This window comes from Marmota monax, unplaced genomic scaffold, assembly GCF_021218885.2.
Source record: "Marmota monax isolate L192 unplaced genomic scaffold, Marmota_monax_Labrador192_F-V1.1 WCK01_AAM20220418_F8-fsc00276, whole genome shotgun sequence".
Classification (NCBI taxonomy): domain Eukaryota; kingdom Metazoa; phylum Chordata; class Mammalia; order Rodentia; family Sciuridae; genus Marmota; species Marmota monax.
The window spans coordinates 612271-900628 of NW_026695204.1; the positions used below are offsets into that span (position 1 = coordinate 612271).

A 288358-nucleotide genomic window follows, 5' to 3' on the forward strand; every position below is an offset into this window, starting at 1 on the left:
AAGCTCAGTCCCATAGCACAGAGGGAGGTCCCATAGCACAGAGGGAGATGGGGAATTGAGCACCCAGCAGTTGCCAGGCTGGGGGTGGGGTACGCAGCTGGAAGAGCATCTCCAGGCTGAACCTCAGGCACAGGGCCCAGGACCAACTGCCAGGCTCACATCTGCACTCAAGATACTCATTGGGGAATTCTTATGTGTTTGTAAGATTCAGTTAGTGTTTAAGGCACTTTCTGAGCAACTGTTTTTCTGTTCTTGACCTGGATCCACAGGATCTTGAACCTGAGTGACATGTGTTCACGTGTGATACACATCCCCCTCTCCTGAGGAGCCTAAAGCTGGTGTGCCCTTAACTCCAACTAAGGGCAGGGTTCTGTAGGCTCCCTGGTCTTTTTCTGAATCAGGCATTCCAGATGTACTTGGCCATTTCAGCAATGGGTGTGGATGCTTTAATTTGAGACAAGAGCAATCCTAACACTTATAATAAAGAGGCGACAGCATTTTTAACCAGGCTAAAAGTTCCAGAAAGTTTTATATTAGAGCAAAAAATACAGTGTTATGGTTCCAATCAATTTAGGAAATAAAAAGTCAACGATTTATTTGGATCTCTAAGACTCAGAACTCCTGGCCAAAAATATGCCCTTTGATCTTCATCCCTTTAATCTGAAGCATTCTCTAAATGCATTTCCATTTTAACAAGAATGCCTTATACTGGCACAATACTCTTTATTGAAGAAACTCAGAATGCCTTTTAGGATTCTAACTCTTGGATTAAATGCAGTGAAATATCTGAGTGCCTAAAGTGTGGCAAGTTCCTAACCTCCGTGAGTTCAGAGGCAAGGAGAGGATCTCAAGGACACATACTAATGTCCATAATGGGGTAGTGTCGTGAACGCCATCAAATGAGGAGGCAGCTATCATGGGATGTTTAAATTGGGTCTTGAAAGATGGATGAGCTTAAGAAAAGGAGAGAGCTGGGCTCAGTGGCACATGCCTATAATCCCAGTGGCTCGGGAGGCTGAGACTGGAGGATCAAGAGTTCAAAGCCAGCCTCAACAATGGCAAGGCACTAAACTCAGTGAGACCCTGTCTCTAAATAAAATACAAAATAGGGCTGGGGATGTGGCTCAGTGGCTGAGTGCCACTGGGTTCAATCCCTGGTTACTCCCCCCAGGCCTCCCCCACCCCCAAAAAAGGAGAGAGAGCAAAGGAACACCAGAAAGACTGGAATAGGACAGAGCATGTGTGAGCAGTTGTGGGTCATTTGTGGAGCCAGGGTATAGGGAAGGGGTAATGATGGAGGTGACAGGACCATGAGGCTGTCCAGACAGTGGAGTCAGACTATAGTGGAATGAAACTTCCTTGAATTAGTTTAAGTGAAAGGATGGTGTACTGAAATGGTCCAGGAATCTCAAAGAAAAGGCAGCATGATTGACCTGCTGCAGATGTGAGAATGGGGAGAGCAGCTGATTCCAGTCTCTTTCTGATGGTCCGTGGTCTCAAGCCACTGTTGATCTCTACAGATTGTATCCTCTGCTCCCCCATGGGGCCAGCTCTGGCCTTGACTCAATGTAACCTGGAGGCAAGCTTCAATTCCACAATCTCTTTATTCTTGGTTCCTGCTCAAGGGAGAGCCAGTGGCCAATGCAGCTCTTCCCCTGGTTAGGCCTATAGCCTGGGATATCAGCTCTTCTGGTCACAGAGCAGGGAGGTGTTGCATGTAAAATATGCTGGATTCACCCTATATACAGGACATAGAGTTTGGAGGAATGTAAAGAAAGGTGCATGAGCCAGGCAGATCTTCCATGCACAGGTCTCCTTCCAGTAGTGGGGGTCAGTGGGAGACATTTCTTTTCTTTTCTTTTTTTGAGGAAGAGAATGACATAATCAAAGAATAATTGTGGAAGATTTTCTCCCCTACTGGAAGGATAAGACTAAAGAGGAAGGGAAAGTTATCAATATATATACAACTTCTATTGTGTATCAAGCACCATGCTAGGTACCATATGTATAAACATATTTTTCTGTTTTAGATTTTCACAAGAGCCCATTTTCCTTATGAGGATACTGACTGAGGCTTAGAGGCTTGGAGAGGTGAAGTAAGTTGCCCAAATTCACTCAGCTAGTAAGTGACAGAAATGTGATTTGAACCTAAAATCCATCTAGAATTGAATCCTTCCCTTCTCACCACATCCAGCAGGAAATCAGTGGGGACCCCCTTCTGCAGATGTCTGCAGGTGCCTCATGTGCCAGGAACCCACTGGCCTCTACTTTTTTCCTCTTTTTGGGTCTTTAAAAAAAAAATCTTTATTAATGGTATCAGCATCTACCCGGTCACCTAATCACAAATCTCTCTAAATCTCCATTTTCTTGTCTGCAAAATCGGCATAATAATAGTGGGTCCCTGAGGTGGTTGTGACAATGAGCTGAGAAGATTCTCCTGAAGCCCTTGCCACTGAGCTTGGTGCTTGAACTAGGGTGTCTGCAGAATCTGTAGACAGAACAATCGATCAGATGTGGGGGACCACAGGACTATGAGTTGGAGTTTGATTTGTCTAAAGGAGGAGTTGGCAAACTTTTTCTCCAAAGGTCCAGGAAGTTAGTATTTTCAGCGTTGAGGGGCATACAGTCTACTGCAGTGGTTCAAGTTGGTCTGTGTTGGGCAAAGCCAGCTACGGACAAGACAGAACCTAAGAGGGACGGCTGTGTTCACAGAAAACTTGATACACTAAAACAAGCTGGTGCCAACTGGGCCCTACGGGTGTATTTGGCTGACTCCTGGTCTTTGTCCTGTCTCTTCCCATGAGGGTGGGGCTGTGTCTGTTTTGTTCATAGATATTTCTCCAGGTTCCGCATAATGCCTATTACACAGTAGATATTCCATAAATATTTGTTGAAAGAATGATTAAATGAGAGGAAGCACTAAAAAGAGACTGAAAAGGGACAAAGCTTTGGAGATAACCTAGGTATCAGTTGCAGGGGTCAGTGTAGGAAATAGAAATCACTCTAGGGTTTTTTTTTTTAATATTTATTTTTTAGTTGTAGTTGGACACAGTACCTTTATTTTATTTATTTGTTTTTATGTGGTGCTAAGGATCGAACTCAGGGTCTCGAACGTGCTAGGCGAGTACTCTACCCCTGGGCCACAATCCCAGCCCCACGCTAGGGTTTTTAAGCAAAAAGGGATTTGTTGTGAATTATGAACTTCTTGGAAGGGCTAGAAGATAGGACTCAATGGAATGGCTCAATAGGCCTCTTGGGATGACCCAAGAAGTGGTAGACCAATCTGTCAGGAAGCTACCACCTCTGCCACATGAGGTAGGTAGAACCCAGGAAGCTGCCTTTGGAGTTGTTGACCTTAAAGCAAAATAAGTGACTACTTCTCCTCCTGCCACTAAGTTTTGGGGTGGTTTGTTATGTGGTAAGAGATCACAAGAATGTGCAGGTTGGGCAGAATGGGAAACAGGGAGGGGGACCGATTTGACCTTTGTAACTGCAAAAGGAGGCCAGAGAGGTCAGAGGGCCAGCAACAGTGTGTGTGTTGCTGCTACTCTCCTCACATTTGCCACCCTGTTGGAATGTGAAGCTCAGTTACTGTCACCTCGGCAACTGCAACTGCCTCCTGACCCCAGTGAAGTAGGAGACAGGATATCACTGGCTCTTGACCTTGCTTCCCAGCAGGAAATAGCCACGAGAGGCAAGAAATTGTCTCACTTCTGCCTTTCACACTTGGTGCAAGTAAGTCTAATTGATGTAGCCTAATTCACAATCATGATCCTAATAGTAAAGGCATCTGGGAAATGTAGTTTTTAGCTGAAGTACAGGGAGGCATCTTAGAAAGATATGGGGATGGACTCATATATATTCTGGTGATTGGTGGCTGCAAAACAAGCTATCCCAAATCTTAGTGGCTTAAAACCACAATCATTCATTTTGTTGAAAAATTTGAAATTTGGGCAGGGCTTGGTGGGAGCAGCTTGTCTCTGCTTTTTGAGTCAGCTGAGGAGTCTGTCGTGGGCTCATCTGTGGGAACAAGCCCCCGCAGCCATGTGGGAACCCATGTGGATCCCAAGTCCTCACCAACAGCCCCAGCTGAGCCCTGCTCAACAGCCAGCACTGGCTCAGCAGCTAGAGGCCCCAGTCATTGAGACAGCAAATCCCCAGCCACATCTGAGCTGCTTTAGCTGAGGCTGCACAGAGTAGAGACGAGCTGTCCCCGATGCGCCCTGCCCACATTATGGAGATGGGAGCAAAATAAATGATTACTTCTCCTCCTGCCACTAAGTTTTGGGGTGGTTTGTTATGTGGTAAGAGATCACAAGAATGTGCAGGTTGTACTGAATGGGAAACAGGGAGGGGGATAAGTGGGGCAACCAACAAGAAAGGAAGCAGCCGGAGAGGGTTAATGGTTGACCTAAATACAGGCCAAGACCTCCCCCACTGCATCCAGACTTAACAGCTTTCTAACTTTGATGCTTCCTGAAAAATCAACCCAGAGTGGTCTTTTGGGCTGTTTGCCTAGAGAGCAAGTCAAACTTGGGCTAGATGCTGGAAAAGTCTTTTATTCTTATAGGTACTGCTGCCTGGGGACTCCATCTTTTCTAGCAACTGCCCCTCAGCAATTTCTAATTATGACTGAAAGATTTTAATTTTTATATTGTAAACTGTTATAAAAAGGCAAGACTGACTTGTTGTGGCTGTGATTTTTATGCAGGGCTCCAGAATGGTCCAAGTGATTTCAAACTACAGGGTTGTCACATATAGGTGTACCAGTTGTGCACTGCACAATTCTAGGGGAGCATTATTCACATTCTAGTCATTATCCCTTTGCATATTTATTATAGCAGTTTTCTGGCAGATGGCAGAAAAGTGTCTTGGGGTAGGGTTGCTTTCTCTATTTGCATAAAGGTGATTTATAGCAAGTGGCAGGAGGTAGAGGCACAAAACTATTATCTGATCAATCTTAGACCAATGGCAGGGGTTGGGGGAGACATGGAAGGAATGGGGGGAGGAGCATTAGGATCAGAGAAGTTTTTTTTTTTTTTTAACCCAAGCAGAAGGGGCACTCAGGAGATAAGAATTGTTGAGATTTATGGGGTTCAAAGTTCAGACTTATCAGGCCAGCAAGGTTACAGAGGAGACAGAATTAAAGTAACGAAGGATGACTACTCAGAGAGGCAGATGATCCGCTACAATTTTGCACTGAAAGGTAGAAATCTAAGGACTGGCTTTAATAAATAAATAATGACCCTTTGAGGAGAGATGAGAATGAAGAAAACAAAGGAATATCTAAGTAAAAATTTTATGATTCTAATGGAAATGGGTACAGGGGTGTGGGGGATGGGAAAAGGAGGCGAGGGAGGGACACAGACACTGACCAATGGAGGTGTGCCCCGTGGAAGGGAAGGATATCTGCTAGACCAGCGAATTCCCCTCCTCCTCTGACCAGTCTGGTTCAGGAAAATCTACATTCGTCATGAGCAAATGTCGTAATTCATAGCCATACATGATGCCTTTTTATTTCAGATGATTGTAGACTGCAAAACCCTTTACAGTTGGACCGAGTTCTCCATTTTGCATTTGATTTTTTGAAACAGAATCCCAGCCACGCACAGCTTTTTGTTTTATCTGTGGATCTTCCAAGGTCTCCCTTGGCTGTGTGCAGGCTGCTTTTGTTCTCCGCTCGATGTTTTAAGTGTAGCTTTGCTGCATTTCCATTTTCCCCCTATTATTCAAAAACAAGTACTTATTTGAATCAGAGCAGAAAAAAAATACTGAATAGAGTGAAGCATTGCTTTCCTCCTCTCAAACACGGTGAAGTCATGGTTTAGTGATAGCAATGGCAATGATTAATGTTTTGCACTTTCACTTAGAGACCTTCAGGAATGTCTAAACAAATATTTTCTGAAATGCACAGGTAAGAGGAGGGAGGTAAAGTGGCTCACGAAGGATTGCTGATTACAGTCTGATTTCTCTTCCCCTTCCTAATTATCTCAAAAATTATGCTTTGCTGAACAGTCCTGGAGCTGCAAACTTAAATCAAACTACAGTCCACTGAAGTAGGAAAATTATGCATTTTACATAAATGATGTGGGCAAATTATTATTCAATTTTTAACAGGGTTTTTTCCCCCCCATTCCTTTCCTGTGCACAATGTAATATGGTTAATTTACCAGAAAGCATTGTTATTCATTCCCTAATTCTCTAGGCAACTGCTGTCATTTGCTTACCATTTCCTTGTTCTTTGGGAATTGACAGACCTTCAGCTCCATTTAGGGAGGTTTGGTTGCCCCAGCCATCTCTAGAGGCTTGGCTACCCTCCTGGTATCTTTCAGTGCTCACCCCTTGGGAGGAGTCTAAAAAAATGAAAGGATTCACATACTAGGATTTTAGTTTATGAGTGGCTTAAATGAATCCTTTGGTAAACACACATAAAAAAAAAAAAGATAAAATCTCTTGTGATATTTCCCCACAGTATTACGTGTATGCTTTTCATTAAAAACACTATCTGAGTAATACCCATTTCATTCTCTCTTGCTTCCAATTAGCTAACCATTGATTATTACATAGCAAGCACTTGATCATTAACCAAAGGAAAAAAATATCCTGAGCAAAACAGCCAGAATACCTTACAACTGCTAGCTTGCACCTTCCTTCATGGGTTTACATATTGCAAGATGATTCAAGCAAAATAACAATCGACTTATAAATAGGAGAATGACTCTACTAATTGTTATTTTATTTTTTGACTTTTTTGGTACCAAGGATTGAACCCCAGGGTGCTTAATCACTGAACCACATACCCAGTCCTTTTTTTTTTTAAATATATATATTTTATTTAGAGACAGAGTCTCACTAAATTGCTTAGGGCCTCACTAAGTTGCTGAGGCTTGTTTTGAACTCTGGATCCTCCTGCCTCAACCTCCTAAGCCTCTGAGATTACAGGCGTGCGCCACTGCGCCGGGCCCTACTAATTGTTATTAAGAGAGGTAGTGAGGGGTTATTCTGAGCATTTTATTCCCATACTCTATAAATATATTTCTTCCAGATGGGACATTAGAGCTAACAACTTGTCTAAAACTTTTCTATTACTGAATGTTGTTATCTACAATATTTTCCATTTTTTAGCCCATAAATCAGAATAAATGATGATGGTCTTGTGTACTCTTTAACTGGAGAGGAGAGGAGAGGAGGAAGGGGGAGAAAGATTTTTTTTTTTAAGGTATGGTTCTATTTTTCTGCATTTAAGCCCATTTGCTGATTACCTTCAGTATTTAAAGCATCAGGTAGCCCCCACTGTGGGCTGGGGATCAGAAGGTAACATGTTCAAAGACAAGCATCGTTGGACCCCTATTTTTAAGCACTTGTCTTGAAGACTGAATTCAGGTGCCACTTCTCCCAGGAAGCCGCCCCTGCACTCCCTGTGTTGAGCTAAAGGTTACTCTCATGCTAATTCCTGTGCTTCCATCTATAGAAAGCTCACTGAGCTAATTTTATGGGTCTCCATCCTCACTGAACTGCCAATGCTCATCACCCGTCTTTGAATTTCTAAGAACTTTCTTTGAATTTCTTCACTAAGCACAGTCTAGCCCACAGGAAGCAGACAATGAAAGTTTGGTGAAGGAATGCATGAGTAGTCCATACCTGTGCCTGTGGTCATTGCCACCTTCATTCCACTGCCTTGAACAGCCCTGGCAAGGGCTCCTCTTTCTGGCTGTGGTTTCTTCCTCCCTATCCAATGTCTCTGTCTCTCCTCCTCCTCCTCCTCCTCCTCCTCGCTGTATCTTGATTGAGGAGGCTGACTGGACTGGACCTTTACTTTCAGATGGCTCTGAGTGATTTTCTTCTTTCTTCCCATCAGCAAATCCTCTATCTTCTGCCCCATTCTCAATCATGGAGTTGTTCTTTGGTGGGTGAAAAACCGAAATTAGGTAAGAGAATTCCCTATTAATGGGGGCCAATATTCCCTTTCCCAGGTACAGTGTCAGTGTACCCACAGGAAGTTTTCACGCACTGTGTGGCTCACCTGAGCTGCAGGAGCTCCTGTGGACATGCAGAGGTGCGCCAGGGATCCTACAGGTCACAGGCTGGGTACGTTGTACAACAAGATGATCTGGAAAATAAAATAAATACACATCTTTTGTATAAAGATGAAGATGATTTATTCAGAAATGGAATGACAGGTTCTTTATAAAATTCCTAAGTTAAAATGAGACCTTGGAAGTACTTTGAGACTATGTACCCCTTGGTGCCATTAACTTTATGCTGCCTCTCGTTTCAAGAGGTATAAATTTATTCCCCTTGGTGTTGAGACATGTTTTGGGGAAAGGCTTGGGTAGCACCAAGGGTATAGATTGGACGTTCATATCATATCTCAAAGACTGGTGAGCACACATTGATAATTGGCAGGTTAGTGCTGAGGGCAGCATGCTATATTCCCCGTGTTCTTAGCAGGTTCTTAGGTAAATGGGTCATTTGAAGGTAAACCATTCACCCACTTGATGGCGGGCATCGTGCCTCTAACCATCCTTCCATCCATCCAACATCTGCCATAAACTCAACACTGTTCTACAGCTAGAATAACGATGGAATGGAGTTGGCAGTTTCTGTTCTTGAGGATTGCACAATCTGGCAGAGAAAACACATTAAAAAAAGAACAGTGTTATTAAACACACTGGTGGTATTAAACGTGAGAATAAGTTTTATAAAGTATTTGAGAGAGGAGCATAGTGTTCTGACTGTTGTCACTGATTAGTTCCTGCAATATTGGAAAACTACTAGTTTTTATTTACTGCCTCAGAATTTTTTCTTTTCTTTTCCTTTTTTTTTTTTTTGTGGTGCTGGGGATCAAACTTAGGTCCTCACACATGCTACGCAAGTTTATAACACTAACCTATATTCCCAGACCTTAATTTAAAAAATAAAGGTATACTTGTCTCCTGTCCCAGCTCTGTGAGATTCTGAATATTTTGTAGGAAAGAATGAGGTATGATTTAGGAGTTTATTATGAAAACTTCCAAGGAATGGTATATATAAATTATAAAGGTCCATTTGGTATTTCAAAGATATTGAAGGTACTATCTTTTTATTATATTCTTCTATGGAATTATAAAGTCTTTTTGAGAATTAAATAAAATAAACACACATAATTGGTAGTGCTTTAAAAACCTATATCCCACAATATTGCTTTGGAATTTGTTTAAGCTTCCTTTATTTTCCCCTCCAAAATCAAAGCCAGTCTTCCACCTTCTTCTCTAACACTCTATCTTCCTTCCAGCAAATATTTGATTGAATTCCAACCTAATCGAATTCCAACAGTATAATGTATATGGTAGGAAAGTCAACAAAAGTCATATAAAGCTATTAAAAATACATTTCAGAAACAAATTCACCAGACTCCATTTTACTCAAATACAACTTGTTAGGTAAATGCCTGCCTGGTCCGGTGAGGTTCTCTTGTCCTGAATCATGACAAGTACACAGATGACAGTCCTTTTGCAGTGGGCTTCAGTATAATTCTCTGCATTCTGCAGAAAAACCTTACCTTCTTTCAAGATTCAGGAAGGAACCATTTCAATTAATATAGTAGAAATTGGCAAAGCCCTCTGGGAAATTGCAGATAAAATTTTATAGTAGAAATGTCACTAGAAAAATTCTCTGCTGCCAAGATTTTAGCCACAGGAGGATTCCTGCCTTCCTTAAAGTGGTTAAACATCCTCTGGTGCTTGCAGGAAATCTTTAGTAGTGCAGCTGTGTTTGAGGGGTCCTGTATATCCTTAACTTTCCTCATGAAAATGCCTGGGTCCCCACACATGGCAGAGCCAAAGGTGTCGTTTGCCCAATCTATGCTCTGATGCCCTAGCATGTGGGACCCTGTGTCTACGAGGGGGCTCTCAAATTCTGACTGCCCATCAGTGCACCAAGAACACAGCAGCCTCAGAGGAGTAAGCTACAAGGAGAACGGGGAGAACAGGAATTCTTTTGTCCCAGTTTACAATGGTCTTCTCCAGCAGGTCTTTTATTTGATTTAAAAATAAAGTAAAAAGAAATGGTTTATTAGGAAGCTGCCCTGTCCTGCAGAGCAAAGCCAGATGGCAGATCTCTTAAGGGACAGAGCAAGAAGTAAGCATTCATTACCAGGTTACTCAAGGCAAAACACGTTTTACCACTGCTTGAAACCAGGGTGATAACTTTTCTTTCTGGAGATTCAGTTTCCTCACTCCAAATTCTGCAACTTCTTGTGAGGGAAAGAGGCTCCCTGGGTGGTGTTGGGACTCCCTGGAGGTGACCTCCGGAATCTCTTGAAAGCACAGTATCCCCTTGCAAGCAAAACCCTGAAACATCTCTGATTTCTTCACACTTACAGCTACTTTTATTTTGCTTCCCTGATGTCGGCATTTCATAAGAGTGACCTCGAGTGCACCCAAGTCCTTAGTTTGACTCCATATTAGAGAATCCACAATGAACTCAACTGATGAATTAAAGGGTATAGTTTGGCTTGAACAGACTGCTTTTTCTTAAAGAATCTGTTATTTTTCTTTCTTAAAGAATCAGGTTTTTTTTTTCTTAAATTTTTTTTTTTGGAATGAGTCAGCACATTAACAAAAATCCTCCAGAGAATATTTGCCAACTCTCCATCCAGGTGGGATGTGAAGATTAAAATGAAGTTATCTTTAAAAATATATAGAATGTATTCATGAACTTCCTGATGTGATTAAAATTGTGTGTAATAAGATCTTGGAAATTTGACCAATTTAGCAATTGTATTGGTAACAAAAACAATGCTATTAAGTTTGGTTGTCCAAAATAATTTCGTTTTCTTCTTCTTTTTTTAACCCAGTGTTGGAAACCCTTTCTAAATGTAAACGTTATTTCAACAATGACAACAACCAACTGCTTACACGATGACACCATTGACCTTAGAATCACAGGCTGTGGGAGCTGTGGGGTCTGAGAGTGAATCTCATCCTGCCCCTTGCTTGCAAGACAGTCTGTAGTGGGGATGCCAGTAGCCATTCAAGGTCTTGCAGCTGAAGGATGACAGAGCCAAGCCAGGACAGTTAGCCTGGGTCCACTCGATGCCCCTCCTATCATACCAGGCTGTTTCCTTGATTAGCAATTTCATTATGGAAGTGGATGGACAATTGGAAATATGTTTACTGACTCCAGGACAAGAAAAACTCTTCTTGTAATTGTCTCTTTCTCCTTATAGTGGGACATGGCAAATTTCAGCTAGAGGAAATATCTAATAAATTAAAATGTTAAGGTATGCCTAGTCTTGTTTTAACATCCTCTGAATTAGGTAGCCTCTGGTGGGGGAAGGGATCTCCAGATGTTCTGAATGTTTCTGTCATTTGGAAATCATTGCACAGTGGCTAAATTCACCAGGTGACTACTTACCATCTGGTGTGGGACAGATATGTCACAGAACTACTAGAGTACCTTCCGTGATTTAAACAAATGCACAAAAATTTTTTTTTTCAAATGTAAAATGCTCTCTTTTTAATTACTAAATTAAGAAAGTTAAACAATTTAAAAATGTAAACTCACAAATAAATCATAACAAAAAAGGAATTAAGACTTCAGAGTTGCTACTCAGTATTAAAAACTCAATAGAAATAGGATTTTTGATTTGTTGTTAAACATATGTCATTCAAGGTTGGTACAAACAGCAACTAAAAATGTCATACTTTTTTCTTTTTTTCTTTTTTTTTTTGTGCATCCCCATGAAATGTAAAGTAGTGCATAGTTATTTCACTGGAGAACTCTCGGACATATAGTCATTCATTAGCAGTACAGGACATTTAAAACACTTATTTTACAACGGGACATGTACAACCCCCCACCCTCACCTTCCCCATAAATTTTAGTTGCATGAGAAAGTTTAGTAGGTTGCCGTGACTACAATGCTATGGGTTTTAGATCATTTAAATGTGGTTACAAGATTTATTAAATTAAAAACATTTGAAACATTTCGGCATTCATATTTTTATACAAGAAGGTTGTATGGTATCCATCTTCCAGTTCTCTTGGTTGAATTGGCTGTTGGCTTGCTTAAATATGCTCACTTCTAAGTTTCAAGAACAAATCGCTGTAAGTTGGAGCAAATACTGGTAATAAGAACTTTCGAACTCAGCTTGGGGGGTGGTCCTGAAAAGAGTCAAAGTAACAACCATCTACAGGTACAGTCATGAACCCAAAAAATGCAATCCAAATGAAGAAAGAAAGAAAAAAGAATCATGCTTTGCAAAAGCCAAAAATGAGGCCACTGGTTTTCAGAATAACACCAGTGATTTGATGCAGATTTTGTAGTAAAATCCTCACTCTGGGTCCCACAGCTTTGTGGCCCAGGCTGGCCACGGTCTCCACATTAGCACCCACATGGTATATGTACAGGGACATATATTATATATTCATATTTATAAAAAAGAAAAAAAAACAAACACCTGTCCTGATTGGTTTTTGTTAAAACATGAAAAAAAATTTTATTGTTTTAGACAAAGAGGCCACTTTTGGAAAATAATACTTTTTTTTTTTTTTAGTTGAATCAGGTGAAGACAGAGTTAAAATCACATAGGATTTGCATTTTAAAAAAAGGAAAGCACTAGGATTGTTGGCACTGGAGTAACTATTTACACTGAACAGAGGTTTGGCCTTTTACATAACATCGATACAATGCATTTTCCAAAGTCTGAGAAATAACAAGGTTCTGTCTCGTATGCTTCACAGAGGAGGTTCGGATTTGGGGACAAGTGTCATTAATGAGGGCCATGGAAGTTCATCAGCTTCAAAGTCACATGCAATCTGATCCTGGACGGTTCTCGCTGCTTGGGCAGCTGGCTACGGAATTGAAAGCTAATGGGGAGGGGTGGGGAAGCCTCTGGGACAAGGCCTCTCTCTGTAGAGCCGGCTCTCACAGGTTTTCACCAGGTTGATACTGGGGCTCTGTGGCCGTAAAGTAGTCTTCCAGGAAGCCCTGCAAGTATTCAAAAGTGGGACGTTCTTCGGGGTCCTTTTTCCAGCAGTGGATCATGAGCTCATGCAGAGAGATGGGGCAGTCCTGCGGACAGGGCATCCTGTAGCCGCGCTCCACCTGCTCCAGCACCTCCCGGTTGTTCATGCCTGCAAAGACAAGGGCAGTGAGAGCGGGCGCCTCCTGCGCTCAGGCCCTGACCCCGCAGCCGGAGCTCCCCTTTTTTCTGCTTTGAGCCTGCACGTGGTTAAAACATGGGGAGGGCACCCACCCCCCACCCCCCACCCCAACCAGGAGTCAAATCCTGCCTTCAATGAGATATCATACCACGCAGAAACAACAAAGGAACACAGAACTCACATAGGCAAAAACCCAGACGATGAATCTCAAAAGCATCCTAAGTGAAAGAAGCCAGACACAAAGGGCAGCATACTGTATGCTTTCATTTATATCAAATTCTAGAAAAGGCAGAACCCTACATGGATAGAAAGCAGATCAGTGGTTGTGGGAGTTGGGGGATGGGGGATGCCTGCAAAGGGTCAGAGGGAACTCTGGGGTGAGCGAGATGCTCTGTATCAGCGGCCCTTACACTTTTCCTGTAAAGGGCCAATGGCAAATGATTTTAGCTCTGCAAGCCGCATATGATTTCTGTCATCTTCGATTTTGCAACCCTTGAAAAAAGCACAAAGCCAAACCAGTCTGGGAGCCAGATTTGGCCCACAGGATGTAGTCTACTAACTCCTATTCTACAATGTGTATTTATTTGATGATGGGGCTGTTTGTCGAAACTCATTGAAGTACATTTTTAAAATTGAATTTTTTTTGGTACTTCAGTTGAATAGACCAAAAAAAAAAAAAAAAAAAAAACCCATGGAATTAAAGCATACTGCCCTTGTTTTTATAGCATCTGTAAGCCTCATTTATGAATTTCATAAGTTAGTTTATCTATGTCTGGGCAAACTTTTGAGTGCTCCACTGTCTGAGATCTGCCATCATGCCAGTATTGCTGGGCACCATCTGGTCTGGTGGCCCCACAGTGCCCTCTATCATTTGAGACCTTTTTTGACCCTCTAAGGGAGCTGCCTAATGTTGAAAAATCAGGATACACAGCATTAAAATAAGACACTGAGGGAGATCGCTCATCCTGTAGATAATGCAGCCTCCCCCATGTTGGCCTTCTTGACAATACAGGAAATGCCACTCTTAGAGTGAGATAAACACCATGACCCCTTTCCCAACTACTGCCAGATATCATTCTTCAGTTCTCCCCCCTGATGTTTTTTTTTTTTGCTATATCACATTCTCCACTCCCTCTGCCAAGACTTTGTATATTTTGGCCATGAGCCTGTGATCTGGAATCTTCTCTAACTTCTGACCCAGTTCATTTTCAAAAGCAAGAATCTGATTTCAAGCCACACAGTAGACTTCTCCCCATACCTCTTAGGGCTATCACCAGCAGGAGAACACAACAGAGGCATACAGCTCCCTTTAGTTCTGGGGGAGAAGGGAACCCATGAGCCAGAAACATCGGCTTGGCCAGAGGTGCTGGGTCCAGAGCACAACCCTGTCCCGCTGGGTAGAGGACACTCAGATTTTTGGATTTGTAGTCAGTTCCCTTTGTTGTATTGCTACTTTTGGAGCTGGGTGTATCGTGGTTCCTCCTGGCTGTCAATCATGGCTCTGTCAGTCACCTGTTTGCCCAAACCCTTTTAGGATGTCTCTTATACTCAGTTGTTAAACATTTCTTGGGGTGTTAAAATCCAGATACTATTTCTGCTGTGTTGAAGTGGGCCTTTAATATAAGTGTTGTAAAATGGCCCCGCCCTCCTGTCAGGGCAGCCCTTTGCTTTAGGGAGAGAGCTATAGTGCAGGATTGTGGGACCTGCCTGGTACCACAACTCCCTTCATACTTCACAGGGCTGTTGAGGGAGAGAGGGCAGCCCTGCAGCTAATTAGCTTAAGTCCTCCTCCCACTGCTGAAAACCCAGGATCTGGGGCAAGGAGCTGGAGGAAAGGGGAGGTGCCTGGAGCTGCTGGGCTCTTTCCAGCCAGATGGGGTCAGGGACACAGGCCAGCATTTCCTGATCCATGACTCCAAATCCAACTAGCTCTGAAAACCAGAAAGTTTTTGTAACTTACTTGGCAGCAAAACTCATCTGAACTGGCCACAAAACCTGCCCTGATGTGAGGCACTTGACTGTTTTCATTTCCTCATATGTACTGCTGCCCCAGACTCTGTGAGGGTGTTATATAATGCACAGTCTCTGCACTGCACTGATTTCTAAAAAATGTCTGATTCCAAAGCAAGTCTGCTCCCAAGGGTTTAGTTGGGAAGCCTTGGCAAGAGTGACGGCAGCTTCCACATCCCGGGCAGCTAGGAGGATAGGTGTTCTCCAAAGCATTTGCTTTGCTGCATATTTTAGCAGAATCCTTAGTGTCATAATGTTTCAGAAGCCACAGAGCCTCGGCCTGCAGGAATTCCCTCTGTCTGCACCCCTGCCAGGAGTCTGCAGGAATGGGAGGAAAGACAGGCAGAAGGCCCGAAGCTCAGATAGGTTGACAGGTGATCCTAGAGGTGGCTACAACCCCCCCAAATGCCTCCTGAGGCTTTAATCTGGCACTGAGATTCTCCATCCAAAATGCACCACAGAGTTTAATTAATCACCCTCCATTGCTCTGTGGAGGTGATGTCAGTAAATGTTTCATTTCACTAAAAAACAAACTACTCAAATGGAAATATTCCCTCCCCCCATTTTTTTTTAAACTCTTAATTCAATCTCTGCCAATGGAAAGTTTAATTGGCCACTTGGGTCAAGCCTATTTTTCCAGTGCTCCATCCAAGACTAGGACATAGCAGATGTGGCAACTTGAATCTCGGCGTGTAGCATCTCCTGAGGGAGCTTGCTTTCTGGGCAACTTCAGCCAGGACTGGGGCTGTAGGTACCTGGTCTGTGCAGGAGGCTGGTGGGGTCACGCCATCAGCTCACGTGCACACTCCTCGCTCTCCTCCTCTCCTGGCTGCATCCCTCTCCTCCTCCCACTCCTCCTTTCTCTTCTCAAGCCTTCTTCTCCCCAGGCCCCTCAAAGCATGGGGAGCATATGTAAGCAATTCCATGTACCGGGCCAAGTCAAAGCATAGCAGTGACAGCATTGCCAGAAAAGTGAGATATTTGACACTGCACTTGGCTGACAATGACAACTGGAGTGGGACTCACTCTTTCTAACCACTTAGAGGCCAAAAGCCACATGGGCTGACCTGCAACAATCAAGATATGCCTACTCAGCAAAGCCTGGGCTACTTTTTATTTTATCAATGGTATCTCAATTAAATGGATCGTTAATATTTTTGTTTTTTAAATAGTATTCTCTGCTATAAGAACTTTGAAAGTCTTGTTTATCTTGATAATTTTAGCAAAATAGGTTTTGTCTTCGTACTACTATAAAGATGGGTCTATTTCATTTTTCAAAAGATGGTTTCATATTTTTGTTAGAAACTGTTATTTCCTGTCTTTTATCTAATACCTAGGAAGCGAAGGGCAATGGATGGGAAGGGGACAAAAAGTGAACCTGGGCTGTGGGATAGTCAGGAGAGAGGTAGGGAAGAGGGTGCTGGGGAATGTCTTTCCTCTTTTTCAATTTTTAGTGGAAAGAAGGCCAGGGGAGAAACAGAAGAGACAAACCCTGAAACCCAGTCACTTTAGGGACACTGTCATCAATAGCTTGGGCCTCTAGGTATCCTATGGGGGGCTGAAATAGAGACTATTTTTCAACAGGAGGGGCAGTCCCCACCAGCCAGGGATGCCTGACTGTGGGAAACACCATATTTACAGAGTGGACGGTGCCATTCTGCTTTCCAGCCTCCTGGTCAGAGAACAGGCTCAGGGCTGGGCAGCCAGCAAGCACAGAGACCACTGCTGGCCTCTGTCCTAGTTCCCTCCTCTGTCCTCCAGCCCCAAGGGAGCAGCCTGCCCCACCTCACTGGAGAGTGGGCCATTTCTGAGGGACACTCATAGGATGTAACTCAACAGGTACTCAGTTCACAGAGAACCTCCACAGTCTGCTGTTCAGGGGTCTCCAAATCCTCCTCCACAGGAGCCTCCTTGGATTTTAGACCTTCAAACACGGTTGTGCTCTCAGTTGGTCCACCCCACAGCCCTGCGGCCAAGTGGTCGGCATGCACCTGCTGCCCTTATGATGATGTCATCCTTTCTGAACATTTTACTGGCTTCCTCCAGCAAACTCGAGAGGACAAGTTTCCAACTCACATTTTCAAATCCTTATTCTGCACGACTGCCAAAACCATGGTCTCTCACATGTGTGCATGTGTTCTTTCCCCTTATCTCCTTTTCTGTCATTCTTTTTCTTATAAACATCCCGATTCCTCTTCTTTGAGCTGTTGAACCTTGCCTTTTCCCCCCAGTTTCTTTAGAAAAGGAATAAAAATTGCTTTTATTGACAGAGCGCTGAACGAGCTGTCACTTGTTGACTTCAGACTGCATCTCTGTAGGTTACCTGACTTCCCCTGGTCTCCGTTTCTTCATTTGTCAACCAAACAGCTCAACATTCACAGTGTTTCAGCTGTCGGAGAAAAATGTCTTCTATGAAAGAAGAGCTTTTGGGGCTGGGGTTATGGCTCAGCGGTAAAGTGCTCCCCTAGCACATGCGAGGCCCTGGGTTCTATCCTCAGCACCCCATATAAATAAATAAAATAAAGCTATTGTGTCCACTTACAACTAAAAAATAAATATTAAAAAAAAAGAAAGAAGAGCTTTTGTGTTTTATAGCTTTCCATATTATATAGCTTCCTAATATGGACCTTGGAGGGGCTACATCTGCATAATCAAGGGTTTCAACTGTTTTCTATTCATGTTTACATCTGGATTGGACTATAAGCTGCATGAACCTGGGCTTTTGTGTCATGTGAGTAATTAATCCTTTAACAATGGGAATGATATTCAGGTTATTAGACATCGAATTTCTTTTGCAAACTGAGCTTTCTGTTCCAAGGAAATGACACTATATTGAATTTGAGGGGCATCTTGATTCTCTGCATAAATCCGGTAAAAAGCTCCTTCTGTTTACTGGGCTGTTGAGCGATGCTGCTGCGCTGGTGCAGAGAGGAGGGAGGGCTCAGTGGGTGGTGCTTGCTTAGCATGAGCCTGCTTCGCATGTGCTCCTATTACCAGATGATCACATGCTCTGGTTATCTCAGGGCAACAGCCAGGAGGCTTTGGGTTCGGTTTTGGTATAGGATCAAAGTAAACATTTTGGGCAGAGAGATGCTGATCAAAGATTGCAGATGAAAATAAAGGGCTGGTCTTTAGAAGGCACATAATTACTAATTTTGTTTCTCTTTGCCCATCTAATTGTGCTCATCTACACAGAAGGGACTGCTGCAGATACCATAATACACAAAAGTCATTGAAAGTTGATAATACAGTGTCATAGAGAAGTCCTCTGTCATGGAAAAAGAGAAGTGGACAGAGGGTGAGGGTGCCCCTGAGCAAGCCTGGGAACCAGCACATCTGAGAATGAAGAGCAGTGGAATCCGGGGCTCAGAGCAAAAGTCCCTCCCTGGCTGCCCTCTTCACATGCAGTCTCCTGTCCTCTCTCCTCTCACTAGACAGAGAAACCCTGGGAAAGTGACAGCATGACCTCTGGGCACCCAGACTCAAGTCCCTCTCTGAGGGGCACTATGAGCTGGAGGGCAAAGCCCTGGGGATTGTGGACAGGCAGGGAGGGCTGGGCACTGTACCATTGGCTAGCGTTAGAGATTCAGTCTGCTACCCCATTTGCCTCCCACCCAGGGAGTCAGAACCTCAACCCACTTTGTCAGAAATCAGCCCCTGACAACAAGTTGAACACAGGATCCAGTCCAGGGTTCAGGGCTCTCAGGCAGAGGGATGAACAGAGTGGGATTTGTACTTCTTCAAGGAAGGTGCTACTAGTTTCACTAATTTCCCTTACCTCTTCAAATCACTATCAAGTGACTAGATGCATTCAAGAAAGTCAAGCAGTTGTCACTCGCTGAAAGATTTGAAAGTGCTCCAAACACATGAATAAATGCGATTTGCTTAAGAGAACATTCCTGCTCTGAGAGATCCTGCCAAATATGCAAAGCAGGTGTTCAGTGAAGGGCCAGGGCACAGAATGGCCAGGACATTCTGCCTAGAAGGGTGCAGGGTCAATTTCCCAGAACAACTCTGAGGACAGAGGCTACTTCGTGGCTGGGAAAATATCATGTGTGAAGACGATGGAGCAATTAAAAAGGCCTTGTGGGTTATGGGCCAGGTTTGAAAAGCTTGCTTCAGAAACTTCATAGCTTTCCCCACTGTCTCTCTCATTCGTTCATTTGCTTCTAGAGTGGGCTCTGGGGCAGAGACTGTGCTGTGCGTTGGCAATGCATAAAAGGAGTTCCTTTCCCCTCCAGGAAGGCAGAGCTACTGGGAAATGCAGACACGTAACAGGTGTTCAGCAGAAACATGCCGGGTGTCACGGAGCAAGCAGAGGGCGACCAGCTTGGTCTGGACAGGGGGACGGCTTCACAAAGGCAGTGGTGTTTGGAGAGGCTTTGAAAGATTATGGGCAGAAGGGAGACCTGCATGTTCAAAAGAGATCTCTTGGAGTGTCCTGGGGAGCCTGTGAGGGCAGGCGAATGACAAGGGTGAGGTCATCAGTTAGATCTTGTCACTCTGCTGCTCAGGAGCCCTCACTGCCCCCTGCCCATCCGTAAAAACAGAAATCCTAACAATGACCCCAGGGGACTCCCTCTGTCTGTGCTTAGCCACCTTGGCCTTCTGAAGTTGGTTCTGCCATCTTTACATTCTTCAGGAGCCAGTCTCCCTTCCCTTTGATAGTACCTGGCTTGAGGGAACCAGCACAGCTGAGAATGAAGAGCAGTGGAATCCGGGGCTCAGAGCAAAAGTCCCTCCCTGGCTGCCCTCTTCACATGCAGTCTCTATGAGCTGGACATTGTCTCTACCCTTTCCCATTTTATTTTCTCTCTACCCATCACTACTGGCCAACATTCCATATATTTTGCTTGTTTTTCTTTATTTATTGTTGCTCTTCTTCAAGAAGCAAGTTCATGAGGGCATGGGTTTTCATGTTGGTTGTTGCAATATTCCTGGTGCCTAGAACTGCACCTGGCATATAGTAGCTGTTCAATAAATATTTGTGGAATCAATGAAGGAGAAGACTTCTGAGATACTATGAAAAATGAAGACTTTGAAGTTTATCTGGAGGGCAAAGGGAAGCCCTGGGGGTTTTAACCAGGAGTATGAGGTAAATGGGTCTGTATTTTCCAGGATAACAATTCTGCTGGTGACAATGACAGAATGGTGGTGGTGGAGGGGAGGCAGGGAGGAGAGACTGGAGGCAATAAGTCCCATTAGGAGGTCATAACTCGACATGGGCAGTGGTAGTGAAGGCAGAGAGGAAAAGATTGGAGTGAGGTTTTGAAGGTGGATTCCAGGCTAAAATGCATAACTCTGATGGTATGTATCAACCCCAGAAAACTGCTTTTAATTAAATGTTTTCATTTCTCAGGTACAACAGTCCATCTGCATAAAATCAGGTCTAATCTCGATGCAAAGAATGGTTCAAATCCCTGGACTGCAGAGGATCAAGCTGGACTACAACTGAGAATGCACCTAGGTCAGGCTGCTGGCAGAGACTGGGTCCAATGGAGCTGTCCTTCAGAACAGGGTCCATCTCTGTCACACTGCCCCCTAGGGTGAGGTGCTGTGCCTTGGCTCACCTCCTCCTCGTCAATCCCAGCATCACATTTCCACATTCCTTCTTTGTTTTCAAGGTTCTCAGTTCATTTTGAAACTGTCCTTCTTTCCTTCCTTCTTATCCATTCCTTCTTAAAAACAGGCTGCCTAACCAACCAATCCAATGCTTTCCTGGCTGCTGGTCCGTTTGCCCTTCATTTGGCCACACCTCACACACTCCATTCTAAGTTCCTTGTCTGATGCTCATTTCGCGAATCACTTGTGTGTTGGCCAAAAAGTCTGAGAAGCTTTTACAAATCTCACTCATATGTCCACCTCCTCCCCCACCACCTTCATTTTAAACACCAAAGTACCTTTCCTGTGTGGTGGGGTGACAGAGACCATCCACGGGTATGGAAGAACTCAGAAAAATGTACCACTACTTATCATTCTTTAATATATTCTATCCCACTGAGAAATTACTACATCCAAATACAGAATGGAAGTCCCCAATGGACAGGGACTGGGAGTCTGTCCTGGGGCACCACCAACAGGCACCAAGACTCAACTCAGGAGAGTTGAGGAGAGGGGACCCCTCAGCACACACCACTGAATTGGCCACACCAACAACCAGCAAGAACGTGGAGGAAGGTCTTTCCTTTAATGGTGACAGCTAGATGATGCTTAATGAAACTGTTTCTTGGAACTGTTATCCTTCGTTAAGGGAATAATCTCATAATTGCAATCCCTCTGTAGAAGATTCTCCCTCATGAAGAGTTTCCTGTCACACTCAGAAGTCCAATTAAATATGATTACAGTTAAGTTTAACAAAAAAAAACTAGGAAGACCCACAGCCAGCTAGGAGTATCTTTCCTGGGGACACTTTTCAGAGGCACTTTGTGACGAAGAGCAGTTCACACACTGTTCCCCACCCTCGACGCAGCTCCCTGACCACTGCTGCCAAGAGCCAGGACCTTATGTCTCCCTGTGGTACTATACTAGCCCTCTTCTCAGACTCTTCCTGTGGCTCCTGACCTGGCCCTCTCTCCCAGGTCCTGCTGCTCCCAATGTGCCAGACTTGGGGACTTTCGGCTCCCTGGATGTGAAGAAGCCCGGCATGCCTTCCAAGATCTGGTTCACTGTTCACTTGCCTTTTACACAAAGCCCTCCCCACCTCTTCCCCACCCCTACATACACACAGAGATGAGGGTCAGTTATCACAGTCCAGAGTGGACCAGCAGCTGCTCACAGATGTAGCTGTGCACAACATGCTGGGTACAGTTCTCACTTCAGACTTCCTCGCCAGCTTTGGGGGTTCTCAGTGAAAGGCCCTTCTCAGCATCTCTTGTATGGAAGTTCTTGAAGCAGCTACCCCTGGCTCCATATGAGAATTAAGGCTTAGAGCACACAGTGGGTGAGCTCAAGGAGTCCACGCCTTGAGGAGGATTTCCTCTAATAATAAATAAGTCACCACAAGTAAGGCTGATTTCTTCTGGGATCTCTCTCTGGATGCTGAGCGTAAGAGGGGTTCCCCGTATTTGCTCACTCTTCTCCCTCTAGCACCTAGATCATTGTCTGAGGCAGGTACTGATCAATGTCAGCTGAGAAGGAATGTCTTCTTTCCATTATTTCCCCGGTAGAACAAATGCCTGGCACAGTTCACGCTGACTGAAGTGATACTGACTGAATGGATCTAGTCTAAGTTGTAAAAATGAGGCTATTTTCTTTATGCTAAAAAGCCAACCTGACAAAAGGCTCCCTTAGAAACACACCTGCCTTCCTTCTCTGAGGGCCCCACCTCCACCCCTTTGTCTTGGCTTCTGTGTGCTACCCCCAGAAACAAAAAGCAGCTTTGTATCACTGAAAAGGAAAGGCTTCACAGAAACGCAAAACAACATTAACCTTTTCCCCTGATTGCATTTAACACACAGGGTGACTATAAACCTGGGGGGATCAGGAAGAAATTAGTTCAAAATGCAGACAATAATAAAAAAAGAGGTGCCTTCACATCTTCAAAATCCTGAGACCAGCACATTTTCCCCCTTGAGAAGCAATTCAAAAGCTCCCATGCTGTGCTCCAGCCCCCTCCAGGGCAGCCCTTTCTTCTGAGCTGGTTGGCTATTCCCGGAGTGTCTGCCCACTTGTGCATGCCGGGAGCAGCAGCCACTGCAGCATCAATAAAACTGACTTACTCCCGCATTTCCCAATGCCTGGTGCTGGCACTTCAGAGACGGGATTTTGTCAATTTCACATCAGTGCCAACCTGGCTCTTCCTAAGGGGTCTCGAGGCGATACCAACCCAGAAAGAGATCCTCTTTATGTGCATTTCTCTGTGTTCTCTGAAGATGACCAGAAACAATCATACGAAATGAACAAAGGGATTACAAATTAATCGCCTCTCTCCAGCTCCTCTGACTGCAAAGATATGATTACAAACCCAGGATTTGCAAGAGACCTACATTCCTCATTAATCTCCACTATCGTTTCTATCAGAGAGAGAGAGTATGTGTGTGTATGGTGTGTGTGTGCATTGTGTTTTCCTTTTTTCTTAAGCTCCATTTTTAGGCAGGGAATGAGGGAGAGTTATGTTCTTTCTTCGCTCAGCAGTAACTGAAAAATATGTCCTTAACATTTCAAAAAGCAGATCGTCCCTGTGATATAGCCACTAAAGCGTGGAGGTGAAATGGCACAAATGTCCTTTATGTCTCCATCTGTCTAAATTAATGAATTTAAGCATGGATAACCTCAGCCCATGGTTTCTTTGGAGAGCACGAATCTGATAATCCAAAAAAATTTCCAGGGTCTAAGAATCTCTAGTTCCTTTACATTACTGTTACTTTTGTAAAGGATATTTTGATTGTGCAGCAGCAGGCAGTAAATGGCCTCTAAATTGTCTTCTGTGTGCCTCTGCTCTCTGGACATCTGCAGCTCAGGCTTGCTGAGGGGAGAGAGCTCAGGCCTGGCACCTTCCAGCCAGGTTTGCTCCATGGGCCAGTGCTATAGAGTGATCCAAAAGCTATAGGGGCTTTTCTCCTTCTCTTTCCCAGACATGTCTGCAATTGGGTGGAGGTTTTGCCAGTGACATTTCTGCTCAGGGAGACACAGACACATGCTCCTCCAGACAGAGGAGAGGGTCCACAAACCACGGAGACTGAAGCCTTCATTCCAGCTGCTAATTACATTAATTCTGGCACAAGGTCATGGTGGCTGCCTGTCTGTATGCCACGGTGGCTTCCAGCTCTGCTTTCCTCTGGCTAACTACCTGTTCATATTCTTTAAACTCCTGCTTGCCAGAAAGCTGAGCATGGAGCTTAGAAAGGCTACTGGGTGCTGTCTTCCCAATGATATCAAAAGCTCATTTCTGAGGGTTCTGGGCTTACCTGGGTATGGCACTCTTCCTTTGGTGACCAGCTCTGTGAGTAAGATTCCAAAAGACCATACATCAGACTTGATCGTGAACCTCCCGTACAAGGCTGCTTCGGGGGCTGTCCACTTAATGGGGAACTTTGCACCTGCAGAGAAAAGATCTGATTATTGATAAGGTGGAGAGCCCACACTTAGTGTAGGGAAGGAAGAAAAAGGGTGTAGAACCTCTATTCAGGGGAGCAGGTTGTGAGGATAGGAAGGAGGTGAAGCAGGAATGATTTGGGACTGAGAAGAGATTCCTGTCAACCAGGCAAGATCTCCATGTGTGGTCTGTGTCTGGATCTGTGACCTTAAGTGAGTCTAATTTTAATTTTTCCCATCAAAGTGTTGGACTTCAAAGTCCCTTAGTACCTCAATAAAGCAGATGTGTGGGTACTGGCTTCTTGAACTTGAACCTATGACTACACTGAATGTAGGTTTGGTCTTGAGTAGGTTTCCTGATTGTGATTTAGGAAACTGATTTATATATTGTTTCTTTTGTTTTGAACTAATGCAGGATTTTAATAAACACACACTTACATGCTACACTCATGAATCCTCTGGTATATAAGATCACAGTCTGGTTTTACAAAATGCACAAACCTCATCAAACCACTATGCTTTTCCCAGGGTGGAGACCATTGGACACAGCCCATATGTTGTGTTGAAATAGGCTATATTTCCTCAAGGCTTCCCACACCCACAGTTGAGAAATGATTTGGCTTCTGGTGACCTCCTTCTTTATAAGTTCTTTTTTCCCTCCATCTTTTCTCCCCCCTAGCAGTCATCTTTACACCTGGATAGCATTTTCTTCTGCATTGTACAATCCCTTTCTTTCCTCCCTACCTTTCTCCTGTCAGTCGGAGAAAGTACAACTGAATGCTTGTTTTTTTGTAAGAGAGGTCTTGCCACCTTGACTTAGGAAACACTGACTTCTTCAGACTAAGGAGCAAATTCATGCAGAAATCATAGACTCATGTCTTTCAAATTTCTCTGATCATTAAAAGAATCCTCTCTCCAAACCAAAAAGGAAGGTGGGCTCCACCCTGCTCTTTATAGTACTAGATGTGTGCTCTGGGAATTCAAATGGGCTCAGCAGCCTGTGTTCTTACACACTGGGCTCAGCAATGAGAAAGCAGCTCCAGATATTTCATTGAACAGACTAAGTGAGAAAACAAAAGGAATTTTTTTTTAATCAATGATGTAAACACAATTATATGTTTAATGCATGTTAATCATGTGTAGGAGCCCCTAAAATTATAAAAGACTGATGGAATCAGAAATTTTCATAGTATCTTCCAGGAAAAGTCACTAAGCACAAAGTGGCAAATGATTAAAATTTTAAAATTAGCAAGGTTTTAATACCCAGACCTATGATAAATTACGGCAATTAGATTTTTGCTTTAAATACAGTACATGATAACAACTTTAGCAAATCTACCCTGGCATTTTGTGGCAATATAATTTTCCTCTCCATCTTTTCTATGCCAGTGTGAAATGAAATTTTAAAAAAAATTCTACTATTTCATTATGTGGCATCTCACATTAACAGTGCAACAGAAAATTTATTCTATAGTTTTCTTCTGCTTTTGTGCACCGAGTTATTTTTAATTAGCTATATTTCTCAGGCATAATTATTTATATCTTTCCTTAACTGGTGACGGTTCCACATAAGACCTGGTATTCTCTGAACAGCCATTTTAAAGTTTCTTTCCAAAACATTCTTCTCACACTACCTATTTTTGAGTATTCTGTTCTTGCAGCTTTGGACTCTGAACCACTAGAATTAATGTGATAGATTTTCTTCAGTGTCGACAGCAGACTTTTCCCTGGACCAAACCTCAGCTGGAGTCCCTTACTTCAGAGAATTAAGGGTATATTAAATTCACTCCTATTTAAACCATCTCTCAAGCCAAATGGCTTGGAAACTGCTGTCTCTGAAATACATGGAACATTCTTCTCCAATGTTCAGACAAATCTTGCAAATAAAATGACAAGCAAAAAAGAGCCTTTCTCTTCCTTGACTCCTGTGACATTGGTAAGGATGTGTGGGGTGTGGAAAGAAAGCAAACTATTTTCAATTGGATAATGTAATTTTGTATTTTCTGAGAGAAGATTTCATAATTTCAGGTTTTGAAAAAAGCCAATACATCAGCCAGTTGCACTGGTCTGCTTTATTGTTTTTCATTGTATAATCTACAATAAGGATAATAATATGTAAACTTTAGAAAAAAAAGTGAAAACAAAGGTGGTATAATATAATGGATCTTTAATAGGACATCATTTGTAGATATCTTCTTTGAATTATGAGTATGAGCTGAAATAAATTTGTTTGCATTAGTTTTCTTTCCAATGCAAATGATACTTTTAGGCCAGGCAAAGTACTTGCAGTGTATCTGGAGGGACAAGAAAACAAAGAACGTCTTTGCCCCAACATTTCCCCTCTTAAAACAGTAGCCTCTTTTGACCAAAACTTTTCTCTAAAGATAACGCATATTTTCTTTTTCAAGGAAAACTAAAGGTTAAATTCAAGCAAAGTGAAAAGCTATTAATGATTAACTGAGGTTTTGCCTGAAAAGAAATCATGGATACCCACTCTTCCACTCATCTTCTGACCTCTGATTCCCCTTGTCTTGGTTTCCTACCTTGTGAGGGTACAAAACTACTGGCCCTAAATGGGGTCATGTTAACCAGTGGTTTTTGCAAAAGGCCATTCAAGTAGCACAATGTAAAACCCTAGTCTGTGAGAACTGTGCTGCTCAGTTTGTCCAGTACTGGGCCAATACAATGCCCCAGGAGGCCCTGCTGGGGGCTGCAATGTGCTCTTTCCTTAGGTGAAGTTAGAAGAGCTCAGACCCTTGAAGGGAAGGCACTCTTGGATGTAAACATTGTCTTTACTTGAAACTAAAGTTCTGCCCTGAGAGTTTTCCACAAATTCTGTGGAAGGCACAAAGTCAGGATCAAAGTTGTCTTCTAAGAAGTATGGAGAAAATGTCAGGACACATTTTGAAAAATGAAAAGTTACACTACTATTAACCAGGTGTTATGTAACAAGCTGATTTACTCTTCTTTCTGTTTGGGAGCAGGATTCAGATGCTAACACAAAATTTCTCCCCTTTATATTTTATTGGATGAAAACCAGCAAACTATTCAGGAAATGATCATCCATGTCACTGGTATCTGGAGCTTGGGGGACACTGTAACATTCAGTGTATTTGTTGAATGCTGACATGAATTCTTACTGAATTAATTTAATGGTTTCAGATCCATTTAAATCAATACATAAAGGATATAACATCTATGTATGGACTTGGAAGTATCTTTTCCACCCAATTATTTTCCAGGTAGCACTTGTAAATTCTACCAATCTCCCAGGGTAAACTCATTGCTCAAACCCTACACTTGTCACTGGTGGCCAAGTCCAAGAACCAAAAAGAATGTCTTTGTACTTTAGCCCTTGAACTCCTTGAACAGTATACAGGACTAGTTAGCCTTTGGTTGAATCATTTCCTGTGGTGAGTAAATTTGTTAGTGTTTCAAACAGTTTCTTATACACATCTCAATTCTGTGTCTCTAAATTCTATTGAGATGTGAAATGAGCAGTCAGAAGCTGCGCGAAGCCGCGCGTAACAACGTGGATCTTATTCACTCCTGTGGCTTCAGTGACCACTGGACTCCATGATGCTGGTGTTTGTATCATGGGATGGAACCTCTCTCCTGAGCTCCTGACTCAGATAAGCACTCTCCTCCCCAACATCTCCACTGGGATGTCTCCCAAAGCCCCTCGAATATAATATCCAACACTTATCCTCCCCACATTTGGCTTTTTTCTTTTTGTTTCTTCAGTCTTTGTTGCCTTTGAAAACTGCCCAGGTGATGAGACCAGAATCCTGAGGATCATCCTGGAATCTGTTCATGTTTCCATCACTGCACGTGCGTGTGTAGAAGGAGCTCAGTAAATCTTTACTGCAAGGTCTCTGGCCCCTCCTATACTGTCACTCTCCATGCTGACTACATTGTTAAACCCTGTCCGGTTGCTACTCTTGAATGTGTCCTTTTCATCATCATTGCCGTGGCTGAGGTCCTCACCACCTGCCTGGCCTCTGTCACAGCTGTCCAACTGGACCTACCTACTTCTCCAGCCTCTTCTTATCCTAGAGTTTCTTCCTCCTGACCCTCTTTTTATCTCCTCACCCCCACTGGACTTCCTTGACTACTTTTCAAATGCCACAGGATGGTCCGTAGTCCCCACCCCACTGCCACCCTGTCGCTAACTCCTGCCCTCCTTTTCTCCTGATCTAAGTGTTACGTGCACAGGGGACCTTTACTTGATCATGAAGACTGGAGCAGGTTTCCTAGCTCTATGATGCCAAAGCAACTTGTTATTTCTTTCTTTTTCTTTTTTTGCAACTTGTTCTTTGTAACTGTTATTTATTTCTGGTACTAGGAATTGAATACATGGTGCTCAGCCACTAACCTTCATTCCTAGCCCTTCAATTTTATTTGGAGGCAGAGTCTTCCTCAATTGCCCAGGCTAGTCTCAAATTTTCAATCCTCCTGAGTAGTTGGGATTACAGGAGGGCACCACGGTGCCTGGCTATAACCATGACTATTAAAGTGCAATGAGAACGTGAATCGTGTAAAGCCTGTTTCTCTTGAGATCCTGTTCTTGAAGAATGGAATTGTTTTTCTCAATGACCGCTGTGTCTTCAGTACTGAGTCTGGTGCCACCACACAGAAGATACTTGATGATCACACATTGAATGAACAAGGAGCAGGAAGCTGAACAGCCCGCCCCCGCCCCCCGCCCCAGCCTTCCCTTCCATGCTTCCTTATGGGGCTTATTATCAGTTCCTTGCTCTCTGGTGAGTCCTCTCCTTGTCTTTGGTGACAGTATAAGTGTCACTGTCTGTCACCCTCCGGGTCTAATGGCTGCTGACTACAATGAAAAGCACCTGCTAAACACTGAAGAAATTTAAAACACCTGAAAACCCTATATTTTTACTGCCAAATGCAGTGTGTTAGATCCCCTTTGCATCTGAGTTGGTCTGAAGGATGTAGAGGGAGGCCCAGACCTTGCTTTGAGAGAAGCTCATGGGCCTGTAGCAGAAAGACAAGGTGGCAAGAGGCCTTGGGGTGCTCACAGCAACAGAAAACGTTTTTTCTTTTTCTTTCTTTTTTTTGGGAGGCAGGGAGTACTGGTAATTGAACTCAGGGACACTCGACCACTGAGCCACATCCCCAGCCCTATTTTGTATTTTATTTTTTGTATAAAAAAACAGGGTCTTACCGAGTTGCTTATTGACTCGATTTTGCTGAGGCTGACTTTGAACTGAAGATCCTCTTGCCTTAGCCTCCTGAGCCATGGGATTACAGGCGTGCACCACCACATCTGGCTAGGACAAACCTTTTCTAAACACTGGAGTGAAAGTGATTGGACACCAATCATTTCTACCTCTGGGGTCCCATTTGAAATAGGGTTAATAATCTCCATATAAGGGGGAATTGTACGTTTATCCAATTATCAGTTTGTCAACAAGAATAACAGCAATAAAACCCCACTATGATAAGCTGGTTGGCTCTCTTTCTTCCTTCCTTAAGTACCTCTAGAATTTTCCCTATGTGCTTGGTACTGTGCTTGGTTCACAATGGCAAACGCAACCTGTCTCTCGGAACTCATAGCTCAGTTTGGGAACAAAATAAAATAAAGATGAGGCTGGGGGTATAACTCAGTGCTTGCCTGGCATCTATGAGACCCTGGGTTCCACCTCCAGAACCACAAAGAGAAAAATAAAAAAACAAAGAAAGAACAGGAATGGCTATTACATGCTGTAAACTATAATGAACAACACTCATCCACCCTAAGTGTGATGGGGACCACCAAGCTTGTGAGCTGAATGTGATAACACCCCCCCTCATTCTTTCTCTTTGTCTTCAAAATGTGAAAAACAGTACATCATTATCTTGAAATTATTTGTGAAGAGACACAATGTGAAAAGTATTTCAACTTTTCAAAACTCCTGAAAAGCCAGCAACATTTCAAGACCATGGGTGTTTGTGAGCAAAAGAGCCAGTGGGTAGATTATGCCTCCACTGTCACCATGTTTGTGTAACTCTGGCTCTTATCACATTTTTGCTATTTTAGCACACTTCTCACACTTGAATAATACCAATCATCTCAGGAACAAAGGAGTAAAACTTTGCATAGCACACTCCAACAGCAGGAAGGCGCCAACATATATCTATGAGAAACAAACTCATTCTTTCTTCTGAGTTTGTCTTTCCTGATGTCTTCCTTTCTTTCAAAGTATTTCTGTTGCTTTTACTTTAAACTCTTCTTATTTCTCCCGCTCTCTAAGTACAAATGTCTTTGAGGAATGGATGTTCTAGATGCTCTTCTCTCCCTTGGAGATATGCTGTCTCTCATGACTGACCCTGCCCACCATGGCTGTGTAAAGGGGATGGGGGTACACTACTCACGACTTTCATCCGAAGTCTTGGTTCCTTATTTCCAAATATCTAAGGAACGAAGCCTTTAGGATGTCGTACCTTTACGTCAAATATGGTGACTGAAAATCTGCATTTCATTTTTTTTTTGACAAATAATCTTACACCTATGTAAGATTACACAGGCGATTCCTGTACTGGGTGGAAAATTTCATCAAAAGACTGACTTATAAAAGTTAATTCTTACTTGGATATCCTAAGATGCAAATGGACTTCCCCTGTTTTCCCCCACAATTCCCTTTCTGGGGTCAGATCACCATTCTTCCAAGCTCTAGGGTGAAAGACGTAAAAGCCAGCTGGAACTTCTTCCTGGCCTGAATTCTCCAAGTCTCATCCATCACCTAGATATCTTGCTTCTTTTTTTTGACAAGTCTCTCACATTTGTCCTTTCCTGTTTAAGCTCACTGACAAAACCTGATTTGGATCAACCCCTCTGCTAAGTCCTACCATCATGGTACCCTGACTTCAGCTCACTGTCTTTCCGATTAATCACTTTAAATTGCAGTTTATTATCCCTCCTTCCCCAATCCTATAGAGGTTGAAATCTACCACTTGGTTTCCAAGAACCCACATAGCTTTTCAACTTTGTTTTTTTTTTTTTTCATTCCAAACACAGTTAATCTAGCTTAGTTTGCTTTCCTATAACCTGTTCCCTGCACCTGGCATGATCACACTTGCTTCTTTCACATTACCTTGTTTGAAATGCCATCCCTCCTTCCATCTGCTTGGCTAAATCTACTCAGCTGAAGTCCTCCCTCCTTCACGAAGTCCTCCGTGATCAGTCCAGCCTTTGCTGGTCTATCTTGTGTTAGGGTGTGCTAGGGCCAACGCTTGTGTTAGTTAGCTTTTGTTGCGACGACCTAAATGCCTGACATAAACAACTTAGAAGAGGAAAGATTTATTTTGGTTCATGGTTTCAGTCCATGCCTGGCTGGATCTATTGCTTTGGGCCTGAGGTGAGGTAGAACATGGTGATAGAAGGGTGTGGCGATGGAAAGTGGCTCAGCTCATGTATCCAGGAAGGAGAGAGAAGAGGAGAGGCGGGGTGAAGGGGGCAGTGTGAGGGGGTGGGGAGAGAAAACACGCATGTAAGTTGAGTACACACACCTGCGCAAGGGGCCAGGACGAGATATACCCTTCTAGGATATGTCCCTGCCCCCTCTGACCTACTTCCTCCAATTGGGCCCCACAGCCTACAGTTTCCATCATCTCCAGCAATGCTGTTGGATATGAATCTCTCAATGAATTAATCCATGGGTAAGGTTAGAGCCCATGATCCAGTCACCTCCTTGAAGGCCCTACCTCCAAATACTGCTGCATTGGGGACCAAGCCATTGGGGGACAGTCCAGATCCAAACCATAACAATGCTGTACACAACAGTTTAATGCTTGATAATATCAGCTACTGGAACAGTTAAACAGATACTGGGTGCTCGCTAAATGTCAGGTATGGTGCCAAGAGCCTCACACAGAGGTAGATTCCAGTAACAGCTCTGTTCTACAAATGAGAATCCTGAATACAATGAGGTGCCGAGGCACATGTGGAAATGGTAGAACTGAAATTTGAAAGGCCAGAGCCAGGGTGCTTGACACATATGGTATTTCTGTCTTGTCTGTGCCTCCTCCAGGGCTCTCTAGTAGTTCTTGCATGTGTTATATTTTATCTCCTTAAAGATTGGAGACCATGTACTATGCTTATATTGCTCCATAGTACCTTGCCAAAGGGTGGTTAAACAACAATAGCCTAATAAATGCTTTAACTGAATAAAGGGTCAACTCAGGTAGCAATGTATCCAACACATTGCTGATGACCAAAGGAATTATCTTCCTTTATACAGACTTTTTCAAACTAAACACAAAGAGTTACAGCACATTGGTAATAACAAACTAATCATTTTTTCACTCTTGGAGTTATTAGGAACACAATCATCCTCACCATGCTTTAGGCTTACTCGACTAATGATCTTAGTTTTTAAATCAAAACAGGATAGGCAGCCAAATGCATGATGTTTGAATGGCACATCCTGACCCCAGGTCACATTCTGGTTAATGGAGGCCCTCTATGTTGAGTGGCCAGGCAATCCGCTTTTCACTTCTGCCTCAGGTAGAAACAGTTCTGATTACTTTTCATACTTCATGCATCTTCTTGAACTAAGATGATGAAAGTGGTGTTTCAAATGCTCAAAAGAAGACCGCAGGTACTTCTGCTCCCAAGTTCCCTCTCTGCACCATGTACATGGGTCAGCGGGAGCCAGGGAGTGAAAGCTGTCAGTGACAATGCAACGAGGCCCAACTGTGGGCTGAGCTGGGATTGAGTGGTCCTCGCAGAAGGGCCAGCATGGTCATTTAGGAAAGGAGCTTCAGAGTCAGGCAGAACTGGGCTTGCATGCTGGATTTGCTGAGTGACCTTTTACAATCTCCCTAAGTCTCAGTAAGTTGGAGACGACCTCAATCTCATAAGGCTGTGGTGAGAATTACCATAGATGTAAGAGGCTCGGCACAGTGTCTGGGCCCTATTAATATCTAAGTAAATGCCAGCTCTTATTACATCTGGATAATCATGCAAAGGCACCGAGTTGCACTGGTAAATGCCACCGGCAAGGCCAAAGCTCTCCACACTCTAGAGGCAGAAAGAGGATGAAGGAAACCCGACTCACTCATCAACCAACCATGGAGGATTTATAGTGTCCATTAAGTTCCCAGCACAGCATGGGCAATTCTTGGGAAAGTCAAGTACAGGGTTCTTTCAGCCCTAGGAACCCCCAGGCAGCTGGGAAACAGAGCTCACTGCAAACCTGACAGAAAGCTTAACTGTGTAGCACTAGCTTTAGGAAGAAGGCAACTCAGAAAAGAGAGGAAAAAAGAAAAGGAACACAGAACGAGGACTCCAGGACACACAGAAACGAAGCAGCAGGACTCATGGCTTTGCCTGAGACAGGGAGGCTCAGTGCAGGAGCCAGGACAGGCCTGGTAGGACCCAGCTCCCAGTACCAGCTCAGGGGAGAGCTGGACTGTGGTCTTTTGTTTTCTGGTGACCAAGCCAATTCACAACTCTGTCTCAGAGAATATCCCCTCTGGCAAAAACACTGGGCTGCTGTGGAGAAGGTAAAGCCAATGCAGCATGACAGAAGCCAGAACCTCCCTGCAGATAATACAAGTTGTCCCCAACAGCATTTTCAAGGAGGAAAGGCATTAGCGTCAACAATAGACACTGTCTTTCTGAGCCAAAGAGCCACCCAGAGCCCTCTTTAATTATGAAGCCACAAACTCTGCAAATTATTATATTCAATATTAAATAATGTGCAGTACTCTGACTTTAAAGTTACCCTGGGGGATAAAAGAAATCATGAACCATGCCAGTAACAGGAAGCTGATTACATGGTGTGGGGCGGGGGAGGAGGGCGAGGCGGGACTAGGCCAGGATATCCTGTGAAAGAAACAAAATCAAAGCTGACCTGATCTGGAACTTTGTGGTTTACTCAAACACAACAATGATTTCAAACCCAGGGAAACTTGGCAAGGCACAACTCAGAATTTTCACACTCGGCCGAGGGAACGACTTTCAAATTTCCCAAATGCTTCTGAAGTAATACAACTGTGTGTTTCCAGTTATCTCGGGTGACACATTCTGTTGAAATTTCTACTTTCAGTCCATAAGAGTTTCATACCATGTTTTTAAAATAAAAACAAATGGAAAGCCAATGGGATTGAGATTGTATTCCATCTGAAATTTCACATATGGGTGGGCCGGAGTTTGGGAAGGAAGGAGATAGGTAGTAAGAAGGAGGGCTGTTCCACAGGGAAGTGGCTGGAGGAAGGACAAGTTCCAAGGGCCAAAAAAGTGCCAAGGAAGGCAAGATCCAAGGGCCAGAAGTTGGACCTGAACATACTGCAAAGACAAGGATTGATTAATGAGGCAAAGAGCCAAAGTCAGGTTGGGAGGAGTTCATGGAAGGGCTACTCAGGGTTGGGGAGGCCAGCAAGTTCCCAGGGGAACCCAGAGTTGAGGACTGAATAGAAAAGGGGAGGCAGGTCCACCAGTGGGTATTAAGAATAACCCAGGACAACTAAAGGACAGAGGGGAGTCAACTCAGCCAGTGGGAGATGAGGATGAGGCTGGACTCTAAGCACTGATCCTGGGCTTTTGCAATGAGGCAAGGACAGCAGGAAGGTGATCTGTACACCCTTACATGGAAGACCACAGCAAGCAGGGTATCTAGGGGGAGCCAGAAGGGGGCAGGAGGATGCTCTGGACCGCCTGTGTTTCCCCACCATGCTCCTCACCATTATGACCAGGACAATTCTCACTGGCTGCACAAAAGTAAAGAGTGAAATGAATGGACACCTAAATCATGGGTATTTGGTCCTTTTACTCTTAAAAAAGAACTCTGAGGACCTCCAAGGAGACTTTCCTTGAAGTGCCAACTGTGCTTGGGAGCTTGATTCAGAGGTTGCCCTGGGTGGTCTTGAGGAAAGAGGAACCCTGCATGCTCTTCTAGAACTCCAAGACTCTGAATGATTACAGTTATCCTTCCTATTACAGCTGTCCAAGAAACAAGAGGAAACAATATCAGAACACAGTTCTGATTCATGGCCCTAAAGGATGGGAACTACTTCTGTGATTTTCAACTGAGAACAAAGGCCAAGAAAGCTGCATGCAGATTGCTGTAACTATCTCTACGCTCCTGTTCTGGGAGGTGAAAATAATTCTCTTTAAGTAACAAATGGATCTCAACATAGAATTGATTCCAAGAATCCAGCCAACCCAGAAGGGGCAGTGGGCCTGAGTTAGTCTGATTTCAAGCCATGCTGTGTGGACATACAGCATGGACAACAGTTAGTTTGGGGACACTGTTGGGAACATACTGGTCATGCTGGGGGGTTTGTTGGGAGTTTGGGTTTTATTTTTCAAATTGTCCCCCAACCTTGCAATCTGGCACCATATCTATGCCTTTGGAATCTCCACCAGGGAGCCTGTCATAATGTATGTGCTGAGCACCTTCCTTTGGTTGGAAGAAACAGAGGCTTCAAGTGTGGGCAGTTTTAGTGTGTACTGCCTGCCCCTGATTATCCAGATGATGCAAATGCAGGGTTCCTTCTGCCAGCAAAGCAAGACAAGGAAGCCAAATGACATTTTTGATGTTTGATGGCAGTCTGCAGTTCCTATTTACACACTTTAAAATCACAGAGGGTGACCATCTGCTTCCTTCTTGACGATTACCAAGAATCGTGGGATGCACAGACCCAGGGCTTGCTCCTGACCATTCATAAACAACCACCACCAAACAGCTCTGGCAGAAAGAGACGTTCACTCGGAACACAAAGCAGGACTGCCAGGTGGCTGCAGATAAAGAGGAGAGGTGATAGGGAAGCGGGGCTCTAGGTGACCTGGCTGGTGTCAGGCCCATCTGTATTCCCTGTGCAGATCCTAAAAGCTACCCCAGGGTGAAAGTAGAAGAAATCAGTCTCCTTCCTTCCCTTAAACATTTTTAATCTTAAAAGAGAGACTGGAGTAGGAAAGGGTGATTTGAAGTCTCTTTTCTTTTCATTGTAATCTGGTTTTCAACATGTCCTTCCTAGGAGGGAAATAGGAATGCTTTCTACGATTCATCTCCATTTTCCTGCCAGTCTGACCTGCACCCCTGACTATCAATCTGGGCCTGAAGCTCTGCGGTGGCTCGGCAGATAAACAAAGCAGTTCCTCCCAGAAATGCCCACAGAAGCCCCGCAGCTTGAAGCGGTGGAATACAAATGAAGGCGATTTCTGCCTGGTGATGGAAGTGTACGAACTCAGGCTCTGGGAGGCTTGAAGACAAGCAGTGAGGTTCAGGCATGCAGCTCAACTACGAAGGAGTGCCCCCAGGCTGTGGGAGCAGGGGTGAGGGCTGCTGGGGCCCCTACCTCTCCCAGATGGCCCTGGGATGATAAACTCCCAACTGGGCACAGGGCGTGGCATGGTCATTTCATGGCGGCTTTTCATGGCTGGAGCTGGGAACAAGCAAGTTTCCTGCTCTGTTCTTAAAACAATGGTTTGCATTGGAAAGGGTTTGCTTTTCATCAAAGGATGGTTTGCTTCTCCAGCTTGGAAAGAATTAGATTATGCTCAATAATTAAGAGGGTTCCCCCCGCCCTTCCCTCCCCTGACTTTTGCAGTTCAGGTCACCGCACACAGTGCAGGAATGGCGATGCTGTTGTTGACAGAGAACAAGAAATTCATGTGCTGAGGAGGGCAGAGGGAGGGCATCTCACGGCGAGATCAGCCTTGATCTGCCACCGGATTACAGGGGCCTCAGAGGTGGCTGATTAATAATTCTGCAGGAGCCCTTGAGCTGGAAAGCTGGTGCTCTGAGTCTAATAATCCCCAGCCGTTGTAATACAAAGGAAGGACAGGAATTGAATTCACAGTTCTGAATTGTGAAATCCAGAATTTGAAAGGAATAGGGATCCACTTCTTCCTGACTGTGTTTGTCAACCTAGCTGCCTGCTTGTTTGTGTTAAATGGCTACTGTGCTTTTTGAATCCAAAATCTGATTTTATTTAATTAGTACCGGCATCTGGGATTTCTAATACACAAAGAGTTATTAAAGTAACAAATCTTTCTAAAATATGTTCTCCATGAAAGAATGTGTTAATTTATGCAGTAACAATTTTTTAACATGAAATAATTAACATGAAAACTGTAACAATTATGAATTCTTCGTAGTCTAATTTACACGTGAATTTTCCTCCAGACAATAATCTATTCAATTTAAACCCTCAATACAGGGAGCATTTGAACAGACACATTTTTCTTCTCCCGTTTAATACACAAACCAGCAGTCTTATACAAAGTTCCAAACGCCCCTATTTCTTCAGATATTCTAAAGATCAAAGACTACATTGTCTTGACATTTGCTTTCTCAGCAACGATTCTGTCACTAATTTGGAACTCCAAAACAACCAACCAACCAAAACCACAGGGCAACTCCATGTTCTGTTCTTCATGATGATTCAAAGGAGGAGAGAGGCTTGCAGGGCGGTTCCTATGCATGGGAGGGACCATGATGGGAAGGTCAGGAAATCCAATGCAGTACATGTTTGTGGGCACATGCCTCTGTGTGTGTGTGTATGTGTGTGTGTGTGTGTGTGTTCAGGGTTGCCCGTGACATAAATATGGTTATTAGCATACATAAGATCAATATCGATAATATCACTATTACTATTACCACCAACTGCAGCTACTTACTACTCCTTACAACTAACTCAGCATTTGCTTTGTGCTATAGGTTTTTACATCTATTCCCAGGAAAGCCATCCAACAATTCTATGATGCAGATAATAATTATCATACATTTTTTCAGAGAAGAAAATGAAGGCTCAGAGAGGTTAAGTAATTTGTCCAAGGTTTTATATAGCAAATTAGCAGCAATAACATTCATACCAAGATAATTTGATTTCATGGGTCACACCCCAACCTGATCCAGCCCTGCCTCTTGGGGTTGGGAGTGGAGTGGGTGTGGGAAGAAGGAAAGAGGTTTGGGAGGAGCAAAGAGGAGTGAATACCAACAGCTTTTGCTCTAATTCTTACAACTAACTTGAAGGTAATTGACATCAACCCTATTTTACAGATGAGAAGGATGAGGCTTAGAGAAACCAGACCTTACACTCTAGGGATATGGCAGAGTCAGCATTTGAGCACAGGCTGTCTAGTTTTAAAGCTTCTGTGCTTGCCCCAAAGACAATCTTGCAGTGTGCAGGGGACAGTGAGTGACCTAACAAACACTCCCTTCTGAAGGTTCTTGCAGCCACAACAGCATTTGATTTCTGGGAAGTGCTGCGTACATTGCTCAGAGAGCCAGAAAGCAGGTCAAAGAAGACTGTAGAGAGGGGACAGTGACTGTGGCTATTTCCACTGCTGTATACATTAAGCACTTACTATGTGCTCTGTGCCCACACGGGTGCTTTGCTGGACTTTAGGCCAAATCACCCCTATAAAGAAGCAGTAAGATTTGCTTTGTGGATAATCAGGATGATTGTTGCCACTGTACTCATGCATGCATATGTGTGTGTGTGTGTGTTGATATGGGAAATGCTGAGAATGCCTGCCTGGCACTCAGAATCGACAAGATTAAAACAACACAAGCATCATGGGGGTAGGGATAGGGCTTAATAGAAAAGGAAAATGGGGAAAGAGAAGGTCTGCCCAATGACAACAGCTGAGAAGTGACTCAAAGCTGTGGTTCAGGGTGGGGGGGGGGTCCCTCAGGATGAGTAAATAATATCAAAGTGGTGACTGATCAGATAGAGGCCCATGTGATGAAATTACACCCCCCCACCCCCCACACTTTTTCTCTTAAAAGATTGATTCTTTTCTATTGATTACTAATAGTCCTTCTTTAAATTTTTTTTTTTAGGAAATGAAGACCTTTTTGAAGGAAAACATGTCGATCACAAAATTAAGGTTATAACAACGATTTTTATGTCTCATAGCACTCACAGAACTTTCCATAGAACGTTAATTGTCACAATAATTATACGAGGCAATTATTTTTGTTATCTCCATTTTACAAATGAGAAAAAAATATGGCTCAAAAACCTTAAGTGATTTGCCCAGGGAAACCAGGCTTGGAGGCGACAGAACTGGTGCGAACCCAGGACTCCGAACTTTCAACCCCTGGCTCTTCAGCGTTGGGGAGGGAAGCACAACACTGTGAAGTGGCACAGGTACTGTGTGTCCTGAGTCTGTGAGGCTCCCCTTGGCCTATCCTGAGACTAGTGCTTCCACCTCAGGAGGAGACACCCAGACAGGAGGGAAACTGTCCACACCCTGCAGCCCTGTTGAGTGTGGCCCCAGAGGGAAAGGTTCCCCACGGTCATCCACAGCAGGATGGGTGAGCTACGCCATGTCTGTGTCGGGAAGGGGGAAGAGATGCTGGGCCACAAGGCAACACGGCTGCATCTCCCAACATAAGGGTGGGAAAGAAGCCAAGCCAAAGAGGAACGGCACACGATTCGTGCAGATGGAGTTCGTTTACAGCAAAAGGAAATCTACAGCGGTCGAAGGAAAACAGGCTCCCTCTGGGGGTGGCTACTGGCTGCCTGTGGGACTGAGGCGCCTGCTGGGGCACGTCTTTCTTTACGGCTGGTTTCAGGGGCACACGCAGGTGAAGATGCACCCAGCTGCAAAATTCAGATTTGTTCCTTGTACTGTACGAATGTTGAGGTTCAAAAAGAACATGAAAGTATCCACAAAAGCAAGTGATTCTTACACACAAGCCATGTCTACCTGTACTTGTTAGGTTTAAATAGAGACTAGTCAGCACAGAGCTGCAGGAAAGCCCAGGAGGAAAGAGCAATTCTGTGGAGGGCTTGCCACTGCTTCTCAGCTGCCATGGGAAGGAACTGATGGTGGCCTGAAGTCCTGGGGAGAAGCATGCTGGTTGGCCTGAAGTCCTGGGGAGAAGCATGCTGGTGACCCCAGGGGATAGGCGGAGAGTGAGGGCCACAGCAGGCTCCCCTGTGCCCTGGCCCAGTTGGGGGCTGCAAGGGTTCTGGGAGCTGTGGCAGGGAGGCGGCTGTGAGGACACCCTGCTGACCTCTCTGGGCTTGTATGTACTACCACAGTCACCTCAAACCCAACACACCCCAAACCAAACTCATCCTCTTTCTCTGAAAAGTAAGATCTTCTTCCAACTTGCTCATTTCTGTTGTTGGTCATTCCATTCTCACAATTACCTTCATTTGACTCCCTGGGAATTATCTGGCTCCTCTTTTCTTTTCTAAATAGTGTTTGAGCCTTTCCAATGTATCTACAGTCCATCTGTTTATTTATTCTGCAGTAATCTAGCCTTGTGTAAAACAAAACAGCATAGTAACAAGTAATATTATTTACCTCTGTCTCTGTGCTGGGCACTGGATGAAACACTTTGCATGTATTATTTCATTTAATCTTTGCAAAAATCCATAAAGCAGGTAAGATATATTTCCATTTTACACATAAGCAAATCCACTGTGGGAAAGTTAAACCTGTTCTGTCTGACTTTAAGGCTTTGATGTGCTCTTCTACACATTGGCTAGCTGTGACCCTAGGTGGTCTTAGGCATCTTTATTTTATTTTTTTTGAGATAGGGTCTTGCTCTCTTTCCCAGGCTGGGCTTAAGTGATCCTCTTGCATCAGCCTCCCTAGTAGCTGGAACTATAGGTCTATATAAACCATGCCTGGCTTAGGCTTCTTTATATCAGCAGCTACTAGCACATTCTTTTTATGGACAGCACCCAATAACAAGACTCTAAATGGACAGAATTTAGCAGAGTTTATGGCTAAAGAAGAACTATCTGCTCCAATTGGGTGAGACATCCAGGTAACTGAGAATAAGCAATCTCAAATATATTTCGTGTTGTTTCTATAATGCTGTCAGTGAAGGACCACCCTCACAGGACAGGCCTGGCCTTGACCTCCTCTCTGACATGGGGCTTCTGCTCACAGTCAGAGGCAGGAAGGGGTGACAGGAGGTAAGGAACACATGAAAGACTGCATAACAGCTTCAAATTCTAACCACAACATACACTGTGCTGTCATTCCTTCGCCTGGGGGTGGGGGTGGGGGTGACAGACATTTCAGTGCACCCTGAGATGGAAAACTCACAACTGTTTTGCAAACAATTGTCATTCGCGGTCTTAAAATATCTGAGTTTGGCACATGTTTCTGAACACTGCCTGCACTCCCATAATCAAGATGTGGCGGGGCTGTGGCCTGCGGGTAACATAAAACCCGACTTGCAAATATTATTAGGCACATGGACCAGCTGCCTGGAGAAGCTGATTAATCCCGGGTAAAAGCTTCAGCATGCAGCACACATGCCATCTGCAGAGCACACCAGCAGATACACACCAGGCCCTTTCTGTCTACTGAAGAGGCCAGGGTAGAGCAGACCCTCAGGAGGAAATTGATAAATAACTGGGTTGTCCCAGTACTGAAAAACGAAAGTCTCTCCAATCCCTACACACATGCACATTAGAAGGAGCCCCTTAAAAACTTTCCCATAAAATAAAGGGGAAAAGGGACTTACAACTAATCCTTTCCATTTCTACTTTCTATTCTTTTAATCACTGTCTTACGCATAGCTTAAGAGGATGAATGCAGTAAGGTGAGCCCTACCTGGCTCTGCCATTTTAATTGCTGTGTGACTTTGCACAAATGACTTAGCCCCTCTGAATCTATTTCTGTTGCTTTGCTCCAGGTTCCTCAGCCTTTCCCTTGCATTCTGGGCGTGGAGGTATTCCATACATGCCCCTGTTCTTCCTTTCCCTCAGTTGCAGGAGAGCATTTCTTTTGTTCTCTGGAAATCCTGGAGCTCCTCTGGCTTTACTTTTTGCCCCCAGTTCAGTTCTCCAGTTCTTTTGGATTCTTTTTACTTATCTCTTTCTAGAATTTGAAGTTGTTTAGGACAAGAAAGAAAGAAGAAAAAAGTGTTCTAAGTATTCAGGGAAGGATGGAACCTTCCATTTGGAAATTATGTAAAGGAAATGTGGAACAAAGGGGTTGAGGCTGGGCTTTGTGAAGGACTTCAGATGGCTGTGAGACAGTGGGGCTGAGGAAGGGCAGGAAGGCATTGGGGCAGAGACACGGGGAGGAAGGCTGTGGGGTCAAGGCTGAGCGCAGGAGCTCTCGGCCCCCTGCAGAGCAGCAGCCTGACGGAAAGGAAGTGGTGAGGGGCGCCAATCACCCGGGGCCACATCCTGAGGAACTTTACCTGGTCGAACGACTCTTGAACTAACTACTCAGGCCCTATCCACAGCACTCTGCCAGCATATATGCTTTCCTGGTCCTGAACCTTCTCATTTTTTGATGGTTCGAAAGTGTTAAACACAAACTGTGGAGTCTAAAGTCTGGTTAAAGGGAAGAAACAGCTCTGGCCCTGGGACTCCATTCAGTCCCAGGAGCTTACCCTTTACTAAACCAAGTATTCAGGTCCCCCTGTCCTTCCAGCTGAGGGGCTCATTCAGGACCAGCTCTCAGATGATGGTCGCTCCTAACATCCCTCAGCTCACCTTACCTAAAAAACATGCCCACATTCCTCTCTGCTCTGCCAGTGCCAATCAAGGCTACGGGTGCCTTTGATTATAGATAAGGTGCACCATCTGTGTGCTCGCTGTGCGGGCATTTGGCTCCAGGACAAGAACTGCTGCGTGCTGGGGAAATTCAAATAGCTGAGCTATCTGACCCACATGTAACTTAGCATTTGGACAGTGTCTGTACCAGCCAGGGTCTTAGTTTAACATTTTCCCTCATCACTTGAGACTGCTGAAAACATTTCCATCCTCAGAGTCAAATAAAGAGAGGAGGAAATTGGCATGAAGAATCAAAAGGAAGCAGGGTGCGGTGGTGCACACCTGTAACCCCAACAGCTCGGGAGGCTGAGGCAGGAGGATTGTGAGTTCGAAGCCAGCTTGAGCAATTTTAGCAAGGCCTAAGCAGCTCAGTGAGACCTTGTCTCTAAATAATTTTAATAATAATAAAAAAAAATTGCTGGGGATGTGGCTCAGTGGCTAAGTGCCCCTGAGTTCAATCCCCAGGACCAAAACAAAACGAAAACAAAACAAAACAGAGGAGAAGAAGGAAAGGAAGAACTATGAAATTCAGCAGAAAGCATCACCTTGGTATAACATATTCCAGACACTGCACAGAATGACCAGGCTTTGGCTAACGATGGCAATGCAAGCTGCCCCTTCCCCAGTTACAAGCATGATCATCTACACAGGAGCCTTCATCTGATTGCAAATTGTCCACTTAATTCCACACATTTTCCTGGTGTGTGCTTAGGTGAAGATTGGGACAACAGAAAATATCCCTGGGATCTCCTTCCTGGCATCTGGTGCTCTAATAGCACCTGAAATGCTGCCCCACTGATGTGGCTGCTGGTTTGGGATGTATTTTGCTTAAAGGTTGATTTCCATGAATTTTTGCAGGGGGCGGGGGAGGCAAATGATGAAAGAAGATGGGGCTTTTTGAGGGACTATGATGTTACCTTCCATAGTCCCTCCAGCCCTCCTTTCCACCCTTGCTCCATAAGGATTCAGGACTAAGCTCCTTTGACCTCTGGCTTCTGGCTGGGCCTGCAGGGGACCTAGAAGCTGGTATTAATGCCCTATGTGTCCCTGCTACCTCCTTACCAGGAGGCTCTCTCGCTCTGACCACTGCTGCCCACTCCGTGCCTCTTGCCTCTCAGGCCCTGGCTCTGCTGCTGTTACTAGCTCCAAGGCACCTCACCAGGCCCTGTTGGTTTTCCTAAATCCTTCCTTTTCCTTTTTAAAAGACACAATTTTATTAAGTTCTCCACTTTGAGTATGCTTCCTGTTTTCTGCTCAGATTTAGACCGGTTGAGGAATGAGCTATAACTTGACTGACCCCTTGGCTTTCCATAGCCCTCTTTGTCAAAAAGCAGAGTCTCCTGGGCTTGGATGCTGTGAGGATGGTGGCATGAACCATGAAGACCAAAGGAGTGGACATCTACTGACTGAAAAGCAATATCTCAACCATCTACTGAACCCACTGCAATCTCCCACCAGCAGAGCTATCAAATTCCTGCCAGATCAAAGAGGAAAAAATCCAGTTTAAGGATGACCTTTCAAATATGTTCTGCAGGAAAGGATGGTAAAAAGGAAGGGTTGTGTAGGAAGTGAGTGTTTGTAAAGTTGCAATCAGGAGCCACTGTCATCTGAGTGCCCACCTTGTCTCGCTGTGTACTCGTTGTCTTCAATCAACCGGGCCAATCCAAAGTCAGCAATCTTGCAAATTAGTCCATTCCCTACTAGAATGTTTGCTGACCGCAGATCTCTGTGGATATAATTCATGCGCTCAATGTAAGCCATTCCTGCAGCAACCTGTGGAACCCAGGAAAAGGCACGCGAGTTACACCACAATGCAATGTACTTACACGTCGCTACATCCACCACAAGAATCAAGTCCCCTGGGCCTACCTGTGCTGCCATGTCCACAAGATTTGGTAATTTCAGAGCTCTTCCTTCACCATCTTTTAAGAAATCAAGTAAACTTCCTATGAACAAAACATAAAACCATTTCAGTTTACACTGAAAGACAGAGTTCTTGATGGAGGGCTGTATTTGGTTTTACTGTAAGTAAATGGCAGTTGATTGGAATGATGCCCTCAAGGGAAAAAATGTTTATATACATATATATAAAAAACTAGGGTGGAAAAAATTCTATGCATTGAGAAGCAGGTTTTACCTTTTAAAAAACAAACAGCAATGATTTGATTTCTAAGGCAACAAAAATGTGATAAAACCAGAAGAAAGGGAACTCAATCTCCCTTTATGTCACAAAGAGGGATACATGAGGAACTGTACCCCTGCATGCTCATACTCCAATCAGCTCTGCACAAAAGAGTGATGTGGGGAAAATGCAGTCCAGCTGAGAAGTCTAAAACTGTGGTCCTGGGACCAGCAGCAATGGCATCAGCAGGAAACTTGCTAGAAATGCAAATTCTCAGGACCTGTCCCAGATCTAGCAAATCAGAAATTCTGAACTCTGGGCCTAAAAAATCTATGTTGAGAATCACTGGCCTATCTTATGGATAGATTTTAAATCAGGAAAAGAATATATGAGGAACATGGGTGGAGCAGGTAGCTCCGCCTAGTGAGATCACAGCTGGCCAAGCCTTAAATCAGACATCTGAAACAAAATAGCTGGCGCTTCAGAGCTGCTATTGTAACACAGCCTGGGGAGGCCCAGAATTAACACTAAGGCGGAAATAATCATTTGCAGAAGCTAGAGCTCATGATGGCCATGAGTGATTTTTTTTTAATGCTTTAATCACAAAGTTATTTACAAAATAACCCTGGATACAAAGGACAAACAATCTGCCAGGAAAAAATTCCAATTATATTTTAAAAGAAACTACATGGAAGAGAAAAATTACACTGGTGTCCTCTGTTGTACAATGCATAGCCTTTTATGGCTGTTTCTTGTTTGATTCATCTGTTTTTCCAAAACAAACTGATTTCTGGCCTTATCTCCAACAATGCTGGTTTGATTATAAAGACACACACACACACACACACACAAAATGGGGGGGGAGTATGGAGAAAGAGGGGGAATAAAATGCATGCCATTTCTTCATCTGTTATTTAAGTGGAGAACTGGAAAAAAAAGATGTTGAAATGATGGAAATTAAACAGCCCAGATAAGATTTTTATTTTTGGGGTGTGTGTGTGATGCTGGGGATCAAATCCAGGTCCTTATGCTTGTGAGGCAAGCACTCTACCAATTGAGCTATATCCCCATTTCCAGATAAGATATTTATCATTTAGACCTACAAAAAGGAAATTTAACAGAAGCTGCTGCATGCAAAATCACTGCAAATTATCTTAGCCTCTATATCACTCCTGATATTAAAGTGAATGCTTTAATTATGGAGAAGAACTTCAATTACTGACATGTGCAACACACAAAAGGCACTGCATTTCACAAAGATTTGGGGGCAAACTCAAGGTTAGTCGGTTTTAAAAATATTATAAGCACACAATTCGTGTTTCCTGGCCGGAATACTGGATCATGCAAAAACCTGGGAAAAAAACAAAAGGCAGATACATTTTCCTCTCTCAGACAGCCCCTGGAAGTAACTGTGAGCTGGAGAAGCATTGCTGACCTTTATTCATATACTCGGTGACGATGTAGATGGGTTCCTCAGACACCACGGCGTACAGCTGGACCAACTTGTCATGCTTCAACTTCTTCATGATCTGCGCTTCCTCAAGGAATGATTCAGGGGACATTGTGCCTGGTTTAAGAGTCTTTATGGCTACTTTTGTGTTTCCATTCCAGGTACCTACAAACATCCCACAATATTAAGTCAAATCCAAAATCCTCTTCTGATGGCAAAAAAAAAAAAAAAAAAGTTTTTGACTAATAGCTACATGCATAAAGTTAGATTTTTAAGTTTTTAAAAAAACCTCTTTTTTTTTGATAAAGTCAATCGCAAGGATTCAGTCAAGTATTCTAACAAAGAAATGAGTTTTTTTTTAATGGCGATGGATATATTATTTATTTATTTATTTCTATTTTGATCCATATTATTTTCTTTTTTTCACTTGGGCACATGATTACAAATATATACCAAAGCTCTGGACCCTTGTTTACAGTGATAAAAGTTTAAAACAGGTCTAGCCATCCAATAGCCATCCTTGAGTTCACAGAGAAACATGGAAAAAATCTGGTTAAGTTCCATTTTATGGGTGCGCCATTAAAAAAATGTGGTAACACACTGAGGGTGCTTGGAAACTGACTTGAGACAGACTTTTGACTGTCTGCAATGGATGAGCTACTTGACTGAGTCCTGGAACTACTGAGCCAAGCATGCACAAAAGCATTGGCAAGGAGCTGAAGGTCTCCTTGCCAATACTTTCTCAGGTAAGACAAATTCCTCAGGTATACTGATGGTCAGCCACAACAGGAATGATGGTTTCTATTCAGAAGACTAGGGAACTTAAACAGCAGCTAACAAGGAACAGAAATACTTAAGCTTCCCATGTTAAAAACTAGCTGATCCAAGGCCTGGTTTATGATTGAGATCCGTTACCTCATCTGTAAAACACAAGTACGGAACTGGATTATCTTTTGAGTGTCTTTCAGCTCCCAAATTCAAAAATAAAACAAAATGCTGGGTTTTATGTGTATTCCATTGTTAGTCCTAAGGCTTTGAAGGGTAATTTTATAAAGGGAAAAGAAAAATCTGCTAATTTAGATTGCTATTCTCTATTGGAAAGACAGGTTTATATTAAGATTTATTTTTGTATTTAATCTATGACTTTAGGATCTAAGAATTCTGTAAATTGGGACAATTCTCCTTATCCTGTTAAAACATGGTTCATATAATTGTAACATGAGACTTAAAAAATCTCATAAAATATTTACCAGTAAGTATTAATGGAAAACTTGACAATTTGTAAGTGATCTTTGAGATTTACACCCCTAAATTTAAGTAAAGTGAGATCTTCCTCTCTAATAACACCTGGGAAACTACAGATGCATCCATTCCAATTATGATGACATGCTGTTTTATGTTTCGTGGGCAAGAAAATCTTAGTGGTCTGAGTACTACTGATTTATTGTTGATAATTATAAAATTTAAAAATAATTTTTCTTATAAGATCCAATTAGGACCCATAACTCCAATTGTGAATTGGGTAGATAAGGGAGAAGATCATATAAATTTGTCTTAGAGTCCAGAGAGAGATGGATACAATAATAAGGGTTCTCAGTGACTTGGGAGAGGGAAATATGGATGGATAATAGAAACACACATCTGTGTATGTCCGAGCGTATTTCTACTATCCATCTGTCTATCCAAGTATGTATATCTGTATAGTACTTACTATTTGCCAAGTCTTGTTTTATCTACATTAACTTTTTTTTTTTTTTTTTTTTTTTTTGGCGAGGCGGTAGTAGGGATTGAAGCCAGGGGCACTCAACTACTAAGCCACATCCTCAGCCCTTTTTTATCTTTCTGTCTTAGCTTCCCAAGTCACTGGGATGACAGGTGTGTACCACCAAGCCCGGATGCATTGACTTTTAAAATGCAGATTAAAAAGACCTGAATTGCACATAGCCACAGGTATCTACTTATATCATTTTAAACAGACTCTAAGGAAGGAGGAAGAAGGATTCTGTAATCTTTAATCGTGTTTTACCTATAGTCATTTTTGGATGAGGTGTAAGTGCATGGATAAGCAAAACTGCAACTGACCCAAAGGAATTATAAAAGCAATTTCTAGGGTCCAGTGCATTTGGCTTAATCAGTGGCAACCAAATAGAAGTAGGCATGTCTACCGAATACATACTACCTGCAAGGGATTTTAAACATATTGTTCCAGGTAATACTCCCAACAATCATACACATGTAGTGGATATCACTCCGGTTTTACAGATGAGAAAATTGAGGCTCAAAGATGTTAAATAAGCCCCTTGTTTGTTTTAGTCAGCTTATCAGGAATCAAACTCAGGCCTTGTAAGTAAAAAAAAAAAAAATCTTCCTTTATAGCCATATATATAATCTTACCTTTCCATTTTTTAGAAAACCACCACATTTACAGTGTGTTGGTTTCCTGTTCTGCAGGTATTTAACCACAAGAAGTAGAACAGGTGAGAACTGCAAGGTATCATCATCATGTCCTGAAAATCAGGATGGCCTGTGTCCATCTAGTTATTCACGTTGCCACTGTACCAATGACCATATATGTTTTTGTTCAACACTGTCCTTTCAATGGCTTTGAGATACAGCCAAAACAAAATGCACCCTCTGCCTTACCAAGCCATACTTCTGCGAAACACCCCTGACCCAGCTTCGTATCCAGAAACAAGGTGTCACGTGCAACTTCCCAAGCATCTTTAGCCAATCCAGAAGTTTGTGGGGCACAACTCGATGAAATCACAGTTAAGTTAAAACACAAACCATCAGCTTTCTCTACAGGAAAGGGAATTAATAAAGAAAACACAGTCCTTATAATCCATAATCATGCATGCACTAGGAAAGATGGAAGGTGACTTGCCCTTTAGGGCGACATTCAACAAATATTTGCAGCTGGAAATGAAGGGCAAGACATTTTATGCAGGCTGGAACATTTCCTCTACTGTTTATTGGTTTATGAACTGAGGTTCATATAAGAGCATCAATTGAGCCATCTGTCAGCCTCGCCCATTTATTGTCTGTTTTCTATAAATTCCAGAATCTTGAAGTTAAAATAAATAAAAAAAGGATTCCTTATGAAGAGTAATTCTTTCTTGTCATAAAGTTTTTATTCTCACCTTCCATCTTTGCGGTTTGGGATTTCCCAAACTAGGAAGCTAATAAGAGAGTAATTGAATCTCAGCATACCCATCCATACTTCCCCAAACTGCCCATTTCCCAGTCTCTTGATCAACTGCAGGGATTCTCGAGGGATTTCCCAGACATCTTTGGTTTTGACAGACAGATCGGTAAGCCTTGGCATCCCTTTGTGACAAGGAACTACTAGGCGGCAGCAGAGACCTGCGGCTCTCTCTGATGCAGGAGCAGGGGCAGCGGCAGAGAGGGAGAGAAGAGCAGAACACATGTAACAACACGCACAGATGCAAACCCACACTTGCTGTCGCCCAGGGGAGCTTGGACAGGGCTGCTCAGCACACAACGGCACACACCTTGGAGGATCCAAAGCCACACTGTGAAGCCTTCTCATTGCAGATAGGACAGGGGACATATTAAATTTGAACTATTCCATGCCCCCAGGTGTAATATAGTCTATATAGAGATAGAGACAAACTGTTTTGGTCTCTGTACTCACAAGTAAGAAAATCACTATCAGCCTAAAGTGCTCATAACGCGTCTTCTGGGATCCTGAAAATCCTCTCCCTGATTTCAAAGAGGACATTTAGACTAACGAATGTTGGCATGACTATCTCTTTCCCTCACTAGTATCTAGATTACCTAGGGGACTGGAGGGTTCTCTGGTATGAGTACATTTAAAATCTTAACTTCAGTATGAGATCCTCCCATAGAGGATCTAGCAAGGCTGAAGGCTGCCCCTGGCAGAGGAAAGGATGCCACATGTCCAGAGATTTCAGACTCCATTCTACCAGTCAAATATGCTTGCATTGCTTCTATGCTGTTTTTTTTTTTTTATTTTTAAGAAAATTTTATAACAGTCTTCTCTGTATAAGTTAGGAGTATGGATTGAAAGGAGAAAGAATGGAAAAACTAACATTCACAGAAACTGAATGATGTGAAAGAGGAGGAAAAACAGTAGCTATATCACTCAGATGTTACCGGGAGCTCTTTCCTCCCTTCTTTCTTTTTAAAACGAATATACCTTTTAGGATCTAGCAATGTTAAGGGGAAACTGATGAAACACCATGTTAAAAATCAGTCAGGTGAGACAGGCAGCACAGAAGACGAACTTGGGGAAAGGACAAGAACTGCCCAGAGCCCCTCCCATCCCCTGGAAGCCTCTCAGATCCAGGAAAAGCAAACATGGTGTTGATTTTTCTCTGAAATCTAACTCTAACTTTCTACTCCTTTCTCTTTGATGGAATCAGGTTCTGAGATATTTAGGCAGGAAATTATTTATGTGTCAATATTTCAAAGACATTTTATGTGTGAAGAGGAAGGAGAAGAAAAGCCAATATAAAAACAAATCTAACTTGAGATGGATTTTTTTTTCCCTGAGATTAAAAAATGTCTATTGTTCTTCATATCCCTTCTCTCCTTCCAGCTTTATGATGTTATTAAGGTGCCCTTTCCAATACAGTATTTTCAAATGATCCAAACCCTAGGGATCCTGCTGATGTTTCGCTGTAATGAAATATATTTCAGCATTTGAAATCCTTACAACATGCAGGCATTTTGAGTATATCACTTAAGCTCAGGGAGATATTCTGCTCCATTTCTCTCAAATATTTTGTTAGAATCCGCATAAACCAAGTTAGCCGAGGCCTGAATCAACTAGTACTCCAGGTGTTGTGAATTTTTTAAATTGCTCATTAGTGACCAGGATCAATATATAGATATTTCTTACAGTCATTTTTCAAAAGATTGTTATTTCGTGCTAAGAAATGTACTTTTCAATGAATGTGCATAGAGCAACAGCAGAGGTCAAATCATACTGTTCTGGAATCATGTCATTGTTGTGAAGAACGATACAAAATGCATACATGGGTCACATAAAAAACTCCAGAGCTCAATGAAATGTAGAGAGGTGTACATAGAAATGTGTAGATAGAGACCTGTACTTGTATACCTATATCTATATCAGGTGAATGTACAAAATGGTGGGATCACTTACTAACCAAGGGAAGAAAGCATTTTAACAATTGCACATAAAAGCCACATTCTTGAATAAAATGCACAAGCTGCACACCTAAATACACCTAATAACTAAGGAAGAACAATAAATAAGGAAGAACAAAATAATGATGACACTTGGGTATTAGGACAGAGACTAATGTAATTTTGAAAAGTTCAATGCAGTGGATGTAGTAGGTCTAAGAACTGTGGGTCACATAAGTACAAACCTAGTTAGGACTGATGGGGAAGCAAAGCACGAGAAATGGACTGGAGAGTCACCCTGTCAGGAGCACCGAATGCATGTGCAGGTGTCCCACAGCAGTTCTGAGTGTAAAGTTACAGCAGGAACCCAATGCTCCCTGCTGTAGTCCCCATAAAAGTACCCTCCCAGCCACCACACCCTCTTCTTTTCATAGTTCTAAGTTCCATAATGGAGGGAATGGGAAAAGATAACTTGCAAGGATTTGAAAATGAAGTTGAACACACAGACAACTTTTAAGATTTAACCTACTACTTCTACTTGGGGAATTAGAACGTTACAGAATCTTCTGACAGGTACACGCAATCATAATAACAGCTCTAGGACGACAACCCCAGAGCCACTCAGAAACCCTCTACCAGTGACTTTGTATATGGTTGTCATTCCTTTCCCCTCTCCCACTCTCCCTTTGAGCTCTGCACCGCCCACTCCCTTAGCTCCTGAATGGTTAGTAGGTAGTTAGAATCAAAGTTACCTGAGTAATGTTGTACAAGCTGCTGAAGTGTTTCAAACTGGGCCCGGGTGGTGATATAATACCCGCCATTGTCAAGTTTGCGAATTTTATAATGTTTGACATGGTCTCCTTTCATATCATCCCAATCACGGATAGAAAGTGAATAGGCACCTGGCAAATGTGCAAAGCGTTAGCAGTGCCAATCATTTGAGTACTAGTTTGTTTTGTTTTTTTTAGGTCTCATTTACTTGACTATTGCAATTAATAGTTATTAAGGGAACATACACATATATCCATACACATGACATCTCCACTAAGTAACAGGAGAAAGACAACTTTTGGTGTCCTGCAAATGTCAAAAGATACTAGCAAATAAAATGATTTTGCCCTGGAGCCTGGAAGCTTCCTGGATACTTTTCTAACATACTCTATTTGGTATGTAATTTCATACCGAGCAGACCCCTTAGGCAAGATCAAGAGAAGAACAAGGACTCCCAGCTGAGCCTGCATCCCAGGGATCCTCTCCTATGAGGTATGGTAGAAGATAGGGAAAGTTTGCACAAAACAAATTGAAGGGCTGTTTCTCTAGAAGTGAGCTTCAAAGTTCTGCTTCACAGCAGTTGACAGGAACAGATAAGCAGTATCTGAAAGACCAAACCTGAAGGTCCCTACTCATCTCCCCCTTGACCTATCTCCTCTTATGGGTTCTAATGAGTTGTTAAATAATAAAAAGGAAGAGAAGTCCTCAGTTATTAAAAAACAAAAACAAAAAAACAAAAATAAAAAAGCAAAAAAAAACCCCACGAAGAGGTCAAAAACAACTTGTATGACTGGCACCTGAGGAAAAAAAATCATAATTCTAAAAAACTTCTGAAACCCTGTGATCTGTGGGCCTGGAGCAAGAAAGCTGCCCAGCACCTGCTTTCAGGAGGAAGTCTTGATTCTGATCCTCTGTAGTTCTTTTGGAGCTGTCTGCAGTTCTAGGGCCTAGAGGAAAAACTGAAAGCAGGACTCCATTCACAAGGCAGGGAGGATCTGTGCCATTTTAAAATCCTTATACATTAGAGATAAGCCTTTCATCCCCTCCGACTAATCTGCAGATTTGAATGACAGGCCAACTTCTTCAACTTGTTATCTTACCTTTGGTGGTTTCGCTCTCGCGGATAAGAAAGGTACCTCTTGGGTTTCCAAAGGACAAAAGCTGTCGCTCAGCATCTTTTCGGCCAAGTTTTCCAAAATACCACCTTTAAGTGAAATCAAAGGAGAGAACATACTTAATGATGGTCATCTACAAGTTGGACAGTGTGGTGTTTATTTCCCCATGAAGCCCCTCACCTGCAATTATACCCTTAGCCTTTCCCCATAATATATTTTTCTAGCTTTATGAAGTTCTCTTTCAATCTATTCCTGATTCTATCTCTACTCCATCTCTTTCACTCTCAAAAAGTCAGCTGTGAATTGTGACTTGTTTTCCTTCCCGCCAGGATGACAGGAACTGGCTTGTGTTAAAACTGCCACCTGCGTGCATGGAAAGAGAAATCTAAGACCTTGCTTTGAAGTGGCAACTGCAGGAAAGGCTTCCCACGCTCAGTTACGAGACCCTTGATTTTGGAGCATAATTACAACTCCTGGGAAATAACAAAACACAGTCTTGGTGTATAGAAAGATTGTTAATCAAGCTTTATTTAATTTATTTTTTTTAAGAAAGTCACTTTGAAAGAATAAAGAATAAAGATGTATGATACTTCCAGTAACTTCCCACCTACAGGAACTCCGAAAAAAATTGTTAAGTCTGCCCCTGATTTAAGATGACTGTTGCCCTTGGACACTCATTTTGATTTTCTCTTCCTATAAAGCAGGTGTGAGGACTTGGATAAGTAGAAAGAAGGAGTCCACGGAACATCTGGTCTGTGATCTGCACAGCTCCCCTTTGGCACAGCTGCAGGGACAGTGACTGCACAGGGAGCCTGTCCTTAAAGATGACTTGGTGACGTAGACATTTTAACACTCCCTGGGAACCAATTAATGACACTTCTGTGCCACTTTAGGAGGCACCACCTCAAGGCACGTCAAGACCTCAGTTTCTTGTCTTCTCTCTTCCCCCAGGACTTGCAAGCCCTCGCGCTGCCTGGCAATTAGTTCACATGTCAGTACTAGGTGCTGAAATAGCGGAGGGTGCTTCAAGAACCCAAGGGAGAATTCTGAAGCATTCCACGGGAATCCGTGCGTAGGAATAACTTTTCGAATATTTGACTATGAGAGGACCCAGTTTTTAAAATGAAGTTTTAGCTCATTATACATGAACACAGCTATTATATATTCATTGTCAAATTCTTTTTTGAATGAGAGTGCTTCACTGAAGATAAGACACAGCACATGTGAGTTCCTCAGTGACTTCAGAGGTACCAAAGTGGGTGACAATCCCTAACCTAGCACTAGTTGGTGTGAAGAATATCACACCAATTATTTTTGAGAAATGTCTTTCTGAGTTTTTATCAATAACCCAATTAAAATGGTGTGTAAAATAGTGGTCAAAAGGGACTTGTTAGAACAATGGATTGCACCTGAACAGCAGTATTTTGAAATAATGCTAATTAATTGCACATGTAAAACCACAGCTTTTTTTTTGTCTAAATTTGTTCTTTAAAAACAAAATGTTAAAAAACCTGACCATTAGAAATATACCTTAAATCTTTAGCCAGTAGGTTCCCAGTTAAATCAAAGTAACGCTACCTTTCAGTAGTCCTTTTTATTCTGAAAGAACACAAAGATGTTTGCAAATCTGCCCTAAAATCAAAATTCAATACAAATACCTTTGTTCACCAGTGATGAAACACACTTATTAGGAGAAAAAAAAAAAAACCGCTCAGAACCACTGACTATTTGAGAGTGGAAAACAAAACAGATCTTCTTAGTAGAAGAGATACAAGGGAGTTAAAGCCAAGAGAACCATCCAGTTGGGGATTTGGCTAGGGTATAGAGTTTAATCCTCCTTGCAGTGCTTAAACAAATCCACGGCAAAATTAAATATCAGAGCCAAAGGTTGGGCTCAGTGACTGACTTTCCTCCACTCCCTTTCTGGTGAGGCAAGTCCCCAAAGTGTTGGGGAGGAGGCCGAGTTCCCTGTGTGAACGATCATGGCCCCACCTCCCTTCCTTCAGATCAGAAGCTATGGTTGGCACACTGCCACACTGACAGGTTTCCCCTTCACAGCTGCCTGTTCACCTCCACAGGTCAGGAAAGAACAGTAGTCATCCCTCCTTCCACTGACCTTCAGCCTACTGACCATCTTCCTAAACTGCTACCGTTGGACTATTTAAGCCAAAAATTGTCATCATTTACTATCATAACTGGTCATTACTTACTATCAGTGAAAACAATTGAGATCCCAGTTAAAGGAATATTTTAAATTCATCACCATAGTATTTCCCAAGCTATGGGACATACTGTATGTGAGATGCATGGAAGGTATATCTTTTCAGCACTCTTTTAACAGTTCTGATTACATTGAGGAGAAAAAAAATCTTGGTTTAATCTTTAATAATTCTTTGTCTCTCACTGTCCCAGGAAGCAGACTACAGGCCAACCTTGTGCTGGCAATAATATATGCCGTGGCTAGAATTCTGTCCTATTTTTATGGTTGTTTAAAAATCTATAATGAGTTATAGTGGGTTTTCATTTAGGGGACAGACATAAGGTTTCCTTTCAAAATAGATGTAACCTAAAAAGTGAGCAGGCTTAAAGGAAAACATTAAGTTAATAATAATACAAGTATTATATAGCTATGACAAAAACCAGGGTATAAAGCCTGGGAAACACAGCATTACCATATTCTCTCAAGGCTTAATCCCTGTGGTGAAGTTCTTCTCCATCCTGCACAAAGTCAATGGCATTTTATTCTGGCAACTCTTTAAAGCAAGTAGTTAAGTAAAATAAAACAAAAACCAAAACATACTCTTCTGCCTGGATAGAGTCAACTGGAGCCACATAGTTGCTGGGAATGTACCCCGTCTCTCCAGTTGTCAAGGAACGGGCTTCCCACCAATCTCCTTCCCTGTAAAGAAAAAAGAGGGAAGTGAATATGTTGCCCATTTCAATGTTTTGCAGGTAGACTTGATGATGTAAGAAGTCTATTACCTAGTCCTTCTGTCACCCGCTTTCTCCAGCCTCACTCCTTTTCTCTAAACTCCAACACAGCTCCTCCCCATGAAGGTGTGATAGTTTACCATCTCAATCACCTATGGGTTGAAACCTGTGTTCTCCTGCCTTATTTGTGAATTAAGAAAGCAGGGCTCAGGGGTAGGGGTGAAGCTCAGCTTGTCTAGAGTGCACGAGGCCTTGGGTTAATCCCCAGCACACAGGCATACACACAAATAAGTAAAATGAAAAATAAATATAATAAAAAAGAATGTAGGATCTAGTCATGAGCCGGCTCTTTTGGGGGGGGGGGCATTTTGCCTGTGAAGAGACACAGCTGGAGAGAGGGAAGGGAACCCAGCCTCAGCCCACTCTAGAAAAGCATTTCAGCTGCGGATGGTCTAGGGAGGGAAGACTGTGAGGAGGCCTCATCTCTGCTCCATGCGTGCTCTGGATACCTGTCTTGCCCACCCTCTAGGAAATGAGGAGATGCATCTTTCTGCAGGTAGAATGATCAAGGCTGCAATAGGACAGGTCTTCCCAGGCATTTTCAGTTTTAGGTTATTCCATCAAATATTCATGGTACTGGGTGGGTGAGGGCAGCTGGACGCAGCCGTGGGCACATGCAGGCGAAGTGCAATACTTCTAGGGAGTGAGATTTTTAGTCATATCAGTTTGTTTCTCACCGTTGCGGGGAACAAACTGATATTCTAGGAGCTCTCAGAGGACATTACTATTAGCTTAGAGTCACTGAGTAAATGAAGCAGTTTAAGTTCATATGCTTAAATTCACACAGGTTTATAGGAGACTCAGAACAGGGATGGAGTGTGTGCCTCTTCCCATTAACAGTAGGTGAGCTGGGTGTGGCCACGCCTCAGGAGGCTGAGGTAGGACGATCCCAAGTTAGAGGTCAGCCTGTGCGTCTTAGTGACACCCTGTCTCAAAATAAAAAGTAAAAAGGGATGGGCATGTAGCCCAGTGGTAGAGTGGCCCTGGATTCAATCCCTAGTACCGCAAAATGAATAAACAATGGTGACAGGCCATGTGTGGGGGCTGCATCTCGGACTGGAAGAGTGTCCCCCCACTAGCCTGCAGTCAAGCAAGTGAGGGTAGAAGGGTCTTTTTTTTTTTTTTTAATCTTTTGGCTGGGCTTTGTGTCAAAGCTCTCAGGAAAGAACGTGTTTTGGCTTTGAGCTGGGGTAAAGATCTTCCCCAGATTGACTTAGGTAGAAACTAACCAGCCTCCATATTAGACCCGAGTCTTCCTTCAGTGTTCTCTAAAGATGAACCCCTAAGCACAAGCCAACCCAGGTACAGATGTGGGAAAGTGTTTGCATAAATTACAGAACAGCTCATGGAAAACCAGGGTGCTTCCAAGGATTTCTAAAACGTATCTTTTAATTAGTTTCTCAATCTCTCCTTTTAAACCCTATTAAACACATAGATGAATCAAAAGAGGGAGATTGTGGTTCTCACATTCAGAAACTTCTTTAAAGTTATAACCAGCTCATGTCCAGATTTTTATTATGAAATTTTTATACATATCAAAGAATATGTGAACTCACTGCCCAACTGAAGAATTGGAGATTTTTACCAAGTATGTGGACTCTACATCATGCAACTTCTCTGTGTGATGCATCCCTGTCTTTGAATGCATATAGTTATAAGCCTATCATCTAAGAACATGCAGAAATTTATTTTCTTCTTTCAATATTAGACAGATAAAGAAATGGCTTCTGGAGACAGTCTTCCTTCTAATGTAGTGACAACGTATACTGCTCTGAAATTCCACTAGATGGAGACATTTCATCACATAAAAAACTAACAACACCCATCATCCCCGCCCCCGTCCCCCCCACATTCTTCAACCTCCAAAATGGCGAGGAAAAAATTAAGTGCTTGTAGCACAGGCTTATTTTTCAATACACCATAACTTTCATCAGGTTAGTTCTAATAGTATTAAATTAAGGGGGTAAAAAAAGCTAGCATCAATATCAGGGTTATGTGGGAATGTCAATGGGTGCAGGAAGCCAATATATTTCACTGCAAATTGGGAGAAGCCCAGTCTTATTCAGGTGATTTGGCAATAATGAAGTAATTTCCAATTCATATTCAGCATTAACTATCTCATTTTGATCTAGGCACCTAAATAGTTTAGAATAGATTAGAATCCAACTATTGGCTCATTTGAAAGCCATATACGAAGAGTTTATGACTTCCTTATGTGACCCCATTAATCTCACAAGGGCTTTCAGTTACTCAGGAGAAAGATACCATCTTTGATTTCTCTGTTTCTAGACCATTAGGGTCACTTTCACCACCATGAGGTGACAAGACTCAATGTATATGAAACGAGCCTCACATTTTTATTACATTTGCTTCATGATTATCCACATTGGGCCCAAGGGGTCTGGTACAGATTCAGTAATGTCCATCAGGAGTTATGTGAATAAATACAATTCACCTACAAATAAATAATACACTCCACAAATTGCATTTGATTTAGCAGAACAGGATCTCTCACACAGTATTTTTATTTCTTTAATTGGGTTATTTTGGGCAACTGGCATTATTAAAGCTGCATCTCTTTAAACTATTTTTACAGTTCAGTTTTTTTTTTCAATTTATTCACACTTGGTGAGCTATTCTTTAATAGTTATATTGTTTTGATTCAAATGTATTACTTAAACCTGGTGCTGGCTTCTAACTTTTTATAACAATCCACCAGTTCCTCTGGTTTAAGGATTTATTAAAAGAGTCTATTCCCCAATCCCCAAAGATGCTAACAGGACTTGTCCTAGGATCTGGGAGCCCAGGTACCTTGGAGCCCTGATGGAGTCAGGAACTGGTATTTGCCAACAGCAGTCAGTGTGATCTGCCTAGCCATTGAGTATTTTTATTACAAATGCTGGATTCTTTCTAAATTTGATTATTCCCCATCTTGCTTTCAGAGGACATAATAATTTTATCAAATGTTTGGGCGGGGTGGCTCTAAACCAGGATTTCTTCTGATCACTACATAAAACACTGGTAAAGAGGCCCTAGCAATGACCGCTACTTCACTCTGGGTAAAATATTATACATATTTTAAAGAGTCATTGTTTTGAGATATCGCTGGGCATATCACTGGTCATGAAATGTGAAAAAAGGGAATAAAATGGATGCACTTAAGTATTTTGCTAAATAGGTTCAAGTTCAATAATGTCCTGACACACCACACGGAGCTTTAACAACAGGTCAGTAGTGTTCCTGCCCATGCTGGGCAGCAGTGCCTCTGCTTCTGGGCACATCTGCATACACCCATCCTATGGTGGGCGCTGCATTGTCAAACAAACCTGGGCTGGGAGTGTGGCTCAGTGGTGGAACACCTGCCTAGAGTGAGTGAGACCCTGGGTTCGATCCCCAGTATTGCAGAATCCCTAAACGAAAAAAACGAAAACAACATTCCAAACTATGTGGCCTCCAGTCTCTGCCTCTTGACAGGGCTAAGGAGTGGGAGGTATGGCAGCTGTCCAGGGAGCCTCCCGTCCCTCTTCTGTAAGGGAGGGGCCAGAGGCAGGAGCCTGCAGGGGAGGAGTGCTCCGGCTGCCTCAGTCAGGGCTTTGTTTTTCCTTCAAGATTTTCTCTTCCCTGTTATTACCCTTGACTCAAACCTTATTTTTCTTTTCCATAACCTTGCAAAAGGGCATTTAAATGGCATGTAGGATGAGGAGTTTCACTAGTAAAAGGGAAAAACATTAAGGGGAGAAAACCTTTGTAATGGTTTCTTCTAGGAGAACAGGGTCAGAGAAGACCAACAGGCCTCTGTAAACATCAAAGGCCATGCATGAAAATCCAAAATTCAGTTTGATGATATAGTAGATCCTTTCTGGATTAACAAAGAAGAAATCATGGGCTGGGGCTGTGGCTCAGAGGTAGAGTGCTTGCCTAGCATGCGTGAGAGGCACTGGGTTCAATCCCCAGCACCACATAAATATAAACAAGATAAAGGTATTGTGTCCATCTACAATTTAAAAAAATTAAAAAAAAAAAGAAGTCAAGAATTTGACTTTGATAGGGACTGACTTTGCAAGTGCCCTTATAACTTGATGCAGACCCATGAGCACTGTGGAGAACCCCTGGCCAGCAGAGCTGGGTGTACTTGGTGCCTGCTACTCCTGGTTCTTACCTTTTAAATTTACAAATAGTTTTAAATTTGTAATCAGTCTTGCCATTTAGGGAATATTGTATAAACCGGGGAGGGGAAGTGGTGCGTATTTCAGAATTTAAAGTTAATAGATTTTGACAAGAAGCATTCATCTGAGAATCAAACTAACAATAAGAAATCAGAAACCAGAAGAAATTAAGTCCAAATTCCCTCCTCTTCACCTCTCAGCCAACTTTCTAAACCTTCATGTAACTTGGGTGGTTGAGTTGCCTTTGGTGGGGGTATCTGGGTCCTTCCAAGATCACCTGACCTTGTACTCAGGATGTGGCCTCCACCTCCCAGCTTGGGCTTTGCCACCTGGTAGCTTTCTGCATTTGGGCAGTTCCCTAACCTGGGCCTCCTACTCCTCAGATATCTCAGGATGACGATGACACATACCTCAGACAGTTGTTCTGAAGAATAATGAGAGCATTTGTAGCTCAGCACATGGCCTGCACATAAGGTGCCTTCAATAAATGGCAGCTGTTTACTATTTTAAACAAATTCCTGTGGCTACAGGAGGAGGTCTTCTGCGGGGGAGGAGGAGCAGGTAATATTCCTGACCTGGGAGCTGGTTACACAGCATGTTCCACTTGTGAAAATTCAGCAAACTGCATGCTTTTAAGAAATGGCAGTGAAATATAAGAAAAAATGTAGGAAACATAAAATATATTCCTTGAACCATTTTAAGTGTAAAATTATGTGCCAGTGAGCACATTCACCCTGTTGTACAACTATTGCCAAGTACATTGTCCATCTGTGTACTTTTCTGCATGTATATCATTAAGTAAAAAACAAACAAATGCATCCACACCTTTGTAAATGATGACAATAATAGTAATTTTTAAAAACCCTGTGGCTACTGGCTATGTAGACAGTGTCTTCTGATGTCTAGACAAGAGCTACTGGCCGCTCATGGAGGGACTCAGTTCTTGCTGTTGAAAGGTGGCATGTTCTTAGTGTATAGTCCTGAGAGCTGGGGTACATCTAAGGGAGGGGTGGGTTTTCCCCAGGAGGTCTAAAGGGAGTGTCCAGGTCTAAGGGGAGGTGTGGTGTGAGCAGGGCTCCCTCTCATCTCCCCATGCTCATCTTTTGGAAAAGCTGAGGATCCAGGCTTTAAGTCCTTCTACCACCACAAAATCCAGCTTGCTCAGAGAGCAGAGAAGATGCAAAAGCAACCAGACATGGTGGCATGGGATAAGCTCCTGGTGTACCCACCCTTTGGCCCCCAGGTGGCAATCTTTCCTAACCACTGGAGAGAGCTCATGGGAATACTTGGGGTACCTGGCTTGCTGATGAGGGACACCACTATATTCTAAGGAGACTGGAATTTTCTGGAGGGCTCTCATCTGTGCACACTGCCTTAAGCTAATAGAGATAATATTTTAAAACCCTAGGAAAATGTGACCCATATTTACTCTTGCTTACAGAAGTATTAAGGGTCAAATTTGAGAAGTAAGTATCACTCTTAACTTTCTCACTCCCTGCTTAACTATCGTTCCTAGGAGCCACATTTTAAAAGCCTGCCTTGTAGTCATTCACTGAGAGGGTGGAATTGTTGCTTCTTTTGCCACACAAAGATTTTCATTATGGGGGAACGCCTCCATGGGCCCTACCCATTGGACTGTTTTGCAGTTGTGAAAACAGAAGGAACTTGTTGCTGGCCCTAAGTGAGGGCTTAGCTAGTATGACATCCGAAATGAGTAGAAAATCTCATGATAGAGAGTATGTTATGTGGGTGGCCAAGTCATGTGCCAACCATTTGAGAGAGAAGTGCCAGGGACAGTGGAAGGTAATGCTGCTGCTTCTACAACCTTTTTCTTTTTTTCTCCTACCAGGGATTGAATCTAGGGGCACTCAGCCACTAAGCCACATCCCCAGCCCTTTTTTTTGTATTTTATTTAGAGACAGGGTATTGCTGATTTGCTTAGGGCCTTGCTAAATTGCTGAGGCTGGCTTTGAACTTGCGATCCTCCTGTCTCAGCTGCTGGGATTATAGATGTGCACCATGGTACCTGGCCTACAACCTTTAAACTAAAACCCACACCCAAAACCGTGGACTCTGCTACTCTTGCATCTTCTGAAAAGCCTCTTGAACATACATGGGAGCTGGTTACACAGGCATGCTCCATTTGTGAAAATTCAACAAACTAGATGTTTTTTAAAAATGGTGGTGAAATATAAGAAAAAGTACAGGAAACATAAACATAGTGCATTATATAGCACTAAACTGTGCCTTCAGCTCTTCTCTCAAATTACATAGCTTTGCACTAGTGAATTTCTCAATCATTCTTTTACCTTTTCTGGCACTTGACAAGGCACAGGCTGCACACGAGAGCCCTTTCCCAATCTGAAAGGCATGCATGCTTTCCCCTTTCATCCCCAACTTACGAGCTGTTCAATATTTGAAATTTTTCTCCTTTGTGAAAACTCAGGTCATCTTCTGTCCGTGCTTCATAGTCATAAAGAGCCACAAATAGTGTCACTCCTGATAAAAGAAGGAGAGAGATCATTACACAAGGGGACATTAATGCTAAGAAATTAAGTCTTTGCTCAAATCTCATTCTCAAAATCTACCTTTAGTCAGTCCCAATAACGTGATGAAGTGTTATAATTAATGTGGGAAAACCAGAGGCACGGGATCAAATTTATGCCTTGGTTGTTGTAGGGGATCATTATCTGATGTGACAAAAACCTGGAGCTGGAGGACTTCTCTCTGCATACCTTTGAATGAGCCCTGGGGAAGAGACAGATACTAACATGATGTCCAAGGGAAGCAGCAGCATTATGGTTCAGATGAGCAGGACTCTGCAGCAAGGGCTGGCACTGTTTCTCTCACGTACATTCTCCTCTATTTGGGAGCCCAAGTTAAGTCTGGGTAAACTGGGTCACTCTTTACCATGGCATAATAGTCATGGGTAAACTGGGTCACTCTTTACCATGGCATAGTAGTCATGTAGAGTGTAACAGAAAACTCTTTCTGTGGCTTAGGTTCTGTAATGCTCACTCCAACGAGGGGTACACTGCCCTTGGCATCTGCAATTGCTTTTGTAGATTTGAGCTGCTTGGCCCCCGTGCTGATACTCACTGCTCTCTCCCTGGCCTCCTCCTTCCTTGCACTCTCCTCTCCTCCCACCGTCTTATAGTACTCACCCATTCTATGTCTTCTCATCTAGAGGCTCCCTAAAGAGGCCCATTCTGCCTTGCAGAAGTTTATTAACAACAGCAAAAAATGTCCAGACTCCCACTGGCCCATGACTTACTTTATACCATAGGCAGAATTCTAAGGTGGCTCTTAATGGCTCCTGCCACTGGTATTCACTGGCTCTCAATGGCTCCTGCCACTGGTACTCATGTCCTCGTGCTATCCCCTTCCCTTGAGTGTGGACTGAACCTACTGACTTGCTTCTAACCAAGAGAATGCACAAAGGTGATGGGATGCCCTTTAAGTGATGAGGGTTGAGAAGATGGTGACTCTATCTTCCTAGAAGACTCTCTTTCTATATCAGCTTGGACACTTTGATGAAGCCAGATGCCATGATGGCAAGCCCCATGTGACAAAGAACTGGCTAGCAGTCGGAGAACAGAACCTGCCAATAACCACACCACATGAATTCAGAAGCAGATCATTTTCAGGTGAACTGTGAGCCGACTGTAGTAGTTGGCTGGCCAGCACACTATGACTGCAGCTGGGGGAGATCCTGAGGCAGGGGGCTCTGGTAAATCATTCCTGGATCCTGATCCACAAGAACCGTGAGATAATGAATGCGTATTATTATAAGCTGCTAAATTTTGTGATAATTTTACTCAAGAATTGATAACTAAAACATTTCATTTCTCTGAGACCTGTTTTCTCATTTGGATCTCCACACGCTTCAAAGTGCCTGCTATGGCCTGATGGCATATACCCTGCTCTTTTACCAAGCTGCCATGTTGCTGTGTAGGTAGTTCCAAGGGAACAGATGTGTCCATGAGACTTACATGAATCAGAGAGAGTGGAAGGACTTATCTTTCCGCCCCATCCCAAGTGGGACTAACTGCTGGAGAGTCGGCACTCAGATGGCCTGACCATACAGAGAAGGGCTTACTGGGCAACTGGTTTCTTTGTTCGGATTACTTTAAAAGGTTAGAAAAGAGAATGGCTTGGGGGCTTTGGATATAGTTCAGTGGTAAAGTGCTTGCCGAAAAAAGAGAGTGGCTTCAAACAAATATGTGGGTGCCTCTAAGTTCATGCTTATTCTTATTTAATACTCTACTAACAGATTCTCTTTAGTATATATTTAAAAACAGAGCCAAGATCATATTACAGTGATACATGAAGACCCGTATTTATAGTAGCCCAGTACACAACAGCCAAACTATGGAACCAGCCTAGGTGTCTATCAACGGATGAATGGGTAAAGAAAATGTAGTGTATATACCCACTGGAGCAAAATGAAATTATGTCATTTGCAGGAAAATAGATGAAACTAGAGACAATTATGTTAAGCAAAATAAATCAAATTTAGAAGGTCAGGAGACATATGTTTTCTCATATGCAAAAGTTAGAGAGGAAAGAGAAAAAGAAAGATGGGGGTGGATCTCATGGAAATCAAAGGGAGATCAATGGAGGAAAGAACCAAGGGGTGGGAGGGCAGGAGGAAGGGGGGAAGTGCTGGGGGTAGATATTGGACAAATTATATTGTTATATTGTGTGCATATATGACTGTGTAACAACAGATCCCATCCATAGGTACAACTATAATGCAGAAATTAAAACACAGAGGGAAAAACAACAACAACAACAACAGACCCAAGCCATTCTGCTGTGTGGAAACCAAAGAAGGCCCATGGAGATGGACCTGCCCACTCTCTCCTTGCATCAGTTGACAAGTTCTTACTGAGGGTTTTTAATATCCTAGGGACTGAGGAGGGAATTGAAGGAGGTTACTGAGAAATGAAGACACTGTTCTTGGCCTTAAGGGACTAAAAGTAGCACTGGGAGAAAGGACTGCACAACCAATTAATACAAGGCAGGAAAATCTGCCATGTCTGGGGATAAGAGATCAGATGGCCTCTTAGACTAAGGTTGTCCCTGACTGCAGTGTACACGTACGTATTAGAAGCAAGTAACCCTTTCTTGTGCACTTAATGGTACCTGCAGACTAAGGGGTTTATGTCCAGCATTCATAAACGAGTGATCAGGGATGGTGCCTGTGTTGGCAGAATTAAGTCTGTACTGGTCAAGCACTCATGCTTCTTACAGTAGAGGTGTGTGTATGTGTCTTTCTGTCTATGTGTCTGTCGGTCTGTACATGCTGGGTACAGTTTTGACTCTTCTTTTCTTCTGCATCCTCAAAAGACATAGGGCCCTAGACTGCCAGTCCACGACTCTTGCCTCCTTTCTAGAGACTTTCTGGGAAGACAGGAGGGATGGGTGAGTGTACCACACAAGGCTTGGAGAAAAGGGAAAGCTAGAGTCACTGCAGTACAGGGGTGAACATAGATGTTTTTCTGTTGGGCAGAGTTTCACATGCTAGTACCAGAGAAGCAAACACTGTCCAAAGGCTTTGGGTCAGATGCCCTGAAATAACTACATTACCATGTATTGGGTGCAGTGGGGTGGGGTGGGAGAGAAGCCCTGCTAATGCTTTGTTAGTGGAAACTCCCCTGATAAAAAGGCACAATGAGTCATTATATAAGGCAAAGACATCTGCTCCCAGATGAGCTGGGAGATGCTGCATTCTTTTAAACTTCTGTAATAAAACAATTTTGGAACAAATAATGTCATGTATCTAGTTACCATGGTTCATATACTGGGAAAAGATCTGGAAGGCTAAGGATGCATGAGATAACTTACAAATATTTTGGAAAACATATGTTTGAGAATGTGAGCCAGATATTTTATAAAGTATTAGCTAAGTCAGCAAGTACACATGGCAGTATCATATAGCTGTGTGATGTGAAAGACATAGAAACTTAAGAGAGACAGAGGGTGGGGGAGAAAGAGAGAATGGTCTCTTAAGGATACATAAGACTTGTCTTTAAAACACACACAAACAACAGAATAAAAAATACATGGAAAAACTTGAGGGTTGATAATCTCAGTCATGCAGAAGATAATGGAAATATCATAGAACTGCTGATGAATGATCAAATATCATGCTGCCAAATGACCCCATCTGCCCAGGAAATGACAGGCAAGCTGGAGATCAGGAAGATGAGGAAGAAGGTGCATCCCACCAGAAGCGGTGGAGGGAGGTGGGAGGAAGTGCATTCATTTCTGGAAAATTCAAGATACACACAGACATACTCCTGGAGCTTCTGATTCCCAAGATCTGGGGTGGCGCTTAGGCAGCTGTACTATGAAAAAGCTTCCCTGGCGCTTCTGGGCTAGCCAGGGTTGACAGCCCTTGGCTACAGGGCCTAGAATGCCATAGCTCACTAACTCACTCATGCAGAATCCTACAGAGCAGCAACATGGGATCCCCCGCCCTCCGTAGTCAGGCATTTTGATGTGTACACCAAGCTTTGGTTTTTTAATAACGGCTCTTCATCTGGTAGAGGGTAGGTGGAAACTGACCTGAGTCTTCAGTGTTAGTCCAAGGGAGCTGACTGGGACACGTACGTTCAGTTGCCAAAAGAATTAAGGACAGCTGTCCCCCTCCCTCCCAGTAGGTGCTTACCTGTTCCTCCTCTCGTACGCAAGGTCCCAGTGTGAGACGAAGAGTTCACACCCCCAAAGACAGTGAGTCCTTGGCCCCCGGCTGCGTGGAAGTTGTTGTAGTTGGGGATGGAGGTCACGCCGAAGCTGGGGTAGTGCTGAGGAGTGGGGTCTGTGCCATAGCGGTACCCGGAGCTCTGGTTCAGGCTGCCATCCCTCTCCTCTGTCAGTTTTGTTGCTTCTTTATCCTTACATTGCACACAGCCCATTATCTAAATTCCTGGAAAAAAAAAAAACCAGGAAGGAGATGCATGAACTTGGATGCTCCCTAGTTGCTGGGTTGCTTTAATGCTACAGAGGAATAATTTATCACCCTCGTCCTTGGATATTTTAGGCCTATGGAGGACGTGAAGAAAAGCAGTAGCTGGGATTGATGGTGAGCGGGAATCTTAGTTCCCCTAATTCACAATCTCACTTGTTCCCCATGTCCCCTGGAAGACAGGATCAGCACAGGGATGGTGTTCACCATGTAGCAATCTTCCTCAAATGAGGCCTGCACACCTCAAATTCTGTAATATTACACACAAATGGTTCTCATTATGCTTTTCTCAGGTTATCTTTAAAATAATGCATGCTCCATAAACAATTCTAGAACAAAAACTTCCATCATGGCAAAGGAAATTGTAAAGAGGGCCTGGAAGTACTGGAAAAGCCAGAATAGGGTCCCTAAAACTCACCAGACCTCTTCACTCATGGGTACCCTTTTCTTCAAGCACAAAAGGATAAAAAGAATCAAAATGAAGAACTAGTTACTGAATGGAAAATAAAACTGCCAGAACCTAAGAGGCCCAAGATAGCCCTCAGTAATACAATCATTTAAAGCTGCTAATTAACTTTTCAAATTTCCATTAGCTTTTGACATTCTTCAAAAATATTAAAAAAAAAAAAAACCACCAAACAACCCACTCCTATGTTCTAGAGATAGTGATGGATTAAAAACTTGAATCACTGTCACCCCACCCGCCTCAAACCCATTTCTCCAAGCATCCCATCCTAGGAAATGGTACTTCCAAAGACCAGCTTGCTCAAGTCAGAATCTGGAGAAGCATCCTTGTTCCTTCCTCCTTGTTTATTTTCACTCTTCCTGTCTCACATGCTTCTACTCAAACATGACTAATATTTCAGTTCCTCAAAGATTCCATTCTTTCCCCCCACTTACCTTCAGGCCTCAGAACTCGGCCTTCAACACTCTTTCTCCCTCTTCTTGGATATGCAGGGAATCTTTTATTCCCAGTAAATGCATCACTTCCTCTGCATAACCTTCTCTGATCCCCCCCCCCACACACACACACCTTCCCCCAGACTGGGATAGTGTTTTCCTAAGTGCTCCCATGGCGTCTTGATTTCCCTCATCATGGTACCTATGGTGTGATATTAAAATATGGCCTGTTCACTTGTTCCATTGCCCAGTGGACTGCAAGTTCCAGGAAAGCAGGGCCCTGTCCATTCCCCTCATTGCTATATTGCCAGTGCCTGGCACACAGTACATGCTCAATGAATCATAACCAAATAAGTAAAGATTCTGTAGCTCATTATATTTCTCTTTCACTTTTTGCCTCAAGGCCAATCCTTCTTACAGTGACTTATCAGCAGTGTGCCCTACATTTTCTAACTTACTGGCATGTATGTGAGAAGTGACAAAAATTCCAAAAAATAAAGTAAGGTGGTTAAATGGTCCACTTCGAACTGTAGACAGATGGGTAGGTAGAAATTGCAGTGAATGTCCTTGCGAAAACTCTGAGAAGCAGCCCATTTGGGACCACAGAGTCAAATGAGAAATGCATGACATCATGTGTAATAATATGCAGCCACTGGGGAAGGCAGAGCTGGCACAGGACAGGAAAAAATTGGGGCTATAAAGTTTTTCTATTTTATCTTGCAACCAATGTGGGGGCTGCCACTTAGGACGGGAAGATTCCCAAGGGCACCATTCCGAGCACTACTGTTCTGCTGGAGCAGGTCACAGAAGCAAATGTTAGATCATTCTGAAGCCCTCGCAAAGTACAAGTTTCAATAAATACTTATTAAATCGAGAGTCAGTTCTTGAGAATGGGAATGTTTGCAAATGAGCCGCCTACTGCTGGAGCTGAGGTCACCAAATCTGGAACATATTTCCTAATAAATCATTTGAGATTAACTTATAGTCTACTGTGTCCAACATGCTTTTTAACTTACGGTAAATGAATGATTTTAACAAGTTTTCAACAGGAAATGCAAAATATCTCCAAGGCATGATTTACTGAAGGCTTTCCATCATTTGTTGTTGATATTGCTTCATCGGACTGATAAATATCTGGCTTACTCTATATTAACTCTTTCAAGGTGGAAAGTTGCTTTAAGCTTCTAAAAAGGCCAGACAGAAAACATTCTTATCTCAAGTGCTCCCCCCCCCCCCCCCCCCCGGCAGGGATTTCATTGACCTGTAATTAGAGGGTGTAAACCTGAATTCCACAATCACATCATTTACATCATGGTTCCCCATCAAGGGACATTTAGGCACTGTCTGGAGATATTTTTGGCTGTCATGATACAGGGTGGAAGGGTAGCACTGGCACCCAGTGGGCAGAGGCCAGGCATGTTGCTAAACATCCTACAATACACAGAACAGTTTCTCACAACAAATCATTACCTGGCCCTAAATGTGAACAGCATGAAGGTTGAGAAATCCTGATTTACAGAGAGGAAAGAATTTATACCTACATAGTTGAAATAGTATAATAACCATTTCCCTTACATGCATGTGATTAACACGTAACCCAGAAGGCTTTCCTTCGGAAAATGGAGGCAGTCTAAAAAATTGACGTGAAAGGCTCTGATTTTTCTCTAAAAGTTTGTTCACCATGATAGAGAAACAGAACCTAAAACTAATAAGACCTCTTATTACAAACTAGTCTTAAAACTCCAGCCAAATAAAACAAACACTACATCGGAAACCCTGCAGAAAATAGGACCTCACATCTGATCAAACTAAGAAGATAATCTTCCAAAATCCACTGAAAAAAAAAGTAATATATTGTAATAAATGACCAATAGCTTACATATAATTTTATGAAATAATGAAGGGGAAAAATCACCAACCCCTTGAAGGCAGAGATTATTTTGTGGTTTTTGTTTCACAGATGTATCCTTAGTGCCCAGAATATTGCTAGGCACACAGAAGTAATCAATAAATGTTTGTTTAGTGAATTAAAAAAAAAAAAAAACCTCAACCAAAATAATTTTAGAGAAAACAATCCTCTTTTATACTAGGAATAGCATTTCATGCATCCAAAATTTTGAATTAAGTAATGTTTCTACACAGATCTTGCTTAATCTCATCTTTATTGACACACATGAAGAAACATAAATAAGCCAGTAAAGACAAGCTCAAGTCATTAAAAGTTAATCACAATGAAAATATTTGTATAAGAATTTGTGGTCTTCTTCCTCCCACGTGGGGCGGTCAGACTAACCATTTCCTATGGAAGATTCAGAGGGAAGTGCTGAGTTGTACTCCACGTGATAAGGCTCCTTGCCATGAGGCAAACTCTGGGCTTTGGGGTTACAGTAAGGCTACTGTTATTATGTAAATTATGTGCTGTGGCTTTTATGTCCAATGCTGTTAAGTCCATTGTCAACACAGAATGCACTAATATGCTGGCTCTAGACCTGTCGGTTACTGGGAAACACTGAATAATACCAATCTGGAAATGGGGCCCTAGAGTTTCTCTGAGTAGTAAAACATCACCTAATCTCATGGCTGGAGTCGTCTACACGCTGTCATCCTTAGAAAAGTCAGTGGAAGAGCATTTCAATGTGCCTGTGGTCAAGGTGTCTCGATTATGGCTATGAGGCCTCTATTCTTCAACCCTTTTTCCAACTGAGGGGCCCTGCTTCTACTATGAAAATAAAATCTAAAATCTTCCTTAGTTCTGTGGATCTTTTCCAACAGCCTTAGGCAACTAGGGAAGAGTTGTCTGACTCAGAATTTAAGGATGGCCATATCCTGCTCCCATGAGCATGGCAGACGTTATCAACCAATCACAGCACTTGCTGTAGCTATGTCTTGGTTGGCCTCTATACTCTTCCAAAAGCTCTCTAGGGGTCAGGTGAAACTAATCTGGAGGGCTGGATCTATTTGCTACTATAGGAACAGGGTCTTCTGACCCGAGATCAGTTGTACACATACTCATTCCTATTGAAGGCCTTAGACTGCAGTCTAGTCTGCCAGATGTACATTAAACATGGATAGTGCTCATATTCCCTAATACATGGATCAAGAGTAATGCCTGTATGCTCCAGTTCCCATGTCACAGGACTTGTGAGGTCTTAGGTGTATACTTGAGTTGGGTACTAAAAAGGGAAAAAGGCCACTGGCAGTCTTTTGCACAAGCAGAACACCTTCTCTCAAGACACATACACATGTAGGCAGAGGAATAGCAGGAGGAAACGTGAAACTGACAGGTAACTGTGATTTTGGCAGCGTTAAGTGCTTATACTCAGAAACCAACCAGATGGGTGTGGAAGAGTGACAGTCCTTAGCATAACTCTCCATCCCGCTCCTGACAGCCCAGGGGATAGAGCAGGCTTTGGAGAATGACGGGCAAAGCAATGCATTGCCAATACTCTAAGGTGGCATGCTCCACGTTCCCATCCTCTAACCCTTTGGTTCTGTTCTGCCCCTTTACTGGGCAAGTATTAAAAATGAAAATAAAAGAATAAGGAAAGGGAGTAAATTAAGAACCTAGAAACAAACTCAAGGAAGTGAGATGAGCACTACTGAAAGAAGAATTTAAAGCTGTTGTTGATCAACTGCAGTTTCATACACTTCTCTGGGAGAAAGGCAAAAGCTGGCAGCTTCCTGAGCAAATACCCTTTTCAGTCAGGAACAGTGGCAAGGGTAAAGGCTAAGATGTGGCAGAGGCACATCAGAAATCAGCTGACTCAGGACAAAAGGTTCATGGCAGGGCGCTCTTGATCCTTATAAAATTGGTGACACCCACAAGAACTGACCTGGAGTATATTGCTATATTCTTAGTGGAGAAAGTTAATCCCTGAGAGTTGAGGGAAGAATTTCCCGAGTTCTTATCATGTAACTTGTTGGGAGCAGGATATTCAGAGATGGCTGGACACCATGCTGATAGCAAGGAGTTGAGCCACAGGACCAGCCACCCAAATTTCCAGATTTCCTAGCATCTTTCAATCCTTTGCAATGGGACTTTCCTCCTTTGTAGGACATGGAGCCCCTGATCCTGACAGCCTATAAATGAGTTAAGGCAATGCTGCTTTGTGGGGACAGCCAGACAGAAGGGCCAGTGGTGCCTGGGGAAGCTAGAAAGAAAGAAGGTCCACTTGATCACTCTTGACAACATAAGCACTCCCTGAAGTTCTTAAGGAAAAAAAAAAAAAAGTGAGGGCTGAGCTCCATGTAGCATTGATGCTGGGTCCAGCCAATGGCTTCAACCCAGCTATGGAAAGATGAGCAATGCAGGGCTCTGTCTGTGTGGGGAATCCTCTTTTTGTTATGAGCTGGAGGGAAGGGAGTGTGGTGGGAGGCAGAATCTGAGCTGTCTGCCAAGATTCCTGCCCCTGGTGAGCATGTCCTTTATGATCCCTGAGATTTGTGAATGATGGGAAAGTCACTCCCATGATTAGGTTATGTAATTTGACACAGTTGACTTTAAATGAGGGAGATTATTCCAGGTGGACTGACCTAATCAGGGGAGCCATTGAAAGGGACGGCTCTCCCTGGAGAGGTAAAATCAAAGTGTGAGAGGTATTCAATGTGAGGGATCTTAGAGATGGAGGGATCATGGGTTACTATACGTGTGATGGCCCTAGAAGCTAACAGCTTACAGCTGGCAGAAAGCAAGGAAGGGGTTCTTAGTCCTGTAATCATGAAGATCTGAGTTTGGTCAAGAGCCTGAATTGGTCAATGCTTTATGTGGTTCAACTGTCATGTTGTTACATCTGCACAGTGCCAGGAAATGGACTCTTCCCCAGTGAAGCCTCCAGATGACAAAACAGTGAGCTGGTGCCTTGATTTCAGCCTTGCTGAGCAGAGAACACAGTCATGTCACGCAGAACTGTGAAAGTCAGTGGATATTGTTTTAAGCCATTAAGTCTGTGGTGCTTCGTCAGTAGAAAATGAATACATATTTAGGTAGGATGGGGCACCATGGAGATGAAGGCTCCTATCTCCACAGTGAAGACCAACATCCACGCAGTGGTCCCTGAAGGCCAGGCTCTGAGCTATGCACTGGAGCATCTTATCTCATTACATTCTCACAACCCTAAAATACAGGCATTCTTATTTTTCTGCATTATACAAGGGAGGAGCATTTTGGGTAATGTGTCTAAAGCTAAGTCAGGTGGGGATAGGATGTGAAGCCAGATAGTCTAAGCCCAAGGTTGGCACAGAGAACGTCTGTACCAGAGTTGCCTCTTGCATCCTGGTCATTCTGCACAAGGTGTGGGTACATAGGTGGGGTGTTGAGAGAAAAACCCATAGGGAAGGATCCTGGCTCCACAGGACTCACCTTCATGTGCAGACTAACAGGGGCCCTGATTTCAGGGACTGGGCCTCAGCCTCCTACTCACACCACACCCACTAGACAAGGTCCTGTGGAGGTGCTCAATTGTGCCAGGTGTAGTGAGTCACCTCCTCCTTGGTGTGGTTTGGCATCTTAATGAATGTTTGGGCCAATGCTGAAGCAGCCTTCAATTTCCTGACCTTTCCTGGTCATGGCAAGGGTGTTTATATACCCCAAAGGAGTCAGCCTCGGTTTTCTTGGTATTAAAAAGCTGTCTTTCTTGGAACACTTAAAATATGATTTGCTTTGCAGACAAAATTTTCTGGAACATATTTACTGCTTTACTGCATAAATGGAGATATTCATATAAATGTCCCCATCAAGCAAAAATAACAGATTTCTACTCTTGATTCAAGTCCTGTGAGGCAGAACCCCTCCCCGCAAACACAAGCCATAAGATAAGCAGTCCCTGAGGTGAGAAGACTGAGGCCAGAGTGATAATATGTACAATGCAGACACTGGCCACATTCAGTAATGGGAAAACAGAGCCCATTTAACAATTAAGTCAAAGCTTTGCTTCAGAAATAATAAGAGGTGAAGTTGGACCCATCTGATCAGTTATGCATGATTTTGCAAAGGCCCTCTGGAGGGTGAATCTTGTCCTGTGCAGCACAGCAAGGGCACCGAGCTAATAGAAATCACTCATAAAACATATTACTTTAAGAAAAAGCCACATTCCTGGAACATAGAATGATTTTGTGGCTCCCCACTTCTGGCTTTTCTTGATTCAAATGGCCCCCAGGCTGAGAAGCAGCAGCTCCTGTCCCTATAACGTGTTTTCCTCTCCCTCCTGTACAGCTTTCCTTTCCCCAATGCCTGGAAATTCACAAACACTTAATGAAAGAGAGAGGGAAGCATCAGACCCCGATGGGAGACTTAACACTGCCATCAAGTGAATGCTGGAACCGATTCCAACCCTAAATGGCCAAAGACGTTTTAACACTAAACTGTGGAAAGGCTCCAAAAGGAGAGTGAGAATATTTTCTTCTTACATTCATTTTGCTTTGAATTTCAGGGTGAAGAATGGAGTGAAATGGTGATGGAAATAAGTGTGATATGTTTTAACCCTGTGGGTGCCAAAGAGTTCAGAAGGAATGAGGGCACAGGCTGTGAATTTTTTCGGTTTCCATCTTTCTTTTTAATATTTATTTTTAGTTTTAGGTGGACATAATATCTTTATTTTATTTTTTATGTGGTACTGAGGATCGAACCCAGTACCTTAGGCATGCTAAACAAGCATTCTACCACTGAGCCACAACCCCAGCCCCAGGTTTCCATCTTTCTGCCCCTGCAACCTTTTTGGTCCACAGAAAAACACCCTGTAGTTAGTATTTTTAATTTTTATTTTTTTCATTTTGAGATCCATTTCACAAACTATAACAGTTACCCTCTTAAAGTATATAGTCCTGTGGTTTTTAGTACATTTACAAATGTACTAAATTTACATTTACAAAGGAAGCTTGTCATCATTAGTTCTACAACATTTTTATCACCCCCCCAAAGAAACCTATACCTATTGTGAAACTTACGGGACAAATACTCCCTTCAGGAATAATCAGAGAAGCAATGTAGACCAGTGAGACACTGTCTTTCACCTTTAAATCCACAAATAATTTTTTAAAAAGTCTACCCAGTAATGATGGAGGTAGATAGAGCCTGGAGATTTTGGTAAAACAACTTGGTAATTATCAAAAACCTTAAAACTGGGCATGCTCCTGGAATTGTCAATTGTGCTGAAGAGATACCTCAAAAAATGACAAATGAAGTTCTATGAAATGTTATTTACCATTTGAGAAATTAGAAAACTTGCTAATTGTTTAACCAGAGGGTGGCTAAGCAAACTGTAAGGCATTCCCCTGATGGAAAGTTAAGCAGAAATCACAATTTAGGTTTATAGAAATGATCAGTAATAATAATAAAAAAAGTCCACGTTCTATTAAGAAGGCTCGCATGATTGCAAATATAAAACAAATGCCTAGAAAACAGTTCAGAGGGAAATATACCAAACTACTGGTGATGTATAGCTAATACATAATGTGAGACTGTTCTTTCTTGGCCATTTTCTTTATTTCTCAGATTGTTTACACTGAAGATGCATCATTTTCATAATAAGAATAAGTCATTTTTATTTTTTTTCACAAAAAATCCCCCTTTAGTTTTGGTTCCTGATTGAATTTATGTGTAAGCTGAAACAACCATACATTGGTGATGTGTATTTGTGGGCTGAAAAGTTAAGGAAGAGTGATTGATTCCATAACCTGTTAAGAGGGACCTTCTCCTTCTGGAAGGTGTGAGACTTCTAAGTGTGTTTTCTGGACCTCTTCTCAAGTGGGCAGTAGGGGCAGAGCAGGTAGCAGGTTGTGAGCACACACAGATGAACAGTTGAAAAATCTAATTAAGGACAGAGGTAAAGCAAAGCCGCATACGGAGGCCCCTGCAGGTGCTGAGTGCAGAATCAGAATTTGGGATAACAGAACTAGCAGCGGGGGTGGCTGGATTAGTGGGTTTTTGAGAAGCTTTGGGTCTCAAGTCCTAGGGACCTGGGGGAGGGAACACACCAAACTCAGAATGGCAGTGTTCATGCAAGTCAACCTGGAAGCTAAGCAAGGCCTCTCTGTGAGCGAGGTCTGAGCTCTAGGCCATGGCCCAGCTCTAGGAAGGTCTAAGGAGGGAGCAAAGCCCTCTTGCTCTTTGGACTCCAGTTCATGGTAGAGGCAGGGGACTTGTTCTCATGCTTGCTGCCTTTGCCCTTTCCTGCTGGAACATTCAGCTTGGCATTTTGATGCTTTGACTTTTGCCCTAAAACTTGGGGCAATGCCAGCAGGCCAGAGGACAAAAGAATGGGTTTCCATGACCTGCAATTCTTCAGGAACCTGAAAGGTTCGATAGAAACATTTCTTCCTAATGTTGATGTTCAGTCAAGACCTTTTGCACCCTCATTGTCCCTGTTCTCTGAAGTCAGCCACAGGAAAACAAAACAAAAACATGGGCTTCTATTCGTGAACCAGCAAAGAGAGGAAAGTCAGCATCACATCTGGGTCACAGAGGCAGAGTCTGGCTTTCTGGGCTGCGCTTGTTTCAGGAACAGTTGTGGCAGAACTGGCCGAGGGCCAGGGATCAGAGTGTCACCTGGCACAACCACAAGCAAACACATTAGCAGAAAGCAGCCATCTGAACAGGCTTCGCGGAGGCCCACTCCCTGGGAATGCAGAGAGGGGAAGCCCAGGAGGTTCCCTATCCAGCCCTGCTCTGATCTCTCCAGTCTCCATAGACGTTCCTTGCTAGAGGACCCCGTATTCTTTCAAAGAAAGATAAATTCCTTTTCTTTTTCTTTAAGTCATTTCTAGCCAAGAAGATCAACTCCTTAAAAGCAAAAGATGAACTCTGAATAAGTGACTTTCCTTTTCTTTTCTCTCTCTCTTTTTTGCCATCAAGCTCACAGAATGGTGTCATGGTCTCCGCGGTTTCCCTTTTCACTGATGGGTTACCTGGTTATAAAGTCAGAGCCCAGTAAAAATCTGAGAACTTGTCATGAAGTCATTTGTTTTGGAACTTGAAGCCATTTTTTGGGGGAGCCATCTTTTCTTTGAAGAATGACCACCCCCCCCCCCCCGCCCTGCCGTGTCTTCACCTTGGTACTTTATGCAACACCAACAGTCCTGGCATTTGCAACCCTATAGTGGTTCAGAATTTCAAAGCTTTCGGAAGGGTGGTTGGGTGGGAATGCTGATAAATCAGGCAGTAGAAAACACACATGGTCCTCTCTAATGCTGTGGCCTCTTAATGGGACCTAAGAGCAAAGAGGAACTACCGGCCAGGTCAGTGGACGAGAGGGTGTCTGCCTCAGTGAAGGTTTCCCAAGGGATCCACACCTATGGAAGACAAGTTGTGCCACAAAGACACAGAGGAAGTGAAAGGAGGGAGATAAATAAGAGGAAGAGAATGTGGAGCCACCTGAAGGCCTCAGTGACACTTTCCCATGTGAAACAGCATTTGGGATGACAAACTCGTTACTTGTGTGGGATGAACACTGTTACATGGGCTACACCACTTGTTGATGACCTACTTAAAACCTGACTAAAATCCAGTCAGGTTTAAAAAAAAAATTTTTTTTTTAATTTAATGAATTCAAAAGAGGGAGCAGATGGTTTATGAATAGCATACATTTTGTAAACACTATTGCTTATAAAACTTACAGAAAAGCACATGAATGATTTTTTTTTTTTAGTGATGTCTTGCATAATATTTAGACTTGAAGTTATCACCTTAAAGACAGCACAATCTTCTCCTTTCTTCTAGAAGTTTGTAGGACTCTGGCATCAGATAGGGTTGCCCTGGGCCCGAAACATGAGAGGACACAGCCTTGACAACCTTGAGACCCGAATCCGTATCACTGAAAATAAACTGTGGAGGATGCAGTAGTGAGGAGTGTTTTCCCACAAAACCCATCCTTGCTCCCTTCACAGCAATGGAGTTTCAGCTAGACCTGAGGCTGTGCAGCTGAAGACTGCACCTTCAGACTCTCTTGCAACCAGGTGTGGCAATGTCACTAAATCTGGCCAAGTGGTTGTGAATGGATGTGACAAATCCAACTTCTGCATCCTTCAAGTGGGAGTGGGTGTCTTCCATTATCCTTCCCATTTCCTGTGGGCTGGAAAGTGGATGTGGTGCTGGCAAATTGGCTTAAACAGGCCGAGGATGACAACCCTGTTAAGGAATGGTGCAGTCACAGGACAGAAAGGCCCTGGAGGGTCTTGTAGAACACGACTGCTCACTCGCCCTAAAGTGTCAATCTTTGACCCTCACATGAAAGCTGCAGGGATGCATACCCTATGTGTTTTTGAGGGGTTGTGTATGTGTGTCTGTGATGGAGTCTTTTTTGTTGTAAGAGGTAGCCTGCACCTTGACACAAGAAGGGCGTGAAAGTCCCAGAGATCAAAGGCTGACTCTGTTGGGTACGGATCTCTACATCCACCCCTAATTCCCACAGACCTACTTTGACACCAACAGTTAAACCTGGATTAAGGCACATTAGTTTAGTATGAACTCGCTCATTGGGGACTTATTTTCTGCTTGGCATTTTCTATTGGGTCTTTCATTTAATCCTCAGAGCAATCTTGCAAGTGTATTTCATAGTTAAGGAAGCTTAGGATCACAGAATTTAAATAACTTGCCTTTACCCAGTCTGAGGGACTGGATCTAAATCCACCCACTTCAATCATATATTCTCCCTGTTAGACCATGATATCGTTGAGAGGCATGCTCTGCTCCTAGCTATTTTCTATGTCCAAACAGGTTGGTCCGCAAGTATCCAGGGCATATTAGATATAGAATATCAAGCTCCTATTTCAGAGAAGTCCTGGAAGTAGTAGTATCTTGGAGCATGACTGCTGAGTATCTCTGTGGCCTGAGTGTATCCCTGACCCTCTGGAGCCGGTTTCCTCATTAGTTGACCCATGGACTTCAACAAGGAGCTCTCCAACATTCATACCAAGGCCAGCACTCCAGAAGGAGCTAGAGCCCTCTGTGCATATTCAAGCAGAACCACCAAGCCTGCAGGCTGGCCCAGCACACCTCTTAGTGTCCTGAAGCTGAACCTTAGGAATCATGAGGAGCCATGCAGAGACCTAAGCACATGGTCACATTTGTTCAAATGCCCCCTGTTCAAATGTTCAAATGTCCCCTGTCATGGCCAGAACCTTGACCATGAGATATGAAACTTTATTTTTATTTTTTAGTTATAGATGGATACAATTCCTTTATCTTATTATTTTATTTATTTATGTGGTGCTGAGAATTGAACCCAGTGCCCCATGCATGCAAGGCAAGAATGCTACCACTGAGCCACAACTTCAGCCCCTAGATATGAGATTTTTAATGATGTAAGAAGAGCTGAGCATTGCTATGTCCTACCGTTTTTATTTTATTTTATTTTGCACTGTGACTTAAAGTGTTTTTTCTTACTGCAGTTTTCAGAAGACTTGACTATGTCCTCCCTGTTGCTAGAATGGAGAACAACTTGTGATCCTGCTCAACCAGCTGAGGCACTTGTGACAAGTTTTGGTCTTGACCCACCTCCTCCCTCATCACATAGAGGCCCCAACTCTCTCTGGCTCTCACCTAGGGGTTGCTAGCTACAGGGATCTCCTTCTCAGATGCTGGAGAGGAGGAAGAAAGAAAACAATAACAAGAATAAAGAGTCTTGCCCCCACCCCTCACATAAAAGTTACTCAGAAATCACCATGGTGGGGCTGGGGATATAGCTCAGTTTGTAGAGTGCTGGCCTCACATGCACAAGGCCCTGGGTTCAATCCCCAGCAGTACACACACACACAAAAGAAATCACCATAGTGACAAATCACCCGTTTTCAACTACTTCACTTCCTTTGTGTTTTGTCTCTCTTCACATATCTTTAATTTATATTCAGCCCTGCCTCTAGCCCTTATTCAGCCAATGTATTTCTATCCCCTCTAAGTGACAGGCCTGTGTCAAAGGGCTTTCGACATAATATCAAGTAACTGTGGCCCCTGCCTTGCTTATATATACTTAAAAGAGAACAGGCAAGTAAATCAGTGGTTTCAGGACAGGGAGGGAGCACAGAGGGGGTTCTAATTCATTCAGATCAGGAATCAAAAAGATGACTGGACACTGGCCCAGACGGAGAAGGGGCATGCTGCAGGCAGAGGAATAGTACCTCTGAGGGCACATGGAGCAGCATGTGGTCTCCAAGAACAGTAAGTGGTCCTGTGGCTCATTTGATTTCTGTCCAAACTTATGGAGTACTCAATGTGCCAAGTATATCACAAGGCTCTGGGTGCTAAGGGTTAAGAAGACAGGTAGGTCTCTGATCTATAGGAGCCTATTTGCACTGCTGTGAAAGTGGCTGGAAACGAACCTGAGAAGTACCTAGAAGCCAGATCATAAACAACTAGATATATGTCCTTTCCACTGAGTACTTACTGTGGAGTCTGTAGCTTTGCTATATGAAATATGCAAATCATTTCCTGTGCTCCATCACTAGCCTCATGAGCTGGTTATTATATATTATTAATATTCTCTATCAATGGTGCTACTTTACAGATGGAGGAATTAAGTGTAGGGAGGTCAAGTTATTTGCCTCAGGCCTCAGAGGTAGGCTGAATTGGATTTTAACTCAGACCTGGCTAGAATCTAAGACTTATACTCTTAATCGTGTGCTGATATGCTAAAGCATTTGTACATTACCCATCTGATACTTATCCAGTCTTAAGTGGGAGTGAAACTGGGTCTTGAAAGACACATACTGAAACTGAGGAGGGAGGAGGAGCATGAGGAGCCAGAGCAGCCAAGAGTGGGAGGAGATTGCACCAGGTGGTTGGAGGGAGAGGCATCTGGGTAAGACTAGACTTCCTAAGCTGGACAAACAACTCTATCCATTCTGGCTACCTGTCCATGCATAATTCATACTCATAAATCATCCTCGAAGCTAGAAAACAAGTAGCTTTTGTTGAATGTGAGCATTAAGACCTGAAACCTTTTATGTCTGCAGACTATATGAGTTACATTACCTGAGAGGCCTTGCACAAAAAGAACCTCAGGGTCTTTTGGGCCTGATAGGAGTGGGAGATGGAGGCTTGTGGTGCAGCTGTGTAAACATGACGAGGACAGATAACAACAGAGATAAGACATCTGCAAGGCAGAACATGAGGGGCACATCAGTGCCCACTGAAAAAAGCACATAACGGCTAATATCCAACAAAAGACTGAAGTCACAGAGGAGCCTAAAGGAGTGGCTGGGATTAGAGGTATAGATGAGTGTTTCTCCCCCAACTGCTGAGTTTGCTCTGTCAAGTCAAACAGGAACATTTTTACTGTGATGAACACATGGCAATTATACTTCAGTTCTGCATCAAATATGCAGCCTATTTTTCAGCCATGGCAGCTCTATTTACATATATAGGTTCAGTACAGAGGATGGAAACTCTTGCTCATCTACTAGGAAGAGCCATCAATCAGCAGCTCTGCGTAGAAAAAGGCACTTTGTCCCAGCACTAAGCAGAACTGGTCTGTCCCTGAGCACTCATGCTGTGGTCCCGTGGAGCTACCTTATAAGACTCCAGGTGATGATGACCCGAGTATGGCTTTGTGCTCTGTGCCAGTCCTGGTTCAATACAACCCAAATTGACTCAGCAAGTAACAATGGTACACACTTGGAATAAATCCAGGCAACAGTTCTGCCATAACTCTTTTTGACAAAGGCTGACTTGACAAGATGATTATCAGCCTAGGGTGGAAAAAATGGTCCTGGGCATAGCCAGCCTACATATTCTGAGTGTTCACTATTCCACCAGTTTCATCATTCATCTGGACGTGCGTTCCCCAGATGCACTCCCTTCGAGAACCTTCTATTTCCTAGTCATTTTCCTTCTCTTAAGATTTGCATTTTCTACATAGGCTCCATTGCTAAAATAAAAATATTGCTAAAAATAGTGGATCCGCATAACTCTTATGGAATCGACAGACTATTTATATCAACTTCTGCTTTTTTTGAACCCGCTAAACTGTTTTCTGACTTCTTTTCCTTACTATACCTCAACTTTTAAAATTTTTTTCTGTTCTGACACCCTTGCTAGTTAAACTTATCTTCCACTCTTTTTGCTATTTCTTTGGTGCTTCAAACATTTGGCTCTTTAAGTTAAAATAAAGACCTTAAATTTTTCCTCTTTATTTTGACTATTTATCCATGAAGGAAGGGGGGGAATAGAATCAACATGCTGTTATGGCTTGGCTATGAGGTGTCCCCCTCAAATTTCCTGTGTTAATGCAAGAGTGTCTGAAGGTGAAATGATTGGATTAGGGGAGTTGTAACCTAATCAGTCTGTCCTAGTTTAAATAGATTAACTGGGTGTTAACCATAGGCATGGCTGGAGCAGGTAGGTCACTGGGGTGTGCCCTTGAAGAGTTCATCTTCCCTGCAACCTCTTCCCCTTGCTCTCTCTGCTTCTTGACTGCCATGAAAGAAGCAGTGCTTCTTCACCATGCCCTTCTACCATGATGTTCTGCCTTATCTTGGTCCCAGATCAATGGAGTCAGCCACGCATGGACAGAACCTCTGAAACCATGAGCTAAAATAAATTCCTCTAAGTTGTCCTTGTCAGGTATTTTGGTCCCAGTGACTAGAAGCTGATTAACACACATGCCTAGTTCACCAGGGAATACTGTGTACCCTGAAGATCTAGAGTGAGGCTCAGCTGTCTGAAGAATCTTCATTTTTCACAGATTCACAGGTGATGCTATGGTATCACCTCACTGTAGGGGTCTGGAACTTAAAGCATATAATTTCAACTCTGTCTTCGAAGCCAGATGCCCCCAAAGTCCATGGCTGCAATCACAGGAAAGCTCACTGGGGATGTGTAATGGGGACAGGTACATCCCTGGGGACTGCTGATCCCTCAGTAGAGACACCCGAGGATCTGGAAAAACTCAGCCCAATATCTCTCCGTTCCCTGCTCTTCCTTTTCTGCCTGGGCAAGGTTTGGCCTGTGTGTTCCTTCATTCAACCCCACCTCATCTGGTGAGGCACTTGGAGTCGCACTGATATCATTCCCTTTTCAACACAAAGCCCTAAATTGCCTGCTCAGACTGGGTACTGCTCCGAATAGGCTGTTCCTGCTGCCTTTAATAAACACTTCCAAATGACCATGATTAAGTGACATAGTGAACCTCTTCCTAAGTCCTGTGAAGGAACTTTCTGTCTTCCTATGTGATGTTCCCCCAGATTCCTCTGCCCCTGCTCTTTCTGTTCTTGTTCAGGGAAATTGTGTACAGGTGGCTCCCTGTCAACCTCACTGCCACCCATGGCTCCACCCTCCCTCCCTCCCCATCTCTAAGAGAACAAGCGGGGAAGTGCCTGGATTGGCCAGACAGGTTCCCTCTGTTTATCTGTTCCCATAATCCTCCTGTTTTGAAACTGAAATATCCTTAAGGCAAAGTGCCGATTACTATGATACGATTGTTCTTTGAGTTTAAAAATATCTTCAAGGTGTCAAAAGCTCTATAGATTCCACTGGGCACCTGAAACCCGCCCTGTCATTCAACACCAGTAATGTACTGAGGGTGGAGACAATTTGTTTTGTTTAAATTATTAACTAAGTGCAGAGTTCTGGCAAGATGCGTGTGTGTGGGAGACGCTGGAGTTATGTTGAGAGGAAATGGAGATGATATGATATAAATACAAATGGAGTTTGGAATGGGTTTCAAGGAGGACATGCAGAGCCTGTCTTCCAACAAGCTGGCTCCATTCCCACAGCCTGCCAGGGCTCTGCCTCCATGGTTGCTGGCGTCCTGCTGGAACTGGCTGATGCCTGCCCAGCTCAGTGTCTTAAGAGAGGCTCTGGCTCTGCCCTCTTCCTCTTCTTTCTCTCCTCTCTCTGCTCTCTTCCTCTCTGCTCTCTGCCCTCCTCCTGTCCTCTCTCTGCTCTCCGCCTCTCCTTTTCTTCCCCTTTGGGCAGCCCCCCAATAAAATCTCTTGGTTTTTTAAAAAAAAATAGAGTGGCTCTGGCCAGGTGGCTCATTATTTGAGGGTGGATGTGGGAGAAGAGTAGTCGTGATTTTTCTTCTAATAGTTTCAGCTCTATTCCTTCAGTTTGGAGACAGGTTTCCTTCCATTTTTTTTTTCTCCTCCTTTCTCATTCCCCCAGGGTGACAGAGGAGAGAAAGTCATGATTGAGGGGAAGGGTTTCTATTGTGGGTAGGTGGTTAATGCTGTTCTGACTTCTTCCCTGTATGATGTGAATTATGCCAACTGCAGGAGTCTGCTATCAATTACTGATAGGAAGTGACTGGTACGTGACCATTTCCGACGGAAAACAAAGTGGAAAGAACAACTTTATATGCAGTTTACAGTGACTGAAAACATCTAGACCATCGTCAAGCCACACAATAGGTGTTCAGCAAACTGCACATATTACCATTTTGTGTACGTGAGGACGGACTCAGGCTGAAGCCTGGGAGTTTTCTCTTTTCCATGGCTGGCTTTCTATTCCAAGCACAAATGAGACCCAGTGACTTCCTGGTTACCCAGGAGACAGCCAGTCTGCCATCACAGGCATCCAGCCACCCCACCCAATAATCAGTGTGGACCAGAGATAACATGGACTATGTTAACTGAGTAGACAGCAAAATGAATTACTGTGATAAAAAGTGCAAAGAAAATGAAGAAGGGAGAAATTAAACAGCTCTGCCTAACTTATTTGACTTATATTCAGGAAAGAGTCAACTTTCTTGCAAAAGGAACCCTAACAGTTCTGTGAGACTCACATTTTGTAATGTGTTAGTTGGAAGGTGGGGAGGGAGGGTTGTTTATCATTTTTGAAGAACAAAGCTTTCAGTGTAACTCTTGGTTTAAAAACTCAGTCTGAATTATATAATCAAAGGGTCACTGTAACTAAGGCACTAGAATTAGACAGCATTTCTGCATGTAATAAGCTAATTTTCACCTAAATACTGATGTGCTAACATAGACTTTTCAGAATCCTACTCTAATGATGGGCAGCACAGAGAAGAACAAATAGATCTCAGGACAGAAAGACTGTATTTAGCTCCATTACTTCCTTAAAAACCATGAAAAGACAGTTTTGAAAACCTTATCATTTAGCACTTTAGGCAGAGTCCTCATGGCCTGGTATGGTACCAAACTGGAAACTCAAAAGGAATAAAGAAAATGTGGGTTTGGGGCAGCCATATTCAGAGTCCTCAGTGATCACTTCTGTGGCCCCATGAAGGGTCCTCGGCCTCTCCCACAACATTGTTCCCCCAGGACTAGGGTCACCTTATTGCGGGATCTTCTCACTGCAGGATCTCCCCAGTGGAACTGCTAAATCTAATCAGTTACTAGATGCTGGGACATCTTAGACTCCTTTAAGCAAGGTCACTTGGCTTTCTTGACCTATGCTGAGATAAGAAGAAGGGATTCTTCTAGTTAGATCAGACACTGACTCTCTGGCCAGAATTGGACAATACTGCTTTTGGGATTAACAGTTGTGTCAGTCCATTTTTCATTGCTGTGATCAAAATACCTGATAGGAATACCATAGAGGAGTAAAAGTTTATTTTGAGCTCACAGTTTCAGGGGTTCAGTCCATAGTTGGCCAACTGCATTGCTCTGAGGTGGAAGGGCCTGGTGGAAGAAAGCTGCTCAGCTCATGGCAGAAAGAATGAGCAAGAAGCCAGGGGCAAGACATAATCCTCCAGGGCATGACGCCAGTGACCTACTTCCTCCAGTCACGCCCACCTGCCTACAGTTATCCTTCAGTAGTCCATTCAAGTTACTAATCCGTCAACTGGAGCAATCCACTGATGATGTTGCAGCTCTCATAATCAAATCATTTTGCCACTATGTATTTCTGAACATGAGCTTTTCGAGGGACACCTTATATCCAGACCCCAAAACAAGTGTTCGGACTGTGACTTTTTCTAAGGATAATAGTTCTTACTCACTGTCTACCTACTGACCTACATTATATCTTTGCCGTAAACAGGCTCACTGGATTCAGTAATGGAAAGGAAGAAGCGACAGAGGGAAAATAATTCACTTAGAAGTCTCTGGAGAATCTCCAGCATGTCAATGGGGACTGTGACTCTGTCATGGGACAGGCTGCCCTGTCCTTGAACAATGTGAGCTATTACACGGCCATGGGATGGAGGTCTGCCTATCCAAGGAAAATGGTACCATGATGTCATGAGTGGGAGGCGGTGGCTCCTACAACATAGAATGTTCTGTCTTTGTCTTCAATTATCTGCTGAAGAAAGCCTAAAATACTTCCAGTTTCTGGGTGGAGGCTAAGAGCTGGGAGTGAGTGACACATGGAGAAGGAAATCAAGAGAGAGAACTGAAAACCAATTTGGTCACTTGAAGAGCTTTCTCTTTTTGATTCTGACCAACTTCTCTTTTCAGTTAAGTAAAAGTGTTGTGTGACTTTTAGTTCTCCAGTTTTTCTGGGAAGGCACAGAATTAAAGCCTGAGTAGAATGGAGGAAATAACTGGTCACTGTTGGGAACGTGGGAGTAGGTAGTGACTACTACCTACAGTGGACTTGCGGTGAATCTTGTGTAGGAGCCACAAAGACTTCCTACTGACAACCCACAGGCCACTAAGCCTGATCAGTGATGAGGTCAGGGAACAGGAAGACGTTGGAGAGAGCAGACCTGAACAATCCTGCACCCAAAGAACACAGATCTAAGTAAGGCCCATCAACCTGTTGCAAATCTGTGTTTTCTAGGGACTTGGGAATGAAGATGATAAAGGAAACACACACAGTGTTAATGTGTAACTAACAGAATAATGATATCATTCTGTACTCAGAATCAGAAAAAACAATCAAATCCAGAACAAATCACTACTTACTGTCTTATTGACTTATGTTTACTATTTAAAAGTACCAGAGCCAGGACTACAAAGAGGTGACTGAGGAACTTGTTTGGGAGTAAAATTTAAAGGAATATTGCATTAAGATATTGATTATCTTGATTACTAAATTTTGTAGTGTGTCCTTAAATTATGGCCCCCAGGAGAGTGCCTCCCTAGCCTCATTCTGGGCTCTGCTTGGTTTAAAAAAGAAAAAAAAAATCCCATCAGCTAAAGGTGTTAAGTGATTGGAAATGGCCAGTTAAATAATTAGATAAAAATCATGGGGTAAAAATGGGAGCTATGGGGTAAAAATGGGAGCTCATAACCCACTTGAATCAAATTGTGAAATATGATATATCAAGAACTATGCAATGTTTTGAACAGCCAACAATAAAAAATTAAAAATCAACTAATGGATTCAGGAAAGTCTCCAAATATATGCTATTCTTGGGCAAGGACTTCCCCTGATAGAAACTATTCAAAGAAAAGAATAAAAATGTGTACAAATATTTAAAACTCGCTTCACTGCTATTCATGAAAAGAGATAAACTGGAAATAATCTAGGTACTCACCCACAGAGGATTAACAAAATATGATATTGAACTGATTCCTATGCAGCTAATAAAATGATGTTGTGGCATATATTCATGATATGCTAATGGGAAATATGCAAGTTACAAAACACTACGTGGAAATACGACTACTTTTCTGGTTTCCCTTCTTGCTCTCTATAATCCATCCTCTACATGACAGAGTGATCCTTTTTAAAATTACTCTCAGGCTTCAAATGGTTTCCTAATGTATTTGGAATAAATCTAAATCATTTGGCCATCCTGTTCTGGCCCCTGCCTATGTCTCCAGCCCCTCCCCCCCTTTTTAATAGTTTTCCCCTTTTTACCTTCTTCCCAGCCATATCAGATTCCTTTCTGCCCTTTAGATACCACTTGAGTGTACTCTAGGGCGCCTGCACCAACTTCTCCCTTTGCCTGAAATATCCTTCCTCAAAATACTCACACAGCTGGCTCCTTCTCATGTCTCATAGCTCAAATATCACCTCCTCAGAAAAGGAGCTTTCCTGGCATCCAATCTCAAGTGGCTACTGCCCTGGCACTCTATTATGTCATTGTTTTATTTACTCCATCGCACTTGGTGCCCTCAGAAATGATCTTATTTGCTTGGTTATTTTCTTGTTTATTATCTACCACCTTCCATGAGAATGAAAGCTCTATTTCATTCTTTGAAATGAAGAATGAAAGAAGAGGCTTTGCCTGACTGTCTACTCACAGTCCACCCAACAGGCCCCAAACCATGCCTGGCATGGAGCAGACCCTCAGAGGGTGAAGGCTGAATGGCTATGGTGAGATGTTCAGAGACACACAGAGGATTGTGCACTTGTGTCTTCACATACAAATAAAGGCTGGAAGTGGGCAGCACAAAAGTCTCTTTGGATACTTAAATTCTGGATGATTCTAAGTTTCTTCTTTCTTCTTATATTCATTTTCTACAACAATAATATATTAACTTTTAAATAATTTTTTCTTTTGTTTTTTTTTCTTATAGAGTGTCGTCACACTAAGAAAATACTACCACCAGCTGACCCGAGACTAGAACTGTAAGATGCCAGAGAAAAAAAATCCCAGAGGATGCTGATTCAATCCCACCTCTCCTTTCAGAGGTGAGGAGGTTGAGGAACAGACTGGCAGGGGTCAGGGTGGTGGTGCTGGAATATGGCTTCTGGCTCTTTAGCAGATCAGTCAAGAAAATGGCTCAGGGTGACTTTCACTAAGCTAGTGGTTTGCAAACTTTACCCATGTGAGAACCACTTCATGTGATTCTCCTGGGAAGACACAGCTTCAGGGCTGCATTTCCAGAATGTCTGATTGGGTAGGTCTGAGGCAGAGGCAGAGAACCTGCCTTCTGACAAGGTCCTGGATGCTGCAGGTGCAGATAGATGGTCAAGATCACCCCTAGAGATACAAGAGGCATGTTGCTCCTCATGGCTCCCCTGAAAGTATCTTGTTCTTTGTGTAGGAATGGCAATGATTCAATTCATATTAAATTCAAGCTGAAGAATTCATAGAAAACCCTAAAAAACCCTGAACTATTAGGCTCCCTCCCAGATGTTCCTATGGAAAAGGAGGTAAGGAATTTAAAAAAAAATTTTTTTGAGAGCCTACCCTATCCTGAGCATTGTGCTGGATGAGTTTATTTATTTAATCCTTTTTACTATAGAAAATCTAAGTCAGAGAGATTAAAAAGGAACTAAGAGCAACAGGAAGCAGCAGAGTCAAGAGTTCAAATTCACATCTACTTGCCAATAACGTCCAGGCTTAATTCTCAACCCTTCAGAATGGAAAGCTGTTACCCGTGACATTGGGAGTAGTAAATCAATGTCCCCAGTGAAGAAACAAACACTCCCAAGAAATTTTAATATGATGTCATGCCCTCAAGGATACACCCATATTAACATCCAGCCTTTCTCTGGGGGTGAAGGCCTGGATCATTCAGCTGATATTCAGCAACTTGGGACCCCACAAGTAAAGATGATGTGAGTTAGTGCCTGGCTTATTACTGCCAGTCTTCTTTGAGGTAAGTAGGACAGCAAGATTTTATCATGGATCTCAGCCTGCGACAAAGGAATTCACATACATTTAATGGGGGAAATGCCTTAATGGGCTCTTTGTAACTGAACAGAACAACCCCACTTTTCTAAGGAACAAAGTTTGAATTTAAAAGCTAAAAATCAAAATAAAGATAGAAACATAACTTCTACCATGTGAAAGTTAAAATAAACTGGGAACTATTTGATACTCCCTTTCTATTTATTAAAGGAGACATGAACAAAGGACGGAAGGGATAACTAGGTGACAAGGTCCTTGCACCTACAAACACCCACACAATCAATGAGCTACAATTTGTCCTACACTTTGGTCACACATGACCTTGAGTTTGAGAAAGCTCTGTAAATACTGATATGGCAAAGGGGCTGGGTGACATTCTCTAACATTGCAGTTTTGACCAGAATTCCAAATTAAGAACAAAGTTAATTATCAGTGGGTTATTTCAGGAACAAAAACAAAAATGTTTTCTCTGTCTGCCTGTATTTCTTCCTTCACTTCATGTTTAATCATCACATGATTTAGTCTAGATACAAAAGAAGCTAAATAAATAAATAGGTGTTACATGAAAATAAAAGAAGTCCACTCTGAGTAACTGTGGCTGTAGCATCACAGGTAGCTCACATGGTCAGTACCTTCCCACTCTCTTTGCTGAGGGCCTTGCTGCCTCTTCTCTAGGAAGCTCGTTTTCTAACCATGACGTTTTAGCTACAAAAAGAAGAGATGTTGAAAGGAAGATAAGTGGGAAGAAGAAATTGGACAGAGTAGATGGAAAAAAGGACAAGAGGACCCCAGAAATGGGTATCTGAGAGCTGTTAAAATTGGATTCCGTCAGGTACAGTGGTGTATGCCTGTAATCCCAGCGGCTTGGGTGGCTGAGGCAGGAGGATTGTGAGTTCAAAGCCAGCCTCAGCAATGGCGAGGCCCTACGCAACTCAGTGAGGCCCTGACTCAGTAAAATATCAAAAAGGGCTGGGGATGTGGCTCAGTGGTTAAGTGCCCCTGGTTCAATCCCCTATACCAAAAAAAAACAAACAAAGAAAAAAAAAGTTGGATTCCCCTCCTGACTTCTCTCAAAACAATTATGAATGTGTTTAAGTTTTGGAGTGACTGAGGTCTCCTTGATGCAGTCAATCAGTAACGGTGGACCAAATTCACAGCTCTCATTTACTAATGCTAAAAAGATACAGCTATCTCACCCCCAGCAAAATGTGCAGGATTTTATTTATTATAGAAAAGAGAAGGTCTGTGAGATCTTGTAGAATGAGCCTCGATGTCAAAGCAGAAGAGTCATCTTTCAGTGAGCTTTTGAGCAAGGCATCTAATGTGGAATGCAGGGCTGGACTGCACACTATGAGCAAGTTCCCTTTTTACTCCTGATTCCTGTCCTTTATGAATACTTGGAGAAGAGCCATCTTGCCTTCCCCAGAGGAATTATACAGCTGCAGCTGCAAATGCAGCTTCAGCAGCCGTTGTCCTACTGTTAAATGTTTGCTTTTAAATATTACACCAGCCTAGCGAAAATAGCTGTCTCGTCTCACACACCCAGCACCAGGGACAAAGCTCCTTATCTGCACTCATGCCCACACCTGTGTCCTGGCAGGGATTTAAGAATAAAGCATTCTCTAATTTCTATATGAATGGACAGTTGTTTACTCCATAAGTTGCAGATATATTTCTGCAGAGGATGGCTGCTCTTGATTCCCACAGATTTCACAGTGGCCTTCAGCCCAGGGTGGTTTATGCAGAAGACCAAAGAAGAGCTACTTGGCAGATAATACTCTCAGAGGGCACACAGCTGGAAAGATCTGTATTCGCTGGAGATGGGAAATGCTTTTCCTGCAATTATTTGATTTTTCCTGGGAGTCTGTTTTTTTGAACAATCTGCTGGGAATACAGGAACTCCTAGTCTGGTCTCAAGCCTTGTCACTAACCAGATGTATGACTTCGGAAAAATCATCCAGCTTTACTTTACCAGACTTTTCTCGTTTGCTGGGGGTAGGGGTGGGTTCAGGAATGGGAGGGGTGTGGGATGACAATTATCTCTCCCCTGCTTCGTTCATGGGATTTTTGTGAAGATAAAACTAAGTGGTATATGTGAAGGTGTTTAGAAAATGTAAAAGGCTAATTTATTGTTAGGTGACATGTGTATTGTTTTTTTTCCCCATGTCTGGTTGACATTATTAGTGGTATGTTTTCATTTTCTTCTTAGGATGGGGTAGGAATTTCCTCATGCAGAGGAGAGATAGGGTGTGCAACCCAGGCAAAGAGTATCGTCATGCTCTCATTACCACTTGGAAAAATAGAGAGTAGGACCGGAATCTTGTAACACCATCCTAGAAAGTCTGTTTTTGCTAGGGTCACAGAACATTCTGGTTCTTATTCTTCTCATCTTCAGATGCCCCACAAAGAAGGCCATTATTGCAGTGCAGAATGAGTGAATCCATCCACCTACTCACCTGCGCACCATTTATGGACCAGCATTATGTATCTCAGCAGTGTGTACAGAATACAAAGATGCAAAATGTCATCCCTATTGCTGAAGAGTGGCCAGTGAGAGACAGTGAAAAGGATTTGCCCTGCTCCAGTGTTTTACTCATGTCCATTTATAGAGACACTCACACACAGAGCTCCATGAGCTCAGGTGTGAGGCCACTCCCTGGTCTGAGGAAGCTGGGTCAGTTTCTCAGAGAACAGGCATCTGCTATGAGTTGGGTATGGTTTGAGTGACTCTCTAAAGTCCACTGTGATTGAAGATTTGGTCTACTGGGAAGTGGTGGAATGTTTGGGATGTCGGTTTAGTGGAAGGTCCTTGGGTAACTGGGGGTATTGTATTGTTTGGTAGTTCTTTTGTGAAGGTTATTATAAAAGCCTAAGTTTGGCACCACCCTGTCCTCTCTGTTGCAGGTTTGGGATGTAATCACTTGCTTGCTCCTGCCATAGCTATCTGTGCTGTGATATGATGCAGTCAAGGGGAGACCCCCCTGAGCTGGGGTTGTGGCTCAGTGGTAGAGCGCTTGCCTAGTATGTGTGAAGCACTGGGTCCGATCCTCAGCACCACATGAAAATAAATAAAATGAAGGGCCCTGCTACTCGGGCTTTCAGGCTCTGAAATGGAAGATAAATAAATCTCTTTACTTCACAAAAGCAGCCTGTCTCAGGTATCTTGTTATACTGATGAAAAGCCAACTAGTATAGAATCTGCACCAGGGCCTGTCTCACAGACTGGCGAAGGTGGAGCTGGGGATGGTTGGGGTGGGTGAAGTGCTTCCTAGGCTGCTTATGAAGGTACAGATACAGGAAAGAGCAAGGAGGATCCCAAGAAGCAGCTTTGTTTGCTGCGACAAAACCCCAATGGCTGAATTAAGGCAATTGGATTTAGGCAGGACCTAAATGTGAAAGAGAGAGCGGGCCATTGAGGTTTCTAAGCAAGAGTTACATTGGAGATTTTTATTTTAAAAAGGATTGCTTAGCCAGGGGTGGTGGCACATGACTATAATCCCAGTGTCTGGGGAGGCAGAGGCAGAAGAATTGTGAGTTCAAAGCCAGCCTCAGCAATTTAGTGAGGCCCTAAGTAACTTAGTGAGACTCTGTCTCTAAATAAAATATCAAAAAGGGCTGAGGATGTGGCTCAGTGGTTAAGTCCCGTGGATGTAATCCTGGTGGATTAAAAAAAAAAAAAGTACTTAATAGGATGGTCTAGAGGGAGAAGGTGTGTGAGAGAGAGAGAGTAGAAGATTTAAAATTCAAGATTTCCTGAATCTGTACCTTCATAAGCAGCCTAGGTACTTAAAAAAAAAATACTTAATAGGATGGTCTAGAGGGAGAAGGTGAGAGAGTAGAAGATTTAAAATTCAAGATAAACATCTGCATTTCTCAGTACAGAACATGGTAAAGAAAGTCCTGGTTTACAAGCATTTTCTTCCATATTCTGAATTAACATACTACTAATAAATTTTGAAATAGTAAGTTTCCCTTGCACGATTTATGAAACACTGGCTTCCCATATAACTCTAGGACAATCTCCTGTGAGAAGGAAGACACTCTGTGTTCCTCAAGTGTGAGTGACCTGGTAGCTATCATTGAAGAAAATATTGCAAAAATGAAAGGCAATTTCTAATAATTTGGGGAGGTTCAGCAAGACATGTGGATTTTTCAGTTCTCTCCTTCCTCCCTCCCTCCCTCTTCTTCTTCTAACTCTGCCCCTTCTCCTTCTCCTTTTGCATCCCGTTCCTCCTCCTTCTCTTCCAAATTTAGGTATAATTTTCATACAGTGCAATGTCTAGCCTTAAGTGCACTATCCAATGAGCTCTGACAAATGTTTATACCTGTGTGACCATCAAGATACAGAATATTTTCATCACCCTAAAAAATCCATCGGTACCTGCCTTGTAATCAGTCTACCCCAGGCAGACAAGTTATGACTTCCATTACAAGCCTGAGATTTCCATCATGGATAAGTTTTCTCGGTACAGAACTTTATAAATGTCATCAAACAACATGCACTCCTTTTTTTGAGTCATTAGGAAAGAGCAAGGAATACCCCAGGGAGCTCCTTATTTCACTCAGCATAACATTTTTGACACTTATGCATGATATTGCACATTTAGTAGCTTGTTATCACTGAGCAGAACAGTAGCTTTTATTGCTTTATTCATTATAGAAGTTTTACTGCTTAGCAGTATTTTCTTGTATGGATACATCACTATTTGACAGTTTTTTTTTTCATATGAATGATTTGTTTGTACATATATTTAATTGATACATAATATTTGCACATATTTGGTGCATTATATAATTATATAATGATGGGATTTGTTGTTATATATTTGTACATGCACACAATATAATAATATATTTGGTGGGTTTTTAATAGTTCTCTCTTTTGCTAAACAAAGTATGCAACTATCGGTGCAAAAAAGAAAAGGCGCGGACATGCAAGCTCAGGTGAAGCTGCAACTGTTCTCTTCATTGTCAGGCATTAACTTCACTTTCAGAATCTTTAATCAGCAACAAGGGCTAAAAGTCCAGATAAATCAGAACAAGAGAGAGACCACCCTTCATATTGTCTTAGTGCTGTATATCTGGATCACAGCAGCAGATGAAAAATGGTCCTGAAAAAAAAGATGCCAAATGGGGCTGGGGTTGTGGCTCAGCGGTAGAGCACTTGCCTCGCACATGGGAGGGCCTGGGTTTGATCCTCAGCACTACATAAAAATAAATAAAAAATCAAAGATATTGTGTCCAACTACAATTAAAAAATACTTAAAAAAAAGATGCCAACTTATTGAGAATTCAGACAATCTGGATGAATGGTTAGACAAATAATTTAGATAGTTAAATACTCTTTAAAAAATTAAAATGTGCCTACACAGGCTTTTACAGGGCTCAATATTTTATGTTCTCTCACTATTGTCTTGTCAAGTAGCACTTTAAAGGGGTCCAGCAGAGAAAGGAAGTCATTAAAAAACATGAAAGAATTCTCAAGTATTCTATAAGAGTGGCACCCATAAGTGCCAAGTAACTACTTTGTGTGAGTTGACTTGTGTTGCAACCAAGAGATAATACCTGGAAGCTTCGAGGGAAGCTGACTCCAGCTAGCAGGGTTTTCTGGGTAGAGCCAAGAGGCAAGTTAGGGAAAGAAGGAAGTTATTCTTGAAAGTCTTACATTCTAAAAACTCGATTTCCTTACTCTGTAGAATTGTTTAAAGCAGTATCAAAAAAGATCCCAAATGACATTCCCAAAGCATATTCTGTCCAGCTGTCCCAATTTATGATGAAAACTAGACATGGATGTGTTCTGACAACTTGAAGCACTTCTTTGGGTTGGTTCTTCCTTCTGACACTGTACACTGACATTCTGACATTGCCTGTGCTTCGAAATGAACTAGTCATGTTGATTCCAACATTCCCATTACTGTTGGAAGAGATGTTGGGTCATGATGGCATGCCATCATGCATGATGGCATGACACCTGGAAACACACAGCTCTCAGCTCCAGGTTGAGTCTGATTTGATTCCAAGAATCGTGTGAATAATGTCCTGACAAAAATCTGGTAGGCTTCCTTTTCATTTTTCAGACTAGATGTACACATTAGTTCTGTATTTTTCTGAAACAATTTAATATTTGTTAAGTATCAATTATGGGTCAAATATTGTGCTTTTATGCTTCATTCTCACAAGACTCTGAGTCAGGCACTATTATCATTCCAATTTCCAAGACATGCAAAATAAGACAGTCTCAGCTACTACAGTCAGTCATTCATTACTATTCTGTGTTGTTTTTCCCTAGATGGACTGAGGTGGGAGGTTGGGAGATGTGAAAGATGGTGCATGAACAAATAGAAAGCAAAATGACTTTCCTCTTGGATCTATCTGCCCCTTACATATTTTAACGTTACATTCTGTAATTAGGTCAAAATGAGAGATATCACTGTTGAGAGCTACAGCTAAAGCTTAACAATTATTTCTTAGAAGATTGCTAATTAGATTGACTGAGGACACAGGCTTTGGGATATGTGTCCATTTTGATAGTAGTTACAGTACAAGACAGCTCATAAATAAAAGCTATTTTGAACATTATCCACAGGAAACAGCTGTAGCTGGAAAGGGAACTTTTGACATTAAGGAAAGGCAGAACTTCATAAAATTAGAGGAAGGCAGGAGTAACATATCACATAGGAACACTATCTTAGCAAGAGCTGGACCATGTTTTCAGTAGATATGCTCATTTGACGGCAATTCATGCTTGGCTTACGTCAATGGATTTTCAGGAGACAAACATGGCATATTAGAACAAAAGTTCAAAGAAGTATAAACTAGTTCTCAGAGACATTTATGCTTTCAAGGGGTAGGGACCTGTGGTTTGGTGCACATCTTGGGCCCAATCCACCTTGCAAACCCGCACTGTGTAAATGGTGAGTGAGCACTGACCACTTGTGGCTGGCCCAAACTGAGATATGATGTAAGTGTAGAGCACATGGCCAGATTCCAAAGACAGTGTGAACAAAGAATGCAAAACATGTCACTAATAAATTTCAAAATATGATTTCATGCTGAAATGATAATGTTTTGGATCTGTTGTCTTCAATTACATTATTAACACACTTTTACCTGTCTGTCTTTGCTTTTTCAATGTGGTTACTAAGATATTTAAAACTACCCATGTTGTCTGCATTTGTAGTTTGCATTATATCTATGGGATAGCACTAGTATAGATACTCAGTAACTGAAAAATTTGGCCCAAGTTGAAGATTTGGTGCATTTAATCAAAAGTGGTGAGGCTTCTGCAGTGAAATGTGTTCCTTAGGAGATGAAAAAAAAAAAAAAATTGATTTCACAGGAGTCAAGCATGCACACTGCAATTCTGTCCTGACCTGTTGGTGACCTCAGGTAAACCACTCACCATTCCTGAGCCTCAGCCTCCACAGTGGTTGGCCCAAATAATTTTTAATGTTTCTCCTAGTGCTGATGTTTTAAGTCTATGGAAAATTCCTAAAGGCTGGTAACTTGTGGGTAAAGGTGAATTTAAAAAATAAACTGTACCAGGGATTGAAATGGAGCAAACGGTTTTATATGGCATTTATGAACATGTCAAAATGAACCCTACTATTATGTATAACTATAATGCACAAATAAAAACATTAATAAATAAATATAGTAAACAAACTAATATTTGCAGCTACAAATGCTCCCTGCTCATCTCTCCCGTGTGATGGCCCTTTGATTAAGTCTTTCTGGCACAACACAAGAATTTAATGGCAATAATAATCATGCTTATGATACACAGATTGGGCTACCCTAATGAAAGGAGATACTCTCAGATCTATAAGTCTATGTACCTGAATAAGTGGGTTTTATGCGACAAAGTTATGCTTATAACGTGGAAAATCTCATGAGTGTTTTTGTTTTTGTTTTTGGTGGTGCTGGGGCTGGGGATTGAACCCAGGGCCTTGCATATGAACTCAAAATATTCTACCATATCTGCCCTGTGGAAGGAAAACAGAGTCAGTTATTGTTTTAGTTCAGGAGCCAGCCTGTTTCTTTTCCTTTTTGAAGCATTTAATTATCTGCTGGAAGCTATTCTGCATGTTCCAGGCAAATTAAACGCTTTTTAAAAAAAATTAAATTGTTCCTGAGTTTCTCCTTTTTTTTTTTTCTTCTTAAAAGGTACAAAACTTAAATTTAGATAACTCAATTATAACTAATAGGGTAAAGTTTTAGCACAATACTAGAAAAATAACGTTCATGTTCCCTTACATATTTTACATAAATGTAGGCTCAAAATCTAAGTGTGAAGCTGGGCATAGTGGCACACGCCTGCAATTCCAGCAGCTTGGGAGGTTGAGATAGGAGGATCATGGGTTCAAAGCCAGCTTCAGAAATAGCGAGGTGCTAAGTAATTCAGTGAGACCCTATCTCTAAATAAAATACAAAATAGGGCTGCGGATGTGGCTTAGTGGTCTAGTGCCCCTGAGTTCAATCCCTAGTATCAAAAAAAAAAAAAAATCTGAGTGTGAAAACAGATATGGAATGAAGAGGCTGTAAGGATAGGTGACCCACAGGATGGAAAGCTTGCTTATTATAAAGACCTCCAGAAAAACTGCATGACTTCTCCATGTCTGTAGTCTGTCTCTGTTATATCTAGATTAAATATGGTGTCTTTACCTTCTGACCATACAGCGAAGTGTATACGAGTGCTGCCAATAAATGTGTTCAGAGTGAGGTAGCCCTTGCCTTCATCTACTCAGCTGGCTTTTGTTGTGACCCTCTGCAGGATGGCCAGAATATCACGAATCCTGAGAAGCCCTGCCTGTACCAGAGATAACCCAAGAAATATTTGGTGACAAAAGAAATTTTAGGGATGCAGGTTTCCTACTCTCTCTTCCTCCCCTCCTTTCTTTTCGGTTTTGCTTAATCTACTGATAGCAGGTCAATATCATTCACATGTTTTTATTAACATTGAAGGCAAGCTGGAAATTTTGACTCAATTACTGGAATAAATGGCCTGTGTTTCCATTCTGCCATCCCATACTTTTGGGGAACTTATTTCAGAAAGCAAGGAAAGGAGTTTCAAAGTCACAGCACAATGAAGGGATAAACTGGCCACTTCTGGGGTGAGAGTTAGTTAATCCATGAATGAGAGCAGGTCTCAGGGGTCTACTGTGCAAGGTAACTGTTTTGCTTAAAAATGGAAAAAAATGTCCCTGCATTTCTTTCTCTTTGTCATTATCTACAGAACCACATTTGAAAACACACACACACACACAAAACAAAACAAATACTAAAAGAAGCAGGTCAAAAAGGGTTTCTACTGGCTTTTCTGGAGTTTTATTCTTTTACCATTTTCTTGCTTAACAATGTTTCTCACTATACTACTTTTTTGGATGTACAAGGGGCAGGATGTCTGCAATATTTAACACTTAGTCATCTGTCAGTTTTCTCTGTGAATTGTTTTCAGCATCTTTGTGTAGCACCAGGAAGGATGTGGGTCCCTTTCAGATCCAAATGAGGCAAATGGGTCCTGGCCCTAGTTCAGGTTGGGGTTGATGGCCTCTTGCTTAATGTTACCCTATAGCCTGGGAACACCAGAGCCATCCTCTCCAGGTAGAGTGACTGCTTCATCTTGGGGCCTAATCTTTTTTTTCAAACATCAGATCCTTAAGCCCACGTCTCCGTAAAACAACAACAAAGAACAAACACACAAAAAACCCCTATGGACACAGTATAACTAGAGCGAACTACTTTATTAAGAAAATTCTGATTTTTATTGTTGAAACAACCAACATTCACAGATGTTTTAAATTGTGTAGGATGAACTTTTCAAAGTGATAGGATCTCTTTTCAAATTATTTCTGAAGCTTGAAGAATGTGGTAAGAAAAGCCTACCATACTTTTTCCCCAAATATATATTTCTAAATGTGCAAAACTGAAGAGTGATACCTTTATAACCTAACAAACAAGTTAGACAAGGTGGTGCATGTCTCTAATCCCTGCTATTCTTGGGGCTGAGGTAGCAGGGTCATAAGTTTGAATCTAGCCTGGGCAAATGAGTGAGACACTGACTCAAAATTTTAGAGGCTGGGGATGTAGCTCAGTGGCATAAAGCTTGCCTAGCAAGAAAAAGACCCTGGGTTGGAGCCCTGGTACTCTTCATTTTTTTAAAATAATGTCCCAAACAAACATGAGACTTTTGGTCTAATTTGTAAAACCATATGTTCATTACTAATACTTACAAGAAAAAACCAAGGCAAATAAATCCATGGAAGAGACTGTAGAGAGGTGTTAGACAAATATTTTAATACTGAATTTGGAAACTGATTCTATCACTAACTCTATTAGACTAACTTTGTGATGTTAGCAAGTTATTTATCCTCTCTTGAGTCAACTCATCTATCCACCCAATTACCTACCCATCTAGTATGTCCTTATTACCACTAAATGACAGGTCATTGGTAAAATCAAAATATAAATAAGCTATCATTCCAGCACTAGGGTGGCTTTTGATAACAGAACCATACCAATAATTCTAATAAGACAAGTGTCACTTGGGAGTTTCACGGTGCTAACAGAAGCTTAATGAAGGAAGAAATCTCTTCCAATGGAGAGATGATTTAAGGTTTTGAGGTGAATCATTTTATTTTATGGCTTGAGGGAGGAGCAAGGTGGATGGGGACATTCCTGGCCACAGGATCAGTCAGAGCAAAGACGGGTATCAAGGAGGCATGGGGGACATTTAGGGAAGAGATATGCATCTATGAGGTAGCATAGGGTCTGAAGAATGAGGCAACTCTTGCTCTAAGCATATAGCCAAGAAAAGAGGAGAGAACTTCATTTGGAGCTTGGAGGGGAGACCCTGAAGAGTTCTGAGCAAGACTGAAGTGGTCTGGCAGCTCCACCCACGGTGGCCCAGTCAAGGGAGCACACTTGGAAGAGGGGTCATGCAGTGAGAAGTTTTAGCAGCCCAAGGCAGTGCAAATTAACCTTCATTTAGACAACAGGCAACAAGTCAGGTGATGGTGAGGGTAGGATGGACAGAAAGATAGGGATATTGACTGGTGGAATGGGACTGGGGGACTTAGTTTATCTCTAACATTGTATGTTTGACACATTCTAATATTCGATAATTTAGCATAACTGAAGGAGAATGTTAACTTGAATATAGGGTTTTGTAAAACAGTTTCGGCTGAAATTCAGTCCCATTTCTGTATTTGAAATCTCAGGAATAATTTGGTCTTACAGAAGAAAAAAAAGGTAATCTATGGAAAAATTATCAAGGTGTGATACATGAAAAAATAAGCGATATTTGTGTAATCCTTCTAAAGTGTTTCAGCATCTGGTCTGATCCCTCAAGTAGGATGCTTTCACAGGAGGGTTGTTGATCCTACTATTTTGACAGGAATCAGAGAAATGTGGTTCTTGACAGATTTCAAGCCATGTATCAGCCCAAAAGACCTCTAATAATACCTTGGGAAATAAGACAGGAAAATATGGGCCAGATACTAGATCAGAAGCGAATGATAATATTTAAATAAGGCTGATGGCGAGTCCCTGTCCAACTGGAAAGTGGTATCTAGGGGCATACAATGGGGCTCTGGGCTCTTCATCCACTTTTCCAACATCTTAGTTGGAAGATATAGAAAACTAGCTTGGTGAAAAGTTCAGATGGAACAAACTTTGGAGAGATAGGCAATGCTGTATGTGACAGTCTCAAGATACAAAAGCATCCTGAGAGACTGATGTAATAGGCTCCAACTGAGAAGACAAAATCAGTAAAGGAAAATGTGAACAAAAGAAGTTATGTAAGTACAGGACGGAGGTGAGGGGAACGCGCATGGTTTAACAGCAGCATGTGTGAAAAAGTTCTGAGGGGAATTAGCTGAAAGTGATTTCAATTTGAGTCAATGGTTTAACATAGCTGCTAAACAGTGCTCTCTAATGTGGTATTTACTAAAATGCAGCCTTAATTCCAGAAAAATTGAGAAATGTGGGTCTTTTGATATAAACATGTTGGGCAAAGTGCTTAATATACCCAGCTAGGCTTAACCAAAGAGAGGTTTTGCTGGTCATCATGGAGGCCCTCCTCTTACCAGGCCAAGCTGACCACATTTACAGGAAGAACGATGAATGATCCACAAACTAGAGGCTATATGTGCACATTCTGGAGACCAAACTTTGACTCCTTAAATTGCAATGACAACAACACTCTAGGCACTAAGAGACAAGAGATCAGTCAAAGGACAGTATTTCTCTCTATCCCTCATCACATATAATGCTAAGCAATATGAAGACAGAATTCATATTCTGTGTCTGAAGACTTTCTGTGTACAGAAGTCTATGAAGTACACATTCTGTGTACTTCAGTCATCTGAGTACTTCTGGGCGCCAGGCTGAGGTTTGCATTCTTATTGGTTGGAGAGGATGAGGAAGGTGAGGGGTGGTATGCCCATGACCTACAGCCAACTTCTTGCAAGCACAGTAGGGTACCATTTCCACGGGGAGGGGGTCTTCTGACACCTCTTACTATTTTCTTTAAGTGAATAAACCATTACTGCCAACACAACACTTACCTCATATTGGCAAATAAAGGCCAAGTTTCTCCTTATTCTCTATGAGAAGCATAGAAAACAAACCAACAAAATTTCTAAATTAAGTTGGATTTTCTTAAAAAACAGAAAATTTGTTGCTATATGTTGTTCTCCTTCCTCATGCAGAATGTTGTTTATCTTCAGGAAAAAATAAGCACGGATCCTGGTGCACATGTTTAAAAACAACAGGCAAAAGTCAGAGTGTTGTTTTCACTTTTTTGAGAGAGAAATAGTATGATGAGATTGATTGGTGTTAGCCTCCAAGCAGAATATTTTCTTGAGAGACTCCTTAATAATTATGCAATAAAACATTTCTTAAAACATATTTATGTGTGTGTATGTATGTATAATTTGACAGTCTTGTTTCAAGTCTTGACTACATACAAAATAGAACTTACTCAGAAAAGAATAATTATAGTGTTGAAAGGACCTGAAATTATGTTGAGAAAACAGATATGAAAACTGAAAATTGTTTTGCTTAGAGAAGAAGACATTTAAGATGTCTTCAAAGAAAAACATAAACAAAAACTGATGGGTTATAATGTAGAAGAATATTTTGTCACAACTCATTTCTAATAATGAGAACATTCTAAAGGTGATCGAGAATATCTCGACACTACAGATGTTCTGGCAGAGTTTGAATGAGTAGATACTGATTGGACCAGATGGGCTTTAGGACTCCTTTAAGCATAAACTGTATGATTTTGATAGCATTTTTTTTTTCTAAAATAGCCCATGGTGTAGAAACTAACAAAGTAATCTGAAAATGAATGCATTGAGACCAGGGCTTCTAAGAAACTGGAGTCTTAGTTGCTTAGAAGCCAAAGGAAGAATCCAAGTTCTGAGAAGAGGATAATGCCAAAGAAAATGTGTTCCATACACTTTCTGGACAAAGGCTATAACCAGGTATGAAGCAAATCATCAGAATTACAAGGTTAAACTGTAAAATAATGAAAGAGATTAACAACATCTTTCTTAGAGATTGATGGATTAAGAATAAAGAAGATGTGAACAACACAATTGAGATTGAGTTTAATGATCATATTTAGAACTGTCTCCTTAGCCTCCACTATGGAATATAACATTAAAAAAAATCCATGGAACATTTTTTAAAAGATAGGCCATGAACTGAGTTTCAATAAATTTTGTGGAACTGGTATAAAACAACATTCTTGGGCCACAGGAGACTTTGAGTTAGAAATCCATAACAAAATGATTATTAAAAACTATCATTCATTTGGGAATTTACAATGACACTGCTAATGATTTATGAATCAAAGAAGAAACAATTATGGTAATTACAACAGTTTAACAACTGAGTGATGATAAAAATTTTCCATATTAGAACATGTCAGATTTCCACTAAAGTTGTACACTTAAATCTTATCCTAGAAAGGAAAAAAGATTAAATATTAATGAGTAGATATCTAACTCAAGAATTCAGTAAGTAAACAAGAGTAAATTCAAAGAAAGTAGAGAAATAATAAAAGACAGAAATTAACAAAATCAGAAAACAAAGATATATTAGAGAGGATTAACAAAGGAAAAGCTATTTACTTGAAAAGATTAATATGATAAATTACAAAAACCGAATAAGAAAAACAGAGGATACACATAGTATCAGGAATGAGAGGGAGAATATATGAATTCAGCAGAGATTTAAATAAGAGTGCACTATGAAAAGCGGTATGCTATTAAGCTTGAAAACTTCAATGACATGAAGAAATTCACAGAAAAGTTGAACTTTTAGCAAAGAGAAAAACCTGAATAATCTTGTAACCACTAAGGAAATTCATTAAAAATCTATCGATACTTCCACCAAAAGAAATCAAATCAATAATCATCAGATTCAGATGATGAAGAAGCCAGAGGAAAACTATTTTCAGACAAAACTAACAAAAACCAAACCAATCCCCCCCCAAAAAAAAACCTCTTGATTTTTTTTTTATAAATGTTAAAATGTTAGTAAACTGAATCCAATAGTCCACAAATATATATACATATATATCTCAATCATAACTAATCTGGGTTTTACCAATAATGCAAAAAAAATGTGTCATATTTTTTTGTCAGTATCCAGGGGTTTTTGCATGTTAGGCAAGCACTCTGTCACTAAGTTACCTTCCCCAGCCACAAAAATGATTTAACCTTAGAAAACTGATGATAATAATTCTACCATTATCTGATTAAAAAACAACAACAACAAAAAATCCCGGGATTTTTTTTTTTTTAACCCAGGATTGAATCCAGGGGCACTTTATCATTGAGCCATATGCCTATCCCTTTTTATTTTTTATTTCAAGGTAGTATGTCACTAAGTTGCTTAGTGTCTTGCTAAAGAAATCAAAGAAAACTACTTTAAGGTTATAATTTTTCAAAACCAGAAACTCGGGCTGGGGATGTGGCTCAAGTGGTAGCGCGCTCACCTGGCAAGTGTGAGGCACTGGGTTCAATTCTCAGCACTACATAAAAATAAAAATAAAGATATATATATCATGCTACTTAAAAACAAAACAAACAACAACAACAAAAAAACCCCAGAAACTCCTAACAAAGTAGGATCAAAAGGGAACTTTCAAAATTTAAGAAAAATCCTATAGTAGGCATCATACACAATGGTGAAATGCCCGTAGCCTTCCTTTTAAAAATCAGTAACAAGCCAAGGATGTGTGTTATCTTTATTTCTTTTAATACTGTACCATAGCTCACAGGGTTATGAAAAAAGAGAAATAAAAGACTAAAAAGTAAGAGCTAAAACTTACAATTATTTACAGATTAAATGATTGGGTATATAGAATCATATAACCCAAAAGAAATATAGATAATATTTTGGAATTGATAAGAGGCTTCAGTTAACTGCCAAGTATTATTTCAATATGGAAAATTGTATTCCTATGCACTGGTAAAAGTTAGACAAAGTAATTTTAAAAAATAGAACACTGTGCTTATTTTTCTTGACCTTCATCTCCTGCTTAACAGGCACCGCACCCAGATAAGGACAGGATGATAAAAAATAATTACAGAAAACAAGTAACCTAATTATATCGCAAAACTCTGAAAGACAGGGACCATGCTTTTGTGGGAGCCTTAAAAGAGTTCTTTCTATTCTGTGGTTCCCATGGAAAAATTCTGCTTTGAAAAAAGGAGGCATTATCAATGGTGCTACCTTGAATTGTGGTGAATCACACTATTACTGGAAACACAGGCAGGAAGTTCTATGCCTCTGCAAAGCAAACTCTGGCTCAAATGAAAAATAAGGTTGGCACTTTTTCTTCTACTCAGCTTATAATAAAGTCGGCAGTGGCCCTCCAAATTGGCACCCACATCAAGGAGGAGACACTGCTCAAGAAGAGGGCAGAGAGGCAGAGAGAGGGGGTTAAGAAAGTTCTCCAACACTTGGTTCCCTCCTCTACATGCAGATAATGTTGAGGTTTCCTTAGAATCTGTTGCAATTTCACTAAATGAAGCACAGGATGACATTTGAATTCTAAGAACTACTTGATCTGGTGGAGACCTCTATACTCTTTTTTTCTGAATTCTGGTAGACCCATCAATATAGGGCCAGGCCTGGTCACATTTCTAGTACTCTCATTAGAGGAGTATGCTACAGCACCTACAATAGTCTTCCTCTGAGGGGCTGATTCATTATCATTTCTGATGAAATGATAATACACTGAGATAAAACTGAACTTTCTGTCTTTACTTGGATCTGACTTGGTAATTTACTCAATGAAAATACTATATTATAATGTTGCTTTTAAAAACATGTTAAAAAATAAATAAAACTAATTCATTGGAAACAAACCAAAATAAGCAAAACTAGGAGGCTGACTTACTTTTTGATTGACTTCTTAACTGATTAATTGGTACATTATTATAATGGAACGATATATAGCACTAAAATCATACTGTGAAATAAACTTATACAGATAAAAATATTTAAGTTTATAAAAGGATATAAAACATTAAGTGCAATTTATAAAAGGATATAAAACATTAAGTGCAAAATCTTTAAGTTTGCATTGAGAAAAAACATTGAACAAAATAAGTAATATGTGTGATTATCTTTGTATGATGGGATAACAGTTGACTTTTGTTTTGTCTTTGTGTTTTCTGTATTTCTAAGCATTCTACACTGGGGTTGTGTATTAATGTGGAAATTATTTTAAAAAATCAATCATAATAAAAATACCTAGAGTTTATACAGCAAGAACTTTTAGAAGTCTAAACCATTGGCAAATGAAGCTCAGTTTCATGGTGAAACAATCAATAAAACCAGGATCTTACTGACAGTTATACTGGAGTTTTTCTTTAATTTTTTTTTTTTTATTGTTGTTGTTGTAGATGGACACAATACTTTTATTTTGTTTATTTATTTTTATGTGGTGCTAAGGATCCAACCCAGTGCCTTATGGGTGCTAGGCAAGTGCTCTATCACTGAGCAACAACCCCACCCAGGACGTTATTATTATTATTATTTTTAACTCCTATTTTCCAGTGGTATTTGGCCTGGGGTCCACCAGTGCCTTCAGAGGACAGTGAAATGGTTCAGTGCCATCCTGAGAGGGCACTTACCTCCCTAGTTCACTCTCAACACATCAGTGGGGGATGGTGCAGAGCCCGGCCCAGGATCTGGGGCAGTAGGACAGAAAGGAGAATTCTGGGCATGAATAAAAATTCCATATACATCCTTTATTATGTTGTTTCCCTGTTCAACAGTTTTCTCTGTCTCTGAAGTGGAGTTTCCATGCCATCTACCCCACGGCCCCTGCATCTCCTCCACCAATCTCCCTCTGCCCCCATACAACCTCTAGCCATGATGGCTGGTTGTCCACACCATTGAATGCATAGCTCTACTGGGTGTCCACCTGCCAGGCCCCTCTTGAGTTTTACCCCTCCTAGAAGCCTCCCTTTCAGCACCTCGGGCCCACACTGGTCTGCCCCTCTCTCAATTCCTGGGCTTATCCCCAGCACTTCATCATCTGTGGGTAGGGCATTTACATAGTTCACTATTTCTTCTGTATAGCTGGTCTCAGAAGGGTCAGAGCTGTGAATCTCTTGGATTTTCCTCTCACCTTCTCCCACTTCTTATATGGGTCTGCAATGAAGTAGGTTCTCAAAGGTCCAGGAGACAGATCTTTCAACGTGGAGTAATTTTGGTGGTACTGCAGCATAATTTTATGAACGCTCTTTCCCTTCTAGTTTGTCTATCTGTCTGCATCTCTCCTTCTGTTCATCCCATCCTTAAGAGCAGAGAATGATATTTTTCTTGCTCACTCTCCTCTTTCTCTGTTTCTATAAGGCTTCCTCTGATGTCTTCAAACTTTATATACCCGCATGAATGGATGGCAAATCCTGAATGCAGACAACCCACAAGGGTGCCTGGTCCTCTTGCCTCTCATTCCCAGGGTCCCAGGCACTCAGGGTGTTGCATCCCCCTGAGGACTGGGGACCTTTTTTATTTTATTTTTTCTCTTGAGCTCTTGCTTTCTAGGACTTTGGTGGGCTAGAGTAAATATTCATTTATTTATCCACTCATTCACTTCAATACCTAGTTATTTAGCATCTTCTACATCCCAGGCACCAAATGCCACTTAAAGTTGTATGTCTTGCATCTGCAACTACACTGGAAGATTCCTATGGCAAAGATTGTCTGCTATTATTATTTAATTATCACCAGAGAATCTAACAGTGTCCCCAAAATGTGTTTGGGAAATATTTAACTGACTAAACATGACAGACAGGAAAGAAATAAAGAGAAGTTTCCAGTTTTCATTTGATTACTCTCTCCTGTGTGGTTTGATTAGAGACGCAGCAAAATACAAGGAAAAAAATCTGCTTCTGGAAGAATGAATGGAGCCTTCATTTTCTTTTTTTCTGAGCCTTTGTTCAGATCAAACGAGACAGCAATGGATGGGAAAATATTCTTCTAAGCTGCAGAATATTTTACAAACATTCAGTGTCACCATGTCACCATTCTCATGCTGAACATCATGCATACCTCACTATGAAAAGTTGGAGTCAAACAACAGGCAACCATGTCACTCCATTTTGCAAGTTCCTGCAACCAGCAGCAAAATACAGCCAGAAAAAAAAAAAAAAAGTCAACACCTTGACAAAACCTAAATGGAAAATAAAAAGAACAGCCACGCATTCAAAGAGCGCAAACCCGCACTGTTGCAGAGAGAAACCCTCTAATCGCCTCCACATCCCTCCCGCTTATTTCCATCTGTTTGCATTTAAGGAAACCCAACTACTGGGCTCCTGGCAGCTGCAGAAAAGAAAGGACATGCATCCCAAGTGTCTGGATGGCTGCGACAGGCAGAAGCCAATGAGGAGGACTGAAGATCACAAGCAGGCTCAACTGCAGAGCCAACAACAAATTTAATGTGTGTTGTGCAAAACCAAGCAAACAAGCTCCCCTGGTAGTGAGGCCATGTGAAATAACAATGGAAATCATCCTGGGAGGACGGTGGCAGTAGCCCATGTGGGCAGGAAGGCTGCAGTGGTTTGCAGGGAGCCCAGGCTACAATCAGGTCTGGTGGAAAATGACTGGAAATATAGACATCTGCCACTCTTTAGTGTGGTGCAATAAGTCTCCCTTGGCAAAACAGTCAAATGGCAATCTTAGTTTTACTTATGGTTTGTTTTACTTTGATGATTTCTCACCTGCACGTCCTACATGAATATCACCAATCCCACACCCTCCCATCTACCCCCAGCTTTCACCCCTTTTCTAGGGTCCTACAGCCCATGCTCAGGACCTCCCTGTACCTCCATGATCTGACAGAGACCCTTAAAGAGTAACTAGGTAGTGTACATTTTTTTAAAAAAAATTCTTAATAACACAGCATCTTGGAGAACAGACAATCCATTTTCAGATAATGAAAATGTAATGCAGAGATACAGCAATGAGATGTGTTCATACCACCAGCTGGTGACAGGGATGGGACCATAGCTCATCTACATGTCACATATTGGGGGAAAAAGGAAACCAGCATTTAGTGGCACTTGATATGAAGCACAGACAAGGCCAGGTGTCTTTATATACTTTTTGTGAATTCAAAATTTAATTATCCTATGAGCTAGAAAGAAGTTAAGCAACTTTCCTAAATCCTAAAGCCTATAATAGTGAAACTGGGATTCACTATCCAGATCTGATTTCAAAGCATTCTAGCCCATACTGCCTAGAGATCAGAATGAAGGAAGTCGGTGGAGAGCTACGATGCTCTTTGGGGATTATGTTCTGCTCATGGTATAGTGACAGAACAGTATAATGGTCTGAATATCGGGTGTGTGTGGGGTCACATGACCCCAGGATTCACTTGGGATTTTGGAAGGTAAAGCTAGAAATCAGTGGAGAAGATTGATATTGAAAAGTTCTTGGTTTCCTGGTGGGAACATCATTTTGTAATTTGTGGGGACCCTGGAGGATTCTGGAGAGGTGGCTTTTGTATCTTCAAGTGGCTCCTTCCTCCAGAGCAGGCTAAAGCCAGAAGGGCAGAGCCTCCCCTGGCCAGAGGCACTTGGCTTCAAACACTGCAAGGTGGGCTGGGTAGTACCAAAGGCGGCCAAGCTTGGGAAGGAGAACACGGGCTGCTGGACACATGGAGGTCTCTGCAGAGATGGGGGTGGGTTTACAGGCTACCTACTTGGGTGTCCTTGTGCTTTCAGCAAGAAAATGCCCCCAAGAATCCAATGAACCCCTCATCAAGCTGAGACTGCTCAGTAGTTACAGGTTAGGCCAGCTCACACCAAAGCAGGACCTGCACTACACCACGGTGTGTTTTTCTCTGTCATGTAAAAAAGTTTTTGCTTATGCCCTTTCATGGAAAGAAACAGCTTCAAAATGTAGGCGGTGTGTGTTTACCTCTCGAGTAGATTTTGAAAAGAAGTCACCAAGGAATCCTACCTAAAGGACCTAAACTGGAATGAGGAATTGCCTCTCATTTTGCCTGGCTCTGGTTTTGTACCTGCTGCCAGCAGTGGCAGTGGCAATGAGGATGCTTACTGAGCTGTGGGCCCACAGCTAAGGACCCCCCCCCCCCACCCCTGCCGAGAGGCTCTATTTCCACATCAGATCTCTAAGACCTCTTCAGTCCCTGTTGATTACTTTCATTTCCAAGTAATCTCTATCCCTGGCTTGTGATTTTTAAGGTTAAAATTCAATGAAGTCTCAAATCTGTCTGTTTGGAGCAGGTATCAACAGGATAGATATCTGAAAATAGCTTGTGAATCTTTCTTATCCACTGATGGTGAAGACAAAGTTTGCTTCTATTGGAACTCCATGCACCCCCAACATTTTATTGTGAAAGATTTCGCTTGAAGTTTTAACAGTTTGACATTAAGCATCCCATGTTAGGGAACAGACAGACGTGAGTGGTAAGAACATGAGGTTAAGATAAGAATTCTATAAAATGGGCCCACTGTACAGATCCCAATATGCTCTCTTTTTTAAGAAGCAATTTACTGCAGCCTGCCTGGCCTAAGTGGACAGGATATGTCACATTCCTCAACAAACTACCTGTAATCTGCAGGAGAAATGCAGGCTGAAATAATGTCGATAAGAGGAACTCAAGTTACCCTGAAGGGTGAGACTTTTTTGATTTTTTTTATAGACCAGATTCCAAATCTCAGGGAGATAAAATCTGTAACCATAAAATCTGTAAGAATTTGTAGTTAAGAATCCTATTAGAACCAGTCAGCATGGGCCAAGGTGACCTAGAGTTGTCATGGTAGTGGGGACTTAAAAGTCTGATGTCATCCTGCTGTCAGTCAAAGTTAAGAAGTACACCTGGGTAGGACTCTCTGGAAACTTCCCTGGGATCCCCAATAAAACTGGAGTGCAGGAGAGGCACATTGTCCCTCTCCTCTCTGATGTGAGCCACTCTGTCCCTTGAGAGTGTCCCCTTCCCCTTTTCCTATCCCTTCAATAAACTTGTTCCTGTTACTGAGTGACATGTCAGAGATCTTTCTGACTGGATCAAAAGATTCAGGGTTTGAAGGTGGGGTCTTCAGTTTCTTGGAAGGCCTCAGCTCTGTAACACCTATATTCACCACCTGGCTTTTAACATTAATATTCTAATGTGTTTGCCTTAGCACATGGCTGTCATCTATATTACAAAACTCCCAACTACACATTTCTTCTCAGGATCTTTATTCTTCTAAAGTACAGCTTAAGGGGCAAGTATACTTTCTGCCCCTCTGGGTGTGAATACCTGCATGAGCACTCACTAGGCGGGAGACTGGGCAGGTGTGTGATTTTGGAGAGCTTTGGTTTTCATGGTGATAAAATGTGGGTACTAGGGCCTAGGGGTGCTGTGAGGGTACAGTATGGCAAGGGAAGCACCTGGCACAGAATCGACTTGGTATGTGATGGAGCCATGTAACAAGTTTTGGCTCTCAGACTATGCTCTCTGTTACCTATAAAACAATGAACTAGTAAAAAAGCAACAGCATCATCTAGACCGAGATGAAGCAAGAATGGTAGAGTTCTGATCACTATTGGAGCTGGGTGAAGGGTGTGTCTGGGGGTTCCTTACGCTACATGTTTACATCTATAAATTTGAAATTTTCCATCCTAAAATGATTAAGTGCTTAAAAAGCTAATTGGTCACTAGATTTCATCAAGTGAAAAAAAAAAAAGGAATCCTATATTTTTTATACTTAAAAAAATTAAAAGAAGCCCCTGGGGAAGTAATAAGATATGGTGATGCTGGGGTTAAAGGAGCAGGGTTGGGGAGCCCCACATCCTCTCACTCTCATGGGTGTGGGGGTGGGGTGGGGTGGGGAAGAGGAAGGACAAGGCCTGGGTATTTTGTAAAAGCTCCCCAGGTGATTTGGCTTGCTCCTGGGTGAGAACCCTTATATTGGCAGAAAAGTGAGAAACCACACTTTCTAGCATATTAATTGTGAGAATAAATACTTTGCATAATGCAAAGCTTGTGCCTCCAGCTAATTTGCAGGCAGATGACACAGCATGAGGAGACTCTGATTTAGCAGAATAAAAACTATTTGTAACTGAACAGCCTCCCTCTGTTAAGTCAGGGGTGGGTTAACTAAGGACCCAATTAGACTGCATTCTCTAACATCACTTATCAACTTGTAGAGCAAAGGGGTTCCTGTAGTGGTTTTCAGAATTAGGGAGAAATTTGCAGGAAAAAACCTTGTGGACAATGTTAAACAGAGAAGTAAAAGGAAAGGCTTCATTTCATTCTTTCATAACAAAAGTGTCACCCTCCAGTTCTAGTCCCCTAATTCCTTCCCTTCCCTGCTGAGGTGCATTCTCTCATTTCCCTTCACCGGCAGCTGGAGGTAAGGCGGGGGCTGTGATAGAACCATTGGGTGAGACAGCATGTCAGGAGCCCTCTCCTTGGGGGTGGAACACTGTCTTTGTGGGGTGGGATCCCGCAGAGGCAGCTTGATTGGGCAGTCCAAGCCAGGCCACTGCAGGGGAGCAAAGTCATTTGCAATTCTGCAGGCTTTTTGAATGAGGCCAGGGAGGAAGAAGAAAGTTCCTGAAGGAGGGGACCCCTGCACATAGGAGACATATGCATACCTGAGTATAAACATACACACTTTCAGATCTGGTAGAATGTTTATATACATGTGTTTATGGACTGAAGTGTGCCCCCCCCCCACCCTGTGAATTCATGTCTTGAAGTCCAAACCCACAATGTGACTGTATTTGGAGACAAGGCCTTTAAAGAGATAATAATGGTTAAATAAGCTCATAGGTGCAGGGCCCTGATCCAATAGGACTGTTGTCCTTAGAAGGAAGAGATAGGAAGAGATACAGGAGTGTGCATATGGAAAAGGATATGTGAGGACTCTGGGGAAAAGGCAAGTCACCTGTGAGCCAAGGAAACAGGTCTCACCAGAAACCAAACCTGGCAGCACCTTGACCTCAGACTGAGAAAATATATTTCTGTTGTTTAAATGTCCAATTCTCTGGTATTTTGTTGTGGTGCCCTGGGCTGACTAACACACCAAGGGCCTTTTCTTGATAGAAATACTTGCCTGAAATTAACCTTTACTTGTTGCTCTGGTTTGTGCTCTCTGTTCCAGAACACAACCAGCTCTTTTCATGTGTGTGTGTGTGTGTGTGTGTGTGTGTGTTTTAAGCATTTATAATGAGAAAGGCAAGAGTTGGACACAGAAGTGAATTCTCTAGCCTGAGAGATGAAGATGAAGTAGCATTTACGACAAGCCTTGTAACAGTTGGATTCAGACTCTTAAGAGATGAGAGGAAGGAACCCTAGAAGAAGTGAGTGTCTGAAGCCTGCCCAGGGCACAGAGATGGTTTAGTTTTGCTACAGGATTGAATACCAAGCAAGAGTTATATGTTGAAGAGAGGGAGAGAGGTCGAGGGAGAGAGGGAGGGAGAAGGTGAAAGAAGGAGGGAGAGAGAGAGGGTGGGGAGGGTTCTTAAAGTCCTTGAAAGGTTATGGTGTCTATGACATTCTCAGGGGTAAGTAGAGCCTTGAAAAGGTTTAAAACAAGGGAATAACAAATCAATATGCATGCTAAAAAGGGAAAAGTGAAGAGACCTGATACTAAGCATTTATTAGTGCCAGGAATCATATTAGCCCATTTTTGTTTTAAATCTCTTTCAGTCCTCAAATCGAGTGCCATTTTGGCCACGAGAAAACTGAGATGCCCAGAGCAGAAGCAACTTGCCCTTGATCCCACCACTGGTCAGTATGCTGCTCAGCTTCAAGCCAAGTAGTATCAGATCAAATGCCCAGTCCATCCTACCATTTAAAGCCCCAAGCAGCTCACACGTCATCATCTCCTTTCTTTCCAATCAGAATGGCTATTTTAAGGAGCAAAGCCTGTAATTCAGATTGCTTCTAGGGTTGGGAAGCAGGAAAATTAACTTCAAAAGTTTGCAATGCATGGGAACCTCCAGAAATATCATTCAGTCAAACAAAGCAATATGTGAAGACAGGTCCTTGCTTTTCTTTTCTATTACAACATAATAAAAAGTCTCAAGGTGAAGAATTTCCTGTTATGTGCTATAGGATCAAAGTAGCCAACAATGGTAACTTGAATAGAAAGTTGCAGAAGTGTGTAGGGAGAATTGTGGCCCTAGGTGAGGGCCACCCCACATTAACTCTGTTTACAAGGCAATATTAACAGCCACTTTCAAATAAACTTTGTACTCTTCAAATTCTGCAAGATCACCTATCTTACTTCCTTCTCTGTAGACTGGGTAATTAATAAAGCAAAGAGATTTATTTTGCCTTAGTGTTCTAGAAGTCCAAGAGCAGGACACTGGCATCTGCTTAGCCTCATGGTTTCTGGTAAGGGCCTCATAATAGAGGCAAGTGGGGACACAAAAAGAATCACATGGTGAGAGAGGAAGCAACAGCAAGCTGACAAAGCCCAACATGATGATGAACCCATTCCTGGGCGAAGGGACTGAACCTCTCTCCACGACCTAATTACCTCTTGAGGGCCCCAGCTCTCAACATGGCTACTCCGGGGACCAAGTCTCAACATCAGTTTTATTAGGAATAAACCATATTCATATCAAAATGAACTTCCAATATCCAGGAAAGCACAACACTGTTTTCTGTGTCTACAAATGACAGATGCAATAAGGGATGCCAGATTATCAAATCTTCTTGTCTAGTTGCTCTTCTAAAACCTCAGATGCATTGAAGATGAGGAAGAGTGAAAATTAGGTTAGAAGGACCAGTGCTGCTAAAATATAAAGACTGAATCATAGGAAAAGAGGAGAAAAAAAATAATCAAATCATTCCATAGCATGTACCAGCAGAACAACTTACATATTCTTAAATGTGCTCTCCCTCAAGGGCAGCAACTTTTATAATTTTGCCAGTAGTATTACAGAGGTAACATGGATATTATTTGGAAAATTATATGTAATGACATGCACTCTAAGACATGGGTGTGTCTAACAGTTTGTCACAGGTGAGACAAAACTGTAGAAAGCATCATTTCAATTCAGCATCCCTACTGTGCCACACACACCTACTATGTGCCAGCACCACGGCTTGTGCTGGGGCTAGATGTTAGGATAAACAGACTGAATCACATCAGGGGTTGTTGACATTCTCTTAAAAGAAATAAATGGTGTCATAGAGACATTATTATTATTATTTTAACTTTAAAATCAAATTCTGAAGCCTACTCCTTTGAAAAACTGGCAGCATATGCTTTACTTCTTTCCCTATTCATGCCTCAAGAATCCTCTACCAAGTTTTCTCAACACTGTCAACCACCTTCCACTTTCACAAAGGCATTCGGGGTAGAGGTGGGAAGGTGTGCATGTACACTGGTGTGTGTGTGTGTTTTCCAGGTCTCCTTCTTCTTTGCTTTGTAGCAAAGAAGTGTATTGGACTTTTCACACTGCACCCTGATTGTTGGATATTATTCTTATCCATCAAGTAAACCCCTCGGTACCAAGTCTTGTGTCTCACTACCTGGATTTTCCACGCTGGAATAATGTCGAATGCTTCTCCTTAACTGCTTACTGAGTGAATAGATGGATATTTCAACTCTGAGCTTTATATTCAGACTACAGAGTATTTGACAGTCAAAATTTTCTTCATGGCAATGGGTGTCAAATTTTGGGAAAATTTCAATATATGCATATAAGTAAACTTCAGGACAAGTTGAGTGAGGTTTAATTTACACAGAGTAAAATTTGAAGTTATGATAAGTGGGTCCCATTCGAGTAGGTGGTCCTTGCCAGATCCTGTCCCTTGGTACTCTGGCTGAGTGAGGTGCAGCAGGATCTGGGCACTATGGTTTTTATACCTCCTCAGGTGAGTCTGATAAAAGCCCCAGGTGACAGATCCAGGAGTAGGTGACGTTTTTGCTACTGCATGTCACATTTCCTTTCCTCTCTTCATCTTGGGCCCAGCCACCTCTCTCAGTCAATGATTAGGATCAAAGTGAATCCACATCAAGTCTACTCAGCACTCTCCTTGGAAACAAAACCTTGAAACTCAGACACTTGGCCAAAGTCAAGTATAATTTCTGGATCTTAAGCAGAAATACAGCTACTAAAATGACACTGTGAAATGAACACATGATATCCACTCAAGAAAATAAAAATGGCTTAGAATCAGAACAGATAAAAGGATTGTGATTTGGGGGCATCTAAGTGAACGTTGCTTTAGGGAGGTGATGGGGTGAGAGGAGAAAATCATACCTCCAATTGCACTGTTCTGGTGCCAAACTCGACCTCACACCCAGAGCTTTCAAATGGTAGATTTCAGGGGATCTGTGAATTGTAAGGTTGATATCAAGCCACAGCCTAAAGAACATAGCTCTCAAGAGAATTAGGGAAAATTTATTTATCTTCCAGGGAGAGGGATGGTTTTGTGGTGCCATCCTTCTTTCAATCACTGAAAGACAACACAAAACTATCATTTTCTCTGTCACTTAACTGAGAATGCTGGAAGATGTAATTAAGAATATGAGACAATCTTTTCCCTATTGAAACCTCAATTCCTACAGATCATGATTTGTATTTGGGTGAAGCCCACCACACAAACTCTGGGAATCTATCACCATTCTTTTGTCATTCCCCACTCCCCCATTGTGATTCTAGTTTAATAATTCAAGTAATGGGATCAGTAGCCAGAGACTTGACATGTAGTGGAATGGAATCCAACCTTTACTAGTGTCTTATTCAAAATGAGATGGATTCCTGGGGGAGTACTGACCAGCAACGCCCCCCCCCCGCCCCAATTAATCAAAACAGAGGTATGTTTGGCATTCAAAAAGATTAAAATGTATAATGTCTACAAAGTAAGTTAAGAATCTATAGATTAACATGAGTCTTTTAAAAAGGAATGAACTAGAAAAATCATCTTTGTTTTGAAAAATGCCACTAGGTTACTCCTACGAGAAAGAAAATCATGGAAACTGGCTGTGGGGAAATTTGGAAGGATGCTTTGCACTATCATTTGCAGGCAGTGTGTGTTGGTCTCACCAGCTGCCAGAACTGGAGGGAAACTGCTGAGGGGGCAGATATGGCCAAACCAAACATCTCCCTGTAATTAGAGTTGGCTGGGGGAAAATGGCAGAAGAGGATAGAAATATGTGGCCTCAGATTTGGGGGCGGGCGAGAATGCTGACTAGGTTTCTGAGAGACTTAAATTGAAGAACCTAGCTAGATTCAACCTTGGACTCTGTCTTCCCATCTGCTATGCTGCCCAGGGAAGAAGCCAGCACCGAGCACCTGAAACATGGCCTATCCAAACGGAGATATGCTGTAAGTGCAAAGTACACTGGATTTCAAAGACACGACACAAAAATACTTCAATACTTTTTATTACTAATTGCATGGGCAAAGTAATAATATTTTGAATACATAATGGGTTAGTTAGAATATTTTATACAAATCAATTTCACTGGTTTCTTTACTTCCTTTCTACATGGCTCTAGGAAACCTGACCCATGCTCCTTGCCTTCGATTTGCACTGGACATGTGCTGATGTAGACCTTTGTTTCTATGCTTATTAAAATGTGAGTGGTGGTGAAGATCTGGGTGATAGGGGGTTCAGATGGGAAGGAACACTGGAGTGATATGCCAGGGCAAAATGTGATGGTTACTACTTGTTGCCTGAGACCTTCAGCTTTAGGGAGTGTGAGGAGAAATTCCAAGAGACTCAGGTTAGTCAGGTCTGTCCTGAGTATCACTCCACCTCTCTGTACCTCAGGTGACCAATCTGCAAATGGGAGGGAAGGATCAAATTCTTGTTGAATGCCGGGCACAGTAGCATGCCTTGTAATCCCATCAGCACAGGAGGCTGAGGCAAGAGGATTATGTGTTCAAAGCCAGCCTCAGCAATTTACAGAGGCCCTAAGCAACTAATCAAGACTCTGTCTCTAAATAAAATATAAAAAAGGGCTTGGGGATGTGGCTCAGTAGTTAAGTGCCCCTGGGTTCAGTCCCTGATACTAAATAAATAAATAAGTAAATAATAAAAAGTCTTGCTGAATGAAATAAAATCTGAGAAGCTCTATGTCTGCGTTGTTGCCATCACTCCAAATTTGTGTGATTCTTACAAAAACCAGTAGAATGAACCTCATAGCTCTTTGTCTTCAGCCAGGACCCATCCTGAAGAGCCTCACTATTTATCTGTTAGTTGTCCTTCAGCTCCTTTTGTGAGAACAAACTTATGGATTCCCTGGTGGTGTGTCAACATAGGTACAGATACACACACAAGGAACAAGTGCAAGATGAATAAAAGAAGCTTCATGTCCCTCTTAGGGACTCAAGACAATTCGGAAAAAAAAAAAAAAAAAAAAAAAAAACTCCTGTGGATGATATTCAGAGGAAATGTATTTGTTTTCTTTCAACTCTACATAAGAAATATCTATGATTTTGCTGTTAATCTGTCAATCATGGACATCTAAGACTTTGATTTAAATAAATCTAATATTTTAGATTAGTAAATGATCCAGTTCAATAAGAATTCCGGGAAACCCAACTCTTCCCTTCTTCAAAAATCAAACAACCTGCAAATTGAAACAGTATCACTTCTCAAGCACATTAGTTTCCTAAGCGTAAAAGAAGACTGTAAAAACCAAATAAATATGCCAACAACGCACGATGAATTTCTTTTTTATACAAAGCTTGACTCTAGGCTGCCTCAGCCAGTAGCAGGGCTGGTGGGGAAAACTGGCGACTCAGCTGATGAGCTTTAGAATGTGCAAATTAGTCGCCTACAATAAAAAGCCAGGGTGGGTAATGTACAGATCCAGCCCACTCATCTGAGGTTAGCAGCACCTGTTCCTTTTTGATGTGGGTGGCTTGTGTTTCTTCAGCCACACAGCCCCTTCCTGGATGACTCTCTTGTATAGCAACCTACCCAGTCAGGCAGTCTGAAGCAAGAAACACAGGGTGGGAGGCATAGCCAGATAGAACTGTAGGGAACACAGAAAAAAATGAAAAACCCTGGCTTTGGGACTGACCCATCTGGCTTAATTTTAGTTCCACCACAGGGGCTGAGTGACCTTGGGCAAGTTGCTTCATTAGTCTGAGCAGTTATATGGGAAAAGCTAAAGAAGTTCTACTTGCATCAGGAAACTGTGTGGTACCTGGTGAGTAGTAAGTGCTCTGCTAAAGTTATTTCTTCTTATGCCAAAGGCAAGAAGTAAAAATGTTTGGCATAATCTATTATTATAGCAAACCTCAGCTGACTACCAAGAAAGTGGTAAAAAAAAATTATTGCAAATACATGAAGGCCTAGATCATACACTACAAAAAATTCAGGAAAGGAAAACAAAGAGAAACAATATCAGACACTGTCCTAAATAATAAGAGATCCAGGCCAAGATTATCCATGGCTACTCAAACCACTGGATGAAGGGGAGGTCAAAACAGGATGTTCACAAAGGACCCTGTATCAGCCTACATGTGGCTTACTAATAACTCAAAGTGGACCTTGACTTGGTTAGATCTGGTTACTGTTTTACTGAAGGCTTCAAACTTATCATGGAGGGTGGTGGGTCAAGGTGATATCACCTGTCTCATGATGTAATGCATTATCTAGCATAGGACATCACTTATAAAATATTCATGTCAAAAGATGTGTACCCTCCATCTAATAATAAGACTCTACACAAAATGCTTTTCAGGAAGAGAGGAACAAGTTAGATGACACTATGAAGAAACAAACCCAGAGTGTAGGACATTCTACCCCATAACCAGCCTGGACTCTTTGAAAAGTCATTTAAGGGTTGGGGACATAGCTCAGAAGTAAAGCACTTGCCCTCCAAAAAATCCATACAACAACAACAATAGCAGCAGCAACTGTGAAAAGCAAAAACAAAACAAAACAACAAGAACAAAACAACATTAAAAAAGAAAAAAGCCATACATTGTTTTACAGGATAAAAGAAAAGCTGTCAACCATATGAATCAAATGAATTCAATTAGATACTAGATTTTGGGGTGAGGGACTGAGCTATAAAAGATAGTTTGGGATAGGTGGGGAGATGTGAATATGATATTATATAATATCATGGAATGATTATTAAAATTCCTAGATGTGATAATAGTACATGGTAACTATGTAGAGGTGAAATGTCAAGATATTTGCTGCTTCCAATTGGTTCGGCAAAAATTTATAAAATATGTATGATTTTTATTTAGAATTTTAAGAATGACAAATTTTATGAATGAATGGTAAATTGAGGTAAACGACTTTAGGTATTTGATTTACACTTCTTCCAACAAGTAGGTTTGAAATTTTTCACAATGAAAAGCCAGGGGAAAAGTGGAAGAGAAAGAAAACAAAACATCACCATGTGTGCACATGTATACACACACACACACAGGCAGAGAAAAAGGAAAATAAGATCAGATAATATCACCACCTCCCTCTTTGAGAAGACCCTTGACATTGATATTCAGGTCAGCTTCCTTGAATGCCTTCTCATTCAATATGGTTTTATTTTTTTACCAACTTTAATAAATTTCATGTGCACTCATTCAAACTGACATATCCACTGTCTTGGTTTTTTTGTTGGTTGACATTGAAACCAAATTTTAAGCTTCTGTAGAGACTACCAGGTAGGCATGAAGGCTAAAATAACAAATAAAAAGCTCCTGAAATTGATACCTACATGCCTATCAGAGTGGTTTTAAGCTGGCAAGACTGGATCAAAGGTGGTGGGTGGACCATCCTATTGGATTCTGATATTTTCCAAAGACAGAAGCTCCCTCTCACCTGCCCTGGGCATCGATGGAGGAAGAACAGGTAGAGGGGGCTAGTCAGCCAGGCCACTGAGGTTTCTAGAATCTGTTCCTGTGTGCAGCATGCTGCGCCTGAGTTCTGTTGCACAGAGCAACGATGGCATAACCTGCCGAACAGCTACTGAATTCAATTTTTAGAGTTCCCAAAGAGGCAGGACTGTGATGACTTCAACACAGAGAGGGCTAGTTACAAAGGATCTGGATTCAGATAGCGTGGGTGTGAGTCTGGCTCTGCTGCATATTAACTGAACAAGCTCAGAGCTGTGTTTCTCAGTGGGTGTGCTGTGGATGCTGCCAGGGACAACTCTTCACAGGACAGAACTGTCCCAGACACTGCAGGACCATCCCTGCCCTACTCTCTCTAGGACCAAAGGCTAAGAGTGCCTCCCAGTCCTTGAGAGTAGCACATGCACACACTCCAGAAAGCCCCCTGCCTTTGACACAGGCTAAATTCTCATCCTCAGATTTATCTGGTGATAATTTCAGCTCTACCATCTAAGAAGTGTTTGGGGAGGATCAGATTGCTGCAGCTCTTTATAAACTTAAATTAGCTATACAAATGATATGCTTTTATGCATCCACAAGGCAGTCTGCACTTAAAGGCAGGGCTGTGGGGTGGGCCAACCACCTGGATTCCAGGTGGGATCTATTACAGTCTTGTCAATCTAACCAGACACTAGAATGCATGACAGCTATTTACTCTGAAAATGTTTTTCCGTGATAAGTGGGAAATTTTGGCTTATGAGTGTTGCTACAGATTAAAACCACACCACAGTGTGAGTTTTACAGTGAAAGCAGATGGCAAAGACACAGGCTACTGTAGCAGATGAGCAGCATGGCTTCCTCAAAGTGGCTTCACAGAATCTGGTTTAGGATGTCACCCAAACTGGCTGGGAATGGAAATGACACCTCTCTTGGCGAGCAAGTGATGAGAGGATTGTGGGATGACGTCAGGGATGGGGACTACAAAGTGCCACAGAAGATGACACCCCACCCTCCTACGATCAGGTCTGATTTTCAAAATAATGTACTTTAGAGATGTCTGTTTTAAACTTTTGAACAATGCTTTGGAAAGGGAATCTTGGAGGCGGGGCAGACTAGCACTCTGCCTCTGGTGGGCTGTAAGCTCTGAAACTGAGATGGGATAATGGAGCTGGGGTCTTCACAATTTAGTGCCTGAGAATCCCCTAGAGAGTCTATCAGCATGAAGACTACCCACTTTGGGTGTCTGTGAACCTGGGGTGGCCTGGGGCTATGGAACCCAGGGCTTTACGTATGCTAAGTGCATGCTCTACCACTCAGCAGTGCCCTCTCCCGTGGCTGCACTTTAAAACAAGCTGTTTGGGTGATTTGGACACAGGAAGCCACAGACTGCTCCTCTCTAGAGACTTCTCTGGTGGAAGGCAGCCTTCAGCTCTCTTCAGGGTTCACTCTTGCTCTCATTTCATGGCCTTAAATAACTCAGAATTTAGGTAAAAGTGCTTCTTTGCTTTTAGGCCTGGGCATTACAGAATTGCTTGTTTTTACTCTTTCTCTTTGCTCCTCCCCGCCACTGTGTAAATGAGAAGGTACTTTCATTGTGCTGATCTGATTTCTCCTGTATCATTCACTTTTAAATGAGGTCTAGGAAATGCTGACCAGACAGGAAGCTCTGACCTCTCCTTTAAGGCTCAAAGCCTCAGGTATTAACAGAGAAATGAAGGAGGCCACAGAAGGCTGGGACCAAGGAGGCAGAATGGGCACACATCTGGAAGAGAAAGAAGTGAAAGCAGATGCCTACTCCAGGTCAGAAGCCAGCGGGAAGGAGGAGTGAAATGGCCCACGAGGATTATGGGGGGGTGGGGGGTGGTATGTGGGGTCAGAGGGGCGCTGGGCACAGAGTGATGGATGGATAGCTTCTCCACAGATCCAACAGTATTTAGTGCCAACACAGTGTTTTTTATAACCTCACTCAACTCTGTTTACCAATTCAACTTTGGTAAATTTCATTCATCTTTAAAACAGTCGGCTGATAATGTCAAGTCCCTAAATCTATGGGCTTGGCCATCTGAAATGAGATCTTTTATCCTTCTCTGGCTTTCCAGAATACATGTTCATTGCATTCTTGCAAGAAGAAAGACTACCCATAAAAGAAAAATTAAGGGGCATAAAGTCGAAAGAATATCATACCAAAGCTTTTGGTAAGAAAATATTTATGTCCACAGTACTTGCCACACCCTTTCTGGGAAGATATTACTGGCCTAGAAGCTGGGTTAGTGTATCCCAAAATACACCTCACAAAAAGCACAGTTACCCTCCCAAAATAGGCCCTATAATTAAGTGAAGTCTTTTCAAGTGGATTGTTCTATATCACAACTTGACATATGTTGCTTTAATCTCTCTGCTTCAGCAAATGTAGCCATATTGGGCTACAAAAGCTCTCAGCAACTCACATTTAAGCCAGATTGTGGTGTCACTAGCAAACTGATGCAAATAAACAGTCCTGGGTACCAAAATACTCGATCTCAATCATCTGTAATGAGATCTCTCTGCTCCCTAAGCACATTTTGATCACAACAGAATTGCTACCCTTGATTCAAAAGAACGAACAGCCCAGACTGAAGTACGGTTTCATCTCTGAGGTCACCTGAAGACAAACACATCTGAGCAGGCTGGGGCTGAAATTGAAAGCACGAGACTTCTTTTGTGGAAACTCTGGGCTCATGCTATGTGAGTCTCACTTTTATGTGTAGGGACCAGCATTCAGTATGAGCCACTGGAGGCCCATCGTCTGGATTTATTTAGGTCAGTTTTTGCTTGGAGTCAAGGGTAACAGATGAGGTAACTTCTCTGGAGCCCTTTCAGCCTTCTGAATCCTGAACCAATTTGTTTTTTACATATTACATATAATTACATGCGTGTTCAAATATTTAAATTTGTAAAGATTTAAAGAAATGAGTACTTCAGACATTTACATTTTGTTACTGCTTCTAGTATGAGTTTCTCAAGTTCAGCACTGTTGACATTTGAGGTTGGGTCATCCTGTGTGTGTGTGTTGCTGTCCTGAACATTGTAGGGCATTTAGCATATCCTGCCCTCTGAACTCCATTAGCATACCCTCCTTCCCCTCAGTTGGGGCTTGATACTACCAAATGTCTTCTGGGAGGGTGAAACTGACCCCGCTCCAGAATCACTGCTTACTCTCTATTTATGTGTTTATATCTCACCCCCTGGCATGGCTGAGAGAACAAAGGTCTGGGTTTTTGGAGGTGACCAAAAGTTAGTTTTAAGAATCTCAAACCTCCCCTGACTCACAATGAAGAATTGGGATCTGTGACACTCTATCTCCTCACGAGATTTATAAACAGCACTGCTGATGTCTCCAAATAAGGGAGCCAGGACCTGGCTTCATTTTAGTCAGAACTAGGATGAGGACGGATTTGCTATCACCTAGCTCCTGGAAGTGACCCTCTCTGCTTTCTGGATATCCATTCTTAGAAGAGGGTTCAACAGAAACCCTCACTGACCCACTTCTAGGTAGTGACAGACAACAAGGGTTAGGGTTGGGTATCTGTTAACATCATCTACAGAGGCCATGCTTCTGGGCCAGATCCCATCAGGGGCAGCACTTCAAGTGCTGGGCATATGTACAGGAGGGACAAGGCTCTCCGCAAGGAGTTCTGCAGGGCAGGGAAGGATATGAAAGAGTCCTAGAGTGGGGGATGGGAAGTTCAGCCCAGAGAAGAGAAGGTGAATGAGGAAGGAGAGTATCTAAATATCTGGAGAGCTGACATGTGGGAGAGTGAGTGGACTTCCTTAGAAGGTGACTAAGAGCAGAAGATGACTCAATAAATATTTGCAAATTTATCACATCCCTTCCATGTGCTAGGCACTGGGACGACAGAAAGGAGTAAGTCCAAATCCCTGTCCCATGAGCACATATTAGAGTCCTAAAAACTAGATTGTTTTTCTTTCCGCCCATTTTTACCTTGCCTCCTTTCCATCCCTCTCTTTCTTTTTTAAAAAGTTGAGATAATTGTCCAGTTGTTTGTCTAACTGCTCATTTTTTCCATTTTAACAATTAAGGTTTAACTTACAGCAAAATTCACCCTTTCTAGTGAGTTCAGTCCTGTGGGTTTTCACAAAAGCATGTAACTATACACGTACTGCTATAATTAAGCTATGGAACACGTTTATCCCCTCCCCCACAATTTCTCTGAATCCCCTAATTGTTTATTTATTATTTTATTTTCTTATTGAGACAGAACCTTTGTATATCTACATGGGGTTCAGTATAGTGACTTGATCCACGTATGCAATGCGTAATGACCAAATCAGGGTAATAAGCACTTCTATCTCCTCAAATATTAGTCACCTCTTGGCGACTCTTGTACTTTTCAAGATATTTTGAAATATGTGATAGAGTGTTGTAACCAACAGTTCCCCTACCAGGGTTCAGAAAGCCAGAGTTAATTTCTCCTCTCTGTGTTGGTGCCCTAGCAAGCTGCCTTAAGCAATAGCAAGTTCCTTATCTCTAAGAAAATTTGAATTCCCCTGTCAGGGATTTTGTAGAAGAGACTTTTGGTAATTGGGAGGTTGGAGCAGACACTGCCTGAGGCCATATCCATCTTTTTGATTCCATGAAACTGCAGCAGAGTCACCGATAGACATATGATCTTCAATATCATCAGTCCATCTGCAATTATGGGGTAAAGATCTTCATCTCCAAACCAAATACTTCTAGTCAAAACTCAAAAATTTTGGTTCAATAATTGGATCTCTGAGAAGCTACCCAATAAGCATAGGCAAAAAAAAAAAAAAATCCAAAGGAAGTTTTGGAAATTAAAGCCTAAAAATATGGTATTACCATACTTATTAAGGGTACTATCTACCCTTAAGCCCTCTTTCTCTTACTGTTAATGTGTTTCAAAATAACATCAACTCCAAACTCAAATAAAGCTCAAACAATGTGACTTCATTTACTTGCAAAGGTGGCAGGAAGGGAAGTTCAATTAGCCCAGCCTGTCTAAGAATGGATTGCCAAGGTTACAAAAGATGGTAAATGCCACAGAGGTTATGGAATGAATGATGGAAGGGGTTGTGGTGAACAGCTGTGCGGTGCCCTGTGACATCAAATGGGTGTGACCAACCCATCCCAGCAGCCCTCCTGCTGGAAGATGCCTTTTGGTGGCTTATTGTCAGTGACAAATGTCCAGTCTCCAACAAGGCTGGACATGAAAATGACAGCTTTATTGAGCAGCTACCATGCCCCAGTACTACCAATCTCATTTTATTCTCACAGCCACCCAATGGGGTAGGTAGCATTGGAGGCCTCTTTTTTAAGAAGAGGAAAATAAAACTCAGAAAAGTTATATAACAACCAGTAGGTGCAGAACTTGAATTTTAACTTAGGTCTCCTGACCTTAAAGACTGTCCTTTTTATTACTACTAGCATGGTCTGGGTGGTTGCTAGGTTTAACATTCTTGGTCTCTTGGGCCACTGAACGCCAGTCTGTGGCAAGCTCACAGGCATGTTGGGTCCTTAAATTCTTTAATTTACCATTCCTCATGCAGCTAGCGGTCTGCTTCTCCTTCATTTCAACATATAGGTAATAAGGATTTTTCTGCTTCAGAAACTATCTAATTCTTTTGGTGTACAAGTTGATTATCATGTTATACAGCTGGCTTAGAACATAAACTAAGCTGTCATGGTGTTCTTTATCCTGTGCCCAGAAGCTTTCCTAAATCGAGACTTGCTGCATTTCAGAAAAAACCCATATTGCTTAATAACATTAGTAATAACTACGGGGAAAACACCATACTGTAGAAAACATCAATTCAGCATTGCATTTAATTATAAAATTCCTTTCTAAGTTTAGTGCAGATTTAGAAGATGCAGAGAACAGGGCAACGACTTTCCTTCATGAGCACCATTTTACAACAGAAGGTACTAGAAATAAATGCAGCATCACTTACCAAAATTTCCGCCAACTATCACAAACTTTATATACACCACATGTCTTCTAAAACAGCGGCAGGACTGATTCTGAAAAACAATACAAATAAATAAATAAATAACCACTCAATAGGCATAATTTAACGTACATTGTCTTTCTGGAAAAGTTGATCTCTTTCCTTTGTTTTGGGCACCCATCAATTTACCAAACTTCTCCTACTGGTTTCCTCTTTGTTTTTCACAGGAAGATGAAACCAATTACCTCAGTACATGCTACTATAAACCTGGATAATGAAATAAATCAGAAACTCTATTCACAAGTAGTTGAAATTGGGGGCTGGGGTTGTGGCTCAGTGGTAGAGCGTGTTTGCATAGCATGTGTGAGGCTCTGAGTTCAATCCTCAGTACCACGTAAAAATGGATAAATAAAATAAAGCTATAAAAAACTGAAATTGTTGAATTTTTAACCCCTTAAAATAATCAAAGATAAGAGAACAATGGAAAAAAATATCTAAAGTGGAACTCATAGCAAATTTCAACTAAAGCAATCTTATCCCCCTCAACTGTCCCTTCTTCCCAGCTACCTGAGAGATCCTGAGCAATTTTCCTAACCAATTTTTTTTTTTTAGACTTCATTTTACTATCTGCAAAAGAGGGATCATTGTACTAACCTCTAAGGGTTGCCATGAGGATTCAATGACATAGATTTACAGACAGAAATGACACTTCAGAAAGGCTTAACACAGCATCTGGCACACTGTGAGCACTCAGTAAACAGGCTCAGAACATAGCGTGGCCTTCCTCATGTCTGGTGCGAACCAATGCCCAAATATGCTGCTGGAATTCCACTGCAGTGCTGGGACTGGCTGCTGCTCTCCTTCTCATCACAATACCCCATCTGGTGTGCATCACGCCTTGCAGAAACCAGTCCCTGGGCCCCTGGGCCCTCCCTTCCCATCTACCTCTGCAGCTCTGCAAGGCATTCTTGGCAGACACACCTTCTGGCTCCCCTACTAGTTTCCTCTTTTTACCTGCATGACACAAGCATGATATCCATGCCTTTTCGGAGACTGGAGTCCAGCAGCTGTCCCCAGCACTCTCAAGCTCATCCCAGTTTGACTCCCACATGTTCCCACCAGACATTGCAGCTCCAGGTACCTGTCCTGCCCTGGGCTTCTAGCTGGCCAGTCCCTTCTCCAAGGGCTGATGGGAGGATGCCCAGCTATTTTCTAAGGCAGGGACGCTTTTTTACTTTTTTTGTACCATGACATTCTATAGACATGTTTTTCAAAATAATGTTTTTCAAATGATTGAAATTAATACATGAAATGCACAGTATTAAAAAATAAGCTGTGCATTGATTTATAGTTATCAAAATTGAAATGAGTTTTTTTTCAATGTTTGAATAATTTTCAGAGAAACTCTAATAACTACTGTGATTTTGAAATATCCTTAAACAATAAATGATGTTTCAGGATACTGCAACTGTAATATAATATAAAAATATTCCTAAGTTCTATTTGTAATAGAACTTAGCTAAGGCTGGAAGCTATGGCTGCTTCCATAATAATAGGAAATGTTAGATTTCAGTTAAGGGTTAATGCAAATTATGATTTTTCTTCCCATATAAGTTCACAGACCCCTTAAAATGATTCATGGACTTCATTCTGGTCATCATCTAAAAGGTCTTTCTCTTTACCTTTTCTACCTTGATTTTTCTAATTCGGTATTATCTTAATTCTCTTTTGTTTTTCTTCTTAACACTACTGTGTTATTTGATATATAAATGTACTTCCTGTACTTCATATTTTAAGTTGTAAGCTCTGTAATTTGTAAGAAAAGGCCCTTTTTATTCCATATTTTCAGTCCTCCTGTGGCTAATAATGCCCTGCCCTGTAGCAGGCACAATAGTGAGGTGTTCACCAGGAATGTCTGAATGAATCAGTTTATAAGAGTGTAATCCTGTGTGTCCTACATGTGCTTGGCTAATATTAATATTATCTCTCTTTGGCAATCTATGAGGTCCTACATATATAGGTGAATACTATACTTAAATCATAAATGACTGAAATTAGGAAATGAAATGTTCTTTCTGTTCAGAGAGGGAAATGCTTAGTCTGTGCTGTGCTACAGGTACCTATGTGACATAGATGATATCCATGCCTTTTTGGAGACTGGAGTCCAGCAGCTGTCCCCAGCTAGCCCAGAGTAGCTGAGGATCTCTTACTCTTCCATAACCTCTACACAGATAAGAACTGTCAGTGATTCCCACAAGAGGACCCAAGTTGGTGAGGCCAGGTAGAGTTGCCTGGCACCCACCAGAGACCAGACCAAGACCCAGTTTTTCTATTAGTTTCACAGATGTGAGCCTGTAGTTGTGGAGCTGGTGGAGTGAATAGTAGAAAGGATGAAATTCTATCTCTCCTCCAAGTATCCTTGTGAATGATGCTGTCTTTGCCTATGAGATCAGAGACAGCAGCCACCAAAGTGATTGCCTCAGGAATTTCTGCTCCATCCTTGGTCCCCACTGAGTCTGTGATGGACCAGTCTCAGGATGTTTACAGGACTAGCCTCAGTCTTCTGAGTCTTTTTCCTGAATAGCTGCAGCTTGGGATTCCTGTGTATTTTGTCAATCAACCAATCAATCAAACAAACAACAGAATAATTCTTCCTTTTCAAATGAAGAGAGCATAATGATTTTCTCCACTGAAAACCACTCATCAGGGCATTGTGACCACTTGCTTTGGCAGAAATTCACAATTGGCAGCATCTTTCACTCCAGACATCATGTCAAGTGACTCTTAGGGTGAGTGGGAGTACATACTCCCTCCCCAATAATGACAAAGACTGATGAGCTCAGAGAACAAAGGCTGGACTTGGCACAGCCTTTTTATACTGAAGGACGTGTAGATGCAGTTCATCCGAATTTCTTTTTTTTTTTTTTGAGATATGTGGTATTAATTATCAATAAAAATAACTGATAACAAAGAGGGTGGCAGGGTGGCATGACTGATTTGTCCTCTGTTTCTAGAATTACAATGTATGCATCATCATTGATGAGTAATAACATTTTTATGGGTGCTCCCATACAACATGTATCCCAGTGTGCCCTTTTGTTTCTGATACATATCACAGACTGATGCATGACGTGTGGCTCCTGGTTTAAAGGTGCAATTTTTATTACACACTGGGAATAAGTATCTCTACTATAGTCTCATCTCCATGGGGTCACTGCCTCTCCCTTTTTCCTAACAGCATTTCTCCAGCCTCAGTGTCTCATGGGCAGGTGACAGCACTCTTAGCTGGGCGATGGGGACTCAATAGTCCACAGTTTTGGAGTATGCCAATCAATAGCATTAGCATCACTCATGAGGTCCTTAAAAATGGCAGTTCCAAGGACCCACCCAAACCAACCCAGTCACCATCTATCTTACAAGATTCCCCAGGTGATCTGTGTGTATGAAGTTTGAATGGTCCTGATCCAAGGGAAACCCATTCTCTTGCCCTTGATTGGTTCAAGGATAAGCCATTGAGACATGACAAATATTTTACCCGGAGCTTCTCACTTTTTGGGAGAAAGTCCTTGCTCCTGAATTGTGTTGATATGATGTCTAGAATATCTATAACTAACTGCTTCAGCTTATGGATAGAGCTGGTTAGAGACAAGAAAAACACAGGGAAACAGAGTGCAGGTTATTGCATTGGTCAACCCTGAGGCCTGTGGTATCTCTGAGCTTACAAGAAATTTCTTATTGTTCCGGCCTCCTTGAGTTGGGTTTTCAATTATTTGCAGATGGAAAACTTTCAGTTCCCAATAAAGCATGATGAAAGGAATAGAATGCCAAGGCCCTGGGCTCAGCCACACGCTGAAGAGTCAGATAAGGCAATGCATGCAGAGACCAGGGCAACAGTTCAGAGACTCAATTTGTTCAGGAAACTGACCCAGTCTTATTTCTGGTCAGTTCTGTCAGCCATAGATCTTTTGCACATTTCCCAAAGCCCTCTAAATCTGCTGTTCTCAATGATCAACCAGAGGAAATGCTGATCATGTTCCAAAGTATTTTAACCAGGGGAGCCAACAGTTGTCTTCCCAAGAAGTCACATGGATGTCATTTCCTGCAAGGACAATGGGAGACTAATTGCTGGGCCTCAGCCTCCAATAGGGAAGACAACCTGTGAAATGTGATTACTGCAGGGTAAATAAGGAAGAGCTCAAGGCTCTCAGAAGCCATTTTTGGATCTGCTCCAATTACTTGGGGAAAGGGGGCGGGGGTGGGGAGGGGTGGGGAAGAGCCAGCTGGTCTGGGAAGAAAAAAATATGCAAGGGGCGGCAGCTAGGATAGCCGCCTGAGCCATTTTTTTTTTTTTTTTTACACATCACTGGTAGTTATTAAAGACCTTTCTGAGGAAACCAAATAGACCAGCTATTATACAAAACCATACATGGCTTTGGTATAATTTAACTTCATATATAGGAGTGATGTCAAGGAGAACTGAATGTCTAAATGGACATTATCTCTCTGGCGTGTCCTAGCTTCCTAGCCACAGGAGGATATTCTGGGTTTGGGCTGAGTTTGGGTTTGTTGTGTTGGCTCAGTGAAGAATGCATTTTCTATCAAGGGGTGGCTCACTGATGGTTTCCACAGAATGTTTCCTCAGGTTCTGTCTCCTTAGAGCTCTTTTTCTCTCAAATACTTTCTGCTTTTTCTTTGCTGGTACCGCATACTCCAATAATCCCAAGTACCATCCCATGAGATAAGCTTCTACTACAGAGCTAGACCCACCACTCATGCTCCCAGTTCATCTGCTATCCCTAAACTGGAAGCACTTTGAGTTCAGTAATTTGATTTGATCACTGTTCTGTTCCCAATGTCTAGTACAATGGCAGGCACGGGGTAAAAAGTGTCTGTTGAGTGAATACATTCAAGGCCTCACTCAGACTCAAGAGAGCCCCTGCTATCATTTCCTACCTAGCCTCTCTGCATCTGGACTCTCCTCTCTGGATCACAATATTGCTCAGGTCCCTGCTAGAATGTCTCGGATGGGAAGGACTTAGCAGCTCCCCCACTATATTCCCCAAGTGAGAAACTGAGTCCACAGAGGCAAGAGGCCTGCTCAAGTTTGTACTATTAGTGGATGGCAGAAGTAGGATTTTTAGTTTAGATTCAGTGCTCTAGTAACTAGTGCGAAAACTTCAATGGTCTTTCAGTAGGACCTAGTAAGGCCTGGTATGGAGCAGGCACTCAATAATTACTTGTTGAGTGACTGAATAAATGAATGGGTCTCATACATGTATGAATGAACTTCAGGTTTTCTTAAAGTGGAACCTTCTCCAAGATAAACACAATAATACCCTGAGATCCAGAATGGAGATGAGAGGAACTTCTCTCTCCTCCTGAATAAGAGGAGCAGCAGGAACACTGGACCTCTTTCCCTACAGTGCCTCTGAGCCACCTCCAGGAACCTTGGGGCATGTATGTGGACACGCCAGAAGACCAAAGATGCAGTCAAACTGACATTCTTCAGTTTTGCCCACAAAGCCACCCACTATCATTCTAAAGTCATTTCATCAGCCTTATCTTTCATTTCTTCTTGCTCTCTCACACGCAGCTTTACCAGAGCACTTGCTTCCCTAGCACCGGTTCCTCTCTAGGCCTTTCCCTACTCTGTTACTTCCCTCTTACATGACCTTACCTCCATCTGCAAGAATGGACAATCAACCTGTGCCTCAAGTCAACCCTACCATAAATCCCTCCCTGAAGTTCTTGCTCTTTTCCTCCAATAAAATCAATCTCACTCTATTTATCCTTCTACCCCAGACTTTATCACACTACCTGCTCCAAGGAAAACAGCCAACTCTTTGAGGGCAAGAACGTAGTCTAAATTCATCTTTGAACCACGGGGACCAAGCCTGGCCCCATGCCTTGCACAGAGGAAAGACTCTTGTTGCATTGAAATGGCTTGATTCTTCTTAGTTTACCTTTGTCACCAAATTACGCACATTGTGTAAGTGGCATTCCAAATCTTCCTCTAGTCTCCATAGGCTTGATGATACAGCCAGCACACACCTGCAGATCCCATTTGCTAAGGAGCAGCATAAGTCTTTTGAGTCATATTTTCAAAAGCAAACAATGGGGAGGTGAGAAAGAAGAGTTTCCCTCCCTTCACAGCTCTCCTATGGCCATGGCTGCTCTGTGCAGCAGGAGGTGCACTCTGGGTGGCCTCTGCACACAAATAACAGGAGACTTAAAATACAGTCCTGACTCCTTCCATGCTACAATATTCTCTGCAAGCCTAAAGTCAATTGTCTGAAAAATTAAAGAGCTCCAAATGGTAGGATAATACATTAAACAAGCAAGCACACAAACAAAGCCCAATTGCCAGGGACAAGGGTGGGAACTAGCAACCACAGGGTTCCCTAGGAAACCAAGCCTACTTTCTGACTGGCTGTGGCCTTGCTTCCTCACTGGGGGGTTAGCGAGATGCTCTGAGAAGTCATGACTGACCCATCTTCCCCTTCTGTCACTTCTGCTGGCTTCACTCCAATAAGCTGGAAGGCTTCAAGCAAGGCTGTGGCTGTTTGCTGGAGTGGAAGTAAACAGCAGAGAGAAGACAGGAGAAGAGAGGAGGAGGAGGGGGAGAGAGAAAAGAGCAAGGAGTCACTTTCCCAGCAGAAAGGAATTATTGATCACAGACATAGAGGGTGGCAAGGTCAAACTACAAAAGCTGGCTGCTCCCTTTCATCAGCTATTTCCAGGACAAGAGGGGGTCGGAGGCTCACAGTAGAGCCAGGCACCACAAAATCAACAAGGAGCTCCTCCTCCATCAGCTGGGGGGGCAAGTGAGGGCTCCCGACATGGCATCCATGGGTCTGTTGTGGGCACATGGGCACAAATGTGTGAGCTGAGTCGTGCATATGGATGGATGGAGGGTAGGAGTAGCACTCACAACACCATAATCTCCATCAACCTCCAGACAATAGTAATAGTGTTGATATCATTTCATATTATTATTACTACATTGAATCCTGCAGGCCAAGGGTACACAGTTTACGTGGGATAGAAAGAAATGAAGTAAATGCCATTGAATTGTCAGTTAACTGTCGGGGGTGGGTGGGTGGGAATTTTGCTTCTGTAAGATTCTCTAGAATGATATATATATTTATAATAATGGCATCTTTCTTTTTGGTAATGAGTCTCTGTCAGGTGGTCATATCACTTATGTATCTGTTAAAAGGGAAAATAAAACAAAAGCTCTGTTTTTGTAGTGCACTTGAAATATATTTTACTTGTCCTTTTAAATTAAGCTTTCTCTAGGGATCTGAATTCCAGTCTGGATAGAAATGCTGCTTTGCTATTATGCATGTGCAGCTGCTGGATATGTCTCTTCCAACTATACACTACTCCCAGGACACCCAGGAAACACACTTAGTGTCACAATGCTGCCCTGAGACAGGTTAATAATGGTATTGATGAAGCCCCTAGAGTACAGGCTGGCTACAATAACGGAATTCCAGAATCTTGGGGCTGGATGGGATGTGATGAATACCTAGTCCGACAGTTTTTAAGAAGCTTTTTTGTTTTTTTAGCATCAGAACTTACTTTCTCTCTCTCTCTCTCTCTGAACACAGAAAATCCCAGACCTAGTCCCCCACTCAATTCAGTACCCAAATCTTGTCCCACCACCTCATGCAGATACCTGTGCACAGACTAAGCATTCACTTTCTGAAAAGAAGTAAAAGAAAAGAACATTTTGTTTTCTAACTTCAGTTATTTATGATCTAAATATAATATTCATCTACATATGTAGGACCTCACAGACTGCCAAAGAGAGATGAGATAATATTAATACTAGCCAAGCTTATGTAGGACAAGCAGTGTGTAGGTTCTCAAGGCTGCAGTGTTGGTAATCCAATGCCTTCTCTACCAAGAACATATTTTAAAATCCCTGAAGACCCTGTTTTGAACCAAAATGTATTTATGAAGTAATTACTTATTTATTTGTCCAGCTTTGATTTGTAGTCAGTGAGACTTCGGTTTAAATCCCAGCCCTCTTAAGTGTGGTATACTTGGAAAAATTCCTTAATAACATGAATAAACCCAGTAGGAGCTTTTCTTCTCTCCATTTTTGCTTTTATTTTATTTTATTTTTGGTACCAGGGATTGAACCCAGAGGGGCTTAACCACTGAGTCACACTCCCAGCCTTTTTTGCATTTTATTTAGAGACAGGGTCTAGCTGAGTTGCTTAGGTCTCACTAAGTTGCGGAGACTGGCTTTGAACTTACAATCCTCCTTCCTAACTCTCCCAAGTCGCTGGGATACAGGTGTGTGCCACCATGCTAGCTATTTTTAATTTTATCAAATCAAATCTCCTTCAAAATAATACCAAGTTCCTAGGAATAAGTCCATAAATGATATGTAAGACCTTTACACAAAAATCTATAAAACATGAAATTTTAAAAAGACTAAATAAAGGGTTTGCCATGTATATGGAATGGAAGTCTCAATATTTTTAAGATGTCAGTTTTTTTTTTTTTTTGAATCTTCAATTCAATTGCAAAGATAAAAAGCTAGGCTTTTTTATTTTTATTTTTTTTTCCTGATGGAAATGAACAAGCAAATTCTAAGATTTTTATGAAAATGACAAGAAAATCTTGAATGATTAAAATAAGTCAGATATTCTAATTTATTATAGGATAATAGTAAGTAAAAGTAGTATTTATGCAAGGATTGACAAATAGACCATAGGACAAAAAAGAAGATCCAAAATCAAAACTACAAAGACAGTCATATAATTCACGTAAAGATGGTACTGAGGTTTGATAAATGGTGCTGGGTTCACTGGATGTTGTGGGTTGAATTGTGCTCCCCCTAAAGACGTTGAAGTCCTAACCTCCATGGCCTTTAGAATTTGATCTTATTTGAAAATAAGGTTGTTGCAGATGTAAAATGAGGTTATGCTGGATTAGGATGGGCCTGAATCCAGTAAGACTACTGTCCCTAAACAAGGAAATTTAGATACAGAAAGATCCCTGGGGAAGAAAGCCACATGATGATGGAGACGAGACAGTGTGCAAAATAACCAGCCACTCCCAGAAGTGAGGAAGAGACCAGAGAGGATTCTTCCTAGAACTTTTGGAGGGAGCACAGCCATGCCGACACCTTGATTTTGGATATCCAGCCTTCAGAACTAGGAGAGAATGTTCTAGGCCACACAGTCTGTGGTTCTGTTACAGCAGCTCTAGGAAATGAATATATTTCGCATCCAAATAAAAAAAAAGAATCTTAATTTCTACCTTACACCATGCAAAAATCAGTTCCAGATGGGCAATGGAACTAAATGTAAAAACTAAAATAATAAAACTTTAAGAAATTGACCCGGGTTCGATCCTCAGCACCACATAAAAAAATAAAATGCATTGTGTTGTGTTCATCTACACCAAAAAATAAATATTAAAAAAAAGAAAACAACACACAGAATACCTTCATAACTTATAATAGGCCAAAATTCTTGAAAAAATACAAACAAGTGTTGATCATGAAATAAAAATATGTTGATCTGGACTACACTAAAATTAAGAATGTCTTCATCCACTGACACCAACAGAACAAAAGGTAAGACAAGAGTGGATATGTAACGGCAATACATATATCTGACAGCTCCTATGACTCAACAAGGAAAGCAGACAATCCAATAAATAAATGACAAACAGTCGAGAAGACCAAACAAGAAATGGCCAATAAGCATTAAAAAGTATTCTAGATCAGTCATAAAAAAAACACCCAAAAAACAAAACAAAAATTAAAACTATACTGCACTTCCAATATACACAGACTGGCTACAATGACAGGGACCAAACATTAAAGGGTTGGTGAGGATGTGGAGCACATGGAAGCCACACCCACTGCTGGTAGGGGGTATCAACTGGAAACTGGCATCGGGCACAAAAGTTGAGCATACACAGATCCTGTGGCCCAGGACCTTGCCACCCTGAAGTCTATCCCATAGAAATATTACATACGCTCATCCACCAACGTGTCCAAGAATGCTCCCAACAGTACTACTGGGAGTAACCCCCAAATGGAAAGACTCAAAAGCCCCCCAACAATACTAGGACTAAATGAATTTGATTTATTATAACATATCATACTATACAGCAGCGAAAATGAATAAACTGTAGCTTATAAGAACATGAGTTTTATTTACATAAAATTTATAATAAATTAAATTAACCTTGGTTGTTAAAAAGCATGCTGCTAGGTACCCTTGATGGAAGCTGGGTGGGTAGAGAAAGGAAAAGAGTATGAGGGGACTTCTGGTGTTTGAGTGATCTTTCTCCACCTGGGATGCTGCTTACAAAGAACTGTTCACTTTATGAAAAATTCATTATCAGAGCTTAACAATTTGTGTACTTTTTTTGTTGTTGTATGAATGCTACACTTCAGTTTTTAAAAAAATCTCAGAAAAGAAAGCTTGGGGTTAATCCAGTGACATCAGAAACAAAACAGAGCTCTTAGAAGTACTGAAAGCAAAAGAGCACAGCAATTTAATTTAAGCAAGATAATTCAAAAATTTGCTGCACTAAAAGCTTAAAAGTGCCATTTCATTAAATTGTGTTTTTTATTCATTTAAGATGACTGTCATGCCAAAGCTATTTTATTATTATATGTTAGGATGGAATGAAGCAAACAGTTTCAAAATAAAATAACCACATCATTTTAATTTTATCTTTCTGGTTTCTTAAAGTGAAGATCTGGATATTTAAGCCCAATCTTTTCTTGAACATCAAAGACAGTTTCCTGGGACTTTGATTTACAGTTTGCAACATCCCTAGAAGGGAAAGCCCTGGGAAAAGGTGTCTTGTCTCTGGCACAGAGCAGACACTTAACAGTTCCCTTCCAGAGATCAGCTCATTCTTGCCTTTGTAGACTTGCTGTGGATAAATGCAGGGTTTCAATTAGACAGTCTGAAATTCAGAAAATGACTCCCAGAACACCATTCCTGCCTTTGTGAATGTCCAGGTTCTTCAAATGCCCACTCTGGAATACACATGCTCAGGAGATCAGGCCAGAGTCCTGGCCAACCTCTCACAGAGGCAGGGGGATTCTGTCCTTTGATGTTGGGGACAACTTGACCTCCGTGTTCTGCCAGTCATTCTTCTGATTCTGGTCACACATTATCATTACACACATATATGACACAGCTGCTCTAGTGGCCACTGAAATGAATCCCTTGGTTAGTAGGTACAGCAGGGTCAGACTGGCTTTCTCAGGTAGCTTTATTTCAGGACCCTCTGGTAAGGGAGATTCACTTGGGCAGTTAGACCAGCAACCCAAGACGGTAGGCAGCTCCCACAGGGAGCGAGAGAGCCACGCACACTAGGGCCTACATTCTGGGCTGGGAGAGGAACTGTAAAGGACTGTGGAGGATATGAAGTTCCAAAGGAGGAAACCTTACTCAGCTCACTCGGCCTTGGAATTCAGCTGCTTTCCCACACCGACTGTGAGGGATTCTGGGCCATTCTTTGGTCATTCAATTTCTCTAAACATTAGTTTCCCAAAGAAGACCCCATCTTGGACCCAAGCTCTGTTTACTCCTGTACAGAATTTCCAATGCTAACTCTACTCCTAATTGTACCATCTGACAAAGATTATGTGGGTCCTTTAAGAGGATTTTTCCCTTTCCCCAGTTAGAGATCTCTCTAGTAATAAAATAACATTTGCTTTTTAAATGATTTTTATCATGAGTGCCACAGAGATTTTCCTCTAAAAGTATAGATAAATCACAAGAGTCAAATATGATATTCAGTGAAGTCTACATACAGACAGAGGAAAGTCACCCAGATGGGTTTCCTGAGAGCCTTTTAGCTAGATGGCTGAGCTCTGCCATCAAGAGCAGAGGTCACAAAAGAAAGCCTGTGGGTCAGATCTGGCCTGCTGCCTGCTTTTAAATAGCCCATGCATTAAGAATGATTTTTTTTACATTTTTAAATGGTTAAAAACAAATTAAGAAATATTTCGTGACACATGGAAGTTATATGAAATTCAAATTGAGTATCCATAAATGAGGTTTTATTGACACACAGCCATATCCATTTTTTTAAGTATTATCGATGGCTGATTTCATATGATAATAGCAGAATTGTCTCACTAGACTGTGAGGCTGGCAAAGATGAAAATATTTACTATCTGGTCCACCCCAAGCTAAGGTGGATTCCTGTGTTTGCAGAAGGCTGTCTACTTTTGTCTTCTTAGTCTCTCTCGTGTGATTTGTGCCTCTGTAGCTGTCTCCTCAGTCAGTCACAGGCCAGACCCTAATGCTGGGGCAGGGTAACACAGGTTGAGTATCACTCAACCTATGGTCTGTAATCAGTTCAGAGGGTTGCAAGGTTCAACATAGTTGGTTGTGGCCAGAATTTTCTGTAATGAAACAAGACAAAAATATCAAAGGTGCTACTGTGGGTTGAATTATATCCCCCCCACCCTGCCGTATTTGTATGCTGAAGCTCAAACCCCAGTACACCTTAGAATCTGACTATACTTTTCCCTTAAAAATAGTTTTGAAGAGGAAATGAAATTAAAATGAGGTCATGAGAGTGGGCCCCGATCCAAATACAAGTGATATCCTTGAGTGAGGAGGAAATCTGGACATAGACAACACAAAGGGAAGATCACATGAAGACACAGGGAGGAGAAAGCCACTTGCAGACTAAGGAGAGAATCCTCAGAAGAAACCATCCAAGCCAACACATTGATCTCAGATGTCCAGTGTCCACAACTGTGAGGAAATAAATTTCTGTTGTTTAAGTCACCCAGTCTTGATATTTTGCTATGGCTGTCCTAGAAAACTAACATAGGCATTCACATAGCATTATTTTATGGGAAATAAAAACTTTTTCTAATCATGCATGTGTTATGACAGACTTGTAATATAAAAATGTATTAAATTCTGTGTGTCATACCAAAATAAATTGAAGAATACTGTACTGAAGGGAACAGCATAAATATTTGTTAGCAAAATTACTAAGAAGGATATTCTCACTGAACCCTAAAAGAGAGGAGAGGAAAAGAACACTTCTTGAATATATTAGGTCTTTTTCCCACTGGTAATGGAGGGTAGGACCCAGGGCCTCACACGTGTTAGGCAAGTGTTCTACCACTGAGCCACACCCCAGCCCCATGTTAGCACTTTGCATACAGCATTTCATTTATTCCTGACAGTAATCCTATGTGATGAGCCATGTTTCATGATAAAGAAACTAAACTACAGAGAGGTTAAATAAGTTACTCAAGTGATAGAGCCATGTATATCTGACTCCAAAAGCTTACACTTTATTTCATATCATGAATCAATTTCTATTTCTATGAACCTGAGAATAGGTTGTATTAGACAATGAAAGAAAACATTTATAAGTAATAGTAGTTAATGTTTACCGGCTACTTAACGTGAGCCAGGTTCTGTGCTGGATTTCACATAAATGACCTTGCTCTATCCTTATTCACAACACAAGGAAATAGGTTCAACCCGTTTTTCATGGGAAGAAGTGAATCTAGAAGAAATTCATTAACTTGCCCAAGATTTGAAAGCTAGTGAGTTGCAGACTATGATTTGAATCCCCACTAGTCTGATATTTGCACTATACCTCCTGCCCACCACAAACTCTTTGAATTGACTGTATTTATTGCCTGTCTGAATATACAACTGTTCAACTGGTAGTCTCTACTTGAAGAAAAAAAATGTATATTTTTTATTCATACATCCAACAAGTACTAACTATGTGCCAGACCTTCTTCCGAGAGCTGGCGGATACAATGGTGAACAAAACAGAAATCTCCCCATCATGGTGATCACGTGGATAAAAAAAATGGTTAGTAATGGAACTATATTATGTAGATGAAAATCAGCTCCTGGGTAAGGGTAGTGACAAATAAGATCCAGGTGTGTTGAAGGGACAGGCCAAAGAAATTGCAGAAATTATAGAAAACAGAGGATGGTGGTAAGAAATTTCTGGTAATTTTATGTAATACCCCTTGTATTTGGGTTTACTGATCATGTGGTCATGTCTTGTCTCCAAGTAAACCAGAAATTTCTCAATGGCAGAGCCTAGTTTATGTGTTTAAACTAGGTGCTTGATATAGTATACAGTAGTTTTACTTTACATTTATTTTTTAATTTTTTATTATTAGTTGTTCAAAACATTACATTTTTTAAAAAGTTGTTTCCAAGAGGAATGTAGAAGTTATTTGGAGCCTATCAGATTAATGGCAAAAGTTGGATAATTCTTGGGAAGTCCCAGTAGAGGAGGATAGATCTTGCTCCATGGTATCAAAGATATGAACAATGAAATAATCATTTAACTAGAATTATTTTAGTTAAGTCAAATAAGATACAACTATAGTGCTTAAGAAATCAAAATGAATGCCCAGTTACAAAACCATGAGAGAAAGTTAGACTGTTTTAAAAGAAAACCAGAACATAAACATGAATTTCAACATGCCTGTGAAAAAGATATTTTTTCCTAAAGATTCTTTGCTTTTAATTTTATTTAGGATTCTTTTTTATATGTAGAAGGCTTACATTTTACTTAGTCAAGTCTATTAATCCTTCCATCGAGATACAATCAGAGGGGGCTTGGGATGTGGCTCAGTGGTAGAGTACTTGCCTAGCATGTACAAGGCTCTGGGTTCAATTACTATCACCAATAATAATAATAATAAAAGTACAATCAGAGAAGCAAATATTTTGATACCAGAATATTTACCACAGGGTTATTTATAATGTTAACTATGAGAATATTTATTTGCATAGTAATAAAATGATAAATGGCTAGATTTCTCTGTTCACACAATGGAAAACTTCATAGCTGCTATCTAATCACATCAGAAAATTAGCACAACTTAATATTAAATGAAAGACACAAAAATCACAATCACATGACACATATAATATATATGTAAACCCACAAAATAGGGAAAATATATGACATTATACTCTCAAAGTGTAACCAAGAGATATTCTTTTTCCTTCTTTATAGAGCACAACATTTTCTACAATGAAAACTTTAAAGTCAGAAAAAGAATATCTATCTATCTATCTATCTATCTATCTTTGAAAAAGTTTCAAAGAGAAGGTATACCTATAGTACCTCTACTGTGCATCTGTGATTTGCTGAGGACTTGGCCACAGAGGCCTCTGATGACCTTACCATGAGTGGCAAATTCAGGCAATGCTATTTTAAAATATGTGTTTCTAAACTCACTTGCAAAGATCTTTCAAAATAGATTCAACAGTGGCCAAGGGCAGTCATCAGGACAAAATAATAAATTATAATGAGTTCTTTGGCTGTGACAATACAGTCACTTAACAAATATTTACTGAGTATTTGTCATGTTCCAGGCACCTTGTTAGGTACCAGAGGGCCAAATTAGGTTCTGGGAACAGATGACCCATGGGGCTGACATTGGTTCTATGCTTCTTGATCTCAGCAAAATGCAGCAGAAGGCAGGGCTGGGCAATGGGGTGGTTCCACCCTCAGTCCACCCCCCTCCCCCCAGTCTGGGCTCTGGTCTCTGGGCTCAGACCCTCTCTGGATATGTGGCCCTGAGAAAGGCTGGCTTCACCTCTCTGGCTCCAGCTACCTCATTTGTAAAACCAGGATAATCCTGACCCAGTTTGAAGCACTGTGGGGAAGAATAAGTGTAAAGTATTCCAGGCTTGTTTTTAATCTTTCCAGTGCCAGATGGATTCTCCATGTTAATAGGCAGTGCTGCTTCCTTCCTTTGGAAAATGTGTATTTATTCTTTAAGAACAAATAAAGGGTTGGAAATGAGGTTCTGTGATTAAAGGGAGGTTTTATCTTTTTCTTCCACAGAACATCCAGATTCACAGTTACAGAAATGAATATACACCATCACAAGCCCCCCACACCCCCAAAAAAGGTATAAAGAGAGTTCAAGGTTCCAGAGAAGTTCAGTAACATTTCAAGAGCAAAGATAGGCAAGAGGCAGACAGTCATTAGGGAACTAATTCCATTATGATCAGCACTGCAAAAATCTATAAAATTAACTCACAATTTCCCTTTCTTTCATTTAGGAAAGGTAATTTTTTAAAAAGCAACATTTGAAAACAAGTTTTATAAAACTTACATTTCTAAGAAGAGTTCTAAGGGGCACTGGAAGGATACCAACCATTATGTTCAAATCAGACATTAATGTGCAAATACCTCCTCTTCCCTCCCAGACTGAGCTCGTTTTCCAAACATCGGGAACATCAGTACAAATTAATGCCTTGTTACAGACAGAAGAGAGGGTGGAGAGGGCTGGGGGAGCACAGAGACCTGAAGATGAGGTGTGCTAGGGAGATCTTCCCCTTGTTGGCTTTTAAGAGGGCAAATGACTGAACAAACACACACCTGACACAGCTCCAACTCCCAGGAGTCCCATCTGATGGAGAAGATTAAGGATATTTTCTAGATACAAAAATCTGTTTCTATAATATCTTCAGGTTCTTTGTAGTCCTGCCACAGCTAGGATTGGTAAATGGAATTGTTCAGACATCTTCACAGATACCTGGTCCAGAATCTCCACCCCTCAGTTCTTATTTTGTGATGCTATGGGAATAACCACCCAGGCCCAAGCCTGTTTACTTGGCTCCGCCTTGTGGGTGGCAATTGGTTTGATTCTCATGCTGGGGCTCCTGTGCCTTCTCCACCTACTACACCCTTGTTACTTCTGAGCCTCCCAAATGCTCCAGCCCCCCCATCCCCCAGCACAAATGTGCAGGAACAAGAATGTGCAGGAGCAGCAGTCAAGGCGGCACTCCAACACTGATTCCTGATTAAATATGAACAAACCTCACAACTTCTGACCCGGTTGGGGCAGTACTGCACGAATGGCCACAGTGCAGGCTAATGTTCTGAAGGACATGATGAGTGTGTTATGAAAGACTCAGTCAGTGCTCTGCTCTTTAAAAAGGAGTTGTAAATATTATCTTTAAAATGCTTGTTGATGCCCTGTGGGTATGAGTCACTTTGTGAAGCAGGATCAAAATGGGTCCTCTTATTATGGGTTTCTGCCAGCTCTTTGATTCGAAACAACTTTATTAATGTTAATAGGAGTTATGCACACATCAATGAGAAAATAAATTCCTTGGGTTTAGGGGAGCTTCAATTAATGATCTGTAATAAGCAACGTAAAATGCTTTTTAATTTTCTTTCAAGTAATTATATACTACCCTGGAAGAGCTGAAAATTAGGCACAGGTCTCAGCCCAGGGTAGGAAAGGCCTGGGGGAATGGGAGAACAAGGCTCTCTGGCTCTTTGGGGCTGTGCAAGGAGGTCCCAGTTATCACTGGTGGGAGTGCAGGGGGGTGGAGGTGGGGGGTATACAACTTGCCGAAGGGAAGACAAATGTGATGAAGGTAGAAGGAAATACACAGAGTGAGACTGATGCAGAAGGAATTTACTATCATCTAAAATAGGGACAACTGCAACCAGGCTTCCCAAGTCTGTCACAGCATTGTTCCATTGCTTCCGAGCATAAGTTAATGCCTCACTGACTTCCAAAAATACTAAGATGAAATGAGGATTTAAGTTGCAAGGATGATGCAGCAGAATTCCTGATGAACAGGTTATTTTGCAGTGGCACAGAGCTTGTCTCCAACTTCTGGAAACCCAGCTTTCAATTTAACCCTCTCTTGCCTAGGCCTGCGATTCTCTCCTCAAGGCTTCTCATGGGAAATGAAATGCCAGATCACTGGTATCCTCTGAGGACAATGAGTGGGATCCGTGGGGGCTGCTGCAAGAGACAAGCATTAAGTGGCAAATGCCTAAATTCCATGATTTGAAAGAGAATAGGTCAAAAATCTCAAAACCATATGTGTTGTTCCATACTTAATCTCCTTAAGCTTCCTTACATTTGGTCCTCATGCTTAACAGATAGTAGAAAGAACTCTTTCAACAAATAACAAGATCCCCAACATTAAGGACTAGACATTCAGTGACAGATGTGAGGAAATGTCTGCACAGAGCTGCTGAGAGCTTAGTTTCACTCCCAAGAGATCTGGAAACACGGCCTGCACCACTGACAATGCTGCAAGTATTCAAGTAGTCCTCCAACCTCTGGTGGCAGGGGGGACGTCCTTTGGCTCAGTGGTCATCTTCTACTTGGCAGATTTCAGAGCACTTTGGGTCTAAAGGGGTTTTGCATTTAAACATTGTAATGTAAGCCATTTCCATTACAATCAAGGCAGGGCTTGGTGCACTGTACATTTTTTTCAAGGGAGATTTCCATTTTTCCTCTACCCTTGCTTTGTCACCATGAAGCAGAACAAATGGTTAATTCTTAGGACATGTATAGCAGTAAATAAACAAATATATACATGGGAAAAAAATTGTTGGTTGAGGAAATAATTGATTGGGTAATGCTGGAATTTCAAAATTCAACAAGAACTTCCATACTAGTCACAGACACATCTGGGAATACATTACTCACTTTGAATTATCAGTAGCTGGGAAGTCTCTCCAATGGTCCAGATCACATTAGAAAAACATGAGCAATTATAGAAAATAGCAAGTGCATCTAAGACTATGAGATAAATGGTGCCTGTTTTTGGATCCTTCCTCTCACTTTCGTTGGTACTAGAGAAACATATAAATGTTCTGGAGACAATATATCTATGAGTAGACTTTGAGAAAAGAGCTTTGTTTCTTGCCTGTCATGAATTTGTTGGGCCCAGAAGATCTCTGTGTAACAGGTGACTGAACAGAGTCTCAGATACTGGGCAGGTGACAATGAAGACACCAGAGAAGACACTAAGATAAGGTGCTATCCCAACATTCAAAATGTTTGGGGGTATATGGCAGATAAGCTAAGTTAGGTGACACATCCCAAGTCAACTAAGAATTTAATATTTAACCACTGACTACTTACCAAGATGGATACAGAGTGGGTCTTGAGGAAACTGGGGTAAAACATCTGGATTTCTCAATCATATATGTTTTTCTTGGCTAGGAAATCATAAAATCTGGTGCCAGAACATGACCAGGATCCAGCTGCAGTTCTGAGAATGATGGAAATCAGCAGGCTTGCTGTTTATCCACTTTTCTCTAGTAAAAAGGACCCACCGGCTTGGGGACTGTTCACAGGCTCCTCCATCTGCCTCAGAACAGCTGCTCCTCACTAGGCTGTTACCAGGGCATGCTGCTTCTTCAATCTGAACACAGTTTCTGGCTAATTGATAATATATTTTTAAATTTCCTAAATCAGATGCCTGTCAGATATACACATTTATTTGTCTCCTCAAAAAGTATTAATTCAAACACTTTAAACATTTGGGCTTCATTTAAAAGAGGTTTTTTTTGTTGTTTTTTTTTTTTAACTGTGCTAATTTTATGACTTGACTCTGGAAGTGAGACTTTTCCTTATAATTTTTTTTTAATCAAGAGATAACATTAATAAATGTCCAAAAGGGTTTCTTATTCTCAAGCCACTGAGTTGAGTGGTAAATGAGATTTACCTCAAGGTAAGTCATGAGGCCAATCAGATCCTGGTCAGTTTGATTCATCATATGTCCTCAGCTTTTTAGTTTCATATTCTCTAACCTATAAAGAGGAGTCAAGTATGAATATTATTAAAGTCACTGAAGGAAGTGGCCCACTTCATAATGTTTTGAGCCAGTGACTCTTGGGGATAGGTAGGGAAAACCACCAAGTTGAGCAATATAAGGACCCTGAACAATATGGTGTCCTTACCTATGGCTTTGACTATCTAATGCTTAAGACTATCACTCCTGAGATATAAAAGAAGCAACTTGTCGAGGATACCTTCATTTCTGTAGCCAACAGTGCATATGAAGAAATAATCTGTGGGAGACAGATGCACACAGAATTTCAGCTTCCCAAAGAAACCATGATGCGATTATAAGAATATTTTGCTTTCCAAGGAAATACCAGGAAATATCCATCAAATCGGGAACAGAGCAAACCACATGAAAGGAGAACAAGAAAAGCATCCTCCTTCCGAGAAATAACCTTTTCCCCTCCAAATAGTTTCCCACGTGCTAATTTACTGGGGGGATAAGACAGTGTGAATACAGCCTCTGGTTTCACTGACGTGTCTTCTCGTTCTCAGATCCACAGTTTATGTTGAAAACTGCTAAAGTAAACCAAACAAACTATAAGAGAACATTTCATTCCTGTGAATTTAAAAGCCAAGAAGAGACATCATGGTCCTGAAAGTATAGAAGGGCCATACTTAAGGATTCAGGGACAACAGAGCAAAGTCATGCCTTAGAGAACAGCCACATCTCCGGCCACCAAGAAACTCTCAACCCTGGAGAAACTGGACAAAAACCTCTCCCTGAGAAGAGCATCTTCGTTTACTTTCTTGTCTTCTTCACAGGGATCTGCTGGGGTCTCTGGGAGTTCAAAAAGAATGATTGCTCTATTACATTTCTGTTCCAGACAGGAATGGGATACTACATGGCCAAAAAAAAAAAAAAAAAAATATATATATATATATATATATATATTAATTAAAGCCAAAAGGTAGCAAAACTTGAGGTTTCTCTTTCATTCTACCAAGCAGCTAGGTTTGGGAAACAGAGATGATGTGCCTTGTATTACATCCAATGCAACGAGGGACCTAACCTTCATGTTTTGTTCCAGTCTTTGCTAACCGGATGTAAAACACCCAGCCTCTGGGTAATAAGGGGCTACCCAGGCAGCACTTACACCACCAGAAACGGAAATGAGGGCCATGACTCATAAGCAGAACATGGCCCTGCCCACATGGTGCTGAAGTGCTGTGTGGAAACTTGGGAGGATTCGATAAGAACCCGCTGTGTCAGCACCACCCTGGAGAACTCTGAAGACTTGAGAAACCCTGATTCTGCTCCAGGCTTCTCTGGTCATTCTTCCTGTGGCTTGAATTGTCACACAGCTCCATCAGTCCTCAGCTTCCTTATAAAACAAAGGCTGGGCCAAGTGATTCCCATGGCCAGCTTTCACTCTAACCCCAAGGTTAACCTCCAGGAGTGTCTTGCAACCTTCATTAGTCCACCTGAGGGGCCTCTCAGAGTGACCTCACCTCAGTCCTGTGCCCCCTCTGCCACCCGACACACCACCTGGCAGTTTGATCCTCCAATGCAACCTCAATGAGTGGTCAAGGGGTAAGAAGACTAGCTTTGAATGCTTCTTTCTCACTGACTAAGAGACTGTCCACCACCCTCCCTACTAGCCTTGGTTTCCCATCACTGAAGTTTCTGCAGAACTGCCAAATGTCAGGGACTCCACCACTGTGAACCCAGTTGTCTCAACCACCAGATAAAATTCAGGATGTTGGGTTAAATTTAAATTTCAGATAAATAATTTGGGATACACTTATATTTAAAAATGATTCAAGGCTGACTGAAACTCAAATTTAACTGGGCAACCTTTTTGTTGTTGTTGTTAAATCTGGAGACCCTGCACATGATAGATGCTGCTGTTTTGGGTGTTGGTACCCTAACCCTAACCCTGTCTCACCTAGCCAGTCTTTATACAGAATCAAACCACCACTGCTCTGACTCCTGGGTCTTAGGAGCAAAGGTCTATGGGGTTCAAGTTCTTTCTTCTTAATCCTCCTCATCCTACCTGGGCCCCTTTTTGCTCCTCCTATTAGGGGTCCCCTCCTCCCCTGATTATCTATTGACCACCTTTCCAACCACAGGCTCCATACCTTGGCCGATGGAATCAATGCATGACACATGTCACTCATCACTTGATGAGTCATCAACCCGCTCTGAAGCAACTGCCTTTTTTTAAAAGGTCATTTGCAGCCTCAAATTAAAATGATCAAATTACAGGCCTTCTAAAAATTGAAGTGAAAAAAGATGTAGGCTGTGTGAACAAAAGGCCTTGGGGGTGGGGCAGCTGGTACCACTGTGGGAGTTGGCTCTCCCCATGGTTCCCTAAAGCATTCCTGCTCCTAAGGAACCTTAGCATCTGCATCTCATTTACATTGTGGAAAACACAAAGTCTGATTGACTTTCTCCTTTTTGACTGGCTTTGAACCCACCATCCTCCTGCCTCATCAGTATCCTCTGGGCCGGTCAGGTAGATTCTCTGCAGGTCCAGCACTGCTCTCCTGGAAGGACTTGTCCCTCAGACCTTCTATCCAGGGTGATCCTTTCCCTTAATATCTACAACCCATTAGCTAAAAGCACTCCACCAAACCAGCAAAAGGAAGAGACTTAAAATAAACGAAATGGCAAAACAGAATAAAACAGTTACTATCTTTCTTAAGCAATTAGTCCTCAGCAGAGTGACCTTCCCTTGAACTTTTGGGAAGACAGAATTGCCACATGTCCTGGCCCACTACTGAAAGTGAGTTATTACTAAGTTGGGACTGTGAAATTCAGTTTTACAATTGTGTACATACTCTGCAGGGTAGCTGGAGACACCAGGGGGTTTGTCCCACTGACTCAGCTGGATACATCTGCCAATTATCTTTATATCTTTGCTCTGAGATTAGGATGTATTTTTTTTTAAGATAATAATAAAGTGCTATCGGGGATGGGGAGGGTCTGGGAGACAGGGAGTGACACTCTCTGAGAATGTCACATGCCCTAAGAGTTTTACATTCTCATTTAATCCTCCCAATAGTCCAAGGAGAAAGGGACCCCTTGGTCCAAGCAGAATTTGAGCCTGTGTCTCTAGGTCACCATGCCCATTTTCTACCATGCCCCATTTGTTCCATCCAGACTACTGAGCTCTGATTTCCCCTGGGACAGTGCAAGGCTGATGCTTCCCCAGGCGTGCTCACTCACAGATACAGACTATGCATTTCATGGGCCTATAACAAGGGCTCTACTGAAGAGATTTATTTTAACAGAGGACTTATTTATAACTTTTTTTTTTTTTGCAACAAAACAGTGTCCATTATTGAGATAATTACATTTCATATCTTGAGATATACTTTGGTAATCTACAAGAATGTCTTCTTAGCAGATGATGGTGAGGAACTTCGCAGCAAGGCAGATGCTGACTGGGCTTTGCTCCTGGACAACAGGAAGCAGTATCTTCTCTTCAAAATCTTGCCAGTGAGCCAGAGGAGTCCCATCCCTCCTGCTATGTATCAGTTCAATATTGTTTACAAGGAGTTGAAAGAGCAATTATTCCCATTTTTCTTAAAGTAACTTTATTTACTTTTTGCATTACATTTGTAGAATAATTCTTATTTATAACCAGAAGATATGTCTCTTGATCACTCACTCACTCATCCTCAGGTAACATTAACCACATGGCACAAAAAAGCAGGATCTAATGCCCTTAATTAGTTTTTGTTCAGAATGCTAGTCAGAACGCTAGTGATGTCTAGTGACTTACAAGATCAATGGTTGCAAGGACCTTAGAGCCATCTAAGTGTCCCCAAGTCCAGAAGCCTGCATATTCACCACCTCTGCAGGGGATTTTGGAACAACCCCATGTTTAAGAACAATACTGATACAGAACACATTGCTGTTGAATTTGATGCCAGAGGTCAGTCCCTCTGGAACCAGTTAGCTTTGCTGTACCCTCTAGCTGTCAGGGTACCAACAGGAGAGAGGTGGTACCTTCAAATTGTGATAACTTGAGGAGACTTTAACAAAGGGGTATTTATAATGAAATGAGCAGGGGAAAGGAACACTACAAGGCCTTGAGTGGTCCAGTAATGGGGGGAAGCAGGTAGGGGAAGGCTTTTATTACTTACTGAGACCTGAAGGGAGAGGTGAGGGGGCAGACTCCTTTAGTCTGGGACAAAAACACTGGTGGACGGGACTGCCCCATAGGAGTCACTATGGGTTGCTGCTCGTCAGGAAAGACCCCACAGGGAATGAATACCCTGATCTCATTCTCTTCCCTCCCTCCAATTTCTGGGTGAGCCCCTTGCTAAATCCAACTAGAAACCAGAGGTGAAGGAGCCCACTGAGGTAGAACATGGAAGTTGCTTCGTTGGGGCCCAGAGACTAGTAGAGAAGGGTGGAGAGTATTTGCATGCAGAGGAGTGTGGAGAAGACACCTGAGAGAAAACCTAGAAAGAAAATACACCAGGGAGTGTGGAACCCACCATCACCACAGAGAAAGTCATTCCCCCTGCACAACTGAGATGTACCACTCCCGCTCAAAGCAACTGATGCTACAGTTAACTATGATTTCAAAAGGGCACAATTTTGCCCAGGCAAAGGTGCATTTCAAAAGTAAATTCACAAGTTACTCATCAAATACTTATGGGGCAACTATTCGGTGAAAGAAATAATATTTTACTTTAGCCATGTAGAAAAGGTCTTGGTGTATTTTACGTTTAAACTCAATGGGGCTACCACTGAGGAAAGTGTTTTATGAAGCCCCTGCTGCTATTTTTTTTTTCTAAAAGAAGCAAAAATAAATATATTATGGAAAAGGAGAATATCTGATTTTGAAGTGGAAAAGTAATAAGCTTCAACTACATGCAGAGACCACAGCACAAGTGACCACTGTTTTCTTTTGAATATGTATGTTTTTCCCGTTATGTTTTCCCTCCGTCTTAGCAGACAAATGCATAATGTGCGTCCAGGTGGCCTGAAATAAATGGGCTAAGGGATAGACTTATCTTATCTTTCAATTTTCATCACACTAACATTAGTTCTACACATCATGTTTGATGGGCATTCTTTACTCTACAGTCACCTTCAGTGGGCATCCCAGGAGACCTTTAAGTTTCTCTGTATGTGTGTTTCTTCTCACTGGTGTAAGTGAAGAAGCAGTCTCCTGAGTTCCCTAAATTGGCTGTGTGGCACCTGGTGGCACAAAGAATGGTGTGTGCTTCCACGGATACCTTAGGTGATGTCAGAGGCATTCAGAGGGGGAACTAAATAACCTAAAACATAATATGAGAGCCTGTGGCTTTTTCAATACTTTTCACTTTCTTGAACATCAAAGTCTCAGGTGGATGGTGGCATGCCTGGGACACCCCTCTGTAATACTGGCTCCCTCCCTCATCAGAGAGGTATGGATTTAGACTTAGGATCTTCTACAGGCAAGAGCATTTCTTATTTTCACTGACTGGTTTTAATATCTCTCAAATGATATTTTTCCACTTGAGGTGGTCATGTATAGTCTTCTAAAATATCAAATTTAGTAGAAAAAATTCAAGGGAAAAACATAAATAATATAGGTGGCCCATGTGATGTACAAATGACAACAGTTTGGGAAATCTGACGTAATGCTAAGCATACCCCATGAGTCAGAGACATCTAGGTTTTAGTTCTAATTGCCACTGAACAGGCAATAATTACTAATTTTATTGCCTTATAAAGAAACAATTCTTTCATTGAAAGTAGTCACTCTGATGGTCACAGAGCTGCAGCTCAAAGAAAGTAAAATAATTTGTAATCTGAATCCTCTCTTGTTCATAACATAACAGAGTTGCCTGTGATAGTGACTAAAATTAATGTCTCAAGATTTATATTAATAGTAGGATGAAAACTAGGGGACCAAAGTTATGAAGGGAGAGGAGAAGAAGCTAAATGCCCCTCTCCTTGTTCACTAGCATCAGGACTAACAAGTGGGCCTTTGGCTGTCACTGGAATGTGAAGAGAAAGAGAAAGAGAACCCTGATTCACATAAGGCCTTCATTGAGAGTATTACAAGGCCATCGGCAGAATTGAATTACAAAAGCAATCTGTCATGGTATGTGAATCCTTTTGATGTTGGTCTGGTAAAAATACTGCATATTCTGTGGTGCTGAGCTGGGAAAACACTTGGAATCGTCACCTACCACGTGAAATGTGAATCTCTGAAATTTTTGTTCAGTTGTTCCATTCTAAGTCACCCTAAACTCCAAATTTTAACCTCTTAAAAATTTACATTCATGCCCATATTCCTGTCACATTAAGATCTCAGGAAACACTAGCTTAACCAACTCAAGGCGAGTGTGAAGAAGCCCAGGGACTGGGTGCACTCACACCCACTTCCATGCACACTTGCACACCCTTGCTTGCTCTCCCTGCTCCCAAGTCCAAACCCACCCTGTGGGCAGAGTCAGAAAAAAATGCCGCTGGGCCCGCTCCAGGAAGAGGTGTTTGAAACAGTGCCCTGTCCTCCACGACCCTCATTTATGCTCCTGCTTTGTTAAATCCCACATCTCAGCCGACCTCACTATGGAGCTGGGGGCCCTTTTCCTATACACTGTCTGTTCTGTCTGTTGTTTACTTGTTTAAAAAATATTTCTACAATGCATCCATTGTTTTCCATTCACTATATAATTGCACGATACATTGGCAAGCAACGATTCTTCCATGAATAAAAGTGTGTTTATCAAAGAATAACTGGAGTTGCTTGGCACTGGGAGCAGGCCTCGCCCAGCACCAGCTGATGTATGTTACAAACATGGCTGTCCGTGGCCTTCTGGCCTTGTTGAACACACAAGTAGTCAGTAGTTGATAATCCTAGGCCCTCAGTTTTAGCCACACAAGATAGAGGGATGCTTTTTTTATGATGTATAATTTCTTGAGACTTATTAAGTTGCTAAAATGATAGGAAATAAACTTTGATTTTACTTAAGTCATATAGATTCAAAAGGTTTTAAACCTGTCCTAATAGATAGTAGCTGATCTGGGGAGGTGTTCATAAAACACAGTGTTCATAACACATGTATTGCCATTACTGGACAATATGGGTCAAACTGCTTCTGTGCTTTTTAAAAGAATATAGCTTCACAAAGAGACTTGTTTGAGGACAAAAGGAAGATCAGGGCGCCAGGAAACACAGTCTCTCAAAGCACATCTATACTATATATTCTGTGGATCACTGTTTCACCCTTGTCCCCTTCAAAGGGAATCTGTTTTGCTTATAGCTTAACAGCAGGTCATGTGAATACAGCTTGCCCACTACAAGAGTGGACAGGGGTGAAAACCTGACCAAAGAAAGACTCACCCCTCTGCTAGATAGGAACCCACAAGTTTGTGTAGCTTGGCTTAAAAAGAAAAATCAAACCAATCAGATTGCTCTGCCGGGAATTTGGAATTAGAAAATGGAGAGGCTGATACTAGTTAGCTGTGGGTTGCTAAATTAATAATCGACTTGGGTGCCACAGGGTTCATTTGGGGGCAAGCAGAGGAAGCTGGTCTGAAGAATGGAGTAGACAGAGGACACCAAGACCATAGATTTAGACTGGGAGAGACAGAGACCTAGACCAGGAGAATAGGCTCTGTTCTGAATGGATTTTTGGCTCCCAAGAGGGCTGCTATTTCCTGTTCTTAAATTCTCTGAGATTTCTCCATTTAAGAGTAAACTCTCTTCACTGGAGGCATCTCTAACAGGTCTCTGTTCTTGCAACTGAGAACAAGTTCTAAAGATGTCAATGACCCACAGAGGTTCTATGGGCCGACCTGAGACACTCATGATTATAGAGAGAATATCCGCAGTGCTATGAAATAACACTAAAGGGAAGAAGACTTGCAAGTCTTTGGATGACGACATTAACACTCAAAGGCCATGGCAGTTTGAAAGAATCTAGATATTATTTGTTAGAGTTACATGTAAAGTCTTTTATGTAGGATTTTAAAAATCATTTGCACAGAACAGGATAGGGGTAAGCCAGGCAAGTGGGTCAGTATGTCACTATGTCCTGGTTGAATCATATTTGTAGAACTTATCTCTTTCTTCATCAGAAAGATGGGGCTATGCTTGCTCTGTTCACCTAGCAATGCTATGGAGAGGCACAAATGAGGAAATGCATGTAGTAACTGTGAAAACAGCAATGCTCTCATATAATATTCCACTTATTACTAGTATATGATTAAGAAAACTCCCATACTAGTTAGCTGAATGGAATATTTTAGTTTCCTTCAATTCCAGGACCCAATGCTCTACCAAAATTGCCTCTGTGATTGAAATATCCCTGTGTGTACACACACACATTTTTAATTTTAGAGAGGAAGAGAGTAAACAGAAATGAATGAATTCATTATCCACAAAGTATTCTGTCCCCCAAAAACATTTCTGATAGAAAATATTTCTGAATTGCTGCTCTGAATAATAAAACTAATAATTATCCATGGAGGGAGACTATTTGAGAAGGAAGAAGAGTATGCACATTAGCTTCCTGGTGAGTGTTGGAGAAAGAGGAGAGTAGTGTTTGGTCCACCTGATGCAAGAAGACAGCTGCTGGCTCTCCAGGCAGCACGGCTAACCAGGAAAGCTGCTGCAGTCTGGAAACTGCAGCACAAAGGAAAAAAACTATGTTCCAGCTCCCAGGGATCATGTCCAAGGATCCTCTTGGCATGTGGGCAGTGCTCAAAATGTATATGGAATTGTGTTGGACTGAACCTGGCCCAGAGGCAGCCTTTTAAAGAGTGTCCTACATCCTTGGGTGGAAGTCGGACAGGCGTAGAGCTAAACTGGTTGAAGTGAAAAGCAGAGCAGCTGCTATCAGCACTGTGTCTAAGTGAGCAAGGGGCATCTGGGAGAAGAGAGCTGTGACTGGCTGGGCAGGAGAGGAGGGTGTCAGGCCTCTGGGAAGAGGCAGGGCAGATGGTGATGCTTCAGGGGAGTGTAGCAGAAATGCCCACAGCAAAACCCCGGGACTCTTTCATCTAAATGGATGTGTTAATGGCTCCCATGGAGCGGGTATAAGAGGGCTTAGCACATATGCCTTGTCTACTGTACTGGCTGTAAATAACCCATGTGCTTCTCTGTGCCATCTGCTTGGTGTGCACTTTGTGGAACTGTGTGAAAAAAAAAAAGGGGGGGGGACAAATGGCTAGAAATGCTTAGAAACCAAATATGCTTACACAGCTAAATTATTACACTTCCTTTAAAAGAGTAATTAAACTGGAAATCATCCCTTTTTTTTTTTTATAAGTGAGAGTGGATTGGACAGTAGGAGGCTATACAGCTTCCTAAAGGTCAAAGAGCAATTCCTGGACAAAGAATGAGGCCAGAGACAAGTCTCCTACCACTGGATTTAATCAATCTTGACTTAGTCACACTTAACCATTCTCAGCTACAATTTCTTCATCTATAAATGAGGGGTATGTCACTCACTCTCCTCAGAGTAGTATTTGAAAATTAAATAATGTCTAAAACATGAAGTTCTTTATATAAAAGACATTATGAATGTATAAAGTACTTTTATAGAGTCATGTGCCAAGCTTACTTGTAATGGTTGCTCTCATGTGCTCAGTGAGGTTGCTCATGCATTTTTTTAGTTCATTATAATTTTATATAAACAACAAATTCATTCATTAAACAACTATTGAGTAAGTATTTGCTTTTTTTTCTAATTTTATCAGAATATGCCTACAAATATAGTTGTGTTGTAAAATCACAGACTTAGAGTGTCCGACATTCACACAGACGCTCTTGTGTGTTGCAAGTAAATTTCCAAATGATATAGTTGGATTTGTGTTCTCAGAAGTTAAATATCTGGTATTTTTCCTCTTCTAGATCTGGGATTTTCTACAACTTAGTGATTCGAAAAAGTTCAACAGAGAACCCAACAACTCCAGGAAAACTCTATAAAACCCAGCATGACCTGGGAAATGAAATGCAACCTTGCAAGAAGAATTCTTCTGTGTTAATCTCCTTCACAAAACGTGTTTCATCCTAATGGGATTCCCCAGAAATAACATGGGTTAAATTTTGATAAAATGAATTTTCAGTATTGCTCAATTAGGTTTTATGGCCTTGAACTTTGTCTTCTCCAGAATTGCTTAGAAGAAAGGAGAGGTAGTGAGTATAGTGGTTAAGGGTTAGTATGCAGGCTGCAGACAGATCTCTGCACTACTAAGAGTAATCAAACTAAGAACTTACATTAACTCTTTCACCTCTCTAGGCCTTCATTTTTATCTTCTACAGAGGGAGATAACCGTAACCCCTATCTCACAGGATTTTCAAGAAGCATCAGTAAAGGTCTTAGCACATGGTAAGTTTTGAATGCATGTCACAGATACCTTCATTGAGTGCTAACAGATCTCAGAATCTGCACAGATGTCAGAGTGTCATCAAAGAGGTGGGCCTTGAAACTTGAAAGTGGGTCAAAGATGGGTAGGGAGCCCCTGCTATTTCTAAGTTCCCAGGGATAGAAGTGCCAAGAAACTAGAGGGAAGTGGCTCTTCCTTCCAATCTGTCCCACTGAGACACAAACTGAAGCAGCACTAGCAAATTTTCTCATCTTGGCCTGGAGTGTTTCCCTGCCATCTTAAGGAGAAAGCATACTGTTTGCGTTAGAGGAGGTTTTTTGTTTTGTGTTTTTTTAAACTAAGAAAAGCGTTTAAGTAAATTTAGTTTTTGACTTCTTTCAGTAGGTAAATTTCCATCTTCCCTTTCAATGAAGGGTTGAAAACAATAAAGAATCTGAAATAGAAAAAAAAGTTTATACAAAAAAATTTATAAATGTAGTATATAAAAATATATACTGTATTGAATGAGAGCTAGAAAATACATACCTAAATTATGAATTTCACTCAGGGATGAGACTATTTTCAAGGAAGAATGCCAAATGCAATAAATATTTAAAAATATCTGGTTAATTCAAGACTTCAAAACAACCTAATACTTGTTCTTTAATAAAAATTGGAAAATATTAATAAAGACAATGCTTTTTAAACTAAAATGAATTCACACGAAAGTCCTATTGTAGTGGGGGCAGAAACATAACTGAGGATTTTGTTGTTGGACACAAAGATTCTGTGTTGGACATACAGAAGCTTGAGTGTGAGAATATTTGAGTTCAGAAAATTTCATGAAATCTAATTCCTGGACAATCTCATCATGCAAGGCGGGCCACCTGGTGAAGTCACAGCCTTATATGTATGTATGCTTTAAAAAAAAGGTTTCACAGTTAGGCCTTTTTGAAGATTGGGTTTCCCTTAAAATAAATTTGATGAACAAAACTTTAATTTCGACTCTTCAGTTAATACAACTGTCTCATGAAATCCTGCTCAGCCACACTGAAAGAGACCTAGAAAACAGAGAACGGTCCAGAGCAGCAGCCTATTCAGGAAGTCCACACTCAGTGCAAGACCATTTCCAGGGCCCGCTGGGAAGGCAGAGTGTGGACTGGCTCCCAACACAGCCTCCTGTGGTCTGAAAACTCTTTAAACATTTATTTCCCAAGTAACAGAGAAAGCAGTCATATTATTTCTGATTGCATAATAAGCAATAGATTGAAGAATGAATTAGGAGAACTGAAATGTTTTAACTGTCCAAAATATCTTTCAATTACACTTAATCTTCATTCTTACAAAAAAAAATTATTACAAATGTGTACACAAGCAAAATTCTTTATTAAACCAGTGTAAAAAACAAAACAAAATAAAACAAAACTAGATTAACTCTCCCTCTCAATGTTTAAGAATGATGGGTATATATTTGCTGAGATGCAAATTGCTGTACAGTTTTAGTATAGTTCCGCTTCTATAAAATAAACATATAGAGAAAAAGGTACTAAAATAAAATATCCCCAAGACCAGACACATTGGTCATTCGTGAATGATGAAATTTCAGTAATGGAGTTATATTCTTCTTTAAGCTCCACTAATCTGGTTTAAATTTTCTGTAATAATAAATATGGCATTTATTATATTAAATGCCAGGAACATGCAACATGCTTTCTTCATCTCACTGATCCTCTTAGCTTTGCAAGGTGGGTGTTGTTATTCCTGCAGATGTGGAAGCAGAGACCAAGGGGATTAGCACTTGAGGGTTGGGGAACCAGAACTCAAGCAAATATGCCCCCTAACCATTGTGCTACTGCTGTATTTCACATATGGCTGGAGGGGAAACCACATTTTAAAAAAGAGCTAAATGCTACATAACCAGGTGATAAGCTAAATGGAGACAAAATGCTTCTAGGCATTTACCACTTGAGATTTTTATTAGGTTCTCCCTAAACACCTCTATGATTTTGCTCTATTTTTAAAACTGGCATGTACAAAAGAAAACTAATCAAGACGTAAAAATTTAAACAGGTATTACACTCAAAGGATAAATCTTACCCAAGACACACTACTAGATTTAAATCTCTTGTAATAGTTACCCAATGCTAAACCCAACTTGGTTTAAGGTAGTAAGAACATTTATCCAACATCCTCACGGTAAGGTTTCAGTTACCCGTGATAGGCGACCTCCCATTAATTTCAATCTTAACTTGCAGAAGAACGTGGAAAAGATCTTCCCCCTTAAGAGGGATAAAATTAAGATAATAGATCATAAAGAAAAATAGACCATCTGGAGGTCACTATTTTTTAGTAGTTAAAACTTCCATTCTAAGCACACTAGAAATCCAAGAACTGTAAGTTAAACATGGGAACATCGTTCTTCACCTGTCATATTTGCAGAGATGTTAACCAGTAAAAAATATTATCATAAGAGTATTGAAAAACTGGCACCATTTTATACTTTTAGTAGAATGTGATTAGGCAATAAATATGGATCCAACATCAAAATGCGCAAACCTGCTGACCAGCCAATTCTCCTAGGAACTCATCCTAAGGAGAAAACGTAAGTATGCAAAGACATATGTTGCAGACATATGTTGATGTTCAATGCATGTTGCTTCTAACAGAAAACCAATAATATACAAAATATTCATGGATAGAGAAATTTCCTGCTGCTGTATCCTCAGTGAAGTGTCTACTATGTGGCAGGACTAAAAATAAACATTTGATGAATGACTGGCAACATGAATAAATTAATAGGATACAGTTAAACTAATTTAATTTTATACATGAGCATTAAAGTTTTTGATGTAAAAATATATTCAACAACACAGAAAGGAATCCATAGTGTTTATTAAGTGCTCACAACAGAATAAAGACTAAGCTGTATATACAATCCCAATTATATAAACCACATATGTCTACCTATGTGTGTGTGTGTGTGTAGATTTCCAGAGGGACAATATAGGTGGGATTTCGATAACTTTTATATTTTGAATTAAAAATAACAACAACACTAACTATATATTTTCTACTTGGTTGGGGGAAGTTCTGCCCCACTCATTCAGATGATAACACTATTAAGTAACAGATGACAATCAGAGGATAAAATTGAAGATAATTTCTTATCCTTGATTTGTTAAATACTGCTATACTAGAAGTGTATCTGTCTGCAAATTATTCCTATAACATGCCCAGCAGAATAAACACAAGGCACATCCATTTCAAACAGATGCAGCAAATGATCTGGTATACATCTCACCAAAAAGAGATTTGGTACATGCTACTTCACTATTTTAACTTTATCTGTTCCTAACCCTCTGAACCCACTATGTTAACTTTCTGGCTGACCCTCATCACTCTAGGATGCTCTCCTAGACTCTATCCATCCAGGGCATTCTTTATTGACTGTCTCTATCTATCTGTCAGCTCCACATACAAAGACTTTAAGTTATCTAGCAAAGAAACACTGCTTTTCTTGAATGTTGGATTGAGTTTAAAAGTAGACAGCCTGTATTAATAACTAATGGTTTCTGGTAATTTTTGCTTTCAATCCAGGAGAAAATATAAACAAATGACAAAGTGTCCCTCTTTGGATTCCAACAAGAGCAATGTGATTCCTCCATTGGGGCACTGTCTGGTTACAACAGTGCTAGGTTGCGATTCTGGCTGGCTTCTGAAAGCAGAAGTCAGGGCCAACAAATGCCACATCTACGCACATGTGCCCTGAAGAATTGGCCAACTGTGAGAATGGAAAAGAGAACACAGATGACCTGATGACCAGCAAGCTTCCTTCTCTGGATGCCATTTATCTGAATTACAGAAATCTGTTGGAATTTATTTCATGCTATGCTGATGCCTGGGTTCACACAAAGAATAAGGTTTCTCCTCTTCCCAAATAGTCCTGCATTGAGAGAAAGGTGGAGGTCTGAGAGAAAAAGAGAACTGCTAGAAGCAAACACACCTATCTACCACTCTCTTCTTGGCCATTTTTGGGTGCAACATCAATCTGGGGTGTGCTGAGGATTTTAGCCATATATGTCCAACACACAAAGCAACCTCAGTACTTCAGGAGTGAAGGTGGTTAGCCTGATCTGATTAAGCTGAGTATGGACTTAGTGCTGCCTTGTTTTTTTTTTTTAAAGGCACCTTTTATATGAAGATAACTTTACTGGCATGAGCTCAGAGTTATGTTTCCAGTGGTAGTGATCGCTTATAATCACACTTGTTTGATGCAAGCACCATTTATTTGCAAGATGTCTGGCCAGTCTAGCACACTGTGCTACTCAATGCCCATGGACCACCTGACATAGGAACCCAGACCATAGGCCACCTCGTGGACCTGTCTCCATCCTTAGCAACAGGGACCTGAGCTTTTGCCTTGCTGTTGCTGTTGCTGACCAGTTTCCTTCTGCAATGTTGTCATGTGCCTCATCTACCCAGAGCTGTCTGCATCTGAGCTACGGGTATTTCCCAAGGGACATAAAACTCAACAAACTGCAAAGTAACAACACAGAGCACGATCTCATGCTGTTGTGCTGTCTCTCCAAGCTGTGGCATCATGACAGCTCCCAGATTTACAAGTAGCACTTGACCCTCACTTTTCCCTGTCTGTTACTTCTCTCCCTTGGTCCCTCCGCTTCCTTCATTGTTTGACTCTGTCCCTGTAGGACCACCACACCTGGACTCTAGCTCTCAAACTGCACCAGGCTACAAAAAAATGTTTTTGCAAATTTACCAGCAGCCTCTTAACTTCCCTGCTGTCAGCCTCGAAGACTCTCTGTCGCTCCTCTTGGTTAGATTATCAAAACCACACCACTCTCTTCATCATTTCAGTTGGAAGCCCCAGGAACTCAATTCTGAGTCAAGTTTCCCTCTCTCTTCCCTCCTTAATCCCCCAGGCAGGCCGCCTCCAGCAATGCTGGAGATTCAGCCTTCAAAAGACTTGCAGTTTTCACCAATGTTTACTGCAGATGAAAATAAAATAACATTCCCAAAAGGACTCAGTAAACTACAGAGCACTCTACAAATACAAGGAATCGGTACAGGCATTATCATTTCACTTCTGTTCTCTGCTAAAGTCATTCAAACTTTTATTCTAACATGTAAATTCTTCTGAAATCTGAATCACTTTAAGCATCCAACTAGATTTCAGCTCATTACTGATAACAGAGCAGTTCCACCTCCCCCACCTTTACCTTATACCCAAATAAAAATTTGAAATATTATTCCCACACACTCACCCTTGGTGTCTCCTCCAGAGGATCTGGCGATGAGAGAGTTATTAAAGAGTATTTAAATGTTTCATTTCAACTTGGGAGTGAGAAACTCATCCACCCCGACAAAAACAGACTAAGGATGAATTCCAAACACCCAAGTGTTATTTTCTTCACTCCACAAACCCCAGAACATTACACGACCATGACACAAGCTTGGATGGCATCCCACAGCTATCAGATGATAGATGTTTTCTTTGGTTTCCTCTTAAATCAGGGCTATTAAGTGGCATGATACTGAATGACCCTCAGCAATAGACTCAAATTGTATCTGACAAGGCTCATTTCATAAACCTCAACTGTTTTCCTACTGAAGAGATGTTATATTAAGGCGATTCTGTTTATACAACCAGTGTGCATTTATATTCCCTTTAAAGATAAATGATACTTTTATGAAGAATGAATTGCATACAAAATACTATCTTCCTTGGCAAGATTCCAAAACACATACTCATTTAAGATATACAAAACAAAACAACCAGCCACCAACACTTCTCTCAATTGAAACAAGTGACGTACAGGTTTTTCTTTTAATATCAGGGGATCTTAATGAGGAAAGCAAAATTAAAATATTATTGCTAGGAAATGATCTAAAAAACAGATTAATTTTACCTTATAATAATTATAATAAGTGGGATGCAGTGGCAAATGCCTATAACCCAAGCTATTCACAAGGCCGAGGCAGGAGAATCACAAGTTCAAGGTCAGCCTTACAAACTAAGCAAGGCCCTGTCTCAAAAATAAAGGGTAAAAAGGGCTGGGAATACAGCTCAGTGGTAGACTGCCCCTGCTACACACAAGTACAATGATATCTATATGTTTACTGTGAAGCTTAGGACATTTATGCTTGAATTTAAATTATGAACTAATTTAATATTATACATATAATATAAATTAGAATGATCTAACTTAATGGGCAAATTAAAACCCAACTTTATTCAGTGAATATGTATTGATAGGCACTTTGATAGGAAAATATGAGAGTCACAGTGACGAAAAATAATAACTGAAGTAGACAGCAGAGGAAGAAAGCAAAGCAGAGTGAGAGTGAGCAGAAGCAGGAGGAAATTCAGAAGAGGGTAGAGTCCTGGGAGCCATGGAGGACAGTGCTGAGAGGCACCAATGCAGCGTCAGAGATGGAGGAGGAGGACCTGAAAGAGGGCTTGTTGCATAGAAAGAGAATCCTGTGACTTGGAATTTGGCTGTTTCAGTGGGACAGTAGCAGTGGATAAGACTGCAGCAGCAAGCCTGGTGTGGTGGCACAGGCCTGTTCATCCCAGTGGCTCGGGAAGCTGAGGCAGGAGGATCATAAGTTAGAGGCCAGCCTCAGCAACTTAGCGAGACCCTGTCTCTAAATGAAAAATAAAAAGGGCTGGGGATGTGGCTCAGTGGTTAAGCGCGCACGCACGCACACAGAATGCAGCAGGGTGAAATGGGGCGTGGGAAATGAGCTGCAGGGTCAGATCAAATGCCACAGGATAGGTAAGAAATATGAAGAAAGTGAGCTGGGAGCAAGTGAAACGAGGTCACCCCTTTGTCTCTTTCACATTGCCAATGGTTACAGAAAAATATTTGTCCATTTTACAAAAATCTAAGTGTGAATGTGATTGCAAATGGCAACCAACACTTGTGGCCAGAGACTACAGCTGTGGGGACCTACAAGGAACCAGACAGAGATCTCAGAAACCACCTATGGGGGCAGCTACTAGCAACTTCAGCCCCAGTAATGGCTGCCAGGAGGTTGGTCCAGTGTTGCTAGATCATCCTGTTTTTAAAGAGAAGTCATAAAATCTGGATTTTTAAAAATATATTAAATATCCAGATTTTTAAATGCTGGCTCAAAAAAATTTCTTTTTAAGTAGGCTAGACAAAATATGTCTGTGGATCACCTCTAACATTAAGACTTTTTATGATACTGGCATGAAGGAGAAAATGTCAAGTAAAATGCAAGATAAACCCCTTCTTTCCTTTTAAAGAATAAGAGCTTTTCACATGTTGCTCCCCCTTATTTTTAAAATACCCAACATCTGAATTAAAGCGGTGCTCCCTCCGCTTCCCTTTAAGGTTTTTTACACACTTGTAAGCTCTGCTGGTAAACATTTAACCCAAACTCTTATATCATGGGAAAGTAACAGACCTCTGCTGTTGCAAGTGTTAAAATATGTGTGGGTGGGAAACACAAATTAACTGGTGATTTTAAAAGGAAACCAGGAGGAAGGACAAAAAATTCTCACAGAAAATATATAAATTTCTATGAGAAAATATCCCTGCTCACTGTTACATCTGTTTGGCTTTAGTTGTTCTCATTCACTACTCTGGATTTCCCTCTGTATTTATTTAGTTTGGGATTTAACTATTTCTCCCTCTTCTGTTCTCTTATCTCTTCTTCCATTTCTAACTCAAGTTGACTTTCAGTTTGTCAAATTTCCTCAGGAAAGACCTTCCCATTTATTTGCCTCTGACTTATATTACAACAACACACCCAGCAATTTCATTAGGATGCTATTTTTAATCAGCTCAGCATATCACGGTGCCTCAGGAACAGAAAGTGAGAAGTATATGGAATCATCAGCTGGAGATATAGGACATTCAGAAGTCCAAGAACATCTTTAACAGGAAGATAGTTTGACCAGTATTTCATTTTCTGTGAGTGTGTGGTTTTTAAAAAAATCTTTACTGCAAACTTTGAACGCCTAAAAAAAAAGTCCATTATAACACATGAGGAAAGTACTTGATAATGACTCATGTGTGATGATAACATCACCAGGTGGGCTGCAGCCATGGGATCTGTCTTAAGCTCATTTCACTTTGCTCTGGTTTTCATAGCTTATTAGAGGGCAATTTGGATGATGGTAAATGAGTGTTTCTTTTTCCAAATGACTTTCTGCCTGAGGCAGCAAATACAATCTCAGGTGCAGGGAAAGAGAACTCCTGGAGGACCCCCTCTGTATTCTAGGCTTATCTTTCTTTTTCTTTTCTTTTTGGCACAGGGGATTGAACCCAGAAGGGCTTAACCATTGAGCCACATTCCCAGTCCATTTTTAAATTATATTTAGAGACAGGGTCTCGCTGAATTGCTTAGGGCCTTGCTCAGTTGCCGAAGCTGGCTTTGAACTTGCAGTCCTCCTGACTCAGCCTCCTGAACCCCTGGTGCCCAGCCAGGCTTGCCTTTCTACTGAAATGGAGATGCAAACCTTGATAGTGCCTGAGAACAGAAACTTTGAAGCATCTGTTACCACTGAGCTCCTGTGGCTCCCTGTGACTCCACAGTATATTTTCTGTCCTGAGCCCCTTGTCTTCAGCTCACGTGCGGTTCTGCTCTAGCTCATCTTTCCCTGCTCACTGTCACATCTGTTTGGCTTTAGTTGTCCTCATTCACTACTCTGGATTTCCCTCTGTATTTATTTAGTTTGAGATTTAACTATTTCTCCCTCTTCTGTTCTCTTATCTCTTCTTCCATTTCTAATTCTTTCCCCTCCACCACTGCCCGTCCAAATTAACCCTAGGTTTCAGTGGAGGTGTTATCAGGCAGCCACAAAATGCCTCCCTGTGTGCTCTTAAGGTTCTTATTTGTATCAAGTTCACAAATTCACACAAGGAAACAATGTATTTGTTGGAAAGCATCTTTATCTTATACTGTGACAAATGAACTACTTAAAGTTTCCTCTATTTTTTTTTCTGGGCATTGCAAGCATGACCTCAGATGGCCAGGTCTAACATTAGCCCCACACTGTTTGTAAGAACTGCTAAAAGATTGAAAGAATCACAGTCATCACCTCTGATATGTTGGAACAGCTCTCCAAGATCTTGCTGGAATTTCTCTGGACTATAAGCAGAGTATAAGACAACTCCCCCTGCTTCCAAACTAGAAAAGAATTCCATTCCCCAAGGTTTCAGGGGACCTCCTCCTTTCCATTTAGCTACTATGTTTGCAAGATCTTTGCTGAAAACAGATTTAGCTGGTTTAGTACAAACATCAAAAAGAGTTAGTTTCATTATTTAGCATCTGAAATAACATGGAGCCTCTAGAGTTTATGTTATTTAGGAGTAGCATCATTTGGGAGAAAGAGCACAATTTTTATAACTAGACAGACCTGGGCTCAAATCCTAGTATTGTTTTACATGATTTGAGGCAGGTTACTAAACTTCTCTACTTCTGTTTTTTCTATCAGTAAACTGAAGATATCGATACCTACATGCAGGATTTCCGTGAAAATTAAATTATAATAGGTAACATAGAAAAATGTCTAGCACAGTACAGCAATAAGCAATGGTGTGAGAAACAGAAACTAGTGACACATGTTCCCAGGCTTTCTCCTCCTAGCTGCTGAGGTGAGTTCCCACTCTGTCTTCTGGTTCTTCCCTTTACTCTTCTAAAGAAGATCTCAAGCCAGGCCTGCTTGTGATGCAGAATCAGGATGAAAGTGAGAAAACAAGTGGGCCATGGTTAGGAAAGTCTGGGGAAGAGGTGTATTGAAATCTTAGCTATCCTCCTTTTGAAAGCTTTCTTTTTTAATGATTTAGTGAGCATGTGGTTTTTAAAAAATCTTTACAGCCAACTTTGAACAACTAAAAACTGTTGGACAGCTAAGATTTTGTGTGCCTTCAGTGGCAATGAGAAATACAAGTAAAGAATTCACTATTTTGAAATTATTAAAACTAGACTGTACTTTCTTGACACTAAAATCATTACAAGACTAGATACATAAGAGTTAGAGCAAGTATTCTATCAGGTTTGTTTACTATTTAATTATCCAAATGTGGGAGTGTAAGTGTTCTGCAGGCAAGAGCTTGGAATGAGAGGTGGGTGAAAACAACTGTGCTTCCCTCTCCTTGGGTGGGGGGCACTCATGGTCAGAGGCTGGAGCCAGGCCTGGGACCCACTCTTGATTGACTGATTCTGGTGAGTCATTAGCATTTCTGTGTTTCAGTTTCTTCCCTTGTAAAATGGCAGGAGGGGAGGGCTGGATTATTATGGCATACCAGTTGGCCTTTTAAAAGTTGTTTGGAGGTATGCCAGCCCCTGGGTCCTCCTAACTATGACTTCTACTGCTCCTTAAGCAGCAGAAGTAGTGTGGGCGAGTGTGTGTGTGTGTGTGTGTGTGTGTGTGTGTATGTGTGTGTGCGCACACACACAGAGATATGGGTGTATATATGTATGAACACACACATATACACAAATTCTGGAACTACCCCTGCAAAAATCACTAAATCATTAAAAGAGAAAGCTTTCAAAAAGGATCATCTGGTTTGGTTAACCCCTTTATGTCCAAACTAGAACATACCCAAATCTAAAAAGATGAATCAATTTCTTTTCCAAAAATATTCCAAAGGAGAGGTTTATAACATCCCTATTAACGATGCACTTGATTTTCTCACAGCTCTCCCACCCAAGGAGAGGGAAGCACAGTTGTTTTCACTCACCTCTCATTCCAAGCTCTTGCCTGCAGAACACTTACACTCCCACATTTGGATAATTAAATAGTAAACAATGAAATAGTAAAGAATGAAAAAGCTTCTCTTTGCTACGTTTTAAAACTATCCTCCAGCATTCCCCATTCTCCTTACACAATGTTTTGCTTTCACACAGGACATGTCACATTCTGACAGCTACATAATTGAATTGTGTAGTAATGCTTACTGTCCAACATCTCTTCTTCCCAACCAGAATAAGTGATCTTCCTTGTTCACATTCTTATCAGCACCTCACTCCCAGGTACACATATTCCATAAACATTTGCAATTAGAGGTTGAACTCTTTGTTTAATCTTTAGTAAAAAATCATAAACCTATGGGACAATAAGGGACATTTAAAGATGAGGTAACTAAGGCCTTCTGAGGGGAGTGGCTTGCCTATAAGGACACAAAGATGTTCCTGAGCCTATACTGGGCTCCTTCCACTTCATTCTGTGTCTCTGTATACAGCGGTGACCCTGGGGAAAGAAACAGCCTGCGTGGGAGGTGGCCAATGAGAGAGGCCCACTCTGAACTCATTTAAAGCAAGAGAGTTGGAGAGAAGAGGCTGTAACCTTTATTTACTGAACAGTAGAGCCTCGTAGAATAATAATAGTTTATGCAGCAGCAGCAGCAGCAGCTTTCATCTAAAGATCTTGGAGAGCTTATGAAATTCTCACCCCACAATGGGAGGTATCATTATCTGCTCTTGGTCAAGTGAGCTAAGAAGCTGGGTGCTCCGTGACCTGATTGCAGGCTGGTTCAAAGACGTCAGGGCTTCGCGTCCTGGCTGTAGTTCTCCTCGTCCTTATCAACATCAAAAACACTGTAATAAAATCACACCTGCTTCCGTCACCACTCCAGTTTGTTCTCTTTTAGGCGTCCCCATAACTACTCAGGCCTGGGCCAACTTTTGAGCGTGTGTACAGAGAAGTGACACTGGGCATTTGGGGTAGTGAACCACATCGTGCCTTCTGTCAGTGCCTGGGATTCCTGAGCTAATTCCTAGCAACCACAGCAACATGTGAGATACACTGTGGGGTATAATTTTTTTTCTTTCCTTAGTTTACTGTCCTTTGACCTGCATACTCTTACCATCTGTGGGAGACAAAACCACTTGGTTGGAGTTCTGGGCTACCCCAATTACAGTGCTTACAACTGCCCCTCAACTACCTAGGAATTATATTAAGGGCCAATTAGATCCAGTCAACTCAACAAACCCTGTAGGGGACCCTCTTAGAATCTGGCTGGGTGGCCTTCTTCTTTGGAACCAGGGGGCAGTGGATTCTGCAACCTGAATATTCTCCTGGTCGAGCTTTCTCAACCCTGTTGCAGAGATGCAGGGGGTTCCCCTCCTTCACTCCCCTGGCCAGTGACAGTGCCAGGCTAGCCAGTGTCCTCAGCACCACAGTGGCCTTCTGTCTCCATGCCTAGTTTATGGCATTATCTCTAGCTGAGGACTCTTGTTACAGTTAGTTGGCAGAATACTCTGTGAGCTTCCTCCTCTTCTGCAATAGCTGGGTCTGTGCTGCCGATCTTGCCCTTGGGCTGGGAGCTTCCTGGCCAAACTCCCCAGCCAGTATCCTGAGGTTTTTGGTCCCTTGGATCAAGCGGAAATCCTTACTGAGCTCAGGATTTCCCAAAATATTTTCTGAGAAATCTATGATCTGTGAAATATTTAAAGGTATTATGTAGGGGAAAAAAAAATCTGAGACCAAATAAGTTTGTGAAACTTGGATATAAAAATATGTTAAACACTGGTGGTTCCTCAAAAAATTAGAAATAGAATTACCATAGGATTCAGCAATTCTACTTCCGTAGAATTGAAAGAATAGAAAACAGAGTCTCCAAGAGGTATCTATACACTCAGGTTTACAGCAATACTGTTCACAATAGCTAAAAGTTGAATTGTCTCAAGCATCAATAGAGGAATGGATGAACAAATGTGGTCTACATATAGAGTGGAATATTATTCAGCTTTAATAATGAAGGAGATGTTGATATATCCTGCAATGTGGATTAACTTGGAGGATATTATACTGTATAAAATAAGCCAGTTGCAGAAGGACAAATACCATGTGATCCACTTACAGGAAATACCTAGAAAAGTCAAATTTATACAGGAAGTCTAAAGTCTGTTGCCAGGGGCTGGGCAAAGGGTGACAGGGAGGGATGTGGAATTGCTATTTAGTGGGAATAGAGTTTCAGTTTTGCAAAATGAAGAGAGTTATGGAAACTGATTGTACAGCATTTTGAATATACCTAACACTAATGAACTGTACATTAAAAAATGATTAAGATAGTAAATGCTATGTTGTATATTTTACCATGACTAAACAATAAACAGTCTTCTTTGCAGCAGGACTTCTCAGAGCCTTTAAATGCTAATGTACACTGGGAATCCTCAAAGCGGGGGATGTAACAAGCAGCTCTCCCAACTGACGTGGCCACAAAATCCATTTTTCACAGATTGTCTGGTGGGACTGGTGTGCTTTGGAACATACTTGAGAAAATGGTAAAAAAATATGAAATCCTTTTTCTTTTTCCAGTTACATACAGGAAGGTAAGATTCCAAAGCCTAAAGCCAGATTTTCAAGATAATTTTAACTCCCCATCATCGTCTGACAGAATAAGAGTCCCTCACACGCAGGATGGTCCTGAACAAGGATTACTTACTCTCTCTGGACCTCTGATCACTCACCAGATATATAGAATAAAGCCTGCTCAATCTATCTCAGCAGTTTGTAGAAAAGCAAATCGAACACTTCTGTGAAAGAACCTGAAAAGTACTCAAAGGCTATTTAAAATATAAGATAATTGGTAAGCACTAATCTTATTAAGGTGTAACTGATAACTGAAAGCAGACAGGCAGGGTCCCTAAGAGCTCTGCTAAGAGTCACTCTGCTAAGAGCTTCAAGTGCTTCTTAGACACCCAGACACCAGTGACAACAGAGTGAGAAAGGAGAATAAGAACCACAGACCGAACACCTGCAGTATGGAAAAAAGAGAGCCTGGGAGTTAGAAAACATAGGCTGAGAAGCTGATTTGACTGCTGTCCCACCTTGGACAAGCCATTTAGCCTCCATGATTTGCAGCTTGCTCAGCCATCAAATGAAATAGTGGGAGGAGATAACCCCAAAGGTCACTTCCAGCTATATAAGTCTATGGAATATTAAAACAGACAAGGCTGGATACCTGCCCCATTCTTTCATCAGACACCTGAAGGCCTACCTGGTACCTGGCTCTGTGCTAGACTCTGAGAATCTGAGAAGAGCAGATGTCTGTCTCTGTGCTCCCTGTTGAACAAAAGAGGGAGGCACTGGCCTCCACACTGGCCAGCATCAGATGAGACTGCACCCATGGGGCTGCCAGGGACTTAATTCCTCTCTAGGATTCTCCTAATCCTCCTCTCCCCCACTTAAAAAAAAACAAAAAACGTGTATCCAAAATATCTTTACTGGTGTACTGACTCAATGGAGCCAGGGTGATGGTATGGGAAAGTTGCTAAGTGGACAGAAGGGCAGACTTCCATAAGAATAAGGCTGCTAGTCCTGAGGACTTTATACACAGAAAAAGTGAGATGCCCAGCCACTGCTGACAATCTGCCCCAAACATCCCCTTTGATGGACAGTGTGTCAGCCGTGCAGGAAGACAGGATAAGAGTTCTTAAAAGGGACATGCAAGGAGACCGGGAAAACAGCGTCTGGTGGAAATGGGAGTAGGGGAGTTGGTCCCCAGTGGAAGAACTGGCAATTCTGAATCTGCTGCGTGTGTTGGCAGAGAACCAGTGAAGATGGCCAAGGAGGCAGTGGGCAAGGTAAGAATGTGACTGTGTGAGGCAGAGTACACACAGGGAAAGCTCAGCTGGAAACCTGTAGAGGATGGGAGACCACCAGGAGCGAGGAGAATGGGACAGTTTAAGGCACAGAAGTGTAAGGCTGGCACAATGGTGCTAACAGACAACAGCAGAGATGAAAGTGGCATCACTGTTGAAAAAACATGTGATAGAGAGTTGAAAGCATCCTTATTCTAAGTGAACGATACTTTTCTGGGGAGGTCAGGCAGAAGAAGAAGCTTATGACTGATGTAACAGCTGAGGAAATAATGGGATGTGCTGGAAATTGCTGGTAGGGTAAAAGGGATCTCTGTTTCTGTTACATTTAGACTGAATTAGTAATGAAGATATCAAATTAAAATGACCTATTTATAGACATATACACATGGGCATGGGAGGGACCAGGCAAGGGACTATGTGCAAAACAGAAGGGGCTATTTGTACAATTTGCATTTAGAAAAAGGAGGCATATTTTAGGGCCCTTGAATAGGCATTCAGGGGGTCCAGAGGTCTTTTAAGGTTGCACTTGGTATCAGAGTTTGGAAGGTTTCTCTCCTATCTGCTTGATAAATCTTCCATGCTAGAGCATATTAAGAATAAGAGTAAAATTGTATTTATTACTGAATTTAAGAACCAGGAAATATGTCTATCTTGTCAAACTTAAGGTATAAAAACTTCAAAGGCTATTGCTATTGGCAAACATGGGGTATTTTAAATTTAAAGGTATTTTAAATTTAAAATGTTATAAGTATACTTAAACCCTTGCAAGTATAGATTCCTTGCAAAAAGTTTAATATGTATGGTTCTTCTGTAACACAAGGGTACCTGGATCTTGTAATACCTGTATTCACATTAGATTCAAAGAACCTGCCAAAAACAGGCACTGGAGCTACTTTTAACAGTCATGACCTCTCCTCCACCCCCGCCCAAAAGGATGCTCTCAAGCAGACTGTGCAGTATTGCCTATAAATGTGACGTGCCCGTGTTACTATAAATAAATATTGCACATTCTTCCAACCCATTTAATTACCCTTCACCTAAAGCTGTGCAATTAACAAAACTGTCTGAATTCTGAAAATGGGAAAAGCCCTCCTGTCTGTCTTAGGTAGTTTTACAGTCCTAACAATAGACTTAATGAAGCCTTTTAAAAGAGGGACTATTACATTAAAATGACTGGGGCATGTGAAAATTCATTACGTAGGTCTTCCTACTGTCAGATTAAATGCCTCATCACACCCGAGGAAGAAAGAGGAACAGAGAATAAAATCACAACCTTCTGAGTGAACACCACAGGTCTAAGACCTAATCTGGCCCCATAAATCACTCAGGACTATGTCCCATGCCCCGATTGCCATGAAGACATGCTTGGTATATCAGGTAGATCAAAAAGTGGCCCCAGGATTGCTGCTTGCTGGATATAAGTTGACATCATAATCCATCCCTGATGAAGGTAAACAACAATTATGCTATCTGATATAAGAGAAAAAAGGGACATGAAAGCAAAGTCTATGTCCCGGGGAATTGTCTGGGACCATCAGGAACTCCTGCGCCCAAGCGACTCCATGGGCAGCACCAATTGACAGGTTTGTGTAAAATTTATTCCTCCATATTTTATGTTTTCCTGGTACATCTGCACATAATTGTTTAACTTAATTTTCCAAGCTGCTAATATAGAGAAATACACCCGATTTTTGTTTTGCATCCTGTGACTTTACTAAATTCATTTAGTCATTTTTGGTAGATGTTTTATATGTTTCCTAGAATTTGTCTATATAAACTATCTTATTGCCTGTGAACAACCATAGCTTTACTTCTTGCTATCCAGCCTTTATGCCTTTTATTTCTTTTCTATGCTTTCTTTCCTTTCTTAAACTGCCCATTTTATCAGCCGATAAGTCCCATTGCTGCATTCCGGTTTGCCTCATGTCAGTTTTAGCTGGTGCAGGGCCACGAGGAACCGTGGCCTTCAGCAGGAAAGGAGCTGATCCCTCCGAGTCATCCGAAGAAGAACAGAGGCCTAATGCAGAGCCTCGAACCTAAAGGGACAAAGATTGACGGCTGATTGATTTCCTTGACTTTAATTCCCTATCCCTCTCAAGATGCTAACACTTAAAAGAAGAATAAAGAGGATGAGGAGGAGGAAAGGAGGAAAAAAAGAAAGGAAGGAAGGAAGGAAGGAAGGAAGGAAGGAAGGAAGGAAGGAAGGAAGGAAGGAAGGTCCAATACCCAAAGGAATTACTGAATCTTTGGGCTGTAGAGCTAGAAGTAAACCTCTTAATTTATACCACAACCGACATTCAGCATGTCCAGCTACTTGACCAAGGCCAGATAGAGGCAGAGGAAGGGAACTGTTAATCTGGATGGTACATGGACTAAGAGTGTAGACATGTGGACTCCAGCCCCAAGAAGACAAAGAATGCACTTCTGCCTTTAATAGAATAGAGGTCTTACTCTGGGGAGACCTCAGATACACTGAGTCTGGTCCAAGCAGATGGGATGATATGAGCCTTGTGAACGCAGGCCTGTTTTTCTGAACCTTTGGTAAAGAGTGTTCCCTAAATCCAGTGCACGATTAACCAGGGCATCTAGACAATCTCAGAAATGCATTTTCCTCTCCCCATCCCCCGAGTAAACTCACTCTGAAATAAGTTAGACACTAGGATCTCACTGAGTATCTCTTGTCCTGTTTAGGACAAACTGCTAAACATAATCATCTCAATATTATCATAGCCTTGAAAGCTCAGTGTAATATTTTAGGACTCATGCACAGCCTCTGGGGACTGGCTTATTTGGACCTTTCAAAGAATTTGCAGAGCCACGAAAATCACTAGCTTCTTTAGCAAACATTTAACATATTTCCTCCCCACTAGACCAAAGAAGTTAACAAGGATGTCCTCAAATCAACAAGCATATTTCTGTCAATCAAATATATGTATTGGAACAGTTGAAACTTTTAGGAAGTTTGGTTCTTCAAATTATCCCTCTTGTCATTCTTAGTCATCAATATCTTCTCTAAAATTACTATCATTTGTCATTGCTAAAACAGAAGTTCCAAGAGGTCAAATGTGTTTACTGAGGTCAAAGTTAGACCACAACTGGACAAAATAGAAACCAGACATCATTGATGGCCATGGGATGTGTAGTAAAGCCAGTTTCACTGGAGAAAGGGGGAGGTTGGGAAGGGTAGGAACAACATACTGGTTACTGCCTTAGGAATATCGCCCCGTTTGACTGCCAATCACCATGAAGGGGTAGACACCTTTCAACTCCTAAGGCAGCCAACTCCACAGTTAAGTAGCTTGCCCAAGGTCAAATAGCTGGTTAATAGTAGGGTAGCAATTTGAATCCAGATTGATCTCTCTTAAGTCCACCCTTTTAATTAAATTTATTGTAAAGGTTATATAACCACATTAACAAACACAGGGAAGAAAATCCCCATCATTTCATAACCTAGATATAACTGTTAGCCTTTGGGTACAGTTTTCATGGAGTTTTGTTTTTCTAGATAGGCATTTTACCTTCAAAATGAAGTTCACATTCCACAGATAGTTTGGTATTCTGTTTTCTTCCTATTTAACAACCTAAACATTTGTCCAACCTATTTAGTAATTTTGATAATCACCGTTTTACTAATAAATGACAGTTTGTGAAGTATCACAGTTTACATAATGAAACCTCAATTATGGGACACTCAAGATTTTTTCAATTTTTCTTTTCTGGCAAAGCACAAATGTTATTTCCAGAATACCACCCTCCCTCCCCATACATGGACTGCCACCGTTGAAAGTTTCAAATAGACAATCCTAGTCAACAGATAATGAAAACCTGTGATTTGAAACACTCTGAAAATGCCACTATCAGTGATCTCTCTGGCCTGGAACCAAATAAATCTGATGAATGTTATTAATGAAGAGTGACCTAAAAATAACAAGTTAAAAAAAGCTGCTCCTCTGAGTCTTCAGAGACCATGTGCTTTTAATGATTTAATGCTCTACTTTCAGTTTCACAGGAATGCCAACAAAAGAAGTTATCCTTACTAAAATCTACATTAGGAGGAATGGAAATTCTTTGAAAAGAAAACACATCCCCAGCAGCTTTACATATCAGAGTAGTCAGAACTTAAAAAGGAAGCCAATGTGCTCACCAAGGACTGTGTCCTATTTCACAGTTAATTTGCTATTCAGAATGCCCTAGACCTGTTTTTTTCCTTAGGTCAGGTGAATAAATGGGCAACCCCAGAGCAGCTCTGACTTCTCATTAAGTACCCACAAGAGAGTGAAAGAGACAGCAACTGTCAAATCTGGTCTAAGTTCAGAGAATTTGTTAGACACAAAGGATAGCAGAAAAATCTCTGTGTTTAGGGGAAATTAATCTCCAAAATATTTGTGTGTCTCTTTGTGGATACTTGTTCTGAAAGCCTTATTAGAATCCATGTCTCCACCAGTTTGATATGAAAACAGCACACTTCAATGTCTGGCAGCATTTGCTCCTCAGGGCACTAAAGATCATTGCTGATCAGGGAGGACTGAGTGAAAATGGAGAAAACTGAGTACTTCCAAGATGTAGTCTGTTCCCTTATGACCATGTGACAAGGTAATCTTTCACTCTTTATGTGATGATGGTTTAAATCTACACCTTTCTCTTCATTTCCCCAACTTGTTCTACCCCATAATTTGATAGGGAATCACCAGAAACTAATGATATACTTTTCTTCTCCAACATTTAGCTAATCCTGCATTTCATCTTAATGGTCCCTCATGGGAATGTCAAGTGGTATAACCACTTTTGAAAACAATTTGGTATTATCCAGTAAAGTCAAAGGTAGGTCAACTACAAGATCAAGAAATTCTTCCCTATTCCAGAAAAACTGCAGCAGGATACACATTCATGAATGTTTAAAGCAGTCTGCTAAAAAGTAGAAAACAAAAAACAAACAAACAAACAAACAAAAAAAAACTGGAAATGACCCAACTACTCATTGAAAGGAGAAAAGATAAATAAATTGGGGTATATTCATATAATAGATGACTACATAGCAGTGAAAATAAGTTCATTTCATATGTAGTGCTTCATGCACCAATAGAGATGAATCTTTAAAAAATGTGGATAAAAAAAGCAAGTATCATTTACATATAGGTCTGAGGTAAATAAAAAATATTAGGTTACTAAGGGAAACAAAGTACACTGAAAAATAAGGAAATGACTAATACCAAATTCCGAATAGCTCCTTTCAAGGAGAGGGGTACAGCTTGGGATGGGGTATGCTAGGGACTTCCACAGGATGGGGGTAGGGTGGGGCATTTTATTTCTCTCTTTCTTGCACACAATGTAGACGCATGTGTGTACACACACACACATATACTCCTTTGTACACATATAGATTCCTTTGTATATATACCTGGTTTTGTATATATCATAATAAAAATGATTTTCCATGATACCCTGTCTCTGCAGTTTGTTCCCACTACACTGAAACTCTGCAGAGCCTCAGATATGGAGTCTCTGCTTTAGGTTGCACACCAGCTCCAATGAAACGTGTTGATCCTGAGGACCTGACATACTGTCCTCTGCTGTCCACAAGGACCCACTTGCAGCGTTTATCCAGCTACCACTGATAGGAAGTAAACTCAGTAGTGATGTCTCGCTCACAAGATGGTACTAATCTTGCTGCAGGGGGGCCTGAAGCCCACCTGGAGGAAGGGGAACACACTTTTAATTCATCTACCCAGAGTACAGCTGCCATTTGCTGAGTTGTACCAAACAGCTGTGTAGGTCCAGGTCTCCCACACCTAACCAGCCCCAGGGTAGACTCTGTTTAGAAGAAGCCTGTCAAGCTTACCCACTGCATTCTTGCTACCACTGTCTCTGCTGGTAGCCGCCCATTACTACTGACTTCCCAAACCACCCCTTCTTCCTTCCAATAGGAAATCTCAGACCCACTCATCTTTCAGACTCAGACTGTTGGCCTTGGCATAACTGTCTGTCTTCTCCCTAGCCCTTTTCTTTCTATAACTTTATTTTATTTATTTTTATATGTAGTGCTGAGGATCAAACCCAGTGCCTCCTCTATGTTAGGCAACTGCCCTACCACTGAGCCCAATCCCAGCCCTTCCCAGTCCTTTTCATAAGAGTAAACTCAGAGGTTTTTTCCTGCTCTCCCCTCAGTTAGGAGTAGACAAAAATAAGAGTTCTCATTGGATTTATTCTATTTCAAAAATGTTTATTCAAAAAAGCGTCTTCTATCTCCTACTCAAACACTAAAATTCTTCAGTTATTTCAAAAGCAAATGAAGCCAGGTGCAATGGTGGGTACCTATAATATCAGAGACTTGGGAAGCTAAGGTAGGAGGATCACAAGTTCAAGTTCAGCTCAGCTACTTAGCAAGACCTTGTCTCAAAAATGTAAAAAAAGGACTAAGGATGTAGTTCATGGTAAAGTGCCTCTGGGTTCAATTCTCAGTTCAAAAAAAAAAAAAAAAAAGTAAATGAATTTAGCAAATAGTTTATCTCAAAATTTCTCCCCAATTTAGTAGGCTACTGGTGAACATACGTACGGTAACTACTGCCCTGGAGATCTGGGTATAGGTGATTTAGATTTTCTTCAAAAAATGTTTCACATCACCTGCATCACAGATGAAAACACAACAGTTCATCTCCATTTTCACCCTAATAAGCCTATTTTCATTGATCACACACACAAAAAATGCTAAAGTGATGAATGAATGTGGAAAAATAAAGAACATTACAAGAGAAATAAGAAAAGGCTGATGCAGAGCTGATGAGACACTGTAAAGCATATGGGAAACTCAGCTTCAAGAGGAGATACTGTGCTACTGACACTGGGCCAGGCTAAGATGCCACCAGTGGAAAATTCTGAATTCATCAGAAAACAGAAAAACTGAAAGACAAATCTGAAATACCATGCAAACTCCAAAGTGAAATGTGACAAAATCTGAACATAGGGAACTTGCTATGAGGAAAGAAGAGAAAGGAAGGCCATTGGAAAAAAGCATCTGAGTTGGCCAATTCCTCCATTTTGGGTAGAGAACAGTCTTGATGGTAATAGGGGACATGCTAATATAAGAGGAAGCAGAAATTTGTTTCTTAAAGTCTTAAATCTGAACTGCAGTAGGCAATGGGTAGTCATGACTAAACATCAGGGGTGGAATGATGGCTGTCTAAAATTTATACACAAATAGGCCTCAGACACTGATCTGGGCTTTACTTCCCCAAAGAAAATAAAGAACAAGTATATTTCCGACCAAGAAGAAGTGCTTTTTCCTCAACTGATGCATTTTGCACTCTTGGGTCTGAAATGATTGTTTTGGAAGCTTTTTGTGTTTTTCTTTGAAACAACATTATGCAGGATTTGTTTTTTGGTTTCTTTTTCTTTTTCTTTTTTTATTTATTTGTCAGGGTTTGTTATTGTAAAATAGTACCATCTAGTAAACAGAAGCCTAATTATATTTTCCTCCTGGCTACTGTAGAAACTGAGTAATAAAAAAATTTATTTGATTGGCTGATAGTCAATATTAATTAATATCAAATATGAGAAAATATAGCAAATGTTATGGTAACTGTCTTGTTCTACCCGTTCATGGGCTATATATAAAAAAAAGTGCTCTTGATATTTAACCCATGAGTCCTCCCCCACCTAAAACTACACTATGGATCACCGGAACAACTTCTAAGTCATTTTCAATATACCTCAGGGTTATTCAAGTCTTTCCCCATTGATTATCAAATATATATTTTTTTACAATAAGCAACACTGGGATGCACATCAAGTGCTCTCATTAGAAGAAAAATATATTTTTCCTTTTATGTGATAACAGCGTAATAGGCAAAGTGGCAGTTATTTATGTTTTTAATTACTGTTTTCCCTAGCCCAGAAGACTACCTTGTAGACTACCTTTTCAGACTATTCTAAAGATGGAAAAAAATCTTCCCCACACAAAGGAATTGTTTGTTTTAAATTACCACAGATGTAAATCTCTGTTAACAGAGCAACAGAAAAAATATGACATGGAAAGGAAACTTTCTTCTGGCCTGTCCTTCCATGGTCTGTCTGAGTCTACCCCACAGCAGATGGAAGTTACGAATCCCTGCCCGGATTGCCCATGGACTACAAAAAGAGTAAGTGATTATGATTTTCTCTCCTCATTGGCATCTCTTCATCCAACTCCTGTTTGGATTCACCGTGTGTCGGTTTCACGGCTCTCTGTACCCTCCTCTTTAGACACCACAGTGTGGGTTTTATACCTGCTGACCATGTGCTTCTTCCACAGCCAACCTCACATAGCTCTTCAAAGCCACAGTCAGGACTTCCTGAAGCCCCTGGGTCCACACCCCTTTCCATGACATCACCCTGCCTTATGTTTGACTCTGAAACTCTTCTCTTGCAGTCTTATTTGAAGGGACCACATAAACAGACAAATTGTCTTTTTATCCCCTCTGTTAACACAAGTGATCCACATAGACACTCTGGCTTTCTTTCCTTTCGCTGTATACTCTAACTATATTCAGTAGAGGCACATTTCAGAAATTAATGAACACCCCTACATCTTCCAGGAAGTAGCTGTGTTCATGTAATAGTGGGGGCTGCTTTTCACAGACCACACATAAGGGCTCTTTAGTAGAGGTGAACCCTTAAAGATTAGTACTCCACTACTGAATATAGAATTCTAGCCGTTCCTTAAAAAAAAAAAAAAAAATCATCCACTTGCTAGCCTGTGGATTTGTTACAGGAAGTGGGGCTCAAGATTTAAACCTACTGACACCATTGAGGACATCCAGTTATTTCAACCCTCAAAGCAGTAGCCAGAGCTTCCTTTTACTCTCTGGGCTCAAGCTCCTGTCTTGGGCTCCAGTTCACTGCATTAGTTGACTCTGTAGCTGGTTCTGCTGGACTCAGTTCTTTGGATTAGCTTTCTGCCTGGAGTCCCTATGTACATACACTTACCACAGCTGGCCCAGGACTTGCTCAGCCCGATAATTCTGCTGTCAAATAACTGTCCATCTAGAAGGCCACCTATAGAAGAGATTCCCCGGCATTATACCTGCTCTGACCATCCAAACTGCCTCCTGTGCACTGCTACTTCTGGAACCACCTCCATGAGCCTGATCCAGCTCATAAGCTAGTTCTTCTCTGTACCCTTGTCAGGGCTCCATTCTGAATCCCAAATTGATCCCAACCTGCTACCAACAGAGGTTCAGATATTCTGTGTGGCAAGAGAAAAAAGAATGTATTTAAAGCAATTCCTATTTAAGAAGTCCTAAGGATTTCCATCAAACACAAGCTCCGTGCAGGCTGAAGATGTGACAGGGTGACTAAGTTAAGGTTTAACCTCCATCTGCGCTGGTACAGCACATACTGATGCAGAGAACATGCACATCTCATGAGACCTAATAATGACCCCTCGCTCTGCTCTTGTCAAACCATCACTGAAGTGTTGTGTTCATGTCCCAGTGCCATGATTTCAAAGAGGAATGTATCAAGAAGGAAATGCCCAGAAATGACAGCATACCCGACACTAGCTTAGGTAAGGAAGCTGTAAGAAGCAGGGCTGTTGGCCTAGGAAAGAAGAATTTTCAAGGTGGGGTTTTCAGGTACTGAAGGGCTCCCAAAAGAACGATGACCTAGAGGCTTGTGCAAGAGACAGCTTAAGGGTCTGTGGGAACACAGAGAAGAGACAGCGAAATAGGAGTGCGTGTCTTACTCTGCTCCTGACTGGGCTGACCCTGCATCTCCAGACTCAGTTTCCCCCTCAGACTGAGAGGGTATGAGTTCAAAGGTCCCTCCCAGCTATATGGGCCCATGATTCCTTTTCTTTACATTAATCTCAATAGAAGAAAGAAGACCAGCATGGCCTTAACCTATTCTGAGGCCTGGTCAGAATAAGGTCAGTTTTTAGATCTTCCAAGAGCCCACTTCCAAGAAAACTAAATTGACAGAAGCAATGTGTGGAACAAGGAGTCACAAACTCTGTTTCAACAAATGGAAAAGATAGAAATTCTCAAGTGGAAGGCAAGGTAGAAAGAAGAGGGCCCCTCCAATGACATTCACTTCCTAATCTCTGCAACCTGTGGATAATAAATAAATGTGGCAAGATGTATTAAAATTCAGGATCTTGAGAGAAGAGTTTATTCTGGATTATCTAGCAGACTCCAAAACCATCACAGATGTTGCTATAAGGGGGATGCAGGAGGAGATGTGACAGACACACACGTGGTGAGGACAGAAGCACAGACTGGAGCAATGTGGCCACAGTGGAGGAATGGAGGAATGGATTATGCTAAAGCCTCAGAGGTGGCGCAGCCCTGCTGACACCTTGATTGATATTGGACTACTGCTCTTAAAACTGCAAAGGAAGAAATCTTGGTTGTTTTAAGCCACAAAGCTTGTGGTAATTTGTTACAGCAGCCACAGCAAACTTAAAAGGAGGTTTTCTGCTTAAATAAAATTTTGTTGTGGTCGAAAAGTGGGCAACAGTAACCTTCTTTGAGGGGAAAAAGCTTGAATTTTTGTGTTTTTTATGCCACACCAATCTCAGAACAAGTACAGCTCTGCTTTTAAAAGTTTTTAGGAGCATGTTTTAAGCCATTCTTCATATATTTGATTAATAATCTTTCTTTCACATGTGATTTCAGCAGACAATAAGTCTATGCAAAACAGATGACCCAATGATGCCACCCTCTACCCAGCAGGCCTGGCTGCAGAAACAAATCACCCACTAACTCCCAGCTACAGAAGAAAGCTCCCTTGTAAAGCAAATGATACAAAGTAGGTGAGGCTTGTCTGGATTCTCTACTGTACCAAGGCCAGTGTCTCACCCCACTCACTCCTGGCAAGACCCAGCTCTTGTCTCCTGGGATGGTGAATGCTACTAAAGAATGTAACAAAATGATCCCCAAGCCTGGGAACAGCAGCAGAAAGAGAATGAGTGTCCCATAGGCTTCCACCACTCCTGTTTCCTAAAGAATATCATCCTTGGAAAACGCTCTCAGGCCATCAGTGGGGAACATCTCACAGGGCCAGGTCAGGTTCAAAGAGATGATTCTGGACTGGGGTTCTAACTGCTTCTTGAAAAATAACATGATTATTACTTTTAAAGCCACAAATAAGGGAGAAAGTTCTTTTAAATTCAATGAAGAAAAAAACCCCGAAATATGTGTATAAAAAGACCAGCTAAATTACAGGAGGCTAATAATGATTTATTGGTCTTCTGCTCTGCTGAGCATCAGTGCAGGACAACATCCACTATGGAGTGGCAAGAGAAGAATGTGCCAAGTCTGAGTAGTACTTTGGGATCTGGCCACTTCCTAGAGTCAGTCCTTGGGCAAATCATTTTACTTCTCTCTGGTTTCATCCTCCTCATGTGCAAAATGGTGCAAATGCCTAAGACAACATGACCACTGGTGTTCGTTAACATTTGAGGAATGAGTGAATGAACTATTCTGTATCTAGGTCTGAACAATCCACACCAAAATTTTCAGCTCTTTCCTTGAATCATGAGGGTAACATTTTTATCGGTAGCTCTTCCAGCTGTCATTAATATCTGCCTGAATTTATAATGTCTAGAAAGAGGAACCTTTTATTATTTGGGAAAATTTGAATTGGCAGAGGGCATGTTTTTTCTTCTTAGACAGTAGCACTTTTACAATCCAGAGATTTATGTAAAAGAAAAGTTGGTCAGTTATTATGGGTGATGCATAACAACTATTTTTGGTCCATGACTAAAAATGTTTGTCTTTTGAGTCTAAAACAGAACTCTAAGCATGCTCCTTCCTCCTAAGCTCACTCTCCCTCTTTCCCCAATCCAAAGCCATTCCTTTTTCCTGAACCCAGTGGCTGGGAAAGTGGGCAGTATAAAAAGTGACCCTTACTCAGTGATATATTGAGGTTGGGTCCTTCCATTGCCTGATCACCATCCTATTGGTCAGTCTGGATGTGAGGTTGGGATAGGGGGCATGGAAAATGTATGTGAACCTGGTCTCTTACAGTACCTGAGCACATACATCAGGAAATCTACAAAACAACCCCCACCTGCTCTCAGGAGCTGCCCTCTCTAGTCCCCACTCATCAGGAGGTACCACAAGTACCCAGTGTCCCTTGCTCCCCATCAGGAGAAGACTAGATAACAAAGGTGGCAGTAGGCTGTGTTTAGGCTGTTCTTCCTTCCATATCGTTCCTTTCTCTCTCTTTCTCTCACACCTCCCTAAAGCAAACAGCACACATTGGCAGGTAGTGCACCCCAAAACCATTCTCCTCCCCCATTCACCCTGGAGACAAATCCTCATGCTAATCTACAGGCAGTATTTTGAAGCTTTTGGACAACCCATAGAAACACTTAACCTCCTGGCCCCAGGGAATCCAATTTCTCCCACTAAAGGAAAAACTTACATATAGAATTAATTTTCCACCTCTTGCCCAACAGTGTTGGAATCATATATGTGTGGCTTTAAAGCTTAATTCACTTACAGGCTCAAATTTCAAACCCTTAACTGTTTAGAACTAGTTCCTCCCCCCATAAGACTATTAACCCAACTATTAAGAATCTGGGCTATTTTTATCATTTCTCTTAGGACTTCAAACCAAACCACTGCTGAAAAATGGAGCAACCTCCACATATGTTTTATGTGTTCAGATAAACACATTTTGAAGGATTCACTCAGAGGAAAATGAAACATTTCTAAAACAGAAGGTAATTTTTTCTGTTTGCTTTTCTTTCTGAATGACAGGTTTTGTTTTGGAAGACCTCTATGTCTATCAACTAGGCAGTAGTATTTGTGGCCATATTTGTGGCCTGGATGCAGCTGTCTAAACCCTGAGAACAGTTGGAATGGCGATACAGAAATTCTTGGTTGCACTGAAACTGCAGAAATGACAGGGAACTTTCTCATGGCAGCCACTGAAATACTTTTAATCATACTAAACAAAGGCCATTCTGGATGCATGAAAATCAAACCTCTCTCCTCAGCCCTTTGAGAGTAGCTATGTTATGAACTAGATGTCTTTTTAATCAAACCCATTTAAATCATGATGACTCAATATCATGAGCTTTTTATACACAAAAGTACATTTTTGTTCTTCTGACATAATTCGATGATGTATCCTTCAAAATTCAAAAGAATATGGATTTCGCTTTTAGAAGATATACTTTGTACTTTCTATGCAGTGATTTATGGGAACCATAATCAGGACTCAAAAATTCTGGAAGATGCAACACACACACACACACACACACACACACACAATAATATTTTCTTTGTGCCCTTAAGGTTTCTCCCTCCTTTATCTCTGGACTCTTTGCTGGCCCAAATTTCTTCATTCTTAAGAATTATCTATTCATTTGCTTGAAACATTGCACTTTTGGAAAGAAAGCTGAGGAGTGACTATCTTATCTCCATATAATGATATTAACAAGCATGTTTTTTTCACAGATAAAACCCCTAAATGGAGAACAGAAGCCATGATTTCTGGGGTGTACAATGAGATTTTACTTTGCCACATACCAAGGTGGATTTCAGTGGTTCTCATCACCCCTTAATTTGGTCACATGTCATTCATTCATGCCTGTGGTCAACATTTTTAGAGGGTCTGCTAGGCTTAGCACAGATAAAGATTCTGACCTGACAAAGCTTAAGTTCAACAGGGAACACAGCTATGAGGCAGATATTGTATGAATAACTACACAACTCCAACGACGACAACTTTGAAGACGCACATAGTAATAGGACAACCACATTCAGGCTAAGGGGCTGGGGAAATGTCAAGGAAGAGCTCTCTAGACAGGGACACTACATCTGATTAGAACCCTACTACAATTGCAAAGCCTCCAGCAACTCATAGTGAGGCACAAGGTTATAATGGGTAAGTGTAACATACACCAAGTACTTAGTTCCATAAACTATAGATATTGAGTAATTTAGAACTGATGCTGATTTATATTTGAGCTTCAATATGTCAAAATAAAGCTCATTTTCATAGAGTTCTGTCATTACAAAAATGTTCAAAATAAGAGGAAACACAAAAATCCATTTAAAAAACAAACACAATGATGTTAGTGATTTTTCTCAATTGGGTGGGCCACCAGGTATCATTTATTATATAACGGAAGCACTCCTATATGAGATTCAAATTGGCAGATACATAAACAGAGAACAACAACAACAACAAAAAACCTGGTACATTGTAAAAAAGAGTTGGTACATCGTGCTCAATAGCCTTTTATCAGCATTAGATAAAGATTCTGAATTAGAGCTTTTGAAACAGAGAACGCCCCTAAAATGGTTGGTTAAGTGTTTTTCAGGTCATTAACTGCTTGACTGAGAGGGAGCAGGCAGAGCCCTTTAGAGGCAGCTCAAGTTCACTTTTCTTCCCAAGAAACATTTCCCACCCTTTGCCTGGCTTCCCTTATTCTGAGTTCCCTCAGTACTTAGAAATATCCACAGGACAGGGTAAGTCACACTCGTTCCCTCCTTTGCTGGACACTCATTGCTGCCAGTGTGGCACCAGGAGGTACAGCTGGCGAGACTGCGCCTTCCTGGAGCTCCCGCTCCCTGGCTGGCTCCATGGCCGGCCCTATCAAGCTCTCTTCAAACTGGCGGCCATTGGCCCTTTTTCCATTTTGGTAGAAGACTCAAGTCAGTAAACAAAAAAATATGTGCATGGTTTGTGTTTCCAAGTTAAAAAGTGAATATTTTTACTTGGACCTGAAAAAGGAACCACTTTCCTGATGGGAAAATGAGGCTCAGAGAGGAGAAATGATTTGCCTAAGGTCTTACAGCAAGTTCACAGCAGAAGTGAAGCAAGGGTTCAACTCCTTCCAATCAGGCCCTCACCCCATCTACTGAGCCCTGCTGTTTTCCAGTGTAACCTTCCTGTGGGTGTAGAATTCATTCTGGCTGAGCTGGACAGGGCAGGGCAAGCTGGGCAGCCTTAGTAGCACCAGCTATTTCCTGGACTGTCACTTCCAGATGCCCCACCCTGCTGTGGGCTTGGGTTATCCCAGGAAGGTCGCAGTGCTGACCTCCCATGGGGGAGAGCCTTTGCAACCCTTGACCTCCATGGGCAAAATCTAATTGCACAGTGATTCTGCAAAGGCTTCCTCTGTCTTGTCACGACAAGAGTCTTTCTATTTCCCCAAGTTCCCTCTGGATTGTTTGAGCCGAAAAGTCCATGACTCAAAGTAGAGGATAGGCCACTCTACAGATGCTAGGAGCCTGCAGGCAGCCAAAGGTCAGGGGTTGCTCATGATTATTCTAGAACAATATACTTCCTCAACTTAAAGCTACATTGGCTGCATTCAGAATAGCTGTAGTTCAGGGAGAAGAACATCTCTTGCATTCAAATTCAAAATGAGAAATAACCCCAAATCACTGATGATAAGTGGCAGCCCCTGAGGGTCAGGGAAGAGAGGAATGTAACTCAGAAAGAAGAAAATGACACCCCAAGCCATGTATCTGGACAGAAAAGGGCTCCCCAAGTGGCCACTGAGACCTCTGTCAGGTCAGTCTTTCTGGGGAATCTGAGGAGCCTAGGAGATGAGAGAAGGGCAGGCAGAGATGAGTACACAGTTCATTTACTCATGTTCTCAAGAGCTTTCTGAACAGCCCCGCCCTTGGCCTGAGCTTCCAGAGCCCCTTCTGCATAGCTCTATCTGATGGTACCATAATTACAAAGTAATTGTCTGTCACATTCATTTTTGCCTCAACAGAATCCACTATGGTGTTTAATGCTCAGCAGGCACCAAAAACTGTTAAGCGAATGAATGATCTGTTACACAGTGGTCACAATTTAAAGATATAAATAGGGTAGAGGTAAGCAGTAGCTATCTGAGAGTGCAGGAAAAAATGGCCATAATTGGATAAAAGGGAGGTCCCTTAACCAGTCTGAAGAGAAAGCACCCCTATCCCTCATTAGTCCCAGGGGTCATCAGCCATGGGATAGTTGTCCCATTCTATTTTGGGGATGGAGAGATCTAAGTTATAGATAAATATGTTTCCAAAATTAAATAAAGATCTTCTTCCTATTTCATATAACAATTCCATCCTCAACTCAACTTCTCAGAAACTTAGGGCCTCAGCCGCAACCCCAAGATGAGAGTGAACTTTGTCCTGGGTTGTCACAGGAGATCCTCTCTAACTCACAAAGTATATGCCTTTCGTGTGAAATGTGTCAACTTACTTTTTCCACGTCTAGAGCAGCATCCTGCTTCAATACTGTAGAAGGAGAAAAAAAAAAAAAAAACAAATAGTGAGACATCAAAAGAGAACCAAGCATTCTGCTCCTGTAAACCACCCACAAAGCACCACCAGAGAATTTCCATTTACCCACAAATTTTTTCTCATTCACACAATTGTTGCTAAGTCACAGTTGCCACAAACACCTGCTTGAAAATGCAAAGACCTGGCCCTATACCACCAAAGGAAGACAACATGAGATTTTAACTTTCTGGAGCAGGGAATACAAGGAAGAAATTCCTGAGTGTGTACACACACATGCCCATGTGCCTTCTTCAGGGTCTCCATGAGTTATCTATGTTGGGCACATTAAAAACAAGTCTTCCAAGGTCTTACTCGACTTACCTCTTGACTTAAATCTCTCTCTAGGGGCCCATATATGCCCCACTTCCTGTCTTACTGTGGGTGAACCTCACTGTCAAACCAGCCTTCTTGAGACGGCCTCTGTTTTCCATCAGCTGGGGTTCCTTTCTGCCAGAGGTTTGCCAACCCACCAGATTGAACCAATTTATCCATGGAACTCTAGCCCCAGATTACTTAGAACCTTATGACAGTCTCCTGGCAAGGCTGAGCTGATTCTGAGGATACCCATGTCCACTTGACGTCATCTTTAAAGTGCCAGGGGTAGGATGTCAGATTTTCAGTTTGTTCATACACTTTGCCTCAATCTGCCGATATTATGATACATCATTTATCATTTGAAATTTTAGCTGTTTCAATAAAGCCTCAGTATCTAAGGGGAATAATATAAATGGTTGAATGGAGTTATGTTGACAACAATATATGAAGGCAAAGTGTGAAGTAGAACCTGAAATTTTAAAAAGGCAGAAACAATTTATCCTGTTGTAGTTGAGATGCTTAAGTTCCTTTCAGTATGCTTCTCAGCATTTTTCTTCCTGGTCTATGGTTTTAAACACCCCCATTATAAATTATTATCTCCATCAAAAGCAACCCCCCCCCACACACACGAGAATTTTTACACTGTTTGAAAAGACGTATAATTAACAGTAACATCTTTGTTTAGTTTAATCAAAGATGACTCAGAATGAAGGAAAGAAAAAGTGACCATGGGGAAGAGAATTAGAAACTCATATATTGTTCTCTGAAGATGGGTATTCAAATCATGAACTCGTTGCAGACAAGCAAGAAACCACTATGGAGGTCGGAGGGAGAGAATGTGCTAATCAGCATGCCTCGATAGCCGTACCTTAGCAACCCACCTCTTCGGGCTTCTGAGACATGCTATCCTGCACTAACCAAGGAGACACCACAATATATGACCTTTCATCTGGCTAGCTCACCAGGGTGCTAGACGCTGCTGTGTTGTACAAAACAGAAATTCTCTTTGTCCAGAAATTTAATTTGCCTCCCTATAACCAGAGAAAAGCAATTCAGCACTGAGAACTTTTCACCAAAGGGAACATATTTACAGTGGAAGTTTGACTTCCCTTCTTGAACATTCTTATATAGGTTAGGAGAGCTGTTCTGATTTATAGGTCACAACAAGAAGTTTTCTGTTTGCAAAGTGAAAGACTCCTTCATCTGCCTCAGAAAAAACACTTGAAGAATCTTTACCCTTTTCCAGGGTAGAAAAGAAACTTGCATATTGCATATCTTATGCATATCACATAATTGCAGCAACGCAGGATGCTGGAGTCTCTAGGCTCTGAAGGAATGAGCCTTTGCTCCACAGCACTTCAGCAACCGGTATCAGTAGGGAAACTGGAAGTCCATTCGGAGCTGCTGGCTCACTACCACACACAGTCTTATTCTCCACACATGTATATAGCACCATCCAATTTATTTTTCAGGCGCATTAAACAGATGGAGTTAACTAACAAAGACAATGTACGCATTATCCTATAGCCATAAACCGAAAGAGGGAGACCATAGCTTTAACATGAACAACTTTCAAGCAAGACTGCTTGAGATATTTTCAGGCACCAGTTCCATTGTTTCAAGGAGGACAAGAACAGATAAAATGAATTTCCTAAAAGTAAAATTTACATGGCAATCCCATTTGGAATGAATAGTGGACTAGGGATGTTACTCAGTGGTTACACAGCACTGGATTCAATCCCCAGCACCAAACAAACAACAATACCAACAACAGCAACAACAAAAACATACATTTATTAAGTAAAAGTATTTCTGAAAAATTGAGAATAAGTTTTAGCTATCAAATGTTTAAGTGAAAAAGATACTTTTTATTTAAATGACTCCTTTTAAAAAATAATTTCTTCAAAAAATTGACCAATTATTCTGATTTATCTATATTCTGAGTCTAAGTTTTATGTTTTATATTTCCAAGCCTGAAGGACAGATAGGCTCCTCCAACTCCCTGTGTGAGCACATGTGTGTAGACAGAGCCACGGATATACAGTTATACAGACATTATAAACAGTTGCCTTCCTATTCAACTCTGGGCTTTGGGACATTAGAGCATTTTTCATGCTTTTATTTTTCCTGCTAAGCATTTTTCGTGCTTTTATTTTTCCTGCTAATGTTTTATTTGGCAAACAATGAACATAACCCAGATACTATAGTGAAAAGGCTGATCATAAATGCTACAAATGTATGATCAACTGCAGGAATTGAAGTCAAAGGACAAGACCTTGACCAAAAGTGAATTAATCCAAACTATTTAGAGCAGATCAACCTCCCACTTTGGAGGAAGATATAAGTTCTCTAAAAATAAAACTGGGAAGTCCTCCACTTTGAATTCTCTTCTGACATAGTTATTCTTCCAGCCTCCCTGCTCTCCTATATGCCCACAGCAGATCGCCCCACAGACCTTACAGAAGGATGGCTCAGGCAGAGAGAGCAACCAGATGGTCAAAGGAGCACTGGTCACGTGAATGACAGTGAATGACAACCGACTTGGTAGTACTACAGGACAGAGTGGTGGCTAAGTGCATGGCAGTAGGCTGCAGGGGGAAAGGTAGGAAACTGAGACAAGAGGTCAGATTGTGACAGACGTTGTAGGCCAGCTGAGAAGTTGCCAGAGGTAGGAGCAAACTTTTGCATGGTACCTCTGTAATTTGAATCTGTGTCTATTGCAATGAGGGGCAGGAAAAGAGACGCAGCCTCGAGCATATGCCTGGCACGGGCTAAGTGCTGTCATTCCAATCTCGCCAACCCTGCTGGGTAAGTATAATTTTCTCCTCATCAGCCTTCAGTGCCCAGCTCACAATCATCTTTTCACTGTTTTCCTTGCCCACACTTGTGTACAGAATTAGCTTTCCCCTCTGCTGTGTTCTTCCTATACTTTATGTGGGGCCTGTTTCATTGCCTCCCTGTTAGAACTGCTACCTCTCCAGGGGCCAGGATGGCCCTAACCACTGTGCCCATAACATGCAGGAGCTGGTGAGGAAGGGGTGACAAGTGAAGGGGTGACAAGCGGCAGTGACAGAGTGGCTAATGAGTCTATATTAAATCAAACAGAGCCCATTCCTTCCTGCACTACAAGGTGGTGTGCGCGTATTGGATGGGTGGAGACCAAGCGTATAAATGCAGAGAGAGCCTGACCACATCTCACACACAACATGCTCTCAACCAGAAGATGACCTTCTTCTTCAAATTCCATCTTGGGCCTTTAGCTTCAAAATAAATGACAGAGATCAAATCTGGAATTTTTACGTTAATATTAACCAGCAATTCTTGTTATTTAAAAAATGTGATTGAGAAACTGAAATTCAATACATCATGGTCATAATCACATCTTATAATGAATTCAAGATTTAAATCATTGTTCAGGGTTTTGCTTGATTATTGAAAAAAATGGGAGATGGAAAAAATGAGATATGCCTTTCTCTTGCCATAGTATATTCTCTGTTCCAAATTCAACCTCTTCTACTACTTACAAAAGATTTAAAATATTCATTGACCTGCCAAAAAACATCTGCACGTTACTGGACACATCTTCGTCTTCACATAGTTACATCTGAATGGTTTCTTTCTGCTCCAGGGATCACAGCTCTATTCAATCACAACTAAAGTGGGAACCTCAGAACTGTACGTGGTGTGATGTCAGTGGCGAATGAGGATAAAATAGCCATTTGATAGCAATTTCCTTATCAAGCCTGTCAACAGGGACAAGTGTTCCTTCGGTTATTCTTAACTTAGGATCCAAAGCACAAAAAAGACCAGGCAGGGCCAGACGCTGCTATAATCCCAAAGAAAGCTGAGACACATACAGAGCATACACAGAAGTTCCTCAATGCTCTCTGGTAAAGGGGAGGCCCCTGGCTCTCTGCCTGAAGCCCAGGAACAGGCCCACTTTCACAGTGGGCTCTCCCAGGCCAGTGCAGCTGCAGACAGGCACGCAGTGTGTGGGACCATCCACGTTCAAGGTCACCACAATTGCCTGTGCACCCCACAGCTGGATCAAGCCCCAGAGACAGGGCCCAGCTCAGACAAGGCTCTTTGTTGTGAGACATTTCTCGTTGCCCTGTTTCCCCAGGAAAAAGGCATTTTCCTCTAGCCATTCATCCTGGCCCCAGACTACCTCGCTCTCCAGAGTCTTCCTGCACACAGAAAACTAACGATGTTAGAGATGGTGGCAACTGCAACCTCTTCTCCTGTCTTGCCCCCCAGGTGAAGCAGTAAGTGCATGTTTCAAACAACAAGGAAAGCAGGGCAGCGACAAGGCCGGCACAAGTTGATGCCACCCCAGAGGCGTCTTTAGCACACTTCCATCCAGGCGAGAGTCTACTCTGGTAAAGGACAGCAAAGGTGTCGGGGGATACCCTTGTGTGTCGCACACAGGGAGGGCAGCACAGGGGTCAGTCAATGCTGTATGTGCTTTCGTTCTTAATGACATAAATATTCACTTTGCCTCCTAAACAGGTAATATATGCTCATTGAAAACTTACAAGATATGAAACCTAGGTTAGGCCAGAGCTTCTCCTTTTAGCCAGTGTTTCTCTGCACATGTAAAAGTTAGATTTATGGCCAGCACCTCTGTCTAGCACACCGTGACAGAAAGCGCACACAGCTTCTGACGGAGGCAACCAGTGCTGTTCACTGCAGCACCTATTTTAATTAGGAAGGGACAAAATGTAGACTCTACCACCTAAGGATGCCCCTCACCACTGACCTCTAAAGTACTCTCTAAAAAAAGAATTCTGGTCCACAGTCAGGGAGGAAGCAGTCGGCTGGGAAACCAAGTTCAATCCCCAGCTTTGCCTCTTATGGGTTCTGTGACTGGGTGGTAAGGGATGCAGTAAGGGTCACATGTCAAAAAAAAAAAACAAACACAGAGGTCAGGGAGGTAACACTAGCAAAAGCAAAGCAGGTGAGCGGAGGCAGGATGACTGAAGAGCCCAGCCCCCTTCTAAGAGGACAGTCACACGCTGCCTGCCGGAGCAGACTGCTGTCACTACAGAAGGCACGTTCACTTTTGCCAAACCTGCCATTTTTTTTTTTTTTCAAGAGAAGCTGGAAACCCTGGTTTTTATATAAAAATGCCCTATTTAAAACTGTGTGTTTACATTTTTAAAATGTGCCATGCAAATCATAATGCCTATGCCTTTTCTGTTAAAGAAACTGATTGCTATCTGCTCAACTCCTGGGGGGTTATTTAGGAACACAAAAGTTTTTATTGTCATAAAAACAAGATAACGCAAATACATTCCAATTCACAAAGAGGGGTGGCAAGTTCCTTTTGTTTATTTTTTAAAACCAGGGTTGACGCCTACAGGGTTTGGTACTTTGTAGAAATATTGAAAAGTATACTTGAGCACATTAGCTTCTTTAAAAAAGAAGAAGAAGAAGAAGGAGAAAGAGAAGGAGAAGAAGAAGAAGAGGTAAACTGTAGTAGACTTAGAGAATGGGGATGTGACAACTGGTGATCCCAGATCAAACAGTGGAGTGAAAGGCTGCTTGGAATGGCTTCAATTGCTATCAAATGCCATGTGGAGACAGGTAATGTAATAATCCTCTCAAAAAGCACTGTGGTAAAAGGCAGCAGAGAAGCAGGGTACTAGCCAGAGGAGAGTGGGTGGGGGTGAAGAGAGTATATCATTAAGAGAGATAAAATGACACGTGCATTCATTACATGATTATCACATTAAAGCAAACAGACAAAAACCCCCCAAGTGCCACCTAAAAAAATTGTGTCAGCAAAATTCTAAATAGTGTCGGTGCAGTAAAAATTTTATTAGATGGAGTTCAGAAGCTGAGATCCAGTTATTCAGGTTTTTCTAAACAAGAAGTCAGAAAAAGAAAAGGGGTGGGAGAAGAAAAAAATGAAAAATCTTTACTACAACACACACTGCCCCACATTTTACACTGTGCCGTTTCTGTATTTGTCCTTTTTAGCCTACTTCTCTCACAGTCTCTCTTTGCTGAAATACATTAGTTGCCATGGAAACGATGTCATAGTGTGTAAAACCATTTACTGTCCTTGGAAAGGCATTCATGATAAAACTGAGCAGTAGCATGTTTTGAAAAGAGAAGCAACAGAAAGCCGTTATGCCAGAACCCGGGGTCTCAAAATCGCGACTTCAAAGTAATCCTTCACCACCACCACCCTGTGTCCCTGAGAGCTTTTGCCTTTCAGTTTCCCCCAATTATCCAGAGGCACACCTTACCTAGTTATGTAGGCCAGATGTGCTTAAAACAAAGTCCCTGATCCGATGCTGATGAAAACAATAGACTCCCTATAATTCATGCTTCCTTCCATGCAGTGGGGAGGGGCTAGGAGACTACAGAATCAGAACGGTCGTGTGCATCACAAGACCTCTGCTAATGGAGAAGACCTGGTCCTGGAATACATCTTGCTCTCTTAACTTCTTGATCAGAGACAGAAATAATATTTGGGATCTAGAGATTTGGACCTGAATTTCCTTAGTCCTAGGAATTAGCAAGACACTCCCTCTCTTCAACTCTAAGTAAGTCGCATTCATTTCATCAAGTAAACAACCTGAGCAACTCTCTCATGAGCCAGAGTGACAGAGAGAAAACAGTCAGGTAGCTCTTCCTGGAAGCTTATTATTCAGAAGGGGGCAGCTAGCCAAAGGCAAGGGCCCAGAGGGCCCCTTGGGCCACAGTGGAGCACCAGACCTGATTTCAACTGCGATAGGAAGATGCTGAGGGAAGTGATGTAATCTATTTTTAAAAGCTCCCTCGGCCATTGTGGGAAGTAGAATCGGATGGGGCAAGAGTAGAGAAGGACAGGGCAGCATGGTTGCAGGAATAATACAGTCTGGGTGAAAGAGGAGGACATACAGCAGATGGAGCAGTGTAGTCTAACTAGGGTGAGTGTGTACCCTGCATTGTCTGTGACAGTGCTCATCCCCTCCTGCTGCCCCAGCAGTCTGTCAGAGTAAGCATTTGTCCAAGACGTTTCACTTTGTAAACCAAGTGTTACTATTAGGTGCATGAAAACACACCAGGAGTGAGTTTTGTAACCTTTACTTCACAGTTGCAGCTTCTGCTATGGTCTTGCATATCCGTGAGACAACTCTATGGCAAAGGGAATTTACCTTAACACGTGATTAAATCTGAAAGATGACCGATGGCCATCCATCTTTTTTCCTGTCCTTTTCCTATCTTGGTGTAACACCTCCTTTTCAATTGCAACACACAGAATGTTCACCGATACAACAAGGAGCACTTGGACGTGAGCAATCTAGAAAAGCTAACTACACCAGTTTGGGCAGTGAGAGAAATATTCTGCATTGCTACTCCCCCTCATTGGCTGTCACTGTGCTGGGACCCATGGCAAGCCTGAGAGGTACAGAACACCAAGTCAGAAGGGTGAAAGGGAAGCACAGAATGCTATACATGAAAAGCATACATGAAATATTTTCAGGAAATAGATCTGCTAAAGATCTTTTAAGGAATTGTCTGAATGCCATCATTACAGTGTTTTTCTCATTTATTGAATGGTCATATTATTTTATTTTTGCAATATCCTTTTTTTTTTTTTTTTTGGTGCTGCTAGGCAAGTCACACCACAGACCCCAATTTTGTTTTTCAAGAAAGTTGATGATACATGTTATTTAGCACAGAATGCTTGTTGATATTGACTAACCACCATGGGAGCCACAGGGGTGTTCCTGACTACATAAACCCCAAGTCACAAATCTGCTAAAGAGGCACCAGCAAATGTTAATATTATTGTATTAAGACAGTGCTGATGACAATTTGTTCTTAATTGATTCTGCTCTCCTACCAGGTGTGGTGGTGGTGCATTTCTGTAATCCCAGTGACTCGGGAGCTGAGGGAAGAGGACTAGCTTCTACAACTTAGTGAGAGACCCTGTCTCAAAATTTTCAAATAGATAGGTAGATAGATAAGTAAATAAATAAAAGGGCTGGGGATTTAACTCAGTGATAAGCACCCCTAGGTTCAATACTCAGTACCACATAAATTCATTTAGATTACTTTTGAAAGGATGTGTGTGTGTGTGTGCGTGTGTGTGTGTGTGTATGTAAAGTATCTGTAATGCATCAGCTTCGTTAGCAGAAAAAAAAACCTTATAAACAACTCAATGATTCCAATGTTATGGTAGAATCATCAGGTATTTTAAACTATTTCATGGAGTCAAAAGAAAGTTTGGAGAAGTTTATTCTGTCATAGGTGAAACAGCTCCTGTTATTGTAAACACTGCTGTAAATTGTACAAAGTTCAACACAGAAGATGAAATTACTTGTTTTTGCAGTGATGATACATATAAAAATTTTGTGATGCTAAAAATAATGTTCTTTGGTGCTGGAGTTGTGGCTCAGTGGTAGAGTGCTTGCCTAGCATGTGTGAGGCACTGGGTTTAATTCTTAGCACTGCATATAAATAAATGAATAAAATAAAAGTCCATCAACATCTAGAAAAAAATTTTAAAAAATAATGTTCTTACTTTTCAAGAAACCTATGGAGCAGAAAGTGACTTAGAATTTGGGGTGGCACATGCATAATTTATAACTGCATTCAATCCAGGTAGGTATAGCCTCCCAAACATGAAAGAAAATTGTAGATGTAGAAATTGACAAACTGTAGTATATATGCCCAGTTAGAAAAACTGAACCTACAAAATTTTTGTGACAAAGCCAATGTTCAGTGCAAAAAATACTTCAGCACAGCAGTACATGCCTCCCTTTGCCATATGTCATTCATCATCACCTGGGTTGTGTTTGAGAACCCACTCTCTGAATTGACCTGGGTGTGCCTTAACACTATGATAGGCAAGTCTTCTGAAGTTTGGGTGCATTCTGTTCCAAACCAGTTGGAAATCTTTGATCAAAGCAATGCATGAAGCACAAAAATAGTCTAGCTTTTGAAGACGTTGCAGTTATTGAAAATAAGGCTCATGAACAGAAGATGTTGAAATTCATCCCAATGAAAGCAAAGGAAGGAGGAACTGAACACATTAAATGATAAGACTTGAATACTACCCAAGATTTAACTCTGAAATTATACTATGATGTTTTGTAATATCTTGACTCATGGCAATCTTTTGATGGTGCTCCTAGATTTAATTGGATACATTTATGGTCTGTAACAGAATGGGGTGAAATTGAGAAGGCCCATGATTTTATATCATCTACATCTGACAAAACATTCAAAAAGATCACACATCAATTTATTTCTTAAGTTTTGTCTTGTAAAAACATTTGTTGAAGATAAGAATTCTAAATGAGGGGGAAAGACCTGTGAAAATATGAACAAAATATTTACATATTTCACTCTAAAAAAAAAATTGTCTCAGAAGAGCCCCAACTTAGCAAAATTGCTCTGAGCTTACCAGGGACTTTACATCTGCAGAAAGAGCTATTTTCTCAATTAGAAATACTGTGGTGTACACATAAATGCCAACTGGAAGTATTAACTTCAAATACTAACTATAAACAACTCTGAAGGGATCACAGGCAACTTCATAAGAAAATTAAAAACAATTTATTCTTCATGAAAAGTATCAGTGAAATGCATACTAGAGACAAGGCTACAAAAACCAGGGCGAGTAAATTATGTAGCAAAAAATAATTACTATCTTATGTTTTTGCAACTGCTCAGATAAGTGATACAAAAGACTTTTATCTCTAATGTGTATAAACATGTTTAAGCTTTGATAATTTTGATTTTAAATAGATTTTGAATAGGAGTATTTCATAGGTCCAAACTATTTTTCTTAAAAAATCTGCCAGGTCATAAATCAGCATTTAAAAAAATTCTATTATTTTATCTATGCAGGAACACCTCCTGATTTACATTATGGCCCCATTTCCACCTCCCTTGATTACCACTGACAGACAAGGGAAAACATGAGATGCATTTATGTTTTGAGATTTGCTCAGTACCACGGTAATAATCTTCTGGTAGGAAAATATATAAACAGTGTCTCAATAGGCAGCTCCCCACCACACCTCCAACAAAGGCATGCTTTGAAAGCAGGCCTAAAGATTTTCCTTCCAAAATTACTAGGTATTTCCAGGAACAGCAGGTTTTGAAAGACATCTTCTTAAATGTAGCATCATCCTTGTATGAATGTCAGAGAGAGATGAAATGTAATTAAAAAGAGTTTTTCCCCTCTCTCATTTGAGTGTTCTGGTAAGTACGTATGAATTATACTTGGAAATGAATCCTTTCATAAACTGGTGCTTTATTTAGTACATGGGGATTGAATAAAAACAAAGAGCATTTCCCCTTGTATTTAGGAGCATATTTCTAGTCTTCACCCTGTTACCTTTAAAATAGGAAATGAAGAATTCAAACACAATAAAAATTCTTCTTTGGCCTCTATCATGGCAGGCAGTGAGTTCACTGATAAAGGCCCTGAAACTCTAATGTTTTCCACCCACCTGAGGCCCCCAGGGAACCAAGGTACTTCCTTGCAGTGCACTGGGAAGAACTGCCACCTGCAAACAATGGGCAGCCAGAATCCCCACCAATATCCCTACAATACTCTTTGAAACATCAGGTAGGCAGCTTTGCCCTCCAAGAGGACAGAACTTCTCACGTCCAAAATAAGCTTAATACAGGTATACTAAACCATGAATTACTCAAAGGAAAAGCATAAGTAAATCTGCCCCCAAACAGATAAAAATATAGCCCAAATGCAGCCCAAATGTGCACTTACTGCGTGAAGACCTGTGAAAGGGTTGAAATGGCTGAATCTCAATGGTTGAATTCAATTTGATTATGATCACTGTGTTCCTGCTTATGGTAGAAAGACAATCTTGCTATTTCCAGATAATGTCTTCTCTTCAGAGTTAAACCTTCAGTTGCTTCAGGCAAGTAGTCAAATTACTCACTTCCAATGCCCCTCAGGGCTGTTCCTTTCCCTTTCCCTTCTCACCCATGGGGACGATTACAGACCAGGCAGTAATGGAGATAGTGTCTGGCTCAAGTGCTGCCCTCCAAGCCCTCAGTGGCCTCTGTGGGATGTGTTGTTCCACTGTCTTGCTGATGTAGCCGGTCACCACCTCATAAGGGCTCAGCATATCTGTGGCCATGACCCCCGCTGGTCTCCAGTGGTGAGGTCAGCATGCTGCCTTCCACGCCCTCTCCATTTTGATCTCTGGCTCTTCAGCATCTCCATGTTCCCCAACCTGACAAGTTGGACTGCTGAGATTTCCCCTATGCCACCACATACAGGTTTTGGGAAACTGAAAGGGGACACTATACTGGGGCCTGCTTCTGCCTAACAATGCCCCACTGCAGGGTGCACTGCAAGGTGGGTTCCTTCCAGAATTCCTGACAGGATGCAAGGTACAAGTGCCCACTGCGTTGGGGGCTTCCTTCAGCCTCTTGGAGTTTCTAACATCTCACTTATCTCTCAAGCTGAAGTCCAGGAACTGGGGCATTGGATCTCAGTGACCCACCCATTTCTTAAGTCTAGAATCTCTGCAAGTTCTTCCCACTAACTCAGGAAGGGCTTCTCTCCTTCCTGGACAAAGAGAAACTATCCTGCAGCCTCCCTCCTTTTCACAGCTTACTGTGCAGGACATGCCATCCCCTTTTGCGATCTGGTTCTCTGGAATCCACAAGTCATTTTTTTTTTCCTAACAAAGCCTGCCTCTTAAATGAAGGCAGGGCTAACTGGTCTCTGAAACATGCTTGAAGGGCCTATTTTGAACGTCAAAAGCTGAACAATGTCTTCTTTGTCCTTGGCCATGTTCTGGTCTCCCCCTGAAGTAATAGAATCTTTAACCTCAATGGGGAAGACTCCCTGGGTGATAAGAATTAGGAGGAAGGGAAAGTAAATTGAATACCAGTTCAAAATATTATTCCCACTAAACCAGCTGCTCATGATGCAAGGTCTCGGAGGTCCAGAACATTCATCCAGGATTTAAAAGCAAGCAAACAAAACAAAACCAAAAAAGCACCAGCAACAGGCTGACATGTCCTTCTTCCAGAAGGCATCATTTATACATGTTTAACTAACGGCAAAAGGACGGATGGCTTTCCATTCTTGAATTCTTTACATCTGATATCCTTGATCCATACAGATACTCCCCTGTGGAACTCCTTTCTTCAGGGGCCTTGTCGTTTTGTCTCTCCTCTTCTAAATCTGCTGTGTTCACTCAATACATCCCTGAGACCTCAGACCCTTCCTTCCTTATCTGTTCACTCAGTCCTTCCTTACCTTATCTTACACCAGGGCTATTCAGCCTTGATCCCTACTTTCAGCTAATTCAGCTGATGTTTTCTTCAGTCGTTGAGAACATCCTACTCACTTGACTATTTGAGCCAATTCTTCACTCTAGGTCACCACAAGGTCAGATTTTCCATTCCCAAGGGACAAGCATTACCAGGCAAACTCACCAAATTGGGCTAAGGGGAACCATTAAAAACCAGCAAATTCCAGTCAGATCTAAATCCAGAATGTGTTTTATCTATCTATTAACACCCATCCTATACTTTAGTGCTTGTTTGAATCTTTTCTAGATTCTCTAAGCCCCTTCTGTCCATTATGCCATCTCTCTCTCCTACTTCACCAATACCTCCCTCTCTAGTGGCTCGGGGCAGGGAGCACTGAGAGCTCAGGTGGGTGCGTTGGTGGGGACCACAAAGCAGGGATTTTCTCACGGTGGCTGCTCTGGATCTCAGCTACATGAGATCATTGTTGTGAGGACTAGCCAGGGAATTTCATCCAAACAACACAGAACTTCTGTCACAACTGGAGGTATGAGGATCAGGGAAGGCAGTGGGGCTTGCCTTAGATGCCCCCTCCAATACTTTCATGCACTATGCTCTTTCCTGTATGGCATGTTGGCTGAGGTACAGCCAGAAAACTTTGGGGGCTGCAGTTTTCCAAGTGCCAATCCTCTTTGCCTCTTTGGATCATATTTCTGAATAAAATAACCAGAACTCATCCTTTTCCCAGGAGCTACTTTTACCCACAGAAGATCTGGTTCTGCTTGAGCCACATAGTCTTTACAGATTCTTCCCATGCACCCCTCATGGTCTTTGATAAGTAATTTTCAGCCCCTAAGAAAATTACCTCCAGAAAAACCTCTTGGTACCTGAAATCAAGAATCTGCTGAATAATGACTACAAAACAGTGGGAAGCTTAGAATCATAATCAACAAGCATTGAATAAGTGCACAACTTAATTTAGTATTACACAGACTTGCTTCTAAAAATGGACAATATTGACAATGACATGCACAAAAGTATCTGCACCTGAACAAACTAGGTAAATACAGAAAGTAGTGACATTATGTGCCAGCAAAGGGGAAAAGCACACTTTAGTCAGAGCAGAGTGTGATCTCCTACATTCAAGGCAGAGGTTGTGGTGGTGGGGAGGGGGCCAGCAAAGCATTTAAATCATAGACAGTGCTTGGTTAAGCAAGAAAAAACAACCTACCACCGGTTCCCAAAGATCGAAATAGCATTTCAAAAAAGAGGAACACAAGGTACGCAGCCCCCTTCCTTTTGCTATAGCAGCTGGCCTGCATCCACAGCTGCTCTCCATCCCAGTACACTGAATCTGGCATGTAGGTGAGGGCCAGGCAGGGGAAGCCAGTAATGAAGAATCCCAGCATGCTGTGTCCAGGTAGCTGAGGCTTAACGAATGCCTGGCAAACATTACCCCTCATGTTGATATGTCTTTTGTTACAGAAATGACTGGAGTAGTCCCTCCCCCAACCATGGAAAACATGTTATAAAGCTTATTTTCTATCATTCTTTTGAAGGATATACAAAGAAAAGGCTGAAGCTGGGCTGCTGTGTCAAATCCTTACTTTGTAGGAAGGACCTTAAGTCTGGGATAGAGCCCTCTGCTGCTAAGGAGATTCTTCAGATCATGCCACAAAGCAAACACAATTAATGCCTGGAGAGAAAGGCAATCCCACGGACAGGCTGTGTTCTGTCTGGCTGAGGGATCAAGTAAACCATGCTTTGAGAGGTCTAGAAATGGGTGGGTGCATAAAAAGCTAGCACCTGCTTTCTCTTCCTCAATACCAGCAGCCCATTCAGCTATTCTTCTCTCTCCCATCATTCAGTCTTGTACTCTTCTGGTCTCCTCCAGATTTTGAATCATTCTGTATTTTCTCCCTGGTCTCACATGTCATTCTGTACTGAATAACTTCCTTTTTTCTTTTTCTTTTTTGGTTAAAATTGTGTTGGTGAAAGCAGAAGGCAAAGAAGTAACTGCTTTTTTGATCACCTAGACTTTTAACAAAATGATTAAGATTCTAAACAAAAGATCTTAAAACACAAATCATTCCAAGATGCAATGGTAGTTCCTAAAATGGTCTAGGACAATGACCCAGCCTAAATCATATAGGAAGTAAATGTGCAGCCACCAGAAAATACAGAAACTCAACGTCCAAGCAGATGACACCCTAGCATCCAGATGCCCAGGAAACCAGCTGCACATTCAGGACATGTCTAAGTAACATCTGCTAAGTACCTACCTTGAGAGTGACACTGCACTGCATGCTATAGATGGACAGACAAAAAGGTGGCACAGCAAACAAGATTTGGAACACATGGGGCCAAGAGTCTTCGGTTTCCTAAGAGGGCAGGACCCATACATATGGATTTCGAGTCTCGGCTAAATCAATTACTGAGCTTGGGCAAGTCATAAAAATCTTCTGAACCTTGGCTTTCTTGCATCAGAATTTAACTACTAATTTAAGTCATCAGTTACTGAAAGCAATTGAGAGATACAAATGTTTAATGGAAGAGAAGGAGAAAACTGGTATTTCAGCTGGGCCTTGACAAATGAATGGGATTCTAATGGAAATGAAGGATTTGTGGATTCCAGGAAAGGAAAAGAAAGGCCAGAACACCTCTTTCATATTCATGAGATAGCAGGTGTTATCCAGCTTTAGTGTGGTGGTAGATGAGGTGAGCCAGGTGTGACTGGGAAGGACACAGAGACTGGGGAAGGCACAGCAGGCCAGGCTCTGGAATCTGGTCTTTCTGCTTCTATTTATTGTGTGGTTAGTAAAGGCAAAAGAATCAGTATGTACATCAGCCAGTACCTCCATTTCAACACAGATCTACGCCTCCACACTCAATCTAGAAAGTATGGGAAAAAGTGAAGCAACTGTTATTTGCAAACCATGGGAGAGGCTGAAGGGCACAACATATCAAGAGAACATCAAGAGAATGAGGATCCGGCAAAGGTGTACAAAGGACAGCCACACAGGGACATTTTTAGGGAGGAGACAACGATAAAAAATAGACAATGTTAGAATGTTACAGTTCACTGATAACTCAGCTCCAGAGTTTTAGATCTGAAAAACAATGAAGCATGGTGTTTGTATTTCCAGGTTAGAAAATAAACCAGACAATACAAGGTGATACCCTCCAAACTCTGAGAGAGCAACCGGAGAAACCATTAACAGAAATCAGTGCCTTTTCAAGTATCCCAGTGAGTACATATATGCTGGACTATGGGGAACACATCACACCATATCTGGACTGGAATTAAAATAAAATTAAAACAAAAATCAAATTTCACAAGTGACAATATTTGAAATTGTTACTGCTTCTAAGCAGACCCAACACACGTGGGGAAATGAAAGAATTTGGTGTTTATTTGCCTTTTCAGTAGAGCTTAAACTGGGCAGGATTTCACAGAAATACAGATTCAGTAACGTATTCTGGAGATTAAAAGAAGGCATGGGAAAAGTTCCCTGGGCTTTGTTGTGGGGAAGGAGATCTGGCTCAATTTTAATTTTCCATTAAAGGCCTACTTTTCAATACAAAGCAGATGGAATTCTTATACAACTCCTGAAAAGCCTACTATTTTTGGGTACCTAAAAGACAGAAGCTCTGAAGAAAATGAAAGTGTTTGAATTCCTCAGATAAAATCCCACCAGCACATTCAAAAGGTGCAGGTACTTGCAAATCTTTAAAAGACAAGTTAAGAGGTCCTTCCTGCGACAGGCTGCAGCTCCCTCTGACTCCAGCTAGCTGATGATTTCTACTTCTCTTCCGCCTACTCCCACCCTCATGGCTTCGAACTCCCTATGCCTGCTTCATTCCCTGATCTCCAGAAGCTGCCTCCTCATGCTTCTGTCCTCCCTGAAAAGATTTTCAAAGTGTTCCACCCTGCCTGCTCCCTCCCCACTGAAATCAGAACGAGGCCTGGGAATTCACATGGCAGAAGATCCTCAGGCTCTCATGCACCCCCCTGCTCATATCGTGAGATAAGACCTGGTTCCATGTATTCTCCATTTTCCAATCTTCCAGGGTGGATGGAAGAACAAGAGGGCTGATGTTCACCACGCACAAACGATGAGGTTTTAGGCTGGGAGCTGCTGGGTACCAACTTGCCCTCACAGTTCACAGGCTCCTTTGAGAGCTGGAACAAATTTAGAGTGAAGAGCTTGTGTAGCTTGCTAGCCATGTGGCCCTGACTAAATCAACGTCTATGCTTCAGTTTTCTCACCCTTTCAATGGAATAATGACAGTCCTCATGGAATAATGCTGGGTGTTGGCAAATCAACCATATGCAAGATAGAGTTACTGATTTCCAAAGAGCTCACAAATCAGTGTAAAAAGCCAGCACCGCCCCCACCCCGCCCCAGCTGACTCCCTCTGCTTTACAAGTCAGGCTATGATGAGGGGTACCTCAGTGCTCTGCGAGCCCAGATCGAGGAGTGAAGGGAGGGCTTCCCAGCAGCCATGTCTTGAGTGGAGTCACAGTGAGACAGAGGTGACTTTGAATCTCCCAACGAACAACATATAGCTAACTGTGCAAAGAAAAGGCAAGGAGGCAGGGAACAAGACACCCCATTTCAGAGCAAAGCAGGAGAGAATTGAGTGACACAGGCCTGGCCTCACTCTTTGTGAGCCTCAGTCTCTTTGTGTGACTAATGGGAATAACAATACTATGCCTGCCACAGAGTTGTAATGATTTAGTAAATTAGTGTATGTCAAGCACTGAACAAAGGCCTTCAGGGTTCAATAAAATGTAAGTGTTGATATTTGTATGGTGTATTCAGGGATGGGCAAGTAGCTGTTACGCTGTGTGTTTTTTGACACCATTAGAGACAGGGGAAAACAAGGCCAGAAACAAGGAGCCCCTTCAAAAAGCTTTCTGAACAAAAGTAATCAATAGGCTAAGGCTTTCCCTTGATGAACTTTTTTTTCTCCTAACAGCTTACAGTTAATAGGTGCTCAGTATATATTTGCCCAATCCTGTGAGGCGTGGCTTGAGGTCATGGCTTGCTTGCAAGGGCACAGCATGTGATAAACTCTGCTTCCCAAGAATACCTAAGAAGACCCAGTACAGCCTTCCCTTTAGAGCAAGGTGCAGAGCAGGCCACTCAGAAGCAGGCGGAGACGGATGGGAAGTGCTCTCGTCCAAATATTAGGACAACTTGGAGTCTCACAAACATTGTTAAAGTTTCATGAGTCAGTAAGCATTATCTCTGCTTCCCAAGTTTTTATTAGGCCATAAATCCAGTTCAATTTATATCCTTCTAGGATTACTGCGTTCTAATCAAGTCCAGAGTGTCACTTATTCCTAAATTGTCTATGCTGCATGTCACCCAAGTCCATCTGGATAATAATGTTCAGACTACTTATGTGTTTTAGTAGCTAAAAATTAGATTTGCTCAATCAGAAACACTAAAAAAAAAAAAAAAAGATTATATTCCTCTAAATAACCAAATCACTTTTTTTCATAGATATCAAGTACATGACAGTCATAATTCATGTTTTTTTTTTCCTACTCTGTAGTTCATTCTCCCTTTAGAAAGTCAGGATACATTGTGAAGTCAATCTCAAGGGACTTAATTGTAAATAGGTTAAAATCTGGTTGTCTGACTAAAACAAAGAAACTCTTTTAAAGGGCTGACTTCAGAGTGCTTTCCTGTTTCTATTCTCAAGAATAAAGAAGACTCAGTATTTCTTAAGAAGATTTACTAAAAATTCTATTTTCAATCATACCATATAAATGAAGTTCCTATCTTCTCGAAAAATTCTTGCTCCAGAACTGACAATCACCCAAATCTTTTTCTAAATTACTCGAAATTTCCTTATATGCACACAGACCATTTTCACCTTCCCTAAAGGATAGATGTTTGTGTGTGTGTGTGTGTGTGCACGCACGTGTGTGTGTGTACATATGTACATAATTACCACATAAACATATCACTTTTCCTTATGGCGACATTATTCTGAGTGCTTTACATTGATTAACTATTAACTCCTCAAAGTAGTTCCTGCTCACCATTTTAAAGATGAAGAAAGGTAGGCACAGAGGGAGGAGGTAATTTGGGCCAGCCCACATAGTTGGAGACCTGGACCCTGCTCCAACTCCATGCTTTTAACCTCATGTCCCACCTGAGCTAAAAGACTACAAACTTGATGACTTTGCCAATTTGAACAAGTCATTTGAACTCTCTGTACTTCATTTTTTTTTCTCACAAATAAGTTATTTTACATATTGGACTACATGATATCTAAGATTCTGGGTCCCATGACATATGCTCTTGAAAACCTCTGCAAGAGAGTCCCTCACAATTCTATGTTCTGCGGATTTTGATATGTACTTCTACCTGGGCTGGGGAGTGGCAGATTTTAAGATTTATACACTTTCATTCCCCTAATGCTACTCTGCTCCGGCTCAGAAATTGTTGGTGCTAAATCCAACAGCACTTTTCATTCTGTATCTTGTTATCTCTGCAGCCCTGGATATGAACTCCCCCAGGTCTGTCCAACACTTCGTACCTCTCCCACTCAGGGCCTGTACTCCTCCTGCATTCCTGGGCTCACTCTGGCCCTGTCTGCTCCTTATACTCCATGTACTCTCCCTGGGTGAACTAACCCACATCCATGGCTTCAAGAATCTGTCACTTACTACTAACAAATTTATATTTGAATTCTAGCCCTCTTCCCTTACTCCAGACCCATGTATGCAATGGAGACACCTCCACCTGGAAGTCCAAAGTGTCTGTGATGACATCTTCCCTTTGCACACACCCAGCTTACTGTACTACCTGTTTCCACTATCTCCCCACCTCATTTCCCAAAGACCCCTTTTCTATGCACCTCCATATCACTCTTTCTCACCCTATCCCCACTTCATCCCTTCCATTTTGACCCTCACCTATAGTTCATCTGAGTTTCTAGTAACTATCCTCCCTGAATCAGTCGACCTGGCTCTGACCAAAGCCCCACACACTATGGCCAGGTGATACTTTTAAAATCCAAAATAGGTCAAAGTCACGTCTCCACTTATAATTCTTGAGTAACACTTATAAATACTTATTAGAATCTTCTCAATTTCTTCTCCAGCCCTGTATTCTTCCTTTTTCCATCTCTCTACCACCCCATTGAGTCGTGAACTAATTGCAGCATCCCGAAAGGTCTCTGCCTTCACCTTCTGGGTTGTTCTTTCTGGAGCAGTGGCCTTCCCACATTTAACTAACCAACTCCTACTGCAAGATACCTCTTCCTCCAGTCTTTACTGTCTGGTCGCCCCACCTCTTTGCTGTGCATACTCTCTGTGTCCTGTGTATGTACCCCTAGAATCAGCATGTATAATATTGTCAGAGGCTTCCTCCTTTCTCAGTTGAGCCAGTAGGTAAGTTCCTTGAGGCAGGATCACAGCCCCCCCCCCCCCACCTTTTGCTCCCAAGCACTAGTTCAATGTCTGGCAAATTGTAAATGCAGACAATTCACCAATTCATAAAGACCTATCTATATAGAAGGACCTGTGCAGAAGGACCTAGCTTAAAATAAAGAAGCACAGAGAGTGAAACTACTTCCAGTATCAACATACTTTGATTTTCCATTTTCAAATTTTATTTTTTGTTTCCCAGATGAATATCAGACGAGGGTCTAAATAGAAGAAAGGAAGGTAGGGATGGATACTTTATTAGATATAAAGTTCTGTTTTCCATCAACCAGAAGTCTCAATTTCCAAAGTATGCTAACCACCCACCTCCCTTGTGAAAAATGTCTTATTCCTATCATGACTATAAACATATGAAGTATTTTGAACTGCCCAGTGACTTAGTAGAAGGGCTTTGGAACCAAACTAATTGAGCCTGATTTTGACTCTAGCACTTTGTAGCTACATGATCTTTTGAGTTAGTTACTAGTAAGTTACTGAAACTTGCCCATTCGTAAAATGGTGATTATAAGTGAAACCACTTCATATCATTATTGTTAAGATTTGAGCTTAAACAGTACATGACACACCGTAAATTATCAATGTTAGCTATTTTTTACTATTATTATTATTATTATTATTATTATCTCTTCTAGTACACACTGAGCTTCTGAAGAGCAAGGACAGCAGGAATATTCATTTCTACAGCCCCATGTCCCCCAATGTCTTACACAAAATAACATATTAGGCTGATGTTTGCAGAACTGATGAATAAAGCAAAATGTTCACAGCCAAAAACAGAAAGAAAGAGCATTATTAATTATGATTACAGGCATGGGCAGAATTCAGAACTGCTGCAATAGTTTGGAGACCTGTGGAGAACAGGGACTATCCAGAACACTAGCAGATTCCCCTGTTCCTGGAGGTCTGAAAGCTCAAAACTTCCAAGAAATGCACAAGACAGACAGCTGCTGATGAAGGGGCCCAGGTGGAGTTGAAGAGCTGAGCTGGCTGGGCGTCTGGCCTTCTCTTTGGAAACTTCATGTCCCAGTGGTAGAGCAGTTGCCTAGCATGCACAAAGCCCTGAGTTCCACCATCAGCATGGCCATGGGGCAATGAGCTTTACCTTTCCTATTCTGCTTCATTTCTTCTTAAGGACATGTGATTTCCAAGGATCCCACTAGCCACTATGGAAGTCTATAAAATCACCAGACAAAGATCGAGGCCAAGGAAGGTGCTTCTGGACTAAAAACCACCACATCAAAGTCAACACAGGAAGTGACAGATGGACTATATGATAAGAGATTACTGAGTGAGAAGTGGCCCCTTAAAATTTGACAAAAAGCAAGGTTTCTGAAATATGATTAAGATGAAAATATCTGAACTTACAAAATCAAAAGAACAAAAGCAAGGATGGGTGTCGGCTCTTAGATTTCCATTTAATTTAATTACCATCAGCCAACAAGCTTCTTGAGGGTAGTGGATATACCTTGTTAAATGGGAGTGTTTGGCAGAGCTGTTCATCAAAAATACATTTCTTGTCCTTTTTTTCTGGACACATGGCTTACCTACATTTCTCAGGGTCCCTTGCAATTAAATTTAGTCACATACATAGCCCTCATGTTTGTACAAGTGATGTGGGTCATTTGTAGGCCAAGACATTTTACAAGTGGATACATCTCTTCATTCTCTCTTTTGCCCAGTCAGCTAAAACAGGCTACAATGAAAAGCCATGTAATTGTGCAGCTACAAGATAGGGGCAAGGGACTCAGAATTGCCAAACAGAAGAAAGCCACCCAATGACCAGAAACACCCATTTTGGACTATTACATAGGCAAGAATAAATGTGCATTGCTTTTGAACGATTGTATGTTTGCAGGCCTATTTGTTACAGCTGCTAACATTATCCTAATTAAAACAGGTGTCCATACCAATGATCTAACTCATATTTGTTGATTGTTAAATGAACCACTGATTACCTACTAATGTAATACTTGGTAGGAAATGAGACAAATAAGATTAGGCTCCTTTTCTCAATGTACTGACCAAATTAATGGTAGAAACAGCATGACAAACATAATGCCTACTGCTAATATTTGAAAACAACATTGCTCAAAAAAGAGTTAATGAAGTCTTCAGAGGGAAGATGACATTTATGACAGACTCCAAAGGTTAAAGAGAATTTTTAGCAAGACAGATTAGGTTGGAGACTCCAACCTAAGACTCCAACCTGAGAGAAAAGTAGAGTGTGCATTTGTTCACATTCAACCTTATCATTAAGTCTCTTTAACTTGGTCAACAGAGTGCGAGTTTATTGTGCACTGACTTTTCTTTCTGGGTCTGGCATCCAACAAACAAGTCTTTGTTTTTACAGTACCCTCATTAACTCTATTGCTTTTTTTAATGTAAAAAGTTCCACCATAAACGTCCTTAGAAAGCACAGAAGCAAATGTTTAATGAATCATAATAACTCTTTTCTGATAAAATTCTTGAAGAACAAACTTGAGACTGTTTTGTTACTTGCTATAGTACTAATCTTAGGAAACAACAGGCCCAACATAAGTTTTGACAATATTGATTAAGCACATGCCACCTGTTTACAAAACAGAACATTAAGTCCAAATTTTTCATTAACACTTCTACTTTAAGAGGTACATCAGATAGTCCAAGGTTCAGCATTCTAAATCTTCTGTTCAGAGCTAAGTGCCCCAAAGCCTCAGATAGTTAAACTACTTCCTCTAAAAGACTGTGAGTTTCTTCAATTGAAAGCACAGTGCCCACGGGGTAGGGACTGGGGAGAAAGACTGGACAAAGAATGAAAATTATTGTAGTTGCTTGGGTGGTAAGAGGAAGAGTGTGGGCATCTGAAGGCTACCATGAAGCAAGCAAGACAGTCTCCATGGTCTTGCAAGTGCCAATTCAATGCAGGTCCTCAGTTACTTAGTTGAATAAAAGAGTGAAACAGCATCATTGGGCAGACCAGATTTCATTTCAAAAGACTCCAGCAAAGAGGCCTTAGACTAGATAGAAGAAACAAGTCAGGTTTCCTCACTCCTGTCAAACACCAATTTAATTCTAATTCAGAAACAAAATTCTTCTGATCCTACACCAATTTACCCTATCCCAACTCTTATAACTATCCTCAAAAAGAGAAGGGGTAAAATGAGGGAGTGGGGAGGTTATCTTAAAAGTAAACTCTCAAAACAGCTGGGATAATTTCCCCCTTAAATCTAAGACACATAGCAGCTGACAGTCTACACTACTGGTCTATGAACACAGCAAAATGCTGCCACCTGCCACCCGGCATCTAGGGGGCCTTTCTTTTTTTGGTAAATGTGGCAGGAAAGACTCTGAGAGAAGATCAACTGCTTCCTAGGAAAGAAAGGGAAGCCCTAGGGAAAAGAAACAAGAAGCATGGAGCCGATGATCCTTGGGTACTTTGTGTGTCTCCTGCTATGCACTGAAAGGGCTCTTTGTGTGTTACACACACACACACACACACACACACACACACACACGGGCGAGTCTCTGTGATTTATTGGGGGAAGGAGAAGCTAGAAGGGTGATTTGATTATGCCTCTTCCCTAAGTGTCCCAGCAAATACCGCCTGGGCCCAAGCTCGGTGGCCTCTTCTGGCCCAGTCCCCCTCTGCCTGTAGCAGCAGAGATAAGAGAGGGGAGGAGACCAAACAAAAACAACCATCGATCTAGGGAAGTGAAGAGGAAATTCAGCGAGTGAGCAGGGAAGGGAGGAGAAAGGAGCTAGAGAGAGCAGCAGGGGTGGGGGACAGAGGAAGAGGAGGGAAGGCTCCGACACAGGGGAAAGGGGAAGGGTGGGTGGGTGGTGGCACAGGAAGAGTGAAGGGGTGGATGGGGGAAGTGCAAGGGAGGTGCCAGAAATAGGCAGTAGGATGCGCTGGGGAAGGCGACGGCCGCCGAGGGAGGAGGCCCAGAGGTGGAGGAGTGGGGCAGGGGTTGGGTGGGGAGGGAAGCAGCACGGGGCATCAATTATTAAGTGATTACATCATCCTTGACATTAAAACAACACACACAGCCCTAATCCCCACGGGGGGCCCCAAAAGGAGGGCGGGGGAGGAGTCTGGGCCAGCCTCGCCCCCAAGCCAATTCCGACTCCCACCCGGCGCCGGCTAACAGGCGAAGAAATGAGCCCCCATCCCTGCGCTACCTCGGGACCGCACCCCACAAAGGTGTCCTGCGACAGGGCCTCGGGAAGACCCCTAGTGCTGCCAACTCTCCCGCAGCCCCGCGGGGTGCCCCAGAGGCGGCAGTGGCCGAGGGACTGCAGCGCGGGGCCCCAGCCGCGGGGGCCGCCCTGTGCGGGGGCGCGGGCGGCCGGGCGTCTCCGCAGCATCCCCGTGGCCTCCAGAGGCGCATCCCGGCAGCTTACCTGTGCGGCGCTCAGGCTCCGAAGCCCATTCACATGGTCCACTCCCCGCCCTCCTTCGGCGCGGCCGAGGCGGGTCCAGTAGCTCCGCTGCGGACCCGGGAGCCGGTGGGCCCTCCGAGATCTCCGAGGGGGCGGCGCCGGGGTGTCCCCGGCCTGGCCGCCGGATCCCTCCCTGGCGTGAGCCGCGGCTTTGTGTGCGCCCGGAGAGTGCTCGGTGCACGGGGAGAAGCGCCGTGCGCCCGGACAGCGGAGGACGCCGGGCTTGGAGCGCAGCCTCGCCTCTGCTCTCGCGGCCGACCGGCGGGCGGGTCTCGGCGGCCTCGGGCTCGCGGCGACCCCTCCTCCTCTCCCGCGGCAGCCCCCTCCCCGCCGGCTCCGCTCCTGACAGATGGCGCAACTGCAACGACGCGCCGCCGCCGCCGCGGCTGCTTGCAGCTACTCTCGCTGATGCTCGGGCCCCTCCAGCTCCCGAGGGGAGCGAGGAGGGGGCGGGGCATGACCTGAGAGTGGCAAGTGGCTCTGCCCTATCAAAGGGCCCCTTGGGAGCTGCGGGCCTCAACCATTGGTGTGTGGGACGGGGGCGGAACGGCCATGGGTGGTGCCGCCGAGTGGGTTGAGCGTTACTGTGGCAGCGGGCATCCTGGCGTGCGTGCAGTGTAGGGTGTGCGAGAGGATGCGAGGCTGGAGGAGGATGTGTGTGTGTGTGTGTGTGTTAAGGATTGTGCGGAGTTGTGAGTTGGTGGGATAGGGCAGGAGAAAGAAGCGAGAGCATAAGCTGCAGTTTCTGTTTTGCGGTAGGTTGCAGCTACTACTAAGAATTGGTACTTGCCATTCCCCCCAAACCATGGGATCCTGCCTCATAAAGGGATATTTTGCCTTTTTTATTTGAGGGTGGTAGGATAAGATGGAAAGGGTTAGAGAGTGGTAATAGCAGTGTATCCTCTGGTGAAACTAAAATTAAAAAAAAAAAAATTAAAGTGCGGAGCAAAGTAGAACCCTATCACAGAACCTTGGAAAAACTAAAAAGAACCCTGGAACCGTCCAACGAATAACCAGGAGAAAGAAAATTTGAAATTAATATTATTTCATCAGTCTCCTACTTTCCTGAGCACGCATATATATTTCTCTTTGAACAAATATCTGGAGGAAAAATTACTGAAATGAGAGGTCCAGGCAGCCAGTAAGGAACCCCAAATCACAGAGTAGTGGTTTCTTTGTACATTTTCCCTCAAAATCACGTGTAATTGGAGCCATTGGTTTCTTATGACTTTCACACCCCTTATCCCCCCATATTCATCCCCCCCCCCATATATATGAACGAGTCTGAGCTTTTGCTCAGATTTTCCTTGATGAAATAATTGCTGGTTTAGTTTACGGTTAGAAGTCTTTATTTCCTATCCAGCTTTTCTATGGCAGGATGTAACTTCATAAAAAGAAACACTTTGGCTTCCTGATTTTCTTTATAGGTAATTCCTGTTTACTGAAAGCTCTACTTCAAGGCATGCTCAGAATCATTCTCCTTAATGATTCTGGCAAAAACCCTATCCTTCACTCTCAGCAAATCTTATGTTAATGTTCTAAGAAATATGAGTGAATCAGCCTTAGCTTCTAAATTCAAAATCCATAATATTACCTTTCCTGCCCACTATTTTTTACTGTAGTTTAAAAACATCAGTCACTTTTGCAAACTTTTTTCCTTCTGTACACAGTACTTTCTTTGAAAAAAAAGTGCAAATATTTATTAAATTATCTCCATTTTGTAGATGATGAAGCTAAGAAAATTAGGAGTTTAGTAATTAATTCAATATAATAATGTATGTGATTACTGGGGACTTTCTCCCCTTTCTCCTGAAGCAAAATGGTAAATCAAAGTACATTTAAATTGAGCATCTGGTAATTCATTCCATAGTCACATGAAATGGAATCATAGCTAGGACTGGTATATTTTCATATAAGAGAATGCCAACTTCAACTATTCAAGAATTGCCTATCTTGACCAGGCGCAGTGGCACACCCCTGTAATCCTAGCAGCTAGGGAGGCTGAGACAGGAGAATCATGAGTTCAGAGTCAGCCTCAGCAACGGCGAGGCACTAAGCAACCACTGTGACCCAGTCTAAATAAAATATAAAATAGAGCTGGGGATGTATCTCAGTGGTCAAGTGCCACTGAGTTCAATCCCTGGTACCACAAAAAAAAAAAATGCTTATCTCAAGAGAAGGGATAGCCTACCATGGCTGTCCTAGGTTTATTTAGATTAGAATGGAGAGACTGTTGCCTACAATAATGGTTGTCAAAATTGAGCATTAAAATTGCCTGAAGAGGCTGTTAAAACACAGACTGCTGAACCACACTGCCAGAGGTTTTTTTTTTTTAGAGAGAGAGTGAGAGAGGAGAGAGAGAGAGAGAATTTTAATATTTATTTTTTAGTTATCGGCGGATACAACATCTTTGTTTTGTATGTGGTGCTGAGGATCGAACCCGGGCCGCACGCATGCCAGGCGAGCGCGCTACCACTTGAGCCACATCCCCAGCCCCAAGAGGTTTTGATTTAGTAGATTTGAGATTTGGCTGAATGATTTGCACTTCAAACAAGTTGCCAGGTGGTGTTGCTGCTGGTGGTGTTCTGGGTACCACACCTTGAGAACCACTGATAAAGAACTAGGCTCTCCAATGCAGTAGCCACTAGGTACAGTGGTTGTTATGTACATAAAATATACTTCAGTACTCAAAAATTGGCTCATATAAGTTGAAATATGCTGTAAATATAAAACATTCAATTTCAAAGATTTAGCATGGAAAAATGGAAAGTAAAATATTTTTATATTGACTTCATGTTTGTTATAAGAGTTATATATATATGCTAAATAAAATATATTAAAGTTTCATGTCTAATATGTGTAATATATTTAATAAATATATTAAATTTCACCAGTTTCTCCTCCTCCTCCTCCTCCTCCTCCTCGTCTTCCTCTTCTTCTTTTCTTGTTTTGTGGTTCTGCGGATCAAACTCAGGGCCTTGCTCATGCTAAGCTACTGGTCTAACATACAGCTGCACTCCCTGGCCTTCTTTTGCTTTTTAAATGTAGCTGGAATAGCATTCAAAATAACATGTGATTTGCATTATATTTTTATTGAACAACACTGGTTCAGAGTTCTCTCTGATTTCGACTTCACAGGGCACATTGATGAGGCAGTTCATTTCTCCTTTCTGAACTTTCATGTCCGCATACATAAAATGGGGGAAATAACAAAATTGATCTTGCATTCTTCCTGTGAAAACTCAATGGACATCGAAGCATTTGATGCACACCTTTCTTCATTTTATAGGTACGCTTTCATATACTCTAAGAAAAATCACTCCTAGATAGAGATCTTGGAGTTTCATGCTCAGTTCAATCTATCCCTTCAAGAAATCTGGAGTAGATGGTAAGTTGTTTGGTTGTTTATAATTTCTTCAGGAAGGGTCACTTTTTTAGCATCTGCAACTCTAATAGCTTCTTGATCTAATTAGTGGACAAAAAGAAAGACAAATGATTAAAATGACAGATTAATCAGCTCCCACGGAGACTTCCTTCTCTGTTTTGTAATCCTCTTCTTACCTTCCTTTTTATCTGCCACTATTCTTAAGTGTAGCCTTAAGTGGATTTGGCCTCCTCGGGAGGATTTGTTAATGGTCTGAACAAGTGTATAAAGCACTGCAAAAGATTTGGGTCCTATTGCCCATTTTGATCAACTCTGCAGGTCTCCACAGAAAACTTGGTTAAAGATCTAAGACACTGTCCCTGGCCTACCCAAGGCAAGTCATGTTGTCCTTTAAAAGCCTCATGTTGTCCTTTAAAAACTTCTTATGGGAAGTTTCTGTTATACAATGTAGACATTTCTCTTTCATTTGATTGTTATTGGTTATTTTTTCTACTTCTTTAATTTTTTTTTTTTGTGTGTGTGTGTGTGTGTGTGTGTGTAGTGCTGGGGATCTAGCCCCAGGCCTCTACCACTGAGGTATTTTCCTGGCCTTTTAAAATTTTTATTTTGAGATGGTCTCACTAAGAACTCATGCTGCCCTCAAACTTGTAATCTTCCTGTCTCAGCCTCCTGAGTACCCAGAATCACAGGCATGTACTACCACCCCAAATTTCTTCCTTCTGTTCTGGCTTTCTTATTTTGTCTCAGCTGAATTTCCTATTCCCTTGCTTTCAAAGTAATATTTTTCTTATTTTAAATTGTATGAGTTTTATCTTATCATTTTAGTTTTAATCTCAAGTGTCAACTCAACAGCAACACATGGCAAACCTAAGAACCTTTGATATAGAGTTCTTACAAGTGAAGAAAACAAAAATTAGCACTCAAGTAAAAAATATGTGCAAAGGAAATGCATCTCTGAATAGCTGATGGATATAATAGCTGAAGGATTCACTTGTTTCCAAAACTATGTAAAGATATAGTATGCTTCAACTGACTAATTGGCTGATGACAAAAGGATGTGGGGAGATGGATGCCTACACCCTAGCAGTTGAGTATGAATTGGTACATTTCTGGAGGGCAATTTAATAACATTTGTGAAAACACTGTAACAAAGTATATACCTTTACCCAGCAGCTCCACTGCTGGGAAAGAATGCAATAAATTTGCAAAGATGAAACCACAATGGGAATAATGAGAATATTATTTATCCTAGTGAAACATTGAAACAAGTTCATTACTATAGGCTTTGATGTATAAATTGTATTAGAATACTACATAGTTGTGAAAATGATGATATTTATTTATTTAAATGGATTTTCACCATAAGTTAAGAAAAAATTAACAATGAATGAGTATTATATTTATTTGTGTGTGTGTGAGAGTGTTTTTACATTTATAGCTCCATTACTTTAAAACTTATCTGTATTTTAAATTTTTCATAGTAAAAATATGCAGGAAGCACATACACAAAATTTATTTATTTTTTCCTCTCCTTTTATTTGGGTACCAGGGATTGAACCCAGGAGCACTTAACCACTGAACCACATCCCAGCCTTTTTTTTTTTTTTTTTTTTTTGAGACAGAGTCTTGCTATGTTGCTTAGGTCCTCACTGAGTTGCTGGGGCTGGCCTCTAACTTGTGATCCTCCTACTACAGCCTCCTGAGTTGCTGGAATTATAGACATGTGCCACTGTGCCTAGATTCTTATACTTAACAATTTTACCCAAGTTGTCCGACTGTAAGTCAACTTTGTTTTGTTTTCTTTTTTCTTAATTGTCTCAGCTTTTTTGAATTGTACATTTATTATATGATTAGAGGAACAATAAAAACTGATTTTAAACTTGTTTCTTCTTTTTCTACTTTATTCCCCACCCCCTTTCTTCTCTGCCATTTTCCCCTCCCTTTTGAGGGAGCATCTCCTTGAGGTGGTACCAAGTAGCCAGGGTCAGTGAAGCCTTCTGTTCCCTCAACCCAGTCACCCTTCCAGCTACAGATGGATATTTTGTGACTTGCAAGACTGATTTAAAAAAAAAAAAAAGTTCCCTCTGAGAGCAGGACACAATGGTCTGGTACACCTGATTTACTGTTTAACTCTTGCTTCTGATACCTCATATCTTCAAATCCTTATGTAAAGAGCTATCTAATTTAAAAATCTATGACCTTCAGAGCATGGAAAATATGTTTATGGCATAATGGGTCAAAGCTCTCCTGGAGTCAGCAGGAGATAGGTCCTGGGAAAACTCAGGTGGGACAGACACTATATCCAACCTGAGCTCAGGGAAGGTGGTATGTGGTGCCCCTGGGAGAGGCTTAGCCAAGCTCTTAAAGCTGGGATTCTAGCTTTTCGACCTTGTTTAATTCTGCCCACACTGGACTGTTGTTCCTCCTGACAGTCCATAGCTGGGAGGGTGTGTTTCTGCAGCTCCCTTCCCTCTTAAAAAGGTGGAGAGTGGGCTGAATAGTCAGGAATGATTATGAACATGGTTTTGGAGCCCAGGTGTACTGGGCCTCTGCTGGCTGCTCTCGGTGTATCAGAGTCAGTGCTAGGCAAGCCAAGCCTACATCCCAACCTGAACACAAGGGTGTGTTGATTGGAGATGGCCTTTTAAGTCTTTACCCAACTTACTAAGGGAGGCCTGGATTGTTATCTGGGAGATTCAAGTGACTGGGAATGGGACTGAGTCAACCTTGATGAACTATATGTAGCCCCTTCTAATGTCATAGAGTTAGCTTCAAATAGACCTCCTTTCTGTAGGAGTGTAGGAAGAGAGGCTTTTCTGTCATAAAGTGACCTGTCCCTTTCATTTACATCCTAAGCAGCCATACCTGTCACCTATGCTTTCTCACCTCCTCATTCTTCTATATTTTGGGGTTCTACTCTATGCAGTGATAGTTTTTGAGATTCTGCCTTTAGACTCCCCTGTTTGCAGGAAATAGTTGGTTAGGTTTGATCATTTTTGGTCAAACTGAGCCTGACCTTTTGCCACCCACCCCTGGGAATACACTAGAACCACACTGTGAAGACAGCAGGTGTTTTGGGTGGTCTTTTTTGTGGTTGTTTTGTTTTTTGTTGGTTATGTTTTGTTTGATCTAATAGAGCTCTGATAATTCAGATGCTATAATTCAGATAGTCCTAAAGAAAAAAAAACTGATATCTCAAATTTTCACTGAGTGGTCGTCATCTGTATAAGACATGGATCTTATAACATGTAGCTTGCTACTCTCAAGAATTCAAATATACTCTCAGGTTGTCAAGGGTAAAACCAAATGGAAGGAAGAGAAAATTCTTTTATCAGTTAAGGTTCTTGGTCACAAGCATTAAAAACTTACTATGTCTCATTCAAGCAGAAATGGGATTTATTGGAAGGTGATTGGGTGACTTGGAGGTAGACTCAGAGAATAAGCAGCAACCAGGAACTGTACCAGGGGAACATCTGAGAACTGGTTAGAACAAGCCTGTACACTGCCAGAGACTTCTGCTGCTGTCAGGGATAAAACCACTGCATGTTCTTTCTAAGCTATCTCTTTATCCTAGTGTCACTTGTTGAAGACCCAAATTCCTTGATGGCAACACCCACTGTGCTGACCATACCATAGCTATGAGCTGGGGTGGGAGAGAGTTGGGGTCAGGAGGTAGAAGAGTGGGAGAGGAGTTTTGTTCCTTCATCTTCTGCAGAAAATGATGAATCCTTGCCCTCACCCAACTAAGATAGCAGGACTCTCCAAAAGGAAGAGAAATGAGATCCTGGGCCAGAATTTTTTAAACAATAAATGTCCACTGAAATTGCTCATCTGAACTCGACCAAGTGTTTCAGACTGAGTGTTGCTACTTCTTACACAGGATTTTCTTCCTTTCAGGCATGATTCTGTTCCCTGCCAAGAGGAAGATAGGCTAGGTCCCACCCTTACGTTCCCTAAGCAAGGTATACAATATCTGTCTGGACATAGTGTTCAAACATGTTTAAACATGTTTGGCCTTTTAACTTTTATTTTATCTATGTTTCCCCAGGGAGGGTTAAATGTCTCTGAGAGTGAATGTCAGGATTTACAACAGCTCTTATAGGGATGTGAAACTTCCTATGATTGGGAAGATTGATGGAATTTTTACCCTTTCTCCCACCCTGAGGGCTAGCATGAGAGGTTCTGTCAGTCTTAGTTTCTTGCTTTTTATACTTCTTCATGTAGGAGACATTCTTTTGGGGTTGCCCAGCTCACAAGGACTCCTTCTTCTTTAGAAATAGTTCCCAATGCTCAGTAGTGACTCCTGAGCCATGTCTGCATGAAGGGACCCTGAAACATACCAGCCCAGCTATAGCCAACTGATTAATGTTAGGAGCCAAGAATGTATTAAGCCTTTGAAAATTGGATCAAAGCTATACAGATATTTGTGCTTTAAGCAATACCAACTGCTTTACCACACCATCCCCAGATCTCTATGGTTTTATATACAAGATTTACTTCTCTCTCAAGTTACAGACAAACTGGGTTTTGATAGGCAACTGTTCACAAAGTGATCCAGAGGCCCAGGCCCTCTTCAACCAGGATTTCACTGGATTCTGTTTATACAAATGGGAAACAAGGGGAGAGAGGGAATTGCATGGCAGATTTTGGGGATCAGACTTTAAAGCGACACACATCATTTCTGCTTACATTCTATTGGTCAGAACTAGTCACATGGCCACACTTATATGAAATGGAATCTAGAAATGCATCTTGTGAGTTCCTAGGAAGAAAAGGGAATGGTTTGGGTGAGTATCTCCTCATGTGACACATTGGGAGACAGTAAAACTAAGCAGTACTCAGGGAGACATTAGATACACAATTCACAGAGATACAGTTTACACTTCACATAGATATAAAATATAAAAACAATATAAGTATTAAAATAAATTTAAATAACATCAGCTATTCTCCTCTAAATTTCATTTTGGGTATTGCTTTACTAAGTTGGCCAGCATTTTGTTGTGTTTAAACCTAGCAGTCCTTATCAAGCCAGATTCTAAGAGGGCAAAGATGTTTTTGCCATGATGCATGTCAGATGGCACCAGTTTTAAGTTTGCATCCATTTGTTCATAGTATGTGAAGGGAAAAACTTCTTTGAGAAATCCTAGGTGTAATTTTCATCCCTTAGAAATGTTAGAGTTTTAATCCTCATGGTTATACTTTGAAAATACCTTATTTTTTTGCTCACTCCCCATTTTCTCCAAATTTCTGAAGGCAGGTTCTAAGTGAGCTGTACTAAAGTGGAGGATGGGGGTAAGGGTGGTGGTGGTGAACCTTCCTATCAGATCCAAAGAAGTTAAGTCTGTTTTAAGGCACAATCCAAGTACCTCAATTAATTTAAGTACAATCCAAATGCCTCTATTTATTAACATATATTTAATACATTTTCAATATTTTATGATTACAAAAATGCTGAAATTGTTGTCTATTTTTATACATAATTTTGTTCATGTATAAAAACATATCTGGCCACCGTGAACATAAGAAAAGATGTTATTAGATAGATATGGAAATATCTTATTAAGTCCAAGATGAACTCCCATAGATATATTTTGTGAAATGTATCTATGTGAAAAAAATATATACATATATATCCATCCCCACTTGGGTCTGATTGTCAGAACCAAGAATAAGAGGAGAAAAACTACCTGAGGTGTATGAAACTGGAAAGGGTGGATATGGAATCCCAGATCTCTGTTACATTTTGCAGGTTTAATTTTTCTAGCTTACAAATCAAACTTAAATGCCCTAAATATCTAAAGTCCTAGACAATCTGAGGAATCAGTGCTTCCTCATATGATCCATGAAATCAAAAGTGAAATGAAAATAAAGAAATAAAGCAGCCAGAGAAGTTCTCAAATATACTTTAACTTACTCATGAGCTTATAGAAATTAAGCTCATTTTAAAGCAAGAAAATCAAGTTTACTAAGAATGGTTTACTGGAAAATCATAAAATATTCCATACTAGGTAAAACTAAAATTTATTTCATCATGCATTTATCATTTTTTTAAAAAAGCTTCCTTTGAATAAACTATGTTCACTAAACTCTTCCTCTTTCTCTCTTTCCCAATAAATAGAGAAACATTCTATTTCTATTCAAATCTGAAATTAGATAAAGACATTCATCTCACCATTAATACTTAACATTGTTCTGAAAATACTAGTAAATTCAATAAGACGATAAGAAGAAACCATATGTAAAAATAATGAAAAAGAGACTCATTTTTTATTATTTTCTGTTAATGCAATTGTCTACCTGAAATACCAAGAGAATCAATTGAAATACTATTAAAACTAACAAATAAATTCACTGTGAGAGCCAGGTTCCAAAGACACTTAGGTAAGGTTCTAAATACAGTGAGTGAAGTGAAAAATTGTGTAGAGTCAAATCACCTTGAAAATCCTCTAAATTACCCCTGAAATAGTTTGCATCCATTTGTTCATAGTATGTGGGGGTGCAACTCTAGATGCTGTGTCTGTACAGATGTGTAAAATATTCAGTAATTTGCTGCAGGTAAGATATATATGTAAAACTCCTTAACAGTTCTAATTTTTGCATGCCAAGAACTTGTGTGAATATGTTGATATATGTATATCTCTTCCATAGGAAAAAAATCAGTAACTTTTACATATCTAGTTAGAAATTTTTAAAAGTTTATATAATAACTATAAAAAATAAGTAGGGGTTATGTCTTAGTTTGGGTTCCCCTAGAAACTGATCCTGATACAATGAGTTGTTCATTGAAGAGGGATCCCAGATAATCCAGCCTGAAAATGAGGGGAAGGGAAGGAAGTCAACAGAGGGAGAATATAGAACCATCCAGCGGGGTGCTGTCTGGGATGTATAGTGAGTAGACCTCAGAGTCATTCCAACAGAAGCCCAAAGACTCTGGGTGTATACTCACTCTTAGCCAGGGCTATTCATGGAAACAGAACCTATAAGATAACAATTATATAAATATGAATATATATGTTTACACATGTGTGTATATAAACATACATGCAAACACACAAACATATATGTACCTCTCTTTGTATCTCTCTGCTTTTGTCTCTATCAAAGAAGATGTCAATCACATGAGCTATTATGAGGGACCTGCATGAAGGCTGAGGATCTGAGGTCTCTGCAAGTAGGAGACCCAGGAGAGCTGGTCACAAACTTCTCAGAACCAGAGGTTCTCAAGGTGTGAGTCACAGTCAGGAGCAGAAGACTGAAGTCCCAGTTCAAGCAATCAAGAGTGAATGTCCCCTTCCTCTGCCTTTTTGTTCTATTCAGGCCTTCAGTGGATTGGATGATGCCCGACCACAACCAGGAGAGAAATCTACTTGACTCAGTAGAAATCTACTTGAAATCTACTTGACTCAGAAATCTACTTGACCATCACAGACATGTTTAGAAATACTATTTAATTGGACACCCCATGTCTCAGTTGACTTGACATAAAATCAACCATCATACCCACCCAGGTACCATTGTCCTGGAGAACATAAAGAACAGCTTGTCCTGTTGGGAGGCTGAGTAGGCTCCAAGGGTCAGAAAAGATCCCTACAGAGGGGCAGGGATGCACGGTAAGTTGCCCCTGGCAATTAGATGGAAATGTCAAGAGCATTTAGAGAAGTGGGGACTGGCTGTGCCTACCATGTTAACCTAAAAAGAGTGGAATCTATTTGTAAAAAACCACACACTTTTACTGAGAATCATAAATTAAAAAGAATTAAATGAAGAGATGGACCATGTTCCTGGGAGGGAAGACTTAATAATGTTAGAATTTCAATTTCCCCAAATTAAACTATAAATCAAAGGCAATTTCAATTCAAATTCTACTGAGACTTTTTTTTTCATTTTAAGTTTATCTGGAAGGAAAAAACATGAATGAGAAGAGGTAAAATTTTTTGAAACCTTGAGTGTAGATAATGGATACTGGCCTTACCAGGTAACAAAACTAAGTGTTGGTTCAGAAATCAACACAAGTAAAGGAAACATTTTGAAAATTGCTGGAACACAACCAAATATTTATAAGCATGTAACATATATTACATGTATCATTTTTAAAAAGCCATAAATGAAGGGAATATCAAGTAAATATTACTTAAATAAGTTATGTCTTGTATCAAGTCATATGACAGAACAAATCCTATATAAATGTAAGATTGAAATGTAAATAAATAAAAATACTGAAGTGCCACAAAGAAGAAAATGATAATGAATTTTTTTTTGCTTCTTAAAATGAGTAAGTCCAGTTTAAGCTTGCTACCTCAGATTGAATTCTAGAAGAAAAAAGGATAAAAATGAGTACATAAAAGCAAAAACATCTGTAGGCCAAAACACTGCAAAGAAAACATGAAAAAAGAAAGTATTAATATAGGCAATATTTAAAGATTACTTACATTTCTTGAAAGTCAACAAGGAAATATTAAAGAACCAATAAAATTAAACTAGGTAAAACATTCATTTATCTATTATTCAGCCAATATTTTTAAGAGCCTGTTACATGGGAGATGTTGTGCTAGTCATTGGATATATGCTAATGAATAAAATGCTGTATTGTGCCCTTTCCTGGATCTTAGAGTACAATAGGTAAGACTTGATTGACAAGAAACAAATATATAGCTAGCTGAAGTTGCATACACCTGTAATCCCAGTGACTCAAGAGATTGAGGCTGAGGCAAGTTCTAGGCCAACCTGGGTAACTATTGAGACACTTTTTCAGAATAGAAATAAAAATAAAAAGGGCTGAAGATCTTGCTCTATGGTAGAGCACCCCTGAATTTAATGCCCAGTATTGCAAATATGTAATTACAAACTGTCCTAAATGTAATGAAAAGACCAGTCATAGCAGAATGACAGAGAAGACAGAGGGGCAGGACTTTAACAGAAGTCTCTGAAAAGTGGCACATAAACAAAGTCCTTTAGGGTGAGAAGCAGCTTGCTAACTTAAGCAGGTGGGAGGAGTGGCAAGACATTTGAAACAAAAAATAGAAAATAAACCAATGTGTTAGGGTGGTATGGAGGGAGGCCTTTATGACTTGGATGTGAGGTGTTCCCCAAAAAACTCATGTGGCAATGCAGAAATTTCAGAGATAAAATGGTTCCATTTCAAGAACTGTGACATAATCAGTGGATTAATTTATTTGATGGATTAATTGAATGGAATCCTGAGTGGTAACTATAGGCAGGTGGGCCATGATTGGAGGAAGTAAGTCACTGGGAGCATGACTTTGGAGTGCATAATTTGTTCCTTGCTCCTTCCTTTTCTCCCTCTCTACTTCCTGGCTGACAGCTTTCCTCTGCTGCTCCTTTCTCCCATGATGATCTGCCTTACTTCAACAATGGAGTTGGCTGACCATGGACTGAACTTCTGAAACCATGAGCCCAAAACAAAATTTTCCTCCTCTAAGTTGTTCTTATTGGGTATTTTGGTTACAGTGACAAAAAAATGACTAACACAGAGACTGAAGAGGAAAGGAAAGGTCAAGTTGTGCAGAAACACATAGAAGACAATTACTTGGGAATTTATTTTATAAATTACGGTAATACAATAAAAGGTTTTTAAGCAGAAGAATGACCTGATCCAATTTTACATTAAAAAAAAAAAAGTCTGTTACAGGGAGACTGGATGTTGGAGGGATGCAGACATCTAAAAAAAAAAAAAGGGAGGTTGTAGTGGTGGTCTAGGCTAGGTTTGGTGATGTTAACTTGGACGGATGTTTAAAGAGGAGATGGAGAAGAGTAGAAGGGTCAAAGTATGTTTTGGGAAGAGAAACAACAGAATTTGTTTATGAGAAGAATCATAAACAATCAACAACAATCATTCTTGATTGTTCTCTGACCAATAGTTCTGAAAATAGTGGTGACATTTCCCAAGACAGTGAAATCTGGGAGAAGAACAGGAAGAAACCATGTCTGTTTTAAAACCTGTTAAATTTGAGATTCCTCCAAGTAGATACATCCAAGTAGAGATGGTACTGTCAGTTGAATGAGTGAGTCTGGAGCCCAGAGGGTTGGAGATACAGATGTGGTAATTAGTGTATATGCTAATTAAAGTCATGGGGAGTGAATGAGATCAACATCAAAGAGGGCCCAGGTCTGGGACACAAGGTTAGGAGTAGAGGAAGATACTGATAAGGAACAGGTAGGGAGAGAAAGAGAAAACCAGGAAGATACAGGATCTTGGAAGTTAAGAGAAGGATGATTTAGGGGAAAAAGTGATAGATGGTATCAAGACTGTGCTGCCCAAAGGTCTGGAGAAAGAAGATCAGTAAAAGGATTCTATGACGAGGAAGTGCAGGTCGAGAGTCATCCTCAGTATCAGGGACTGGTTCTAGTCCCTCATGGATACCAAAAATCTGTTTACTCAAGTCCCTTATATAAAATGGCATAGTAATTTCATGTAACCTATTTGTGTTCTGCTGTATACTTTAAGGCATCTCTCAGTTATTCATAATACCTAATATAATACAGATGCTATGTGAACAGTTGTTATGCTATATTGTTTGAGGAATAATGACAAGGAAAAAAAAGTCTACACTTTTTGGAATAGATGCAATTATAAAATGTATTTTTGATCTGTGACGGTTGACTTTGTGAACATATAAGCCAAGTATGCACCTCTTGAAGAAATTCTGGAATAGGCACATCTCAAGGCAAAAACACTGATGTCTATGAACAAATGACAAAGCATGCCACCTCAATAGTAACTCATGAAAAGCAAGTTAAAGTAGAAGAGGCAAATCTTTTTTAAAACCACCAAATTCCCAGGGTGTAGGCTCCCTATTTACCTCTCTTATTGTTTCTTTTGCTGAGAAAAAACTTTTTAGTTTGAGTAAGTCCCATTTGTTGATTCTGGTTATTAACTTTTGTGCTATGGGTGTCCTATTGAGGAATTTGGAGCCCGACCCCACCGACTGTAGATCGTAGCCAACTTTTTCTTCTATCAGACGGCGTGTCTCTGATTTGATATCAAGCTCCTTGATCCATTTTGAATTCACTTTTGTGCATGGCGAGAGAAAGGGATTCAGTTTCATTTTGTTGCATATGGATTTCCAGTTTTCCCAGCACCATTTGTTGAAGATGCTATCCTTCCTCCATTGCATGCTTTTAGCCCCTTTATCAAATATAAGATAGTTGTAGTTTTGTGGATTGGTTTCTGTGTCCTCTGTTCTGTACCATTGGTCCACCCGCCTGTTTTGGTACCAGTACCATGCTGTTTTTGTTCCTATTGCTCTGTAGTATAGTTTGAAGTCTGGTATCGATATACCGCCTGATTCACACTTCCTGCTTAGCATTGGTTTTGCTATTCTGGGTCTTTTATTTTTCCATATGAATTTCATGATTGCTTTCTCTATTTCTACAAGAAATGCCGTTGGGATTTTGATTGGCATTGCATTAAACCTATAGAGAACTTTTGGTAATATCGCCATTTTGATGATGTTAGTTCTGCCTATCCATGAACAGGGTATATTTTTCCATCTTCTAAGATCTTCTTCTATTTCTCTCTTTAGGGTTCTGTAGTTTTCATTGTATAAGTCTTTCACCTCTTTTGTTAGGTTGATTCCCAAGTATTTTATTTTTTTTTGAAGATATTTTGAATGGAGTGGTTGTCCTCACTTCCATTTCAGAGGATTTGTCGCTGATATACAGGAATGCCTTTGATTTATGCGTGTTGATTTTATATCCTGCCACTTTGCTGAATTCATTTATTAGCTCTAATAGTTTCTTTGTAGAGCCTTTTGGGTCTGCTAGGTATACTCACACTTCAGATAGAGCCCTAATATCCAGAGTATACAAAGAACTCAAAAAATTAGACAATAAGAGAACAAACAACCCAATCAACAAATGGGCCAAGGACCTGAACAGACACTTCTCAGAGGAGGACATACAGTCAATCAACAAGTACATGAAAAAATGCTCAACATCTCTAGCTGTCAGAGAAATGCAAATCAAAACCACCCTAAGATACCATCTCACTCCAGTAAGATTGGCAGCCATTAGGAAGTCAAACAACAACAAGTGCTGGCGAGGATGTGGGGAAAAGGGTACACTTGTACATTGTTGGTGGGACTGCAGATTGGTGCAGCCAATTTGGAAAGCAGTATGGAGATTTCTTGGAAAGCTGGGAATGGAGCTACCATTTGACCCAGCTATTCCCCTTCTTGGTCTATTCCCTAAAGACCTAAAAAGAGCATGCTACAGGGACACTGCTACATCGATGTTCATAGCAGCACAGTTCACAATAGCAAGACTGTGGAACCAACCTAGATGCCCTTCAATAGACGAATGGATAAAAAAAATGTGGCATTTATACACAATGCAGTATTACTCTGCATTAAAAAATGACAAAATCATAGAATTTACAGGGAAATGGATGGCATTAGAGCAGATTATGCTAAGTGAAGCTAGCCAATCCCTAAAAAACAAATGCCAAATGTCTTCTTTGATATAAGGAGAGTAACTAAGAACAGAGTAGGGACGAAGAGCAGGAGAAGAAGATTAACATTTAACAGGGATGAGAGGTGGGAGGGAAAGGGAGAGAGAAGGGAAATTGCATGGTAATGGAAGGAGACCCTCAGGGTTATACAGTGGAGGAGGTAGAGAGAGAGGAGGGGAGGGGAGGGGAGAGGTGGGGAGGGGGGAGGGGGGAGGATGGGAAAGGCAGCGGAGCACAACAGACACTAGTATGGCAATTTGTAAATCAATGGATGTGTAACTGATGTGATTCTGCAATCTGTGTATGGGGTGAAGGTGGGAGTTCATAACCCACTTGAATCAAAGTGTGGAATATGATATGTCAAGAAATTTGTAATGTTTTGAACAACCCACAATAAAAAAAAAAAACCACCAAATTGACAACATATTGGATGTGTTCAAAGAGAGAGGATGTGCTCTTCCACACACTACACCAAAGGGATTGTAAATTCTCATGACTTTTCTGGAAACTTGGCTTTGTACTAACCATTTCGACTCAGCAATTCATTCCCATGAACACCTCTGAGGAAATAATCATGGATGCGTGCAAAAATGTGGCTGTATTTTTGCCTTGGTGACATGTAAAATAATGAAATGCTGGAAACAACTGAAACAGCCCAACAATAAGAGACCAGTTAGGTTATAAAACAAGGGGGAATCTATTGCTCTCATCTAACAAGAAGTCTAGTGAGAGACAGTTGCTGGCACCGGCTCAACTTGGTGGGGTCATCAAGATGAGGACCTTTTTGTCCTCTTGCTTTATTTTTCATGGCAGCTTGGCTTTTCACCTGAGGACTCACCCCCTGATGGTTACAATATGGCTGCCACAACCATAGACTTTACAACATTCATAGGCCAGAAATGGTGGGGCGAGGAGTGGAGGGAGGGACCAGGGTGAAAAGGAACTTTCTCCTTTATATTCCTACAGCTTTTTACCGGAAACAGCATTTCCCAGCTGACTTCCCCTTACATCTTCTTGGAAAGAATGGATCACATGCTCATCTCACCATGGACCAATGGCCACAGCTATCTTTCTTGATATCAAAGGCTCTTAGCTAAAGGGTTGAACAAAATAGGAGATGTGTTAGGTAGGCACTATGGAGTCTGCCAGTATCTCCTTCTCATGACTTCTGAACCACAGCACCTTCCCCTCTCTCATGATGCCTCTGCTCTGATGTCCATTCTATCAATCCTGACAATTTTCCCACAACATTTCTGACAGGGACCTTGCAGACAGAACCACTGAGTCTGTATTCTGCAGACAAATCTATTCACCAGTTAAGTTAAAGGAAAAAAAAAAGCTGTTCTATCTTCTTTATTACCTCCAGAGTTCTAAATCTAAACACCAAAAAAGCAAGTAAACCCTGAATGTTTGATGAGTGTTTTGAATTTGCAGCCAAGCCATTACAATTTCAATACACTTGGAGTTTAGTGAAACTTGTATGTTGGTCACATACATCAGGAATATGAATTTGTCTTTGCAACCTTTAAAGAAAAAGCCAGTAAGTTCCAATTATATATTAAAAGCTTTCATATGTTACCCACATTGGAATAAAGAAAAAAATAAAACAACTGCTTTTCTTGTGATGTCTTTAGGCAGATTCTTCTTGCAGTCAGTTAAGCTTCTAGTGCTTTCTTTGTGATGATTATATACCTTGTGAGTTGATAAACAGAAAACAATTACTAAGGATATAGCTATGGTCCAGAAAAGCTGTAGATATCAATATTCTTGGAAAAGCATAGCTGGAACTTTAGACAGATCAGGCAAGATAACCAGAGGAAACACTGGAGTTTTAAAAAATTTACTAGAATACTCTTATATTGTGCAGGATCTGGCTACCTGAAAGGCCCAAAGTATATGAAATTATTTTAGAAATAAAATAATATGAATTACTTTAGCTAGTGCTACATGATATTCGCTCTTACTAGCAAAGTAATGAGGTTGAATCCCACGATTCTTGGTAGGGCCTTGTTAACAAGCCATACATGAATTTAATTATTAATTGACTTGGAATTTCTCCTCTCCCTATCTTTTTCTATCTTAACAGTGCCCAACATCTTAATTTTTTTTTTCTAGCATCACAAGCTTGGAGTTCTGCCTACATTTCTGGTAAAACTTTTAAGAGTCGGGATTGCTCCAGGATCTATCCTTTTGAAATCTATTAAGAGGGTTTCCTCTCCGCTCACCCATGGTGTGTGTTCTTTCATTCTTTGTGTTCCCATAGCTATTTCCACTGTGTCTTTCAAGTCGCACAATGCAGTGATGAGGAGAGGGAAACTGGCTGAGAATTCTGAAGATTGGAAGATTGGGTCCCTGCCAGAAAGTATGAGCCTGCTTCCCGCTTTACTCATCTACTTGCTTGGTTCCCTGAGGACTGGAAAGGCTAAGGCTGGAAAAGATAGGAGGGGTATCTTTTGTCAAGAGAAGCAAGTGAACACGGTTTGCGCATTTTGAGCAATATTATTCAGTATGATGAAAGGAAGCTCTCTCACACAGCAGATCCCTGAAAATTAGTATGTATGGAAACAGCAAATTGTTCTGAACATTTTAAAAAAGACTCATTATTATTATTTTTTACCTGAAACTTTGATTCTTTCTCATTTACTTCCTAGATCCTGGTATCTTCTTCCAAGATAGAAAGGGTCTATTCTCTGGCCTTCAGGAAAGAAGATAGTGGCCTCCTATTTAACTGGATTCTCATGAAAGCCAAGCCAGCAGCAGGATGCTTTCCCCATGGGGAGGAGGAGCACCCCCCTGGGAATGACTGCTTCTAGAGAGAGGCCCAGAGGGAGCCAGAGAGACCTGTCAGGGGCTTTGCTTTTCAAAGCTGCTCTTGCATTTTGGAGAGAGAGAGGAGGATCAGAGGATGGAAGTTCCCACACAGCACTTCCAAACTCTGCTTAGGACTTTATTGCTGCAGAACCAAGACTACAGTATACAATTGGCATGCCCATTTTGCTACTTAACATAGAGAGGTAAAAAGAAGCACTAAAGAAAATTCCTTGTTCTGAAATCCCTCCTCTCCTATCCCAAGATTAAACTGTCAGATGTGTCTCTTAAGATAGAAAGAGGGACTGTATGGTGGTGGCTGTTATGGTTTACATGTGGTGTCCCCCAAAAGCTCATGTGTGAGACAATGCAAGAAGGTTTGGAGCAGACATGATTGACTCACAGTCTTAATCCAATCACCAAATCAATCCATGATGGGATTAAATGAATGGTAAGTGAAGGCAGATCTGGGTGTGGCTGGAGGGAGTGGTTCATTGGGGGCGTGGCTATGGGTATATATTTGTAACTGGCAAGTGGAGACCTTTCTGCTCTCTGATCATCATGTGAGATGTTCCCCTCTGCCATACTCTTCTGTGGTGATATTCAGCCTCACCTGGACCCCCGAGGCATGATGCTAGACTTCTATGGACTGAGACCTCTGAAACTGGGAGCCCCTGAACAAACTTTCCCTCCCCTACTTTGTTTGGGTCGTTTAGTCACCACAGCGAAAAAGCTGACTAAACAGTGGCCACTTAGAAGCAGGAGAATTTGGATCTGAACACAGTGTTATAAACATGGATGCATTTGGTTAGATTTATCCTCCTCTTTCTTTTTCTATTCTGGGACTTTCTTGTTTGCTTTTGATTTGTAGTACAGTTTTGCTACAATCAGAAGGAGCTCCTGGCCCTGCCTTCCAGAATGCAATGCCATTGTTTTTTTTTTTTTTTTTTTTTTGAGTTCCTGAGGTCTCCCTCCCACAGGATTGCATACATCTCAGGTTTCAATGAGATTTCTTCCTTCTGTTTCAATATCTGAATGTAAATTGAAGACTAAAAAGCATGCTAGTTAGCATGAACAAAGGCTAGGAGCAGTTCATCCCCTTCAATTTAGAGCCCTAGTTACAAAGCAAGGCTTAGAAGAAGGGAGCAGGGGAAGATGGATGGAATTCACGGGCATAGTCTCAGTTTACAATTAAATATAGAAAACCTGAATGGATATATGGGTATTTCTCATGGATGATGAAAGAACATCTGAAGTATTTCTTTATTTTTACAATTGAAGAACTCTGTAGAATTGGTAAATACCTATTTCTTCTGCAAATCACATAATCATTTATGGGCTCATGAGGAGTTTCCCATTTTAAGGGCTCTAGGAATATTTTTATATAACTCATTTCATTGATTTTCCTTTTTAAAAAATCCCTGCAGTCTTTTTTTTTTATTCTATTCATTCTTCCTTACCATCAAATAGATTTATTTATGATGTTTACATCTTAAAATAAAGAAAGGAAGCCCTCCCACATCTCCTCCAGACCTCTCTTCCCTTCACAGCTAAGATCCTTCAAAAAGTAGGTATCCCCCAGGTTGTCAGCCCCCTCTATGTGAAATCCTGTGAGCATGCTTTAGGTTTCTTTTTACCTGACCCTGCAGGGTTCTTGGCTGGAACACCCTCCTTCTTGAAATGTTTTTCTCACTGGATTCATGACTTTATTTTCTCCTGTTCCTTCCTGTTCTCTTTTGTGTGCTCTTCAACTTCAAATATTAGCACTTAATATCTGGACTTCTGTTTTTTTCATTCCCTTTGGGATCACATTCATTCATTCTGATATTTCTTAAGTGATCAGTGTGAATACAGTGGCCCTCTGAGCTTATGGTCTAGTGGTAATGACTTTGACATACATGCTAATGACCACTGAGATTAGCAGTCAAACCCCGATTTTTCTCTTGAGTTCCAGACTCATAGAACCAACACCTCCTGGATACTTTTACTGGCCACTAGTATCTCATAGCCACTACCACAAACTAATATGCTAAAAAATAAAATTGGTGCTGGGATGGTGGTGCATGCTTGTAATCTCAGCTACTCAGGAGGTTGAGACAGGAGAATGATGAGTTCAAGGCCAGCCTTGGCAACTTAGTCAGACTCTGTCTCAAAATAAAATATAAAGAGTGGGGATGTGGCTCAGTGGTAGAATGGCCCTGGGTTTAATCCCCATTATTGCAACAACAACAACAATAAAAACCACAATTGTTCCTTTCTTCATCCCTACCCCAAACACTCTCCTTCTTGAAGGAGACACACATGCTAATGACTTCTTTGAAAGTTGGTGACTTCTTTTACTCAGTCATCCAAAGTCAGCAACGTGGGAGAATTTTGTGGCTATTTTTTCTCCTTTGTGCATCCAATTTGTCACCCAGGTCAGTTGTTCTTTTTGAACATGAATCTGCCCTCTGTGCTCCCCATCCCCAACATTCCCACCTTAATTCAGACCTTAATTATTTCTTGCATAAATGGTCTTCCTGCTTCTACATCTACCCTCTTATTTCTTTTCCATATTCCCAAATGCTTGTGACATGAAAGTATGAACATGTCACTTGTTCATTTAAAAACCTTTGTTTCCTATTGCTTGCTGGACAATATCCAAAGTCCTTATTAGCGATACACAGTAAGCAAAATACTAGGCTCACATAACATTTTACTCTGCCCTTCTCACAAACTTCCATACCAGCCATGTGATTTGTACTGTGCATTTATAAATAAGTACTAGCAAGTTACCTGGACATGAAGACTGTTCTCAGGCCTTTGGGTCTTTTCATGAGCTCTTCCCTCTTTCTGGGAATGCTTTTCCTTTGCATAACAGTCAAATTTCCACTCTTTTCCCTAAGACAGAGCTTAATGTTTTGTTGACCAGGAAGCTTTCAATAAACTACCAGTGCAGGTGGGAGTTCCCCTGTGAGGTATCCTGTTACCGCATATGTTAAGATCTTGTGTACTCTAGATACTCTGTAAGTGTTTATTGAATGAATTAACTAGTGAAAGCTGACTATGACCTCCTAATTTATTTTAAAATCATAGGCTGGTAATACTAAGAGGGATCTTAATGAGTTCCCAGCCTATAGGGGAAGAAACCAAAGCTAGTAAGTAGATCTTGTGGCTCCTATTTTTTTTCTCCTTTTCATGCTTTCTGAAATCTATTTCTATATTTCATAGCTGCTTAAGGTGCAATATCTTCGTTATGAAGTTTTACCTAGAGAGTGACCAAAGTTATTTGAGGGCATTAGCACAGTGACTGTGGCAGGAGATCCCAACACTCCCAGGACTCTTCTGGGTTCAGCTCATTAGTGCTTACCTAGGAATGCACAGCAGCAAGGGATGCTGTTTAGCAAGCTGCCTTTCTTTGGTGAGATAGCTATTTTAAAACTAAGCCTCCTTCAAAAGGAGCAGGTAATAAGCTTTTCTCAGGTAAGAAATTGGTTCCTCTTTTTTTTTTTTTTTGTACTGTTTTCCTTCTAATCATCGTTGTTATCACCTACAGAAGAGAACCAATTAGCAAAGTTATTGACACACTGGAGACCCTCCAAAAAAATGACAATATGGATTAGACAGCATATATTTAAGAAGCAACACAAATAATTTGGCATGCATAGCCTAGAAGAATGGCAGAAAAACAAGGATATGGTGATTTATAAATAACTAAGAGCTACTAAAAAGACAAGGAAAATTTATATTGGATACGGTCAAAGTGATTAAGACAGATGAAGAGTGAAATAAGACCAACATATAGGGTCTTGTGGGAAAGACATGCATTATTTTAAATCTAAAAAAACTCAGTTCCTCTGACTTATAATTTTATATATTTTTTTCTAACATCATTTTCAGAAGTGTCCTAATGGCCAGTTCCATTAGGTCTCATAAAATGCTCTGCCAAACAAATAGATGATAAGTTCTTCGTTCCCATAAGTTTAGTTAGTATTTCAAAATATGCTTCTCTGTTCTGTTAGAATGGTGGCACCCAGAAAACTTGCTCTAAGCGAATCTGTTTAACTTTCTTGCCCAGTATTCCTCCAACTTCTATAATTCCGGAACCTTCTTTCACAGAACTCTATTAACATTCTGCGGAACTAGTGCTATGAAACAATTTTGGGAAATGCTGCCCCAAATATTGAGCAAAGAAAGTCTTTCAGAGAGTGAGGCAGAATGCTTGGAATTCATTCCAAGTTGCTCCCTTTCCTTAATCCGATCCAGCATCTTTGCATGTGAAATGCACATTATAATAATAGATCTAACATTATGGCCCCATTTCTATTTTGAGTTGAGGAAAATAGGTTAAAATTTTCTCTTTAAAACATGGCTTTATTTTTTGGTAAAAATAACCACTAGGTCTCCCTGGCAGCATTGCCACCTGTCTCAACAGAGCTCAATGTCAATCAGCTACCGGCAATGCCACGAGTGTTTTCCTCTGGATGTAGCTCTGTCTTCGTCATCTCTGTGATTTCCCTAACAGGGGGGTTGACACACAGTAGACACCCAAACCGTCAATGAAGAAGTGGGCGTGCATTATAGATTTGTGTACTACAGTTTCAAAATGGGGACCCAGAATACCTTAGAAAAAAAATTATAGAATTTTATAGGGGAAAACAAACAAATAAACAAACCAGCAAACCAGCAGCCCTGGAAGGACTAAGTGACTTGGCTAATGGTTACCTAGCTACTCGATGAAGCACCTTGACCAGAATCAGCTCCTCTGACTTATAATATTGCATTTTTTTCTAACATGAATAACTTGTGTCTGGAAACTTATTTTTTTAAAATCTAAAATTCAAATGAAAGTTGATTTTTTTTTCTTTTTATTTTCTGAGAACTGGGCTTGAGCTGTGCTAAAGGGAATTGTGCCAAGAAATCAAGGTCTGGGGTTTTCTTCCCTGGAATGGTGGAATCTGGGCAAGAAAGTAAGCAGTGGTCCCAGTTGGAATGTGCAGCTCCTGGGGCCCAGGCAATGAAAGAGCGATGAAAGCTGAAATGCAAACATGGCGTGGAGTGGTGCCTTGCCGCCATGCGCCTCATCTTCAGCTCTACTTATTTACACACCCAGATTTTGGAGCAGCGGCACTATCATAAAAAAGTAGATCTAAATACAGCTCAAGCTACGAAGGCTTGAAAAGATGAGCCACTTGCTTTTCCTTTGTGATTTGACCGAGCTGCTCAGCCTTCATTATTATACACAATTCCAGGGTACAGGAATGGAGAAAAATATCATTTGTGCATAATGGGAACCTACATTCAAAATAAATCAGATACTCCAAGGGTAAATGCTTGCTTAAATTATTTATTAACATTCTAAAAAAATGATTTATTTTCAACCTTATATAGGAAGATGCTGCTGTCAAATTAGAAATGCAGTCTCTTCAACTCCTTTGTCATTTTATTTTTATTACTTTTTTTCTTTTTGAGGGGGTGCTGGGGATAGAATCCAGGGCCTCAAGCATGCTAGGCATGTGATCTACCACTGAGCCACATCCCAGGGGCCACCCTTTACCATTTTAGGTACAGTAATATTTTTAGAGAAGGAGAATTTCATGTCAGAAGATTTTGTAAAGTACTCTGAATCCTTTGGTCCATTTACATTTTTTATTATACTTTTTTTTTTTTTTTTTTTTTTGGTGAGAGTGATGGGAATTGAACCCAGGGCCTTGTGCATGCAAGGCAGGCACTCTACCAACTGAGCTATAGCCCCAGCTCCCGCATTTACATTTAAATTTTTTTTTTTTTAGTCGTCAACAGACCTTTATTTATTTATTTATGCTTATGTGGTGCTGAGGATGGAACCCAGTGCCTCACACATGCCAGGCAGGCACTCTACCACTGAGCCCCAGCCCTAGCCCCTGTCCATTTTCATTTGAAGTTATGAAGATACTGGATGGATCATCAGGTCCTTTCCTGGACCCCCAGTTTGCCCTCTCGACCTATTCTCATGAATGACAATGTGAACCTCTCATTTGTTTTTTTCTTCTCTGTCATGCCAGCCCATATATTTTCTCTAATATTCAATTTGAGAGTAGCACACTGCACTTTCATAATATTTAATTTGGATAATAATAATAGCAATTCTTCCTAACACTAGCACTGTGCTGACCTCACTGGTCAATATAAATACTTGTTGAAAAGCACTGGATACCTAAAATAGAAGTTTCTTTTCTAGGAATGGGAATCAAATGTGCAAAGAGATCTTCCTACCATTTGTTTGCAGAAATCTGCCATCAAGAAGACTCTGTAGATTATCAATCAGAGGTCAACACTTTTCCTGGTATAGAGGACTGTTATTTTTCCTAGTTCTTACCCCTGATCCTTGACACTGGTCCACCTGCCAGCCGGGAAAAGGCATTTGGTCCTCACCATTGGAATTAGCAGGACTTGGCTATGGAAACTGGGCCACTTAAATTCTGCATCTAGTCTCTCTCCCATGCTGCTTTTTCTGCACATTTTCTCAACAGTTTGAGGTTAACTCCTGTCCTTTTTGGTTTCTCCTTGCTAGATAACCCTTTTCATTATTCCCATACCTGATGATATAGATTTAAGTGAAACTGACACATGCAATAGCCCCTTTTTAGAGATGGTATCTTTCCTGCTGAAACAAGGCCTGAGGAAGTACGTGAAGGTAGAGGGCTGCTGGGTTTGGGGGGGGGGGGACAGATTTGCCTTGGGCCTGTTTATTTATTACCTACCTTGTGCAAGTCGCTTGACTTTGGGACGCCTCCGTACTTTAGTGAGTTCAGGCACGATTAACTCCACCAGCTCCAAACCAACTCATAGAATTTTCAGGAGAATGACAATAAAGACTAACAGATTTGAATGATGTTTAGAATATTGAAAAGAATTATACAAAATGATCGATTTTACCACATAGATGTTGACTGACCGTACTCTTCATAGTTTTAACAAAAAGATCTACTGAATATAATAGTTTCCTGCTGAATGAAACATAGCTTCCGATAACAAGCACATTGACATTTTAAAAGGCTATACTTTGGAAAAACAGAAATATGAGTTTGAGTCCCATCTGGGCAACCTGGGGCAGATGATTTAGCATTGATTTCTTTATATCACTCTCATGGGGATGAAAGAGAATAAGGAATAGAAAACACCAATGGAGTTGACTGCAGTTACTCAGTGCCCTTGAACTTGGGGGAAGTACGTACATGTCATCTTGCAGAATAGACCTATTCTGCACAAATTCTTATGATGAGTCAACACTTCTTTTAAAGAAGATGCTGGCTCTGCTTGCAGAACCCTTATTGCCTGCTATCAGATTGAAGAGGGTTGGTCTTGGATCTCACTGAGACTAAGCTACAGTGCATCCCTTCCATACCTGACATAGTAAACTGTGTGATTTTCACTTTACCAGCAAGATACATTTTGTAGTGCAGATTCTTTTTGGAGGTTCAATGATGAATAAACTCTTCCAACACATATAAAAGGCTCAATCAGATTAAGTTAATATCTGAAAGAGAATACTTGGACTTGGATTCCCTCTACATTCTAGAGAATGTAGGGTTCCATTCTTCCTTTCTAATTTAGTCAGAAATGATAGATCCAAGCATCAGGGATGAAGATGTACTTGTTCAGCTTTGTCATTTTATGGATGACGATGCCTAAAGTGACTTGCTGGCCACTGATTGCCAACTAGCATTGTGAGTTTTAATCACGCTGAGATTCTAAGTAGCTGGGCCATTTCCCCAGCTCCCCCTTCCTTGCCTGCTCCAGAAACTTGTTATACAAAGAAGGATAGATACACACAGTAAAAAACCTCATCAAGTGTTGTTTCCTGAAAAAAACCTGGATTTTTTTCACAGAAAAGGGTGTGCTATTTCCTTAGAGTAAAACTTAAAAACAAAATACCCCACAACATTGTCTGGAGAACTCAGAGTCTACCTCAGGAACCCCATATTAGAGAACAGCTCTTCTCAAATGACTAGAAGTGTCTCTTTCTTTCAGGTGCCTTCAGTCATCTCTGTTTTGATTTCCCAATCATGTGCTTCAGTTTAATCTGATAAACTACCTCAAATCCTTTTGAAAGTGAGCAGGTTGTATATCTTAAATAAATACAATTACTGCAGCCACTATAAGCTTGGCTTTGGGTTCCTGTCATGGACAATGATCTGTAACCACTCTCCCACACTTCCTGATGTGGTTTGCAGTGACTACCTCCTTGAGGCTCCTATAAGCTCTGGCTGCATCCTCTAGACAGCTACAAATGCACTAGGGAGAGACAGTATTCCAGCTTTCACTTCCCCTAAAGATGGAACAGGTGGGGACAAGCAGTGTGATAATTGGAAATGTATTTTATATTCAATTTGATAGACAACTGACCTTCTGTATTCTTTCAGGAACGAGGATGAAATGTTGCTTGAAGTTATATGAATTATCCCCCATGATAATTATCCCCCGAGACTATAAATCTCCCCTCACCGAAGTACTCAAACCCAAAACTTTGTTATTGCAAACTTTTTCTTTTCTGTTATGCAATCAGACAACCACTCAACCTGTTGACTTCTACCCTTAATGCCAGTGTTTTCAAGCCTAGAACCATATTAGAATCACCTGAGAGGCTTTTTAAAGGTGATGCCTGGGACTTGCCTCCAGATATTCTGATTCAGTAGCCTGGATGTAAGACCTGGGTGTCAGGGTTGTTTGTTTTCGTTTTAACTCCCAAGGGCATTATAATGTGCAGCCAGGTTGAGAACCATTTGTCTAAGCCTAGATTTAAATCAATCTTACCTTTGCTACAAAGGCTATCATTTTGTGGGTGCATGGCTTCATCGTGCCTGTCTCGGACTAGTGAAATAGCCTCAGAGCTGATTTACCTGCCTTCTGTCCTCTCTGAGTTCTCTGTCACTGTCTCTTTATAACATGTTTCATTTTCAAAAATTTTAGCCTCATGTCCTCATGTCCCAAAGCATCCCTTCCCATCATATGCAGATCCTCTCACCTGCCAAATAGCAATCACCAACATTTATTAAGGAATCACTGCATGTCAAGCCCAGTATTTCATTTGATCCTCACAGCAACCCAAGAAGTAGGTAGTAGTGTTATCCCTGTGTTTCAGAGAGGAGATTGAGATTCCCAGAGGTGAAGTAAATTGCTCAGAGATGGTAGGTGATGGAGGCAGAATTTAAATGCAGATCTACCTGTGCTCTTAACCATTACAGTGTTTTACCACTTGTCTAAGTTAAAGACAGAAGAATGAACTCGGGTTTATAGCCTCTCCTTTCAGAGATCCTACTAAAATATTTGAAAGGATAAAAGAGGTTTAAACTTGCAAGTACAAAGGAAGTAGGAGAGAGGACACTAATCAAAATACTTCAATCATATTTCAAAAGACAGAAAAGAGATGGATGAGAGATGTCTTACATAAGTAGATCAAGGATACCATATCTTAGAGGACAAGCCAGGGAGGGGTACCACAAGTCCTATAGAATTCCAGAAGCTCAGGAATTATGATTGAGTACAGCAGTGAGTGAGGGAAGTTGAGTATATGAGGAATAGTCTGCCCTCCTTGCTTATAGCCCAGGCATGGAACCCCAGCAGCTGTATAGGTATAATCACCTCCAGGCAGGAGGCAGATCTATTATTTGGGGAAATAAGAGATAAGAGGCTCAGGATTTGGGATGATATGCACAGCTGTCATCAGGCAGGAGTCAGGCTTAGGACTGTGAGGGGACTCATTGCAAATTTGCCCATGGAATGGGGAGACTCCATCCCTCTCCTTCCTGTGCTCCTCCAATGTAGGCACCATTCAGACAGTACATTGGAGGAGCCCATGGAGAAATGGAGCAGTTCCTGTGGAAAGATGATTGCATACTAGCATTTTGGAGTTCTCCAAGAGGACTGCTTCTTAACCAGTCACCCCAAAGTATATTAGCATGGAATGGCTAAAGGAGGGAAGCACTGAATTAGTTTCTTATTGCTGCTATAACAAATTACAATAAACCAAGAGGCTTAAAACCACATAAATGTAGGCTCTTTCAGCTCTGTAGATCAGAAGTTGAACATATCTCCTGGGCTAACATCCAGGACTTAACAGGGCTGTGACCTTTTCTGGAGACTGGAGGGGAAAGTCATTTCCTTCCCTTTTCCAGCTTCTCAGACCAAGGTCTCCTTTTTCCATGGTCAAAACCAACAATGTTGATGGAGTCCTGCTCATACTGCCTCCCCCACCCCTTCTGCCTTCCTACCCCCTCTGAAGGCCTGGGCAATTACATCAAGCCGTCTGGGGCCACCCGGGCTACTCTCACCTGAAAGTCAGCTGGATATCAACAGGAACTCCTTCTGCTATCTAGTTCCCCTTGGCTATAGCACATAACACACTCGTAGATTCTGGGATAGGAGCATGGAATCTCCAGAAGCCATTATTCTGCCTTCCATACTCCCCAACGTTAAAAGAGAAGGAACAAAAACAAAGGAAATCCGAGACCTTGCCATAGCCAATAGGCATCTAAGAATAACTAAATGTATTGTGGGACCCTAGATGGAATCCTGGAACAGAACATTAGGTAAAAATTTAGAAAATCTGGGTAAAGTATGGGTTCATATTAATGGTACATCAATGCAAGTTCATTAATTATGACAAATGAACCATATATTAAGATTTTTAATATTATTAAATTATTTATTAATAATTAATAGGGGAAATGGTGTGGTATATGTGTAAAATCTTTTTACATTTTCTGGAAATCTAAAATTATTCTAAAATAAAAAGGAATATTTTTAAAAAGGAAAATGAGGTTGGTTTCAGGGTGGGGCAAGAGTGAAGATATGGAGGAGAGGCTTCTTAATTATAATCTCTAAATTACATTTTAAAAACATGTACATATATTATTCTGACAAAATTAAAATATTAAAAAATGTATTTATATATAGTTTCTCCTCTTTGTTCTGTGTCTTCCTCCTGGGATACCTTCTCCTCATCTTTGTCCAGTAAATCTTTCTCAAAACTTTAAGACCCAGGTCAAAGGCCTAAGAATCTGGGAAGTCTGTACCAGCTCCTCCAAGCAAAGTTACCAGCCCCCCACTTTGGGTTACCTGTGTATTTGCATCAGCTGCTATTATAATCATAAACATATCACACTGCATCATTATTAATTGTTCAGTGTCTGTCTCTCCTACTAGGGTGTGAGCACCTAGGGGGCAGAGACTGTCTTATTCATCTTTAGGTCCCCAAGGATAATAAAGTGCCTGGCTCATAATACTTTATACATAAACAGATATGAAAAATTGTAGTACATATGTGTAATAAGAATTGTAATGCAAAAAAAAAAAAAACCCAAAGTACATGTATAAATGCATGAATGGCGGGAACATACTCTATATACAAAGACATGAAAAATTGTACTCTATATGTGTAATAAGAACTGTAATGCATTCCTCTGTTGTGTATTTAAAAAATAAATAAAATCAATAAAACTAAAAAAAAGAGGAAAATATATATGGAGTTAATAACCATGAAAAATGAATCAATGAATCAACAAGTGAATAAATTAATGGGAGGGACAATGCACTGGAAAACCACTGGTTTATTCGGCATTCTTTAGGTCTAAAAAATTGCACTTAATATTCCTAGTTATCTTGTCTAAATAGAGATCAGATCAAAAAAATTACTGTCTTGAAACATACAGAGGGAAGATAAGCTGGTACCTAAATATTGGGTTTATCTTCAAAAGAAAAGCATGTCTGAGTTGTATATTAACTAAATATAAGATAATCATAAAGTACCTACAAGACAACAAGGTAGTGCTGGGGGTGTAGCTTAGTTGTAGAGTACATATAAACCCTGGGTTTGATTTTCAGCATCAGAAAGAAAGAAAGAAAGAAAGAAAGAAAGAAAGAAAGAAAACAAGTTAATGTGTTCACTACAACTGGGAAGAAAATAAATATACCATTTTGTCTAATAATAATATGATAGGATGAGTTATATGTAGACTTAATGATATAAAATATATATTGAAGACATCTATACAAGTATAGAAGATTCAAACAGGGAACAGCCCTGTTTACACAGTGTTTTAAAACCCTGCCTTGTTCAATAATATTTCTGTAACATTTTAACACACCCCCCTTTTTTTTTTTGATACCAGGGGATTGAACCCAGGGGCACTCACCACTGAGACACATCCCCAACCCTTTTAAATATTTTATTTAGAGACAGGGCCTCACTAAGTTGCTGAGGCTGCCTTTGAACTCATGGCCCTTCTGACTCAGCTTCCTGAACTGCTGGGATTATAGGCATGTGCCACTGTGCCCAGCTACTCCTGGTTCTTATAGAGTTATATTCATATAAAATCACCCAAGATGTGCCTGCCTCTGAGCTCACCTTCCCTTCCTGCCTTTGGGCTCCCAGAAGGCCCACCCAGTTCTTTCCTGTCTCAGGAGCCCTGGGCTCATTCCCTATTCCTGGCCTGCTCTTCTCTGCTCTTTGTGTGTCTGCCCTTTGTGTGTCTCAGCTCAAATCCCCGCCTCCTGCAGACAGATCTTCCCTGACCATCTCCTCTGAAATAGCAGCACCTCCAGCTTACTCTTTCTTACATCACCCTGGGTTCTTTATTGCATGTATCACCATCGGTAATTATCATGCTTATTTATTTGTTTTTCAGATCTCAGCTTCTAAGTGTGTGTTTGTGTTTTGTCTGTCTCTCTGTTAGAAAATAAGCATCACCTCTGCCCCAGATAACTAGTGTGCTCCAGAGTTCAAGTATAAAGACTTGAGAGCTTCCTCACCCTCTGCTGGGCCTTTATAAATGGATCAGGGAAAGGGCAGAAGTGGGGAGAGGGGGAGCTACTTAGCTCAATATTCTCTCTTAGGTTTCCTGAGTAGTTGGCCTGAGGCAGGCAATGTCTAAAGAACCAATAATTAAGATTCACTATTTTCTTCTCTTTGGGTATGACCCAGCCTTCACCCAATCCATAACATGTGACCTAATGTGTGATTGGCACGTCCTGAAATTTCAAGGGCTTTTCAGGAATGTATTGTGTGCAGAACTAGACTACCTTCTGGTCTTCAAAATGTCTGCTAGTAGGCACTTAACATGGCCTGAAAATTGTTTCTTGCTTTCTTTTTGCTGCCCTGGGATTCCAAGGCCTGTCATTTCTGTGAGCAGCAGGGACAACTTCTGAGCCTGCTTCTTCTAGCAGGAAACACCTTCCAGACTTGGGCCCCAGAGACCATGTGTTCCCAGTTGAGCGGAAACATGTGCATCATTATGCCTTCTAACAATTATTGCTCTTTAACCCTCTCACTCTCATTTGTGTTGCCTTAAGAGAAAGAAAAGAAGGAAAGCAACAGAAAGGGAAACGGTTCATAATAAAATTAATAAGATACAAATTTGGGGATTCAGAAGGTGATTCAGAAGGTGATGCAAACTTACAGCAGTGTCTAGTTGCAGTCAGATTGTAGCAGTATGAATGGACACAGGACTTGAAGGATTAAAAACAAATAGCAAATAAACATGAATGATGTTCAGCTTCAAAACCATTTAAAGAAATTCAGATTCAAGTGATTTAGTAATATGGCTATATACCCAGTAAATTAGAAACTATTAAATGTGGTAGAAATTTAGATTTGGCAGGGCTGAGGACAAAATAGTTTCCCTGAATGATACAGATTGTTGAACATTAGAGAAACTTCTGGAGAGAATAGTTCACATGGGAACCATCAAATTGGCTTCAGTGCTTGCCCTGATAATTCCATGTTTGAAAAGATATTCTAAAAAAATATTTGGAAGAAAGAAGTGCTTCTTTGTACTAAGATGTTTATAGCTATTCTGTTTATAGTTGAAAACTAACAAAACTTCCTGGACAAAAATGGAAATATCTTATATTAGGTAACAGGTAGAATTTGGTATATTTAATATCTTGACATCATGATAGCTATAGGGACTGTGTAGACATATGAGAAGGTGTTTTTTAAAAAGCATTAAAATATAGTGGGTGCATGCCTGAGCAACTTCGTGAAGCCCTAAGCAATTTAGTGAGACCCCATCTCAAAACAAAACAGCAATAACAACAACAAAACAACCCAAAATTAAATTATAAAGGGTTAGGGATGTAGGTTTGTGGCAAAGTGCCCCTGGGTTCAATCCCCAGTACCAATAAATAAATAAATAAAGCATGGTATTATATAGTGATTATAGTTCTGTCCATAGATCTTAAAGAACATAATCACATAAACTGGGTATCAGCAATGGTTATTCACGAAAGTAGAAGGGGAACTATTAGGGAAGGGAAGAGAGTCCAGGGTCTGGTTGGGGTTGGGGGAAAGAAGGAACTAGAGAAGAGGACATCAACAAAGTTATTCATTGCATGAATATTCCTCACTGTAATGTCTATGGTGTATCTTGTACTTTTTTATCAAACTAAAATGACTTTCCATTACTTTAGGAAAAAAAAAAGTGGTCATAAAAGTTTGTACTGGATATTTATGGAAATGGGATAACTTAGTTTTAAAAATGTAATTGTCTTGATTTTTGCTTATCTTTTACTGTAATGTTAGCTAAATATATTCGAATTGATACTCTAGCAAATAGAATTTTAAAATAAACTCCCTATCCAGGGGTGTGTTGATTTGCCCCCTCTGCATGGTCAGAATGATTAAGTTTTCATGTGCCCCTCTGTGGGGCATGTGTGGTGCTGGAGGGAGAACACACTGCTCCACGCACAGCCAATCCCATAGGCATTGAGGAACCAGCAGAGACAGAAAACTGTCCGCTCGTATTTCTTCTCTTCTTCTGTCTTAATAACTAGCTCCTAATTTTTAGCAGAACACAGAGTCACATGGAGTAAAGACAGCATTTTCTCCCTTCCTCTGCATGTACATGCAATTAGATGATAGAGTTCTGCTTAATGATATGAACAGATGTATTTTGAGTAACTTCCAAGAAGTGTTGTAAGGACAGGGGTTTTTTATTTTTATTTTATTTTTTTTTCTCTCTTTCTACTTCCAGCTGTCTGGAAACCAGACAGGATGGCTGGAGCTTCAAGAGTTCTCTTGGATCAAGAGATGGATGCTAAATGCTAAGGAGAGCAGAGTAACAAGATAGAAACCTACTCCCTGAGATACCCTGGAATGCCACTTGAACTCTAACTGCACAACTCCAGAAATTTTACTTAAGTGAATAAAATCTTGTATGGCCAAACTGCAGTTCATTTGGATTATTTTACTCCCAGAAAAATTGTAACTCAAGTAATAGTAGCTTTCAGTTCACTTAAAAATCTGTAAACTTGTTTCTTAATTGAAAAAAAAAAAGAGTGGGTTAGACTAAATCATCTCCTAGCTTTCTCACTACTTCAACATTTCTTAAAATCTAAAGTGGATATTTTTTATGTGCCAATAAATGATTAAAATATTTTCCTCAAGATTTAACTAAAACTTTCAAAAGAACATATAACTAGGCAAAGGGGCTAAAATAATTTATAATTCATCTCCCTACATGCACGTTGTGAATATTTTACATGTATTGTAGTCATTGTTCTATGTGTACATGTCACACCTACTTTTTGTAACTCTCTTTCCCGTTCACTACACTGTGTACACATTTTCTATTCATTTTTTCTAAAGATCTTTTCCCCCTTTTTACTTGTGCATTTTAATCATACAGAATAATGAATTATATTGTAACACTCTGACCCTATATCCACTCCCCTGTACCTTCGCTCACCCTGCCCCAGCCCTTTCTTCTCTAATAGTCTCCTTGCTACTTTCATGGCTCTTTTCATTCTTTCCTAGATTCTGGCATATTTTGTTTAACATTATGATCTTCAGTTCTCCAGAGATCATTTTTAACGAATTCACTTTATTCCACATCAGGAGTGATGTGTCATATTTAACCAATCCCATAGTTGTTGTCATTTAAGAAGTTCTCATATTTTCTGTTATTGTAAATACTACTGTTATGTATCCATTTTTAGCCTTATCTTTGCATATTATATTTACTTAATGATAAACTTTCTAGGTTCAAAGGTGGTCAGAGTGCACATCACCAGAACTCTGTGCCAATTTCTCCCTTCCATCCTTCCTCACCAATGTATAAGAGTGCTACAGTCCCTGTACCTTTTCTAACATAAACTCTGTCCATTTATTCAAAGTTTTGTTTGTGTTCCTTAAATTTTTAAAACTGTGTCACGATATACATAACAAAATTTGTACCTTTAACTATTTTTAAGTGCACAATTAATTGGCATTAGGAACCATCACAATGTTGGGATTCAACAACTTATTATTTATCTCCAAAATGTTTCACCATCAAAAAAAAAAAAAAAGAAAAAAAGAAAGAAAGAAAGAAAGAAAGAAAAAAAGAAAGAAAGAAACTCTACACCCATTAAACAAATAACTCTTCTTTTTTCACTCCAACAACTTGTGGCGACACTGTCATATTTTCTGTTTCTATGAATTTGACTATTCTAAGTATCTCATATGAGTGAACTCAAAACTGTTCATTGTGTTGTGACTGACTTCACTTAGTGTAAAGTTTTCTGCATGTGTCAAATTTTTTTTCCTTTTTAATTTTGAATACATACATTGTATGTATATATCACATTTTTATTAATTGATCCATCAGTGACCACTTGGATTGCATCCATATTTTGGCTTTTTGCTATGAATATGAATGTATAAAAATATCTGTTTGAGTCATTGCTTTTAAGTTCTTTTGGGTGTATGGTAATTCTTTTGCTTCATTATATTGTAAGTCAATGTTTAAATTGTTAAGGAGATTCCATACTGTTTTCCTTATTTGCACCACTTTACATTTCCATCACTAGCACATAAGAGTTCCAATATCTCTACATCCTGGCCAACACTTATTTTCCATTTTTAAAAATATAGTAACTATCCTAACAGGTATGGGGTAAGATGCTATTTCATCATGGTTTTAATTTACATTTCCCTAATGTTTAATTATTTGGGAAAGTTTTTATGTGCCTATTGGCCATCTGTGTATCTTCTTTGGAAAAATGTCTATCCACATACTTTGCCTATTTTTATTTGGGTTTTATTGTTGAATTAGAGTAGATATTTGTATATTCTGGATGTTAGCCCCTCATCAGGTACATTATTTGTAACTCTTATTATTTCATAGTTAGCTTTTTACTTTTGGTAAGTCCTTTGATGCATAAAAGTTCTGAATTTTGATCAAGTGCTATTTATTTTTTCTTCATTACTTGTGCTTTTGATATTATATGCAAGAAATCATTGCAAATCCAATATCATAAAGATTTTCTACATGCACTCTTCTAGAAGTTTTAGTTTTAGCTCTTATGTTTAGGTCTTTGATCTATTTTGAATTTTAAGTTTTTTATTTATAGTGTAAGGTAAAGATCCAGCTTCATTCTTTTGCATGTAAATATATCTTAGTTAAATTCTAATTCGGCTATTTTATTCATATAATTTCTGCATTCTTTAAAAAATGATTTTTTATTCTAATTTGTTATACATGAAAGAAGAATGCATTTCAATTCATAGTACACATATAGAGTACAAATTTTCATATCTCTGGTTATACACAGAGTCACACCATTTGTCTCATACATGTACTTATGGTAATGATGTCCATCTCATTCGACCATCTTTCCTACCCCCATGCCCCCTCCCTTCCCCTCCCTCCCCTTTGCCCTGTCTAAATTTCCTCCCATGCCCACCTCTCACTTCCATTATAGATCAGCATCCACATATCAGAGAAAACATTTGGCCTTTGGTTTTTTGGGATTGGCTTACTAAGCATGATATTCTACAACTCCATTCATTTACCTGCAAATGCCATGATTTTATTCTCTTTTAATGCTGAGTAATATTTCATGGTGTATATAATACAGTTTCTTTATCCATTCATCTATTAAAGGGCATCTAGGTTGGTTCCACAATTTAGCTATTGTGAATTGTGCTGCTATAAACATTGATGTGTCTGCATCACTGTTGTATGCTTTCTTAAGTCCTTTGAATATAAACCAAGGAGTGGGATAGCTGGGTCAAATCGTGGTTCCATTCCAAGTTTTCCAAGGTATCTCCACACTGCTTTCCAGATGGGTTGTACCAATTTGCAGTCCCACCAGCAATGTATGAGTGTGCCTTTCCTCCACATCCTCACCAACACTTATTGTTGTTTGTATTCTTAATAACTGCCATTCTGACTGGAGTGAGATGAAATCTTAGAGTAGTTTTGATTTGCATTTCTCTAATTGCTAGAGATGTTGAACATTTTTTCATATATTTGTTGATTGATTGTACATCATCTTCTGAGAAGTATCTGTTCATTTCTGTGGCCCATTTATTGATTGGGTTATTTGGGGTTTTTTTGGTGTTAAGTTTTTTGAGTTCTTTATATATCCTGGAGATTAGTGCTCTATCTGATGTGTATGTGGTTAAAATTTGTTCCCATTCTGTAGGCTCTCTCTAGTTTCTGCATATTTTTGTCAAAGCAAAGCCTTAGGTACTTGGTATTTTTTATTTTCTACTGTGAATGAATAGTTCCCTTCTTCCTCCCCCTATAATAACACATATAGTACATTTTCTAACTGCTTCTTACAGACTTATAGGAAGTGCATTGTTTTCTACTAATAGCTGTATAACTGAGTCTCTTATTAGTTCTGAATTTTTCACTTGAATGTCCTAGAATTTCCAGGTAGATAGAAATATTATCTGCAAATACCTCATGGATTTGGGAAACTTTTTTTCCCCCTTATCTTACTAAGAAAATAGAGTTTACTACTTTCAATAAAATGGGAATGTGATTAATCTTGAAGCTAAGAATATGTGTGTTTTGATTGTACAAAAGTTAACTCTGGCCCATCTCAGAGTTCCTCTCTTTCTCTCAATCTGCTTCTAGCACCTGCCTAAGCAAAGTGTGGTCCCAGAACTAGCAGCATCAGTATCACCTGGGAGTTTGTCAGAATTGCAAATGTTTGGGCCCTATTCCACACCTACTGAATCAGAATATTCATTTTAAGATCACTAGGTAGTTTGTATGCCGGCTAAAGTTTGAGTGGTACTGCTTTAGAAGTTAATGAATTAGTTTCTTCCTTTCACTTTAAGATTTTCTTCCACTTCCCAGACACGAGTAATTAGATAATATGAAGGAACAAAGGAACTTTCAAAAATAGTAGTTAGTAGACTGTGAAATCATAAGATTCTAGAAGGAGAACCAAATTTAGGAAGTAATTAGTTCAGAATATCCAACATTCAATCATTGTTGCAACCTCCTGATTTTGGATATAGTGGGGTATCCCTTGTACAATTATTTGCTCAATAGTTTTCTTTATATGAACTCACTTTAAAAAAAATTACTTCAATGAAAGTTTATATCACTTCCACAATGAAAACCTATATTACTGGCCACAAATAGAGCATAACTGTAACATAAGTTGATGAAAACAAAAGATGCTGAGAATAAAAATTAGCAATGAATTACAAGTGACAATGAATCTATTTGTAGAAATATGCTGAACAGCTTCCTTAGTGAAAGCAATGAAGGCATTTACAATGAACTGGAAACTTGTTGCTAAATTTAAGATGAAGATAAGTTTCTACATTAGTGAAAATACTTTTAAAAGTTACTTAAAAGACAACATGTATAGAGGTCTTACCACATGCCAGATGCAAATCTGAGAGCCTTAATGCATACTTAATCCTTTCGAGGGCCTTGTGAGGCATTTAGTAGTATTCCCCATATTTTACTGATGAGGAAACCAGGGCTTGTCAAGATGTTAAACATCTTGTCAGAGTCACAGGAGGAGTCAGTGGCAGAGCGAGGTTTTGTATCCAGGCATATCCCTGAGTCAGGTGTGTGTTTAGTTAACAGGACAAAGATATTTGCCTACTTTTTCTAATTATACTTAGGTTCTGTGATGCAGACTTTTTGCCCTAATCCATCATCAACTTTTGCAGGGGATAGCTTGATCTACTGCAGATGAAATACAACGCGATATAACTAGGAATTCAGGGAATCCAGAATCCAACTCACAGAGGCACCTACTTTAACCATACTTCTGAGTAATTATGACCAAGAATCAGACTCTTAGATCCTGTGTCCATTACATATTATCTTTCTAGTCTGAATGGCTCCACCAAATTATCCCCAAAAGAGCATATTTGGAGTGATAGAGGCATTGTAACCTGGGATATGCCTACCATGTTGAGTTACAGCCGAGGCCATAGGTAAATCCAAAGAAAGGCAAGGGTTTGTAAAGGTAAACGGAAGTTACCTAAGTTGTTCTGAAGCAATTATCCTTGGCTGCAAGGATTAATAACAAGGGTGGCAGTGGCCTTTGTGAAAGGTTTCAGTTCTTTGTGCAAGGTTGTGTCTCAGGCAGAGTCTTTTGTGATAGTTCTTGTCATCAGGCAATCATGCATACGGGCCTTTCTTTCATGGCCTCCTGCCTCCATTTTGCCATGGTTTGGCACAAGGGACTTCATTTTGGTTTTGACAACCTTAACAGAGCAGAATGTACTGCCCACACACACATACTCAGAGGATACAGTGACACAATGTCATCTTGGAAGCTGAGAGCAGCTCTCATCAGATACGAAATTTGCTGATATCTTGAGGTTAGACTTCCCAGCCTCCAGAACTGAAAGAAACATTTCTGTTCTTTATAAAATATCCAGTCTTAAGACATTTTGATATAGCAGCAGAAACAGAGTAAGACAATTGGAAAAGAGTTTAGTAAATCCTTCTTGCATAAATAAAATAATTTAATTTTAACCAAAGAAAAGTATAATAATTAAAATCTAAAATTTCTGGAGCTGGTCTTGAACAGTGTGTTGTGAGTGATGGTGAACTCATTTTGTTAGCTGTTCTCAGTGAAGACAAGCCTGCCTTTGACTTCTCTCTGCCCTTAAACCAGCAGGTCACATAAACTTTGTTTAAAAATACTGCATCATATTTGTAAATTCTTCAGATATGATGTTAATATTTTATGCACAGAACTTGCTTATCCATTGCTGAAATCTAATATTTGGCAATATCCCTTTTATATAGAGTACCTACCACCTTTCTGCTGAGTTTAAGGCTAGTATGGACACTTGGTCACCCTCCTTCTATTCCCACCAGCCTCCCATCTGAGGGCCCATGGCTGCCCTGGCCTGTCTGGATTCTCTGTGCTGATTCATAAGATGGGGTGTGGAGGATAGCCTGAGTTCAGATAAGCTGCTGTAGCTCCTGTGCATGTGTGGGACAAGGATATTGGGGCTTGGTTCCTGCCATGGTTCAGGTACAGGTACAGAGCAGAAGCTGGCCTTGAATGTACAGTGGTCTGCAGCCTTCATTCCAAACCCTCCTCTTGCAGTTATTTTGCTTTCTCTCTCCATGCCCAAGCTCCAGCTCCTTGCAGATAGAAAAGTGCCTCCGGCCACCCTGCTACCTTCCAGTGACTGGCAGTCAGCCAGTCTTCTTTCCCTCCAGTGCCCCGCAGGGGACAGCAGCCTGTATATCCTTTTCCTGGTCCATCAAGCCACGTGCTGTGCTTCTGACTTCCAGAGTGAAGAAACTTTCTGCTATTCCTAGGAATCGGCCCACCCCCAGAAAGGGATATACTCTTGGTGAATCTAAGATGATTTTCTGGAACTTTTCTTCCTGGAAAAGTGAGAAAAACACACATTTCATCTCTATAAGTACTTTATTGTTTTTTTAAAAAAAATCTACCATACAAACAAAAAGATCAATGTTTATGCAATGCTCATGGTGATTAACCATGATGTAGAGGAACAGCCTGGATTCTGGGTCAGAGGAACTGGGTTCTTCAGCCAGTTCTGCTGCCTACTGCTGAGTGCTCTTGGTTAGGAAAGTCATCAGACCTCTCTGGGCCTCAGCTTTCTCCTCTGGTAAGTGGTTTGTGTGTGGGAGGGCTCAGTAGTGGGATGGATGATTCCTATTGCACAGCTTGGTTGGTAGGATTAAGTGAAATCAGAAAACCACAGGATTCCTTTGTAAATGGCAGAGCTCTCTTCTGGCTTAAAGCACACGACTGCTCTTATTGCTTTTGTGTCTTCCCATTATTAGCTGTAACATTTATTCCAGAAAATCCTGAATTTTCTTTTATAAAAAGAAATCAACCAAAAGTCACTGTTTGTGTAAATTTGACAACTTAATGTAACCCTAGAATTTAACCTGTGTCATGGAAGAAAGGACAGGCAGCCCCAGAGAGAATCTGGAAGCACCCAGAATGGGTATTTCTTAAATTCAAGCCACACATTACAACTGAAGCTGCTTGGTGGTCTTAAATCTGCAGAGGTGACCCTCTGTCCTCCTTTTCAAAACTTGGCTCTTAACCCCACTTCTCCTGAGCCATCTGTCCTTTTGTCTACAGTTACTCCCATCCCTAGAGCCTCACGGCTCCATCTGGTCCCTGTCTGGATGGTCTGGGGGTATCAGATGCTAGGGAAAGGCAGAAAAGTCCTGATCTATGGTGTCTTCTCATGGGGTGGAACTTGTACAATAATCAGCCTTTCTCTGCCTGGAGGAATAATCCTGTAAATTCTTCCCTTAGGTTTGTATGTCAAAACAACTGCCTGATCTGGGTGAAGAAGTAGGGAGGAATAAAAGTTCATCCTGCTACATAAATTTTCAGTTCATGGTTCATGGATGGCTTCAGTCAAGTGGGGGTCTTTTAATGACTTTAGTCATTAAAGTTAGATGGTCAAATAAGTTTGGAAATATCCATCACCCATCAAATAAGGAGCTTTCTAAAAATCCTTTTACTCCCTAGGCAAATGGTCTGTAAGTTATATATGGTCACTCATTCATTCATTCATTCATTCATTCAGTATTTAAAAATGTCTACCAGTACTGGGTCCCCCACCAGGACTGCCTCCTTTGGCCTGTTCCTGAATATCTGTGAGCCCAGCCAGTCGTTGGAATTGTTATTATGACAGCTGGTCACCAACTTATTTCCCCCACTCTGAGATAATTCCCTGCCTATCACCTGATGAGAACCAAAGCCTGTTCTGTTTTGTGTTAAAACTAGCTGCTGGTAAGTACTTGTTTTGTTGTTCAAGTGTTTTTTTAATTTTGTATTTAAATTCTGAAAGTCCCTTCGATGCTATCATTTGCAAACCTGACTCTAAAAATACCAAATTATAAAGAAATTACAGCACAATCACTTTTTATTGCTTGCAATCAAGTTGACAAGTAAAAAAATGACTCGAGTATTATTTTTTGAAAACATCCAACAATTAGGTCTCTTGTTTTCCATCTTGGAACCTGATGAGCCCTGGGATGCATATTGCTTAATTCTAAGGGAACATGACAAGAGTGGTATCTTCTAGCCAAATAAATTTTAATTTTTTTTATCTAAAAATTTGTCCTCTGGGTGAATTTGGATCTTCTTAAAAGAAATTTCAGCAGTGTTCTCCTATGAAGCCTACTTCCTTAATCATAACATAAACATATAAGAACCGGGAAAGTGTCTCCACAGCCCTCCCCTTTTCATCTCTATCACCAGAAATACACCAAGGGAGGATGTGGTCATTTCCCAGTGGGACCGTACCCCAAGCTACTCTCCTTCCCCCAACTCCCCATATGCCTCCTCCTTCCATTAATTTATTTTCTTTATAACTTAAGAAAAAAAAGAGATTTAGATATCCAATAAGAATGATTAATTTCTAAGATAAATGTCCAACAAGAATGATTAATTTCTGAGAGGGCATCTTGTCACCATAATTTCCAAGGTTGTAAAAGCACTTTATTTTTAGTTTGTTGAGTAAACATTCACAGAGCAGTGCAATCATCTGCCATCAATGACATCAGACTTTTGGGAGGTCCAGGGTCATAGTCTAATTTGAAATTTACAGTTTGAATCTGATGAAATCACAGTGGGTGTTGCCAGAGACACCCTTGCAGAAATTGGAAGATTAGAAGGAAACAGTTTAGTTAGGGTATTTTATTAAATATATATTCCTACATACTGCTCATGAATTATAATTAGCTTAGGAGTTCTGTCAGACCATAAGTATTATCAGTGGCTTTTGTAAATTTGGATTTGCTTCATAATTACTCTATGAAACTGAATGCCAACTGCATACATGTTCACCTTTAATCACTCTACACTTCTGCCAAAGACTTAATTACAAAGGAAAAGGTGGGATCCTTTCCAATCAGCTTTGCAATCTCTCATAAGGCATATTGTGTAGTGGGATATTTAGAATTCCAAGTTGTTTATCTCAATTCCCATAATACTTGCTTTCTTGTTGTTGTATTTTTTTTTATTCATTCTATCTTTAGTGACTGATACTTATGGGTCAGGCACTGTCCTGGGTTCTAAAGACAGAAAACAGTTCAAACAATGTTTTCAGTCCAAATCCAATTAACCAACATACTTAAGTTGGAGCAACTCAAGATGAGCTGTATATTATTGAGGGGCGGGTGTCAAGCAATTTTGTGACTAAGTTTATTTTTCTAAAATGTCTATGGAGTAATTTTAGCCAGCAACTTGATGTAATTGTGGGTGATAACTATTAGAAATGTATTTAAATAGGAAAAAAATCTGGTTTACTTCATGTATGGATAAGAAAATTGCCATGATTTGAATAAATGTTCCCCCAAAGGTCTGTGGGTTCAAAGCCTAGTTGCCAGTCTATGGTACTGGGTAGGAAGTAGTCAGACCTTTCAGAGTTGGGCCCTAGTAGAAGTGAGTTAGTTAACTGGAAATGTGTCCTTAAAGGATCTATTGGGATCCCAACGCTTTACTCTTTCTCTTTTGCTTCTCAGCTGTTGTGAGGTAAGCATCCTGCTTTACCGTGTACTCCCACCATGATGTACTTCCTCACTACAGGCCCAAAGGCAAGGGAATCACTGAAACTGTGAGCCAAAATAAACCTTTCTTCCTTTTATGTTGCTTTTTCTCAGGTATTTATCACAGTGACAGAAAGTTGACTAACACAATAACATGCTATTGAATGTAAACTCTGAGATGCTACAGAAAGATATGAAGATGTTTACTGTTTTGTTCATCAACATTGAAATATTTTAATTTTTTGCTATTTCTTTCTGATTTTGAGATTTTTTTTTTTTTTTGAAGATCAATCTAGGAGACACAGTTTTGGAAAGTGACATATGGATGAAAGTGAATCTGTGTGGACAGAACCTGATCATGGTGAGACCTGACCTTTTCCCTAGCCTCCCTCCTGGATAAATTTGGTCTCATCGCCATATGCTTTCCTCAGAGAAGCTATTTAAAGGGAAACTATATCTACTTCCCTCAAACCATCACTGTGAAATAGACACTGGCAATTCTATAGTATTTTGTTTCAATAAGACTAAAATAAACACAAATTACATCCATTTAACTTTTATTTTAAATCATCTGCTGGGATTCTGGTCTCCTTCTAGAAACATAATTGTGTATCAGTTAACAATCCAACTTAGGAAGATTATAGGTATAATTTAGGGCAATAAAATGACTGGGGAGCATTTTCTATAATTGTAAATTGAAATAAAATCTTTAGAAACAGCTAAATGACTTTTGACAAAGTTAAATCCTGGCCAAACCAACTGAAGATGATCGGTGACATATCTAACTCTCCAGGTCAAGTTTCTGTTACCTCCTGGGTTCTGATTGCTGACGATATTTGAATCATATGTTTAGCTACTCTAGGTTAATTTATCTAGCTACCTTGTTCTGTGGCATTCTGAGATATTGGTTGACATGTGTCTGTTTCACATAGAATATGGGGTTGGCTGCAAGTGACAGAGACCCAAAATAACAGTGGCTTAAATAAAGATAGTAATTTTATTTCTTTTATATTGAAGTGTGAGATGGTAATAGGACTCTGTTTTACTAAGTCATCAGGGTGCTACACTTTTTCTACATAGTCCAACTTACCTCCACTTTCCTGGCATGGAGAAGGCAGGGGAACTGAAGGGCCTTCTCTGTCCCTTCAAAGGCACGATCTGCAAAGTTGTACACATCATTACTGCTCATATTCCTGTAGCTGTCACTGGATCATATGTCACATGCAGCTGCCAGGAAGCTAAAAAAATATTGTCTATATTTTGGTTGGCTATGTCTCCAGCTAAATAATCAGGGTTTCTATTACCACAGAAGAAGAGAAGAATACAAATTAGGGAGCAATTAGTGACTTTTAGCTAAATAGTGTATTAAATACCTGTACTCAAGATCAATGCTATATTCTGGTGGTTCTTAAAGTGTGGTCTCTGGACCAGAAGTATCAACCTCATTGAGAACTTGATATAAATTCAGATTCTCCCACCCTCCCTTTGATTGCTCATGAATCAGAAACTCTGGGGGCGACACTCATATTACAAGTTTTAACAAGTCCTCCAGGGGATTCTGAGGCACAGTGAAGTTTGAGAACCACCCATCTAGTGTGTGCTTTTCCAAACAGACAACTATGAGTCTAAGCATTAGAGGAGGTGATAGAGATGAGTTGGGAAGGTCCAGAAGTGGTCAGCTCCATATCTTCAATTGCTATGATCCTTGTGAAGCCAATTCTTGTCAATCTGTCTTCCAGAGGTTCTGCTCAGTGAACCAGAGGTCAAGGCCATTCTGTTTGATGAGAAGATCATGGCATTATGAATGACCTTTTCCAGTAGCATACCTGACCTTCTTGTGATTCACTTTCCTTCTATATAAAATGAGGTGAAGGGAGGGAAAGAGGGCAAGTGACCTTGACAATTTCCTCCAGCCCTGCTACTTTGGCCCTGGGCATTGCCCTCCTGGCTCACTGGGGTCATGGTTTTTGTCCTTTTGCACTGGAGATAGTACAATCTGGGGTGTAAAAACAAGTACCCCAGAATTGGGCAGATTTGGGTTTGAACCAAGGCACTCCCACTTGCCAGTTGTTTGGCCTTGAGAAAGTTGCTCAATTTAAAAGTAAGTATAATAAAGTTAACTCACTGGACTGCTCTGGGGAGTAAATGAGATGTGTGAGTGTCTAGCATATAGCATAATTCCTGGCATGACATGATGCTAAATAAGTGTAACTATTGCCATGGTATAAATTTTGTATTTTATTGGGGCATCTTTTCAATTGAACAATCATTTCTTTCCACGTACTTCTCTTTAAGTTGGGAATTTTTATCATACAACCATTTTTTTTTCTTTTTTGAGGTCTTACAAGCCACAATAAAGGGAGACCAAATTGATACACAATTTTCTGGAAATCTCAGGTTTTCCTTACATAGAAAAAGGTACAGCTGTATTGGTAAAGCTACCTTCTACACAGAGATTACAAAGTCTGTAGGTACAGCTCACATGGACCTACTATGAATGGGAAGAACAGCTTTATTCCTATGCACAGGCCAGGAAACCAAAGCTCAAGAAGATCAGGTACCTGAGACCAGGCCCCCCCAACAAGTCAATGGGGTGACAACATTTAAACCCTCACCTTGGAACGGGGTGCCTCCAGAGAAACCACAGTTTAGACTGTTGTAAAAACTCTGATCTGTTGCTTTTGCCAGTAGTCTATAAACTCCTTGCGTCTTCCAGTTCTTGCTTTGCTTTTGGATCCTGAGCACCTAATCTGGCACTTGGCATTGAATAAATGCTTTTAAAAAAAGTTTTTTGAATGACAAAATGAAGGAAAGAAATAAAGATTTTGGATTCCCACCCCGGGCCCCTACATTCCTGGCTTGACTTCTTTTTTGCCAGTTTTTGGAATCATGGCACAGTTTTTATAAATGGAAAAGATTCCTTAGCTGCCCCTGGGAATGTGGCTCAGCCTGCTTGCCCCTGGGTTTCGATTGCTAGCATGGAATGGTTAATGTAGCAAGACAGGTACCTGATTTTCCACTTACCTTCCCTCCTCCCGCCTTCCTCTGGGACTCACCAACCCCAGTCTTTCCCTCTAGGTCCTAGATTTATTTTTATAATAACTCTGCAGAGCAGATGTCCCCGAGTGGGCATCCAGCTCCTCTCATTGTAATGTCTTTTACCCAAGCAGCCAATTATGACGCTGACGCCTCTGGACTCCAAAGATGGGGGGATGGGAAAAGATGAATCAAAGATGAGTCAATGCAATGTGAGAATTCTGCCTCTCAAATATCACCCTCCCCCTTCCCTGCTGCACCCTCCTCACCATCAACATGGGTGCCTGTCAGCTGGTGGCCAGACACACGAACAGACTTTGCCAATTAGAGAAGTCACACCTCTTGGTTGGCAGGCACATGCTATTGTGCCTGGGCCCCCAGCGGGGAGCCATATGGCTTTCAGGCAAAGTATATGCCAGGGAAGAAACAACGGGGGCACCCCTGAGGGCAACTGGTGTCAGATGGGAAGCCCATCTGAAAGCTTGCCTCAGGTAAAGATGAACTGTCATTTAACGTGGGTTAAGTTGAAGCCATTGTTGCTCCATTCCCTTCATCTTGTTTGATTCAGGGGAATGAATTTGTCTTGGCAGCATTCCAAACTTTCTGCCCTTTGGTTCTTTATTACTCCTCCTCTGTTTTGGTGGACTGCGTGTGGTCAGTCTCTACTGGAAAAATTTTTCACAGGAGGAAATAACAGTAGCAAGTCCTCACCGTTGTGAAAAGTTTTGCACAGGCCTCTCGCATCACTATTGCTTCAATCCTTGTGGTAATTCTGAGTGAAAGAAGAGGGGGCAGGTAGTGGGTCTTCGTTTTACTGAAGAGAACGTCAGTTCCAGGAGGGTTAAGTGACTGGGAGGGAAAAAACTGGATAGGTGGATTGAGACTCTGAATTTGAATCCTGGGAGTCCACAGACTGGCTGTATGTTCTAGGTCATTCTACTGCCTTGGCGTCAACTTTCTTATTTGCAAGGGATCCCTGAGGTCTTGGGATTTTAGGAGCTTTTATTTCTAAGGTCAATTTGGTTATCAGTGACTCAAATGAGATCAGACAACCCCATGGCCATGTCCTGGCACAGAAATTGAACAAAAATAAACTAGTGAGTTTATTTTTCCTTAATGATTTCAAACACACACAAGAACAGGGAGAACAGTTTAAGGAACCCCCATTTGCCATAAAACAGCTTCAACTTTTGCTTGTCTTGTTTTCTCTTACAAATTTGTAATATTTCATTTTGTTATGTTTTGTTATTATTTTAAACATTTTACAATGTTTTATTTAAATATTTTTACTAATACATTTAATTTTTTTCATTAAAAATCTTTTTTTTATAAAATTGTATTTATTTATTGTATACCACATAATGTTTGTTTTCTCTTAAAGCTTTGAACTGTATATACAATGGGGCATGGCTTATGTGAGCTAATGGGCAAATGCATTACCTCACATAATTATCATTTTTGTGGTAAAAAGGCTTACAAGCCCATTCTCAGCATTTTTCAATAATATAAAATATTGTTATTAACTATAGTTACCATGTTGTACAATAGAGCTCATATTCCTCCTCTCTAAAGGAAATTTAGTATCATTTGACCAACATCACCCCACTCTGCCATCCCTCCGGTCCCAGCCCTTAGAAACCATCATTTAAATTTGTAGCATTTGAAAGTAAATTCCATAACCCACTTGAATCAAAGTGTGAAATATGATATATCAATAACTATGTAATGTTTTGAACAGCCAACAATAAAAAATTAAAAAAAAAATAAAATTAAATTTAAAAAAAAGAAAGTAAATTCCAAACATTTTACTTCTCCAATGCAATACAAATTTTAGTATGTATCTCTAGCCAATAGAGATTTTAAGAAAAAGAACATAACCACCATATATTATCACATCTAACAAAATTAACTACCCATCCTCACTGGTGTCTATTACCCATACCATATTCAAATTTTGTGATTATCTCAAAGATTTCTTTATAGTTTGTTCCTTTGAATTGGATGTGAATGAAGTCTGTACATTGTACTTGGTTATTATGTCTCTTCCATTCTTATCATTTTTTCTTCTCATGCTATTGATTTGTGGGATAAAAACAGATCATTTGACCTGGAGAATGTCCCACACTCTTGATTTAGTTAATTACTTCCCTGTGACCTTCATTGTCTATGTCTGCCATTTGCATTTTCCTTTAAATGAATGGATAGAGCTGGAGCCTTGATTAGATCCAAGTTCTGTTTTTTTCTTCTCTACTTCTAGGTAGTGCTGTGTACACACTCTGTGGCTATTTTTAATAATTCTGAGACTGAAGCTGATTAGAAGGTTTAGATATTATCAAAAAGATCCCTCCATCATAAATGAGCTCATTTTTTATTTTCATTTTTCTTTAGCTTACATATTAACAGATCCTTCAAAATTTTTTAAATGTATGTCTTTATCCTATTCTCTTTAATCTTTTTCAGGCTTTTCCTATTTCCCATAGTAAATATTCATTTTATTCCTTTCATGCCTCTAAAATATTAAAGAGAAATGAGAAGCAGTATACTTTAAAAAAAAACTTCAAATATATAACCAAACCTTTGATTTGGTTAAGACAATCTGCTACTCATTACAACATATTGATACAAATGAATTTTGCATTGCTGGTTTGTGAACTGCTTGGCTGAAATCCTTAAAAGTAATTGAGAATTTATACTGGGAAATAAATTATGTAAATGAAGGGCCTCAGAGAAAATGATAAATAGTGTTCTCAGGGATGCAGTTAAGGTTTTTTTTTTTTTTTTTTTTTTTTTTTTTTAAGTTAAGGGTGTTCGAAACATCTTTTGCTTAGCAGGCATGTTTCTGCTTTTATTGCCTTCCACACGAAGAAGAAAAACTCCCTAGGGGACAGCAGGCTGGAGGTGGACAGAGCCAGCATTGCTGATCTCACCTGCAGTGGAATTATATACAATAAAGAATATAAAAATAAAGTCTGAGTTATACCCATCACATGTACATTGCCATTATATTAATGTGGATTAAGGACACTGATGAATATCACAGGGTACATACTATTATAAAGAGAGCAGTAGGAAACTTTCAGGATTATTTCTAGTCCTCTTTAATTACAGGGGGTCTTATATACATTCCCAACCCTATAGAAATGCAGCCCACTTTTAAAAGGAAGTCCTATGACTGTAATAGAGAGTTGAGGTTAGCTTTAAAAATGTAATACCTCCTTTGTGCTGGCCTGCTAGATCAGTTTCCTAGCTATCTGTCTTCCTTCTTCTTTTATTTTCAGCCCTAGTTTCCCCCTTACAACTAGCGTGTGACTGTATGTTAGGCACTAAAATGCTCCAGCCTTGATGGCTAATAGTACATAACTGGGATTAACTGGGAGCATTAAGGACATAGGGTACAGTTGATGGACGGTAGACTGGGCAGCACTATACATTCTAAAGGTGCTGCTCTTGCCCCTCATTCTGCCCAAACTTGGGAGTTTAAGACCTTCTGGTAGCTTTTCCTTTCTCATGATGCAACACAGACTCTTTGAAGGACTTACAAGGCCTGCAGGAGCCAGCCTTTCCTCTCCCTAACACAGACTCAGACCAAACCCCCAGTCATCTCACTGCCTTTGCCTGTGCTGTTTCCTTGGCTTATATAATTACCTCTCACAGCCTTCTCTTTGATTGACTGATGAAACCCCAATCTTAATATTTCTGTTAGGGTCGGCTTTTGTCTAACAGAACTTAACTCTAGAATCACAGGGAATTATCAGAGAGCACTTATTACTCACTTCTGACTTCCACTAACCTGTGCACTTTTTTTGATGGCAGGAATCAAATAAGATATTTGTCTTCGTAGCTCAAATTCCTCTCAATATAAGGCACAGGATTGGTACTCAGATTATTTGGTACATAGATGGATAAACCACTAAGTTCTAATCCCGTTTTCTTATTAACAAACTAATGTTGTTTTTCCTTCAGCTTATTTTTCACATTTTAAGAATTACCAGTTCATTGTGCTCAATATACATTTTAGCCTCTTCTAATATATATGGTCACATTCTCTAGTTTGTGTGTGTATTTTGTTCCAGTATAAGTAAACCAGGAACTCACAATAGGGATTGTGTTAGTTATCTATTGTTTCATATGAGTTCCCAAAATTTAGCAGCTTAAAACAACAAAAAAGCTGGGTGTGGTGCTGTATACCTGTAATTCCTGCTACTCAGCAGGAGGATCACAAGTTTGGAGCCGGCCTGGACCATTTAGTAAGCTCTTGTCTCAAAATAAAAATTGAAAAAGGAGGAGGACAGGGCTTGAGGCCCTGGGTTCAATCTCCAGTTCCACACAAACAAACAAAACATAAAACCAAATTAAAAATTAACAGATGGTATCTCACATGGTTCCATGGGTCAGAAATGTGGGAGCCAGATAGCCAATGATTCTGCCTCATGGTCTTTCAGGTAATGCGTCAACTCATTGTTGAGGGCTGCTGGGGTCCTCTGAAGGCTTACCTGGGGCTCAAGTGAGCACTCATGGCTGTGGGCTGGAGGCCTCAGTTCCTTACCTCACCGACTTCTCTTTAGGGATTTGCAGGTGTCCTCACAACATGGCTGACGGTTTCTCCCAGAGTGGCTGGAGAGAGAGCACAAAGGAAGCCATGTGGCTTTTATGACCTGGTCTCTCAAAGTCTCACGTCATCCCTGTAGCTTTCTGCTTGTTAGCAGTGAATCACTATTCTACATGCTTATCTAATTTTACCTCAGTTTAATCTTATAACACTCTGAGAGATCATCTCATATCAGATGGTGAAGTATATCCCATAGGAAGAGGAAGAGACTGGGTTCCACAACTCCTTTAAGGGCACACCCCCCAATGACCTAAGAACCTCCCACTAGGACCCGCCTCCTAAAATTTCTACTACCTCCCAATAGCACCACCCTGGGAACCCAGTCTTTAACACATAGACCTTTGGGGAAAACTCTTCCAAACCATAGAAGCCTTTAGATTCAGAACCCTTTTCACTACAAATGAATACCACAGCTCAGGGAGAAGCTTATGCTCTAGGAGGATTTGGGTCAAAGGTATGTGTTTATTTGTATGCACATAAATATAAGTGTATGACAACTGTAATAGCTGAAAATCATGAGCCATATACTTCTTAACATCTGTAAAAATAGAGAAAAAGAAAAAACCCGCACATCATAGCAAATCCCTTTTTAAAGTTACTTGGGTACTTTTCCAAACTCAATAGGTTTTCTATTTTATTTAGGCAGTTGTGTCATCTACCCACGGTTTAAATTGGAGTTTTCTTAAGTGTATTCTTTGCCCTCCTGATGAAACATTTACTTTATTAAACTAATATTACTTTCCATACATTAGGTACTATTCTGTCGTTATTAATTAAATTAGCTCTTTATGAAATACTGTATGCTTGTAATAGTCGTATAAGAAGGCACTAGTCCCTCATTTTATTGTTGAGAAACTGAACTGAAGAAAGGCTGGTTAACTTGCCAAGGTCACTTGGCCTGTGAGGGACAGAGTCAAGGTTTGAAGCCCAGCAGCCTGCCTCCTCACCATGTCAACTCTTATCAAGGTTTGGATGCAATGTCCCTCAAAGGCCTCCGTATCAAAAGCCTGCTTGCCAGCTTGTGACACTACTGGGAGGTGGCAGAAACTTTAGGAAGTGGAACCTAGTGGAAGGAAGTTCAGTCAGTCCCTAATATGGTTCCTTTCTCATTTGCTTACTGGCAGCCACGAGGTGGGCCTTTTCCACCACTAATGTTCTTTCACAGACCCAAAAGCAATGGAGCCGACTAATCATGGACTGAACCCTCTGAAACCATAAGCCAAACAAACCTTTCCTCCCTTTAAGTTTTTTCTCAGGTATTTTGTTAGAGCAATGGAAGTGTGACCAACACACCTCTCCCATATGTTCAGGACAATAAGTCAAAGTCTGCAACTTTACGTATGTCAGAATTCATGGATAAAATGGGATATGACATTATTTATTTTGTTGAGGGAGAAAACCCCTTGTCCCTTTACAATGGTAAGTTCTTGAACTCTTCAATTAATGTTTATGCAGTGTTCAGTTCAGTCAACACTCAGTGCTACTGAATGAAGTGTGCTTTGCATGGGATAGTAGAAAGCTTATCAGAGTCTCTGGGTTTCTGATGCAGGCTCCCTGATTTAAACGTGAATCCTTTTGTTGGCCTCTGTCTGTTGACCAGCCAGCCAATGTCTTACACTTCTCAGTAGTTATTACAAGGTAGCATCTTGCAGGAGCCAGTGAAAGTCACTTTCAATAGTGATGATTTCTTGTTTTTTTCTTATCTCTCAATTATTTGGTGTTAAAATAACATTTACATCTAAAGGGGAGATACTATGCCCTTCTTGTTTATCTCTACTTATTGGCCACTATAGGAGTGGTCTGTGAGGTGCATACCTAGGTCAACATTCCCAGAGCTTCCATCCACGGGCGTTTTTGTCATTTAGCCTATGCTGTCCCATTCACGAGGTTGACAGGATTCCCATCCAGCAGGTTTAACACCAAGCACAATTCGGGAGGTGGGAAAGGGGTCCTCAGGGTAGATAACAAAAGGAAATCTCCCCTAATTCCTCATAGAAGTCCATATAGACTAATGACTTCTTCTTCTTCTTCTTTTTTTTTTTTAAATACAGTGTTGAAATTGGGAGAACCTTAGAGGTGACAAGGATGAAACCATCATGTGAAAGGGAAGGAAACTCATTTCAAAGAGATGGAAGAGCTTGGTTGTGGAATACAAATGAGTCGCCTAAAAGAAGTGTTGGCTATCCTCTGCTCACAACTCTAGAGTCACTGCCCGCTCTTCTCCTTTTACCAGGAGAGCTCAGGAAGTTGACCCAGCTAGATGGGATCAATAGACACCCTCACTCCCAGTCAATGAGGAATTTGGCAGAAGATCTGAAGAGGGTGGGATGATATTAGATTTTTATTTCCTTGGCTCTCTACCTGTAAGTTAGCCTCAAATGGACCATACCCCTCCACTGAAGGCACAGTTCCTCTCAAGGTGACCTGTTAGACAAAGACTCTCCTCCTGAGTGCCAGTAACTCCCCCTCCCATCATCCCTCTGGGACCAGGGCTGGTAACTACTCCACTGTTGGTCACCCTGGATTATTGTCCCTTGAGACGTCTCCTTATTTAGGGAGATCATATAAAGTAGGGAGATCATATAATAAGTATTTAAACAGGAATACTCTAAATTTTTTAAAAATTTTAATTAATTGACATAGTACATGAAGACACTCTTGAGAGCAAAGGGGGTACTATTAATTATTATACTGAAAAAGCAGGTTAAAAACTATCTTGTCCTGTGCAAGCTGGAATCTATAGTCACCCTACCATCCTCTGCTCACATCTTTGTAAATAAATCTTCTCTGAATCATTCTAATTTGAGCATGACATTGGCTTAATGTAGGACCCTAATGGATGTACAACTCTAATATCCAGCTCTCATCATTTCAAATCCATTCTTTTTACATCATTCAATTTAGAAATTGAATAACTTGCAGTCCAAAAAGAAATAACATCACTACTGAAATGTGGCATTTTCCAAAGCATGGTATGGAGCATAGCTTCAGGTTATGTATTGATTAATATATGTAAAGTACAAATGATTAGTGTATATTAGAAAAAATATAATGCACACAGATCCCATGATTTCATGCATTTCTTTGCTTAGAACAAAGGCAAAGTGGAAATTAATTTTTAAAAATAAGTTGAAGAAAAATGTTGAGTCAACAATAGAATGGGCTGGACTTGGATGGTGGTGAAGCACTCACAGCATCTAATCAGCACTCGAGTTAGTTAACTCTTAGAGACTGTCATTAGAGTCAGAGTGGCTCTTCTTTCTGGTATAGCAGCACCAAGTTCATCAGGGATCCCGCTATTAGTCTTTTTTTTTTTTAAGCTTTTATTGTAGTAAGATACATATAAAATAAAACTTACTGTCTTAGCCATTTTTAAGTCTATAGTTCAGTGGCACTAAGCTTATTTATACTGTGTGCAACCATCAACATTACCCACATCCAGAATCATTTCATCTTCCAAACTGAAACTTCATATCCATTAAATAATCACTGCCCATTACCCTACTCCCAGTCCTTGGAAATCACCATTCTGCTTTCTGTCATTTGACCTCATACCTCATACCTTTTATTGTATCTCATACAGTATTTGTTCTTTTATGGTTAGCTTTTCACTTAGTATAATGAGCTCAAGGTTCATCCATGTAGTTGCCTGTGTCAGGATCTTACTCCCTTTATGGCTGACTAATATTCCATTGTCTGTTTACACCACATTTTGTTTATCTATTCATTGGTCAATGGACTTTTGGGTTGTTTCCACTTTTTGGCTATTGTGAATAATCTGGTTTGAACATGGGTGTGCAAATATACTCAAGTCCTTGATTTCAATTTTTTGGGGTGTAGAAGTGGACTTGCTGGATCATACAGTAATTCTGTGCTTAATTTTTTGGATGAAACTCCATGCTGTTTTTCCACAGCAGCTGCACCACTTTCCCCATTATGAGTCTTGAACAAGTGGAGCCTTATCACACACACAGGCCTGGAGAGGCCATGGAAAATTTTCACTGACAAAATGGGCCTGGAGAGTCTTCCTCCAAAAGGGTAGCACATTTCAAAGCAAAAAGATATAATTCTCTGTGTATTTTTGTGTTCTTGTTCTTATCTAAGTTTAGGCAATATTATCAGGTTATTATCTCTGCCTGAGAATTCTAGTTCCTCGTTTCATACTCACCATGTTACAGGTTGATCATCCTTAATCCAAAATCCAAAATCTGAAACTGTTTGAGCACCAACATGGCTCCACAAAAGGAAAATTTCACATCTGACTTCACGTGACAGGTGGTAGTCACAATGCAGGCATACTCAAAAATGCTACATAGAATTCCCTTCAGGCTTTGTGTATTAGATATGTATGAAATGTAAATGAATTTTGTGTTTAGGCTTGGGTCCCATTCCTAAGATACCTCACTAAGTGTATGCAAATATTCTAAAATCAGGAAGATCTGAAATCCTAAGCACTTTTGGTCCCACGTATTTTGGATGAAGAGTGCTCAACATGTCCTTTCACTTTCTCCTGTGTTTCTTTGGACCATGTGTATTTACGGTATTTTTGTTCTCACTTCAGTATTTTCATGCATATTCCAAGTTCCTCAAACATAATTTTCAATTCCACTTCCTAAACTGAATGCCTCACTTGCAAATGCTCCCCTGTTTACTCATCGACTATAAACTCTTAAGGCAGGCAGTGCTTCTGCATCATGAAGGACTGGGACGGGGTCCATCTTGTTCCAGCAGTCAGCATGGTCTGGATGTGCATTATGAGTCTTTGATTGCCTCCATGAAAGCCCGACAAAAAGTAGGACCACAAACATGTTAAGAGAATTGCTTTCAATGCCTTCAGCTCAGGAAAGGGGAAGATGACTCAGTGTTACTGATAGTTGTGTGATTTTGAAGAAATTATATCTGTATAGTTTCCTCAATTCTGCAGAAAGATAATGTCCAAGGTTCTGCTCTTAGAAATTTAGAGAGAGAGTCTATATGTAATATTTGATGCGAATGTAATGCCTTGAGGTTTTTGGAAGAAAAGATAGAATCTTGTAAGAGTGCTATGTCGGAGAAGGGAAATAATGTCTTGTCAAATCATGTATTTTATATTATAGTGGCATGATGTAAGTAAAGGACCCAGTCCACTCTCTGGCACAGAGCAAGTATTTAGTAAATGCTTCATAGAATCTTTAGTGATCATTCTGCAAAATGTACTCTAATATTAAAAATTCAAGCATCTATTTGTCATCACATTATTAAAATGGAGTGTTATATGCTTATTTTGAGTGCTATGTGCTCATTATATCATTTTTATATTAATGAATAATCACATAAAAATAAGTAGGTATATGCATGGAGTGTAGAATTATGGAAATGGGATATTACAATTATCAGAAAAATTTGCTTGTTATGAAAGCAATATCTTTCCATTATAGAAGGATTGGAAAACTACAAGTGAATAAAGAAAAGAAAAGAGAAAAAATACTGTACCTAAAATCCCATGACGGTGGACATCTATTGATTTCGCCTTTTCCCTGGTTTCTTCCCCTTGGGCACTGCAGTTTTCCTGCTGCATGCAGCATCGCTGCCAACTGACAATCACAGTGACCCAGTCTGGGCCAATTCAGACTCTCTGTCCTGGAGATCTGAATGTGAGTGTGTCTGAAGCAGAAAAACAGGCAAGACAAACAGACAGACAGACAGACACACACACACACACACACACACACGTGACTTTTACCAAGGACATAGTTTAATGGAGTGTCCTCCTATTTCTGAACGCCAGATTCACTTGTTTCTGTCCTACTAAAGCCTGGTTGTTTGGTTTTTCCTTCCTAAGTTCCTTTAGCAACTTCCAGAAAATTCTTCCCCTCCTGCTGAGCTTGCCAGAGTTGGTTTCTGTTGATTCCTAGTTGTCATATTCAGCTAGAGACAATTACTGTAACACTCTGGCTTAAAGACTTCCACTCTTGCCTCCTATGGATTAGAATACGTTATTAGGTAAAGACATTCATACATGCAATACTAAATCTCATCCTGTGTCAGGAAGTGGAATTTCAACTACATCTTCTCAAGGTGTACCCATCCATCCTGTAGGCTGTGTCATAATTCAACTAACTTCCTGTGGGCCACTTAGTTGCTCTCAACTTTTCAGGATAAGAAATAGCTGAAACCTGAATTCACTCAGGATTCATTTCTTTAGGATACATTTCTAGACATGTAATTGTTGAGTGAAACAATATTAGCATTTTGGGGCTTGAGATAATAATCATTAAATCTTTCTGGAGGTCCATTTCCTATCATGGTATAATTGGATGTCTGTAATATTATGAAGACAATCACTGTCTGCTTTAATCACTATACTCTTAGCACAGTGCCTGGCACATTTGTTCAGTGGATAATGAATATTTAATGAATACTTACTATATGCCAGAAACTGATACATGTATTAATCACTGTAGCAACAATTATTTATAGAGAAGTTAAATCACTTGCCTGAAGTCATTGTCTTGATTCAGTCTGTTGTAATAACAGGCTGAGTGGCTCCCACAACAGTTTATTTCTCACTGTTCTAGAGGCTGAGAAGTTCAAGGTCAAGATGCCCCCTACATCCAGTGTCTGGTGATGACCCTCTTTCAAGTTTGCAGATGACCAGTTTCCTGTATCATCCCAAGGCAAAGAAAGAAATCTTCTCTTTTGTGTTTCTTTTCACAAGAGCACTAATTCCATTTTCGAGGGCTCTGCCCTCATAAACTGATCGCCTCTCCAAAGCTCCACCTCCTGAGATCTCCACATTGGGAGTTAGGATTCTATGTACGAAATTGGCGGGAGATAGCAATGGGCATAGACATTGATTCCACAACAGTCCTCAAGCTAATTAGTGACAGCAGGGTTTGGAGCTCTTCAATAGCTCTTCCACAGCATGATCCTTTCTTTATCAATTTAAATATTACTTCCTCAGGATGGTTTCCCTGGAATCACAGAAAGACCAGGCTAGATCTTTCTGTTATGTGCTACTTAGCCTCCTGCACTTCTCTTTCATAGGACCCAGCATACATGCATTTATCATTTGTTTAGTCTCCCTTCTTCCCTGTAACATCCATGAAAGCAGGAACTGTGCATATCTCGTTCAAGGCTGTGTTTCTAGGACAAAGCCCCAAGTCTGTGTATGATCAATTATTTATTGTGGACTTAGAAGCACCAGTGGCTTAGCCATAGTCAGTCTGTTTTCCTAACGGTGCACATTTCAGGTGGCGTATAACAGCCTTTAGTATTAATGTGCTAATACTAAACTTCTACCTGATGTAGAGAATGAATAAAATACATAAGAGGCCACAAACCCCAGGGATTAAACAACAGAGTAAACACCTATCCAAAGTCCTAGCTGAGATTTTATGAAGCAACTTGCCAGGTAATAATATATATGTAATATATATCATGATAAAAAAATATATATATGGTGTGTGTGTATACATATACATGTATATACATATATATTATGAATACATAATAGCTATTAAATTTTATGTACAAATGGTATCCCGAATATAAAGTAAAATTGTTTACTAGAGTACAAAAATGAAAGCTCAATTGTAGTTGGGAAATTTTAGTATACCTCTCAAGAGGTCTTTGATAGACCATTACAATGCAATACCGCCTTACACCTATTGTATATATATAAATCTCCAGAAAATAACTGTTGGCAAAGATATGGAAAAACTGGAATCCATGTGCACTGTAGGCAGGAATGTAAAAAGCCTCTGTGGGAAATGGCATGGTAATACCACACACACACACAAAAACTAGAATTATTGTATGATCCATCAATTTCTCTGCTGGGTATATATCTAGAAGAATTGAAAGTAGGGACTTGAATTGCCAAAAAATGAAAATAACCCAAATGGTGATTGATAGATGAATGGATAGACGAAACATGCCATATACATAATAAAGAAATATCAGTCATCCTTAGCAAGGAAGGACATTCTGACATCTGTGGCAACATGAACGAACCTTTAAGACCTTATGCTAAATGAAATAAGTCAGTCACAAAATAACAAATATTGTATGATTCCACTTACATGAGGCACTTTCAGTAGTCAAATTCATAAATGCACACAGTGAAAAAGTGGCTGCCAGGAACTGAGGAGAGGGGATGTGAGGAATTATTATTTCATAGGTACGGAATTTCAGATTTGCAAATGAAAACTGTTCTGTGGATGGCTGGTAGTGATGGTCGCACAACTGTGGGAATGTGCTTAATACCACCAGTCTGTACACTTTAAGATGTTAACATAGTAAATATTGTGTGCATTTTACCACAATAAAAAATGTTTAAAAAGGTCTTGAGATTAAAGACAGGTTAAAAAACAGAATTTAGAGGATTTGAATAAAATGATCTGTAAGACAGAAAAGTTTGTATGGAAAGTGGTATGCAAACATAGGGCGTACCATGTTCCTAACATCTGTGGAATGCTTAACAAATTTGAGCAAATTTGAACTTCAGTGAATGACCCTAACTGCAAATTATTCAGGCTGCATTTCCTGACTGCCGTGTACTATCACCATGACTTTTTCTTTTCTCAATTTGACAAAAACAAGACAAGAAAAAACAAAATGCCCACCCAGTAGTGGTGTACTGGTGAAGGTGTTTCAATGCTCTCTGGTCACCTCGAGGGCAGGTAGAGCTGTTCTGTGTCTTACTGCAGGTAAGCTGGTGTGTTTTCTCTTGCTGGGTGACCTGGGTTTGGAACTCAGAGGACAACTGGGAGGGGAGAAAAGTAGAGAATAGGTAGGCAGAAGGAGGTGGGAAGGAATGAATCATTTCAAGAGAATTTCCAAGACATGAAGGAAAGCAGTTTTAAAGGAATGAGGCAATATTCGCTGTGAAGGAGAAATGGTTTAAGTGGGGAACAGATAAGCTGTGAGGGTGGAAATGAAGTTGAGAAAGTCACCACAGGCCTTGGAGCTGGAATTCCCTTTGACTTCTTCATGAGCACGGGGTATAGGATAACGTGGAAACTTTAAAAGTGAGTCACAATTGATTTATTTTGACTTTGTAATTTTAGAGTGTTTTGTGTCACTTCCTTTGGAGAGGATCTGTGTTATTTTAAATAAAATTGCTCCAGGAATCATTTGTTTGGGTCCTGTCCCCTTCACCACCTCGTGGGTCCTCTTTTCTTCTTTTCTCTCTCTGATTCTCCAGATGAACTCTGCACAATATGGACATTTGATAAATACAGTCAACTGTACATTTTCTCCCAAAATGACTTGTTACAAGGGATAAAATTCAACGATGTCTTCTTACTTTGAAAAATATAAAGTGCTACTACACAAAAGTATGGGGACATTCATTTGTCACCATTATCACAAGAAAAAAAAATCTATCAAATAAAGCCTAATGACTCTTCTCCAAGGCCTTGTTGGATCACCTCAAGGAGAACCTGGGTGTTTCACTTCAAGGGGAACCTGGGTGTCTCACTTCTCAGGTCTTCAAAATCAGGAATATGATGGCCCCCAGATCTTGGTTTCCTCCCTTGGCAGTGGCAAAAAGAATATGAAAGTACATTGTTAGATCTAAACTTTCCTACTTGGTTCTGGACTGCTCTCTACTGATCTGGCTTGTTGGGTAATGTTAGAAACCCACTACCCTGGGAGGACATTTAGGGGAGTAGATATAACCTCAACTTCTCAGAGAGAAAACATACAATTCTCAGAAATGCGCTGTTAACTAACAAAGTCACACACAGATCTATTTTGCAATAGTGGCAACACCACAGATTTTGAACCCAGATAGGAAATGCAAAGTCAAAATCATGAGCACTTGAACTACGTTCCACATTCCTACTTCTCTCTGCCTCTGTCTTGGTTGGTCACCTTGTCTGCCAGCTATGCTGAATGGGGTTCTCTCCTCATTTCCCTAATTTCCTTCTTCAAGAAAAATTACTCTCGTGATCTTTGCTCATCTCCCAACAGTCCTCTTTCTGATGAGCCAAGGATGTCTATGCGCTGATATCAGGGGTTGACCCCTGGTTTCTATGAGCCTATCCCCTGGTCATAGCAGACTGATTAGGGCGGACACCTGACTCAAACAGGCCAATCAGATTTTCTTTCCTGGACTTTGAGGTGTGACACATATGGACAGAAGCTAAAAGTTTGTGGTAGGCAGACCTTGTGTTCCTCTTCCCCTACCTATAATATGAGATGCTAACTATCACTTCCATGATTGATATGTTATATGACGTAGTTGACCTTAAAATAAGGGAATTACCCGAGTGAGCCTGATGGAATCATATGGGCCCTTTAAAGCATCAAGGGGAGGTCACTGGAATTTGAAGCATGAGTGGAATTTGAAACGCCATCCCTGATTTGAAGATGGAGGAGTCTTGTGAGAAGAAACTGTGGTGGCCTCTAGAAGTTGACAGGGTTCTCCAGCAGAAAACCAGCAAAGAAGTAGGACCTCAGTCCTAGGGTTGCAAGAAAATGGAGGCAACCAATAGCCTGAAGCCTTAGAAGTGGATTCTTCTCCAGACCTTCTCAGCTTGGCTGACACTTTATTTTGGCCTTGGGAAAATATGAGTTGAGATCTCAGTTGAGCCATGCCAGACTTCTGACCTATATAACTATGAGCTAATAAATTGATGTTGCTTCAAACCACAACATTTGTGATAATTCACTGTGGCAGCAAGAGAAGACAAATTCCCAGGGCGATGACAGTGTCCTTGGAGAGGGCAGTGCTGTCCTCCAGCTGAAGGCCTCAGCACCACCTTTCTCCTTTCTTCCTGTGCAATCTTTATGTGGTTCTGTGAGCTATGCAAGCATCTTCCAATAACATTTTCTCTTTTTCTTGCTTATGACCCCAAGAGCTTAACATAAGGACTTGGGTAACTGGTCTGTTATAATGTCTAATTCTGGTACCCAAAAGTATGGCTCTATGAAACCCTTTGAAGGAGTAAATCAATTTTGGAGGATCTAAAAATCTTAAGTGAATGGAAGGTTATTGAAAAAATATTTTACTATTTTTGTTGACTATTTCAAACATTATTTAAAGATGGGGACAATATCAATTAGAGTCTACAGATATGCCCATCCAAAGAGACCCAAAGAATTTTGTTCATGAACAGAAATACTTCACAATAGGCATGTACTTGTGGCTAGGGCATATGCTCTGATTTTTGTTGTTGTTGTTGAAAGGCTGAACATTAGTTTACAGTGGGTAAAAAGTTAGGTGAGGCTAAAGTGTGGTTTGCTGCTTTAGGCAACTGTGAGGCCTGAAGAGAGGCCCGTGAGAGTCTTTCCCACCCCCACCTAGCTCCAGCTGGCTGCCCACAGTGGTGCACAGACCCCAGCAGAGACCCTGCCAATCTGGCTTCTGGCCAGGCAGAGTGAGGGAGCAGAATGACAAAGATGTCCAGGTGCAGACAGCTGGCTTGGCAGAAGAGAAGGGGCTGATTGACACAGAGGAAGAGGAGGGGCAAGCCATGGGCACCCTCCAGACCCTGGGAACCTGCCTGTGCCTGGACTCCCACCCTGCAGTGAGGCCTCACCCTGCATCCCTGAGTCACTCAATCAGAGGAGAGGATGGCATGGACCACCAATTCCTTTTTCATTTTGCTGTCTTAGGTGGGAGTGGAATAGAAGAAGCAGGGAAGAGAGATCAAGCAAGGGAAAGATGCCGCCTTTCATATGTATCCATAGTTAAGAAAGGCCCTCTTGGTTTGTGCTTACTTGGCAAGGGGAGCAAGACTGAGATCTATAAACCTTTCCAGAGGTTTCTTTATATGCCACAAAGTCTTATAATCTTTTTTCTCTAAAATGTTATTCTTGGTGCAGAAAGCATAACTGAGTTAGTTACAATTATATACAGCTTTCTGGGTGGGGCCTATGACAGGGTGGAGGAACAATGTTTAGCATTGCCTAAGCAGGAACAAAGAGCAGCTGAGTCTTGGGCATGGTCCTAAAGGAACAAATACAAAAAGAAGAGTCCACTTCGATTTTTGGAAGGGTCACCTTTGGGCACAAGGACAGAAAACCCCGGGTTGATTTGGTGCAGTGTTACCCAAGAGTGCAGGCAGGAAGTTGCAGGCTCAGCCTGGCAGCCTGGGGACAGCCTCGCTGATGTCAAGCTGCCAGCCAAACCTCATGCATAATTAGATGGATTTGGACTGAAACTCAGCAAACTGATTCTACTTGCCTGACTTTCTCCACTGGGATTCTAATTTTTTCCCCTTCCATTTTTTTTTTTTTAAGAGCTTAGTGTGTATTTCTTCACAATGGGAAAGAAGTAATAAATTGGCTGGATTCCTAGCTGAAAGTCAATCTTGGTATTCCATTGATAGGAAAACCTCTTATCTCTTTCACTCTTTTCTCTAGAAAGCCTATAGATTAAGCCTTTTGCCATTTTCCAGATCTTTCCCCAGGCTTTAAAGCAACTAGATAAAGGATATGAGCTCAGATGGACAGACCAGGGAAATAAAATATTTGGGAAGATTTTTTTTGACTCCTATTCATCTAGCACAGTGTTTCAACAAATCACTCCCCCTAACATCAGCTATTTTGGCTGTAAAATGCTAATTCCACTCACTTTCTCCCTAGTTCCAGAGGAGAATTAACTTGGTGTTAAATCTAAATTTTCCTATACCCTTCTCCTGCTCCACATACACATAAGCATTTCCTGCCATTGCTGAAGCCTGAATGTGCTCAGTCTGGCTTTAGTCCTAGCATGTTTTGTTCCTTAAGGAGGAAAACAATTTATTATTCACAGCTGACTTAGGTCGCCTCTTGCTGTATAGTGCCTTTGATCTTTCAGCAACCCTTCACTCTGTGGATCACAGCCTTCTCTTAACCATTTAAAAGGTTGAAGGGGACTTCTGACACCTGGTTCAACTCACATTTCTCTGCATGCTCTCAGATGGTCTCTCTGGGGACCCGTTCCTTTGACCCACCGAGTTGATGCTTTCATCAGCCAGGGAGCCAGCTCCGCTTTCCTGCTCTGGCTCCAACTCATTTAACTGAGGACAATGACAGCATGTATTTAGAGAGAAAGGATCTCTTAGGATTTAAAAAATGGTGATTATACAATCTGTCTTTCTGGTATATAGCATTTTAGAAAGATTTTTCAGTTGTAAAGGAAACTAGTTCAGAGATTGCTTTACAGATGGGGAGGTAGACAGGTCAGGGATGGCTTGTCTCTGCTCTTTCTTGCTAAAAGAGGGGCTGAGGAGGGAAATGTGAGATTCTATATCTCCTGCAGACGTGGAAGGGGGTCTCACTTCTCCCTCCTGCCCTCCTTGGCCTGAAATATATGTCAGGTGGGGGATGTTACTCCTGTGCCTGTGTCGGGGAGCCAGGAGAGTGCCACCTCCACCTCTGGTTCCCAGGGGAATGGATGGATGGTGGAGAAGGGGGTGGAAAGAATAGTTCCACTCCCAGAACCTGCACCATGCAAGCCTTGAGATGTATTTGCTGATTAACTTGATTTAGAGCCAATATGTCCTGACTCTCTTGTTCATTGAGTCCAAGATCACAAATCTGTGAAAAGGGCCTATTTCTTGCCCTCATTACTTCACAGAGTGACTCTGAGGATTAAGGAGAAAGTGCCTGCTTCACAGAAAAAGTAGTATGAATGGTCAACAAATATATGAATCAATGTTCAACATCTCTAGCAATTAGAGAAATGCAAATTAAAACTACACTGAGATTCCATCTCATTTCAGTGAGAATGGCAATTATCAACAATTAACGTTGGCAGGGATGTGGGGGAAAATGTTCACCCATACATTGCTGGTGGGACTGAAAATTGGTACAATGATTCTGGAAAGAAGTATGAAGATGCCTCAGAAAACTTGGAATGGAACCACCATTTGATCCAGTTATCCCACTCCTCAGTTTATACCCAAAGGACTTAAAATCAGCATACTATAGTGATGCAGCCACATCAATGTTTATAGCAGCTCAGTTCACAATAGCTAAGCTATGGAACCAACCTAGATGCCCTTCAACAGATGAATGGATAAAGAAAACCTGATATATATACACAATGGAATATTACTCAGCCATAAATAAGAATGAAATTAAGGCATTTTCCAGTAAATGGATGGAACTGGAGAATATCATGCTAAGTGAAATAAGCCAGTCCCAAAAAACCAAAGGTCAGATGTTCTCTCTGATATGTGGTTGCAACCCACATAACAAGAGAGGGTAGGGAGGGGAAATCTAGAAATTCATTGGATTAGAAAAAGGGAATGAAGGGACGGGTGGAACAGATGGGAATAGGAAAGATAGTAGACTGAATTGGACATAACTTTCCTATGTTAATATATGAATACATGACCAATGTAATCCCACATTATGTAGAATTGCAAGAATGGGATCCTAATTAGAATAGGTTAAACTCCATGTATGTATAACATGTCAAAATACATCCTACTATCATGTATATCTACAAAGAACAAATTTAAAAAAAATAAATGGTTTGTCTAATAAGCCCCCCCAACAAGAAAAAAAAAGAAAGAAAGGAGAAAGTGTCTAGACCATAAAACACATCACACATTAAGGCATCTCTCTCAAACTCTCAGATATGCCCCTGACAGGTCTCTGCTCCTGTTGGCCAAATAGCAAACACCAGAGTTAACTGTCCCAAACTGTGTGTAAATCTTGTCTTCACCTCCCTACATACCCTTTAGTCTGTCCTTTCACAACTTGTTTCTCTGCAGGAGGTGGAAAACCAGCTGATGAGGTTAAGAGAGAGTCAAATGCAAATCACATTCCTGGCAAGTTGCCTGGCAAGTTGTCTTTCTCATTATTGCTGTTTCAGATTTTCTGCCCTTGTCACCTGTTTGAATGGCTATAATGTTAAGTTTTATTGAATTAAACTTATCATTATTTAAGAAATTTTCTTATGGAATTTATTTCATAAATTTTAATATAGGTAACGTGATAGAAGACCTGCTAACCCAGCACAGGAAGTGTGATGTGAGAGTTAGCTTCTAGTTAGGTTCTAATGACTATTATTGATTGCTAAACTACTTTCATGTTTCCTTCTCAAAAGGCCTTCTCCAATTACCCTATCTTAGAGGAGTATCATTCACCACTCTACTCTGCTTTAGTTTTCTTATTAGCACTTATCATTACAGTATACACTTTGTTGTGCATAACCTGACTGCCCCAGTCAAATGCATGTCCTAGGAGTGCATGTATTTTGGATTGGTCACCTCCATAATCCTAATGCCTGCTACATCGTAGGCATTCAATAAGCATTTATTGTTGAACATAGTACAGAATTTTATTTTTCATCAATGTTGCTTCTACACTTGTGTGCATTTCTTTCTAATTCTGTGTTCAGGAATGTCAAATTAGTAACCTGAAATTAGCCACAATGAGAATATTTATACCATGGAAATTGGCAAATACTACCCCCTTCCAGTCATTCATTAAATATTTATTAGCACACTACTGTTACTAAAGAATCAAATCAACTACAAACAAGGCAGTTATCCAGTTCAAAGGGATGGTGTGGTGGGTTGAATTCCTTGCCACTACCCTTAATGAGAGACAGAGTCTATTTTGGAATTTGGGTTGTCCCCAACCCCTGTGACTATTTTAAAGATGGAATGCAATGGAAGAGACCCTGTGTTGTTTCTAGGTCAACCCTCTTAAGGACTGGCAACCTCTCTTTCTTTCTTCTTGGAACACATTCTGCTGTGGGGAAATCCAAGAACTTTGGGGAGAGGCCCTCCTCAAAGAGACTTGAGGTCACCAGATGATTATCTCAGCTGAATAGTTAGCATCAGTTACCAGCCATGTCAGAGAAACTATCATGGAGGTAGAGCCTCTGACTCCAGAGAAACTCCCCAGCAGATGCCTCGTGGACAAGAGAGGGTCCATCCCCTAATATGGTGGAAATAAATCCTGATGAAAATGTATTATAGAGAGAATGAGAGGCAGGGAAATGGTGATATTGTGTAAGAAGCTACCCAGATTGCAGAATAGTGTGAAAACAAATAAGTGTTATGTTTTAAGACACCAAGTTCTGGGATATTTTGTTATGTAGCAACAGGCAACTGAACCATTTGGGTAAAATCAACTTTGTGAGTGTATGGAGGATTTGATGTGTTTTGATTGACTGGATTCATTTGTGATCTAACCTACATCATTAGCAGACATTCAAGAGATGCTGTGTGTTCGCTTTTCCCATAGTAAACAACAATTTTGATAGGTAGAGTCAAAAGGATTGCTGTTGGATTGGATGTGGTAATGAGGGAAAGAGGGCAGTTTTTGGGGTCTCCTAGGTTTTTGATCTGAGCAGCTGGGTGAATACTCATTCATCATTTAAGACAACTGTGGAATACCAAACATTTCCTTCTGGTCATACTAAAGTTGAGGTGCCTATTGGGCAGCCCCAGAGGAGATATTGAACAAAGAGTAGGAGACCTGTGTCTAACCCTGGAAGAAGAGTTGGTGTTAGCGATATAAAATGGAGAGTTATCAGATTGTAGGTGATATTCAAAGCCACAAAAATCAGGATGGATATATGAGAAGGAGATTAGTACTAAGCCTAATAATAAGTAAAGTGAACTAAGAAGGAGTGGTCAGTAAGGTAGGAGAAGAAATGGATCCTCCAGCGTCCTAGAAACAATGAAAACACACTTTAAGAAGAGAGAAAGGGATCTAAGGTAAAGCGCTCAAGAGAGGAGAAATAAGACAGAGAGTTGACCATGGCGTTTAGCCAGATGGAGGTCACTGTTGACCCTAATGAGAGCTGTTTCAGCAGTATGGTAAGGGTGAAAGCCTGATTAAAGCACTTTATAGAGAGAATGTGAGGTAAGGAAATGAAGACATCACATATGGACAGATTTCAAGGAGTTTTGCTGTGAGCAGAAGCAGAGGTATGGGTTGATATGAGTAATGGCTGGAGAGGGACTTATTCCAGGAGAGGAATAAGACCAAATTTGTAGTTGATTTGGGAAGAGAAGAAATGATGATTCATGACAGAGAAGGGGATAACTTTAGTATCACAGACTGTAAATAGATGAGAAGCAATGAAAATGATAGAATCAGTTTGTAAGTAGAGGGTTAGCCTTAGATAAGAACTTGGACATTTCATCCAGTTTACACGGGTAAAGGTGTAAGGTATAACTCCAGATGCATGTGGGTTGTTAGATTTAATAGTGGAAAGATGAGGTGATTTTTTATCAAATTGTGTCTATTTGGTCAATGGAACAAAAAATTAGATCACCATTAGAAAGTGGGGAAGGAAGATGGTGCTGATGATTTGAGAGAGACGTTAGAAAGTGAGAAAGTCATTTTAATTACCAATTAAAATGAGTCCATGGTCCGCCTGAAATTTTTTGTCATAAATTAAAGATAGACCAGTGGCATGACAGTGTGCTCCCCCTCCCCCCTGCTTTATTCAGCTGGAAGTGGAGTGTTTAACTGGGATTAGAGTTTTGCCAGACATTGAAATATATGAGACAGGTGACAGCGTGTGTGCCTGTACAGAGCTGAGGAGTAGGGAATCAAAACTGAGTCAAGGGTAAGATATAGATTGGGGTAGGAATGCACATAGGGAGAAAGAGAGTAGGAAAATGAGGAGAGCAGTGAACTTAAAAGTCTTGATGAGATCCAAAATTAATGGAGGGAGGGTACTAGAGAAAAAGAGCTGGAAGGACAAGAAGTGGTAGGGAGGGAGTAGAGGATTTAAACCGGAATTTCAGAGGTGGAACAGTTATTGGTGATGGTGAGGACCAGGGATATAATCATGGTTGTGTATAGCTAAGGTGGGGCAGAAAAAGAAGTATCTGGAAGTTTGGAGCTATGGGAATTGCAAAGCCAGGGTGCCTTTAGATTGTCCTTACAGATGTGAAGTTTCCAGGAATGATGGGCAGAAATACTGATAGAAGATGGAAAGCCAGGTACTAAAAATCAGAAAACGATGGGGAGTGACCCAGAAATCAATAGTTGAGAGCATCAAGCAGGGGTCATAGGTGGTTATAGTCTGGAGGTACATTCTTCAAAAGTCACTGGTATTTTTGATAGAGGAGATAGGAGACATGGTCTGGAGCCCACAGTGGAGACACCCCAGCATGAGATTCTGTGTGACAGGTGTGTGGGAGAAGTCAGCCTCCACTTTGAAGAGTTACAAGGGAAGCTTAAAGCTCATTCCTATGAGTCCCAATGCTCCCTTTTTATAACCAAGCTTCCTAGCTATGTTACAATGCAAAAACAAAAGGCAAGTAGCTTAACAATAAGATAGTTTCATTTTGGCCTGTAAAAATGTTTGGTCATGAGTGCACTAATAGGCTTGATGAAGTTGTTTGCTCGATGGACCCACTAAGGGAACATTGTAATGGGACAGCTACACAGTCAGACTGTTAGAAGAGTATTGCCCCCCACAATGCAATTTTCCAAAATGGCACCACCAACTCTTAGGATATGTATGAAACAACAACAACAACAACAACAACAACAACAAAAAACCCAGTTCAATTTACCCAATTTTAAAAGAGTGTGAAAATACCTGGGGTTTCTAGATTCAGATAATTCTAAACTGCTTCCTAAATCACCTGTCTGGCAGAATTCAAGGAAATTCTTCATAGTGAGGGACTGTTACTGTTCATTGCAGCAAATTCTATTGGTCTGGCAGAAGCAGCACCTAGTCATTCTTATGATTAGCATTTCAAATTTCCAAAATGCCCTGTAACCGCTGAGTTAGAACGAGGAGGTAAGGCTCAGGGACAATGTGGGAGACACAGGGGCTTTGCTCATGACATCTCATGGGTTCCTAGAGCAGACAGAGCTTTGGGAGGCAGGAGGGGTGGTGGGTTTAGTGAGATAAGGGCCCAGCAGAGCCCTGGGGATAAGAGTCCAGGTGGCAGGAGGCAGGGCTCTCTTGGTGACAGTAGGCTGGGGACAGAGATGTGAGACCTGACAGGAACCACGGCGGGAGGTCTCTCAGGGGAAGGGGAATCAGGTCGAATTACAGCTTCCTCCTCAGATTGGCGCTGCAGGCAGTTTGCTGTGGAGAGGCCAGGCTGTGTAGGGCCTGCAGAGGCCCCCTCAAGGGAGCATTTTTTCTCTCATTTCCACAGAGCCTTCAGAGTTGTCAGCTTAATGACTGCATAATCTTCTGTGGTGCTGGTTACCATGAATTATTAACGCATTAGCCTGACGTTGGAAATTTAGGTTGTTTCCTCCCCCCCTACCCCCCACTATTTAGAATTAGTTGCAGAGATTGCTTTTAAGAGTTCATCTTTTTTGCTTCAGTTTAAATACCTCCTGAAGATAATCCTCTGGTAGTTCATGGGTCCCCATGCCTTTATAATTTTCTCCCTGTTGCCATTTGCTATCCAGCAGGATGTTTTTAAACCAATTTACAAGGCCATCAGAATTTGTGAACATATTGGTTTCACTGCAATCTCATCAAAATTGAGTGTCATTTAAGCTCTTTCCTCTTACACTGATGGTTGTAAAATGCAATCTCAAGATTGCTTTTAATTTAGTTTTTTTTTTTTCCGCAAAAAAGATTTTTTTTTCATGTTTTTTCCCCTGTATTTCTCTCTGAATGAACACCTTTATGCATTTCCCTTTTAAGGTCTCAATGTTTTTCTTTTTCTAAATTGTCGTGAATGAGCTTTTTAGAGTGTGAATGTCTCCCCCTCCCCTGGCGCACACACCCATTGTTTGCCACTACCATGCAAAATTCTACCTTCGGAGCTCCACTCCTACCCCCCACCCCAGTCTGTTTTCTCTTTTGACGTTCTGCTTTTGATGAAAAGCTAGGCAGTATTCAATTTATTATTAATGAGTTGTGCTCCTAAAGCAGTGGTTCTCAACTTTGGCTGCACACTGAAATCATCAGGAGAGCTTTAAAATCTACTGATGCCTGGGTTTCACTTCTGATTTAATTGGTCTGGGCATTGGGGTTTTTGAAAGCTCCCCAGGTAGTTCTAATATACAGCCAAGGTTGAGAGCCACGATCCTAAAGTTTGTAAATTGGTTGTTGGGTTATGATGAAACCCAACAGTGGTGGTGGGGGGAAAAAAATTGCTGTTGAGGGTGGGAGTCCAGGTTTCCTGCTGGTGTAAACATTTCTTGATGCTAGTCAAGGCCTCTGTTTTTATTATTATATTTTAATTTTAATTTTATTTTATTTTATTTTACCTAATCCAGAACCAGCCTACCTGCTTCTTCTGATTTCCTAGCACTGTCCCTCCTAACCACACTATTTTCTCAAAGACCCATGGTGGGACTGAGCCCATGCAGTCTCATACCTTTGCCTGTACACTCCCAATCCAGAAGCAGCCCCATGACCCTTTAAAAAGAGAATTAGGGAGGAAAGGGCTCTTTTCTGGGGTTTCCCACAGCCTTCTCCAATCTCTTTTCTCTTTTTAACTTACGTTGGAGACAAAAGTCAACCGAAGTGTCCTGAAAGCGTCCAGTTCTCACTAGCTAGTGAGGTTGCATTAACCGCAATGCCCACCTTCAGCTGGGCTGATTTGTTATCTCCACTGATGAGGACCTCAACCTTCCATCCTAGACTTCCTGTAGTTCTTTTGAGAGATTCCCAGGATAGGTCTTCTATGGGCATAGGAGCAAATCCACAAACAGTTTTCAGTGTTAGTCTTCTCATTGATATCAGCCCCTGCTAAACTAGTTGAGGATGGTCTGCTTTGGTCAGGCAGTCACTTGGTTCACAGAAGCATGGATATTTCAGAACCAAATCTGAACTGCCTCATCACAGATTCTGTATGAGCTCTGGTATTAGAACAGAAAGGACCTCTAAAGACGGAGATAAGGACACAAAACCTGGCTGGGTTCTTAATCAACAAGGCAGATGCTGGGGTGATGGGGCCTTCCTGTACCCATACACCCTGGGTTGGGATGGAGCAGGGGCGAATGCAGAGAGCAACCAGGCTACCTCTCAGAGCTTTAGACTGCCTTAGAAGAGTAAGTTTCTCAGGGGCTGGACCCCTGTGTGTTTAGAATGACACATATTGTTTACCAAGTGTCTACAATGTCTCATGCATCTCCACAATAGGTGCACAAGAAATAATTATTGAACAGATGTATGGAGTCACAGAATTTCTCAATACCTACTTCATTCCTTATAAGTTAGATTTTTGTGCCAATTGAATTACTACCCAAACCTTCTCCCAAGGTTTTAAAAATAATTGAATTTTGCTCAAAAGCTATGTCAGGGGAGATAAAAGCACAGTTCAACCATCTACACATTGAACTGCTCATTTATCTACTTGAATCAATGAGTAACATTCTATTTGCTGGTGTATGGAAGAGAAATAATAATACTGTCTATTTCACAATGCTGTTTGAAAAATAAGAAGCATGTGGAGATAAATCCAGAATTAGCTGAAGCACACCCAATTTATTATCCTGAATTAAGCAAACACTGTTTGCTCTTTCTCACCAATTATGACTGAGATGACAAACAGACAAATTGCACGCTGACATTGGATGTGTTTATGTAGTAGATGTGTGCTGTTTACATTTTTTAAAACAACTTCCAGAGAATACTCTGGAGTACAAATTTTCAAATACTTTCCATAATTTTTAAACAACAGAAATATGTAACATTCAGAATTAGATTAAATGGTACTTCATATATTTAACTAATGTGTACTCTAGCATTAAGAAGATTTTAGTAACAAAAGTAAAACAAAATGACTCCCCCCCATTTGCTTAGCCCCAAATAGTAACTATCTAGGATACTTTATTCTCTGCTATTTCAGGAAGTTCAGATTTTATTATTTAAAAAATGCCTCTAGCCAGTCATGATGGCGCATGTCTGTGATCCCAATGACTCAGGAGGCTAAGGCAGGAGGATGACAAATGTGAGACGAGTTGCAGCAATTTAGAAGAACCCTAAGCAACTTAGCGAGATCCTCATCTCAAACCAAACAAGAAAAAAATGAAATAAAATAAAATTAAATTAAAAGACTAGGGATGTAGCTCAATGGTAGTGCATCCCTGAGTTCAATCCCCAGTACCTGCCCCCAATGCCTATAAGTCATCAAAGTTTAAATTCTTATCTTCCAAGACTTGCAGGACATATGCCTATTATTGATATTATTAGGTACATTTTAAAGAAGTTTATCATTCACAATAATTAACTTGGGATATTTATGGGTTGAAACATTCTAAACAAGTACTTTTTTATTTTTTAAATGTCACATGATGTCTGAATTACTGCAGTTTTTATGGATTTAGAGTTCCATTTCTTATTTATTACAATGGGCTAGAGATTTGAATGCTTTTATTAAAAGCAATTATAAGCCAGGAGAGATGGTGTACACCTGTAATCCCAGTGGCTTCAGGAGGTCAAGGCAGGAGGATCGTGAGTTCAAAGCCAGCCTCAGCAAAAGCAAGGTACTAAGCAACTCAGTGAGAACCTGTTTCTAAATAAAATACAAAATAGGGCTAAGGATGTGGATCAGTGGTCAAGTGCCCTTGAGTTCAATTCCCAGTACCCCCCACCACATAAAAAAGCAATTATAAAATCTTAGTTATATACTATGCTCTTAAAAATATTTAGAAAAATATTTTTAAGATCATAGATAGGTTAAAAAAAATTGTAAAGGATTGTCAGATCAATTTTAGTAAGAGTAAAAAATACCTGGGAGGAAAGTTACTTTGCTTCAATGGCATTTGCCAAACTCATGACCCAGTAGACTTGGAAAAAAAAATGCTTTTTGATGGTTAAGAGGCTAAAAATTAAGCTGAATACCTGACCAATCGAGGGTGTCTACTGGGAAACCTCACTCATGAAACGGGAACCCCAAAGGGCTTGACCTCTAGGATACGAATTCACTAGGAATGAATATGTCCCAACTGCTTCCAGTGGAGTGAAAAGGAAATGGGCTTTGGTCCTGAGCAGAACCAGCACGGGGGGAAATGGTTCTGATACACCTAAGCCACGGAAAATTTCAATAAATTTTAACAAAATTAAAAAAAAAATGTTGGTGGTTTTTAAAAACCCTTCAAGCCTAAATTCATGCTATTGATGGCTTCGGGCAGTTGGTAGAAGCAGCAGAAAACTCTATCTGGATGGATTCCCTTCATGATGGATCTCAAACAAGTCCTACAAATAAGTTTCCATGAAAAAGGAACAGCTCATAGGGAAAACAAACAAACAACAACTACACAACATGAAATTGCACCATGAAGGAAAGTGAATAGAATCTTCAAATAATGCATAATTATTCAAGAAACATAGCACTGCCATGCCCATAAAGAAAAATATCTACATAGAATAATAACATTTGACAAACAGGCAAATGATTTTGAAAAAAGAACCAAGTAGAACTTCAAGAAAACACATAATCAAAATTTAAAACCCATTGTATGGGTCAAAAAACAGTAGATAAAGAGAGAATTAGTAAATTCAAAGATAGGCCTGGAGAAACTGACTAGTGTGAAGTTTGTTAGTATTCACAGCATCAGACACAATGTTCTAGGTCTTGAGTGGAAGGGGTCAGTTAGACTGACAGGCTAGTGTGCATTAGAAATTGAATGTGGCACTTACCTGTTCAATCCTGTTGAACTTGCAACATTAGTTGGAGATTTTAACTTTGAGACTAGATTAATATAGAGTGTGGTTTTAAACTTTTACCAATTGTCTTCCGAGACACCACATGTCCAAATTTCATTCATTCTGCAAGTCTTTTTTCTTTAAAAATTTCAATCACTTTATAACTTTCTAACATTGTCTAACTTGAATTACAGTTTTATATTTTATGTAGCTGAGTCTCATTAGACTGAGATCAGGGACACCACTGGACACACTACTGGTCTAGCAGGTACTCCAGTACATTTCTATGACTTGAAAGACAAGGAGAAAGCGGGGGTGTGGGGGGGTGTGGGGGGGAGAAGAAGGAAGGAAACTTCTTAACTAAATATAGGTGGCTATAAATGAATTTCTTTAATGAGAAAGTTTCTGGATAAGTTTAAGGAGATATGGATTCAAACTTAGCAAAGCAGATAACATATATCATAAGGGAAAAATGTACTGGCATTAGAAAGGCAAGAATAACTTGGAAATTTTTAGAATGCACCTTTAATGTGCAAAGAAGCAATATGAGTAATGGCAAGAGTGAATTATAAAACATACTAAATAAAGAAGAATCTTGAGTTCTTGCATACTAAAAAAGTTTAAACAAACAGTGTGGAGGTGAAGTGCTTTACAGAAAATACCAGCTAGTACATGCAGAAGCAACCACAGAAACAGTAATGCATTAGAAATGGATTCAGGTAAGAATTACCAATGGTGGTGACATACTGGGGTGAGATAGTGTTGGGATACTTATATAATCCCCACAGATCTCTTGTTAATTACAAAGGGAACAAGATAATGGAAAAATCTAGTGGATACCTCCTTAATTACAAGATCCACAAATAAGCATAGTGTATCCCTGATGCAATGTAATGGGAAAGACACAACAACCTCTCTATGTAAGTTGAACTATAAGAAATTACAGTTGTTTGATTTTTGTCTACAAAAATGACAATTTCATATGATTCACTGTAATACTATTTCTATTGTTTAATGAGTTTAATCATGAAAAAAACAATCAGTGGAATCCAAAGTGAGGGTATTCTGCAAAACAAATGGCCCGAACTTTCAAAACAATGTTAGTGTCATTAAAAAGAAGAATTAAAAAAAAAAAGAGAGAGAGAAAAAAGCAGAAAATTGAGTCTTCTAGATTAAAAGAGCCAAAAGAGATAAGACAACAAATGCAATGATAACTCCTTATTAAGATCCTGGATTGTCTGGAGAGGGGCGTCTGGGATGTAGTAGACATTACTGAGATTAATGAAGACATTTGAATTGTGTGTTAGATAATGGTATATCAGTTGTGAAGTTGTGTGTCAATTTTGATGATGAAATTTTATGAATGTAACAATTATACTGTGATTATGCAAGAAAATTTGCCTCTTTTTAGGAGATACATGTGAAGGATGTAGGGTAGAGAGTTATAATGTCCACTCGTAACTCTCTAAAGGTTCAATGGTTCAGTGAAGAGTGTGTCTGTGTTGGTATGCATAAGTATCACACACACACACACA

At 41.1% G+C, this 288358-nt stretch overlaps 1 protein-coding gene across 3 annotated transcripts; it reads right to left on the bottom strand.

Annotated features, from left to right (window-relative positions):
• Window positions 1-11915: 11915 nt before the first annotated feature.
• Window positions 11916-212229, bottom strand: Fyn (FYN proto-oncogene, Src family tyrosine kinase). Of its 3 annotated transcripts, none has more exons than XM_046429929.2 (14): window positions 212178-212210; window positions 187692-187726; window positions 127018-127087; window positions 67115-67372; window positions 62841-62937; window positions 56082-56180; window positions 53267-53370; window positions 52148-52297; window positions 48903-49058; window positions 46245-46424; window positions 44557-44633; window positions 44307-44460; window positions 24066-24197; window positions 11916-13119 (listed from the first exon to the last, which is right to left on the bottom strand). In XM_046429929.2, the coding sequence occupies exons 4-14, from the start codon at window positions 67359-67361 to the stop codon at window positions 12911-12913; spliced, it is 1605 nt and encodes a 534-aa protein (XP_046285885.1). In that variant the 5' UTR covers window positions 67362-67372; window positions 127018-127087; window positions 187692-187726; window positions 212178-212210; the 3' UTR covers window positions 11916-12910. The 3 variants fall into 3 exon arrangements, with proteins under 3 accessions (XP_046285885.1, XP_058430367.1, XP_046285884.1); XM_058574384.1 differs by lacking the exon at window positions 48903-49058 and adding an exon at window positions 49470-49634; XM_046429928.2 differs by lacking the exons at window positions 48903-49058; window positions 187692-187726 and adding an exon at window positions 49470-49634 and having other exon boundaries at window positions 212178-212229.
• Window positions 212230-288358: the final 76129 nt, after the last annotated feature.

Coding starts and splice junctions, on each gene's coding strand:
- Fyn (XM_046429928.2), bottom strand. CDS start 67,361: ATGGGCTGTGTGCAATGTAAGGATAAAGAAGCAACAAAACTGACAGAG. Junction 46,425..49,469: donor GTTTGGGGAAGTATGGATGG/GTATGCTGAGAT, acceptor GGATGTTTGTAG/GTACCTGGAATGGAAACACA. Junction 44,634..46,244: donor CACCGAGTATATGAATAAAG/GTCAGCAATGCT, acceptor TTTTGTTCATAG/GAAGTTTACTTGATTTCTTA.